General features: G+C 41.2%; 12 protein-coding genes across 17 annotated transcripts; 7 read left to right on the forward strand and 5 right to left on the reverse strand.

The window, feature by feature from the left end:
* The first annotated feature begins 2,573 nt into the window (after positions 1 to 2,573).
* Positions 2,574 to 33,831, forward strand: LOC139475905 (elongation factor 1-alpha-like). 3 transcript variants are annotated; one of them, XM_071259138.1, is made up of 7 exons: positions 2,574 to 2,640; positions 6,158 to 6,311; positions 6,782 to 6,961; positions 7,514 to 7,973; positions 8,346 to 8,437; positions 8,557 to 8,721; positions 9,146 to 9,803. In XM_071259138.1, exons 2-7 carry the CDS (start codon positions 6,168 to 6,170, stop codon positions 9,494 to 9,496), a joined length of 1,392 nt encoding a protein of 463 aa, XP_071115239.1. In that variant the 5' UTR covers positions 2,574 to 2,640; positions 6,158 to 6,167; the 3' UTR covers positions 9,497 to 9,803. The 3 variants fall into 3 exon arrangements, with proteins under 3 accessions (XP_071115239.1, XP_071115232.1, XP_071115226.1); XM_071259131.1 differs by lacking the exons at positions 6,158 to 6,311; positions 6,782 to 6,961; positions 7,514 to 7,973; ... (1 more) ...; positions 8,557 to 8,721; positions 9,146 to 9,803 and adding exons at positions 28,355 to 28,508; positions 29,981 to 30,160; positions 30,763 to 31,222; ... (1 more) ...; positions 31,813 to 31,977; positions 32,405 to 33,831 and having other exon boundaries at positions 2,629 to 2,640; XM_071259125.1 differs by lacking the exons at positions 2,574 to 2,640; positions 6,158 to 6,311; positions 6,782 to 6,961; ... (2 more) ...; positions 8,557 to 8,721; positions 9,146 to 9,803 and adding exons at positions 25,405 to 25,520; positions 28,355 to 28,508; positions 29,981 to 30,160; ... (2 more) ...; positions 31,813 to 31,977; positions 32,405 to 33,831.
* A 3,290-nt stretch (positions 33,832 to 37,121) lies between these two features.
* LOC139475929 (elongation factor 1-alpha 1-like) lies at positions 37,122 to 45,118 on the forward strand. The gene is made up of 6 exons (XM_071259145.1): positions 37,122 to 37,265; positions 38,323 to 38,502; positions 39,500 to 39,959; positions 40,234 to 40,325; positions 40,485 to 40,649; positions 44,768 to 45,118. The coding sequence occupies exons 1-6, from the start codon at positions 37,122 to 37,124 to the stop codon at positions 45,116 to 45,118; spliced, it is 1,392 nt and encodes a 463-aa protein (XP_071115246.1).
* Positions 45,119 to 53,280: 8,162 nt separating this feature from the next.
* Positions 53,281 to 62,921, forward strand: LOC139455312 (uncharacterized). Its single transcript, XM_071236867.1, has 5 exons — positions 53,281 to 53,295; positions 55,291 to 55,497; positions 59,109 to 59,202; positions 61,413 to 61,491; positions 62,201 to 62,921. Exons 1-5 carry the CDS (start codon positions 53,281 to 53,283, stop codon positions 62,442 to 62,444), a joined length of 639 nt encoding a protein of 212 aa, XP_071092968.1. The 3' UTR covers positions 62,445 to 62,921.
* Positions 62,922 to 67,367: 4,446 nt separating this feature from the next.
* LOC139475939 (vacuolar protein sorting-associated protein 11 homolog) lies at positions 67,368 to 96,784 on the reverse strand. Its single transcript, XM_071259156.1, has 29 exons — positions 96,753 to 96,784; positions 96,318 to 96,392; positions 94,492 to 94,665; positions 94,123 to 94,173; positions 93,065 to 93,130; positions 92,113 to 92,210; positions 90,421 to 90,562; positions 89,780 to 89,869; positions 89,270 to 89,406; positions 88,416 to 88,557; positions 87,312 to 87,391; positions 85,067 to 85,220; positions 82,985 to 83,131; positions 82,142 to 82,333; positions 81,700 to 81,805; positions 80,457 to 80,486; positions 79,603 to 79,703; positions 78,956 to 79,039; positions 78,768 to 78,818; positions 78,227 to 78,315; positions 77,312 to 77,386; positions 76,016 to 76,107; positions 74,535 to 74,620; positions 74,228 to 74,349; positions 73,368 to 73,466; positions 71,017 to 71,076; positions 70,313 to 70,379; positions 69,787 to 69,852; positions 67,368 to 69,339 (listed from the first exon to the last, which is right to left on the reverse strand). Exons 1-29 carry the CDS (start codon positions 96,765 to 96,767, stop codon positions 69,268 to 69,270), a joined length of 2,763 nt encoding a protein of 920 aa, XP_071115257.1. The 5' UTR covers positions 96,768 to 96,784; the 3' UTR covers positions 67,368 to 69,267.
* Positions 96,785 to 98,203: 1,419 nt separating this feature from the next.
* LOC139475950 (paramyosin-like) lies at positions 98,204 to 110,647 on the forward strand. Of its 2 annotated transcripts, none has more exons than XM_071259163.1 (12): positions 98,204 to 98,300; positions 98,599 to 98,727; positions 101,716 to 101,827; positions 102,145 to 102,246; positions 104,531 to 104,609; positions 105,188 to 105,302; positions 105,599 to 105,783; positions 106,020 to 106,175; positions 107,000 to 107,161; positions 107,776 to 107,934; positions 108,770 to 108,937; positions 110,141 to 110,647. In XM_071259163.1, the coding sequence occupies exons 1-12, from the start codon at positions 98,234 to 98,236 to the stop codon at positions 110,360 to 110,362; spliced, it is 1,656 nt and encodes a 551-aa protein (XP_071115264.1). In that variant the 5' UTR covers positions 98,204 to 98,233; the 3' UTR covers positions 110,363 to 110,647. The 2 variants fall into 2 exon arrangements, with proteins under 2 accessions (XP_071115264.1, XP_071115273.1); XM_071259172.1 differs by having other exon boundaries at positions 98,647 to 98,727.
* A 177-nt stretch (positions 110,648 to 110,824) lies between these two features.
* Positions 110,825 to 124,889, reverse strand: LOC139475962 (enoyl-CoA hydratase domain-containing protein 3, mitochondrial-like). Its single transcript, XM_071259183.1, has 10 exons — positions 124,810 to 124,889; positions 122,891 to 123,003; positions 120,399 to 120,534; positions 119,824 to 119,895; positions 119,138 to 119,171; positions 118,332 to 118,416; positions 116,995 to 117,104; positions 115,160 to 115,218; positions 113,850 to 113,956; positions 110,825 to 113,001 (listed from the first exon to the last, which is right to left on the reverse strand). The coding sequence occupies exons 1-10, from the start codon at positions 124,873 to 124,875 to the stop codon at positions 112,887 to 112,889; spliced, it is 897 nt and encodes a 298-aa protein (XP_071115284.1). The 5' UTR covers positions 124,876 to 124,889; the 3' UTR covers positions 110,825 to 112,886.
* A 121-nt stretch (positions 124,890 to 125,010) lies between these two features.
* On the forward strand, positions 125,011 to 137,807 carry LOC139463552 (uncharacterized). Its single transcript, XM_071244827.1, has 7 exons — positions 125,011 to 125,294; positions 129,319 to 129,374; positions 130,628 to 130,737; positions 131,139 to 131,284; positions 131,826 to 132,003; positions 132,718 to 132,840; positions 135,405 to 137,807. Exons 1-7 carry the CDS (start codon positions 125,216 to 125,218, stop codon positions 135,745 to 135,747), a joined length of 1,035 nt encoding a protein of 344 aa, XP_071100928.1. The 5' UTR covers positions 125,011 to 125,215; the 3' UTR covers positions 135,748 to 137,807.
* Positions 137,808 to 141,744: 3,937 nt separating this feature from the next.
* On the forward strand, positions 141,745 to 146,162 carry LOC139455324 (uncharacterized). Its single transcript, XM_071236877.1, has 5 exons — positions 141,745 to 141,753; positions 142,302 to 142,422; positions 143,076 to 143,139; positions 144,776 to 144,871; positions 146,009 to 146,162. The coding sequence occupies exons 1-5, from the start codon at positions 141,745 to 141,747 to the stop codon at positions 146,160 to 146,162; spliced, it is 444 nt and encodes a 147-aa protein (XP_071092978.1).
* A 5,992-nt stretch (positions 146,163 to 152,154) lies between these two features.
* Positions 152,155 to 155,809, forward strand: LOC139463562 (scavenger receptor class F member 1-like). Its single transcript, XM_071244838.1, has 4 exons — positions 152,155 to 152,194; positions 152,785 to 153,621; positions 154,628 to 154,748; positions 155,566 to 155,809. The coding sequence occupies exons 1-4, from the start codon at positions 152,155 to 152,157 to the stop codon at positions 155,807 to 155,809; spliced, it is 1,242 nt and encodes a 413-aa protein (XP_071100939.1).
* A 408-nt stretch (positions 155,810 to 156,217) lies between these two features.
* On the reverse strand, positions 156,218 to 168,498 carry LOC139475971 (caspase-10-like). 3 transcript variants are annotated; one of them, XM_071259209.1, is made up of 5 exons: positions 168,270 to 168,498; positions 163,293 to 163,612; positions 161,189 to 161,544; positions 160,411 to 160,816; positions 156,218 to 157,997 (listed from the first exon to the last, which is right to left on the reverse strand). In XM_071259209.1, exons 2-5 carry the CDS (start codon positions 163,600 to 163,602, stop codon positions 157,255 to 157,257), a joined length of 1,815 nt encoding a protein of 604 aa, XP_071115310.1. In that variant the 5' UTR covers positions 163,603 to 163,612; positions 168,270 to 168,498; the 3' UTR covers positions 156,218 to 157,254. The 3 variants fall into 3 exon arrangements, with proteins under 3 accessions (XP_071115310.1, XP_071115293.1, XP_071115302.1); XM_071259192.1 differs by lacking the exon at positions 168,270 to 168,498 and adding an exon at positions 167,413 to 167,571; XM_071259201.1 differs by lacking the exon at positions 168,270 to 168,498 and adding an exon at positions 164,870 to 164,960.
* A 662-nt stretch (positions 168,499 to 169,160) lies between these two features.
* Positions 169,161 to 197,325, reverse strand: LOC139475992 (calcium-activated chloride channel regulator 1-like). The gene is made up of 13 exons (XM_071259219.1): positions 197,011 to 197,325; positions 190,635 to 190,911; positions 182,756 to 182,826; positions 181,795 to 182,019; positions 177,948 to 178,181; positions 177,318 to 177,513; positions 175,421 to 175,533; positions 174,556 to 174,678; positions 174,284 to 174,388; positions 173,028 to 173,301; positions 172,398 to 172,559; positions 171,929 to 172,147; positions 169,161 to 171,095 (listed from the first exon to the last, which is right to left on the reverse strand). The coding sequence occupies exons 1-13, from the start codon at positions 197,173 to 197,175 to the stop codon at positions 170,737 to 170,739; spliced, it is 2,523 nt and encodes an 840-aa protein (XP_071115320.1). The 5' UTR covers positions 197,176 to 197,325; the 3' UTR covers positions 169,161 to 170,736.
* Positions 185,926 to 188,007, reverse strand: LOC139463573 (uncharacterized). Its single transcript, XM_071244847.1, has one exon. The coding sequence runs from the start codon at positions 188,005 to 188,007 to the stop codon at positions 185,941 to 185,943; it is 2,067 nt and encodes a 688-aa protein (XP_071100948.1). The 3' UTR covers positions 185,926 to 185,940.
* Positions 197,326 to 257,049: the final 59,724 nt, after the last annotated feature.

Raw genomic sequence — 257,049 nt, forward strand, 5'->3', positions numbered from 1 at the left:
CTCGGTAGAATATATCCCTATAAAACCATCCTTGTCTTCCTGTAGGCATTCCGGGTACAATACACCCATATTGAACCATGCTTGTCTCCCTGTAGGCATTCCGGGTAGAATGCACCCATACTGAACCAGGCTTGTGTCCCTGCAGGCATTCTGGGTACAATACACCCATATTGAACCATGCTTGTCTCCCTGTTCACATTCCGGATACAATACACCCATATTGAACCATGCTTGTCTACCTGTAGGCATTCCGGGTACAATACACCCATATTGAACCATGCTTGTCTCCCTGTAGGCATTCCGGGTACAATACACCCATATTGAACCATGCTTGTCTCTCTGTAGGCATTCCGGGTAGAATACACCCATATTGAACCATACTTGTTTTCCTGTAGGCATTCTGGGTAGAATACACCCATATTGAACCATGCTTGTCTCCCTGTAGACCTTCGGGGTAAAATACACCCATATTTAAAAATGCTTGTCTCCCTGTAGGCATTCCGGGTAGAATGCACCCATACTGAACCAGGCTTGTGTCCCTGCAGGCATTCCGGGTAGAATACACCCATATTGAAAAATGCTTGTCTCCCTGTTCACATTCCGGATACAATACACCCATATTGAACCATGCTTGTCTACCTGTAGGCATTCCGGGTACAATACACCCATATTGAACCATGCTTGTCTCCCTGTAGGCATTCCGGGTACAATACACCCATATTGAACCATGCTTGTCTCTCTGTAGGCATTCCGGGTAGAATACACCCATATTGAACCATACTTGTTTTCCTGTAGGCATTCTGGGTAGAATACACCCATATTGAACCATGCTTGTCTCCCTTTAGACCTTCGGGGTAGAATACACCCATATTTAAAAATGCTTGTCTCCCTGTAGGCATTCCGGGTAGAATGCACCCATACTGAACCAGGTTTGTGTCCCTGCAGGCATTCCGGGTACAATACACCCATATTGAACCATGCTTGTCTCCCTGCAGACATTCCGGGTAGAATATATCCATATAAAACCATGCTTGTCTCCCAATGCTTGTCTCCCAATGCTTGTCTCCCAATGCTTGTCTCCCTGTAGATGATGCGAGTAGAACACACCCATATTGAACCATGCTTATCTCCCTATAGACATTCCGAGAAGAATATATCCCTATAAAACCAAGCTTGTCACCCTGTAGGCACTCCGGGTAGAATAATACCATGATTAAAAATGCTTGTCTCCCTGTAGGCATTCCGGGTAGAATACACCCATATTGAACAATGCTTGTCTCCCTGTAGATGCTGGGGGTAGAATACACCCATACTGAACCATGCTTGTCTCCCTGTAGGCATTCCGGTAGAATACACCCATGTTGAACCATGCTTGTCTCCCTGTAGACCTCCCGGGTAGAATACATCCCTTCAACACAATGCTTGTCTCCCTGTAGACCTTCGGGGTAGAATATATCCCTATAAAATCATGCTTGTCTCCTGTAGACATTCAGGGTTGAATACATCCCTACAACACAATGCGTGTCTCCCGTAGACATTCAGTGTTGAATACATGGCTACAACACAATGCTTGTCTCCCAGAAGACATTCAGGGTTGAATACATCCCTACAACACAATGCTTGTCTCTCTGTAGACATTCAGGGTTGAATACATGGCAACAACACAATGCTTGTCTCCCAGAAGACATTCAGGGTTGAATACATCCCTACAACACAATGCTTGTCTCTCTGTAGACATTCAGTGTTGAATACATGGCTACAACACAATGCGTGTCTCCCAGAAGACATTCAGGGTTGAATACATCCCTATAACACAATGCTTGTCTCCCTGTAGACATTCAGGGTTGAATACATCCCTACAACACAATGCTTGTCTCCCTGTAGACATTCAGGGTTGAATATATCCCTATAACACAATGCGTGTCTCCCTGTAGACATTCAGGGTTGAATACATCCATACAACACAATGCTTGTCTCCTTGTAGACATTCAGGGTTGAATATATCCCTATAACACAATGCGTGTCTCCCTGTAGACATTCAGGGTTGAATACATCCCTACAACACAATGCTTGTCTCCCTGTAGACATTCAGGGTTGAATATATCCCTACAACACAATGCTTGTCTCCCTGTAGACATTCAGGGTTGAATACACCCATATTGAACCCTCCCTGTTTCCATGTAGACATTGCGGGTTGAGTACATCCCTATAAATCCATGCTTATCTCCCTGTAGACTTTCCGGGTAGAATACATCCCAAATTAAAGCATACTTGTCTGTTGGCAATCCGGGTAGAAAGCATCACCATATTTGTCACCTGTTTTGCATTTAAGGGTAACGCAATTTCCCCATTTCATTTTCTGAAGTTTCTTCAAACATGATAACTGGACACATGTCTAATGTTGCTCTGCTTCAAACCACCAGATCGAGTAATACCATTGCGATTATAACACAAGTTGAAACAAGAACACAGTGCACCTTGCAGCAGATTCGCTGGTTTGTTGATGTATGTGTGTCATGTATGAGCTCAATATCACGTGATTTCGTGATGTATCAAACACCCGTTCATCTGACTGCCAGACAGTCAAGACGATCAAGCTGATTTTTGTGTTGCACCATTTGTCATCGCTCGGTGTTTTATGTGAGTAGTCTTTCAGTGTTTATAGAACCTTCAAAGTATTAATGTGTTTACAATTCACATTGAACAGACGGGTATATATGTCACTATTACTTGTACGTTTCATTGACAGAACTTGTATGAATGTGAGGACATATTCTCTTGTGGATGGGTCGAAAATAGCATAACATTATTGTTTTGTTTAAGGGGTGAGTATGTTTTTAACATGGTAGTTTGTTAAGTGAGATTGACAATGAAGGACCAACCCTGAAGTTTCAGAGGTTTTCAGAGGTGGACAAATCAAACAAAGTATATGTACAAATCATCGATTGTAGAGGACACTGCACACATTCTTATTTTGCAAGTGTCGATAGGTCCAAACTGGTTTGGCTTTTTAAAAAGAAAGTAATTATCCCTGTAAGATGTTTAATCAGCACAGCATGAAGCGGCTTTGTGGTAGCTTTGTGTACTTGACAGTGCTGGACTGATATATTCTGAAGAAACGATATTGACGTTACAGCATCCTTTACAAAGTGCATACTGACAGATGGTTCGAAATTATTTCCGATAGTCTATACTCTACACTATCCAGGAATATAAATCTTGAATAGTATGGAGTGTTTTATCAAAGTTAGCAAGTCGCATGTACTTCATGATGTTTGAAAAATACAAGAATTTAAAAAGTAAGCTTATACAAATACAATTTAAATAATAAACTGGGCGGCAAAAGAAAGAATAGGTCGAGTTCCATGATCGATAAAAAATAACAAGATGAGGTTTTGTTGTGAATTATAATATAATCTAGGGAGGGGTAACAAATGATTTATCAACCACAGTTTGAATGAAATTGTGCAATCACAGGTAATGTAAGCTCAAGGTAAACAATGGTTGCAACTCGTCTCTCAGGGCCTGTCGCAATTCTTGTCTTTTGACGGGAGGCTGATGGCGTGCTTTAATCTGTCTGTCAAGATGGTCCCACAGATGTTCACTAGGATTCATATCGGGTGAGTGTGCAGGCCAGGGCAAAACGTCAACGTTCTGCTTGTTTAGAAAATTCCGAGTCAGTCTTGCAGTATGGGTCCTGGCATTGTCGTGTTGAAACAATGTCCCCTGCTGGTTTTGTAAGAACGGAAGCACCACAACTGGCTGCAACACTTGGTCTCTGTACTGCACAGCGTTCAAGTTTCCCTGTATAATCACCAAATCAGTCTTCTGATCTCCACAAATACCGCCCCACACCATGACACCTCCCCCGCCGAATGGATGGACCACTCGAATACACGCGGAGCCAGACGTTCCCCTCTGCGTCGATAAACTCGTTCTCTGTCGTCATTTCGAAACAAGTTAAACCGAGTTTCATCAGTATACAGCACTCGACGCCAATTTCTCACTTGCCAGCGTCGAACCTGCCTCGCCCATCGCAGTCTCAGGCGTCGATGTTGAGCAGTCAGTACCATTCCTCGGAAAGGACGATACGCTCGGATTCCAGCAGCACGAAGTCGTCGTAGTACTGCACGTTAGCTAATGGGATGTCCCAACGCTATTATGGCCGTCGCCGTCGACGTTACGAATCTGTTTCTCAGGTGAATGAGCCGTATCTGACCGTCTTCCAGTGGTTTGTCATTCGGGGTCGTCCGGTTCTAGGCCTGTCCTGTGTCCCCCCTGTCTGCCTGTGCCGTTGAATCAGCCTGGCTACTGTCAATGGTGTACAACCAAACCTTCTGGCAATTTGAACCTGTGTTGCCCCCATTTCGACCATACCGATGGCTCACTCTATCTGCTCCTGTGACAGTCGTGGCTTTTCTTTTGTGTGCTATCATCACGTGTGATTATACCCTGCATACGAACGCATTTATACAGCTAACATGCACGTGCAGTTTATGCCATAGGCGGGGAACCTGTTTCACCATTTATTTGTCACCGCATGAGCGCCGTCAAAGGTGGCGCGTTCGGGTGAGGTTTTTTTTGTTACCCGTCCCTGGGCAGTCATATTCCCAATACCCACTTTCCCCTAGTTATCGCTGTTTTTAGGAAAATTACAAATTGCCAACCTATACTTTCTTTTGCCGCTTAGTTTATATACGTCTCCCTTGACTTAAGCCTCCTTCAAGATATAGAAGCAGCTTTCATAACGTCCTTGCACTGACATACTTGCTGAACAGCTCCTCTCCGCATCACTTTCACCATACAATATTTATGCATAATCATTTTCCTATGTCATTTTCTTTGAGCAGTAACATGCAATTAAAAGAACACGCTCTGCATACGTGATCATAGGTATAAAGCCGTAGAGTGTTCTGAAGACGAAGCAGATAAACAAACGTCGTTATGTGAGTGTGTGTCATACTGACAGTGTCAGAATGAGGTTCCACACAAAATTATAGACCTATAAAGTTGTTATTCGGATACAGATGACAGTTGTGGGTAAAAATGAAAAAAGGGATTATCATGAATATACTTTGTCCTATTTCCAAGCTTACTTAATTCTAAATATGAGATATCTACACTGTAATTCGGAAATAACAATGAATAATAAGGCGTGGTTTATTTCACTATAAAACATTGTTCTATCGTGTCGTCATTTCTGGAGATTCGAACATACGCTCGAAACTCGATGACGTAAATTGGACGACGCTATTTGTGAGGGTAGTGATTTGTTCCCCTTAGATGTAGCTGGGCACAACGTAGATAAGCGTCAATAGCCGAACTATCGCATCCAAAAGTAGAGAAGATTTGTCAATCTGCAGTGGGATAAATGGCCGTCAATTGTTTTGGTGTTTGCTGTGAGTGTATATTCAGGAAATACCAAACTTAACCTCCTGTTCACAAAATGGACTTGTCCGACATTGTCGACGGATTGTATTCAAAGAGTCATCATTATTTAGATACAGGTAAATAGTTATAAACTTGTATATTTTATGAACATAATTAAAGATGTGACCCGTGAAGATCCAGGGTAGAATGGGTCTTCAGCAACCCATGCTTGCCGTAAAAGGCGACTATGCTTGTCGTAAGAGGCAACTAACGGGATCGGGTGGTCAGGCTCTCTGACTTGGTTTATGCATCCAATTGCGTGGAAGTTCATGATGTCAATCACTGGATTGTCTGTCTAGACGGGATTATTTACAGACGGTCGTCATATAGCTGAAATATTGCTGAGTGCGGCGTTAAACAACAAACAAACAAACACTTAAGATTTTGATATCTTATATAAGAAATAAACGACTCGTGGTCTGTGTTTGTCTTGCAATAAAACACTGCAGGGAGAATAAGCCCACTACCACTCGTCGTCTATGTTTTGGTGGGTGGGGTGGGAAATTACGTAATAACGTTGCTTAATATCATATACGCTTCTGATAAGAAAATCACTACCCAAAACGGACGAAGACATTCAAATAGACAAACAATTTGTTCATTTTACGCATTTTAATGATGCGGTAGTTGTTGATTCAACCGGCTAAGTTTAAAATAACCTGACCTGTCAACAAGTGTAATAACCATGGTACGTTATGACGTGACCTAAATGGGAACTCTCTTGCAGAAAAGACACAATGGGAAAGGAAAAGACTCACATCAGTATCGTTGTGATCGGCCATGTGGACTCGGGGAAGTCCACAACCTCTGGTCATCTCATCTACAAGTGTGGAGGGATTGACAAAAGGACCATTGAGAAGTTTGAGAAGGAAGCACAGGAGGTAGGATGCCTTAAACATTAATTTCACACAGGTCAAAGATGCAGGTACCTTGGCACGCCAGGAGAGTTCGTGAAACAATTAATACTGTTTGTATACATTCCACTTCTGTAATATTTTACATTATGGACACAAACTATCTACGTGTTACATTTGTAAACAATGTATCAGTTAGATGCGAGGTTTTCACCAATAGAATGTTCCTGGTCGTGATTTCTTTTAAAACACATTCAATTTTCCAGGAACATCAATGCCGGAAACGACATTTATCTTATAAAATAACTTATCTAGTCTCTATTGCCAGTCATTGTGACTCCATTCTGTCATATGTGTTCGGGTACCTAATGCTAGATAATATAAAGTCGATATAAACTCAGCCATCAATACAATAAACATTTCTATCCAGTATATTGATATTATTCGCTACATTATAAACCAAACTAGTTGAGTGCTGTAGCTATACTCTGATGCAGATGGGCAAGGGGTCTTTCAAATATGCCTGGGTCCTGGACAAACTGAAAGCCGAGAGAGAAAGGGGTATCACTATCGATATTGCTCTGTGGAAGTTTGAGACAAAGAAGTTCTTTATCACCATCATTGACGCTCCAGGACACAGAGACTTCATCAAGAACATGATCACTGGAACTTCCCAGGTAAGCGGGAGATCAGCGTTTATATATAGCATTTATTAATGAGGAAAGATCATGAGTATGTAATGTTGTTCAATTTATCATTCATGTCTTTGTAAAATGACTGGAAATGCATGAGATGACTACTAAAACAACCAGAGTTGGTCAACCATTGCTCACAATTGATTGGTCTAGTGGCGTAACCTCCCGGAGAGCGGAAGGTCCGGGGTTCAATCAAGACGTTAAAAGATGGTACTTGTTGTTACCCTGCCTGGTGCTCGGCATTAAGGGGTTACAACAAGGACTGTAGTCAGTATACTGTGTCTGAGTGAGGTATTCATGTTAAACTGCGGCATGGTATCTCAGATGGTGTTTTAACATTTTACTGTTATGTTGTCCTTTATGTGACACAAGTCACCGTGATATCTCATGGCATTGTCACCTTACTGAAATCAATCGTCCGTCACCTTACTCCAATTACCCTGATTAACTATTCCAGGGAACCCTGATCCCTCGTCCTTCACCTAACTGAAGGTACCTGTGTTCATATTTTCCATTATGCCTTTCTCTTTGCAGGCTGACTGTGCTGTTCTCATTGTGGCATCGGGAATAGGAGAGTTCGAAACTGGAATATCCAAAGATGGCCAGACAAGAGAACATGCCCTGCTTGCCTACACGCTGGGGGTAAAACAAATTATTGTTGGCGTGAATAAGATGGACCGTACCCTACCATCCTTTTCTGAAAATAGGTTTCAGGAAATTGTCACCGAGGTTAAAGCCTACTTGAAAAAAGTTGGCTTTGACAGTAAATCAGTGGCATTTGTTCCTATCTCTGGTTTTCATGAGGACAACCTGCTTAAAGAAAGCGAAAAGATGCCTTGGTATAAAGGTTGGTCCACCGAGAAAACTGTTAGTGACAAACAAGTAAAAGCTTCAGGAAAAACGCTTTTCGAAGCCCTCGATAGCATCATACCTCCCGAAAGACCAGTAACAAAACCTCTACGCCTCCCACTTCAACACGTCTATAACATTGGCGGTGAGTGTGTGCTGCATTCTTATTGGTTAAAAAACTTGATGTCCGGAGTCTTTTGTACCAAAAACGTCATATGTATACTTTCTAAAGGCATTTTGTTCTATGCTAATATTTTTAAAAATTCACAGAACGTGGGAGGTCAATGAGCATTTATATTATTTTCATTTTTATTAGAATTGACATCACGCAATCAAGAGACGTCCCAATTGTTGTGGAAGTGATTGATAGAAGTAATGTTCCTTATGATCAAATGAGAGTTCGAACTTAAATTTAAACAATCAAAATCCCAAAATAAATCTATCAAACCCTTTCTGATTATATGTATCATTATCTCCAAATTAAAATCGAGGACATTTACATTGTTTTTTTGGTCAGGTATTGGAACTGTGCCAGTGGGCAGAGTAGAAACAGGAGTTCTGAAGCCTGGAATGATCGTTACGTTTGCCCCTGCTAACATCACAACAGAGGTAACACGTCTTCAGTTACTTCTATAGTGCCGCCTCTTCTTGAGGATAAAACGAATTTCTTTCATTAAGGTTTCATATATGATTTGAGTTTCTTCGTTTAATCCCTGGTGATATTTCAGGTCAAGTCAGTGGAGATGCACCACGAATCCCTGGCTGAGGCCTTACCTGGGGACAATGTAGGCTTCAACGTGAAGAACATCTCCGTCAAGGATATACGTCGTGGAAACGTAGCTGGTAATAGCACGGACGACCCACCAGCCACAGCAGAGTGTTTCGAAGCTCAGGTAAATGGTAATTTAGGACTTCTATAATGTTGCTTTCTGAACCAAAGATATTTTGTCTTAATGTTTAAAAAGGAAAGAAAAACACCCAGACGTTCTTCCATCATAGAAGTAAGTGAGTATGGTTTTACCCCGCTTTTAGCAATCTTCCAGCAATATTACAACGGGGGACACCAGAATATAGACTTCACACATTGTACCCATGTCGGGAATCGAACCCGGATCTTCGGCGTGACGACCGAACGCGTTAACCACTAGGCTACCCAACTGCTCCCCACATCATAGTAATGCATGCCTCGCCACATATTATACCACACCACACCACATCACAGCAAATTACTACACACCCCATCATGCAAGCTAAACTCTGCAATTTGTCCATCTTTTGTCGTTTTAATTTTATCACATAAACTATCCTTCTTTACAGGTGATTGTTCTGAACCATCCCGGACAGATCACTGTTGGCTACACCCCAGTGCTGGATTGCCACACAGCACACGTCGCATGTAAGTTCGCGGAACTTAAAGAGAAAGTGGACCGTAGGAATGGCAAGAAGTTAGAAGACAAACCCAGGTTCTTGAAGTCTGGAGACGCTGCCATCATAAATCTGATACCATCCAAACCAATGTGCGTGGAGCCATTTGCCAAATGTGCTCCACTGGGCAGGTTTGCTGTCCGCGACTTGCAACAGACGGTGGCCGTTGGAGTCATCAAGGAGGTGACCCAGAAGAAAGGAGGCCTTGGTAAAGTGACCAAAGCTGCCAAGAAAGCTTTATAGCTTGTACTGTTCCGATATAAATTGAGCAGATTTCCACTTAAATCTTAACTTATCACATCACTATAAGCAAATAGTACAGCATTTCTTCATCTGATGTATAAAGTGAGGAGTTTAGGAGGAGCAAAGACTCGCAAAAGTAGTGAGTACTTGAGCTGATATACCTCTATCTTAGCTAATCTATCACGCATTTAACACACGTGTTATAATTCCCATAAACCATTCAGATAGCTCTTTTTAAACAATTTGAAGAATCAGGTTCTGAGGAGGCGAAGAATATTCTAAAACTGTTGGCAGCTCAGGAAAACAATAATTTTCAACAGATTATTCTATAATTATTTACATATGTTGGGAACAAATGTCTCCTTTCTATTCATTGATAAAAAAAAGTATTAAAACACTGCATTTGTTGCCTATTAGAAGGACGTTTCTGATAGATTCATTTGAGATTAATTTGTTACAATACAAATATAGCAACAATGTGTTTTTTCAATGAAAATTCTTCTCACTACCTATTTATTTGCCTAAATTATGCAGAGATTAGATATGAAAGCTATTATTAAAGTTACGTCAACCTGGACAAAGAAATGCTGCTGAATATCGTTGACTCGGTACATCATTTCTTCTCTAGGAGCAAAACATTTGTCTGAGCATGCACTCTGATATATATCTCACCAACAACTGTTTATCTTTGATGTACCACATGTGACTTAATATCAAGTTTATACTACTGTATAATATATGTACTACTGCTGTTCGAACTTTGATGGGGAGAGATATTTATGTAGACTCTGCCTGTTATCAATCCCCTTTCACTGTACCAAGTGCAAATAAATATTGTTTAAAAAAACAAAAACAATGTGTCATCCAAAAGACATACAACATTGCCCTTATTAATCAATGCATCAAGTATTGATGTCGGAATGAATAAACAAGTAGTGTATATCTGATTGTGTTTTATTTTTGCTGTAGTCACTTTCTATATTCATAGTTTCCACTAATTGTTTACCCATTTCAAATTGGATATTCTTGTGGCAGTTTTTCTTGATCCATTCAGTCTATTTGCGAGAAGAAGAACACGCTAATGTTCGTATAAAGTATTTAAATATCCAAGTAAAAGTGTTGAAAACACACGCTCTGTAGTCGGATTCCAAAACAAAACTGTTCCACTGTTCGTAAACGTGAACTTAGACATGTTTTCGTTAGTGCTAGGAAATCATTTGATCGAACTCTACGTAGGTACAAGAGACAGTATCAATTAGCAAGTCAAAAGAAACTACTGGAAAAGTATGAACATACCAATGGTAAAGAGTTCTGGAAGGTCATAGGAAAGATTGGTGTCAGTAATGAGAGGTCAAGTCAAATCCCATGGGAAGTGGTGAAGGACAATGGCACAGTAACAGATAAGAGGCTAGTGCTTGAGACATTACAGGAATCTTTTGAAGATATATATGCTGCAGATTGAAACGTTGATGATCAACATATTCAACACATACGTCAACAGCTGTATAATGGTAATATTGAACCTGATTATAACGTTGATATAACAAGCTTGAATTGCCCAAATACTCTAGCTGAAGTCGAGCAAGCAGTTATCAGGGCTAAGCGTGGCAAATCGGTAGGAGTAGATTTGATCCCAGCTGAAGCACTCAAAAATGCATCCTGTATAGACATCTTGTTTAGAATGTTTACACATTGCTTTGAGAATAACATTTGTCCAGAGACATGGAAGAGAGCAATCATTCACCCATTGAAGGAAGCCAATGCTGACCCAAAAGATCGAGGAATATCACTACATTTTATTCCATGCAAGACATATGCTGATATATTGAATACCAGGTTCAGTAACAGGTTATAAAGCAATAACGTTTTAGAAGAGGAACAGAACGGTTTCAGAATACATAGGAGCACACAAGAACACATATACACTTTATTCTCGTTAATTCACGGTAGAAACCAAAGTAAACAATCAACTTTTGTTTTTTTCATAGACGCGATGAAGGCATTTGATAGGGTGAACAAAAGCTGTATGTGGTACAAATTACAGAAGCTTGGAGTGTCTGGAAAATTCTTCGACGCAGTGGTATCCATGTATGAGAATACAACGAGTCAAGTTAGAGTAAATGGTTACCTTACTGACCCGTTTGATGTGTCCAATGGAGTCCGTCAAGGCTGTATCTTATCGCCGTCTGTGTTCTCCGTTTTTGTAAACGATTTAGCAATAATTGAAATCAATAACCTGCAGTGAGGAATCAAGGTCAATGACAGTATGTTGAGTATACTCTTATATGCAGATGATATTGATATGATAGCAGTACACTGGCTTCCAGTCTCCTTTCGTATACACTATAAGATATGTATCATCACTCATGACTGCCTCAACAATAGTGACTATCCAGACTATCTCAAAGATCTTATATCTCTGTACACTCCAGGGCGTGTTCTCCGATCCTCTGGTGGAACTCTACTGTATCAGCCTCTGTCTACTTCTGCTATGTCTGACCGTGCCTTCTCCTTTTGCAGTCCACAGTTATGGAACGCTTTGCCTTTGAATCTGAGAAACTCTGCTTCTAAGGAAACATTTAAGTCTCTCCTCAAAACCCACTTCTTCACCTCAGCTTTTCAATAGATCTCCTGATTGTTGGCATATGTACATAGATATTACATTTTAACCTTGTCACAGCGCCAGTGAGCAACATTCGATGGATATTAGACGCTTTACAAATCAATTATTATTATTATTATTATTATTATTATTATTATTATTATTATTATTATTATTATTATTATTATTATTATATTGCACTTATTGCTCCAGATGAAAGAAGTTTACAGCGTATGTTGGACACAGTCAGCGCCTGGTGTTCCAGATGGAGACTACAAGTAAACATCAACAAGACTAATGTTGTCCATTTCAGATGCAAAGGAAAGACAAATCTGACTTTAGTTTCTCAATCTCGGGACAGGATGTGCACTATACAAAGGCATACAAGTACCTTGGTCTGTGGTTCGAAGAAAACTTGGACATGAATTTCGCTACGAAAGAACTAGCTAAGTCAGCTAACAGAGCTGTATCAGTTATAATCAGTAAATTCAAACAAACTGGTGGCATGGCGTTTGAGGTTTATAATACACTCTACAACAATTTAGTCGTACCGATCCTAACGTATGGAGCTGGAGGGTGGGGAACAAGGGAGTTTAGATGCATAAATAATGTTCACCACCGTGCTTGCAGATTTTTCCTTGGAGTTGGCGCGAAAACCCTTAAAATAGCTGTGAGAGGTGAACTGGGATGGTACTCATGCCTCACCCTACAACAGATTGAAGTAATCAGACTTTGGAAAAGGATCAATCGTCTTGACCCAAATAGAACGCCCAGAGTTGTCCTAGCTTGGTCTCTTCGATACAGAAAAGGATGGGCAAACACAGTGATTACTCTGCTTCAAAGACTGAACTTGAATATTCAGGATATACACAATGTGAAAGAATTTGAATTCAACTGTGTCAAATCAAAGCTGTTAGAACTTGACAGAGAAAAGTGGGTAACAAGTCTCCATGATGATAGTGGACAGAGTAATGGAAACAAGATACGGACGTATAGGATTTTCAAGACATACCTGACAACAGAAACCTATGTAAACAAGATAATGCCAAGATCACACAGAAGGATATATCCTAGCTAAGTTTTGCTGTGGAACTCTCCCTCTAGAAATAGAGACCGGTAGAATATGTAGGCCATCTGTACCGCTGCAAAAAAAAGTCTGTAAAATCTGTCACCATTCACGTGTCGAGGACGAAATGCACTTTCTTTTAAAATGCCCCTTTTATTCTGATTTTAGAATCTTACTGCTCGAAAAAGCAAATCTGGCCAACGCGACTGAACATGATGTAGATAAACTTAAGTTCTTGATGAATAACCCACATATACAAAGTGGTTTAGCTACAACAATTCTAAAAATGTTTCGCAGGAGGACGCAGACTAAAGACGTGCTTGTGATTTAAACAGTATTTTATTTCCATTAATGTTCAGATTTTACATTACATAGCATTACAAAATGGAAAAAGGATTAGCAAACAGGCCAAAAAGGCCTATAATAATGCTTCTCCTAATATTGTACATTATACATGTAGATTGTAATGAAGTCTATAGAGCAGACATTAATGAGTAACACAACATGAAATAAAATGGAAAGCAAGATACCAAATGCATTTCATATTCTTAAGTTGACACATAACTTACGTAAAGCGGTTTGTTTCAATGATGTAATTGTGAACTGATTTTATAATGTGTTCATTGTCTGAGGAAGATGAATCTTCATTGCCGTGGCGTATAGTATGTATGCCGAGCTGGTTAACAAAAAAGTATTTATCATATCTAAACTTGGCATAGCGTGGACAAGATAGAAAAAAGTGGAAAGCATCTTCTCTATTTAGGCCACATGAACAGAGGTGATTATCAATCAGAAATCTGTCAAATAAATGTGATTTTAAATCACTATAACCTAGCCTAAGTCTAGATAAAATCACCTGACATTGCCGCAAGAGGTGCTTGTCTGAGATGTAAAGTCACTTTCCCTGAAAAGTAACGGTCTTCATATTATTGGATCAATAATTTCATTGGAAAAGAGTTTAAAGATGTAAAGGTTGGAGTTATCACTTGTTATATTTGCTCCCATTATTCTCTAAATTGAGAATTTAAAGACTAATAAGGTTACACAATGGCAACATTCTAAACTATGTCTGCTGAAAGTATAATTTGTTATGCTTAATAGAAGATACTCTCTAATATTAACAGCTTGCAAGTATGTGCTAATCAAAGGGTTAAACAATGTCATTGTTAACTTGCAGGTAAAGAGGTGTTTTGTCGGTTACACTACTTGTTATGTTGTATCACAAAATCTAGTCAACTGTGACCCCACAGGAAATAGTTTGAAGAGGTATTTGGCGGAGTTATCACTTGTTATTCTTGTTTACAGTATTTTCTCAGATGAGAAATTAAAGACTAATGACGTTACACATCGACAACAGTCTAAAACTATGTCTTTTGAAATTATCATTTGGTATTCTTACTAGAAGATATTCCCTAACATTTAAAACTGGCACGTAAGTACTAATCAAGTGGTTTAATCATACTGGTGTTAACATACACATAAATAGGTGTTTTGATGGGGGGTTTTCTTATTATTTTGTACTAAAAATAGTCAGCCATTTGGTAACTTGCGATCTTGATATGCATATATAACGTTAAAATATGGTGTCCAACAAAATTGACAGTTCCTTGCCTGCTGGAATAAGAAAAGATGATGGTACAATGTAAGAAAAAAGCTTACAATGTTTTACTTGGATACTTTTATACATGTTTTAATGTACATACGATGTCTCATAAGCCTGTAAAGGCTGGGTGCAATACCGATGATAATTGTTTTTTTGTTTTTATGCAGTATGTATATGTTATTTGGGCGTGACATCTTAATAAAATATTCTCTCTCTCTCACTGTTTGAGGGCGTGGCCTTAAGCTACCGGCGCAAGGTTGCAGTGGTGCGTGACGATTGTTTTTTTATTGCTTGCAGTATCTACTTCTATCTATCTATCTATCTATCTATCTATCTAGATTGGAGATTTAACGTGCGCTTTCCGCATATGGAAATGTAAAACGATACATCCCTCGTATTTCGCACACGGGGCTGCACTTATACTATTGCGGGGAAAGGCGTAAAGAATATATTTTGTAAAATAAAATCTACAGATATAAATAAAATCTTTTTATTTTTCATACACACTATATCTGGTGTCTGCCATGGTCAGGAGATGGAACAGGCTATACTATAATCCCCCATTGTTAAGCCAACTACAAGTGACTGCATTTGAGTTGCACCCCATTTTATCTTCTCTTTTACACTATTTTTGCTTTTCAAATTTAAATTTCGTCAATTTGTGATTGAGTGTACCCTAGAGTATTAAAATCGGTGAAGTTTGTTGGTTGAGCTGACTCGCCACAAAGCGTGTGCAACTGACTATGACTGCAAACGGGTCAAGCGTGTAATTTTGAGGACATCTACTCCAACAGAGACCATAAATGGAGCCTCTATATATAAAATCTTCGCCCCACTGTATTTTCGTTTTTGTCTTTGAAATCGATAGATAGGATTAAAGTAGGGGTCATTTGCGATCGCAAGAACAACGGGAATGGATCCAGGGAATAGTGTAGGTTTACCGAATTCTTTAGGGACCATTTTATATTCTGGACGAGGGGTAATGGTACTGTATTGAACATTAAAGGTCGGCCGTGAGGGTTCCAGGGTAGGACGGGAGTTTATTCCTCATCCAATCTCTACAGCCATTCATCAGTACCCACAGTCTGACCGACAAAAAACGTAGGAGTACGGTGGCCATGTTGTCTAAGTCGCCGTAATTTGCTGTACATCAGAAACCTATGATCGTGGGTTCTCCAAAGACGTAAACGTCCGAGACTTGCATATCACATTTTGCTATCATCCCGCATTAAGCTGCTGGTTCGAATCCCGGTTCGCCACGATAATGTTTCTAGGTTTGTCAGCATCATACCCGTGATCGTAGGCTTTACCGAAGTGGTAAACGTCTGAGACCTGCATCACTTCGGGCTTCCTCCCACATGAAGCTGACTCGCCGTGATAGGGTGATGGAATGTTGTTTTTTTAAAGTAAAGCATAATAAGGAAATATGCACAACTACATAATGATTACTTGTTGTAAATCAGTTTGTGTGAGGTCTAGCTTTCCTTAAAAAAATATGTTAATGGGGAGATTCCTTTAAGACACAAGGGCTAGTGTTTGGGAGGTAAAGTATTAAATAAATGCCATCTGAAGTTAGCTTAGGCGCTCAGTACAAATGCTGCGCCAGCATTGGTCCAGAAGTACAGCAATACTGATTAGCAAACCATGCTGTACAGTCCCTTATTGATACAATAACGTGAACTGAATTGGCAGTTTGTAAACAGCACAAAATGTTTATCTGAAAGACGACAACAAAAGGGTGAATCCTTGATAGATTTCTCATATTCTCACAGTGAACTCCAAGAAACGTCTGTCAGTAAAATGCAGCCGTAGTACCAGTCAGAGACCCTTGAAACATCCGTTTGCAGAAAACAAGTTCATCAAGGCTTCTCCTCAGTTGCCGGGAAACTGAACCTCTACTGTCATGAATCGGGCAGTAGATATTATTGTTGTTGTTGTTGTTGTTTAACGCCGCACTCAGCAACATTCCAGCTATATGACGGCGGTCTGTAAATAATCGAGTCTGGACCAGACAATCCAGTGACTGACATCATGAGCACCGATCCTCGCAATTGAGATCGATGACATGCATCAACCAAGTCAGCGAGCCTGACCACCCGATCCCGTTAGTCGCCTCTTACGACAAGCATAGTCGCCTTTTTATGGCAAGCATGGGTTGCTGAAGACCTATTCTACCCCGGACCTTCACGGGTCCGGGCAGTAGAAGGGCGTGGTACTGGCTCATCCGTGCTTGACTGTTTCAACCCCAAGCTATTCACCACAGCGTTGCTGTTCAGTCACTAAAGTATACATTGGTGGATGGGGGGCAAGGGTGGCCCAGTCGTCTAAGGCGCCGCGATTCGCTGTGCAGAGTTGCGTCCCTTGGGCACGCCAGAAACCTATGCTTGTGGGTTCGAATCCAGGTTCGCCCTGATTATGTTTCTAGGTTTGTCAGCACCATACCCGTGCTCGTGGGTTTCACCGAAGTGGTAAACGTCTGAGACCTGCATCACTTCGGGCTTTCCTCCCACATTAAGCTGACACGCCGCGATATAACCGGAATACTGTTTAAAGCAGCGATAAAAAACCCAACTCGATCACCCACTCACTCACTACATTGGCGGATGGAAACCAGTTGCCTGTTAGATACAGGGTCAATGGTAACCACATGACGGAAGATATCTTCAACCATTACTTCAAACCACTTGGTATTGGGTGTCACCGAAAACAGGGGTAGATCACGCTTAATGTAGCCAATATTTGGAGATACCATAATGTTCAAATCGGCGTTAAACCCAACACACTCACTCACTCCATTTCAGCCGGACTGTGTGAAGTCGACCACGCCGCTACTGGTACCCATGCCACTGCCACCACCTCAGCAACACCACAGACACTAACATGGATATGGGTATGAGCTGGGATTAGGCCAGAAGGTTATGGATACTCTCCTCAACAACGAATGATCCGAGATCTTCGCCAAAACACACCGCTTTGGACCAGCCATTAAAAAAGCCTTAACGATCCCCTGAAGGCGTATCATGGCGACCACAGCAGGCTGACAGCTTCATTTGTCTGCTGACTAGTCATTAGTCGAGTGTGGCACGTAAGGCGACTTCGAAACCAACCTGGGTCCCCTTCCACGAAGCGATCTTAGCACTACGACTACCGTAAAGCCAATGTTAAAACATCGGAGTTTCGATCGACATTGTGCTACGACGCTTTGTGGAACATATGGTGAAAATCGTTGAGGTATTCCTGTAATAACGTGTTGGTCAAATCGATTACTTTTGTTGTTGTTTTTTTGACGATGGTCCGTAAATTGTCGAGCGATTAATAAACATCAGTGATTGATATCATGAGCATCGATCCACGCAATTGAGATACGATGCATCAACCAGGTCCTGTTAGTCGCCTCTTACGACAAGCATGGGTAAAGTGAGTGAGTTAATATTCCTCGTCCATCGGCAGCATGGGTAAAGACCTATTGCTGAAGACCTATTCTAACCCGGATCTTCACGAGCCTAAATCGATTACCACAACCCTTTCTTCTACTACTACATATAAAGTTAGTTAACATAATATTTACATATATACTTTAGTACATATATGTTAATTGACACATGATATACAATTTAATATACAATGAATAGAGAACGCCCACGAAAATGCAGCGAATTTTGAAGCGCCAGTAAAAGGATCTCGACCGCCACGCTTCCATGGTGAAAGTTTACGGTAGACAACGAGTGAATGCGTTTTGCTCCTGACGTCATCGTTGATGGGAACAGGTATACAGTGCCTCCGCTCCATCAGTCAAGCTACAGCAGATGTGAACAGTGACGTCGACAAATAACATATGGCACAAGCCCATAAGCCTGGATGTATCAACGTTTACTCAATTACATGACCACACAATAGCAACACCTATTACCAGAAGTGGTATCATGTGTTCCATCTGCAGCCACACACAGTATACCGCCAGGATATACCTGCAGCCACACGTGGAATACCAGCAGGATATACCTGCTGCCACACATCGGCTACCGCCAGGATATACCTGCTGTCACACGTGGGATACCAGCAGGATATATCTGCTGCCACACATCGGATACCACCAGGATATACCTGCAGCCACACACGGTATACCCCCAGGATATACCTGCTGTCACACGTGGGATACCCCCAGGATATACCTGCAGCCACACATCGGATACCACCAGGATATACCTGCTGTCACACGTGGAATACCACCAGGATATACCTGCTGCCTCAAAGTGGGATACCAGCAGGATATACCGGCTGTCACACGTGGGATACCAGCAGGATATACCTACAGCCACACATTGGATACAACCAGGATATACCTGCTGTCACACGTGGAATACCAGCAGGATATAACAGCTGCCTCAACGTGGGATACCAGCAGGATATACCTGCTGTCATACCTGGGATACCATCAGGATATACCTGCAGCCACACATGCCAGGCAGGGTAACAACAAGTACTATCTTCAAATGTCCTTGTATAAATCGGCTGAAGATCGAACCACCGACCATCTCTCTCCACTGTACAACCGAGGCGTTCGCGCAGTTGGTAATATAAATGGCTGGTCAAAAAGTTCTAAGCCTGACTTACTTTCAACTATGGGCCATAACAAAGTGAACTAGACAATGTAGTACACTTTTTTAGTAGTTCATGGCAAGTGTATTTGGTCTGTTGAGGCTGTTTGTACAGCCAGTTGACCGTGATAGGGATCCAAATGAACACAGAAATGGAAAAGAACGAGTACCGAGCAGTCATCAAGATTTTGACTTAAGAGAAAAGTACTCCCAAAGAAATTCATGAGCGCATGTCACAAGTGAATGGGAATAAGTGCTATTCTATTCTACTGTTAAACGTTGGGCAGTATATGTATAAGGCTGGGAGACAAGCTTGATGATGACCCTAGGTCTGGACGTCCCTTAATATCTATCAATGAAGATTTATTATCAAAGGAGATGGAAAAACTTATACTGTCATACAGACGTATTACCATAGCTGAAGTTGAGGAAGACAGAGGTCTAAGCCTTAGATCCACTGAAACTTTATTCATGAAAATTTACAGATGAATAAGATATCTTCTCGTTGGGTGCCAAAGTTTCTAAATTTTGATCTTAAGGAAACAGAACTGACATTGCCAGCGAAAATGTAGAGCTAATTAAGGAGGATTTCGTCAAATTAAAAAAAAAGATCAGTAACGGGTGATGAAACTTTGGTCTACCACTGTGATCCCGAGTCAAAACGTCAATGCATGGAATAGAACAATTACACTTTTCCGGCACCAAAGAAATTCAAGTCTTCAAGATCAGTGAAGAAAGTTATGACTACTGTATTCTATGGATGCATATGGTGTGATCCTTGTTAGCAAGTCAACAGATGATTACCGGTGCATACTGTGTTGTTTGCTTCAACGCCTGAGAGATTCTATCAAAGAAAAGCGACAAAGAAATGCTGACTGTTTGAGTTCTACTATTTCATCTCTTGGGCACGTCAGAAACCTATGATTGCGGGCCCGATTATGTTTCTAGGTTTGTGAGCACCAAACCCGTGATCGTGGGTTTCACCCAAGTGATAAACGTCTGAGACCTGCATCACTTCGGGCTTTCCTCCCACATTAAGCTGACACGCCATGATATAACTGGAATACTGTTAAAAGCCGCGTTAAACCAAACTCACTCACTCACTCACTCACTCTACTACTCACACCTCTCGACTTCGTCACCCTCCATACTCGTCAGACCTGGCACCTCTTTTCCACAGTCCTGTTTCCTAAATTGAAAGAACACCTTCGTGGAAAGCGATATCAAGACAAAGATGACATCAAAGCTGGAGTGATAGCTTCATTATCGACATAAGAAGTGTATTGAAAAGATCAAGTTGAAAAAAAAACAGAAATTAAAAACGCTTTCACAATAGTTAGTTCTGTTTGTTAGGCTTTTTGACCAGCATAAAGCTAGGATCTCTTCACGTCAGAAACATGAGACGACATATATAGTATTCACAATACGATTACTTTGTGTTAATTATAGATCCCCAAAAGCCACCTCAAAGCTGATAAACCTGTCTTGAAAACGTCAGTGAGTTGGATTTAATTGTAGTATATGCGTGTCACGCTTTGGGACTTCAGGTTTGAATGAATATATGCCTCTATGTCAAAGTAACTTTGACTGACTCTCGGTGTTTAACAAGGTCATACAGTACGGCGGTTGCTTAATAGCTTCTCAAAGGTTATTCACCAGTGGGCATCACCCAATTATGTCCCTTAGAGTATTAACTACCCTTGGGTGGATGCACCGGCTTCGTTATGCTAAGTTACTTTACAGTTGTTGATTATGGGTGATATGTGTCCTGATGGTGGTCCATGTGATGTGTTGCCGATGGCTGTCAAGGTGGTGTGTTTGCTGATGGCTGTCAAGGTGATGTGTGTGCTGATGGTTGTCAAGGTGGTGTGTGTGCCGATGGCTGTCAATGTGGTGTGTTTGCTGATGGCTGTCAAGGTGGTGTGTGTGCCGATGGCTGTCAAGGTGGTGTGTTTGCCGATGGCTGTCAAGGTGATGTGTTTGCTGATGGCTGTCAAGGTGATGTGTGTGCCGATGGCTGTCAACGGGGTGTGTTTGCTGATGGCTGTCAAGGTGTTGTGTTTGCCGATGGCTGTCAAGGTGGTGTGTGTGCCGATGGCTGTCAAGGTGGTGTGTGTGCTGATGGTTGTCAAGGTGGTGTGTGTGCTGATGGTTGTCAAGGTGATGTGTGTGCTGATGGTTGTCAAGGTGGTGTGTGTGCTGATGGTTGTCAAGGTGGCGTCTGTCCTGATGGTTGTCAATGTGGTGTGTGCTGATGGCTGTCAAGGTGGTGTCTGTGCTGATGGTTGTCAAGGTTATGTGTGTGCTGATGGTTGTCAAGGTGGTGTGTGTGCTGATGGTTGTCAAGGTGATGCGTGTGCTTATGGTTGCCATGTGTTTCCCGATAGTTGTCAAAGTGGTGTGTTTGCCGATGGTTGTCAAGGTGGTGTGTGTGCTAATGGTTGTCAAGGTGATATGTGGTGGTCCATGTGATGTGTTGCCTGATGGTGGTCCATGTGATATGTTGCCTGATGGTGGTCCATGTGATGTCTTTGCTGATGGTGGTCCATGTGATGTGTGTCCTGATGGTGGTCCATGTGATGTGTGTCCTGATGGTGGTCCATGTGATGTGTGTGCTGATGGTGGTCCATGTGGCGTGTGTCCTGATGGTAGTCGATGTGATGTGTGTGCTTATGGGGGTCCATGTGTTGTGTGTCCTGATGGTTGTCAAGGTGATATGTGTGCTGATGGTTGTCAAGGTGATATGTGGTGGTCCATGTGATGTGTTGCCTGATGGTGGTCCATGTGATATGTTGCCTGATGGTGGTCCATGTGATGTCTTTGCTGATGGTGGTCCATGTGATGTGTGTCCTAATGGTGGTCCATGTGATGTGTGTCCTGATGGTGGTCCATGTGATGTGTGTGCTGATGGTGGTCCATGTGGCGTGTGTCCTGATGGTAGTCGATGTGATGTGTGTGCTGATGGTGGTCCATGTGTTGTGTGTCCTGATGGTTGTCAAGGTGATATTTGTGCTGATAGTTGTCAAGGTGATGTGGGTGCTAATGGTTGACAAGGTGCTAAGTGTGCTAATAATTGTCAAGGTGATGTGTGTCCTGATGGTTGTCAAGGTGATATGTGTGCTGATAGTTGTCAAGGTTATGTCTGTGCTGATAGTTGTCTATATGATGTGTGTGCTGATGGTTGTCAAGGTGATGTGTGTCCTGATGGTTGCCATATGACGTGTTTGCCGATGGTTGTTAAAGCGATGTGTGTGCTGATGGTTGTCAAGGTGATGTGTGTGCTGATGGTTGTCAAGGTGATGTGTGTGCTGATGGTTGTCAAGGTAATATGTGTGCTGATGGTTGTCAAGGTGATGTGTGTGCTGATTGTTGTCAAGGTAATATGTGTGCTGATGGTTGTCAAGGTAATATGTGGGCTGATGGTTGTCAAGGTGATATGTGTGCTGATGGTTGTCAAGGTGATCCGTGCCCTGATGGCGGGCCAAGTGATGTGTGTCCTGATGTTGATCTACGTGATCTGTGACCCGATGACAGCCCGTGTCAGGGTAGGGGCTATGCCATGACGGCTTCTCGTGTGTGGTCAAACTTTCGTCCTTGCAGTATCTCAATTCAGTGGAATAAATATATTTTGACAATACGTTGGCAGTATCAACCGTGGTAGAAGATACGGCCAGGCAATATATCATATGTGAAGAAACTTGCAAGTCCATGATAGCTGTGTGGTGGTTGGTATATCCTAGTGGTATCACATTGGAGGTAGCTGGTATATCAAAGCGGTATCACATGGGTGGAAGCTGATATATCAAAGTGGTTTCACATGGGTGGTAGCTGGTATATCCTAGTGGTATCACATGGGTGGTAGCTGGTATATCAAAGTGGTATCACATGGGTGGTAGCCGGTATATCAAAGTGGTATCACATGGGTGGTAGCCGGTATATCAAAGTGATATCACATGGGTGGTAGCTGGAATATCCGAATGGTATCACATGGGTGGTAGCTGGTATATCCGAGTGATATCACATGGGTGGTAGCTGGAATATCCAAGTGGTATCACATGGGTGGAAGCTGGTATGTCCGAGTGGTATCACATGAGTGAAAGCGGGTATATCCAAGTGGTATCACATGGGTGGAAGCTGGTATATCCAAGTGGTATCACATGTTTGGTAGCTGGTATATCCTCATGGTATCCTATGGTATGGCATGTATGTTTTCATATTTTTTTACATCAGCATCCCGGGTAGAATACACCCATATTGAACCATGCTTATTAAACCATGCTTGTCTCCCTGTAGACATTCCGGGTAGAATACACCCATATTGAACCATGCTTGTCTCCCTGTAGACGTTCCGGGTAGAATGCATCCCTATTAAACCATGCTTGTCTCCCTGTAGGCATTCCGGGTAGAATACATTCCAGAAACCATGCTTGTCTCCCTGTAGCTATTGCGAGATAAAATACATCCATATTAAACCATGCTTGTCTCCCCGTAGACCTTCAGGGTAGAATACATCCCTATAAAACAATCCTTGTCTCCCTGCAGCCATTCAGGGTACAATACACCCATATTGAATCACACTTGCTCTCTGTAGGCATTCCGGGTAGAATACACCAAGACTGAACCATGCTTGTCTCCCTGCAGGCATTCCGGGTAGAATACATCCCTATATCTAGAACCTTGCTTGTCTCCCTCAAGACGTTCCGGGTAGAATACATCCCTATTTAGAAATGCTTGTCTCTCTGTAGGCATTCCGGGTAGAATACACCCATATTGAACCATGCTTGTCTCCCTATAGACATTCCGGATAGAGTACATCCATATTGAACCATTCTTGTCTTCCTGTAGACCTTCCGGGTAGAATACATCCCTATAAAACCACGCTTGTCTCCTGTAGACATTCCGGATACAATTCACCCATATTGAACCATGATTTTCTCCCTGTAGATATTCCGGGTAGAATACACCCATATTGAACCATGTTTGTGTCTCTGTAGACATTCCGGGTAGAATACATCCCTATGAAACCATTCTTGTTCCCCTGTAGACATTCCGGGTAGAATACATCCCTATAAAACCATGCTTGTCTTCCTGTAGGCATTCCGGGTAGAATACACCCACATTTAGACATGCTTGTCTCTCTGTAGGAATTCCGGGTAGAATACACCCGTATTGAACCATGCTTGTCTCCCTGTAGACATTCCGGATAGAATACATCCATATTGAACCATTCTTGTCTTCCTGTAGACCTTCCGGGTAGAATACATCCCTATAAAACCACGCTTGTCTCCTGTAGACATTCCGGATACAATTCACCCATATTGAACCATGATTTTCTCCCTGTAGATATTCCGGGTAGAATACATCCATATTGAACCATTCTTGTGTTCCTGTAGACATTCCGGGTAGAATACATCCCTATGAAACCATTCTTGTTCCCCTGTAGACATTCCGGGTAGAATACATCCCTATAAAACCATGCTTGTCTTCCTGTAGGCATTCCGGGTAGAATACACCCATATTGAACCATGTTGGTCTCCCTGTAGGCACTCCGTGCAGAATACACCCGTATTGAACCACACTTGTCTCTCTGTAGACATTCAGGGTTGAATACATCCCTATAAAATCATGCTTGTCTCCCTGTAGACATTCAGGCTTGAATACATTCCTAAAACACAATGCGTGTCTCCCAATAGACATTCAGGGTTGAATACACCCATATTGAACCCTCCCTGTTTCCCTTTAGACATTGCGGGTTGAATACATCCCTATAAATCCATGCTTGTCTCCCTGTAGACATTCCGGGTAGAATACATCCTAAATTAACGCATACTTATCTATGGACAATCCGGGTAGAAAGCATCACCATATTTGTCACCTGTTTTGCATTTAAGGGTAACGCAATTTCCCCATTTCATTTTCTGAAGCTTCTAATGCTTCAAACCACCAGATCGAGTAATACCATTGCGATTATAACACAAGTTGAAACAAGAACACAGTGCACCTTGCAGCATATTCGCTGGTTTATTGATGTATGTGTGTCATGTAAGAGCTCAATATCACGTGATTTCGTGATGTATAAAACACCCGTTCATCTGACTGCCAGACAGTCAAGACGATCAAGCTGATTTTTGTGTTGTCATCGCTCGGTGTTTTATGTAAGTAGTTTTTTAGTGATTATAGAAAACCTTCAAAGTATAAATGTGTTTACAACTCACATTAAACAGACGGGTATATAAGTAGGCTACCAATGCAAGGTCACTATTACTTGTACGTTTCATGACAGAACTTGTATGAATGTGAGGACATATTCTCTTGTGGATGGGTCGAAAATAGCATAACATTATTGTTTTGTCTAAGAGGTGAGTATGTTTTTAAATTGGTAGTTTGTTAACTGAGATTGACAATGAAGGACCAACCCTGAAGTTTCAGAGGCTTTCAGAGGTGGACAAACCAAACAAAGTATATGTACAAATCAACGATTGTAGAGGACACTGCACACATTCTTATTTTGAAAGTGTCGATTAGGTCCAAACTGTTTTGGCTTTTAAAAGAGAAAGTAATTATCCCTGTAAGATGTTTAATCAGCACAGTTGCTTTATGGTAGCAGGATTTGCAAGTGCTGGGCTGAAGAAACGATAGGGACGCTACAGCATCCTCAGCAAAGTGCATACTGACAGATGGTTCGAAAATATTTCAAATACTCTATACTCTACACTATCCAGGAATATAAGTCTTGAATAATATGTAGTGTTTTATCAAAGTTAGCAAGTCGCAAGTACTTCATGATGTTTGCAAAATACAAGGATTTAAAAAGTAAGCTTACACAAATACCATTTTCATAATATATGCGTCTCGCTTGACTTAAGCCTCCTTCGAGATATAGAAGCTGCTTTCATAACGTCCTTGGACTGACATACTTGCTGAACAGCTCCTCTCCGCATCGCTTTCCCCATACAATATTTATGCATTTTCATTTTCCTATGTCAGTTTCTCTAAGCAGTAACATGTAATTATAAGAACACGCTCTGTATACGTGACCATAGGTATAAAGCCGCAGAGTGTTCCGAAGACGAAGCAGATAAACACACGTCGTTATGTGAGTGTGTGTCATACTGACAGAATGAGGTTCCACACAAAATTATAGACCTATAAAGTTGTTATTCGGATACAGATGACAGTTGTGGGTAAAAATGAAAAAAGGGATTATCATGAATATACTTAGTCCTGTTTCTACGGTGACCCATAAGGGACATGGAGTCTGTTTTTCAATATTTTTATATTTCACTTACTGTTATCGTAACCTTTTGCAAATTAACACGATTTGTCATACAAATATATAAATCATGTATAAAGTAGATATTGTATCGCTGAAAAGTAAAGTCAAAAACTAAAATGAAAATGTCAAAAACAAAAACGAAAAGGTCAAAAACTAAAATGCAAATGTCAAAAACAAAAAGGAAAATGTCAAAAACAAAAACGAAAATGTCAAAAACAAAAGCGAAAATGTTCACCACGGTGAAAATATTCCCACCGCCGTGAAAAGTATTCCCACCGCGTTGAAAATATTTCAACCGAGGTGGGAATATTATCACCGCGGTGGAAATAGTTTTCTGTATTTTCATTTGTTTTTGGTTTGACATTTCCATTTTAGTTTTTGACATTTTCGCTTCACATTTCAGAGATTCAATAGCTACTTGAAAGTACATTTTCCATGTTTTCGGTTGTTTTTATACATGGTTTATCACATCTTTGTATGACAAATTGTGATAAATTGCAATAATTTAAGGTTGCGATAAAAGTAAGTGAAATATAAAAATATTGAAAAACAGACTCCGTGTCCCTTATGGGCCACCGTATGTTTCCAAGCTTACTTAATTCTAAATACGAGATATCTACACTGTAACTCGCGATCGCAAATAACAATGAAGAGCAAGGCGTGGTGTATTTCACTATAAAACATTGTTCTATCGTGACGTCATTTCTGGAGATTCGAACATACGCTCGAAACTCGATGACGTAAATTGTACGAGGCTATTTGTGAGGGTAGTGAGTTGTTCGTCTTAGATGTAGCTTGGCACAACGCATATAAACGCAATAGCCGAACTATCGCATCCAAAAGTGGACGAGATTTGGCAACCTACAGTGGGAGAAAAGGTACAGATAAATGGCCGTCAGTTGTGTTGGTGTTTGTTGTGAGTGTATATTCAGGAAATACCAAACTTAACCTCCTGGTCACAAAATGGACTCGTCCGACATTGCCGAGGAATTGTATTCATCTTTCATCATTATTTAGATACTGGTAAATAGTTATAAACTTGTATATTTTATGAACATAATTAAAGATGAGACCTGTGAAGATCCAGGGTAGAATTATAGGTCTTCAGCAACCCATGTTTGCCATAAAAGGCGACTATGCGACTAGAGGCGACTAACGGGATCAGGTGGTCCGTCTCGCTGACTTGGTTTATGCATGTCATCGATCCCAATTGCGTGGATCGATGCTCATGATGTCAATCACTGGATTCTCTAGTCCAGACTCGATTATTTACAGACCGTCGTCATATAGCTGGAATATTGCTGAGTGCGGAGTTAAACAACAAACAAACATTAAAGATGTTGATATATCATATAAGAAATAAACGACTCTTGGCCTTGTTCGTCTTGCAATAAAACACTGCAGAGAGAATATTCCACTCGGGCTGCAGCCTCTCACTCGTCGTTTATTTCATAAATATTTTTTGGATATCATTGTGGTAGGTTGGGCAATTACGCTATATCGTTGCTTAATAACATATACGCTTCTGATAAGAAAATCACTATTAAACACTGACGAAGACATTCAAATAGACAAACATTCTGTTCATTGAAGCCTTAACGCATTTTAATGATGCGGTAGTTCTTAATTCAGTTCTATGTTTAGAATCACCTGAACTGTCAACAAGTGTAATTACCACGTTATGACGTGACCTAAATGGGAACTCTCTTGCAGTAAAGACACTATGGGAAAGGAAAAGACTCACATCAGTATCGTTGTGATCGGCCACGTGGACTCGGGGAAGTCCACAACCACTGGTCATCTCATCTACAAGTGTGGAGGGATTGACAAAAGGGCCATTGAGAAGTATGAGAAGGAAGCACAGGAGGTAGGATGCCTTAAACATTAATTTCACACAGGTCAAAGATGCAGGTACATTGGCCAATCTCATTAAAATCAGATCTTAGTTCCCGTTATTGCTAAACAAAGTACCTTGGCACGCCAGGAGATTTCGTGAAACAATTAAAACTGTTTATCATCCAAAACTGGCTCCCACTGGAGATATTGCTTGGATGAGATCTACACTGTAGATATCGCTGCAATGAAATTACTTAAGAATTGACCTTCACTTTGTGTGAGTTCATTGGAGTATGAACCTTCATAGAGTGAGGGCCAAACTGTATGAACGTCGGAGCTTGCGAGCTTACTAAGGTAAATTCATAGATTGCTGGAGACGGTCAATGTCGGCCTAGGCACGGATCGAGTCGATACTACGATAGTTTATATGTGCATTTCTTCGTTTCATTAGGATGGGCCGTAGCGAGGATATTCGTGAACAATCATGCAGTCACGCTCTCTGACATTTCTCAATGTATACTGAAACGCTGAGATCAAGAATAAAGGTTCTAAATGATCAGAAAGAACGCTTATGCATGTTTTCGTGCTAGGGAATTCCCAGAGGTTTCCCCAGGAATGTGGAAGTAGTCCGTCAGTGTTTACGTCATTTCAAGAACACGATCTCGTTAAAAACGTATGAACGTCAAATTGTGTCGTTCATACACTTATGAACGTCAATTTCGCGGTCATGTGACCGACCTCTCGTCCAATGGAAAAGCCGTATATCGTGTAAACTTCAAATTAAAAAATTATATCACAATGCTTTGCAGACCATTGTGACGTCACTGGTTACCATGACGTCACAATCAAATGACATCACAAATGGCTCTGCTACTGAAGCTGTTTGCAGTACTTTTTACACTGAAGACACTGCTACTGTCTACAAATTGAAAAAGTTGAAAGAATGATTTTGGATGATAAATAAAATCTCACCCTCGTGTCTTTTGATATCAAATATATCATCACTCCTTGATAAAAGTGGCAAAAATCCTTGGCAAGCCCCGGAATTTTTCCACTTTTATCAACTCGTGTTGATATATTTGATATCAAAAGACACTCGGTGAGATTCTCTATTTGTATACATTCCACTTCTGTAATATCAGGATGTGTATGCATTATGGACACAAACTATCTATGTGTTACGTTTGTAAACAGTGTATCAGTTAGATGCGAGGTTTTCACCAATAGAATGTTCCTGGTCGTGATTTCTTTAAAAACAGATTCACTCCCAGGAACATCAATGCCGGACACAACATTTATCTTATAAAATAACTTATCTAGTCTCCATCGCAGTCATTGTGACTCTATTCTGTCATATGTGTTCGGGTGCCTAATGCTAGATAATATAAAGTCTAGACATAAACTCAGCCATCAATACATTAAACATTTCTATCCAGTATATCGATATTATTCGCTACATTATCAACCAAACTAGTTGAGTTCTGTAGCTATACTCTGATGCAGATTGGCAAGGGGTCTTTCAAATATGCCTGGGTTTTGGACAAACTGAAAGCCGAGAGAGAAAGGGGTATCACTATCGATATTGCTCTGTGGAAGTTTGAGACAACTAAGTACCTTATCACCGTCATTGACGCTCCAGGACACAGAGACTTCATCAAGAACATGATCACTGGAACTTCCCAGGTAAGCGGGAGATCAGCGGGTACTTTGCATTTATAGCATTTATTAAGGAGTATGTAATGTTGTTCAATATATTATCCATGTCTTTGTAAAATGACTGGAAATGCATGAGATGACTACTAAAACAACCAGAGTTGGTCTACCATTGCTCGCAATCTGATTGGTCTAGTGGCGTAACCTTCCGGAGAGCGGAAGGTCCGGGGTTCAATTAAGACGTTAAAAGATGGTATTTGTTGTTACCCTGCCTGGCGCTCGGCATTAAGGGGCTACAACAAGGACTAGGAGGGAGAGGGTGGGAGAGAGAGGGAGAGAGCGAGAGAGAGGGAGGGAGAGGGAGGGGGAGAAAGGGGAGAGAGAGGGGGAGAGAGAGAGAGAGAGAGAGAGAGAGAGAGAGAGAGAGAGAGAGAGTTGGTGTTTTACCTGTGATGTTGTCCTTAACGTGACACAAGTCACCGTGATATCTCATGACATGTCACCTTACTGAAATCAATCGTCCGTCACCTTACTCCAATTACCTCGATTAACTATTCCAGGGAACCCTGATCCCTCGTCCTTCACCTAACTAAAGGTACCTCATATTTTCCATTATGCCTTTCTCTTTGCAGGCTGACTGTGCTGTTCTCATTGTGGCATCGGGAACAGGAGAGTTCGAAACTGGAATATCCAAAAATGGCCAGACAAGAGAACATGCTCTGCTTGCCTACACGCTGGGGGTAAAACAAATTATTGTTGGCGTGAATAAGATGGACACTACGGAACCACCCTTTTCTGAAAATAGGTTTCAGGAAATTGTCACCGAGGTTAAAGCCTACTTGAAAAAGGTTGGCTTTGACAATAAATCAGTGGCATTTGTTCCTATCTCTGGTTGGCATGGGGACAACATGCTTGAAGAAAGTAAAAACATGCCTTGGTATAAAGGTTGGTCCATCGAGAAACATGTTGGTAAAAAACATGTAAATGCTTCAGGAAAAACGCTTTTCGAAGCCCTCGATAGCATCATACCTCCCGAAAGACCGTTTACAAAACCTCTACGCCTCCCACTTCAAGACGTCTATAAGATTGGAGGTGAGTGTGTGCTGCATTCTTATTGCCATGGTTAAAACACCTGATGCCCGGGAGTCTTTTGTATCAAAAACGTCATATGTATACTTTCTAAAGGCATTTTATTCTATACTAATATTCTACAGAATGTGGGAGGCCAATGAGCATATTATCCTCATTATATTATTTTCATTTTAATTAGAATTGACATCACGCAATCAAGAGACGTTCCAAATGTTGTGGAAGTGATTGATAGAAGTAATGTTCCTTATGATCAAATGAGAGTTTGAACTTAAATTCAAACAATCAAAATCCCAAAATAAATCTATCAAACCCTTTCTGATTATATGTATCATTATCTCCAAATTAAATTCGAGGACATTTACGTTGTTTTTTTCGGTCAGGTATTGGAACTGTACCAGTGGGCAGAGTAGAAACAGGAATTCTGAAGCCTGGAATGATCGTTACGTTTGCCCCTGCTAACATCACAACAGAGGTAACACGTCTTCGGTACTTCTATAGTGCCGCTTCTTCTTGAGTATAAAAAGAATTTCTTTCATTAAGGTTTCAGATATGATTTGAGTTTCTACGTTTAATCTCTGGTGATATTTCAGGTCAAGTCAGTAGAGATGCACCATGAATCCCTGGCTGAGGCCTTACCTGGGGACAATGTCGGCTTCAACGTCAAGAACATCTCCGTCAAGGATATACGTCGAGGAAACGTAGCTGGTAATAGCAAGGACGACCCACCAGTCACAGCAGAGTGTTTCGAAGCTCAGGTAAATGGTAATCTAGGACTTCTATAATGTTGCTTTCTGAAACAAAGATATTTAATGTTTAAAAAGAAAAAAGTCAATATTATTGACACACCAAGACGTTCTTCCATCATAGTAGTGAGTGAGTGAGTGAGTATGGTTTTAGCAATATTCCAGCAATATCATGACGGGGGACACCAGAACATAGGCTTCACACATTGTATTCATGTGGGGAATCGAACCCGGATATTCGGCGTACCGACCGAACTCGTTAACCACTAGGCTACCCCACCCTTCCCCACATCATAGTAATGCATGCCTCGCCACATATTATACCACACCACACCACTTCACAGCAAATCACTACACACCCCATCATACAAGGTACACTATACAACATGTCCATCTTTTGTCGTTCTAAATTTATCGCATAAACTATCCTTCTTTACAGGTGATTGTTCTGAACCATCCCGGACAGATCACTGCTGGCTACTCCCCAGTGCTGGATTGCCACACAGCACACATCGCATGTAAGTTCGCGGAACTTAAAGAGAAAGTGGACCGTAGGAATGGCAAGAAGTTAGAAGACAAACCCAAGTTCTTGAAGTCTGGAGACGCTGCCATCATAAATCTGATACCATCCAAACCAATGTGCGTGGAGCCATTTGCCAAATTTGCTCCACTGGGCAGGTTTGCTGTCCGCGACATGCGACAGACGGTGGCCGTTGGAGTCATCAAGGAGGTGACCCAGAAGAAAGGAGGCCTTGGTAAAGTGACCAAAGCTGCCAAGAAAGCTCTATAGCGTGTACTGTTCCGATATAAATTGAGCAGATTTCCACTCAAATCTTAACTTATCACATCACTATAAGCAAATAGTACAGCATTTCTTCATCTGATGTATAAAGTGAGGAGTTTAGGAGGAGCAAAGACTCGCAAAGTAGTGTGTACTTGAGCTGATATACCTCTGTCTTAGCTAACCTATCACGCATTTAACACACGTGTTATAATTCCCATAAACCATTCAGATAGCTCTTTTTAAACAGTTTGAAGAATCAGGTTCTGAGGAGGCGAAGAATATACTAAAACTGGTGGCAGCTCAGGAAAACAATAATTTTCAACAGATTATTTTATAGTTATTTACATATTTTGGGAACAAATGTCTTCTTTCTATTCATTGATAATAAAAGTATTAGAACACTGCATTTGTTGCCTATTAGAAGTAAGTTTCTGATAGATTCATTTGAGATTAATTTGTTATAATACAAACATAGCAACAATGTGGTTTAGCAACAATGTGGTTTTTTCAATGAAAATGCTTCCCACTGCCTATTTATTTGCCAAAATTATACTGAGATTAGATCTGAAAGCTATTATTATGTTACGTCAACCTAGACTCTGTACATCATTTCTTCTCTATGAGCAAAATAATTGTCTAAACATGCACTCTTATTTATATCTCATCAACAACTGTTTATCTTTGATGTACCACATGTGACTTAGCTATTATTAATGTTACGTCAACCTGGACAAAGAAATGCTGCTGAATATCGTTGACTCGGTACATCATTTCTTCTCTAGAAGCAAAAGAATTGTCTAAGCATGCACTCTGATATATATCTCACCAACAACTGTTTATCTTTGATGTACCACATGTTACTTAATATCAAGTTTATACTACTGTATAATATATGTACTACTGCTGTTTGTTCGAACGTTCATGGGGAAGGATATTTATGTAGACTCTGCCTGTTTGTCAATCCCCTTTCACTGTACCAAGTGCAAATAAATATTGTTTAAAAAACAAAAACAATGTGTCATCCAAACGACATACAACATTGCCCTTAGTAATCAATGCATCAAGTATTGATGTCGGAATGAATAAACAAGTAGTGTATATTTGATTGTGTTTTATTTTTGCTGTAATCACTTTCTATATTCATAGTTTCCACTAATTGTTTACCCATTTCAAATTGGATATTCTTGTGGCAGTTTTTCTTGATCCATTCAGTCTATTGGCGAGAAGAAGAACACGCTAATGTTCGTATTAAGTATTTAAATATCCAAGTGAAAGTGTTGGAAACATACGCACTTAAGCTACCGGCGCAACATTGCAGTGGTGCGTGACGATTGTTTTTTATTGCTTGCAGTATCTACTTCTATCTATCTATCTAGATTGGAGATTTAACGTGCGCTTTCCGCATATGGAAATGTAAAACGATACGTCCCTCGTATTTCGCACACGGGGCTGCACTTATACTATTGGGGGAAAAGGCGTAAAGAATATATTTTGTACAAATAAATCGACATATATAAATAAAATCGCCACAAAGCGTGTGCAACTGACTATGACTGCAAACGGGTCAAGCGTGTAATTTTGAGGACATCTACTCCAACAGAGACCATAAATGGAGCCTCTATATATAAAATCTTCGCCCCACTGTATTTTCGTTTTTGTCTTTGAAATTGATAGATAGGATTAAAGTAGGGGTCATTTGCGATCGCAAGAATAACGGGAATGGATCCAGGGAATAGTGTAGGTTTACCGAATTCTTTGGGGACCATTTTATATTCTGGACAAGGGGTAATGGTACTGTATTGAACATTAAAGGTCGGCCGTGAGGGTTCCAGGGTAGGACGGGTGTTTATTCCTCATCCAATCTCTACAGCCATTCATCAGTACCTACAGTCTGACCAACAAAAAACGTAGGGTACGGTGGCCATGTTGTCTAAGTCGCCGTAATTTGCTGTACATCAGAAACCTATGATCGTGGGTTCGAATCCCAGCTCGTGCCAATTATGTTTCTCAGTGAGTCAGCACGATACCCATGCTCGTGCTGTTTTTCTCCAAAGACGTAAACGTCCGAGACTTGCATATCACATCTTGCTATCATCCCGCATTAAGCTGCTGTGATGCAAGTGGAATACAGCTCGGCGACAGGTCGGATTCTGAATCGTTTTTTAACAGGTCGCCTTGATATATAGTGAGTGAGTACGGTTTAACGCCGCTTTTAACAGTATTCCAGTTATATCACGGCGTGTCAGCTTAATGTGGGAGGAAAGCCCGAAGTGATGCAGGTCTCAGACGTTTACCACGAGCACGGGTATGGTGCTGACAAACCTAGAAACATAATCGGGGCGAACCGGGATTCGAACCCACAATCGTTTAGACCCCTTGCAGTAGTGTTAGTTAAAGTCGGTCAAGAAATGCCTATTTAACAATATTATTTGTGAATGCGTTTTTGCATGAACTACCTAAATCACGTGATCTAGTGGCATAAGATGCACCTGTTCAACCTGTTCATGAATGTCAACTGAACAATTCATCTCCAAAGCCCTGCCTCTTTTAAGTTATTAGTTTCATTACATGTTAATAGAAGGGTATGTTGACACTTTGTATTCAGAAAGAGACGAGTGTGTCCGTGTGTATTATACAACTACTTTACTTATAAGGAAGAGAACATATGGATGCCAACTTCTTTATTATAAGGAACACAACGTTTCGTAGTATATGCTTACTCCTTCATCGGGTGAATGATGAAATGTTACTTACCTGTACAATCAGGGCTGAAGATGCGAGAATATGAAAGTTGAATCTTCTTTTTAAAAGAAAACATTTTTTTTTCGGCCACTTACATAAATATGTATGGTTGTTTTAACTTGACACTTATCATACGTAGTTTGTTGTAGCAGAGTTTGTCAGTGAAGGGCTGAAGATTAAATGAAATCTGAAGATGTTGTCTTTGCAGTCTGGGAGAGATGTAACAATGTAGGTAACATTTTACATCTTTACCCTAATGATAAATGCAAATCAATCGTGATGTCATTGTGCTTCCAAAATCTGCATCTGACTTGTAAATGGTGATCGTCATCAAACCATATTTTTAATAATACATTTCACGTGACTTCATCGTCTTCCAGGATAAGGGGGCGGTCGGGTAGCCCAATGGTTAAAGCGTTCGCTCGTCACGCCGAAGACCCGGGTTCGATTCCCGACATGGGTACAATGTGTGAAGCCCATTTCTGGTGTCCCCCGCCGTGATATTGCTGGAATATTGCTAAAAGCGGCGTAAAACCATACTTACTCACTCACTCACTCTTCCAGGATAAAGGGTATTTCCTTCCATGAAGTGACGCTCTCTAATTATCCCCGCATTCCTGTCTCCATACGATTGCTAGTGATGTTTACAACATATAACTAAAAACTCACACTGCATAAATGGTATCTGAAGAACCTACATTTTCAATGTAAAAACTATGATTTCAGAAATATGATGAACTCAATGGTATTGCAAGTGCGCTTCAGAATTACGAAAGTAATAGTCCCAAGGAATTCGTTAGCGCATTATGAAGAATCAAACCAAATTGGTTTATACTCATGACAATCCACACACACCTGACACACTACATGAATATAAGGCATGACTACACAATGACTGTCGAATAAATACACTGATAAGGGATGATATGTTATAAAACCGATTTAGGACAAGCCGTGCAGAGAGTCTGCGAATGTCACAGCAGCTTCTAGTTCTTCATATACATGTGGTTCAAAGGACGTAGTGACAGGATAAAATTGCGCGTTTATGCTGGCTTGATTGATTTGGTGAGTTTCCATCAATATCTTGGTTAATTATGGTGTTGAGTTAATGTCATAGTTGTTGAAATACTGTATAGTTGCTTCTAATATCCATTTATGAATTATTATTTCTATTCGTTAGCAAAGATGTAAAATTAGACATTTTGTATTCATTGGTTGTATATATAATTTCGGATTCTTGATGAAATATTCAATTGATAAAGTAGCAAAGTGTGTGCGTGTTCAGTGTTTAACGCCATACTCACTCGCCACATATTCCCGCTATATGACGGTGGTAAAACAGCAAGTGCTCAAGAAGATTAATTTGAAAGGTTAGACAGCTTTTCCTGTTGCAAAGACCTACAGGGAGTATAATTCTGAAGCCTTTTGAGGTAAGTTCGGTAAATCTTTACGGTATTATATACATTGTCCTGATAAAAAAATACTACCAAATATTATTTGAAAAAGGAGGCAGCGATAATGACAAATAAAACAATCAATGACTTATGACTTACTTATTGTGAAAAAAATAAAAAATAAAACTAAAGAAACATCCGACCAATTTGGAACTCTCTTGCATTAAAAGGGGACAATGGGAAAGGAAAAGACTCACATCAGTATCGTTGTGATCGGCCACGTGGACTCGGGGAAGTCCACAACCACTGGTCATCTCATCTACAAGTGTGGAGGGATTGACAAAAGGACCATTGAGAAGTATGAGAAGGAAGCACAGGAGGTAAGGATGACAGACATATTAACAGTTGACACAGCTCAAAGGTAAGAGGGGGGCACGGGGGGCCCCAGTTGTCTAAGGCGCCGGCCGTAATTCGCTGTGCATAGTTGCGTCACTTGGGCACGCCAGAAACCTATGATTGTGGGTTCGAATCCCTGTTCCACCCGATTATGTTTCTAGGTTTGTCAGCACCATACCCGTGCTCGTGGATTTCACCAAAGTGGTAAACGTCTGAGACCTGCATCACTTCAGGCTTTCCTCCGACATTAAGCTGACACGCCGTGATATAACTGGAATACTGTTAAAAGCGGCGTTAAACCCAACTCATTCACTCACTCACTCACTCAAAGGTAAGAGCATTTGTGATTAACTCTGGCGTGTTGCTCTTTGTTGTGATTTTCCAAAACACATTTTAGTGTCTCGGACACGTAAATCATTAATTCTGTTGGCTTACTTTCCGGCCGCGATGAGGCCAATCAGTCGTATGCTTCCTGGTTCAAAATGGTAAAATCTAATCATACAAAAATATATGAACCCTATATATTTCTGTCTCCAGCATATTGACACAACTTTTTATCTTACCTTCTGTCAGAATGTTGAGATCTCATTGGTTCACTTGATCTCGATCAATACCATATATCCCGCCTGGAAAGGAAATACATTCCTGAGCTAGAGAATGGATCCCTTATACTCCGACAAGAAGAAAACCGACTGAATGTTGATTTCTTTTGCTTCCACCCTGCTACGAAGCAAAAAGCGTCACGTTTTTTAATAGTCAATGAAAGTCAAATATCTGTTTTCTGTCAATTTTAACTTTGTTTTTATTCTTTACAAAAACAGATTGAAACATGTCTGCAAAGAGCATTCTTCGAAGCAGTTACTGTATCACTCAGTGTATATGTGGTTTTATGTGTCCGTTCTTAGATTTTACACCACTCGTCCCCCATCTAATGGTATAAAATCTAACGCGGGGATCAGAAAACATAGACCCCTTGAGATGCTGTTACAACATACAATCTCAAACATGTCACCAACTTTAGAATCCCACACTCTGCTGCAGATGGGCAAGGGGTCCTTCAAATATGCCTGGGTCCTGGACAAACTGAAAGCCGAGAGAGAAAGGGGTATCACTATCGATATTGCTCTGTGGAAGTTTGAGACATTGAAGTTCTCAATCACCATTATTGACGCCCCAGGACACAGAGACTTCATCAAGAACATGATCACTGGAACTTCTCAGGTGCGCAGGTGACGCATTCATCATGCATACAGAGAATGACGTACATAACTTATTAACGACATCATGAGTGGTAGTAATCCATGAATAGGAATCCGAGTAGGTTGTTCAATAAATTATCAATGTCATTGTACTACAGCAATGAACCTTACTTAAATCACATTGGTAATCTATTCCCTTCTCCTTGTCCTAACTGATGTCACTTTGATTATCTGTTCCAACTTTCACCTGCCTGAAGTCTATGTTAAATTACCTGTGGTAGTAATCCATCAATAGGATTCCGAGTAGGTTGTTCAATAAATTATCAATGTCATTGTACTAAAGCAATGAACCTTACTTAAATCACATTGGTAATCTATTCCCTTCTCCTTATGTAACTGATGTCACTTTGATTATCTGTTCCAACTTTCACCTGCCTGAAGTCTATGTTAAATTACCTGTGGTAGTAATCCATCAATAGGAATCCGAGTAGGTTGTTCAATATATTATCAATGTCATTGTACTACAGCAATGAACCTTACTTAAATCACATTGGTAATCTATTCCCTTCTCCTTATGTAACTGATGTCACTTTGATTATCTGTTCCAACTTTCACCTGCCTGATTTCTATGTTAAATTACCTGTGGTAGTAATCGATGAATAGGATTCCGAGTAGGTTGTTCAATAAAGTATCAATGTCATTGTACTACAGCAATGAACCTTACTTAAATCACATTGGTAATCTATTCCCTTCTCCTTGTCCTAACTGATGTCACTTTGATTATCTGTTCCATCTTTCACCTGCCTGAAGTATATGTTAAATTACCTCTTATATTGTCCTTAACGTGACACAAGTCACCGTGATATCTCATGACATGTCTTTAACTTTACTGAAATCAATCGTCCGTCACCTTACTCCAATTACCTGGATTAACTATTCCAGGGAACCCTGATCCCTCGTCCTTCACCTAACTAAAGGTATATGTGTTCATATTTTCCATTATGTCTTTCTCTTTGCAGGCTGACTGTGCTGTTCTCATTGTGGCATCGGGTACAGGAGAGTTCGAAACTGGAATATCCAAAAATGGCCAGACAAGAGAACATGCTCTGCTTGCCTACACGCTGGGGGTAAAACAAATTATTGTTGGCGTGAATAAGATGGACACTACGGAACAACCCTTTTCTGAAAATAGGTTTCAAGAAATTGTCACCGAGGTTAAAGCCTACTTGAAAAAGGTTGGCTTTGACAATAAATCAGTGGCATTTGTTCCTATCTCTGGTTGGCATGGGGACAATATGCTTGAAGAAAGTGAAAACATGCCTTGGTATAAAGGTTGGTCTACTGTGAAAAAAACGGATGACGGACAAGTAAAAGCTTCAGGAAAAACGCTTTTCGAAGCCCTTGATAGCATCGTACCTCCCACCAGACCGGTTAAAAAACCTCTACGCCTCCCCCTTCAAGACGTATATAAAATTGGAGGTGAGTGTGTGCTGCATTCGGATTGGTTGAAGACATCTGAAGCCCGGGAAAAATGAAACATGATACTGACCGGTATACTTGCAAACATCATCCATTGATTAAGTTGCTGGTGCATTAAAAATTGATGTCATTCATTCGAATAATTACAGCTTACAGTATATGCCAATCAAAATTATCACCATCGTCGTCATCATCATCATCATCATCATCATCATCATCATCATCATCATCTCCAAATTAAAATCGAGGACATTTACATTGTTTTTTCGGTCAGGTATTGGAACTGTACCAGTGGGCAGAGTAGAAACAGGAGTTCTGAAGCCTGGAATGATCGTTACGTTTGCCCCTGCTAACATCACAACAGAGGTAACACTCTTCACATATTCATGGTTTGTGACTAAAAATCAATTTGAAAGTTACATAAATCATTCTAGTTCGCCTTTTTTTAGAAACACGCATGCTGATAAGTGTATGGTTATTTCATCCTACGATTATTCCTACGTTCTATCTATGATGATATTTCAGGTCAAGTCAGTAGAGATGCACCACGAATCACTGACTGAGGCCTTACCTGGGGACAATGTCGGCTTCAATGTTAAGAACATCTCCGTCAAGGACATACGTCGAGGAAACGTAACCGGTGACAGCAAAAACGACCCCCCATGCACAACAAAATCATTCGTTGCTCAGGTAAAGCAGTAATCTAATTTTCGCTATAAGACTAAAATATTATCCCACCCAGTGATTGTATGCGTAATCTATATATGAACACATAAACACACCACACCAATCCACGCCAAACCACAACAAACCACACCACACCAAACCACACCAATCTTTACCAAACTACACCAATCCATGCCAAACCACACCAAACAACACCAATCCACACCAAACAACACCAATCCACGCCAAACAACACCAATCCTCGCCAAACAACACCAATCAACACCAAACAATACCAATCCGGACCAAACCACACCAAACAACACCAACCCACGCCAAACAACACCAATCCTAGCCAAACAACACCAATCCTAGCCAAACAACACCAATCAACACCAAACAATACCAATCCGGACCAAACCACACCAAACAACACCAACCCACGCCAAACAACACCAATCCACGCCAAACAACAACAAAAAACACCACACCAAACCACATCAATCTTTACCAAACTACACCAATCCATGCCAAAACACACCAAACAACACCAATCCACACCAAACAACACCAATCCACACCAAACAACACCAATCTACGCCAAATCACACCAAACAACACCCAACAACACCAATCCACACCAAACAACACCAATCAATACCAAACAACACCAATCCACGCCACACAACACCAAACAACACCAATCCACACCAAACAACACCAATCTACGCCAAACAACACCAATCCTCGCCAAACAACACCAATCCACGCCAAACAACACCAAACAACACCAATCCACACCAAACAACACCAATCAATACCAAACAACACCAATCCACGCCAAACAACACCAACCCACGCCAAACAACACCAATCAATACCAAACAACACCAATCCACGCCAAACAACACCAAACAATACCAATCCACACCCAACAACACCAAACAATACCAATCCACACCAAACAACACCAATCAATGCCAAACAACACCAATCCACACCCAACAACACCAAACAATACCAATCCACACCAAACAACACCAATCAATACCAAACAACACCAATCCACGCCAAACAACACCAAACAACACCAATCCACACCAACCAACACCAATCTACGCCAAACAACACCAATCCTCGCCAAACAACACCAAACAACACCAATCCACACCAAAAAACACCAAACCATGCCAAACCACAACAACATCAATCCACGCCAAACCACACCAAACAGCATCAATCCACACCAAACAACACCAAACCACACCAAAAACACCAATCCACGCCAAACCACACCAAACAAAACGAATCCACACAAAAAAACATCAATCAACACCAAACCACACCAATCCACGCCAAACAACACCAAACAACATCAATCCACACAATACAACACCAAAAAAACACCAAACAACACCAATCCAGACCAAACCACACAAAACAACATCAATCCACGCCAAACAACACCAATTCTCGCCAAACAACACCAATCCTGACCAATCCACACCAAACAAAACCAATCCACGCCAAACCACACCAAACAACACCAATCCACGCCAAACAACACCAATCCTCGCCAAACAACACCAAACAACATCAATCTATGCCAAATCACACCAAACAACACCCAACAACACCAAACAACACCAATCCACACCAAACAAAACCAATCCACGCCAATCCACACCAAACAACACCAATCCACGCAAAACAACACCAATCTACGCCAAATCACACCAAACAACACCCAACAACACCAAACAACACCAATCCACACCAAACAACACCAATCAATACCAAACAACACTAATCCACGCCAATCCACGCCAAACCACACCAAACAACACCAATCCACACCAAACAACACCAATCCACGCAAAACAACACCAATCAATACCAAACAACACCAATCCACGCCAAACAACACCATACAACACCAATCCACACCAAACAACACCAATCCACGCCAAACAACACCAATCTACGCCAAATCACACCAAACAACACCCAACAACACCAATCCATACCAACAAAAACCAATCAATACCAAACAACACCAATCCACGCCAAACCACACCAAACAACACCAATCCACACCAAACAACACCAATCCACGCCAAACAACACCAATCAATACCAAACAACACCAATCCACGCCAAACAACACCAAACAACACCAATCCACGCCAAACCACACCAAACAACACCAAACCACACCAAAAACACCAATCCACGCCAAACCACACCAAACAAAACCAATCCACACAAAACAACATCAATCAACACCAAACAACACCAATCCACACCAAACCACACCAATCCACGCCAAACAACACCAAACAACATGAATCCCCACCATACAACACTAAACAACACCAATCAATACCAAACAACACCAATCCACGCCAAACAACACCAAACAACACCAATCCACGCCAAACCACACCAAACAACACCAAACCACACCAAAAACCTCAATCCACGCCAAACAACACCAAACAAAACCAATCCACACAAAACAACATCAATCAACACCAAACAACACCAATCCACACCCAACCACACCAATCAACGCCAAACAACACCAAATCACACCAAACAACACCATACAACACCAATCCACACCAAACAACACCAATCCACGCCAAACCACAACAACAACATCAATCCACGCCAAACCACACCAAACAACATCAATCCACACCAAACAACACCAAACCACACCAAAAACACCAATCCACGCCAAACCACACCAAACAAAACCAATCCACACAAAACAACATCAATCAACACCAAACAACACCAATCCACACCAAACCACACCAATCCACGCCAAACAACACCAAACAACATCAATCCCCACCATACAACACCAAACAACACCAATCAATACCAAACAACACCAATCCACGCCAAACAACACCAAACAACACCAATCCACGCCAAACGACACCAAACAACACCAATCCACACCAAACCACACCAATCCACGCCAAACAACACCAAAAAACATCAATCCACACCATACAACACCAAACAACACCAATCCAGACCAAACCACACCCAACAACATCAATCCACACCAAACAACACCAATCCACGCCAAACAACACCAATCCTCGCCAAACAACACCAATCCACACCAAACAATACCAATCCACGCCAAATCACACCAAACAACACCCAACAACACCAATCCACAATAAACAACACCAATCAATACCAAACAACACCAATCCACGCCAAACAACACCAAACAACATCAATCCACGCCAAACAACACCAATCTACGCCAAATCACACCAAACAACACCCAACAACACCAGTCCACACCAAACAACACCAATCAATACCAAACAACACCAATCCACGCCAAACCACACCAAACAACATCAATCCACACCAAACACTACCAATCCACGCCAAACAACACCAATCCTCGCCAAACAAAACCAATCCACACCAAACAACACCAATCCACACCAAACCACACCAATCCACGCAAAACAACACCAAACAACATCAATTCACACCATACTACACCAAACAACACCAATCCAGACCAAACCACACAAAACAACATCAATCCACACCAAACAACACCAATCCACACCAAACCACACCAATCAACGCCAAACCACACCAAACAACACCAATCCACACCAAACAACACCAAACCACACCAAACAACACAAATCCACACCAAACAATACCAATCCACACCAAACAACACCAATCCACGCCAAACAACACCAAAGAACACCTATCCACGCCAAACGACACCAAACAACACCAATTCACACCAAACAACACCACACCACACCAATCCACGCCAAACCACACCAAAGATCACCAATCCACCCCAAACAACACCAATCCACACCAAACAACACCAATCCACGCCAAACCACACCAAACAACACCAAACCACACCGAACAACACCATTCCACGCCAAACCACGCCAAACAACACCAATCCATACCAAACCACACCAATCCACGCCAAACCACGCCAATCCACGCCAAACTACGCCAAACAACACCAAACCACGACAAACCAAACCAAAACACAAATCCATAACAAACCAATCCACGCCACAACAATCCACCCACTCTGTACTTGTAACTGTACTTCTTTACAGGTGATTGTTCTGAACCATCCCGGACAGATCACTGCTGGCTACTCCCCAGTGCTGGATTGCCACACAGCACACATCGCATGTCAGTTCGCGGAACTTAAAGAGAAAGTGGACCGTAGGAATGGCAAGAAGTTAGAAGACAAACCCAAGTTCTTGAAGTCTGGAGACGCTGGAATGGTAAAAATGATACCATCCAAACCAATGTGCGTAGAGCCATTTGCCAAATATGCTCCACTGGGCAGATTTGCTGTCCGCGACATGCGACAGACGGTGGCTGTTGGGATTATTAAGGAGGTGACCCAGAATACAGGCGGCAAGTCTAAATTAACCAAAGCTGCCAAGAAAGCTCTGTAGCTTGTATCGTTCTGATAGAAATTGAGCAGATTTCTAAATAACCATTTCGCCTAGCTTACATCACTCTCGTAAAGATTGAGCTAACCTTAATCTTAACGTATCACTTAACTACAAGCAAACATACATTCATATGATGTAAAAGTGAAAAGCTGTGCATCAGGGACTACTGTACTATGTAGTACTCTCTCTCTCTCTCTCTCTCTCTCTCTCTCTCTCTCTCTCTCCTCTCTCTCTCTCTCTCTCTCTCTCTCTCTCTCTCTCTCTCTCTCTCTCTGTTCCGATGGACTTCTATCCTGATGATGTACTCCAACCATGAGACTTCATGCAACAGTGCCGCTCTAGTTGCATTTTCAATTGAGGCATTGTCTTTCTTTGCAATTGTTATCTGTTAAACGTGTATTGCTGATACAATAGTTGAAAGGGATTTTTAAAATTTGGTCTTTCTGAAATAATTATAGGTTATGCTCAAAATGGCCATATCAGTTTATGTTGTATGCATCAATGCATCAAGTATCAATGCTGGTATGAATAAATGTGTAAATACCATAATATCAGAAACACTATGTACTTCTACACACATGGGTATGATTTAAAAACGGTATTACATGGCAATAGTTCAGTTAGCAGTTCTACAAACATGACTATTCTTAAATCAGTTCACGATTTCATTGTCAAAAGCAAAAGATTCGAGTAGCTTAATTTTATGCATGTAGTAATGGACAACTGCTATATCTTATTTCACAGACACCACTTGTATTGGCTTCATATTCATTTGTGCATTTAATATATGTTTATGTTTAGCACTATTTTACATATAATCTGATATATAACCAGCTGTTGTAAAGTTATTACCTGGAGAGGTATTTACATAAGCAAGTTTTGCTTATTTACCGATCCAGATTTCTTTTGAAATAAAAATATGTTTAAACCAAATGTGTAGACTCTGTTTGTTTGTTGTATTTGCACACCTGCAATCTCCTTTTTATTCCATTGTTATAATGCATAAGTGTACATGAAGGTGTGTAGCAAAATATATCCATCATGCCTGGCCACCTACATTAACTGATTTGACAATTAGAGTAAGTGATGTTTCATTACCCTTGACATGACATGGTGAAACCTCCAGTAGCTGCGCACTTTAAATGTGTCGGAAGTCTTTGGCTCCCTGATTTTCAGTGTTGCAGCATTTAAATTACTTCTAACATCCCTGTCCATCTAAGTGAGTAGTTGCATTATACGTTATCAGAAGAATATGTTGACAGTATGTACACTTAAAGAGAGTCATGTATATCCGTGTGTATGTTACAACTATCCTCGCCCGATTTCAATGCAACTGATCCTGTGACATGAAGCGTAAACTCAAAGTCTAATCTGCAATCTGTGTCACCTGGGCAATATATGCTTAATCTGCGCCCTGAATGGTGGTTTTGAAAATGGGACGTGACACTATATTGCGATGTTATATGTGTTTCAAAGGATTCGAAGGTGTGTATTCATTGGTCAATTCACAATTTAGATAAAATATTCAACTGAAGGAAGAGAAAGAATTAGAGCGTAGCTACCATTTGCTGCAATAAAGCCTCAGTGAGCATTATTACGAAACCAAACTAAGTAATTATACACCTTATCAAACAACTACAGTATTAAGATAACGAAGGTGGGATCTTAAAAAAGGGAAGCCAACAGATAATTGACGCTGATAGGTAATTAGCAAAGAACAAATGGAGGCCAACACTTAATTGTAAATTAGCGCTGATAGATGATAGCGATGGACAACTGGGAAATTGCCACTGATTGGTAATAGACAATGGGCAAACACTGGGGGGGGGGGGGGGGGGGGGGGGGTAATTAACACTGGCAAGTAATAGAATGGAAATGGCAATGGACAAATGGAAGCCAGATAGATAATTAGCATCGACAATGATCAAAACAATAAATTCCAAGCAATGGGCAGTCTAGGTTTTTTTTACCCCTCAACACTCAGAGAACAACAGAGCTCTGTCAACAAACTAAAGTACTCACGGAAATGAAAAAAAATGTTTTTTCGACCTCAGAACTTAAATAAATGCAGTTTATATACGAAATATGTAAATATTCAAACAACTAAATTAGTACTAATTGGCCGTGGCACAAATACAGCGTGTCAAAAGTTTTTATGCCTTTTTACACGTAAAAGTGTGTATAAATATGAATAAAACAGACTATTGTGAAACAGGGCATAACCAGGTGTAAGTAGATCAAGGTGACCTATGACACCTTGACGACAGGTGAGAACAGGTGCATAATGCCTATAGTCTGTTTCTGCTATGTCAATTTGGACTTAGTTTTATTTTTGAATGTTGAAAGTGCCGACAAATTACCTCCTGTAAAGTACATTTTGTATTGTTCACTGAGATCAAACTAGCAAATCCAGACTAGTACTTTTCGAGTTGTTTTGTTATTTCGTATTTTCAGCTACGTAACACTTTGTGTCGATTTTTAAATTGAGAAAAAGAGGTTTTTTTTTCATTTCCGTGAGTACTTTAGACCTGAAACTCGCTGTATCTTCTATTTGAGAGATTGAAGTTCTCTATCACCATCATTATACACCCGAGGACATAGATTCTTCATCAATAACATGATCATCGGACCTTACCAGGTGAGCAAGTGACCAGGTACCCTGTGTTTATCAGGCATTCACTAATAATAGGTTTATTCTACTAACAAAAAATAAGAGAATTCAAAACGCCAGAGAACAATCAGTCCCTGCCGAAAAAGTTTGTAATGTGCGTCACAGGCAAAAAAGGCACTCACAAAAAAATGTAAGTGTTTGTTTGTTGCCTAACACCGCACCAAGCAATAATTATTAACAATCTAATCTCGGCCAGACAATCCAGTGATTGGTATCATGAGCAATGATCCACGTTGTTGGGATACGACCAAGTCTTGCCTGCTTGGATGCCTGCAAACATGTTTGCCATGAAACAACATTTATATAATATTCAATTGGTCACAGAACACATACGCTTTGTAAAGGTTGAATATATCATCTAGTGTGTCCCTGGTGTATGGCAATGCATTCCCCACACCTTGCAGGCATGCAAGCAGTCAGGTCACGAATAGCCGCCCTTTGAATGTGGCGCCATTCTCGTTGTGGAACAAGTCTCGGTCGGTCCAAATTGGCTGTCCAAATTGGAGTTGGCTGCTTGAATAAACTATCCTGCCCAACACATTTCAAGGTTGTCTGTGTCTTTACTATTGCAGAAAGTGGGTGCGACTCTGGTCCACAGTACCCGTTTACGTGTACAATGAGTAACACAAAAGCATCTATATTGAATTATTTTTATATTGAGTATTCTGCTTTTGATACACAAAGCCTAAGGAACCTAACGTACAGAACCAATTAACAAATTATATTGAAATACACAGGATACGGTTAACAGTCATAAAGATTGAGTGAGTTGGGTTTAACGCTGCTATAAACACTATTCCAGTTTTATCGCGGCGTGTGAGCTTAATGTGGAAGGAAAGCCCGAAGTGATGCAGGTCTCAGACGTTTACCACATCGATGAAACCCACGAGCACGGGTATGGTGCCGACAAACCTAGAAACATAATAGGGGCGAACCGGCATTCGAACCCACAACCATAGGTTTCTGGTGTGCCCAAGGAACGCAACTCTGCACGGCGCCTTAGACGACTGGGCCACCAGTGCCCCCTAGTCATAAAGAGCAATATCGTAGGTCAAACTATGTGGCAGCAGCAATATATCATAGGCCCGGCCCTAATACAAAAGATCTTGCACACACGGACCGCCTCCGTGGTCTAGTGGTAGAGCGTCCGCCCGGAGAGCGGAAGGTACGGGGTTCCATCCCCAGCCGCGTCATACCAAAAGACGTTAAAAGATGGAACTTGTTGTTACCCTGTCTGGCGCTCGGCATAAAGGGGCTAAAACAAGGACTGGTCGGCTTGGAGTCAGTATACTGTTTCTGAGTTGGATAGTCTTGTTAAACTGCGGCATGGTATCTCAGTGAGTTAACACTATAAATCGGCATCAGTCCGGACTAGTACAAGCAGCCAAACAAACACACACACGCACATGCACGTCGCTATATAATCTTGGACGCGACGTTAAACCTCACCTCACCTCACCTCACCTCACCTCACCTCACCTCACCTCACCTCACCTCACCTCACCTCACCTCACCACTGCTTTTTCATGTCACATATTATTCATCTATGTTTTTTTAAATACAGGAATATGTTGCACGACGTAGGCACGGAAACCCATGATGTAAATTCTACTACTTGTGACTGATAAACTCAACATACTGCTACCAACCTGTTGGTCATTAAATCACAGACGACTTCTCTATTATTTACTATAACAACCTTCGTCAGTTGTTCAAATGTGGACTGTAATAACATGAGCAGCCTCCTGTCAGTTGGGATCACACCTTAAATGACTAAAATCATTATGATGTGGAAACAAAATTGGACAGCAATGAAGAGGAACCAGTTGAATGTCTTCCATGTGGTTTAAGTCAGTGTGTGACGTTGTCAGTGTGAAAATGAACAAACTTAAAAAGAGAAATAGAATTGTAATAAACCAATTCTGTCCTAGTCGATTGTCATCTAAAGTCTGGTTGCCCAATATGAAAAGTGGTTACCACTGACACACCATAACCATTATATGTAGCATCACTTGATTAATTGTTGGATCAAAGAACTTGGTATAAGTGGCATATCAAATAATGCAGAATAATGCCAGCGGACAGTGTAACTGAGGAAGAAATCTGACCACACCATGTATCAGTAGTATCAACCTTGTACTTGACATGTCCATTCCTCTCTTGTACTGGATCAAATGCTCAATAGAAATCCGCGCAAAGAAAGATACTAGTTGCTGGGTCCGGCAAATGTAACACCAAATCTCTGTTCATGATACGATCGGAATTGTACATTCGACTCTGTATTAGACAGATATTTTCTTGTGACTATGGGTTTTGTCGCCAATATTCAAAACCGATTTCAGGATTATTACATCTGTACAGTGAAGTGCATGGGCGTGTGCGTGTGTGAATGCGTGTGCGTGTGCGTGTGCGTGCGTGCGTGTGTGTGTGTTAGCGTGGACAAATGCCGGTTTTATAGTACTATTCCACCGAGATACCATGCCTCAGTATTCTGACAGCATACTGACCCCGAGCCGACCAGTCCTTGATGTATCCCCTTAATGCCAAGCAGCAACATAAATTAACGTCTTTGGTTGTCTAACCACCGACCCTCTCTCCCCGGTAATCAAGACTTCATGTTCAGTTAATTACTCTTGGAGCAACATCGAAACATCTTGAATATGTGTGAGTAAAGATTTACGCCGCTTTTAGTAATATTCCATCAATATCACGGCGGGGGAAACCAGAAATGGGCTTCACACATTGTACCAATGTCAGGAATCGAACCCGGGTCTTCGAGGTGACGAGCGAACGCTTTAACCACTAGGCTGTCCGACCGCCCCGAAACTAGACGAAAAACGAGCTACTACTGTTTGACAACAGTTTGATGGAAAAAAAAGACGGAGAGAACGATGAGCATACAATATAATTTATTTTAAACCACATCTACGTGACTGTCTTTTGATATAAAACCCATCTGTATATTTAATTATGACAAATAACAGTCAGGTGCAACACTCGAGGGAATGATTTCAGAGAATAATTCGTACAAGTCCAGATTAAATCAGTGTGTTTGTTCAGCTTTCGGCAACTTGTCATAAAACACCACAATGTTGTTAGATGCTAATATATCCTTAGGTGTGTCGCTAAAGAACAGGAAAACCGTCCGGATAAACAGAGCAGGTATTAACGAATCATGGGTACGGGATACTGCAACTACACGGGCGTCCCTGAAAGTAATGCGGAAATCGGGGGTTGTCTCTGCATTGCTTGTCACGACTCATACGCTACTAAAGCACTCATTGTCACAGCAACGGAAGGAACCAATAGAACCATTTCAAACGGGCTCGGGGGTGTGTCAGTGTCAGTACTGGCAAGGCGGAAAGAGATACTATTGAATGCGAAATGCTTCACGCCATTGTATATTTCACTAATGGAATACTTAGTACGCCGTACTGCACCGAAAATGCCTTGTGACACCACCATATATGGAATATTCGACGTTTTCATGACGAGACAGCCGTACATGATACACACATGATGTTATAATGCAGAAGTATTAAGTTCCAGTCCTCATTCGTTATCCCACATATAGCGACCAAGGGTAGGTGCGACTATGTATTATTCTGTATACGTGAAGGATATATTACATAGTAATACGGCTGGTTAGATGGGAGACAGCGTGTAGACAATATAACATAATATCTTTGTTTGGTTTCTGGAGATTATTGTATATATTCATCTAATCTTGCGTTTGACGTCTGATAATGAGAAACATATGATTCATGTGATTTTACCTGACTTATGCATGCAGAGTTATTGGTGCTTTCCAAATTGTTATACTTACACTCACATATATATATATATATATATATATATATAGGTATCTTGGGCGAGGTAGGTGTGGATAGAATAGGTAGATGTATGTAGGCAGATATACTAGTATATTATGCGTGTATGTAGGAAGAAGATAGATAACTAGGTATGTGAAGGTAAAATATTAGTATCAGGGTAGCTAGAAGGGATGTAGGGATGTGTTCTTGTAGAAGATAGAAAGGCAAACAGTATACGTATATATGTATATTAAAGATACGCATGTGTTAAGATTACAAGAGGTTAATTTGGTAGAGAATAGGTATGTATGTATAAGTTAAAGATAGATTGGTAGGTATGTGTAGGTGGAAGAAAGGCATGCTTAAGTTTGTGGAACAAAGACATGTTTATGTTGATAGAAGATGGGCATGTTTATGTAGGTACATGAAGGGCGTGTTTATGGAGGTAGACGATAGGCATTTTTATGTAGGTAGAAGACGGGCGTGTTTATGTTGGTAGAAGACGGGCGTGTTTATGTAGGTAGAAGAAGGGCGTGTTTATGTAGGTAGAAGAATGGCGTGTTCATGTAGGTAGAAGAAAGTCATGTTTATGTAGGTAGAAGAATGGCGTGTTTATGTGGGTGGAAGAGAGACATGTTTATACAGGTAGAAGATAGGCGTGTAATGTAGAAGAAGGGCATGTTATGTAGGTAGAAGAAGGGCGTGTTTATGTGGGTGGAAGAAGGGCATGTTATGTAGGTAGAAGAAGGGCGTGTTTATGTGGGTGGAAGAGAGACATGTTTATGTAGGTAGAAGATGAACATATTTATGTAGGTAGAGGAAGGGCGTGTTATTTAGGTAGAAGAAGGGCGTGTTATTTAGAAGAAGGGCGTGTTTATGTAGGTAGAAGAAAACATGTTTATGTAGGTAGAAGACAGACATGTTTATGAAGTTGGGGGAAAGGCATGTAGAAGATGGGCGTATTTATGTTGGTAGAAGAAGGGCGTGTTCATGTAGGTAGAAGATGGGCATGTTTATGTAGGTAGAAGATGGGCATGTTTATGTAGGTAGAAGAAGGGCGTGTTCATGTAGGTAGTAGAAGGGCGTGTTCATGTCATCAGTGAACAAGACATTGGTGCATGGACATACGTCAAGGCCATTACTTCTGCCAACACCCGAGGATGCGAGGATGTTCATTCATAATTCGTGGTATGTCGCTAACATTCCTACAACTTCCTATATATCTAAGGGCGAGTGAGTGACTGAGTGAGTGAGTTTGGTTTAACTCCGCCTTTAACAGTATAACAGTTATATCACGGCGTGTAAGCTTAATGTGACAGGAAAGCCCGAACTGATGCATATTTCAGACGTTTAACACTTAGGTGAAAACCCACGAGCACGTGTATGGTGCTGACAAACCTAGAAACATAATCAGGGCGAACCGGGATTCGAACCCACAATCATATGTTTCTGGCGTGTCCAAGGGACGCAACTCTGCACAGCGAATCGCGGCGCCTCAGATGACTTTGCCACCACGTTGGCAAAACCCACACACACGAGTATTGACATGCATAGAAACACCGGGGCGAATCTGGGATGCGAACCAAAGATCATAGGTTTCTTGTACGCCAAATGGACGCATCTCTGCAAAGCGAATAGCGGCGCCATTGATGAGCGGCACTTTAGTGCTGCCCGTTCCGATGGCAGGGTTCTCGGTACTTTATAAGACAAACATTAGCATATTGATCTCATTGAGTATCACTGGTTTATATTCAGTTTGTAGTTATACAGCACAGTCAGGAGCTTAACTCGAGATTAAACGAGACAAGTCTTCCCTGCTCTATGTAATCGTCCCATCACGAGTAGAGAAACTACATACATGTATGGTTTAGTTATGCGCCATGCATGCCATCTCTTTCTATTGTGCCATTGTCTTCCTTGGGAGGGACATTTTTGTACTACCCTGCAAATTGAGAGCACCTGACGCCTAGCTGCGACAGACACTCGTATTAATACATCATCTGATACAGCCCGTGTGTTGTGACTGTCTGTATTATCTTGATATGTCCCTAGTTGATTAATCAGTGTATTAAACTGAAACAGCTATCCTAGATCACGTGGAAAAGATACCAAAATAACTCTTTACCTGCGCCTCGTTTATCTATATTTAAGGTATGTTATATCTTCTTTGACAAATCTCATCGATGACAGATTTGTGGGGCGATGGGGTAGCCTAGTGGTTAAAGCGTTAAGGATAACCCTTGCTTTCATTGGGGACCAGCAGAAAGTGCATGTAAACCCTGACTTTGATCAAGGACCACTCGGAAAGAACATTTAAACCCTAGCTTGGATCAAGGACCACTCGGAATGAACATTTAAACCCTAGCTTTGATCAAGGACCACTCGGAATGAACATCTAAACCCTAGCTTGGATCAAGGACCACTCGGAATGAACATTTAAACCCTAGCTTGGATCAAGGACCACTCGGAATGAACATTTAAACCCTAGCTTGGATCAAGGACCACTCGGAATGAACATCTAAACCCTAGCTTGGATCAAGGACCACTCGGAATGAACATTTAAACCCTAGCTTGGATCAAGGACCACTCGGAATGAACATTTAAACCCTAGCTTGGATCAAGGACCACTCGGAAAGAACATTTAAACCCTAGCTTGGATCAAGGACCACTCGGAAAGAGCATTTAAACCCTAGCTTGGATCAAGGACCACTCGGAATGAACATTTAAACCCTAGCTTGGATCAAGGACCACTCGGAATGAACATTTAAACCCTAGCTTGGATCAAGGACCACATGGAAAGAACATTTAAACCCTAGATTGGACGAAGAACCACATGGAAAGAGGATTTAAACCCTGGCTTGGATGAAAGACCACTTAGAAAGAACGTATTAACCCTAGCTTGGATGTTCGACCAACTGGGGAGCATCTAAACCCAGACTGCTTGGGTGAAGAACAACTTAGTAATAGGATGCAAATCATGGCTATGACATCTCCCCGAGGCAAGGGAATTAACTGACTTTAAAAGTCCAGTTTGCCGCTTATCGAACTGGGCTGGAATTATCGAATTATAGTTTGGCTGGACTAACGAGTCCATCCATAGTTCAATGAAAATTGCGTAACGAAATCGACTGACGGTTCGTAGACTGCCGTGCAGTTATTGTCGATTGCAGGATTTGCAGAGCATGTGGCCATGATAAATGACATTATACATAAAAAGCGGAACTTTATTGGGTGACACTGTACACTGCCTGTACCGCTGTGTATAGGTAAAGATGACCGCACTCGATGACAACAGTACCGCCCGGATTAACGAGGGCTCACAGTATACACACTGTTGTCATCAAGGGCAACTCGCACAATCGACGAAGATTGGCTGTGCAGGTTTTCCATGCGGGAAACAAGGTTATACACAAAGCTTGTAATTGAAACGTTGTGTGAAAACAGTGTTATCTAAACCCTAGGGTATTTGGTCACATACGTTATATTGTGTCTGTTATCATATAAAAAAGTGTTGAATGTTAGCTGGATGTAATGCAATGACACCTTGCGAAGATGTAACTGTTTCCTACACCAAGTGGTTTTGGCAAAACCCCAGCTGTACCACGAACGTTAGTTTTTACAAGAGAACTGTTTTGTAGATACGTGTTTTTGATTTTCAGTAAAAGCTTGCGTCAGTTGGATTCATGTAGCAACCATCAGGACTGTCGGAGAACATATTTTCGACAGTTAATACAAACAGGGTGACTTTTATCACCGGCGCAAGCTCAAACTATTCATTCCCGATTGAATGGTTTATTATTTTCGAGTTTTGCAAAATACGCTGTACAGACGGAAAATGGCTTCTTGGATTAACCTGGCTTATTGTCGAGCACCCCTGCGTTGTTAGAAGTACACAGGTACGCGTATCCAACAGGTGGGAAATACAGAGAGCATGTTACTAGTATTCCTGTAAAAGATGTTGTTTCTCCTGATGCGTCAAGTGATTGTAGATGTGATGTGCCGCATTCGTAGACGTTATTAAGAGTAGTTCCTTGATATTGTCAAATTATACATTTTTATAATAATCATCTGTTAATAAGAATCTTCAGTAGTAGTAGTAGTAGTAGTAGTAGCAGTAGTTGTAGTAGTAGTGGTAGTGGTGGTGGTGGTAGTGGTAGTGGTAGTAGTAGTAGTAGTAGTGTCGTTCTCAGAATCATCATTATTGCAGTTGTAAGTAGTACACTCTAAAAACGATATTCTGCAACAAGTTCTCCACTGAGTTATCCTTGGCATTAGGCTTTGGTCAGGTGTTGTAAACCGGTGTAGATTCCGCCGCCAAGTTCGTTACCGAAACTTTTTTCGCCTCTTGCCAAAACAACAATGTCTGCACCGAATCAAGACAAGCCTTACAAAACCTGGCTATCACATTGTCTCATATCCAGGATTATTTAGGAATTGATTTACCACGCTGTGGATTTTATAAAGGTAGGCTATTGTTTTAAACAGTTTATTCAATACGACCAGGTGCAGTTGTTATCGGTATTTAACTGTAAATAGAGACGTTTGTATTCATGGTATACAAAGTGTAACATTATTTGCATTGTACTCTCGGGTGTGCGCTTCGCATGGAGATACCGGGATATTTTTTAATACAAGATGAGACTGGTGAAGAACGAGTTCGTTGATGTTTTTAAAATATTTGTAACCTTTAATTGTTTTAAAAAGCATTCATTGCAGTGAACGCAGGTAATAGCACACGAGATAGAAAGTAGACTGTACCTTCTTATTTTAGTACATATATTCCTTATTTGTTCACTTCCATAAAGTCACGTCATGGAAAGCAGCGTTCAAAATCCATTTTCAGTAAATATTGTCAAAATCTTTGTTTAATTGCATTCCGTCACATAATTTAAAGCAATGCTCGATAACTTTTGTGGTGAATATATTATGTATGTTCACCCAACAGTGATTTATATTATTTATTTATTTTATCACTGTTATTAAATTATTATTATTATTATTATTATTATTATTATTATTATTATTATTATTATTATTATTATTATTATTATTTCTTACGTACATTTATGCATGCTGGATTAAAATGCATCACAAGCTGAATTGTTTGACATGCATTTCTTAGAAGTTGACGGGTGACAAATTATACAAGAAATGTATAGATAACTACTTCTTATAGTGTATAGTTATTGTGTAAAGTCGACCTACAGTTAGGTTGGATGGGTGATGTGGTGAAGGCTTGCTGTTTGAAGATGGTCATGTAGAATTCATTTAGGATATCGTGTGCTAGTCCATCATCATGTTGTCACATCATCATCCTTCTGTTGTTATTAGTTAACCTAGGACGGTCGGGTAGCCGAGCGGTTAAAGCATTCGCTCGTCACGCCGAAGACCCAGGTTCGATTCCCGACATGGGTACAATGTGTGAAGCCCATTCCTGATGATATTGCTGGAATATTGCTAAAAGCGGCGTAAAACCTCACTCACTTACTCACTATTAGTTAACGTACTCATGTTAATCCGTCTCATGTATGTTAATTGTTGTTACGTGGTTAACCACTCAATTTCCATATTTTATTCTGTGCCATGTTTATTATACTGTCTTGCATGATAACGGTATAAGGATCTATGTTGTAACGTCGCTATTACGGTATAAAAAGGAAGTTGTCATCCATAATGTTCGTGTCTACTGTAACCAAGTTCTTCTCAGACCATTGAAGATCCGGGGTAGAATAGGTCTTCAGCAACCCATGCTTGCCGTAAATGGCGAGTATGCTTGTTTGTAAGAGGCGACTAACGGGAGGTGAGGCTCGCTGACTTGGTTGATGCATGTCATCGTATCCCAATTGCGTGGATCGATGCTCATGATGCCAATCACTGGATTGTCTGGTCCAGACTCGATTATTTACAGACCGCCGTCATATAGCTGGAATATTGCTGAGTGCGGCGTAAAACAACAAACAAACAACAAGACTACACATGCGCCAGCGTTGATCGTGTGTAAGCAAGAATATATAGCACGATTGCATGTGTGTCCTTCAGATGAAAAATATGTAAATATAGATATAGTCTCATATTATTCAACAGAATGACAAACGTACCATCGTACTATTGATATTATAAATATCTAGACATCAACGCCAGAGAACAACAAGCCTCGATTATCCACCGAAACAGATTCCACTGTGAGTGAAAGGGAAAATTATGCGAATGTATAAATGAAAATCAGTGATGGCATCAGGTGTTACATAATAGCTTATCGTAAATACGTATGGCGTAAAAGAAACCAAAACGCAATATTGATAAGAACATGAGTACAAAGAACCATTTTATCATCAACAGCTTTCGTGAACTCAATGTGTGTTTATAGGGCCCTGTTCTATAGAAACATCGCGTGAATTAGTGCTCCTGTTACTGGCTCCGCCACACGGCAACAGTTCCGATGCAGACGCCATTTGTTATGTCTGTAAATAAACCCAAACAAACCTGTCCATCTGGCGGTCACATTGACGTGGTTCATCAACGCAATGCGCGTCGAGATGCAGTGCGCCAAAATAATTGATCATTATGTTCCATGCTATTGGACCGTCTGGTGGTAGAGCGTCCGCCCGGAGAGCGGAAGGTACGGGGTTCCATCCCCGGCCCCGTCATACCAAAAGACGTTAAAAGATGGTACTTGTTGTTACCCTGTCTGGCGCTCGGCATTAAGAGGCTAAAACAAGGAGTGGTCGGCTCGGAATCAGTATATTGTGTCTGAGTGGGGTATTCATGTTAAACTTCGGCATGGTATCTCAGTGGGCTAGCACTATAAATCGGCATCAGTCCGGACTAGTACAAGCAGCCACACACACACACATACACGTGCATGCACGTCGCTATATAAGTGCAATAATCTTGGACGCGACGTTAAACCAAATTTCACCTCACCTCCATGCTATTGGCGTGATTGAAATGGCATAGTTAAGAGATTGGCAAAATAACGTAAAGATTAATGTATGTGACATTACTTGTATTTCATGGTATTTTGTGGTTGTATTCGGTCCCAGCTGAAGCCACATTGGGGCTATTTTAGGCATGGAAATAACACAAGTTGTTTCCCTTCCTGAGTGTTTTGATCAAATACCGTTTGATTGAGGCTGTTTACGCTCCGCAATATTACGTCTTTATAGAGACCAAGAGGCCGTTGTTCCGCACGCAGCACAAACGCTAATCTATATAACATTTCTACATGGAATGAACGTATTCCTGCTCTAAACAAGTTGTTTACGTCTGTGGGTTTCTATATAAACGAAGGTCTTTGAAATGCAGGGTGTGTATATAAGTCTGCTATACTTACTATTTGACAAACTGAAAATTTGTTAAGCTCACCAACCTAAATCAAAATACGTAATGGCAAAAAAGAGTCTTCATCAATCGAAGTATATGTGTATGCTCGAGATCGATTGTTCTTGAGATGTTCTGCAGTGAACGCTGGGGTCATTGTGAAAGTGACAATTGCTTCTCCTTCCAGTTCGCGACTGAGATGCGTCAACTCATGTGCCGAGTTGTCATGACTCTTGTTGTCACGGCACTGTTGGTGGATGCCACGAGGATCAGGAATAGAAGTAAGAGACTGCTTCCCCGACCAGAGCTTCTTCCTCCCAGAGTAAAGATATTGCCTCCCCAACCAGAGATACTGCCTCCCTGTTCAGAGATGCTGCCTCCCTGTTCTGATATACTGCCTCCCAGTTCAGATATACTGCCTCCCTGTTCAGAGATGCTGCATCCCTGTTCAGATATACTGCCTCCCTGTCCAGAAGTACTGCCTCCCTGTCCAGAGACACTACCTACCAGTCCACAGTGTGGTGTACTGCACATCACAATATACTACCTCCCAGTCGTTATGTCTTGTCCCTGGACGTCATGTTATACCTTGTCCCTGGACGTCATGTTATACCTTGTCCCTGGACGTCATGTTATACCTTGTCCCTGGACGTCATGTTATACATTGTCCCTGGACGTCATGTTATACCTTGTTCCTAGACGTCATGTTATACCTTGTTCCTAGACGTCATGTTATACCTTGTTCCTAGACATCATGTTATACCTTGTCCCTGGACGTCATGTTATACCTTGTCGCTGGACATCATGTTATACCTTGTTCCTAGACGTCGTGTTATACCTTGTTCCTAGACGTCGTGTTATACCTTGTTCCTAGACGTCATGTTATACCTTGTCCCTGGACGTCATGTTATACCTTGTCGCTGGACGTCATGTTATACCTTGTCGCTGGACGTCATGTTATACCTTGTCCCTGGACGTCATGTTATACCTTGTCCCTGGACGTCATGTTATACCTTGTCCCTGGACGTCATGTTATACCTTGTTCCTAGACGTCGTGTTATACCTTGTTCCTAGACGTCATGTTATACCTTGTTCCTAGACGTCATGTTATACCTTGTCGCTGGACGTCATGTTATACCTTGTTCCTAGACGTCGTGTTATACCTTGTTCCTAGACGTCATGTTATACCTTGTCCCTGGACGTCATGTTATACCTTGTCGCTGGACATCATGTTATACCTTGTTCCTAGACGTCATGTTATACCTTGTTCCTAGACGTCATGTTATACCTTGTTCCTAGACATCATGTTATACCTTGTCCCTGGACGTCATGTTATACCTTGTCGCTGGACGTCATGTTATACCTTGTCGCTGGACGTCATGTTATACCTTGTTCCTAGACGTCGTGTTATACCTTGTTCCTAGACGTCATGTTATACCTTGTTCCTAGACGTCATGTTATACCTTGTTCCTAGACGTCATGTTATACCTTGTCGCTGGACGTCATGTTATACCTTGTCCCTGGACGTCATGTTATACCTTGTTCCTAGACGTCATGTTATACCTTGTTCCTAGACGTCATGTTATACCTTGTCCCTGGACGTCATGTTATACCTTGTTCCTAGACGTCATGTTATACCTTGTCCCTGGACGTCATGTTATACCTTGTCCCTGGACGTTATGTTATACCTTGTTCCTAGACGTCGTGTTATACCTTGTTCCTAGACGTCATGTTATACCTTGTCCCTGGACGTCATGTTATACCTTGTCGCTGGACGTCATGTTATACCTTGTTCCTAGACGTCATGTTATACCTTGTTCCTAGACGTCATGTTATACCTTGTCCCTGGACGTTATGTTATACCTTGTTCCTAGACGTCGTGTTATACCTTGTTCCTAGACGTCGTGTTATACCTTGTTCCTAGACGTCATGTTATACCTTGTCCCTGGACGTCATGTTATACCTTGTCCCTGGACGTTATGTTATACCTTGTTCCTAGACGTCGTGTTATACCTTGTTCCTAGACGTCATGTTATACCTTGTCCCTGGACGTCATGTTATACCTTGTCGCTGGACGTCATGTTATACCTTGTTCCTAGACGTCATGTTATACCTTGTTCCTAGACGTCATGTTATACCTTGTTCCTAGACGTCATGTTATACCTTGTCCCTGGACGTCATGTTATGCTTTGTTCCTGGAAGTCATGTTATCCTTTGTTCCTTGACGTCATGTTATGCTTTGTCCCTGGACGTCATATTATGCTTTGTCCCTGGAGGTCATGTTATCCTTTGTTCCTTGACGTCATGTTATGCTTTGTCCCTGGACGTCATATTATGCTTTGTCCCTGGACGTGATGTTATACCTTGTCCCAGGGCGTCATGTTATGCCTTGTCCCTGGACGTCATGTTATACCTTGTCCAGGGACGTCACGTTATGATTGAAATGCTGTTTGACAAATCGAATGTATGTGATATTTTGCCTTCCACCTAGGTACAAGAGCAATTCGGAACGAGTTTAAGGTGAAGGAGCGAGCGTGGAGGACAGCCTGTGAACGACACAACTGCACATCGTGAGTTTCCTAGTACAGCATGTGTAGTAGGGGCAGGACATTGTGTGTAGTCACTGGGTTGTCCACAGCAGCACTGGGGTTAGGCAGCAGACTGAACGGTAATCCGCAGTCAGCAATAATCAAGCTATATCACGAGTACGGAGCAAACGAACCTCTCGCGAACAGCTTCATCAACGAATTAACAAACCTCTATTTCAAACATCCAATCCACTTTATATGGGACCCTACGACTAGCACATAGTTCTGATGACCTATTCTGTCCACGGCATTGCTCGAACAACAGTAATTGTTGACCAAACTCATATTTTGACTCTCTGAACTTTTATGATCGTTCATGTTAACATTTGATACCCGGCAACCTGTGCTTGTTGTACAGGCGGCTGAATGGACCGGGTGGTAAGGCTCGATGTTTTGGCTGGTTGTGAGTCCTCGTATCCCGACAGCGTGGGGCGTTGCTCATTATATCAATCATTAGTTTGTCTGGCCCAGACTCGAGTGTTTACAGGACGCCGTCTTATGGCTGGAATATTGCTGTGCTAAACAACAAACAAACACTATATTATTTTTGTTCACAATAGACTGATGGCAGAGATGTATTCTGATTCCGTATATTCCACACGCAATGGACAATATTTCTGATGCTTTTTAATTCAACAATGTTTCAAGAACTATATTGCTCTCATAAACATGACTAACATCCAATTTGCAGGAAGATCCAATGTCCGTATGCGAATGGTTGGCACATCCTTGGATCTGACCTTGGCTGCTGTGGCAACTATGGCGGGTGTTGTCAGCTGGCGTCAATCGTCTGCTGGGCTCATGACCTGTTCTGCAAATGCTGCGATTTCGGTGTGTTCATCTGCGGGCCGCTATGTGAAAAAGACCCGGATTGCCCCGTGGAAGAAGGCAGTGGAGAAATCCACGACGCAAAGGAGAACATAACTGGGGTATGAAGTACAGACATATACAGTGAACTGTATTGCGCTAAATGTCAGCGAGCTCGGGTACAGGCGTGCGAAGCTGAAACGTATCACGTTAATTCAGACGGTCAGCGACGAGCTGCAGTTTGTTTCATTTTGTTCAACGAGCTACTGTTTCTTGGATAAGGACGATTAGATTCAGTGTGTGATCTATCTGTGCCGTACTCACAACGTATGACACGGAATAGTCTAAAACAGTAAAACTCCATAGCACGGACCCCGTTAATCCAGAACCTCCCTATTACGGCGACTATTGATAGGAACACCCATGACATCCATTTTACTCAGGACGATAGTTCAGTGACCGTTACCGGGTCCTGATCTGAATTAACTGGGTTTTAAAAATATGTGTAAACGGTGTATTTACTAGCGATTTATGAATTGTTCTTGGTGGTTTATTTGAGAAATATTTATAAAAATGAATGAATAATGAATAAATTATTCCGAATTGGCAGCAGTTTGAGGTGTTAAGTGTTGTTCCATATACTGCCGTATGAGTTGCGAACTGGGACAAGGACGTGTTGACGAGAATCAAGACCCATCCAATACATTACATTGCTGCAGACAAATGCTGGTTATTACCTGGGAATTGTATTTGTCCTAGGACAGTTCCATCATACATTACATGTCGGCGCTGTAAGGCTGGAGACAATATTTTAGCGCATCATCCCCAATGCATGTGGGGAGGGAGTGTCCCCGTGATGCAAGGTAATACACGAGTATTTTATTATTATGTTGCTAATGGGGATGGGGGTGGTTACATTGGGATGTTATTTATAGAAAGGGGTGGTGGTAGATCCCTATTACCCTCACCCCCCAACCCCGCCACCCCACCAGGATCCGCCACTACGGACACATGCGCATGGCGACAGTCTACTTAAAAGGCTATTGAGTTATAATTCCCTATATTTCAAATGTACACTCGTGTGTATATAGCGTCTCCATTTTGTGAACGTTTATGCGACCTTTACATATCAATGTGATTACTGGTTGTATATTGCAAAACGCAACACTCTGTATCAATTGTTTACCTTAGACCTGTACATACCTTCTTCTATATTGCATTCCTCCTACTTGAATTCGGTCGATTAAACATGTCAAATTTTCATCTTTAAAGTTAACATATTTCCCTATTTCCATTAGATTATATTACATTACATTAGCTGAATGTACAGCTTACAGAATCAGGGCAAAACATAGGTGATAACTACCCGCCCGATATGTAAAAAGAACGCACAGGGATGTCGGGTCAAGGACATTTGAAACACTCTATCTGAAATAATATTCTAATAAGAGCCCCCTATTTTGAGAGCGCCCTGGGCGCTTATTACGTCGAATACGGTAGTAAACAGTTTGACTAGGCCTGACCGCGAACGCTCTTCAACTAAGACCTACACAACACTAAGTACATTTGCTATTGACCAAACGCTGGTTTGATTCTTGCATGGGAGCAACAAGTTATTTATAAAATAGTTTTGTTTTGTTGTGTTTGTTTATTGTTTAGCGCCGCCACAGCAATATTCCAGCTATATGACAGCGGGGAAACATTTTTTTCGGACAAATAGATTTTCAGGGTCAGTTGCAATCCCATTAAAATCAGGCTTTGTGGTGTTGGAGTAGAAGATCTCATGTGAATGAAACCGAGTCAGTTGTTACGTGACATCATCAAAGATAATGATGTCATGATGTCCAACAGACAAGTCAGCTAACTGGGTCTATTTCTGACAATCAGATGTAACTAGGCTTGAAACACGTGATGGATGAGAGTGTGGGTAGGGTTTACGCCGCTTGCAGCAATAGTACAGCTGTGTCATGGTTAGGAATACCAAGAACATGCATTCACAGATTAGACCCATGTTGCCAACCAAACCCGAATCTCCGTTTGTTTGTTTGTTTGTTTGTTTGTGTGTTTCCGCCGCAGTCAGCAATGTTCTTACGATATCAGGGCGGGCTGTCACTAGTCTGTGGTTAATATTATCAACAACGTCCATACCGCCAGCGGGGCGGTCGGGTAGCCTAGTGGTTAAGCGTTTGCTCGTCACGCCGAAGACCCGGGTTCGAATCCAGACATGGGTACAATGTGTGAAGCCCATTTCTGGTGTCCCCCGCCGTGATATTGCTGGAATATTGCTAAAAGCGGCTTAAAAGCAAACTCATTCACTCACCCATACCGCCCGTGTACGGTGTCACGCAATCAACCAACTGGCTGAGCCTGACTTCGGGATCCAATTTAGTCATCTCCTAACTGAAGCAATAGAGTGCTGTGTCCTTATTTAACCAGATCTTCAGGCAGTCCGGGACATTTTAACCAGATAAAGGACAGTCTCGGCACAACACAGCTGCTGCTGAAAGGGGATGTAAACAATAACACAGGGATGTGGGTCAGCTCACTGGCACTTTTTACTGGCACATGTGCCGATTAGTGGCATGAGCCTTCCCCATATGGTCCTGTGCCATCCTACGGCAACGTATTAATATCGATAGTCAATGCAATGTCCATCTGTGGTCACGAATATGGCAACACATGGACAGTAATCGTAGCCTGTACAGTATTGACAGGATCTCATCAGCCCACTATCGGGGACTTCTCGATCATTGTGTTCCGTTTCTCTTGGAAGGTAGATCAGATTCGTAATCAATAAGAAAAGTCAGCACCTTAACTAACTATAATCTCTGGCCCTGAATGGATGCTCATCAACAATGTCTGGTGCCGCTGTCTGATGCCGCTGTCCAATCGAGTAACAAATCTATGAGTGTGTGTGAAACTGTAGTGTTGACTGCTGTTAATTTGTGTCGTGGGTTATTACTAGACTTGCAGACAAGCTCGGATGTACAATCCAAGTCAATTAGACGTCTGGGTAACAAAGGCTTGCATCCCTGGACAGATGACCTTGGCCTTCAACCGGAGCCAGTCCCGCATGGAGAACTGTCTGGATGGGCTGGACTGGCCAAGGCAATGAGACCTGGTCTAATGTTTGTGTTTAAACAAAATTAGTCTGATGAGACGAACATTAGAGTTAGGTGCGGCTCAAGTCAATTAATAGTCTTGAGAGTTGTTACTCTTTCAAGTGTTCGCAAGGCATTTATTGTGTCTGCTAAATCAAATTTAATGATATATTTCAATCTAGTAGTTAATAATTGTCCCGTTACGCAGACACAATGATCACGTGTCAGCTTCTCAGGTTGCATCAATTGGGATGTCTAGACCGAGTACGGAAACTGGCACCAGACGTTTGAAAATAGTCCCTGATTAATACAAACACGTGACACATGTTAAAGCAGGAAAGGAACAAGAACTAGGGTTTCCCCAATTCCCTACTGTGTCAATCTCCTTAAAATCAGATCTTAGTGCTGAGTACCGCTGGGACACTGGTACAAAGTAGCAGCAGAAAGCACTAACATATGATTTTAATGAGATTGACTTTTGACTTGACTCAAATTGGGAGTGAGAGTTAGTGATTGAATGAGTTAGGGTTGATTTTGTTTGTTAGTTTGTTGTTTAACGCCGCACTCAGTAATATTCTAGCTATACGACGGCGGTCTGGACCAGACAATCCAGTGATTGACATCATGAACATCGATCTACTCAAATGGGACACGATGACATGCATCAACCAAGTCAGCGAGCCTGACCACCCGATCCCGTTAGTCGCCTCTTATGACAAGCATAGTGCCTTTTACGGCAAGCATGGGGTTGCTGAAGACCTATTCCACCCGAGTTGGGTTGGAGGCTGCTTTGAGTCACGTGTGAGATCAATTTGTTTCAAAGTAAATGAGAACTAGGATTAAGATCAGGTTGACTTGACAAATGGATACCACGGACAGTGGATCATGGCAATTGGTCAAGACTCTGCATAGGCGCCTTAGACAACTAGGACACCCGCATTCCAGACTCAAAATTATAGGTGTATGAATAATGGCTGTGCAAACTGTCAAATATTTGAAAAGTGACTATTCAACCACAAGGAGTGATGGATAACCTGTCACAGTTGAATGGTTGGTGAATGAAGGCTCGGGACATGAAACAACTTGTTCACAGTGACAAATAATCCTAGTTTCGAATATGTCATCATCCTTTTAAGAAAGACACAGTGTGAGTGATTTGGGTTCAGAGCAGCTTTAAACAGTATGGCATTTATTTCACCCTGGGTCAGCTTAATGTGGAAGCCCGAAGTGATGCAGGTCTCAGACATTTACCACTTGGGTGAACCCCACGTGCTTAGTATGGTGCTGACAAACCTAGAAACATAATGGGGCTACCGGATTCGAACCCACTATCACAAGTTTCTGGCGTGCCCAGGGGAAGCAACTCTGCAAAGCAAATTGCATGGTTTTAAGAAAGAAATGTATGAATTTACAGACCCTTTGAAGTAGTTTCACTGGTCAACATTTCATTTAAATGACTTACCATTATCAGGTTATGCTGCCATGAACAATGAATAAGGAAAGTAATATCCTGAACCTTACAGACATATGAGGTCCCAATGCTCCAACTGACCAAACATCTTAGTGGGCAGCTTGACTTTTAATGCCACTTCAATTACTAACTTAGTTATTTCAGGGTGTGATAAATAATTGTGGGACACCAGTCACAGACAGTAACAACCTCAATCAACCCCACTGGCATGGATAGTGTTCTGTCAGACCAAGGATAAAAAATGTCAATCCCACAATCAGAGGATCCTGGAATTACCAAGGGACTTGACTCTGCAGATTGAGTTGCAGTGCCTTAGACAAACACAAGCCACAGGGGTCACTTTGCCTCCACAGAGACTCGCTAAAGGTCAGAATTGCAAATACAAGCAATCGGAACATTTTCCACTTGTCCATTCAAAACTTCCGATTTGGCCAAGAGGACTTGGCGATGTTGCATACATTCATCACCCAACAGCATGACACAGCTTCAGCTCTTTATTCAATGCAATGTACAGTGTGCTTCACTTGGAGGTATTCCTCCATCATAGCTGTATATTAAATACGTTCACAATATTTACATAAGTACACTCCGTATTGCACGTTTAATATTTACATCACACAAACATAACAATAACTCAACAGTTCCTCCTGACATGTTTCCAGTTGCATACAGGGTACTTAGACTTAACAAATAGTTCGGACAAAAACAGTCTGGATGCCAAATTTGTAAATTCTTGAACGAAGCACATCAATTCATGCACAATTGCTAATCAGCCTTTTGAAAAAAAGACTGAAAATCACTGTCATTAAATCACATATTATATATTTAATAAACATTGTAAACATGGTGGCCAAAGCAACCTTGACACGTCTGGATTCCTACAACTGATGCATCAGAGACTATGGGCCTGATCCACTCCCATCCAACATCCATCACTTAAATGCAAGCCATGTGCATGGTTCTGGAGACAAAATGAATGACGGAATATGGCAGCCCCACAACATACAAATTGAACTAGGGAGCCTGTTTCACAAAGAGATGGCTAAACCAGGATAGGACTGCTGTCAGTATGTTAAACTGTAAGTGCTAAAACAGCTGTAAAGGGATGAAGTGTCACTAGTGAGTGAGTATGGGTTTACACTGCTTTTAGCAATATTCCAGCAATATCACGGTGGGGGCACTAGAAATTGGCTTCTCACATTGTACCCATGTCGGGAATCAAACCCAGGTCTTCAGCGTGACAAGCAAACACTTTAACAGCTGGGCTACCCAACCACTCCTTGAAGTGTAACTAAATACTGTATACCATGCTAACTGGCTCTCCAACAACTGATCAATATTTGACAGTCCTCAAACATCAACAGATACTACATCGTCAAGAAGAGCTGTGGTACTGTTGAAGTCAATGACAAGGTTGCAAATAAAGTCGGACAATCATCCCAGGCTTGGCAAGATTTCCACACTTGCTCAGTGCTCAGTGACACCTGAGAAGATTCACATTGAATTCTAACCTAAGTAGCCTTTAAAACTTACTACAGTTGGACACTATTCACTTTCCTTGGATTATTGGAACCTGTGTACAAGATGGTAAGTTTCCAGTCATCACTAGGTATCATCAGACATCCCGAGGCATCATCAGACATCAGCAGACATTACAAGGCATCATCAGACATCACTAGGCATCATCAGACATCACTAGGCATCATCAGACATCACCTTTTATCATCAGACATCACCAGGCATCATCAGACATTACAAGGCATCATCAGACATCACTAGGCATCATCAGACATCACCAGACATTACAAGGCATCACCAGGCATCACCAGACATCCCTAGGCATCATCAGACATCAACTAGGCATCACCAGACATCACTAGGCATCATCAGACATCACCAGACATTACAAGGCATCACCAGGCATCACCAGACATCACTAGGCATCATCAGACATCAACTAGGCATCATCAGACATCAACTAGGCATCATCAGACATTACAAGGCATCATCAGACATCACTAGGCATCATCAGACATCACCAGACATTACAAGGCATTACAAGGCATTACAAGGCATCACCAGACATCACTAGGCATCATCAGACATCACTAGGCATCACCAGACATCACCAATCATTACTATCCATCACCAGTCATCACTAGGCATGATATCAGCTGTTACTCTTCTCTCCAAGAAGACATGGAAGGACGTGTACAACAGTTCCTACATACACACCTTTCAGTTTATTTATAACATGGTTGGTGTCAGTCTGGCTCTGTGATACACATGTATTATTAAAACATTTTCAGCACAGACATGTTTAATGCTGGATTAGACTTAAGGTATTTTGACTTGTCATGTTAACCATGTGTCCATGGCCTAGGGTATCCTGGAGGAGAGACTCCCTTGAGGAGTCCGCTGGTGGGTGGGCGAGTCCGTGATCAGCGTCACCTGAAATGTGAAAAGGGAAAAGATATCAATTCGCAGTTGCAGAAGTTTTGTTACATATCTCAACCCACACTTGGGCTGTTGATTCAAGTACAGCAACATTAATATTGGAGGTGATTCCCGATAGACGAGACGGCACAAATGTCATCTGAGGAGCCACAATTCACTGGGCACATCCTATGACTGTGGTTTTGAAACTCAGATACACCCTTTGTCAGTCTTACCCGTGCTTGGGTGTTTCGAAAAATGGTAAATGTTTAGCACTTGCATCACTCCAGGCTTTCCTCCCACAAACAGGTGACCCGCCATGATATAACTTGAATATTGTTCAAGGTGGTGATAAAACAAACTACTCACTTACTCTAGAGAGAAAAAGGGAATGTTTTTAGCTTTAGAGTTACATGGGGTACAAATACACACAAAAACTGCTGCTGCAGCCTACACAAATACCTTGTTGAACACTCCTCGACCAAAATAGTCGGCGACCACGGAGAAGCCATCTTGTGCCCTCTCCAACTGAAAAACGAGGCAAACTTTCCTTGTAATTGTTCTGAAAGTCTGTAAGAAAACTGCATATCTACAGGCAGAAAGTTGCAGGGTATCAATGATCAACACTTCAGATAATAATAACACTACCATGATAATCAACAGCCTCCTTGGTGAAGTGGACAGAGTGTCTGCCCGGAGAGTGGAGGGTCAGTGGTTCTATACCCAGCCGTGTCATACCGAAAGACGTTAAAGGATGTACATGTTACCCTGCCTGGTGCTCGGCATTAAGGGGGTAAAACAAGGTCTGGTGGCCTCGGAGTCAGTACACTTTGTCTGAGTGGGGTATCCATGTTACACTACAGCATGGTATCTCAGTAAGCTAGCACCATAAAACTGGCACGATGCAATGTACCATAAGTGCAATAATCTTGAAAGCAATATTATACCCCATTTCCCCTACAATACAAACAATAAATGTAATGTTTACCTGATTGTGAAAATGTTCATGAATGTCCTTTGTTTGTTCTTGAGCTTGAATGATATCCATAATTTTCCTGAAAGCAGATTGTGAAGAACACAGATAACCAAAATTAATGTCACTCACGTATGACGTTGACAACAGCTTCCTGCCCATTATTCAGAAGCCAATTCTACATTGTCTAAAGCAGAAATCTTTTGAATATTTTATCCTGTCAAGCAATTCAAACATTCCTGAGAATATAGAAGCCTCAAAGTTGATTGGCTGAACAGAAAGTTCAGTAAAAGAGGCATACATCTTCATGGTCTTACAATCAGAACTACAGGTTCCTGTGCTAGGATTGGTTGGTTGGTTGGTTGGTTGGTTGGTTGGTTGGTTGGTTTGTTGTTTAACGCCGCACTCAACAATATTTCAGTTACATGACAGCGGACTGTAAATAATCAAGTCTGGACCAGACAATCCAGTGATTGATATCATGAGCATCGATCCACGCACTCAACATGCTCAACCAAGGTCGATGACCTGCATAAACCAAGTCAGCGAGCCTGACCACCCAATCCTGTTACGACAAGCATAGTCGCCTTTTACGGCAAGCATGGGTTGCTGAAGACCTATTCTACCCTGTATCTTCACAGGTCCTTATGCTAGGAAATCAAAAGTGATGCATGTTGAGTCAAATACTGATCAAAGTATACATGGTTCCTGCCACCCACCTATTTTCAGCTGCACATACAGGGCACTCCGTGTCAGTCTCGGCATAGCTCTCAAAACAGCTGCAGAAAGAAACACATGCTGATCACTACTGATGTTTGAGAAAGTGGTGAAAGAGTTTTATAAGGCTGTCAGCAACATGACCACAATACAAACGTGATTGTGTCCATCTGCCCATGAGTTGGTGTATGTTAATGTGTTAAAGACACAGTCAGCTAAATGACACTGAAGGGGTTGTTACATAGAGTACTGCATAAATGTACCTCAGGTAATGTTATACCAAAGGAGATCAGTTTCACCCACCATGTGATAGACTCACAAAGTGACTCTAGTGCCATACTGAGATCACCTGACCTACATTTGTGTATTATGACATTGGCTAGGGTACGTTTCTTCATACAAAAGGGCCCTATTCAAGAAATCTATCTTAACACAAAGGTGAACCTAACTTCCATACTTTAACATACAGAAGGTTTACGGAAATCATAGTGCCAAGACCATACATGGAACGGGGTAACAACGACCTCTTCAGCAGGACCTGGCCCTATTCAAGAAATCCTTCTTAACACAAAGGTGAACCTAACTCCCATACTTTAACATACAGTAGGCTTACTGAAATCATAGTGCTAAGACCATAGATGGAACGGGGCAACAATGACCTCTTCAGCAGACCTGGCCCCATTAAAGAATCAGAATATTTTGCATTCTAAAAAGTTTTGTCGTTTCTCTTACAAGATAGTTAATCAAATATTGTGAGAATATGAACATGTACAGAATCCTACCAGAAAACACTTGAAGGGGTAGAAGACTAAAGATGTTGTGTGCAGCATGTGAGCTACTCACTGTTGGTGGTAGGAATGTGAGCTACTCAGTGTTGGTGGTAGGAATGTGAGCTACTCATTGTTGGTGGTAGGAATGTGAGCTACTCTCTGTTGGTGGTAGGGATGTGTGCTACTCACTGTTGGTGGTAGGAATGTGTGCTACTCACTGTTGGTGGTAGGAATGTGAGCTACTCAGTGTTGGTGGTAAGAATGTGTAGGAATGTTTAGGAATGTGAGCTACTCACTGTTGGTGGTAGGAATGTGACCTACTCACTGTTGGTGGTAGGAATGTGAGCTACTCATTGTTGGTGGTAGGAATGTGTGCTACTCACTGTTGGTGGTAGGAATGTGAGCTACTCAGTTTTGGTGGTAAGAATGTGTAGGAATGTTTAGGAATGTGAGCTACTCACTGTTGGTGGTAGGAATGTGAGCTACTCAGTGTTGGTGGTAGGAATGTGTGCTACTCACTGTTGGTGGCAGGAATGTGAGCTACTCACTGTTGGTGGTAGGAATGTGAGCTACTCACTGTTGGTGGTAGGAATGTGAGCTACTCACTGTTGGTGGTAAGAATGTGTAGGAATGTTTAGGAATGTGAGCTACTCACTGTTGGTGGTAGGAATGTGAGCTACTCAGTGTTGGTGGAAGGAATGTGAGCTACTCAGTGTTGGTGGTAGGAATGTGAGCTACTCAGTGTTGGTGGAAGGAATGTGAGCTACTCAGTGTTGGTGGCAGGAATGCGAGCTACTCACTGTTGGTGGTAGGAATGTGAGCTACTCATTGTTGGTGGTAGGAATGTGAGCTACTCACTGTTGGTGGTAGGAATGTAAGCTACTCACTGTTGGTGGTAGGAATGTGTGCTACTCACTGTTGGTGGTAGGATTGTGTGCTACTCACTGTTGGTGGTAGGAATGTGTGCTACTCACTGTTGGTGGTAGGAATGTGAGCTACTCAGTGTTGGTGGTATGAATGTGAGCTACTCTCTGTTGGTGGTAGGAATGTAAGCTACTCACTGTTGGTGGTAGGAATGTGAGCTACTCAGTGTTGGTGGTAGGAATGTGAGCTACTCACTGTTGGTAGCAGGAATGTGAGCTACTCACTGTTGGTGGTAGAAATGTGAGCTACTCACTGATGGTGGTAGGAATGCGAGATACTCACTGTTGGTGGTAGGAATGTGTGCTACTCACTGTTGGTGGTAGGAATGTGACCTACTCAGTGTTGGTGGTAGGAATGTGAGCTACTCTCTGTTGGTGGTAGGAATGTAAGCTACTCACTGTTGGTAGCAGGAATGTGAGCTACTCACTGTTGGTGGTAGAAATGTGAGCTACTCACTGATGGTGGTAGGAATGCGAGATACTCACTGTTGGTGGTAGGAATGTGAGCTACTCAGTGTTGGTGGTAGGAATGTAAGATACTCACTGTTGGTGGTAGGAATGTGAGCTACTCACTGTTGGTGGTAGGAATGTGAGCTACCCACTGTTGGTGGTAGGAATGTGAGCTACTCACTGTTGGTGGTAGGAATGTGAGCTACTCACTGTTGGTGGTAGGAATGTGGTTCACACAGGAAGTGTACGGATGGCAGCTCCAGGGGATGGTTACAGATGTTACACTTGGATGCCTGGAATATCTTCGCTCTGAAAAATCAAATAGCGTGTTCAGGAGTCTGATAAATTATGACAACTATGTTGAAAAATGAGAATGAAAAAAAGACAAGAAACCTTCTAGATTTCTAACATTTTCAAATATGAATAAAGCACATTTGGCTCGGCAATATGAATTTCATATTCATTATATTTATTAATAACAGAAAAACATTTCATTTCCATTTCCTCTAAATTCGGTTTACTGCGGAGTGTGTTTAAATGTTCGGGGAATACCAATTAAACTACATTAAGAAATCTTTGCTGTGATTTATTCTTTTCTTTTACCTTCAAAAGGATATCTTGAATTGTCATATGAAATATTTCTTTTTGTCATACCTATAATACATTTCAACATGTCGAATATCAGCTTGGCTAAAACTATATCAATATGCCATAAGTCATTGTCTTTCAGAGCTGGTTAGATAGGTAACTGAAGATTCACAAGAACACTACCTACAGGTGTCCAAGAGTACTCTAAATCTCAACAAAAAAGTCTGTTTCAAAGCTGAACATGCCCGAGCACCATGAGTGAGTATGGTTTTATGTCACCTTTACGAATATTCCAGCAATATTACATCGGCGGACACCAGAAATAGTCTTCACACAATGTACCCATGTGGAGAATCAAACCTGGGTCTTCGATGTGACGATTTAACGCTTTAACCACTAGGCTGACCCCACCGTTCCCTTCCCCCCCCTCCACCCCCCACCCCACCCCCCCACACCACAACCCCAGCGTGAGAAATACTAACGATGTCTTGAGTTCTTCTATCTGTTGTCTCTTCCTCTCAGTGTCTTCTCTGTACTGTTTAATGAGCCGTTCATCCTCCGCAATCTGGTCGTTTTCCAGCTGAAGCCGTCGGATGATGTAATCCTATAGCATAAAATACAATGACAGTAGTCAGCAACAGTAAAGTCAAAATCAAGTGTGGATCAGGCGTTTTTGAGTGTGTATTCAAGCTAAATAAAGTAAATCAAGGACAATCTTTGAAGAAACTTAAACAGATCCAGCTTCTGTCAGCAACAGTCACTTCTCAAGACAAGTGGACACAGCCTCACCTTGACGACGGACAGCGTGGCGGTGGAGTTGTGGGCCAGGGTTTGTATCACCAGCAGAGGGGGAAGCAGATTCTTCTTGTCAATATCTCACACGTCAAGGAAATTAATTACAAGTTTCATAAAGGTCAACTAGACCTCAAGAATGAACTTCTACAATGACAGGTTTAGAGTAACACCACCTGTTTGAAATGTAGTCCACTACTAGAGAACCCAAACTTGTTTACGAGGTGTGAAGCCAACCATGGATGATAAACAGGATGAATCTGTATTCAAACCCACAGCTAGCAGATCCTGGCACAGTTAAGGGATGCAACTCTGCCCGAAATGACTAACATCACGATACATCCCGTCCCACCTTTTACTAATGTATATACATCTAATACAAATGTTACCCTACCAACACATGCAAAGAAGAAACAATGTGAATAATTTAACTGCAGGACCTACAGAAACTGTCAAAAATAATTTTTTCAATTATCTTGTCATATATAAAATAAAAACTTGTATCGTGCACATGATACAACATCTTCAGTCCAAATCCATATGAGAAGATCTGTAAATATATGATTTGTTTGTTGTTTAACACTGCACTCAGCAATATTACAGCTATATGGCAGCGGTCTGTAAATAATTGAGTCTGGACCAGACAATCCAGTGACTGACATCATGAGCATTGATCCACGCAGTTGGGATACAATGACATGCTTCAACCAAGTCAGCGAAGCTGACCAACCGATCCTGTTAGTCACCTCTTACGACAAGCATAGTCACCTTTTACGGCAAGCATGGGTTGCTGAAGACCTATTCTACCCCGGATTTTTACAGGTCTGAGAATATGATACCAGCTAATGACTGACACCTAGCCTCACCCAAGACCCTTGAGGCAAGCCAACAGAGACAGTGGAACGACAAGTCAATGTTTGTGTGATAATTGCTTTCCCTGCACTGAATATTTCAGCTCCAGGAAGGTAGCCTGTAAAGAACTGAGTGAGTGAGTGACTGACTGACTGAGTTGGGTTTAATGCCGATTTTAAACATTATTCCTGTTATATCACCGCGTGTCAGCTTAATGTGGGAGGAAAGCTAGAAATGATGCAGGTCTCATACATTTATCACTTCGGTGAAACCCACGAGCACGGGTATGGTGCCGACAAACCTAGAAACATAATCAGGGCAAACCGGGATTCGACCCCCACAATCATAGGTTTCTGGCGTGCCCAAGGGACGCAACTCTGCACAGTGCCTTAGACTACTGATAGTGGATTAGACAAACCAGTGATTGATATTATGACGACACTCAATCAACCAAGTCACCAATTATCATCTATCCACTAAGTGGCAGCTCACAAGCATAGGTTGCTGGAGACAGATTTGGGTTCAAAATATTGTAATGAATCAATAAAAAAATAATGGTTGGCATTTCCGAAGTCCTTAATCCAGGCACGCAGTGGCTGTGGCACAGTAGGACAGGTCAAGGATACGAGACAGGACCTCCATCAGTTGAGCTTTACAGTTTTCTTCCTTCCGGGCAAAGAAAGACAGAGCTTGTACCCACAGACTAGGATCCTGCTGCCTGGAACAGGGAACCCATGTATTCACATCTCCTGTCATACTGTATATCACTGTGCAGAAAACTATAAGGCCAGTTTTCCATACCTAGAATTAGGGAGCTTTCAAGGAGGGTGGTCTTACAGGGTTAGAAATTGGCACTAGTCCTATAGTCCTTGCTAAACTGCCCATTAGTTAAGGTATCATAAGGACTAGTAGATATTTGCCATTTTTAAGGAATTTGCTATATATTATCAAGGACTAGTGGACCAAAAATGTTTCTACCACTGGCTTGTACAGGGGGGGGGGTCGCCTTATAGGTATGGTTGCTTTATAGACAGAGATACAGGGTATTACCTGGTCACAGCTTTTGATACATGTGCGGTGGCCCCCCACTTCCCCAACATTGGTTGGGGTACAACAACATCGGGGTTAAGTGGCGGACATTGCAGTATGACTGCCTCGAGAGGATAAATACCCCAGTGCCAAGCACAGGGTAATGTTAATTTCCATGTTTGTCGTGTCTTGTGTTTATATATATATAAAAAATTGTGTGTGTGTGTGTGCGTGTGCGTGTGCGTGTGCGTGTGCGTGCGCGTGCGTGTCTATATTAATTAACCAATATTGTATCAAGCCATGTGTGTGATCAGTTGCTGTTATCAACATAACAGCTACCCGAAAGTGGCAATAAGTCGCCTATAACAAGCAAACATAGATTACAGGGGGCCGACACAGACTTACAATTCCCACTGGGAACAGCATGAGAGGGGAACACCTCAACCACTGAAATACCCCACCCCAGTGTAAGTACAAGCACTACTCATCAGTCACTGTGAACACTAGACTCATTCCAAAACACCTTTTCTGCTCTTCAAACTTAACAATTTAACTTCATGTGCTTTTGTAATTCTACGTCACAAATAGTTAATATATTTTTACTATTAAACATTTGAGAGAGATATTGGGCTATTTCATATTGTTCTGTAATAAGAGGACAGTATCTTACATACTTGAAATGAACTTACTTTAAATATACTTACTTTTATCAGAATTAAGTGAAGCTGAACTTGCCCCATGGCAGTATGGGATGCAATTTGTAGAACACCTTCTCCATACAACCAATCACACACAACCAGGTCTTAAGTGCACTCACAATATCCCTATCAGATGTTGAGTAGAATATATTGAACTTTACATCTAGTTAACTAATCGTTGCCACAAGAACTCACCCAAACTTCTTGCAAGCCTCGATGACGTGCACATATTCATCATGCTCCATGTGGTAGCGGAGAATCTGCTGATACCTGCAACAGAGAGAACATCGAGTGTTTATCTCAGTTTGTCAGCTTAGTAGGTGACCAAAGTGACACGTTTCAGGACTCTTTGATGTCACCCTGGATCACGGATATGTGGAAGTGAGTTTTGGTTTAACACAACTTTGATCAGTATTTAGTTAAGTAACGGTGAGACAGCTTGTCGTAGACATTCAACACTTTGATGTCACCCTGGTTCACGGACATGAGTGAGTGAGTCAGGTTTTACACCGCTCTATCCATGCTTCAGTGACCTCATGGCATGACAGCCTAAAGAGGGAAAAACACCCAAAGTGACACAGGTCGGAATACTTTGGTTAAAAACACAACAGGACAGACATCGTGAGGCTGATAGCATTGTAATCAGAGGGAATCTTGGATTCAAACAAATAATTAGTGCATCCTGACAGGTAAGGGAGGCAACTCTTCCCAGCAGCACCTTAAATAGCTGGGTCAAATTAATATGGTTGCTATGGAGTTTATTGTAAGACATTTGAGCCATTGCACTGTACATTGCACTGTACTCCAGCGCTGTAACCGGTTTGTATATACCACAGTCTTTAATATCATGACAGCTAAATTACATGGCAGTTTGTAAATAATACAGCCTGGACCAGACACACTGGTTGATATTTGATCCTAGTCAAGTCGCTACGCTCTACCACCCAATCCAATGTAATCACTTCTTTCCACAAACAACAGAGTGCTGGCGACCTATTCTAACCAGGCTCCCCTTGGCCTGACCATAAACCATACTTTGAAAGATTTTCCTCGGATACTGGTTAGTTTATGGAACATTTATGAATGAGAATTACTATCTATCTGACTTACAAGTGAGCTTTCTCATACAGGTAGAGGATGCCGGCCTTGAAGTTGTTCATCTGGCAGAGAATCAGGGCGTGGTCAATGTCATACCGAGCCTGCAACACACAACATTGAGAAAACTTCACACAACAAATCCTTGATACAACATAAAAACGGGGCAAACAAATGGTAGTCATGCCAGCAGTAAAATCTTAAAAGGCCATAAATTCATTGGAATTGTCCTGTTCAACAATACATAGGATGTTTATACCAGCCTCCACACTGATGATTTAGCACATGTCCAGCAGGAGACATATTTGCAGCTTCATTTATAACTGAGTGAAAGGGAGATAACTCTAAATTGATGTTGATGTATCTAATAAACAGTGACTTAGAAATCATCACAGAATACAGCTTCATATTATCAAAACATGTGACAAAGTACCAGGAATGATTCTCAAACTACCATTTCTATTAAAATCCCCTGCCATTTCAAGTATTTGGTATTTAAAGTTTTTCCAAGCCGAACAAACAGCGTTCTGAATATGCCAATTCTGTGCATACTTACATCAGGATTCTTCAACAGTTCCAGTGTCTTCCTTTCTCTGTCAACTCGAGGCTGTGAGGAGGAAAATTGTTTACATTGTGTCAATATGAATCAAAGTACAATTTAATTATTCCTATTCAGCAGCCATTGTGACAATACAATTCCTATTTCAGTCCGAGGTATTATGAATCCATCACCCAGGTACTCACTGATATGTCCTTCTCATGCATCATCTGATGGAGGTACAGCTCCAGCAGGGTGTTGTACACCAGATTGGAGGAGTTGGGCTGTACCTGGAACACGGACAACAAGACATGTTCATGGTGTCACCAGGATACCACCGAGACTAAGCTCAACTGTGTACAACATTCTTACTGTTTGGTGATATTAATTTCAATTCAGAAAAAAGGACAGGTAGAAAATAGGCCCAAAATTACAATAAAATGAAAATAAGATATCCATTTTTAATAGACCATAGTCTTCAGGAGAATTTTTTTTCAGAAAATATTCTATGTTTAGGTATATAACTATGTTTACACTTTTCATATTTTGTTTGCCCCAACTTAAATTTAATTAGCTAATGTACATTATCCACAATGGATTTATGTGCTTAATTTTGACAATTACATTTTTCAATGTTGGAAATGAACTTTTATAAGCAGATATTCAATGTCATATCATATGATTGGATATGGTTGAGCTTTTGGCAAAAAAAGGTTAAGCTTTTCTGTTTTACTTCTGTGGGTGCATGCGAATGGATTTGGTTAGCTATTGATGAGTGATAGCTATTGAGATGGTATTTCAGGATAAAGTAATATGAAGGGGTATTCTCAGGAGATACCGAAATTATCCATACCTCAACCATGTGCTCTAAGAACTCGGTCAGTTTACCAGAGTTGTTCACAAATATGTGTATGAATTCTTCTGCATTGGCTTTCTGAATGCGTTGTAAACCACCTACAATAACAAAACAAACACATCAGTGGTATTCACAGACAAACACCAACCTCATTAAAATCAGATCTGAGTTCTCGCTGCCGCTAATCAAAGATCTGAGGACATCCCATTACGGGTCACGTCAAGACAACCTTATGCGAACTTTGACCGACGACTGAAATGACATCAGCCAAGTCGACATTAGCCAATTAGAAAGCAGCTATCTCGAGCTTTACAGCACTCGTTACAACCTCGCAAATTCCATTTCTGTCTACACTTGAAAATATATTGACACAGTTCTCGATGAATATTTTAAAAACCGAACAAACGAACATGTCCAATATATAGTAGAGAGTGTATGGCAGAGCTTCCCACGTACTGTGCAACGCCTCCTCCGTTCAAATGTTTATCCCATGGAACCGAGAGATAAACGATAATTTTGACGGAATCAGTCATAGGGTCCGTAACTGTTGTTCGGAATACCCCGGATTAACGTTTTCGAGGTTGCATTGATAAGAAAATACATTCCGACTGTCACTTTCATGATCTGGCAAGCGATGCTTTGATTGGTCGATTGAAAGGTCATTCTGACGTGACCCGTAATGGGATGTCCTCAGATCTTTGTTTAGCGGCAGCAAGAACATAGATCTGATTTTAATGAGATTGAGATAAACACATATTTGTCATCCATATTTAAATGATGATTACCAGTTAAACCCTTGTGCATTTATTTTTTTCAACCCCTCTACAAAACAGAACTTGCAGAACACCTACCATCCATACTCAGCTGATCCACTAGAGGCTCTGAAATTGAAAAAAGTTTCTTGGAATTATTTATGTGAATACTGCTAACTATATTGCAAGTGATTGTGTGGCAATTTTGATTGAGTTTGTTTCCATAAATCAAAATTGAATTAAGCAGACTACTGTTTCCTGATTGGCTGATAACAGAATGGGTGGGGCTCATGTCGTATTATTGAGCTGAACGATGTCACTAATTTTGTTTTGTTCTCTAAACTTTTTGTATGTTAAGGATTAAATAAGCAGTCTGTGAAGTTATCATTGTTGACATGTTCATTTATAAGAATTGCCTTCAATATGTCTTTGCGTTAATAGAGTTCTAAACATAAAAGAGTGTGCACAGTTTGTGTAAATCCATGCATACCGAATCCTTTTCATTTATACCTCCATAAATACAAAAAATAATTCTTAATTAATTAACATGATTTGTAGCTTCATATAGGTGATAAAGTGAAGGAATGATATTGGGCTTGAATACTGCTCCTTACAGTGTTTGTTTTTGTTTCGACACTATACGGCCGATATATGCCATGGCAATGTCAATATTTAACTCACACTCACTTTAAGATTATCATGTGGGAGGACATTACCCACAGTGGTAAAATCTCCATACTCCGGTATGGTGCAAAAGAAATCATTATCATGGCAAGCATGGCAAGAGGATCCTGATAACTAAGGGGCACAACTCACAACATCACACTACAGCACTTCTCAATGCCGAGGCAAACGTCCCCAAAGTGTAAACAAAAAGTAACACAACAATGTGTCACATATGATGCTGATCAATATTTTGTTTTATTCCTGTTTTTATCCTGGAGATGACTTTCAGAGAGTCAAAGATGATTCACAGCTGAAATATGTGACTACCAAAGATTGCGTATTCTGCACATACATTTTTCATAATAGCTTGTTATCCTGATGCTACAGTGAGTGTTTGTTTGTTTGTTTATTTGTTTGTTTGTTGTTTAACACCCCACTCAGCAATATTCCAGTCATATGACAGTGGATTGTAAATAATCAAGTCTGGACCACATAATCCAGTGATTGATATTGTAAGCAACGATCCACACCATCAGAGTATGAGGACACGCAATCAACCAAGTCACCAAGCCTGACCACCTGACCTATGTCACCTCGTACAACCAGCAGTCGGGAGCTGGGACTAACCCGGACTTCCAGGGACAGTGTGAATGAGAGAGACGAGAGCAACACTTACTGTCCATGGGCTTGTAGTCAGTACAGAGTCGCTTCAGCAGCTGAGTGGTCTGTTTTGGCACTTCACTCATCAAAATCTTCCCATACTGCTTCAAGTTGTTCTCAGCCTGAAGTCAGTATTAACAAACATGAAATGCTCACAACACATCGGCCTATACAATTACATTCAGTATAAGGTCAACATTAGAGTGAGGGTGTGCTCAACTGGTTCATAAAATCAAAATGTTTTTTGATCAATCAAAATTTAATTATTCTGATGACATCTGCTTTATTTTCATTTGTTTCCAAACCGGTATAGAAACTAAGAGTTCCATAATACTGTTTGCTGAATTATTTCAAATGAAAATATGACAATGTAATGACAATTAACAAGGAAAAATCTAGTTTCTTTCCTTTTCAGACAGCAATTAGTGCACCCTGTTCTCTCCACTTGGATGACATACCTCCTCAAAGTCCAGCTTGCCGATGTACTCGAGCGCCCTGTGATAGTCCTTGATGTCCTCCAGCTGGATCTTAAGGTACCACTCGTGCTTGGCGTGTTTCTCTGCCAGCGACAGGGCATGTTTGTGATATCCAGCCTGGCGACACACTTTGATGGCCGTCTCCACATCAAAATCAACTTCACGGTCCTTTGTCTGAAACAACAAGGGTCAATGTGTTCAGAGCCAGTGGTCTCCTGGGAGTTGTGGCCCACTACCAAGAGGACTACATGGAGGTATGGTTTGAGTGAGTGAGTGAGTGAGTGAGAGAGGGAGGGAGGGAGGCTATCCCACTGCCCCAAATGGTCAAATGAAGAGATTCAGCCAAAAGCATTCATTTATACTGAATTCTATACTGAATGGCAATCTGAGCAATGTTGAGCATGAATTGAATCCTGGCACAGAAAAGAAACGCATCTCACATCACTGGAACATTCATTCCCTTTATATAATGTTAATGCTGCATGCATATACTAGAAGTAAGACTGAACTACAGAATTATTATCTCATTTTATTTTTAAGTCAAAGATTATTCAAAATATTAATGTTTGAACAAGTTGAAACCAATTTAAACATTTCTGACACAAATGAATATGAATGAGGGAACAGTTTAAACGGTAATCATTGAAAAATGATTCTAAGTACAAACAATAGAATATTCCACTGGAAACAGACAAAACACTGAAAGGCAGAGTTTCAGTACATGACTCGTCACGATATGGCTGAAATATTGCCGATGTGACGTAAAGCTTTAACTCACTCACTCATCCAGTACATGATCAAAAGATAAATCCCCATCCCTCTTACCATGATGAACTCATCCAGCTTGGAGACGTCCTTGAGCTTGGTGTAGCAGTTGAGGAGGAGTGTTGTGTGTTCCTCAGTGGCCATCTGGGCCTTGTGTAGAGCCTGCAGGTACTTGGTCAGGTTGTGGATGCGCTGGGCGTCTAGGAACTGGAGGGAGAAGGGTTGATTCACATGATCAGCCAGTACAGTATGTCAGTTATACACAGCACATCAGCGTCAGGTTGGAGGGAAACACAAAGAGATTGTTTTAGGCTTTTGCCACATTTGTGATACCCACCCACAAGAAGATGCTTACAACACCAAAATGATAAGCATATTTGTGCAACTGAGGACAGAGATGTATCTAGGCATTGGTCTGTGTCAAATGTCTGTAACCATTGCAGACATTTGAATCAAACATTTCTCAAGTCAGGTTATAACCGGTAAATCATACAATCTCGACATTTTATTACATTTGGCAGAGGTTATTGTCCTGAAAGCAAGAGGTTATTATCCTGAAAGCAATGTTAAAGTTTGTTTGAATTTTAAGAAAATAAGGGCTTCTAAAAACTTCATGATAAACACGCTAAGTCCTAATTTGCATGTCAAAATCCTAGACAAGTCCCTGAATGGACATAACTGTGGATCATCCTTGTCTGCTATTCCCCCTGTGTACCTCCAGAGACTGGACATACAGTGTACACTGGACACTCTTCTTCTTCCAGTTGGTTCCAGGACACAACAATTGTCTACTCTGTGTCATCAGTTGTATCACTATGTTTGCAGACATCCTCATGTACATTGCATGAGTTATTGTTGTGAGGGGGGGAAACTTCAGCTGAGTACATGACAGTCCTTGTAGGATGAACACATGGCCTGTGGTTGTGCGTGTTGGTACGTAGATGACACTGACAACTGCCCATTGCAGATCAACAAAAGTGGTTTGTTTTAGTTGCTTTCTTGTTGAATGCTGTGTGAAGCACATATATGGAGGCATGAATTAATCTAGGATTCCAAACTAAGTGCCTTTGGCAGGCAAATTGGAAGAAAATACTAAGTTTGCTCAAAATGGGGATTTCACTAAGTTTTCTAAATTCAGAGGTATTTTAACCTTGATTTTTAACATTACATGAAATAATTTTGAAAGAGTTTTCTGAAGAAGTGTTATTGACAGTAGCTGCAGACTTTTGGCCAAACTCATCTTCCCGAGGCAAGAGAGTTAACTGACTTAAAAAAGTCCAGTTTCCACCCTTGCCGAACTAAGCCGGAATTACTGGGCTCGATCAAAGCGCCACCAGTGGCTATTACCAGTAATGTCCCTTCTAAGTCTCTCCTATGGACCAATCAGATTCCACCTCTCATATCACTTGCGTTTGCTTAACACAAAATGGTGGCGCCCGGTCAGGACGATCTGTTCGATAATCAAGATCTATATTGTGATAAAACGGGTCTTACATCGCGAAAACCATCAAATCCCATGAGTACCTTGATTAAAAACATGAAAAGATTTGTAAAATATCTGCTGACAACGAGTTGGCTGTGCACATGCTTTGCAAATCCTGCATTTGACCGAAATTTGCACGACAGTTTACGAACCGGATTCGATTTCGGCGCACGATTTTGATTGGACCTATATGCATAGACTCCAGCCAAAATGTTACTCCATAATACCGGCCTAGTTTGGCAAGGGTGGAAACTGGACTTTTGTAGTCAGTTACATTTCTTGCCTCGGGAAGATGGGCCAAACTGATTCGATTTCGGCGCACGATTTTGATTGGACCTATATGCATAGACTCCAGCCAAAATGTTACTCCATAATACCAGCCTAGTTTGGCAAGGGTGGAAACTGGACTTTTGTAGTCAGTTACATTTCTTGCCTCGGGAAGATGGGCCAAACTGGGCTCTGAGCAAATCTAGATAAATCCCTGGAAGGACTCACAGAGGCTGTAACCTGTGACAGAATGTATATGTGATGTTTGCTTGAGGTCATAAAACAAACACAGCCATACTTGCTGTGACATGGTGATCTGAGTAGTACTGTAGATCTAAGTCTTACATTTTTCATATCAAGGTATCCAAAAGTTTCATCACATCTTGACGTACCTTCCTGATAACATAGGATGCCTCCAGTTTGCCGATGGTTTTGATATACTGGTCAATGGCGCCATCATGGTCCCCCTTGCTGTACAGGTGGTCACCATACTGGGTGAAGATGTCGATCAGGCCGTCAGCATCGTACTGCTGACTCTTAGCCAAGCTGGCCAAACAGACAAAGGGGATGATCAATGAGCAAAGACGGATTAACACCATCATCAGCAATATCATGATGAATACAGACTGCATATTACTGAAGAGTGAGTGAGTGAGTTGGGTTTAACGCCGCTTTTAACAGTATTCCAGTTATATCGCGGCATGTCAGCTTAATGTGGGAGGAAAGCCCGAAGTGATGCAGGTCTCAGACGTTTCCCACTTCGGTGAAACCCATGAGCACGGGTATGGTGCTGACAAACCTAGAAACATGATTGGGGCGAACTGGGAATCTAACACACAATCATAGGTTTCTGGCGTGCCCAAGGGACGCAACTCTGCACAGCAAATCGTGGCGCCTTAGACGACTGGGCCACCCATGCCCCCTTTTACTGAAGGGAGGATGATAACTACTGTCATGGCTATGGTCCAAGTGATGACTTGTACCTACTTGCTCTGGTTGCTTAGTGTTGCTGGGGTTGATAGAGATGTAGGTGAATGATAGGTGAGGTGAAATCAGGTGTTAATGTCGCGTTCAAGATTATTGACCTAATTAGCTCACCCCATAAGACCACAGAGGTTGCCAAGGTCAATAATAAAGGTCAGAGGGTCAATACTATACAAATAATTACTCTTGATGTCAATACGCGAAAACAAGTACCAAAGGCCTGTACTTAGTTTGCCTGTGTTATACAGAGTGAGCAGGAGGCTAAGGCTAACACACAAGGCCTGTACTTAGTTTGCCTGTGTTATACAGAGTGAGCAGGATGTTAAGGCTAACACACAAGGCCTGTACTTAGTTTGCCTGTGTTATACAGAGTGAGCAGGAGGCTAAGGCTAACACACAAGGCCTGTACTTACTTTGCCTGTGTAATACGGAGTGAGCAGGAGGCTAAGGCTAACACACAAGGCCTGTACTTAGTTTGCCTGTGTTATACAGAGTGAGCAGGAGGCTAAGGCTAACACACAAGGCCTGTACTTAGTTTGCCTGTGTTATACAGAGTGAGCAGGAGGCTAAGGCTAACACACAAGGCCTGTACTTAGTTTGCCTGTGTTATACAGAGTGAGCAGGAGGCTAAGGCTAACACACAAGGCCTGTACTTAGTTTGCCTGTGTTATACAGAGTGAGCAGGAGGCTAAGGCTAACACACAGAAGGCATGTACTTAGTTTTCCTGTGTAACACGGAGTGAGCAGGAGGCTAAGGCTAACACACAAGGCATGTACTTAGTTTTCCTGTGTAACACGGAGTGAGCAGGAGGCTAAGGCTAACACACAAGGCATGTACTTAGTTTGCCTGTGGAATACGGAGTGAGCAGGAGGCTAAGGCTAACACACAGAAGGCATGTACTTAGTTTTCCTGTGTAACACGGAGTGAGCAGGAGGCTAAGGCTAACACACAAGGCATGTACTTAGTTTTCCTGTGTAACACGGAGTGAGCAGGAGGCTAAGGCTAACACACAAGGCCTGTACTTAGTTTGCCTGTGTAATACGGAGTGAGCAGGAGGCTAAGGCTAACACACAAGGCCTGAACTTAGTTTGCCTGTGTAATACGGAGTGAGCAGGAGGCTAAGGCTAACACACAAGGCCTGAACTTAGTTTGCCTGTGTAATACGGAGTGAGCAGGAGGCTAAGGCTAACACACAAGGCCTGAACTTAGTTTGCCTGTGTAATACGGAGTGAGCAGGAGGCTAAGGCTAACACACAAGGCCTGAACTTAGTTTGCCTGTGTAATACGGAGTGAGCAGGAGGCTAAGGCTAACACACAAGGCATGTACTTAGTTTTCCTGTGTAACACGGAGTGAGCAGGAGGCTAAGGCTAACACACAAGGCATGTACTTAGTTTGCCTGTGTAATACGGAGTGAGCAGGAGGCTAAGGCTAACACACAAGGCATGTACTTAGTTTGCCTGTGTAATACAGAGTGAGCAGGAGGCTAAGGCTAACACACAAGGCCTGTACTTAGTTTGCCTGTGTAATACGGAGTGAGCAGGAGGCTAAGGCTAACACACAAGGCCTGAACTTAGTTTGCCTGTGTAATACGGAGTGAGCAGGAGGCTAAGGCTCTGTACTGTACTCCCCAGTAAGGGACTGTACTACTCACCTGATGGCCAGTGTGTAGTTATTTTTCTTGAAGAGCATCTCCAGCTTCGTCTGTGTGTCCTTCTCCTGAAGCTGGTACAGCTGAAGACATGACAATACAGCTTTAGGGCCGACACATAATCACAAAAATACTAGAAGACCCAAAGCAGAATCTTCATTTTCAAACCAAACAAGTTTACCCCATGAAAGAATTAAAAAAAACATATCCAGCAAATACATTTCTAGGTCATACATGTATTAGTTTTTTGAGGGCTCAGAAAAGGCAATTATCTTTTCTACTGTGTTGATGAGAATAGTGAGCACAACAATAATATGAAACCTAAACCCCTCCTAAAACCATTTGTCCTGACAAATAAACTTCAGGAAGCTCTGCTAAGTTTGCATTGCAATATCTTGTCCCCTACCAGGAATCATCTTCCCAAGGCAACTGACTATAAAAGTCCAGTTTCCACCCTTGCTGAACTAGGCTGGTATTATGGTGTTATACTTTGGCTGGACTAACGAGTCTATGCATATAGTCCAATCAAAATCGCGTAATGAAATCAACATCTGGTTCATAAACCGCCGTGCAGATTTCGGTTGATTGCAGGATTTGCAAACCATGTGTACCATCAACTTAACGTCAGCAGGTATTTTCCAAATCTTTTCTTGTTTTCAATCCAGGGGCTCAAGTCATTTACTGCCCCTCACGAAGTAAAACCCGTTTTATTACAAACTAGATCTTGATTATCGATCCGATCGTCTTGACTTGGCACCACCATTTAGTTTGAAGCAAATGCTAGTGATATTAGTGGTATAATCTTATTGGTCGATAGGAGGGACACAGGAGGGACACGACTCATAAAACCCACTGGTGGCGCTACGATCCAACCTAGATATTCTGGCCTAGTTCGGCAAGGGCGGGAACTCGGTATAATTATTTTGTCTAATACCTGATAACTTTTATGAAGAGGAAATACAAATCATAATTTGGGATTTGTATTTCAATATGTTCATTGATGTGCAACCTGGAGTCTCTATTGAACTTGTTAAATTCAAGCAATAACCCCTATCACCATGATAACCTGTGATTCAAAGGGGAAGAAACAACACAAGATCAGAATACCTTCCTATCCCCGGCCAACACGTAGAGAGACCCCCACTCACACATGACATCGATGACATCAGGGTAGGGAGCGGAGTAGGCGATGAACTTGTTCTGGATGTCGTACACTGTCACAGTGTTCATCTCAAGACCCTGGGTGCCTCTGCAGCACAATGCAAACTGTCAGTCAGTAGGGTCTCAGCCAGAATACCCCCGTGGTCAAAAATGGCTAGCCAAGCATGTAAACGTTTAGTCTTCAAAAGAAGTTATGTTCTTTCGTGAGGTTTCTTGTTGGTGGTCAATGGAATCAAGTTTGTTTGTATATTGCTTAAAACCACCCTCAAGTCAGGACCAGACAAACTAGTGATTGATATTATGAGCACATGCATGAATGGGTTACAATGATACAAAATCAACCAATTCACCAAATCTTACCACCCACTCCATTAAACATAATCTGTCAAGCATGGGTTGCAGGCGACCCAGAATCCCTATGGGGATATGGAATCAAGAGCATGATGACCGAAAGAATTCTGGAATAACTGCATCCCATGAATAGACCCGTGAAGATCCGGGGTAGACTGGTCTTCAGCAACCTATTAACTAACGGGATCGGATGGTCAGGCTCACTGACTTGGTTGATCCATGTCATTCTGTTCCAATTGTGTGGATCGATACTCATGATGTCAATCACTGGATTGTCTGGTTTGATCATTTACAGATCGCCATCATATAGCTTGAATATTGCAGAGTGTGGCATTAAACAACAAGCAAACAAACAAATCATAGATGTTTAACTCTACAGCTAGACAAGAATATTGCAGAGTGTGGCATTAAACAACAAGCAAACAAACAAATCATACAGCTAGACTCACAAGACCGGGGCACGGGGCATGTTCTTGTTGTCCTTCCCCACTACGACCAGGTAGCCCCGGAACCAGTGCAGCTGAAGCTTCTCCCCCTCGAACGCCAGACACGGACCACGCCCATCTGGCTGGTAGAAGTACACAGCCTGGAACAAGACAACCATGATAGTACAGCCATCAAAGACAACCATGATTGTACAGCCATCAAAGACAACCATGATTGTACAGCCATCAAAGACAACCATGATTGTACAGCCATCAAAGACAACCATGATTGTACAGCCATTCAAAGACAACAATGATTGTACACCCTGGAACAAGACAACCATGATTGTACAGCCATCAAAGACAACCATGATTGTACAGCCATCAAAGACAACCATGATTGTACAGCCATTCAAAGACAACCATGATTGTACAGCCATCAAAGACAACCATGATTGTACAGCCATCAAAGACAACCATGATTGTACAGCCATCAAAGACCTTGGTAGTGGAGAACTGGGCTCTGCTACTTACATCCTGTCTGCCAATGACCAGCTGGTTGTCATGGCTGGCATCACTTGTAACGGTACAGCGGAGTTTCGTGCCAAATGACTCCAGAGTTTCCTTGGGGAATGAAAGCAAAATCTTACAAAACCTTGACTACTTTTTTCAACTAATCACATATGCTAATGTCATTGAGTATCAATATAAAAATGTATGTACTACACAGATAATATTTAATTCAAAAATATCCATATTAAAAATATAGTCAGTTGTAAAGTACCCCTGCATCAGAAGCAGACAAAGTTTCTGACAACAAACCTGCACAGCAGGATGCTGTTCTACAAAACAACCTTAGAGCTACAAATGTAAGTCTATATCAAGGTATGGGAGTTACGATCAACCTTAGTGCTAAGATATCTTTGTACAACCGCACCTGGTCTCCAAGTCCAACACCAAAATATTCTTAAGCATTCATCTTCTTGTAACTAATAATTCACGTAACTACTGTTAGTCTTACTAGCAAAATCAGGAAGGTTTGTCAATCTGTAAAGATCTGAGAGAAGAATTCCCGCCATTTTCAAGTCAAGACTTTCTTATAAACATATCGTCCATCATCTTCATCACGAATGCTCTCATCATGTTCACTAATAATGTACTCTTGTTACACTTACCCTTTGATCCTTAGCTGTGAGGTTGAAGGCGTTGACAGCTATTTCAGTCACAACAAACAAGATGACGTCTCTGCCAGATGTCTTGAATGATAGCCCAGTGATTGGTCGCGGGTTCTCAAAAACTGTTCGAGACTTACTGTGCCTGAAAATGACAGGATGTATTATACTTGCCATCAAAAGTGATTACTATCTGAACAGCAACAGCTAAAGCATGTAAAGGGGATAAATTTAAAAGTGAGAGTTTCACATAAACATGAGCCCGATTAGCACATTGAAAACATAAAGACTAATTACAGGAACAACTTGACATGAACACTCTGCGACTTTGGCCACTTGTCCGAAGCCTGAGCCTTGTAAAATTCTGCTCAATCTAGTAAGCTCAGCTAATAATAGTCCATATAAGGCTTAAAAAAAATAAAAGAATTGGTTCTCAGGCAATGAGTTTTGAAAATATAGTGTGGGCGGGCGGTGTGTTTTTTGTTTTATTTCTTGTTCAAACTGGTATGTAACCAAAAAACAGTTGTGTACTTTGGGAAAGGGCCGCCCTACATAAACAACCATACAAACTGCTATTGATGCCATGACCAAAAAGGAAAGTAACTGTGTGCTATATTGGATCGCATTATCTTTAAGTATTAGGATTTTTTGGATTTATTTTAAATGGGAATAAAAACTAAATGTGCAGCAGACTTTATGATGATGCTGGGGTGCCTGAGACCCAAGACTATTATATTTTTTTAGCCTAATAATACTGAATTCTACTGAAAATGTTGCTAAGAACCATGTTCGGGCAAGTAGACTGAAAGGTGTTGGGCACAGACAGCATGATATACTTGCTTATAGTTATAGTATACATCACATCAACAGTTTGTAATGTTCACACTTCAAAAAGCAGGCACCAGCCAAGGATATATTATTAGATTAGTTCCTTTAAATCTAGTTATGTGCATTAAACCACCTCTTTAAAGTGTGTTGTGAACACATTGAATTTATACCTATGCCACTAAGCATGCTAGTCTGAGACTGATATCTTATGAAAATGACTTCTCTGAAGAGTTTCCCACACTGAAGACAAACACAATGTAAAGAAAGCTGTAACAAATCCTATCGAAGAGGCTAAGGAGTACTTTACATCAACATTATTGACTGTTCATTAGGGCTGCAACGAATACACTACGCGAAAAATATGATTCATATCATGAATATAGGGTAACGAATACGAATATTAATTCACAAAGACAATAACAAGTCAGCAGCTGATGTATTATTTGTTATATTCAGTGAAACGATAACAAAAAATATTTGACATGGTTTGTTAACTATTGACACATTATACATTTATATACTGCACTTATCCAGGTACTAGTATCTGCTCAAATGCAACAATGGCCAGTGACCACAATACTGTCAAATTAAATATTATACGAGTGTTATCTTTGAAGAAATCTATGTATATAATATGTTCTTATGGATATTTCTGGGTACAGGGTATGTGAATGCACATGATTGCATATTCATAAATATTCGATTCTAGAATAACGAATTCAATTCATGAATGGATACGGTTCGATTCACTGAATATGCGAGTGAATTGTAACAGTCCTACTGTTCATGTGAATAGGTATTTGTGTATAGAAAAAGTAACATACAAATGACCCCTAAGGCAACATTTGAACAAGCGTGTATCTGTACCTGTCCCGAGTGACATCCCCCTTGTACACCACGACAACGCCATTCTCAAACCCCACTGCCATGTAGTTGAGATTCTCGTGCACACTCACGCAAGTCACCTGACAAAATTGAAAAACAGGTCTTAGAGATGCACAAAATGTAAACATTCAAAGACGGGGGACTGACATTCAGTTCAGGCGAGCTAAAAATAACTCCAGTCAGTTTGCCAACAAATGACACTGTTAAATTGCAATATGTATAACAAATAGAAATATTGGATGAAAACTAATGTCACGAATGGACTTAGATGTTTAACACTTTGATGAAAAACAAAAGGATAAGTATTACGCAATCTCATTAAAATCAGATCTTAGTTTTTGCTACCGCTAAACAAAAATCTGAGGACATCCCATTACAGGTCACATCAGAACAAACTTTCGCGAATTTTGACCGACCAATGAAATGACTGACAAAAAATTGACATAAGCCAATCAGAAGGCAGTTTTCTCGAGCTTTATGACACTTAGTTTCAAACTGGCAACTATGCTTCGAAACCTATTTTGACGTATTCTCGATTAAAAAAATTAAAACTGATAAGAAGAACACCCTGGAATGGCTTATAGATGGCCTAGATTGTATGGATATAATCATAAAACCTGTAACTGTCGTTCGGAATACCCAGTGTTAAATATTTCGTGGTTGCATGATTAGAAAACACATTCCGACTGTCACTGTCATGATCTGGTATGCGACGCTCTGACTGGTTGGATGAAAGGTTGTTCCTACGTGACCCTTAATGGGATGTCCTCAGATCTTTGTTTAAAGATAGCGAGAACAAAGATCTGATTTTAATGAGATTGAGTATCATGTGTATTCTCATGTATTTGAATCGACCTTCAGCTAAGGTAGACAACTCTCAACAGATGTGGAAACTTCAAGCACTGGCAGTATTTTATCAATGTCAAACACTCACCGGTGTTGGTTTGTTCCCTGGTATCGCCCTTGATATCCTCGTACATATAGGACTTCCCCTCTCCATCTGAGGAACATATATTTCTGAAGGCTTAAGAGATTCTTGGAAAATGCAAAATACTTCAATTTGTACATGATGCCAGCTCTGATTTTGTCTTTATCAACATTTTCAGCTTTGTTCATTTTACACAGAGGACACCTGATAGTCATTTTCAAATATAATTAAATGGGAAAAGGTCTTACAAAGAATGATAACATAGTCTATATAATTAAATCTGTCCAAGACAAACATTTTGAATATCACTACATAATTGATTTCTTTACCTTTTTCACTGAAGAGTGAGTGAGTTGGGTATAACACCCCTTTACATGTTATTAAGTATTTTAGTCATATCATGGTATGTTAATGTGGGTGGATGCAGCCTTTCCAGGTTGTAGACATCCCAGATCGTGTGGATAATTGCTCATATCAACATGATCCATCTGTCTGGACCAATTGTTTGATAGGTACTACAAAGAAATTGACGGATGACAAAGTAGAGATAATTTATGGATAACAGCTTCATTAGTTACTGTAAAGGCAACATTTCAGTTAAGATCCTTATACCGTTGTTGGTGTCTGACAACGATATAAGAATCTATACCGAAACAATGCCTTTATATAAAGAAGTTGTTATCCATAAATTATTTCTACTTTGTTGGGACCAGACTTTATTATTCTCAGGTTGCCTTCATACAGCTGGAATATTGCTGGGTGTCATATTAAATGACAAACAAACAAACTTGTAGATATCCGGATGTTTACCACTTTAGTTAAAGCCACCATCAGAGACATGGTTCTGACAAACCATGAATCATAATCAGGAGGAACCAGGAAATCCATCAGATTCTGGGACAACTAAATGTTGCAAATCTGCACAGCAAATTGTAGGACTTATGATGACTGGGCCAGCCGTGCCACCTTTTCGACAAAGAACGTTTACATGATGATGACTTATATAAGTCAGAAGTATTGGAAATATTGTGGCATAATCCTCAAGTAACATGTTCAAATCTTACCTTCTCCAAGTTCCATACTTTTATCAGTGGATTCACCCCTTGTTCATCTTCCTGTAAGGCAGAGTCATATGCTCATTGAAGAGAAGGAGGAATATATTGACATGTGTCAATACATTGCAATACCACGAAGCAGGATTCAATAGAAGCTGTCTGGGTTGAACATGTTGATTTAAAAATGTTAACAGTACTATGAAAAAAAACAAGATTAACGTTTATTTGTTTCTAAATATGTTCCGATATGCTGTCCCCCGTTGCACATAAAACAAGAAAAAATACTGATCAACAACAGTCTTGAGCACTATGTTTTGTGCTCTTCTAAAAGAGTGATGGTTAAAGAAAATCATTCAATATATCATGTAATCAACTTACCCCTATCGACACCAAGATATTGTGTTGTTTCATCTGATGAAGATGGCTAACTCTAATTTCATAACCCTTGAAAGATGACATTTGTAGCTGTCTATTGATGAGATAGATGTTGCCATCAAAGTCGCCAGCAATAAGCTGCCCTCTGCCACTGGCACAGACAGATACATTCTTGTCCTGTAATTTGTACAAGATAATACTCATTTTACACATACATATTCACTTTAATCAAGTTAATATGCATCGTATATGTGATAGCAATATAAGGTAGCACTAGGTCAAAAGACATGTAGGACCAGAAGTAATTGCTAAAATAAGAGGTGTTTTTTTGTTGTCATCCTAACCTGATACGTTTAGTTCTCTACAATGTTGATAGGAGTATTTTTGTTTTCAACCAATTCTTTAAAATAACACATAGAACCTGCAGAGGGAGAAATTAACATCATTTAAGCTAAATGTTTTAAACATGTTAAAAGATATGATATAGCCTGCAGCCTCGGGGTATCGCGGTACTTGTCATGTACGCTGAACGGAACAAAATGCACTGACTAACCTTTATGATTATTCGTGTTCTCTATATCAGATGTCATTTACTGGATCTAACAATGCATATTTTACTGATAAAAGTTCATTATTTACATTAGTAGCTCCGAGTAAAAGCTGCGCCTCACGCTCAGTTAGAGAAGGGAGAGAACTCCATCGTATTGCAGTACAGAGAAGGTTGTGTATGGCGGTCCGAATTGGACAAAAAGAGGACACAATTCTACAAACCACTTAGTATGATCATGCCAGACATCAGTGATTTGTCCAGACAAGTGCAAAGACAGCACAAGTAAAATTCTAAATTGTGTTATCTGTAAGAGGTATTCAATGCATATTTACAGAAAAGTAAGCGAAAAAAATATTTAAAAAATCAACAACAAAATATCAGAAATGATATTCTAAGATTATTTATAAAAACAAATTGGATGACAATAATATGTCACATAATGGAAAAATGTTAAATGTTAACAATAAATATATAAAAAGCACTCCTAGTTTTCCCAAAGTATGTATTTATCTTTTGGCTTCTAGTTAAGAACGTATTTCTAAGTTTGGCATTATGGCCCTTATGATCTCCAAATAGATTCTGGGCACAGAGCGGGAAAAAATGTGTGGACTACATAACTTCCGTTACCTTATTAGTCGCCATGAATATGCAGATGATCTAGTTCAGGTCGATAGAGAAAGTTTACTTGGGGAACTGCGGGTTATATCGTTGGCCATTGATAGATGGGGGTAAGGCAATATTACAAAAGATGCCATAAATATGTATCAACGCATTAATAACTCCTTACTTACAGCAGACGGGAAATTGAAATTGTTTACCAAGTGTGCACTTCCTGGTTACTGATTTGCATTAACAGACAGCTGCTAAGAGGTAAGACGAGTTCTATGGATGAACAACTTCTTTATTACAATTAGTGCGACGTTTCGGTGTAGATCCTAACACCTTTATCAAGCAATTGATGATAAAGGTGTTAGGATCTACACCGAAACGTCGCACTAATTGTAATAAAGAAGTTGTTCATCCATAGAACTCGTCTTACTTCATCACTCCAACTTCTAAATGCCACTGAAAGAAGCTGCTAAGAGGCTTGTCCAGCATGAACTACCAGAAAACACAAATGCCGCGATATGATGAATGCCGCGGTACCATGGGGTCCGAGTATATATGTTGGCCAACATCCTTATATGACATAACACCTGAACTGAAGGTTACAAATAAAAGATGTTGAATCCAGTACAGACATTTAACTTGTAAACGAGAAAATCAGTGCAAAAATTACCTTGAGCTGATCAAAATATTGGTCTGTTTCTGGGTCTTTGACCGTTTCCTTCTCAAAGAAGTTGAATCTTCTCCACTGCAAACATTAAACGATATTTATTACTCAGTCAAAAATATTCAAAGATTTTCTATTATACGAACTGACCCATACTGCATGTACATCAATCGATCTGTGATGCAACTGCAGTGGTTTTGGACTCAGCTGTCAACATGGTGATCATGGTCATATGGTCAAGTGAAAAAGAATAAATCGTTCATTCGCATTTCCCGATTCGATCTTGCGAATATCATCTGCTCATTATCAGCTGTGGACACAATGGCGGGCAAAACACCAACACACCAGCCTATGAGGAATCAATAGCAGTACGTAATGCTGATCATATATTTAATGTTGCTTTGGTTGTGTCGATATAATACAATTATCGTAAACGCCTACCTGCAGGAAGGCCATGTTGACGACCTTCACCTTTTAAGTATAAGTGGAGCTATCTACAGCCAATCGCGAAATGAAACCTAATTATTTCAAAATATGTACATCAATGGTTTCTTATCACGAGCATTGTTATAAAAATCATACACTTATATTTTGATTCGCCTCTTCTAGCTAACAAGCTAATAATATCACTTTATTCGAAAACAAATACGTTTCCTCAAAATATTAAACTATTTTCACCGCGACTACTCTCATTACAAATGATATTTATGCCATACCGCCCGTTCGGGAACAGCTATTTTATTTTATGGTGTACTTGATCTCAGATGGTCTCCAGTTAATTCAGGGCATCAATATTGAAGATATATTTTTATTTTCCAAAGCTTTATCAGACCTCAGAAACAAAATTGTCAATGAATCTAAAACTGTACGTGAGTGGTTGTAGTTATAAGTTGTGTCAGGTCTATTCAAGACATCATGCCCGGAATCCAACGTCGGGCGTTGTAGACGATGTTGCAATAAAACATGTTCGACCTCTTCTATGGAACTCTGTTTTTTATTAATAAAGATGTTTGAAGAACTCCCAGAAACAAAGGAATTAAAAAAGCTGTAAGTTTGATATCGATGGCACCCATATTGAAATTGATATTCTGACTCTTGGGGTTCTATTTACACAGAAGATTATATAACACGTGTCACGTACAAGCTAGTAGTCAAAGGTTTTCAACATAAATAGGTTCAGACCCTGTTTAATGGGTTGTAGGCTTGTAGCCGATGCAACTTAAACATATAACATATAACCGATGGTGTTTCCGTGGTTGTGGTATTCCTCTTTCAAATTCAGTGAGTCGGTGTCAGATATATGTAAATCTGAGAAGAGAGACTGATGTAATTAGAAAACATTAATTTGTTTCAGAATATACAAGGAACACATTTTTGCTTAAGTTTTGACCAAAAAAACAATGTCCCCTAGGCGCGCTGGATGTGCTGAAACGATGTGTTGGGAAAACATGTTTGTCTTGAAGCTGTGACGGAAAGACTGGTCTGTCTCTGACAAATATCCCAGCCACCCAACAACACCCTATCATCCTACTGCAACCTACCACCCAACCACACCCTACCATCAAGCCGTCCAACCATCCAACATCACTCTACCACCAAAATAGTCACTGACGTTACAAACAAACTTATGGCCATTCTGATATTGCACATTTAAAAGTTACAATTAATATCACTAAAAAAATTTCATTTGGACTTTAATTTGCAGTTTCATCCTTAATTTGATTTACTTTCTTAGAGTTTTCTACAAGCCCAATCGATATTTATCTTCGAGCGAATGAAGTACACAAATATTCATAGTGTTTTATACGACATTTCAAATGCCGCCAGCAGAAGCCCGTTAACAAAGGTTAGTTGTATGGAAAGTATTACGTGCCGTTGCCGGTCAACGAGCGCCGCGTTTCGACTTGCTTCCTGTTGATAAGATGTCTCGAACTTCGTCAACATTTGGAAAACAGGCCGGATTACGGTCATCCGTGAGATCTTTGGGAGGTTTGTAGCATCATAAACAGTTGATATATGAATTTTCGTGGAGCATGCATTGTTCATTTCTGCATACCAGAACAGTTCATCTCATTCATAAAGACCTTTGATTGTGAACAAGCCCGTGTCGAGACTGGAGCTTTGACAGGTGCTTTTCTCAACCGGATAAACTTGGAATCAGACAGTTTCTAAACCAATTGGTTCTTTTTCACTTGCTGACGTCAGGAGATATATTCTAGTGCCTATGTTCTAACATCTTTACCAACTTCTTATTCACACTTTACCGTCATTTTGTCAACATCTATAGGGTCTAGCATAAACATGTCGAGAATATCTCAACCTCTTGGATCTCAAGGTCCTGCTGTTTATGATTGGAGCCGGAAACTTAGATCAAGGAGTCCATCTCCTTCAAGACTTTCAAATACTGAGTCCAAAGGTATGTTTCCTATCTTTAGTAGCATATACAAGCTATAGGCCCTAGTTCACAGATATGTCTGGACAATAGTCATCACTGTAGTTAACATTTTCTACTGTTGTCAAGTTCACCATGTTCTGGTTGCTAAAACTGGCCCAAGGCTGAATGGTAAATAGCTGTAGACGTCTTTTAGTAGCACTTTTACTTCATGTGCACAAGCCAAACAGTTTCACTCAAACATACTCCTATCAATTCATGCATGTTAAACATCATGGTCTCCTAAAGCGCTGTCAATATGACTGTGTGACAGTAACACGATATATCTTAACATGCTCAATTTTGAATACACAATGCCATTTAGAAAGTGGTCAAATGTAACTAATGTTATATTTGGGATAACACTTTCTTAGTAAAGTACAGATTCTAGTACTTTTTTGGGTTGAGTCCTGTCCGGGTTTCGAACCCACACCTGCCAGGGTGAGGCACCTAATCGCCACTGGACTCAACCCAAAAAAGTACTAGAATCTGTACTTAACTTAGAAAGTGTTATCCCAAATATAACATTAGTTACATTTGACCACTTTCTAAATGGCATTGTGTATTCATAGCTTTCGGCCATGGGAGCCGTGACAATTTACACTTGTCAGGGGGGTACTCAAAGTACGTGATCTAGACTACCAGTTGTCGGACTTCCATTTTTGTGGAAGCCTCGGTGGCTGAGTGGGTTAGATCGCTGACTTTGTGTGCTGGCGATTAGGTGCCTCACCCTGGCAGGTGTGGGTTCGAATCTCGGACGGGACTCAACCCAAAAAAGTACTAGAATCTGCACTTTACTAAGAAAGTGTTATCCCAAATATAACATTAGCTACATGCTCAATTTTGTAATAGTATACTTCAATTTCCCAGTTCTTGCCATGATAATGATAACATAAGACAAACAATGCACATCTTTTTGACAGGATATAGCAATACACAGAGGCTTTGGTAGTTGAAAAATATGAGAATGAAGCTCCAACTTAGCAGAAATATGGCACTGCATACATTTGTATGGTTTAAGCTGGAACATCACCAAGATACTAGTAGTCAACTGTCATGCTATTGACATTTTAGCCTAATGCAGATCCTTCAATTGTTTGTACATACCAGTATACCAGCTTTATGACGACAGTCTGTAAATAATCAAATTTGGACCCGACAATCCAGTGATTGATATTATGAGCAATAATCCACATTGTCAGGGAATGATGACACACAATGAACCAAGTCACTGACCCTTAGCATCAGATCCATTATGTCACTCCTTAAAACCAACATAAGTTGCTGATGACCTTTTCCTTGAAGGCTGCAGCATTAGGGCTATGGTATCTGCTCACTTTGAAATATAACCCAGAATAACTCAATTCACTGCAAGGTAAAGGAGGCATGGATGGCCCAGTCATCTAAGGAGGCACAATTCACTGTGCAGGGTTCCATCTCTTAGGCACGCCAGAAATCTATGATCATGTGTTTGAATACTGGAGCCGCCCATTACATTTCTTTGTTTGTGGTGATATAATTGCAATAGTGCTGGCATTGAATCAAACAGTCACTGCAAGATAACTGAAAGTGAATACTATTCCAATTTTGGTCTGTGTTCTTGATGTTGTCATTCAGCTTAGGGGGACTTTCAGACAGAGTTCTAAAACTAACCATTTCACTAACCATGTTAACAATGCTTTTCATATTTTTCCCCGCAGTGCTCACAAGATAGGTAACATGGAAATGTCTAATGTTGTTTCTCTCATGTACAACTTGTGTTCTTGCGAGAAAATGTAGAATTTTTCCACCATGTCTCCCTGAGGCCAAGGTTTCTTCCTTTTTTTTCATGTGTCAGTAGTGTAGTTCATGTCACATGATAATTATTGTATAATATGTCCAATATTTCAATCATTTGTTTCTTCTTTAACCACTGTTAGGCCCCCTAAAGACGTTTTATGTTTCTGGTCTGATTTTCTGATTCACCAACACTGAAATGACACAGGCTGGAACCAGAAATCATGAGAAACATATCCTTTAGGGGTAGGGGCCTTAACATGTTTAACTTGCTTATGTATGAGTATCAGAGAGTTGAATTCAATGAAACAGTAACTGTATCTGTATCATGTGTATATACATTCATCATCATTATCCTATCATCTATGCCTGTACACATTAGCTATAAGTATGTCTGCTAGTGTATATATATATAGTATAAACATGTATATACTTTATCATGTTTATGATCATTTCTTACACATTTATTTTGTTTTCACATGTCATGCATGTCGCTTTGGTAACTTAAACATGTGTCTGAAAGATTACAGAACATTTCTAGAAGGAAATTATTTAATATGTTGACAAATGTACAAACATCATTGCTGTAAATAATGTCAAAGTACAAAGTTAAAATGTAGTCACTCTGATGAGGATTCAATTGTGACAGCTTGACTCTGCATGTTTATTCTACCTACATAACCTTTGTGGGGCAGAAGTTTTGGGTATTGTATCATGGGCAAAGGGTTCAAGGTTAGATTCTTCCGCTAGTATGTTAGTCCAAGACTAGTAAAAACCTGAAAGGACTAGTTGTTTTCTCTGAAAAATCTGGCTGTTATAAAAAAATAATTTAGCTGTGGGCTAGTTGGATATGACTGTACAGGCCATAGCGACTAGAGATTTCTAGGAAGGCTCGGTTCAGACATAAGATGCATTTAGCATGTTTTGTAGGATGCCAACTCTCAAAACTCTTGATATCTACTGGTATATAAAAAACTCAATAAGCTATGATAAGCTGTTATTTCACCAATTTCAGTTTTGAATATTCTGTACTTACCAATTTGGTTGAACTTTTGATTCAGTTTATCATTTCCTTCCCAAGAAATTGACAAACTGAATGAAACGTTCAACCACCCTACCATGTGTTTGGGTATGTTGATGGAACTAGTTCTGTGTACATGGTATATGATTGTCAAAATGCACATACTGTTGTTTCAGGTGCTTATTTAACGGATGTACCCTCCCGTGCGTCCAGCATGCTCAAGAGAGACAGTTCTGTGAACAACTCTCTTCGGAAGAGCACAGGGAACTTGGCAGCAGGCTTTTCTGGGTTTGTTTCTTAAGTGTTCAACTGGGAAATCAACACACTGTGTTTTCAAGGTAGAGATAGGTTAGCTGTAGGTTTAACCCTGCTAAATTGAATTTGGAACTGAACACACAGCTCTACATTGAAGACACAGTATGTTTATCACCATTTTACAAAATTAAACGTGAACTCTTTGGTGTTAGATAAGATTTTGACTGAAGCAGTATGGATCCAATGTTTAGTTGGTTGTCTATCTGAATAAGAAAACATTGATAATAGCCAGAGCCCTGGAGGTATAGAGGATGACACCATTGCAGCATCAGAATATTTATGCTTTGCAGAAAGATGAACAAGAGCCACAGTAACCTAACTGGTATTGAAGCTGAGTACATCAAGAATCTCCAGCAACAGATCTACTTCCTGGAACTCGAGGCCAACTATCTATATCCTTGACAATTGTTTATTTGGAATCTTTAACAATATTTTACATGTCATTAATATTAAATCATGGCGATGGTGGAAGACTAACTGACCTGTGTAACATGGCCTATCATGCAACAGTCAGTTTTCTAATTGTCCTGCCCTTGTAACCACTGGGTCTGCAAGGACTAAAACTTTGCATGTAGGACCCACACATGCTGACGTTTGCTCAAATTATTCCAATCCAAATTTCAATGTGGTTGCCATGGCTTTTTTTCTAATAAATCTATCAGATATTCAATCTCATTGAAATCAGATCTTAGTTCAGGCTACCGCTAAACAAAGATCTGAGGACATCCCATTACGGGTCGCGTCAGACCGACCTTGCGCGAACCTTGACCGACCAATGGAATGACCAATCAGAAGGCAGCTTTCTCGTGCTTTACGGCACTAATTTCAAATTGGCGACTGCATTTTGAAACATATTTTGACAAATTCTCGATTAAAAAATTTGAAACCTGAACAAAAGAACATTCTGGAATGGCTAAGAGATGGTCTAGATTGTACGGATTCAGTCGTTAAACCCAGTGTTCTCGTTTACTGGTAATTACCATTTTTTTACTGGTAAAATTAGGCTTGAACCGGTAATTCAGGTGACTGCCAGTCCCTCTGGACCGGCAAATAAAGTCATATAAATCTTTGTTGTTGAACTAAACATTGGCGATATTCATATAAGTAAATTTTTTCGAACAAGGTCAGCTTGTCTGTTACCATCAGGGTTTCCCCTTGTCTATTTTCATTGCAAGGAAATAACATTTCCCTTTGCTTCGAGGTTGATTAATATCCATTTGTAGTAACTTTGTCATGAAATATTTTTAAAAAAGGAGAAAATTGTGACTGAAGTTAGTGTGAATGATGTATAGATCTAAATAAGTTACTTCAGAGATGACGTCTTTGCACTGAACATGATGTTAAAAGAATTAAAACCAGGCAATTTTCATACATTTTTTTATTTGTTGAAAATTGGGACTGGCAAAAATTAGGGGGAGACTGGTAATTATTAGAGTTGCCAGTCCACTAGAACTGTCAGTTTCAAAAGCCAGCGGGAACACTGAAACCCATAACTATTGTTTGGAGTTAAATGGTTAGAAATCACATTCCGACTGTCACTTTCATTATCTGGTAAGTAATGCTCCGATTGATCGGATGAAAGGTCGTTCTGATGTGATCCCTAATGGGATGTCCTCAGATCTTTGTTTGGCGGTAGCAAGAACTGAGGTCTGATTTTAATCAGATATTTAAGCAAAGGAAATGTATCACCACATTAAATAGTTTGAAAGAGGATAATTTGAAGACTCTTGAAACACATCCTTGATTATCTAATGTATCACTATCTCCTTTCTATAATGATACATACCCTGGACCTTGTAGCCATCATGTATAGCTTCATTTTGGAAGTGACGCCACTAGCTCCATCTCTGTCACTAATAGATTCTTCTTACTCAAGAGCTTGAAATCAACTTCCAAAGAAAATGTTTCTTCTGGACGCTAGTTCTAATTTTAGCTTCGTGTCATTCGAACCAGAATCAAAACAAGCCATAGAGGCAAATGGATCCAGGGTATGTATCATAATAGAATGGAGATATGATACTCTGGATAATTGATGCTTGAACAAATGCAAGTTTGATCTTGAATTAAATTAGTTAACAGCGAAAGAACTGAATGTCTTTGTATATTTGGGAAGGCTTGTATGATTGAATGTGGACACAGAGCCCCTGACAACACAGGCATGAATCATAGAATGTGTGACTGAAGACCTGTCCGTCAGTTGTCAGCAAGTATTCCTGTTGCTTATTGTCATTGTTAAGCCATGGCCATTCATACTGTGCTTGCACTTACTGATCATGCTTGGATGTGGCAGGTAATTTACTCTTTAACATGATAACGGGCAACTGTGGGATATTTAAGCACTTACATTTTATATACAAGTGTGATCATCTTCAATACTTCACAAGTTTTTGTACTGACCAAAATTTGTCAGTGGTCCAAAGGACCAGGACATAGAAAAATTTACTGGTCCTGTTGGATCTCTTCAAGACGAAAAAGGTTTAAGATCATAGATACTTTATCATGTTCATACAACAAGTGGCCATGGCTTGATTCGTTGGTTGAACATAGAGACTACACAGCAAGGCTGTCATGTGCAGTCACGGGTGATGGAGTGATGGAGGAATGTAGTGTTTAGGTACCGTGAAGTGTTGATGATGATGTTCAGTGCAGATGTTCAGTTCCTTGACTCCTGAGTACAAGAAACCAGGCGAAGAAGGCAACAGACATGCATCCTAAAATGACTGCTGAAGCTGAACAAATGCTCACCAAACTGAGGGTATGTTTTCAATATTGTGATGCACCCCTATTTCACTGAAGTTAGATGCTCAATAAGTTGTCCAGGAGACAGTTGTCTGAAATTAGTTGCCAAAATATTTTCATATGAAACTAAAAACATTTCAACAGGCAGAATCTGACGGAACAAAATAGTAGCCATGTTGTGAATGGTGAATGGGAAACTGTCTAGATATATTATCATGATTTTTTTATCTTACTGTAGAATGATTTTAGATACAGACAGCTCCTGAAAGTAGATTCTGCTTATCTAGAATAAAATCGTTGGGACTTGGTTAAGTTCTTCTTATCTTAGTTTATCATTATTTAATATCCAGTAATTGAAATCATTTAAGTCAAACTTGTGAATACCAATACAATCTATCCCAGTCACCCAAACGACTCAATTATTGGTTTGATCAGTGAATTAAAACTTGGACTGGGAATTTGATATGCTTTTTGTTTCCTCTTGTTTTTACATCTATGCATTCATATGATATGTTGGACAAACACATTCAATTGGCTCAGCCCCTTCACCTGTCACTTGTGTCACTTTACCAATGCTCATTGTGTGTGTTGTAGCAAATGCAGTCAGAGATGGATGGTATGCACTCGCAGATGAGGCAGAAAGAGTCGGGGATGGCCATGGCTTATGCTGAGAGGGAGAAATTTGAAGAACAACACATGGCTGATAGAGGTAAATGCTTCAGTTTTTGGTCAAGTGATTTACATGAAATGCTTTCAAACTTAGACCGGTTGAACCAGTGGTAGATAGTGTGAGCACCAATCAGTGTTGTGTGTATGATAAAACAGAGCTGGTCTTCCCTAGTGGTCACTGACACCTGGTGTCCTTACTCAGCCTTAAGTATGGCCACATAATCACTGACTTACCATTGACTATTACTGACATCTCTTTCAGAGGCTTTACCCTCACACCTTCTCCAAACGACTCATTGCATCTTATTGACAAAGTGTGTCCGTCTTCCTTTTCAGAAACATGGCAGCGAGAAAAGCGATTGCTGACAGATGAGATTATCACCTTCAAGAAGGAGAAGGATCGATGCCAGAGAGAGGTGTCTCGGAAGGACACACAACTTCTGGAGGCGAGGTCGGAAATAGATAAAAGTGCTTCTGCCATAAAGAATGCAGAGCTTCAGATCACCACTCTGAGGAGCCAGGTTGGTAATTGGGAATATATCATCTGGAATCAAAACTCTTCATCACCACCACCCCCCACTTTACTTCTCCCCACCCACATGTGAGTGCTGTAGCAGTATTGAGTCCTCTGCTTATATACTATTGTTGTGTGTGCTGTTACTAAGTGTAGTGTGTCCTTCCTACATGTGAGTGCTGTAGCAGAAGTGTAGTCTGTAGCATGTGCTGTACTGATGGCTATGTGTCCTCCCCAATGCAGCTGGATCAGCGAATAGAGCAGCACAAGCTGACACAGCTCAACCTGGAGGAGAAGAGATCTGAGCTGCTGACGGTAGAGACACAGTTCAGGGAGCTGGAAGAGAAGTACTACAGCAGCACAGTCACAATACAGGACAAGGTCACACAGGACCTCAGGGTAGGTCACAATACAGGACTAGGTCACACTGGACCTCAGGGTAGGTCAATATAGGACCAGGTCACACAGGACCTCACGGTAGGTCACAATACAAGACACGGTCACACAGGACCTCAGGGTAGGTCACAATACAAGACAAGGTCACACAGGACCTCAGGGTAGGTCACAATACAGGACAAGGTCACACAGGACCTCAGGGTAGGTCACAATACAGGACTAGGTCACACTGGACCTCAGGGTAGGTCAATATAGGACAAGGTCACACAGGACCTCACGGTAGGTCACAATACAAGACACGGTCACACAGGACCTCAGGGTAGGTCACAATACAGGACAAGGTCACACAGGACCTCAGGGTAGGTCACAATACAGGACTAGGTCACACAGGACCTCAGGGTAGATCACAAGAAAGGACAAGGTCACACAGGACCTCAGGGTAGGTCACAATACAGGACCAGGTCACACTGGACCTCAGGGTAGGTCACAATACAGGACAAGGTCACACAGGACCTCAGGGTAGGTCACAGTCCCTACACAGGACGGGTATTTGTGACAAACAGGGTTTTTACAGACAAGGCTTCACGGACACTGGGTGTTTTGTTTGATGTTGGTACAGTGATCACACAGGGGATACCTATTTTCATGTCTGGGACTCCCCAAAAGCATGACCAAGAGTCCCAAGGACTCGCAAACAGAAAGGCTTGAGGGCATACTTATCTTTCCCATTTCTGTTTTTTTTAGTGACACCATAGTGCTTATGACATTATATCATTATGGCATGTCATGAATGTTCTTGGAGTCATGCAGAGAATTAATCCTTCCAGGAAGAGATCCGCTACCTGAGACAGAAGCTGAAGGAGACAGAGCTGGCGGCACAGAAAGATCGCTACCTGCGAGATAAGGTGTCAGAGGACAGCTCCCATCTGGTGAAGGAGAACGCCATGCTCAATCAGCAGATCTCAGAGATACACAAACAGATTGAAAGGGTAAGACTGTTGTCTGGTTTCTCATTACACTGTCTTCAACATATGGTTATACTTATACTTTTACAGAAGTTTGTAACAAGTCATCCTCTTCAACCATGTCAACTGTGCTTAAGTTAAGTATGCTGTGAGAGACGGTCTGGTAGCCTAGTGCTTTAAGCGTTCGCCCTTCACGCCAAAGACCCAGGTTCGATTCCCGACATGGGTACATGTGCTTGGATGTATACAGGTCACACACCATTGTCAGCTGCAGTAGGCAACAGAAGTGCTTGGATGTATACAGGTCAAACACTATTGTCAGAGCTGCAGTAGGTAGCAGAAGTGCTTGGATGTATACAGGTCAAACACTATTGTCAGAGCTGCAGTAGGTAGCAGAAGTGCTTGGATGTATACAGGTCAAACACTATTGTCAGAGCTGCAGTAGGTAGTAGAAGTGCTTGGATGTATACAGGTCAAACACTATTGTCAGAGCTACAGTAGGTAGCAGAAGTGCTTGGATGTATACAGGTCAAACACTATTGTCAGAGCTTCCTTGACCATTGTATAAATAGCCATAATGTGTTGTTTATGTGATGAGTTATGCTGGTGATGTTGAGTATTCATGTTATCTGTGGTAGGAACGTGGCTTGAGGGAAAGCAATGACCAACGCCATTCTGAGAATATTGCGGAACTTGTGAATAGTCGCGACAAGGAGAAACAACAACAGTTTGAAATTGAACAGCTACGGGAACAACTGCGACGAGAGTCTGAAAAGGGTCAGCATTACTTGGAAGAGGTAAGACATAGTACAATCTCATCAAAATATTTTACTCCAATATGGTATCTCCCTGCATGAAGATTTGACTGAACACTCCATTGTCCGTAGGAGGTTGCATCAGGTGAAATTTCTGATCAGCCAATAAGCACCAAGGCTTCTAAATTCTTGGTGTGAGTGAAGTAAGCATTCAGCATGTTCAGAGCTCTTGAAAACGATAATAAATGGACAGCTCCAAATGGAAGTAATAAAAGCTGTGATATTCTATTGTATAGTTGCTATTTCATAGTCCCTATTGTTTCTGAGCACCATGGTATCTAAAAGTTACGAACGTATGTGTTCTGTTTCTGTATTTGTTTGTTAACATCTAAATTTGTGAATCAAGGTGTAAAAAAATGACTGCCTGATCTGACCAAATACATAAGGCAGAAGGACCAAGATTCCATACATTATCTTGAAAATGACTCCCATTCTTTAACATAGGCTTACAATAGTCGTCGCTTTGTGCAAGTGGGCCTTGGTGCCTCGGTTGATTGCAGGGCATTGTATCCCAATTGTGTAGATCGATGCTCATGATGTCAGTCACTGGTTTATCTGGTGCAGGATAAAATGACAAACAAATCTAATAAGATTGCATTTTAAGGTTGCTAATGATTACTGTGGACTACAAGGAAACTCCTGATGGACGATGTAGCATGTTCCTTATTGTGTTCTTGAGATTATACGATCCATTTCAGTTATGACTTTAGGAAAATGTATGTAGGCTTCTTGACTTTTTTCTAAACAAAGGAAAAGTGCTGCTGTTTTACAGATGTGAAGTTATTATTTCTGATATGCTTCTGATCTTTTGTAACAGCTCACAAAGAAAGAAACAATACACAGCAGCACCGAGCATCAGCTGAGCTCTGTCAATAACCGTGTAGGAGAGCTGGAAGGCATGCAAGTGGTTACTGATGCAGAGAACACCCAGCTGAGACAAGACAAGTTGCTCCTTGTGGACCATGTGGCGGACCTTCAGACCAAGGTAATGCTGTAGTTGACACAAGATCCTACCTGCAGGCAATCATGCAAACAGGGAGGGCCATGATTTATTGGTTTTTGTTTGTTTGTTGTTTAACACCGCACTCAGCAATACGATGGCGGTCTGTAAATAATCGAGTCTGGGCCAGACAATCCAGTGATTAATATCATGATCATTGATCCACAAAACTGGGATTGATGACATGCATCAACCAAGTCAGCGAGCCTGATTACCCGATCCCGTGAGTCGCTTCTTACGGCAAGCATGGCCTGCTTAAGACCGATTCTAACCATGATTTATTGAGCTGATAAGTATAGAATGTTTCGGGATTGGACTACACTCCATTTCTGTCACCACTGTCTTTTGTTATCATTATGCTTTTTTGTGGATATGATATTTCCTTTCCTTTTCGATTAATGCTGCACTAAGAAATATTCCAGCTATATAGCGGTGGTAAATAATCAAGTGATTGACATCATGAGCATCGATCCACACAGTAAACTGCAATCAAGTCACCAAGCCTGACCCCACAATTCATTTAGTTGCCTCTTGCAAGCATAGGCAGATTGGAGCCAATTGTCACCCAGAATCCCCACTGGTTAAAATGGTGATGGTTCAGCACTCCAATTTTAGGTCTATGTCTACACCTCTTACTGAGATCAGGCAGGCATATAACAAGCAGTCATATAGCTGGAATATTGCTGAGTGAGGCGTTAAACAACAAACAAACAAAGCATGTGACAACGAAGGAAATCATTGGGGACCACTAGGGATTCCAGGACAAAAGTGGTCCCCAGTACCTTGTGCTTGTTGTAAGAGGAGACTGAAATGGAGATCAGGTCGTCAGGCACTTTGATTTGGCTGACTGTGTGGACAGGTGGGCAGTCATGACCTGTCTTCAAGGCAAGGGAGAAAATCAACATCGAGTCATTGACTCCTCAACCTCCCCCTTCTCCAATTCCTGTAGCGATGGCAGATCCTCTGAACTTAGTTCTTGAAATTTTAAGGTGTTTAAAAGGAGGTTACAATGTGTGACCGGGCTGATTGTATATCATTGCACCCAGACGGCCTGGATTGTTTCTCATGTTGTCAACCACTGGTTTCGGGTAGGATTATTTGCCATGTTTACAGGCAGCTATGATATAGCTGTAATGATACTATGGCTTAAACAGTATTCACTCATTCACCTCCCACCATCTGTTACAGCTGGAGACGAAGGACCGGGAGGTGTTGCAGCTGCAGCACGAACTCATATCAGTGGAAGCTCGTCTCAACGAGTTTGAAAACGAGAATAGCCTCGAGCATACTGTACAGAGTCAGAAGTGGGAGGAGTTTGGGCGGCTAGCCGAGAGTATGCGAACACTGTCTCACTCCATGGCAGCACAGTCCGTCACCCCACGCTCCACTACCAAGATACTCCGATACTGAAGCTCAGCACACATCGACATAGAGCACAATATTACTCTGCCATCTATTAAAGTATAGTCTGTATGAAGAGTTTTCTTAATGTTATGCATCTTGACAGTATAAATGAGGCATTATTTTTACTTATGAATGAAGGAATGAAATAGGATATTTTTCTATAAAGTGAACATACATTTGTTGATTGGCAAGTATTTCTTGATCATGTTCATATGCCTTTATGAGTGTATGATCCAATCATTGTGGATTTCTTGTTATGTGTATATGGACAACTGTCATTGTTAAGGCGACTTAAGGTATGTTCTTCTGTTCAGTAAGTCCTAATGCCCTGAAGACTAGTTCTGTTAGGACATACTTAAAGTCAATAAATTGCCAATATCTTCTAGCCAAAGTCCTAGACTGAATGTCAAATTGTAAAAAATAGAGCATTTCATTTCATAATTCAAAAAGTATATCAACTGCTATTGATGACTTTCAATTTGAATTTTTACTCTGTAAGTAGCCTTTCCCAGTGCCAGAGAATATATCATATACCGGTACCACTAATTTAACACTTATCGTTAAACTACAAGTTGACTAAGAATCCATAAAATGTCTATGGTAAAAACATGAATACATAGTAACTGACCAGTGGACATCATTGAGATAAATCCTTATGTTATAATCAATCAGATTTTAACTCGGAGTAAACTGTTCGTCTTTTTACTTCAAAATGTTGTAATGACTCTTTTTACTTGTTAATGGAAATGTTGAATTATTAGAATATTTTCATACATTCCAAATATGAAAATGCGTAAGAAAATGAAATAGTTTTTCAGTGAAACCCTGTTATTTGAGACAATATTATCCAGATCAACAAATTAATGAAGGAATCGTGGGTACTGAGTTATCTCCCTTTAATTATGAACAGCCCAGAATCCTGGTTGATCTTGATCAGACTGTGTTGATGATATGGCAACGTGTTTCCAGACGCTTTTAAAATATCTCCAGTGTCTCAGTTAAAGAAGTTTAACTGCATATTTTACAACATTGCTGTGTTCAAATTTTATTGTGATTGAAAAAGGGTCTGGATGAAGGAAAATCAAATGTAAGAAACATTTATGTTTGTGTTATTATGCACAACATGTTCTTTACCAAAGATATATCCACTTGATGTCAGAAAAGTAGGCAATCATCAGTGCCTGTAACTAACTAGCTATCTTGCATGCTCTATTGCTTGGCAACATCCAAGCTGTTCACTAGGGGTAATTGGCCAGCTTGTTAGTAAACAAAAACTGGTAACACGTCTTCTCAAAATGTTTTCTTATTCAAACTGCAAATCCTTATTTGATACCTTTTCATAAAGTAGTAAACATATTTGGTATGTGATTATGAGAAGTGTAAGTTTTAAGAATATTATTTATTTTTAACCAGTGTTTAGCAGTGCGACTAGATCCTACAGAGCACATTGGCTGAGAGGGACCACAGCTAACCACTGATTTGATCTGTTGTAGTTACTTTCTTTGTTATTTTAATCAGATTTTCCGTCCACTGTTGTTTGTATTCAGTTTCCGTCCATTATTTTATTTATTTATTCCAATATCTGTGATTATACATGATATTACTTTTGCCAGATTCAATCTGAATATTACTCAAATATATATATAGGATTTAGTTTGTAATCAATTGCCATGACCTTACAAGTCAATATACTGCCCTGAACATGCTAGTTACTTAAAGCATGATAGATTCACTAGTCTATGGATAATAGTCAAATGTATTAGACTATTGGAATTAATATGACATTAGTGCAGTATGCATAGTATTAATATGTGGATTTCAATTTACAACCTAATACTGACTTAAGATATTTGATATAATGAATAAAATCATCACAAAAAATCCAGGACTTGGTTTCATTATAACATCAACAAGAATGTCAAGGTAGCCTTCAAAATGAGCATACATTGTTGCTACCACCATGACTTCAAAGGTCTTACGATCATGTTCGTATAATCAGTTGCAACCATGTCTTGAATCAAGCTCACTTTTGTCAAGTATGTAAGAATGTTTCTGTGCACTGCATATCTAACATGAAAAGGTAGCCATCGGGCAGCCATTGAATGAAGACTCTGCATAACAAAGGCACCGGGTACTGTACAATATTTATCAATTATTTGTTTGTTTGGAGACAGATACATATAATCAAGATGTAATTCTGACTTGTTCAGAAAGAGAATCCATTAGGTCACATGGTACTGTCGGTCTTCCAGTCTTTTAGTTTGACTTGATGACTATCTTTAAGAAATCAAAATTTCACATTCAACTCAGATTCTATTCATTTCAAAAGTACATTTCATAAATGCAAAAGATATATTCTTACCACAACAAATAATATCAATCAGAGATACACTGATTACTTCTCATGCCTATCGTTACGAGTATGTCAAGTGTATCATTCCCTGCTTACAAACTACTGAGATACATCGACATAGTGCTGATCTTCATGTCACAAGTGTAGCAACAGAAAATATCCTAGTATCAACAATCACTATGGCTTTTCCATGGTGTGCGTCCATGTTGGTTTTCGCTTATCAATGAAAGCTTTGATGCCCTCGATACCATCATTCAGTGACAGATTATCAGTCATCACTCCTCCAGCGATTCTGCAGGGGAAAAAGTTTCAGAATTATTTTTACAATTTTACATTCAAACAAGGTGTTACATGTATCTAGATTATGCAATCATTTCTGAAAATCAAACATCTATGAGAAGGAATGTTACATCTTTGGCAACCAGGAACAGATCAAAGTACACATAAAGATGTAAGACTAATAGTCTTGATTCTCTGGCATCACCTGCATCATCACAAGTCCACCGCACAATTCGTTTTTTATTTCATTTATTAATTTTTTTTTAAGAACATCTCTAAATATTCCACTTCTTGAAGAAACCACCCTGGCAGTGAAATGCTACAATACTTAAGAACAACATGATTTTGCCAAAATTGTCGTAAACAAAACTTGGTCACATACTAGCTTGAACAACCCAAAATAAAAAAATCATCGCCCGCCCACACTATATTTTCAAAAGCTATTGCCTGAGAACCAATTCATTAATTTTTTTAAGCCTAATCATTGACTATTCTTTACTGTTTCTTAAGAGTGGCCTTATCTGCCTGGACTCATGTGGCAGGTTCCAACCTACATAGTATATGTTTGATTTGTTGTTGAACGCTGCACTCAGGATTATTCCAGTAATGTGACAGCGGCCTGTAATCAAGTCAGAACCAGACATTCCAGTGACTGATATGAGCATCAATCTACATGAATGGCACCCAGGCCAAGCCTGACCACCAAATCCAGTTCTAACCTAGTTCTCTGCAACATTCATGCTTGTTAATGTAATTAACAAATAGTAGCAATCTTTGGACATAGCTGTATGGAAGGATAAGGGTCGAGGAAAAGATAATTATTTTTTGAAAATATTTTAACGTAAATTAGGTTCTACTAACTTGTAAGCTTTGCTTCTCTCCAGATTCATCTGAGCATAGAAAGTAGCTTTCCCTAGGGCCGTCACACTTCTACTTGTCTCACAGATCCTGTTGGCAATCTTCATTGTCTGGAAAAAAGTCACACAGAGTGGGATATCATTTCACATCCTCAGCAGGGTTCAAAGTAGCTGCCTGTCTGGATTCCCATAGCCAGGCATTTTTAGGTGGAAAGGTGATAAATAAAGTCACAAATCCTGTCTTTATATTTCCAACTCATTACACACAATCATGACAATGGTTGTGAACTGCTGTGCAACTAAATTTAGACTTTCACAAATGCCATTGTATATGACGATCATTGATATTTCATTGTGCCACAAACAGCAATATTGCAGCTAAACCACAGCAACCTGCAGATACATGTGTGCATACAACAGTCTGGACCAGATAAATCGTTAGTTTACAGCATGTACATCCATCCATGTTTTCAGTGCCTCTCATTGTTGGTTAGAGATCCTTGCTGCAGGATAGTAGCCTGGTATGTGTTCACATGAGACTGGAGGATGGGTGACTCAGTCATCTATAACACAACACATTTGTACAATGACCCTGTTTATAATTCCTCGTCAGCACAATATCTGTACCAATGTGGTATATGTCAAGGACCCACATCACTGTCAGCTTTCCTCCTCATCAATTTCTGATTATTGATCAATAACTGCCAGACATTGGTGACTGCTGCTGTTTATTTCACACATATCCTCCAAGACATGCACAGGGCCAGCAGTCATATCACCACAAGTCCCTTGTCAGACTTTCTAGGATCATCTCATGGATTTGAAACTCAGTTTTCCCTGAACATGAGACTTGTCAACAGCATAACTGTGACCTTGACCAAATTCATCAATATCAACAACCTGGGCCACTTCTGGCTTCACTCCTCAGCCTACCTACACTTGGTGATGTGACTTACCTATGTTCCTAGCAGTGTTAGACTGGACTCATTCCTACAACCTGTGCCACTTCTAGCTTCCCTCCTCAGCCTTCCTACACTTAGTGATGTGACTTACCTATGTTCCTAGCAGTGTTAGACTTGACTCATTCCTACAACCTGTGCCACTTCTAGCTTCACTCCTCAGCCTACCTACACTTAGTGATGTGACTTACCTATGTTCCTAGCAGTGTTAGACTCGACTCATTCCTACAACCTGTGCCACTTCTAGCTTCCCTCCTCAGCCTACATACACTTGGTGATGTGACTTACCTATGTTCCTAGCAGTGTTAGACTCGACTCATTCCTACAACCCATGCCGCAAGCTTTTCATCCTTACCTCTTCATCAAGCTTGTCCTCTTGCACCACTCTGCTCACAAGGCCATGCAACAGCGCATCTGGAAATCAAACAAGGAAACAACGTTATCACTATCCCCCGCCACAGGGCACATTAGGATCTTATTTGTTCATATAGTAAAAATTTACAGCACAAATTCTTTAGCTCAGTATCTCTCATAAAGCTGGCAAACTTTAATGTAGGAAACCTGTCTCCATTGAACATAGGATGCACAGAATCTAAAAATATGTAACAAGGAACGTAATTCAGAAAGAAATAATTTATGGCACTACATTTCTTGTTAAGTATCGCTTTAATAGATAAGCTTGCAAAGTTTCATTTCTGTAACTTCAGATGTTTCTGAGAAAACTTGTCCCCATTTCATGCAGCATGCAAAAAGATGAAAAGCATGAAGTAAGGGCCGTAACTCCGTAATGAATAAATTTCAGACTCCAATTTTCAAACTCATACGAGATCATGACCAGTAACGTTAGTGTGGAAAATTTAATTTCTCAGCTTAAATAGTTTCGGTGAAATTTGTCCCCATTGAGAAGTGGACATATGGACGGATGGATGGAAGGACAGATAGACGAACAAACTCTGTTGCTATATCCTCCGGCCCACTTCGTGGTGGGGAAAATAGCAACTGTTACACCAGGGAGTAGCTTCAGTCTGACAGATGCAGAGTCAGGCAGAGTAAAATGTTTCTTTGTAACCTCCTATCTTCCAGCCTGAGTGGTCTTAGGTAGGTCAGCTTCATACCCCTGGGTTACATCAAAGTGATAAACCTGTACGGCCTGGATAACTTTAGGCATCTCCTACATATCTCTACAGCTTTGAAAGTATTAAATTATTGTGATATCTCTATATTAATGACAGCTTGTTACACTCGTGCTGAGAACCAAGACACTGGCATCAGTATGGCAAGCCGTTTTCACATTTATTACAGAATTACAGATATCTTCAATTGTTATAAAGATATCGGGAGTTTATTTAAAGATATCAATAATGTTTTTAAGATATCAAAAAATAATTTAAGATATCTTAAATTCACTTCTGATATCCATAATACAATTATTGATATCTTAAAATGTTACAGTGATATCAACAAATTAGTTTGTGATATCTCTAAATGTGTTTAAGATATCATTAAACAATTACCATCCTACTGTACATAAATATATTAGAAATAAATTCAAGATATCTTAAATTCAATTCAAGATATCTTGAAATAAGTTATACAAATTCACAAATGCAATACAGATATCTTTAATTCAATTAGAGATATCTTTAATTCAATTAGGGATATCATTAATGCTGACTGTTACTGATATCAAAAATCCAATTAAAGATATCATTAATAATTTTGATGATATCTTTATATCAATCATTGATATTAGTTATCTAATTTAAGTAACATTATTAATGTAACATCTTTAATAATGGCAACAATTGGGGATATCAAATTGAAGACTGTTTAATTACTGATATCTGTATTTAGTTTCAAGATATCAGGAACTGAATTACTGACATCATAACAAAACATGACATTTTGATATCTTTAAATCATATTTTGATATCAATAAAAGAATTTAAGATATCAGCAATTCTTTTCAAGATATCAGTAATACGCTTCACCATATCCTTAATTCATTTCGTGATATCTTAAATTGTATTGCAGATATCTACAATTATCTGCATTTAAGATATCTTCAATTCCATTCAAGATATCTTTAAAACAATTGAAGATATCTGTAATTCCGTAATAAATGTGAAAACAGCTTGCCATACATCAGTTTCACATCAAGCATCAATGTCACATCTACCATCCTTTCACCTTGAGCAGAGATAGGCTCCCCTGTGAACAACATTTCCAGCGCAACCTTACGAGGAACAGATCGGCCAAGAGCAACAGCAGGGGTGGAGCAGAACAGACCAACGTTGACACTGTCAGACAACAGAGAGAAGCACCATGTATGTTTCTTGTTTAGCATAGTCTGGACCAGATAAACCAGTGATTGTACACTGATCCATGCTGTTAGGGTACAAAAACAAGCAATCAACCAACACACTGAGTCTGACCACTACTGTAAGTCCCACCTTATGACAAGCATTGGTTGCTGGCTACCAATACTACCCAGGATTCCCACTAAACTGGTGCCGGGCTGTATATTTGGGTAAACAGCCATAGTTTTACCACCACTCTCAAAGTATTACAGTGAGTGAGTGAGTTGGGTTTAACGCCGCTTTTAACATTATTCCAGTTATATCACGGCGTGTCAGCTTAATGTGGGAGGTAAGCCCGAAGTGATGCAGGTCTCAGACGTTTACCACTTCGGTGAAACCCACGAGCACGGGTATGGTGCTGACAAACCTAGAAACATAATCGGGGTGAACTGGGATTCGAACCCACAATTATAGGTTTCTGGCGTGTCCAGGGGACGCAACTCTGCACAGCGAATCGTGGCGCCTGAGACGACTGGGCCACCCCTGCCCCCTAAAAGTATTACATGTAGTATATGGGGTATTCCTGGCAATCCAGGGTAAGTTGAAACAACTCACAAAACACGTTTGAGACAAGTAGGTGGTGCACAGAATTTGGGCCAACATATACCGTTTGTTACAGTAAGAGAGAGTGTACGTGCATGTGCAGGTCACGATGAAAGTGACTACACTCCCGTGGACACACATGCTGCTAATAAGAGGTCGGTAAGACAAGTCGATACCAGAATTCTCTAAAAGTTGTCCTTTCCTCCAGATAAGACTTAGTATTGAGTACCACACTAATGGGATTAGATAGTGCTGTGAAAACACAACAATGTACTGTTGGCAATTAAGTAATACCAAGGAAATCTAATGGAAATTAGTGACAAATTGTTTATTTTTATTTCTTTACATACAAAATTGTAAAAAAAATTAGTATCAAATGTCTAAAATTTTCTATGGCTCTGTATAAATTGATAGAGAAACATTTCCTCTTACAAATAATGCAAAAGTTTCTTTTTTCACTCACTCATTCACACACTCACTCATTCACACACTCACACAATAACTGTGTCATTGACCAACTCAGTATAAAAGGTATGACCACTTGTCACATCACGAACAAACCAATGCAAACTATGGAAAGGAATATTCCTGATACTCCTTCTATGGCTGAAGTCGCTCACATACCCTGGTGTGGCAAATCTCGAGGTATCTGTGGCTACAGCTATATCACAGGTGGCAACCAGCTGACAGCCCGCTGCCGTGGCCAGCCCTGGGGGGACACAAACACATGCCACAAGTGAGGATCAGTGGAACAAACAGACCATATACATGTATATGAATAAGCAAATTATTAAGTCATCACTTGTAGAAACTTTGGTAGAAATTAGAGCTGTGATGAGGCCAAATTTACTTCCCAGGTACCTAACCCCCTATTACTCAATCCTATTACTCAACCCACTGTAGGTTAAGAGATGGGTACAAAGTGTCCGCTTGGGAACTGTTTTACCAGAGCCCTCGCAAAATGTTTTCAGATTTACGTATAAAATAATCTGACCATGCATACACTGAAGTTAACTGAAATTATATCTTTATACAAACATATAACCGTCGCAAAGTCAGAAAAAAAGCAAACATTAGTGACTTGTAGTGTAATTATGGAGTTATAGTGAATGATTGTCATTAAACACTATATCACGTGACTAACCCAGGTCCTACTCAGTACCCACCCGACCTGAGTACCCAAATTATCTGCCACAGCCCTAGTAGAAACAGCCGTCAAGTAAAGTTGTAAGGTTACAAATACAGATGTACCTAGCCTTTAACACAGTTTCAATATTAGAGAATATGTGTCTCTCATTGAGGCCAAATATTGATCTCAAAATAAAGGTGTTTTTAAGGCAATTCAAAGATATTAAGGCTATAACACCACTTCACATAGCACAAGCATGAAACCTGAAATAACCCAGTATTAAAACAGACAACTAACTCACCATTCACCTTGGCTATAACAGGAACAGGAAGTTCCTACAAAAAAATAATTATGAATAACACAACATGGTCGACAATATCAAGGACAGCAGCAGTGAGTGAGTTTGTCCTAAAGCTGCTTTGAACAGTGTCAGCTTATGAGGGAGCGTGGGTATGGTGTTGACAAACCTTAAAACATAATCAGGGCAAACTGGGAATCAAACCCACAATCACAAATTGCTGGCACACCTTAGTAACGCAACGCTGCACAAGGAATGGCGTACCTCAGATTACTGGGGCAACTGTGACCCATGAAGTTGTCTCCCTTGGTTGAGTTTGTGGTTTGGTTGTAACTAACAGTTTATTTCCAATCATTGCGTTATGTGTGTAGCAGTGGTCAACATGTTAATGTATACACACTTTGAAGGCTAAGACTGGCATTCCCTACAAATGGTACAATGATAAATGACAGAAAAAAAAGAAAAAGTTAAACACAAAGGATTTACATAAATTCTTCTTAAAACACATAAAACAGAATATTTTAACATACTTCGTACAATAAGTGAAAAACTGGTATTCCATGATCAGACATGATTAAGGTCACTACAATTCCGTTTACATATCATTCTTCAATATACTTGTATTGTATGATATGACATGATACTTGCATCGTGGCACAGCAACATTTACCCCTACTGTGAGGTCTTACTTGTATGAGCATCATGACTTCAGAGCAGGTGTTAAACACCTTCTGGTGATGTCTGCGGCCTTCTTTGGGAGTCTACATAGAAGACAGGAGTGTTACTGATAAACAGCAATGAGCACAATGACATAATGGTCCGCAAAATAATACACAGTCAGGGCAAGATGACCAAAAATAGTTAAAAGATACTCCTCCACTGGAGTGCATGATAGTCATAATTATGTGTATTTAGATCGTTCATGGGGTGCGGGGTGGAGGAGCGGGGGGTGGAGGAGCGGGTGGGGGTATGGGGGCGAATGCTAGGGGGTGAGGGGAAAAATCACAGAAAAAAAGATATGTAGGAGGTCAGTTCTGTTCTCCCAAAAATAACCTGAATATGTGTTCATGGCTGCAGTTGGTCAAGCTGGTTTTGTTGGATCTTGCAGTTTAAAGTACTGTAGGTAGATTTGGGGAGGACCCTTAAGTCAGCTTTCAGATGAACAGAAATATATTTCTTTTAAGATAATCTTTTTCCACTTTTCATATTCTGATGATCAATGGGTAAGAAACCAACTCAAAACAGTAAGGAATGACATGCGCACCAGCTCTTTCAGGTCGTGCCCTGCAGAGAAGACTGGCCCTGTATGCGTGATGATGATCACCCTCAGGTCCTCCTTGTATTCATCATTCATCAGGTCATCTTCCAGAGCATGCAGCATGGCCAGTGACAGGGCATTCCTGAAATAAACACAAGTTGTATGAAGATTTTTCTCAACAGCTCAGCAGATCGTCATAATGGTACAAAACTACCGGTAACTCCAACAGTTGACATAAAAAAGAAGCTCCCCAAAATTTAGCTTAACACTGTTTTCAATGAAGTACTGTAAAAATAAACCACTTCCTCTTTATTGGACCCATTTTCAGAGAAATGAAGTCACCTGACTAAGTCATCTCATTTGTAATAATTATTAACATTAATTGAGAAATTTCAATTTGGGAAGTTTTACGGACATTTGTTGCAGACTTGGGGCCAAAGAATGACCTCTGAGCTGGGCTAGATAAACTATGAAGTTCTACTGGTTTAGTGTTATAACAGCCTACTCCGATGATCAAAAGATACAGGTAGATGCAAGGCGCATCATTGCTCTACGGCTAGGATACGGCGGCCATAGCCCCCCCGAAATCAAAAGATACCTGCGGCGCCACAGAGGATCTACCATGATCTACTGTGGCCTCAGGGTCGCCCTAGGGTGTATCCCTATCTTTTACAGGCCGTAGGGGTCGCAATTGGATTATAGCGAGGACTTATAACTTTTGTAATTTCTAGGTTTGCCGAAGCAATTAGACAAATAGACACACCGTAGCCATGCTGTAGAGCAGTTCAATGGCGACCACATGTCGGGTGTACAGTGGCCTTGCCTTTGCCGTGCGGCTGCCCTGTGTAGCGGTAGCGTCAGTCTAGCCGCATGGTCGCCGAATGGTTCCCCTGCAGCCACCTTGTAGGCGCCTTGCATCTACCTTGATATTTGTCAAAAACCTAGGGCCACCGCAGGGACGCCCTAAGGCAACCGTGCGTCATCACTTCAAAGGCCATATGGCAGCCGCAGGTTTTCTGTCTCCACAAATTCAAAATAAGCAATGCAGCTACCCTAACATATGTGACTGCTGCAGTATGTGACCGTGGGAATACTGTGGCAGCCCTATGATTGCTATTGGCCGTAGATATTTTAGACGCCACTGCTGCCGTGGCAAATGTGACTGAGGCATAAATACACGACAGTGGAATTCCTTTTTCGCACAAGACACCAGTGTTTAGTGAGTGAATTAAAAGTTTAAGTTACATTGGCAGTATTTCAGCCATATCATACAGGGGACAGTGGGAAAGTATGGTACTAGGGCTGGGACGAGTCCAAATTTACTACCCGGGTACCCACCCCCCTATTACCCGGCCCTACCCGGGTACCCACTGTAGGTCTCAGGAGATGTCTCAAAATGTCTGATTGGGAACATCTTTAGCATAGCCCTGGCAAAACGTCTTTGGATACATGTATTAAACAATCTGGTCATTCATACATTGAAGCTGAATTAACTTATATCTTTATTAAACCGGGGCGGTCTGGTAGCCTAGTGGTTAAAGCGTTCGCTTGTCACGCCGAAGACCCGAGTTCGATTCCCGACATGGGTACAATGTGTGAAGCCCATTTCTGGTGTCCCCCGCCGTGATATTGCTGGAATATTGCTAAAAGCGGCGTAAAACCATACTCACTCACTCACTCACTTTATTAAACCATATTAAAAAATCAGAAGGAATGGTTGCTTATTGAGAAAGAAATGCGAGCATTAGTCACTTGTACTGTAACCATAGAGTTCTTGATAATTTTTGTCATTAAACAATATATCACGTGACTAACCACGGGTCCGGGTAGTCCTGTGGGTACCCGGGTCCTGCTCAGTACCCACCCGACCCGGGTACCCAAGTTACCCAGCCCAGCCCTATACAGTACATCTGCTACCTGTACAGTTCCCCAGCAGGATTTACACCATCCCTTCAGCCAGAACTCCAGATAACGTTTTGAGCAATTGAGTATTTACTCTTGGGTTTCTATTTTAACTGGCTTATTACATTTTTTATTGGGTAACAAATATTTTTTCACTCATCTATTCATAAGTCTATAGGGTTTTTATCAAAATGAGTAAGCATTTTGAGATTTAAGAAAAAAATGAAATAATGTTTCAGATGTATATAACGGTTCTAAATATAGGCTTGACTTGGAAAGTAAATTAGTTTGTAAAGCTTCATTGGGTATTTACTCGTGCTGTTTTCAAACAATTGAGTTTTCCATTTAATGCATGTGTTTCTGTAGGCAAGTTAATTGAAAGCAATTAAGTTTTGAATAGTTTTGAAGGGTATTTTACGCAAATACACAGCTTATCTGCAGAACTGCCTTCAGCTGCTGGTAATTGTTAGCTATTTGGCAATTTCATATTCAGATGTAAACATAGATCAATACATTCAGTATGAATTATATTATGGATTTGGTAGAGGAAGGACAGTGTCATATATTGTCAGAATATTCATCATACAGGTTCAAACCTTTTTTGGGGATTGTTGAGACAGATCGTCCTGATACCATTCTCCTGTGTAGTCTGTGTCAGCTGTTCACGTAATGATCCCAGTCTTGGGGTCTGGGAAAACTTACGTATAAACTGAAAGTCAAGAATGGTCGTAAACATGAAGTGAATTACCCAAAAACATCCAAAAACATGCTAAGAAGTATCATCCAAATTGTTTAACATTTGTTAAAATCATGTTTACTGATCTCTTAAAACCCAGGAAGATCCAGGGTAGAATAGGTCTTCAGCAACCCATGCTTGTCGTAAGAGGGGACTAATGGAATCCTGTGGTCAGGCTCGCTGATTTGGTTGATGTATGTCATAGTATCCCATTTGCATGGATCGATGCTCATGATGTCAATGACTGGATTGTCTAGTCCAGACTTGATTATTTACACACTGCCATCATATAGCTGGAATATTGCTGAGTGCGGCATTAAACAACAAACAAACACACCAAATCTTAAAAATCAACTACAGCGGTTGTCCCACGTAATCAAAAGTTAATGTCATAAGAATGTTTTCATAACATTGATCTGCTATTTTGTAGACCTATCCTCATATACATACTATTGTAATGCCTCTGAAATTGTCAAAAAAGGGACAAAACCCTTTTTAAAGTCCATGCTCACACTGTAGAAATCTGACTATCATCAGCTTGTGTTTATGAATCAATGTCAAATAGTGATGACACCAGGTTTATACACTAAAAGTTGAGCCTATCCTGCCCCATGGGATGTATCACATTGTTACCTACATGTACAATATGGACGAATATAGGTAAGAGCCTGTGCTACTGACAATAAACCATATGTACTGGCTCCCATTTACTCTTCCTATTTGGTATTCATCTCAAAGTTACATAGATATTTTTAAGATACAAATCAGATGGGCTCCGTCTGTAACCATGTGAATTTTTGGTCAAATAGATCTGGTTCAATGGCAAATAGATGGAGAAGATGAATAAATAAATAAACTTTATCATAGATCCAGTTTTTGAAGAGGGGTGTACTTTGAATAAATACCAAGGTGTCTGCATAAGGCTCATTGATAATATCTTATCCATTTTTCGTCTTGACTAAGACATCGATCAGAAGTGCCATTTGTTTGTTTGTTTGTTTGTCGTTTAATGCTGCTCTCAGCAGTATTCCAGCTTGGCCTTTATGACAGCGGTCTGTATGTAATTGAGTCTGGACCAGATAATCCAGTGATTGATATCACGAGCATTTATCCATACAATTGGGATAGGATGACATGCTTCAATAAGTCAGCGAGCCTGATTACCTGATCCGGTTAGTCGCCTCTTAAATGACAAGCTAGGCTTGTTGAAGACCTATTAAATATAACCAGGATCAACCCATATATTAAACTTATGCATGCTATGGTTTCTGTCTAATGGTAAGCACAGTTAGATTCGTATACATCATACAGTTTGAGTCAGCTGACAATCGAGGTGGGAACTGAACGACTTGACTTGACTTGGAACTGCAAATTGCCCGAGCAAAGTTCATTTATGCCAATATTATTATCCTGCTTCAGGGGCCTGAGACCAACACACCACCTGGCCGTTGCATGGACGATCTCGCCACCACAGCACATTACAGCCTTTGTTAGACAAACCAGAGACCATATAATAGATTATATGGTCTCTGGACAAACATGGCGTTTCTCAGTCGGTCTCAGAAATATGGAAATCTCTCACTTCGGCAAGTTGCAACACATCTAATGTAAACACTGCCACTGGTTTCGTTCTTAGAGGAGAATTTTGCAAGGTGAAGCTGAACGAGACCTCGACATGTTTTCTTACAATAGATGCGCAGTTAATATATTTTTATCAATACGATATTAATCTTTACAAAAGAAAATGATTATATATTGAAACAAAGCTTGCCAATGTACCTGTCGTTTACACACCCCTTGCAAAACACGTGGGGAGAGCACCTGCATAACACGACTTGTCAACATTATCCGGCCGTTCTGCTCTGTAACGGTACATGCGATTGGTAGAAGCTGACACAAAACGAACCAATGGCCTGGCGCAACTCATTAACGGCATATTACTGACCTGTCAATCATTTTCATACAATGTCCACAGCAACGGGCTGTTATGTCACGGTATCGACGGACGCTTTATGTTATTTTGTGCTCTACCAAGGGTAACATGTCGACAGGTCAAGGTATACACATCACCCGAATGTTCAAGCATACCCTAGAAACCACCGCCACTGTAGAAATCGGATCTTTATGATGTGATATCGCCGAGGGATTTCTATCAGGTGTTGTCTTGTACTATCTGATTGGGAAGATGTGGAGCTGCCAGTATGTCGCATGGACAATATTGTTATACGGGGCAATTCTTGGGATTGACTCAGCCTCGCTAGCAGGTAAAGTTGTGCTATAAATATGATTCTTGGATTCGTCACAAAGTAAATCCACCAGGTCTCGTGGTAAATCCTAACAAAAGCCGTATTTATTAAAAATTAAATCCCATATCGACCAGTTCCTCAATACTGCGCCTGTAAACAATAACAAGCACCAATTGTACTGAAGATATAGGAATACCCGGAGCACGCAAGTAACGGAATATCTAATCAGTATATCCAGTATAAATTCTCAGTAATGAATATAAAAATATTATTTTTGAAATTGTAACCGCAAAAATAATTAGCTGAATTTTTTCTCATGAAAATAACGGATTTCCTGTTTTCGACGCGTGTTTTCATGCTGTATAAAAATGTTGTAAACAAACTTTCGCCGAATGATAGTATATATTATCGATAAACTGTACAAAAGAGAAAAATTGAATTCCGTTATTATTTGATTAACGTAAGGTTGGAATCTCTTCTTACCCTTTTTATCGCGAGAACCGTGAACCAAAGGTTAATGTGTCCTATTTATATACATGTATTTAAAATTTTACTTTAATGTGGAATGAAAAGAGAAAAACACTTTCTTGAGATACAAGGATAATGAAAAGTTGGATGTTGAACCTCTGGTTTAATATCATGCAATATTTACATTTAGTTGTGTTATTATCAATGCATATATGTTTTGCTATAATTGTTGGACCAAAGTAATAACAATCATAATGTTTTTAACAAATGTGTATTCATACTTCCCATATCTCTTGTTATTTAGTTTGTTTAATGACTTGATCGTGTGTCATCGTGCCCCGATGGCGTGGATCATTGCTCGCACTAATTCTATGCACTCGCTGGTTTGCCTTTCTGCATGTATAGCCGCTCATTCAGCTCCTGAAACAAACATATCTAAAAGAAATCCCATACAAGCCTACAATAGTTTGGCAAGCTAGATTTCTTCAATATTAAAATAGTAAGATACTCTGGTCTCTTTCCATTATGTCAGACAATTTGGCACAAACATATATTGAAATATATTTTCATTTCAGAGATATAGTAAATCTAGCTTTTATGCCCCCGAATCGAATATTTACATCTGAAGTGATAGAGCTGGAATATTGTCGTTAAACAACTACCACTTACTAACGTTTCTCACTACAGTGTATATAAAGTGATGTAACACGAAATGTGAGAAAAAGTAAGTTTACCTTGAAATGTGCACATTTAGCATGAACCTTGTTTGCTGTTTAACGCCGCATTATATGATACGTGTGTTGTATTGCCGAAAATCGATTGAATCTAGATGAGACGAAAGCATGAACCTCGAGTTAGTCGATATTCGATTATGCACATCGAGTCGAGATGTTTGTATTGCAATACATGCACCGTCAACATCACATCACGATTGCTATCAGTACGTTATATATCAGGTGTTACAATGCATCAATACGCATATCATCAGGGTCCTTACATCTTCAGCTGGATCGCTATGTAGAGGCAATGTTATCGGCATGTATTCGGGAAATATGTGTAGTACACATATTAGTATAACATTAGTAAATATTATTATGCACGATTAAGATAACCTTATTAAGATAAGATAGTTCTTTCCGAAACGCGTGATTTTATCGAGATCTTGTACTCCGATCCGATATCTCTGTCTCAAGATCTTATGATAGTGCCATTGCATGAAGGTCGCGACATGTAGGCCCTCAGTGCGACCTTTGACCGCCTAATCAAAATGTCAACTTTCCAAAACATTCAGTTTCAATTCTTTAGTGCGTCGATTCGGAAATTTCGATTTTTACAAAAGAAAAACACAAAAGAACACAAATACACCCATTTGATTGTAAACACCATCTAGGGCGCTCAGAAACGCCATGACGCATAATTTATCCACAACAACAAAATATCCGGACTTTATTTTTTTGAATTTGGAATGTCTCTATTAAATTAGTTTTCGAGATATATAGAAATCAGATATGCTTGTTTGAATGCTCCGCTCAAGTTATTCGGTTTGCTGAGTTGCGTCCCTAAGCCTTGTTAGGATCCGCTGTTTATATCCCAGATAAGGCCCGATCATGATCCTTACATGGCTTTCAGCATCATACCGTGTTTGTGGATTTCATAAAAGTGGTACATGTCTGACACCTGCATCACATTTGGCTTTCCACCCACATCACGCCCACGCGCTGGGATATGAATGAAATGCTCTTCAAAACGGCTTCATAACCATCACACCCAATATTCCTTACTGTCATGTGTTTTTGTTAGTACTCATGTGTGTATCAGAATTGTAATCGAATTAAATCCCTGGTGTCGGGCGAGGCGTTAACATCTATTATATACAAAAGAGGTTCATGCCTAAGTATATATGTATAGGTAATGCATCAGCAGTGTGTCACCTTGGAACAGCATCTATGTAACTACGTGTATATCCATTCATCACCACAGCGACAGTATACAGTAGCAATCGCAATAGTAGACATATATCACCGAAATTATACAGAAGACTATTCAGAAGTCGTTGAGCACGAACGTTGTATATAGAAATCCTGGCCCCTATACAAATAACTTTCATTGTATATATTCCCAGCCATATAAGCCAGTGTGCTCCAGAGGAACTAAGTGCACGGAGGAAAGCATTTACATAACCAAGAGACGCAGATTAGCGTGGGATATATTTCAAAACGTATACACTGCCAAAGCGCCCACCAGGTAGAGGCAGAATGAATTTCAATATTTATGTCCACAGCAACGTTGTTAATACTTGATCTAAGTCATAAATTATCACTCCCCACTCATTCTGTCTTGACTCTTGACATATTATAGTCGGTGATAGTTAGAATATGTTATAGTCAGCACAGTAGTCAAAAGGGTGCCCGGCGTATATGCTTTTGTAGACGTGGCTAAATACATAACGCCTTATGTACCAAAAAATTTAGTATATGAGTGAGTGAGTATGGTTTACGCCGCTTTTAGCAATATTCCAGCAACATCACGGCGGGGCACACCAGAAATGGGCTTCACACATTGTACCCATGTCGGGAATCGAACCTGGGACTTCGGCGTGACGAGCGAACGCTTTTACCACTAGGATACCCGACCGCCCATTTAGTATATGCGGATCACACACAGAGACTATATACCGATATATGGTCTCTGTCACAAATGTCTTAAGTGAAACCGCTCAGTGGTTAATTTTATTATTATCAGTCTCAAATTGTTTTACTATCAGAACATGTAAGAAATACCCACAACCATATTTGTTCAAACACTCAAAGGGAGAGGTTACGGTGCTGCTGCTCCTATTTATATTGTCGCGATTCTGAGAAAGAAACAGCTAAAGATTCAGCCTTTCGTTGGACATGTTACGCTATCTGGGGTTTAATTTTGATGAAAAATTGAACCTATAACCTAAGATTGTATTCTTCAGTTAGTTTAGATAACTATAGTTTTTAGAAATATATGGGGGCACGGGTGGCCCAGTCGTCTAATGCGCCGCGATTCGCCGTGCAGAGTTGCGTCCCTTGGCCACGCCAGAAACCTATGATTGTGGGCTCGAATCCCGGTTCGCTCCGAGTATGTTTCTAGGTTTGTCATCACCATACCCGTGCTCGTGGGTTTCACAGAAGTGGTAAACGTCATTATGCTGACACGCCGTGATAAAACTGGAATAATGTTAAAAGCGGCGTTATACTCACTCACTCCAGTAATATATATTCATCCGAACAATTCTCGTGGTCTTTACACACGTTATGGTGAAATGCCTTTATTGTCATTCCCTATTACAGATGTAACTTGTTTTCAAAGAAATGCAATGCAATATTAGGTGTGCTTTTTCCCCTAACTACGCAAAAATCAAGGTATCAAAATCTGACGTGACAAATCTTTAAAGCCATTATTTCATATCATCATAGTTTAAATTATTTCAGGCATCAATAAATGTATGTGAAGTCAGTTACGCTTGCGTTTTAATTATATGCTTTGGTGACGTCAGTGTATATATTGCCACTGTTAAACTTTCATATGTATTGTTCTGTTATAGCCGAGAAGGTGTCAGAGGCTGTTACTATAACTCTCTACCGGCTTGAGGCAGACGATGTGAGTATGATCATAAATGTTGTAGGGAAATAACCACAGCACAGACAAACATTATTCTTAACTTTCCACAGATGAAAATTTCTACTTTCATGATCACAACTGATCCGTGTCACTTCAGTGTTAAACTTGACTGTACGTAAATCAGGTGAGGTTATATTGGGTTTAACGTCGCGTCCAAGATGATTGCACTTATATAGCGACGTGCACTTATATAGCGACGTGTGTATGTGGCTGCTTGCACTAGACCCTTTATAGTGCTAGCTGGCTAAGATACCATGGCGCAGGTTAACATGAAAACCCCACTCAGACACAGTATACTGACTCCGAGCCGACCAGTCCTTGTTTTAGCCCTTTAATGCAAAGCGCCAGACAGGGTAACAACAAGTACCATCTTAAACGTCATTTGGTATGACGCGGCCGGGGACCAAACCCCGGACCTTCCGTTCTCCGGGCGGACGCTCTACCACTAGACCTCGGAGGCGGTCCGTAAATAAGGACAACACATTGTCTTTGTATCTAACATGGAATCCAAAAGGGGACATCATCGCGATGTCGCCCCAACAAAAGCAGGCAAAACGTGTCAAAATTTGCCAAAGCGCGCCAATGACACAACGCGACTTTTGTACCTTTTGTCGCATTGTCGAGGTTTGAATAATATTTTTGGGTTGTTGTTTTTTTACCAAAAGGCGAGCAGGCGACAACACAACATTTTTCAAGGTCATCGGGTTCTTGCAGTTTGGCTACTTTGGACAACGCGACAGTGTCTCTTATAGTATTCCATGTTTCAAGTACCTCTCGAGTAAAAAAAATTCTTTACTGAGTGATTTGCAACTTTCGACACACTGACCATGTTGGAAACCCAAGCCCGGTGACCAATCTTTGTCGGGAGGCGAATAAATGGATCAGGCTCGGTGACTTGGTTGATTACATGTCATCGTAACCCAACTGCGTGGATGGACGCTCATGATGTCAATCACTGGATAGTATGGCCCAGACTCAAATATTTACAGACTGCCGTCATGTACCTCGACTTTTGCTGCGCGCGGCGTTTAACAACACGCCAAAAGTTTTCTTGACTGGTAGATTTTCTATGGCAAATATTTGTTATTTTCGCCATGTATTGTTTTACTAAATAATTAAACTTCGTTTTGTTCCCGTATCTAACCCGCAAGTTTTCAGCTCATTAGATTTGTGCATGTACTTTTACATGAGGTTATTGTGGTAATAAACTATAAATATTTGTTGTTTTCAAGTGGTCAAGTAAATCCGCAGCCTTTAAAACAGTTGTGGCCGCTGGCGCCAATGTATACTGTGAAGCATACCCTTCGGCCTGTGGCTTCCTCTACTGGGACAGCAATGCCGCGTGAGTTGTCTTTCAACTGAGTTACCTCCCTTAGCAGTTTGTCATGTTTTTTTGTGTATGTTTTTCATATTGATGTGTTTTGGTGATAGCGTGCTATACATATCTTACCACAATTATCAAAACATGTAGTTGTCTCATTACAGCTACAGCAGCACGTTGTTTGAACTGTACAACTACCATGAAACATTCAAGATTGTGATCCGCGATAGTTCCTCGGAGAAGCCACATGGCACTTACGTCGTGGCTAAGGAGGCGGACATAAAATAATTTACGTTGTACACATTATCTTCAAACAAATAAGCACGTGTTTTTCAAATGATTTATTTTCCTGATAGTAAAACCTCAGATACAATGAATATTACAAATACGATCTCTATATGTAATGTTTAATTCTTTTCCAGGTTTGGCGGGTCGTTGGTGGGAGAAAACCAAGTTGTCGTGGACGCCAAGAATCTCAAGGTCAACTTCTACATACAGTTCCACCCTCTTGCCAATATCTCATCAGTCTCCAAGACACAATTTGTCTTGAACTATATTGCATTTAAGAGTAAGTATGTCAGCACATATCACACGTTACCCGGCTCCTCTATAATTGTAATAGGGGAAAGTGGCAAAGTCGTCTGAGGCGCCTTAGTACGCTGTGCAGAGTTGCGTCCCTTGGGTCCACCGGAAACCTTTGATCGTGGGTTCGAATCCCAGTTCGCAATGATTATGTTTTTGGGTTTGTCAGCACCCTACCCGTACTCGTGGGTTCACCAAAGAGGTAAACGTCTGAGACCTTCATCACTTCGGGCTTTCCTCCCACATTAAGCTGATACGCCTTGATATAACTGGAATACTGTTCAAAGACCCGTTAAACCCAACTCACGAACTCAGTCACACATTGATACTGTTATCAGTGCGATAAACCAATCCGATGAACTTAAGGCTCGCATAATAAAATTTGTATTCCTAATATAGGATTTTTAAGACACGGAAACACATTCAACTTATAATGTCTATATCTTCAGAACGTATCATCATCATCATCATCATCATCATTGTCACCTCATTATTGCCAGAAGTCACCTAAAGATCTCTCGTTGCAGCCATTGTCCAGAGCGTTCGCCTTGATATCGCTTCGGCAGTTGGTGCGCCTGTGACCTATGTCGACAAGGAGTTCTACGGCATCCCTCCCGCCAACCTAGCCAACCGGGTCATCATCCCCGTCGCCGTCGTCGTCTTACTCGTCATCATCGTCATTGCCATCGCACTCCACTTGTGGAAGTAAGCTGCCTATACAAACATGTAAACACTGTGTCTACACTGAAGCTATCTCTGTAACGTCTACCACTGACGATGTGACGTCTGCCATTGACACTACTATCCAAGTGACTTCTACTATTGGCAGTACTCTCCACATGACTTCTACCATTGACACTACTTTCCAAGTGACTTCTACTATTGGCAGTACTCTCCACATGACTATCCACGTGACTTCTACCATTGACACTTCTATCCATGTGACTTACACCATTGATACTACTATCCACATGACTTCTACCATTGACACGACTATCTATGTGACTTCTACCATTGACACTACTATTGACCCTTACACCACTGACACTATCAATGTTGAATCTACCATTGAAACCTACCACACAAGCATCTTTTTCTCCCACCGTGGGGTTAAATGGGTCCCAGGCAACCACGCTGGTCGTATGACGCGACTAAATGGATCGGATGGTCAGGCTCAGTTACTGGGATGGTTGCTTACAGGCCGCCGTCATATAGCTGGACTATTGCTGAGTGCGGCGTTAACCATTTAACAGTACCTCCAGCCATTACCATGACCACGTTAACTGTTCTTGGTGCTACTGCTGTTGTTGCTGCTCCTGCTGTCAAACATTGGTTTAGAAGATGGCAGTCGCATGACTTGATTGTTTTGTAAAAGAGTTTGAATATGAACATCAATTTTAGTTCTCAACTGTTTTTCAGCAAACGCCAGAAAAAAAACAAAAAGGGTCGTGCGAGACGTGATCTGACGTCAGCGAAGGTGACGCCCATCCACACCACACACGGCGCTACTGGTAAACACGCCGACACTCACAACAACTTGAAGTGAGTGTCTAGATGTGTAGCACCTGTACTGCTAACATTTAACTTTCTTTCCAGCGAGGCTATAGTGAGTGAGTGGACTTGGTTTAACGCCGATTTAAACAGTATTTCAGTTATATCATGGCGTAAATGGCTGTAGACGTCTAACATATTTTTAACCTACTTTTTTTTCTTTTTCTTTTCTTTTTTCATTTCTATGGACGTATTGCAGTTAAATTTAAATAGTGATGTAGACATTGAAACTGCAGGCATATATAACTGAACTTGTTTGATACTCAGTGATGTGAAACTTTGTTTCATTGATTACAATAGTTGTGACACAGTTGGCTGAACATCTGTTGACAAATACTGTATTCGACGTAATCAGCGTCACGCTCTAATAAGCGCCCACGGCGATATTTGCTGATATATTGTCTTGTAAACAATCCTAATTAGCACCCCTTCCGATTGATCAATGTACACAGGACATTTATTCTCGTATAATACACACTCTGTTATATGCACCCTTAATTATGGGCAATTAAATTCTGGAAAAATATATCTGTCGTACATAAACATTTCAGACTGTCACCATAAACCACGAAATTTATCTTTCAACTCTGTTTTTTTTTCACCAAAACAATATTCTAATAAGAGCCCCCTATTTCTAATTTTGAGAATACGTCGAATACGTCGAATACGGTAAACTTAATATTTGTAAAAGTTCTGTTTTTAACTTCTAATGGAGTAAAGTGCAGAATTAGTTTTCTGAACATATTTTATTCGCTTTTTTTCACTTGTCTTGTTACAGGTTTTCCAACTGTAGTTTTGAATGTAGTTAGTATGCCATTGTTATAATAATGGCCGCAAGGGTAGACTCGTGGTAAAAGCGTTCGCTCGTCATACCGAAGACCCACGTTCGATTCTCCACATGACTACACGGTGTGAATCCAATTATTGTGTATCCCGTGTATAGATATTGCTTGAAGAGGCTGCAACACATATGTATTCACTTCTTGTAGAAATTAGATGGCAAATAAATGTAATCATTTCTAACTCTAAATCTAGGCTTAACTATAGACTGAAATATCTTTTGAGTTGAATTCTTGATTTAATGTCTCTTTTAGCATACAGCATAGTTTACAAATTAACGAAGAATAGCTTATACTCGAAATGTGTAGATGTGTAACCTGTAAGTGAAATGACGTTCATGTTACACCCTAAGAGACATTGCAACTGACTGAATGGTTAGACATTCTACATCCCAATGAATAGAAGACATGATGTAAATATTTACTAATTTCTGATTTTTAACTAATTGACACTACTTTGATAAAAATGGCAATATTAGGCAATATCCTTTTGACATATAAACGTAAGAACACCACCTGTTACATTTTTGGATATGTTACATATTACATTCAAAGGTTACATTATTAACAGTTAACGAATCAAATTACATTAGTATGCAAAAGAACTGCTATAATCTGTGTGCTACGAAACACGCCTTCCTGTTTGACGTCCATCGTGTTTGACGTCTTCCTGTTTGACGTCCATCGTGTGATGGCAGTGTTTTCACACACGCACACACGCACGCACGCACGCACGCGCGCGCACACACACACACACACTCGTTCTTGCGATGGTTCTGGATTAGAATAGGTTCCCTGTAACCTGTGTTGGTCGCGACAGGCGATCAATTGGATCGATCATTTATAGGCCGCACCACACAGCTTAAATATTGCCTAGTGGGTTTGAAAACAAATAAACAAACAAGGCAGTGTTTTATATTCAAACTCCATTTCTAGCAAAAGAGCGAAACGAAATTGTTCCGTGATTGGTCATATAGTGTGATGCGGGATTGTTGGTGTGGAGTTTTCCTGGTCAAAAAAAGAACAGTAAGGAAAAGATTTTGAGAAGTAATCACTGTTGCCATTGACGTTGGTTTGTTGTCACGTTGCCACGTTGTGTGTTTGCCTGCATGGAGTTGAACTTATATGTTATATTGCACTGATTGAATGTCCTGAACACTCTTAACAAACTGAAGTGCAATTCCCGTTGACCATGGCTGATGGCTTCTGATTACTTTCAAACATTTAATACAACTTGATCCTTAAAACCACGTACACATCAAAATGATACCAAAGGTTAAGAATTGATATCCGTTGAATCAAGATTTGGTCAATACAATATTTGGTGGATGACTTATGGAGATTCAAATCTGTTTTGGTGCTAACTGTGTTTGTCATTCTTTAGTACATTTTACAGCCATACCTTTTATAGCCATAAGTTTGACCCCTTGGTAAATCCGGGATGAAAGAGGTCCCTTGTGCTCTGCGCTTTTCGTAAGCCCCTAGTACCGGGGGTCAGGTGCTTCCAGAGTCCACGTGACCGCTGGCGTGGATTAACCACTGACCTGCCTAGTCTAGACTTGATAACGTTTGGGGCCCCGTGATATAGCAGGAAAATTGCTGACTTTCAATAGTATTCACACATTCACTTAAGCTCTTCGCAAGTTATACTACGAGATACGGAGCGTACTCTAACATGGGTAATTTGTGTTTATATTCTTGTCTACCTTGTTTCAGCGGAAGTAATGTAAACAACACTGAAAAGGGGGCCCACCAAATGAAGGAAATATTACCCAGCACCCAACAATCGCACCCACACAAACTCCCCCCTGTAAACGGGTTCATGGAAGATGAAACACAGCACCGAAACGCACCACGAGCCATTTCTGTAGAAGACACTGAAGGTGAACACCGGAAAGACAAGAAACGGAAGAAGAAGAGGAAGAAGAGACATCACCGGGATTCCGAATCTGGCTATGACCCCAATCAATCGGACAACGAAAACACCCGAACACACACGATTACGTCTCAAGAACGTCACCAGTATGGTAACGGCGTGTACGACAGCGACCCTTGTTAGTACAATACGATAGTACGATACAAAGACGATTGTTTGATGATGTTAATCAGAAATGTTTCAGAACCTGCGTTCGTAGTCTGTATTCGGAACAGTTAGGAAAACACGTAGCTTAAGCCAAGGCACAAGATTTTCTCTACAATGAATATAACCACCATTGCATGAACTGTCTTAATCCAAATAATATGGGTATGGTCAAGCTGGTCTGTAAAATTGGTTTGTAAAATTGGTTTACGTTTATTTAGGTTTGATACGAACTATATATATTTGGGTCATTATGAGACAGTGCTATTTATCATAACGACATGAGCCTAGGGCATTATGTAAACTTATATTTACTCATAGTTTTAATAACTAGTATTTTATATTCTTAACCTTGCTATGTACACTTTAGAATGTACTGTATTATACAGCGTAACACTAGCAAAATCATATCGTGACAAGAAAACGTAAACGATACAAAATTGGTAATCATAATTTTTAACATTATATAGGCCTGAAATTTTACCAGTTTATTCAAAAACACTCATCAATGCTGATTTGAGACATTGCGCGCCGAAGTCGTATCTGACCCGACTATCAAGGAATCGTGGATAGTGCTGCCATGAAGGTCAGAGACTGGAGGGAAACCATCTTTGCGTATGTTTGTTTATCTGGTGTTACCTCTGTAAATATACAGTGCTTTTTATAATTTATGTTTTTAATGTAGCGACCATTCTGTGTTAGATCACAACGATTTGTATTGAACACCTCACCAGTTTTAAAAAAATATATATATATATTTCTCGACTCTTCATACATCCCCCGACCCCCTCATACGTTTTAACGCTGTTGCTACAGTTTATCCTGTGGGTATAACGGTAACCATGTCATCATTTATCCCGATATAAAGGTGAGCTGCAGTAGCTGTGCGGTATTCAGTAGCATCAGGTACGGTATTCAGTAGCTTCGTGTACTTATACACTACGTTCAGGACCAAACAACTCAATAATGTGTTCTGGTATGTTTCCACAACAGACCACTCGAAGGCCGAACATTATTTTCTTTTCAAGACTTACATTTCTTATATTAATATCTCGTGGACTTTTGAACACAAGAGATCAGCTGTTACTGATTGGTGATTCTGGGCCTAAAGGGTAATGTTTCTTATGTAACTTCACCTTTTTGTAGCCTTTTTTAGCAAGGTACTTATTCAAATACGAACATGTACAGGTTAATAGAGTCAAGACCATTATCGCCCAGTTTCATCAAAATCAGACCTGTTACTCCGATACGATACCTCTTGACGTGAAGATCTTCCATGCAGAGAGGTATCGCATCGGAGTACCAGATCTGGTTATAATACTGATCATCATCGAACGATAATAAGAAAACTCTGAAGGACAAATTATGAAGTTGTTCTGGACATGTATGGGCATTTACATGGTCATTGGGGAGCATCCATTTGATTTGTAAGATTTGGGGGGAGGAGGGAGCGGTACTATATTTACCGAGAACCATCAAACAATCTATTCATTTTCACTATCAACGCAAAAAAATGACGTTTGGGTATTTTCCCCAAACAAACTACTCATTTTTTTCACCATTGTCAACAAAATATTCAGTTTTTGCACATTTCTGAACAAAGTATTTATCTAACTAAAACCCAATCCACCTCCCCAACCCAATCGATGTCAAATGGATGCTCCCTTAAGTGATGTAAATAAGTGCTGGATTGATTAAGTTTACAGTCTTAAGTTTGTCGGGATTATTATTTCAAAGACAATGCCATCTACGCTTTAATGACACATTCGTATCTATGACAACCTGATGACGTAACTGATAATCACATTATGCAACATGATTATTGAGAGTCAGTATTACTATTTATCCTTGATATTTTGTTTTCTTCTAAGCATGAAATTGATTGCCTTTGTACAGCTGTATGTTTTTTTCACCATTAACGGCATTGTCATTGTAGTCTAGTCTAGTCGGTATCTAGTCGTTGTGTACGTGTACTTTGTTGTTGTAGATATTTTCTAAACGCGTACATTATACACATATTTTGAAAAAATAAACTGCTCCCTTCCAAGCTTTGCATTCAATTTGAGTTGTATATACGTTGGTATTAACTATCAGCAGTACAGTGAATCCCCCTCTGAAAATTGTTTGGTTCGACATATTTCCGGATAATAGTTCATGTGTACGTAATCATTAACATTGCACGGCTAGGCACCGTGCTTTAGTCGTTTTTGGTTTGAGAGAGTTGCATGGGAATGAGTAATATATGAAAAAATGTAAACAAACTTTTAAAAGAAACTTTATCTTTGTCTCGGATGTATTATGATATGCGGATTAATTAAATAATTATGAAATTCTTTTTTAAAACATTCCTGACTGTAAATTATCATACAAAACATGCTTATGTTAGTCGGCAACAATCATCAGAGGGAGATAGCCCTGTCTTGACTGGTTTACCTGTCTTATAGCGCTTGCGCTCCTCGCCTGCACCTGCTAGGATTCGAATGGCAGGGTGCAGTCTAGTTCTCTTCCACCTTTTTCACCATGAGCATTTCGTTGTGGTGAAACGGTGACCCATTTACGCGTAGGAGCCCTACCTGTCGAGAGGAACGGGAATAGGCCTACAGCATATCGCTATACGGGTGACATGACCCACGTTCCGTGTTAATCCGAAGGAAAACGGTAATACTATACTCGTTTAACTATGTATGAATTGTCCCACACACGCAGGAAGATACCCTATCAGCTGAAGTAGTGTGATTAAATGGCGAAAAAAGCTTGACCTCGTTCTTATCAGTTTATCATGTAGGTCAAGTGGGTAACTTGTCAAGTCAGCGTCAAGCCGTGAGAGAGAGAGAGAGAGACTATATGAAGGCGACCTGTGAATAAGCGAGTCTAGACATTATGACCAAAGATCCACGCTATCAACCAAGTCATGGAGCTTGACAACCCGTTCGATTGAGTCGCCTCTTGCGTCAAGCCATGGGGTGATGGGGACACATTCTACAACGGGTACCACGGGTATAACTGGTATGAATGACATTCCGACCCTATGTGAAGTAACACTTTTACCCTTTTTCCATCTGACAACTCTGTCTGTCTGTTTAAGTATAGACAGTGTGTTTTTCACTTAATACCAGGTTAGGTTATTCCATGGTCAATTTACGATGCTTCAATCCCATTTATCTCCATGTTAACTGGAGGAGAGACAATAAGCACATGTTCGCCGCCTTGATTGCAGTGTTTGACGTATTCCCATTGCAGATACTCTTTATTTTTCAAATTAATCAGTATCCACCCACAAGTTTACACATAATAGTGATTTTGTCTTCCCGACGAAGGTAAACTAAATCTTATGTCGTCAGAAAAGAAATGTCAGGTGATGTGAAATGGGAAATGCATGCACGTGTGTGTGTGTGTGTGTGTGTGCTGATGCCGATTTTTAGTGCTAGCCCACTGAGATACCATGCCGCAGTTTAACATGAATACCCCACTCAGAAACAGTATACTGACTCCGAGCCCATTCATGCCGAGCACCAGACAGGATAACCCCAAGTACCATCTTTTAACGTTTTGGTGTGACGCGGCCGGGGATCGAACCCGGGACCTTCCCGCTCTCCTGGCGGACGCTCTACCACTAGACCACGGAGGAGGTCCAGAATAGAAGGGAAGTAAGACTTTGACTGTTCACCTTGTGAATTTCAGCCCACCCATTATGATCACTTGACAACAATATATTTCGATCACCATCTGTGAAGTTTCAGCAACAGAGATCAAGCATCTGGAGGAGACTTGATACTTTGTCAGTCCATCACTGGTCCATCACTTGATTGTCTGTTCAACGCTCCATTGTATACAAGCTACCGTCGTAAGGCAGGAGTACTGCTATGCAGTCATACGTCTAAAAACACTTACTTTTTATGCAAAGTATGTGAGTGGTGGGTGCTACCGGTAGAGCAGGACATGCTTACCTTTTTCGCGAACACCTGGTGTCATCACTGACGTTCAGTGAACTATTCATATGATGCTCACCGCTCTGCCGCTAAACAAAGGTCTGAGGATATCCCATTACGGGTCACGTCACCACGACCTTTTGCGAACTTTGACCGACCACTCAAATGACTACCAAGAAGTCGATATCAGCCAATTAGAAAGCAGCTTTCTCGAGCTTTAAGGCACTCGTTTCAACCTGGCGACTTTCATTTCAGAAAACGCTTGAAAAATTTGTTGACACAGTTCTCAATAAAAAATTTGAAAACTGAACAAACGAATATTCCTGAATGTCTAATGTATGGTTGAGATTGTATGGCAGTGCTTCCCACGTACTGTGCAACGCCTCCTCAGTTCAAATGTTTATCCCAAGGAAGCGAGAGATAGACGATACCTTTGACGGAATCAGTCGTATGGGCTGTAACTGACATTCGGAATACCCCGTGTTAACGTTTTCGAGATTGCATGATCAGAAAACAAATTCCGACTGTCACTTTCATAATCTGGTAAGCGACGCTTTGATTTGTCGCGCGAAAGGTAGTTCTGACGTGACCCGTAATAGGATGTCCTTAGATCTTTGTGATGCGATAGTGAGAACTAAGATCTGATTTTAATGAGATTGTGTTCACCACTGCCTTGCCTTTGGCCCAATAGTGTCTGTTTCAGCGGATTTCGAGAATGGGTGATCTCTAGCGTTGCCGATATATATTTATCTGACGCGATGACCTACAAAGAACTTTTGCGTATTATAGAAATACCAACGACACTGTAGGTCGCTGCGTATGCCGTCGCTGTCGTTATTGGCAAGGCGACTACATACACATGTTTTTGTTTGACACAATGGGGCAGATCATGTTACTTTCTGAAGAAAACAAAATCAGATAACAGTTTTCAAATTGTCTACTTAAACAGGGTGTTATAAAGCATTACCTACTATCCATGATGTTATCTGTAATGAGACCCGTTGGCTGTAGTCTTGCTTCGGTAGGCATGAATAACTTATAAATAACAGTATGTAGTCTGTACATATATTTGCGTGTATGTTTCAACTTAAGCAGCAGGAAGTAATATTATACAAACATAGATGAGACAACTATCGTAGATTCTCGCCAGTTCGACAGTCTTACCAAGAACGCACTATCTATACACAATTGGGTACATTGTTTTTTTAAAACGAAAAAAAAGAAACCTGCTATACAATGATTATCCTTTGTTGTTGATTATTAATTCGTACAAATAGTAAAAAGTAAAGCAGTTTGAATTTAATACGAAAACAAAATCATTTTAGTCATTTTTCAGCGTAGATAATGTTATGATGTGTGCACAAAGCAGGAAGGTTGTGTATCAAAGGAAACTGTTTTCAATGGAAGCTATTCACTACTGAAAAGAATTAAACTGCTGTCGGAAATGCAGTCTTCTTTGTAAGGGTGGTAAGGAAAAGGTTGGGTGGGGTGGGGGTTGGGGAGGTGATAATATTTTAAAAGTCAACATGCTTTACTGATCCCATGCTTTTAATGTTAACTTTTTTTCACAATAATACATTCGTGTGTATTTGTGTTTATAATATATTTTTGAGACCATGCGCATGTATTCGAAAAAGGCCAGTAGTGAGTGAATGAGCTTGGTTTAACTGTCAGCTTGAAACGAGATAGGAAACTCTAGTGTAGCGTTCGGGGAGGGTGCTGACAAAGAAAGGATCATAATCAGAGAGAATTTGGGATTCGAACCCACAAACTCATATTATGTTTTCATTTTGTTTATTGTTAATGCTGCAACATTCAAGGCGGTTAACAGTTGAGCCTGTCACGACTAGGGGACATAACTCTCCCACATAGCCAGATGACCATCCGTGTCACTAAGATAAACATAGTTGGCAGATGCAATGTTAACTGTGCCTTCCCAACCTTACTTATACGGACCACAGAGTGGTGTTGAGGATCCCTAGAGATATAAACAGCAAAAACTAATAACAGCAACTGAAACACCAATTTAACATATTTAAATTGTACCATGAAGCACGTAAACATGGAAGGGGGGGGGGGGGGATATGTCAGGTCACGCTGATCGTTGTACGCCCAACTATCGGCGTATGTAAAAAAGTTGATCAGAATTATACAAGACACATTTCAGAAAAGCCGTCACTGAGATCTGCTACTTAAAACCAGTAATTTTGCTGTTGAAACCGCAGATATATTTGTGTGGTCAATTCGAAAGGCCATCATTATTTGAAAAATCAAAATACGTATCGATATAGCATATGCTAACTGCATATCAAATTACATGCATGCAGTTCTAACCGGTTAACCAATATCAGCTGCTATGGTTAATTAGTCCCTGCTTGGCGGTGCTTTCCCGCTTCCTGGTTGTACTCAGCCAATGAGAGGCATGCCCAGAACCCTAGTCCTGCACCATGACCGTGGAATATATTTATTTTATGAAAAAATGTTAGTCTACCAGAACCCTGGCCACTATATATGAGCTAAATTAGATACCCACAGGACCGTGTGCGAGATACGCTATAGTACAATAGCGCACGTTAAATCTCCGACCACCACCACTACCCACAGGTAGACGGGGCGACACTGCAGCAAACAAAGCTAATTAGTCACTTTGTCATAATGAAGGTGGAAGGAAAATATATCCTCGTCGTACTCCTACTATGCTTCTTAGCTGAAAGAGTTACATCAGGTAAGCAAGCTAAATCAACGTGATGTGCTTTTTCTGGTATTGTATATGTAAGCGTGAAAGAGTTACATCAGGTAAGCAAGCTAAATCAACGTGATGTGCTTTTTCTGGTATTGTATATGTAAGCGTGAAAGAGTTACATCAGGTAAGCGAGCTAAATCAACGTGATGTGCTTCTTCTGGTATTGTATATGTAAGCGTGAAAGAGTTACATCAGGTAAGCAAGCTAAGTCAACGTGATGTGCTTTTTCTGGTATTGTATATGTAAGCATGAAAGAGTTACATCAGGTATGCAAGTTAGATTAATGTGATGTAATTTTTCTGGTATTGTATATGTAAGTGTGAAAGAGTTACATCAGGTATGCAAGTTAGATTTATGTGATGTAATTTTTCTGGTATTGTATATGTAAGCGTGAAAGAGTTACATCAGGTATGCAAGTTAGATTAATGTGATGTAATTTTCCTGGTATTGTTTATGTATGATATCTCAAAAGAAGTTAAAGAACGCCCGATTCTTTCATATTGTCATGATATCTTAACTATAGCAATATGAGGAAATCGGTATTCTTTGAACCTTTAACATAAGTAAGATCTTGATAATATATTGCTTTAATATTTTTTCACCTTGGAATATAAAGTATGTGTTGGACATTTTAGGATCCTCTGACTGCGAGGTAGAGTGTTGTAGGGGGTGCGAAGTCCGCTCCACTGGAACAATAAGGTATATTTCACCACACTCTTATATCTGTAAAAGAAAAAGTTAACAACTTTATTTACTTGGGAAACAACTCTCCAACTCTCAGTTTTAATTAGCCCGCGTAAATCATCAGATACCAGTTAACGTCAGCGACCCAACAAAACTAGGATTCGGCCCAACTCGTTGACAGCATAGGTTAACTAAACCAGACGGAATACATCCATATCTTGGCGTGAAGTACCTATGAAAAACAACATACTCTGTTCAAAGGATTAGCCGATAATACGTTGATTGACTCTTCATTATTATCTAACTCAATGGATTTTTTTAAAGACCCGTGGACATCGTGAAGATAGTTATCAGGTGTGCTATCTCAGCTGACCAATGAGACATAGGACATACGTAGAACACCTGAAACAAACTCTCGTGATCAATTGAGAGACGAAGACATGTAAAGATATTTTATTTATTAATATCCCCAAACGCTAAATATATTTTAAGATATTACATTGTAACAAATACACTTGAAATTAAACAGGTTTCTTGGTACAGCTTCAGATGTATGGGATATTGGTCCTTTATGTGGACATTGAAGGATACATTCCCCGAACAAGGTGAACTGCCTGATACTATACATATAACTTTTATCTGTTGTAATTACGAGATTTGCGTTTTCTTTTCTTTCATTTGCTGTGGCAAGAATGCGAGAGACATTAACGGTGACTGATCAAATTGTTCCATACCTAAAACATATCCGGCAATAGATGTCAGTTGTTCAAAGGTCCTATACGCTTATGGTAATTATTATTTTAAATATATAAAGTAAACGTTACAACAAAATTCATTCGATATGGGAACATTTCTGATAAAATAAAAAGTTTCCGATACAATTCATCCGAACACTGCATCAAGATTCTTTGAAATTATATTTATTGGATATTTTTTAACCGTATCTCATGTATATTGGTGGAATATACTGATTTATATTTCCGGCTTACTTTACTAGAAATTACACGTAATCTTTATTTATGCAAATAAAACAATGCCTAGCAGAACGGAAAATACAATTTAAATGGTAAATAGTCATGCGTGGTGAAAAATTATCTCAATCTTCACATTTTGATTTACCAAGTTTGTTATCACCTGTTCGTTTGCCTGAATTCTCTGAAGGGACACAATGTAGAATTGTTTTATTGTACATAATATATGTTGACCGATAGCTTCACCCATTCAACTGGGTATGCACAGAAACACACAGTTTGACTGCAGTTCTCCATTGTATACCTCTGTTATCATATACGGCTTCTCATTCTCGCGCAATGCAACGCAACGCAACGCAACGAAAATAGCGCTGAACACAAGTCAAACCAGTAAAAAGTACAGACCATAATAAGCAATTTTGAATCCGCGAAGAAAAAGCCGATCCATATGTCAAGACTTTCAAACTTGGAATGTTGTTTCCCTTTAAATAAAATACAAAAATAAAGTGGAAAGTTAAAGTATTATGTGAAATCTGATTAACGACGTTTTTCGATATTCAATCAGCAAATAGTTACTGTAGTACACACAAGTCTGTAAAGACATCGAAGGTATTGTTCAATTGCAAACCTTTCTTCACAGCTAATTATTGTTATCATTGCATCATATCATGTTGTCACAGCAAGAAACATGCGAACTTCACCCAGCTGAGGTCCCGCTACAGCATATACTACACGTCCTGTGGCTTCTGGGGGTTGGACTCCTGCAGGAGATACCGGTAAGGATGAGGAGTACGCTCTGAAAGTCCCATTCGTCACCGCTCGCCCCTTTCCGTAACCTGCAAGAAGTTCTCGTCCCCCTATCTATGAATGTAATGTGCGAAAATACGACAAACCAATCGGAATGCGCGCATGATTTCAAGTTCTTCGTCAAAGAATCCCTCAGAAATAATTTCTGTTTTTACATATGTCTTGCATCTAAAAATATACCCAAGACACAGTTAAATGTGTTCTATCATACTGTATAATTTCGCATGTCCCGATGTGCTTTTAATTGTATCTGAAATATAAATGATATATGGGGAAATATATGTGAACCACTGCGCAACGAGTTGACAATTGTTTTATGTATGCCCGTTTGCGCTAAGACGGAACCCGGTTGCAAAAATGGCCACGAGAGGGGCACGAGTCGCTATTCGGCTTGTCCCGGAATAACACGAGTTGGTCACGAATATGAAACTCCCTGTATATATTATATAATACGTGTACATTATAGGATCGAGTATGCTACATGTCATTCGTTTACTCGTGTATCGATTCATTTATTAATCGTGAAACATAATAAAAATATGCTTAATGAGTTTTCTGTTCTGGCCATCACTATTATCCTGATGTTATAATTTAACCTACTCGTGTTATTTATTTATCTGTTATTGTTATTGTTAATCCATCACTAACCGAATATGTTCTGTACCACGTTCATTATTCAGTTTGGGGGCATGGGTGGCCCAGTCGTCTAAGGTGCCGCGATTCGCTGTGCAGAGTTGCGTCCCTTTGGCATGCCAGAAACCTAGGATTGTGGGTTCGAATCCCGGTTCGCCCCGATTATGTTTCTAGGTTTGTCAGCACCATACCCGTGCTCGTGGGTTTCACCGAAGTGGTAAACGTCTGAGACCTGCATCGCTCCCACATTAAGCTGACACGCCGTGATATAACTGGAATACTGTTAAAAGCGGCGTTAAACCCAACTCACTCACTCACTCATTATTCAGTGTTGCAGTGTTTGATCTATACTGAGACGTCGCTTTTACAGTAAAATAAAGAAGTTGTTATGCATAAACTGTGCCTACTTTCTACTAATCAAAGTTCTCATCCCTTTTACTTAAACGACCTTCATGTTTTACGTTATGTTCCAGTCGGCAATACTACATCTACACGGACTACAAAACTCTGTATTACAGCACCGTAGGGATGAAGTGTGACCCGAGCTGTCAATGCACCGAGAGAATTTCTATGGCCCCACCTGCTATATCTGCTGCCTCCAACTTTACAACATCCGGCGGAAAATAGTTCCATCTCTCCAGCCTCAGACTGAGAGCGGTTATCACCTCTCTCAAAGTGGACCCTTCTCCCCAAATTACGACTTGAAGTAGTGCTTCTCTATAGGTTCCGATTTTACGCAGTTCCATATCTCTCTCTAACAGCCAACTCTCGAAACCCCCGACTTGGTCACCTGAACGTACATGCAATCATAAGCGTTTTTTACACACCGCGGAAACCCACAGCTGTCTATGTAATGTTAATGCAGCAAACAGATTCATATCAACGTTTACATTTGTGGATGCGCTGTCATTTAAGGTCGAAGTACAACGAAGCTTCAAATTGAGACTAAAAGAGATAAGAAAAGAGAGCTAAAATCTCCGAGATTGTGTTTGGTTTGTAACCAAAGTCAAGTAGAAAAATTCTCCCAAAATATTCTGTAATGTACTTGATAAATATAAGATTATATTTGATATTTTTAAATTTTTAGTAGTAGTAGTAGTAGTAGTAGTAGTAGTAGTAGTAGTAGTAGCAGCAGTAGTAGCAGCAGTAGTAGTAGTAATGCACGGTTTCTATTGAGATAGAATCATATTTTCTTTCTTTGTTTGACTTTTTCTGATTTCAGTGTTACCATGGACCCTTCATGGTGTTACGTCCACACTTGATGTTCCAACTATCTCTAATACAGTTACACTGTTTCTTTTGTTTTGTTGTAATCTATTAACGATATCTTTTATTCAAGTTTGAATCATATCGTCTTTCTTTCTTTGACTTTTTATGATTTAAGTGTTTCGTCTACACTTGATGTTCCATCTATCTTTAATCCAGTTACACCGTTTCTTTTGTTTTGATGGAATCTTTTAACGATATCATTTATATCACACAGAAGATGAATCCAGCGTGTACCCCAGCCTATATCAACGCCTAGTTTCTACCCTTGCCACATCAAGGCAATTTATCTTGGCTCGACCCTGGCGCCATCTCGCGTACAACACGAGTTGTGCCCCTTGTAATGAAAACGCAATATCCAATCAAATCGCTGGTCTTATCTCGTATAGCTTCCCAAAGATGGCGACGACCATAGGCGACGACCTAGTCGATTAGATACAGAAAACATTTTGCGATTTCACCGCTGACACAAAATCAACGGCAATCGTTAGGGGGTGAGGGTAGGGTGGGGAGGTGTGTTTAAAAGATGGAAAAGACATAATCATGTCAACAAAGACAGGCAGCGGTAAATCACTTTTATACTAAGGTGTACCAGTCGCAGATGTTGATTTGGTGAAACGTTCCCTGATTGGACTATCGATAAGTGCGATTGTCCAATCATATTTCGCAAAGAAAAGTGGGCTTGATGTGGCAAGGGTCGAGACAAGACTTGTATAAAAAGGTTAGTGGACGCTCTCGCCTCCGGAAGATGAACTTAGCATAGAACAGTATATCAGTTATATCATGACATGTCAGCTTAAATGTCTGAGGAAAGCTCAAAGTGATACATTTCGCAATGCTAGCATGAAGTAACATTCTTACCATTCAGACAAAGGGCGGTAGGGTGGTCCAGTTGTTTGAGCCTTGGCTCGTCACGTTATAGACGTGGTTCAATTCCTATCAACGTCCCATTCTAGGCGATCCCCTCTGGATATTTCTGGAATATTGCAAAAATGGCGAAACACCCTATCCATTTACATGTATGAGATTCATAACACATTCAGCTGTGACAATCAATGTACAGGAATATAACAGAAGCTTACCTCACACTGTAGAGTAGTGTACATATACACTCTCCCCCTTCTTCTTGGCCAAGACCGCCTCCGTGGTCTAGTGGTAGAGTGTCCGCCCGGAGAGCGGAAGGTCCGGGGTTCGATCCCCGACCGCGTCATACCAAAAGACGTTAAAGGATGGTACTTGTTGTTACCGTGTCTGGCGCTCGGCATTGAGGGGCTAAAACAAGGACTGGTCGGCTCGGAGTCAGTATACTGTGTCTGAGTGGGGTATTCATGTTAAACTGCGGCATGGTATCTCAGTGAGCTAGCACTATCAATCGGCATCAGTCCGGTCTAGTACAAGCAGCCACACAAACACACACACGTACATGCACGTCGCTATATAAGTGAAATAATCTTGGACGCGACGTTAAACCCCATTTCACCTCACCTCTTCTTGGCCATGTTTTTTTCAGGTTTGATACTACACTACCGTACAGGGGCGGTAGGGTAGCCTAGTGGTTAAAACGTTCGCTCGGCACGCCGAAGACCCGGGTTCGATTCCCGAAATGGGTACAATGTGTGAAGCCCATTTCTGGTGTCACCCGCCGTGATATTGCTGGAATATTGCTAAAAGCGGCGTAAAACCATGCTCACTCACTCACTACCGTACATTGATAATATTAGACTGTGAGTGATTAAAGCCAACTTGAAGTATGTTTAAATCTCACGAAGATAAAATTACCTTATTTATAGAATTATGGTGAGTGAGTGAGTTAATATTTAACGTCACATCGGCAGTATTTCAGCCATATCGTGACGAAATATATAATTATGGAACATCCAGTTGACATATTTTATGGTTTCATTGCAATTTCTTTTCTTTTTTTTTGGTCATAATTTATGTTTCTACCTTCTGAAACAACGTTTCTTTATTCTGGAATTAAAAACTACTATTTTGTATGATTTAATATCCACAAAATGTATTTACCCATGTCATGATATACGCTTGCAGTGTCTTGAAATATTTCTTTGTTTTACGTTATTTGAAAATACAGTAATGTGAATGTCATAAACACTTTGTTCATTCATTTATGAATTTAGACAAGAAATACGTTGCTGATAAGGTAATAAATATTTTAAATGTCTATGGAATATTGTGAGGGACAATCTTGCGATCTTGTAATTCCGCATCATTTGCACATTTAGCTGGTTTCCAAAGATCGAGAATGCGAGGATGTTCCTGACACTATTCCTTACATGTCAGCTGTACAGCATGGGCACGTAATGTAGAACTACCGTAATACATTAGCTTAAGACGCATTCACTAGAAATTCTATTGTCCCAGTGCCATGATTTGTTTGTATGTTGTTTGACGCCGCACTCAGAAACATTCCAGCTATATGACGGCAGTCTATAAATAACCGAGTCCGGACCAGATAATTCAGTGATTGATATCATGAGCATCAATCAATTGGGATCCGATGACATGCATCAACCAAGTCTGTGATCCTGATCACCCGATCCGGTACATGAAGTTTTGTCGACTCTAACAACAATCATGGCCCAGCGCAATGAAGATTGAGCGTTCACGGCATGAGCTATGGCTTATTTGTATCGAGTGAGTGAGTGAGTGAGTTGGGTTTAACGCCGCTTTGAACAGATTTCCAGTTATATCACGGCGTGTCAGTTTAATATGGGAGGAAATCCAGAAGTGACGTAGGTCTTCGTACCACTTCGTTGAAACCCACGAGCACGGGTATGGTGCTGACAAACCTAGAAACATAATCGGGTCGAACCGGGATTCGAACCCACAATGATAGGTTTCTGGCATGCCCAAGGGACGCAATTCTTAGAAAACTGGGCCACCGATCAAATAGCAGTGATACTAGGTGTTCGGGAAAAGGTGAGCGTATCCTGCTCCTACGTTGGCACATGTCGCAAACACATGCAAAGGCTATTCAAATTGTTCACCAACAAAAACACAGGAACGTATGGTATAAGTGAAAATAAGGAATTGCATCGAACATCATTTTTGTCAATGATGCGTCAAATTTGGAAATGTCCTCGACATGTCTTCCCAAGAATATTTTTGAAAGCTTTACTTAGGCCTTTAATGTTGTAACCTTGATCAATCGACCTTTGAAAAAGAATCGTGTGCCACTCTTTAAAATCTTCGTAGATAAAGCTTGTTCGATTTTACCTCGAAAGTTGTAAAAGGTAGACACCCGGGGCAGGAGCTGCTGGGATATAGCTCTACATAAAGGGAGTGAGTTTTACACCGCTTTTAGCAATATTCCAGCAATATCACGGCGGAGGACACCAGAAATGGGTTTCAAACATTTTACCCATGTCGGGAATCGAACCCGGGTCTTCGGCGTGACGAGCGAACGCTTTAACCACTAGGCTACCCTACCGCCCCAACAAAAAGGGAAAGATGATTGTTTGAAAGCTGAAGTCATAATTCTTGCCATACAGTCGAAAAGTTTTGCACTCTAAATCTTTATGCATAGATCAAATATGAAACAGACAAGGCGGTCTCACTGGAAGTTAACTGGTCATTTGATGGTTATCGAACAATACAAGCTAGTCGGTATACCTGATATGCCAAATTAACTTGTTTTGATTTTGTCAATCCGAGCAGAAATTACTGTTCATATGCATTTAAAAACAGATCACCAAGAAGGGGGTCACAATTGGCTCCAATGTCTTTATGTCTTTATGCCTACTTGTTTTTATGTCTTATCCCCAAAATATGCGAAGATGTTATCAACCAGTGACTAAGTGAGTTGGGTTTAACGCTGCTTTGAACAGTTATTTCAGTTATATCACGGCGTGTCAGCTTAATATGGGAGGAAAGCCTGAAGAGACGCAGGACTCGGACGTTTACCAATTTGTTGAAAGCCACGAGCACGGGTATGATGCTGACAAACCAAGAAGCATAATCGGGGCGATCCGGAATTTGAACTTACTTTCATAGGTTTCTGGCGTACCCAAGGGACGCAACTCTGCACAATGAATTGCCGCGCCTTACACGACCAGGCTACCTGTGCCCCGGTATTAATGAGATCCAGCATTTCACATATTGTTTTCTTAGTTAATGATGACAATTGCTTTTGTCTTTGATAAATTGTCCTGAACCACTGAAGATAGATATATAAATATACTACTCAAAGTTTCCAAAAAAAGAGAAAAAGATTGAAATGGCGGGAAGACAGGTTTCTCCTGATTGCAGCAAGACGTCATCACTGTGTGACTGCGACCACACTTAGAACTGACATGTGGAACGCCAGTGGCTTTAACGTCTCCGGTCTCCAGCTGGTCTCCGGTCACGGGGGGCATGCATTCGCATTCCACTGACCCAACATCACAGGCAGGCACGTTTGGATTGGGCTAAAGAACACATCAATTGGACAGACGAAGACTGGGCCAAAGTACTTTTCAATTATGAATTGAGATACGTCTAGACTTTACAGATCTGGTGCAATCGGACCGGACTTCATTCTCATGGACGAAAACGCACGACCTCATCGTGTTTGGGTCGTTGATGCTTAGTTAGAGCAGGAGACAAATGTCCGCCTGGAGTGGCTAGCCCGGTCACAAGACCCTATCAAACGTTCATTTGTGCCTCGTCACTTAATCATCACTCGTTAAAATCACGAAATCACGAAAATAACGCGATTCATAACAAATGAACTATGTATTATGACTCTCAGAGACATGTTGGAGAGTCTTCCATATACCTTTCAACTTTTCACCACGCTGACTTGGTTGTCATCGGATCCCAATTGAGTGGATCGATGCACGTGATATAAATCTCTGGATTGTCTGGTTAGACTAGATTATTTACAGACCGCCGTCATATGGCTGCAATATTGCTGAGTGCAGCGTTAAACAACAAGCCAACCAACTTTCGTGTATGCAATATGGCTATTGTCATGTGTTACTCCTACAGGTTTTATTTGGCCAGGTTGAATTAGTCAGTCTCATAGTAGATTGCCACTGAAATTGTCAACTTTTACTGGTTTAGACCAATTGGCTGTCCCAGTAAAACTGAAACAAGTCAAACAAAACCCGAGTTTAAGATGTATATCAATCTGAGTGCTGCGTTAAACAACAAACAAAAACCCTGTCACCACATGCACTCTCACTATGGTAACTGCTGTGGTGTGAAAGGGTCGGACAAATAATGTGTCATGCACAGAAGGAAGATGAAACCACACCAGGCAGGTATCTCCCAGACCTGAGTCATTTGTCATTTTAGCGTTTTTACAACCCAGTCAAGAAGCTACTTGTCTATAGTGTAAAGGATAACACCGATGACTGTGATGGCCACCACCTTTCTATTGGCACTTCTAGGTAAGTACAAGACGTGAAACTTTACCTTGATCTACTGGCTCAGCTCCATAGGGACGACTTGCCCTAATCGACAGGGTGTACTATAGCAAATAATATTTTATGTACATCTTAATTCTACATCTCTATTACTGAGATCAACACAGCTGAGGAATGCCTACCCTAAACATACATGACAGGCAAATACTATGTATAAGGCATGATACTCAATAGTACGAGGGGCGGTCGGGTAGCCTAGTGGTTAAAGCGTTAGTTCGTCACGCCGAAGACCCAGGTTCGATTCCCGACATGGGCACAATGTGTGAAGCCCATTTCTGGTGTCACCCGCCGTGATATTGCTGGAATATTGCTAAAAGCGGCGCAAAACCATACTCACTCACTCACTCACTCAATGGTACGAAACCGAAATTCGTTCATATGCATATGTGCGAATTTACTCTGGGCGGTACAATCTGGATTAACGGGGTTCCACTATATTTCCAACTCTTTCAAATGCGTGCTGATTTTATTTCCAAATCGACTGCAAGGGAATACATTCGAGAATATGTTTTCATTCAGTGCTTTCATTCGTAATATTCTATGGCGATCTTCAGCAGTTGAACTATCTATGGCCATCTTTTGCCCGCCGGAGAACCACTGCGCCGACGACGTCTGTCACAACACCGGCTTCTGTAAACATGGATGCGAAGAAGGCTGGAACGGACCGAAATGTGACACCCAGACTGTGTGTCCAAACTGTCAATGGGGGCACTGCAACAAGGCGAGAGTGTGCATCAGCGGCTGCCTCGGTGGTTTCTATGGTGACACGTGCAACAAGACATGTCACGTGCACTGTAAAAATAAATGTGACTTCAAGACCGGTGTCTGCTTGGGTGGCTGTACACCAGGATGGTATGGACCATACTGCGGAGACAAATGTGGAGAAGGTTGTATCCAAAACTCGTGTCATCGGTGGCTAGGCAAGTGTCAGTGCCGCTCTGGAAGGTTCACAGAACGTTGTAATCAGGAATGCTTTGGTTGTCTCGGTAGGGTCTGTGATCATCATGACGGTAGGTGCAGGAGAGGATGTAGAAGTGGTTGGACAGGGGCCGCGTGTTCTACCAACATGTGCGTGAACTGTGTCAACAGCGCATGTCCGTCGTGGACATCCGGTGCGAGATGTCATGGCTGCGTTTCCGGTTACCGTGGTCGAACGTGTGAAGTAAAATGTGCCGACAACTGTGCCATCTGTTCACAATTCGGCAACACGTGTAGTGAGTGTAAACTGGGGTCATCTTGTATCACCGTGCCAACAACCAAAGTTTCGTCAACCGTTACCAGTTACGGGGTCTCCAGCAGCAACAACACAGTGACGTCAGAGAGTAAGACTCCAGTTCCCAACACGGGACGTTCAAATGTGGTCCAACACGAAGCAACAGGGTGGGATGCATGTGAGTTTGAAATTTGTTTTGACATTCATACATCTATCACGGACATAAAAAAATTGTAAATTATTCCATGAAATTTGAGTGGCTAACCAAGTAATTGTTTTCCGCTTATGATTCCAATAGACCGAAAACAATATGCCGATAATGGACAGGGTTGGCCTTGAGTTGCATAACTGCTCTGAATAGTGCCGCCGATTTCGTATCCTTGTCTACAGTTGTTTGTTTAAATGCTTAAACGAGCAGTTTGTGAAGTTATTATTTTGAACTTATTTATTTCTACATAATTCCTTCAATTTATTGTTGTTGCGTTTATGGAGGTGTAAGTGCAATAGAGTATATCCGAGTTTTTATCAGACAATCGGGAAAGAGAAATTCGGTACTAGGCAACATTTTTTAAGTTCATGGAAACATAAACTTTTAAAAAATCGTTTGGATAGTCCATCAACTATCACATTCAATTAATTAATAAACGTTAGAATGAATATATAACGTGTCAGCAGACAATCCCCAATCCAAACAGCCGATTCTCGTTATCTAGGCTTCCACTATGTTTGCTTGCTTGTTTGTTGTTTTACGCCGAACCCAGCAATATTCCAGCCATATGACGGCGGTCTGTAAATAATTGAGTCTGGACCAGACAATCCAGTGATTGACATCATAAGCATCGATCCGATGACATGCATCAACCAAGTCAGCGGCCCTGACCACCCGTACCTGATAACAATAATCTAAATCGGAATGGGCGGGTGGTTGTTTTTTGTGTCAAATGTAGAAAAAAATATCAGAGGGAAGAGTAGTTCAATGTCAGTGATAGGGTTGTAGGTATAGCCTAGTGGTTAAAGTGTTCGCTCGCCACGAACGAGACCCGGGTTCGATTACCCCAAATGGATAGAATGTGTAAAGCCAATTTCTGGTGTCCCCCGTCGTGATATTGCTGGAATTTTTAGGCGGTCACTAAATCGAAAGGTCACGGTGACATATTATACATAAAACACATTTCGTATTTCAGACTCCTCTTCCGCGATCAGAAGGACTAGTTTCATTTTCGCTTGTATCCTCTTGGCCTTTGGACTGTTTCTCACTGCATGGTGTGCCCAGCAAACGTGGTATGTTGGATGTTTAAATAAAGGGTGAGTGAGAGTTAACGCCGATTTTAACAGTATTTCAGTGATATCACGGCGTGTCTGCTTGATGTGGGAGGAAAGTCCGAAGTGACGCAGGTCTTTGACGTTTACCACTTTGGTGAAACGAACGCGCACGAGTAGGTTGCTGACAAACCTAGAAACTTGAACATGGCGAACCAGGATTCGACCCCACGATCATCAGTTATATGCCTGAAGGCCTCAATTGCGGCGCCTTCGACGACTGGGCCACCTGTGCCCGCGGATGTTTATATTATGTGTGAGTAATGAATCATAACCAGGATGAATTTGGGATGCGAACCCATAACAGATGATTCTGCCTGTTTGATGATGATTTCAATAATCCCAAATAATTGAACATATGCTATCCTGATTTCAAAGAAAATTGACATCTCCCCTTCATCCGTTATGATGTACCGTTAATATGTCATATAACGTGGCATGCTTGCATTTTGGCCAGTTGGAAATTAACAGGAACTGTTCTGCTTTAGTTCAGGGTAATTTTACAATGTTGTTTAATGGTTGTACTTCCTTGAGGAAAATATATCTCTCGCTAAACATTGATGAGTCACTAATTCTTCCTTGTTTTACTTTTAAATATAAATACATATTTGTACACATGTGACCCTTACAGAGAAACCCCGTTATTTCAGTCACCGTTAATCCGCAACCATGTCTTTCGACAGATTACAGTTGCGTCTATATGTAAACTAATCACGGGAACGTGTCTACGTACTTAACATTCGTTATTCCGGACAAACTCACGATCGCCGTCCTTATTAAAGAGGTTTACTCTATGTTTCAGGAGACTATCGCAGATGAAACCAAATAAACGAACGGGTTTGGATTATATCTACTCGGTGAATAACGCACAAAGGCATTCTCAATCCGGATTAACGCATTTACAAGAGGCTGACGTCTACTATGACGGTATCCACACCAGTCTTGGTGACATCAGAACCCAGCGTGATGGACGTTACCGAGACATCCCAGTTCGTTATGAGTCTTTGAGATACACGCACAGTATCAATTATAATGACCTGCAGTAAAATTGGTCATTGTAGTTTTGAATGTGAATGTGGTTTAATGTTGCATGTAAGATGCTTTCACTTAAATTGTTACGTTAATGCATACAGGTATCCCGGTTATATTGTGGTAACTCACTGACATACCATGCCGCAGTTTAACACGGATACCCTACTAACTCACATTATAACACTCCGAGACTACCAGTCCTTGTTTGATCCGCTTAATGCCGATTGCGCGGCACGATAGGATACCAACAATTTACGGGATTCAACCAGGGTCCTTTCACTCTTCGGGCTGACGCTCTTTCCACTACACCACGGAGGCGGTCTATTGTTTCAAAGCGTCACAAATAGCGTTACATTGAGTTAACGTCTCATTAACGTTGTAACTACAAAATATATAAGCTTGTCTGTGAGAAAACATCGATATATCATAAACATAATTTTATTCCTGAAAATAGTGTTGAGTTATATTAGTATACTTTATATTTTCTGGCCATTGGTATTTTTTACAAGATGATGATATTCCAATGACACACGTACATGTGCATTTACATTAGTCATGTGTTAGTCTTTATAATTATCACCGCGAACAGTCTTTCCCTGACCAGATGTGGAATCATAAAATGTTGAACTGTATCTGGATAAAAGATGGAATGGACCATAACAACATCAGTAACAACTGGACAGTGTCCTCTGCTTAACAACAACATTCACATGTTCATCAATCAATTAACGTTTGATCGTAAACTGTTGGGTGTAACAAATCGCCCACAGTGTGCTGCAACGCTTTACACTGAGATCATGCATCGATATGTATCAATACAAAGAATACATAAACGTGCACAAAGTAATTCGTGTCGTGCCAGGATAACACTGATCGTTGTTCGTAATGTCAACCACTGGTTTGCCAAGAACATCCTTTTTACAGAAAGCCACATAAAGCTTCTATATAACTGCTGCATAATGCAAGATTCACGATTGATTGTGTAGTCCGAGACGTATGAATAAGGTCCTTCAAACAAGACGTTACTGGTATGGTCGGTTAAAAATAAATCATTTACATACTTAGGCGTCTCCATTTCACAAACATTTAGACCTAGACTGAAAAGGTGTACTAAAAGACAGGGCCTTATCTTTCTTCAGTAAACCCGCACGGACAGCATCATCGTCCTGTCGTCATGATGTCACACTTACACATATTTTATTAACTCACAATCCAACTCGCTTCTTGAGCGAGTGAGCAAGTGAGTTTGGTTTTACGCCGCATTTAGCAATATTCCAGCATATCACGGCGGGGGACACCAGAAATGGGCTTCACACATTGTACCCATGTGGTGAATCGAACCCTGGCCTTGAAAATATGCAGGATAAAAGTTTTTAAAGGCGATGGCATCAGGATTCTTCTTTAATGTTTGCTGTAACATCTACGTCTCCTATGATTCGATCAAACACCTTTCATACATTCAGACAGAAGGGTCAATGGTGAGAAACAGGGATTTCGTTAACGTAAACATCGGAGCTGCTACCTGCTTTTCTTTTTTATGGCCAACTGATCCAGCAATTTTGGAGTTCACTGCCACCAGATTTGTCAGAAGGTCGTGATTGTCCGAAGCAGAAGAGTCTAGAACTTCACACAGCCTCTTGATATACCAGCTACCCTGTGACCTGTGCCTGTAGCTTGCGTACCCGGGAGGGGTACAGTATCCGATGAGGAAGTCGGCCTCGTCTGCAACGATCTGAGCTTCTTCTCCATCACCTCCTTCAGCTTCTGACATCTTTCTGGGTAGTTTCAAACCAAGCATACGAGCTTTGCCTCTGTCGGCTTGGACAAAGAATATCTTGGGTTTACCTGCAAGTGATGGACATTGTCTTGCTGTGAACTCAGAAGTAATCTCAGACAAAGGCAATGACGCCCCATCAGTGCCGTAAAGGACGTTGTTATTCCCGTGAGTCAGCAGGCAGCAAATAAAGGCATCGTATCCTGAGTGATCGGTGTGTTTTGAAAACTCTAGAATACGAGCTCTAATACCATCTGAAGTTAAATCGCGTTCCTTCACGACTAGAAATCCCAGCCTGGTGAATGTTGTATACAGTTTGTCCTCATCAACCTCTGATCCTGACCTTGTTCGGAACCTTGGGGTGGAGAACTCTATGTTGTTGATGATGAGACATATTCCACGGCCACTACCTTGTCTCACTACGTACTCTGAAACATTATCAGTAAGAACTGATTGAAGTTGGTTCGAATTGAGATAAGGACACCCAATAACGATAACCACACAAGACCTCAATTAGGTTTCAATCTTTAATACGCTCTTCAAAAAAAAGAAACTTGACATAGATGTGAGGTGAGGTGAGGTGAAATGGGGTTTAACGTCGCGTCCAAGATTATTGCACTTATATAGCGACGTGCGTGCACGTGTGTGTGTGTGTGTGTGTGTGTGTGTGTGTGTGTGTGTGGCTGCTTGTACTAGACCGGACTGATGCCGATTTATAGTGCTAGCTCACTGAGATATCATGCCGCAGTTTAACATGAATATCCCACTCAGACACAGTATACTGACTCCGAGCCGACCAGTCACTTGTTTTAGCCCCTTAATGCCGAGCGCCAGACAGGGTAACAACAAGTACAATCTTTTAACGTCTTTTGGTATGACGCGGTCGGGAATCGAACCCCGGGCCTTCCGCTCTCCGGGCGGACGCTCTACCACTAGACCACGGAGACGGTCTTGACATAGATGTAAAACCACTTTTTGCCAAATATCTTAAATAATTACATTAAATGAGAACCAAATAAGTCAAACAGAAAGATGATGTGTCTATAATTCGCGAAAACACACGCAAAGCAGCTTCATCCAAACGCAACCGCCTGTAAAAAACGTGCAGCACAGGATCCTGCATTTAGGCATGCAGGCCCCCCTGCTGAATGGGTATAAAAATCCACATCAACAGCTGTTCATACAGTCCTTATTAACGGCAGTAGAGGCGGTGACAGAATGCCAAGACTGAATGCAGCTCAACGGAACAACGCCATTGGGAGATTACAAGCTTGAGCAACTCAGCAAGAAGTGGCCAGGCTTTTTGGCGTCATCTCCGTACTGTGGACCCGATACAACAACACCAACAGAGTTGACGGCAGACCAACGTCAGGAAGATCAAGGGTGACAACCCAAGCACAAGATCGATACATCCGGCTGCGACACCTCCGAGACCGCACTACCACAGCCACGTCTACAACCACACAGATCCCTGGGGTACGCAAAATATCAGATCAAACGGTACGCAACAGACTGAGGGAGGCTGGACTTCTTTTTTTGCACGAAAACCTGTTTGACGTCATGTATTGACCCCACGTCATCTGGCGGACCGTCTGCTTTGGTGCCAACAGAGGGTTAGGTGGGCACGTGCAAGATGGAGAAATGTACTGTTTACTGACTAAAACCGTTTCCTACTCACACGTGCTGATGGGCGCGCACGTGTCTACAGACGTCGGGGTGAACGTTACGCTCCCAACTGTGTGAAGCAGGTTGTCCCATTCGGTGGCGGGAGTGTCATGGTATGGGCCGGAATTCATCACGGTGGTAGGACGCCTCTCGTGCATGTGACAGGTGTGGGTTACAGAGACTTGATCCTACAGCTTTACGTTCTTCCTCACGTCAAGGTTCATGGCGGACAGTTCCAGCAGGGCAACGCTCGACCGCATATTGCACGTGTTTGTCAGGACTTCTTACAGCACAACAACATCCAGACATTACCTTGGCCAGCCCAGTCACCAGATTTGTCCCCGATTGAGCATCTGTGGGACGAGTTGGATCGACGCGTTCGCAGAAGGAATCCACCGCCCAATACATTTCCGGCGCAGCTTGATGCACTTCAGCATGAATGGCACATCTAACAGCACATCTAACAGCATGTTATGGACAACTTGATTGCATCTATGGGTCGTCGGTGTCAAGCGATACTGACATTTTCTGTACCCCTGTGACATTAACTGTATCGTGTAACTGTATTAGTCTGTCTAGGTGACACAATTAATGTTTTGAACATTGTGTACATTGATCTTCAAACAGTGTTTCAGTTATGGTTTCTGTGTCCTAATTTGAAACAATCGCATTATATTACATTTTGAAAGTCAGTGTCAAGTTTCTTTTTTTGAAGAGTATATATTCCACAGTATCTATGCAACTTGTTCCTAGAAAACCAGACATTTTTATATCAATTGAAAATTCCTCAACATTGGAATGGACATCTTTTTTATGCATTTGGATACATGCATTTTGTACATTTTTAGTCTTATTCAGGTTGTGGGGAAGATAAGTGGTCAAAAAGTTCACGCGTGTATGATTACCAACATAGGACGAATGTATGAAGCCAATTCTTATTGCCCCCCCAACCCCAACCCCCAACTGCACCGTTATGAGCATTAACCTACTTATAACACCACTCACTCGTATTCTCATCTGTACTAGTCAGGGCGGTAGGGTAGCCGAAGACCTTGCATCGATTCCCAACTTGGGTACACTGCGTGAAGCCCATTTCAGATGTCCCCGCTGTGGCACTGCAGGAACAATGCTTAAAGCAGCTTAAAACCATACTCTCGCTCACTCATCAAAGCTTACCCTCCTCCTTCATAACGTTTCCGCCCTGGAGAGTCTGTGCAACAAATTCATCAACATCCCGCATCTCAACTTCAGATCCTGTTGTAGATGGATCTTCTGACGGAGTATTATTGGGAGAATCAACCACATCGCCAAAATCTGCAATTTCGGTGTAATCCACAACGTCCTGTTCCTTGGGTTTGTGTTGACAATAACATTCTAAAGAAGTTCGTCCTTCTTGTTTGAACTGTTTATGATAGTTCGGATATCTCTTGTTCAGCGCTTCAATGATATCTTCATGACTAACTTCACCGCTTTCGAGTTCTCCCCACTTGCATCTGTTTGATAGCCCCCCTCTGCATAGATCGGCGTGCAGCGATAGATGGATTGCTTTCCTCTTCAGAAGAGGCTTTGCAAGTCGATGTACCTTCACATTGGAAATTAGGTTATAACGCATTAGTTAATGAGTTGGGTTTAACGCTGCTCATAAAAGTATTTCAGTTTTAGGATGGTGTATCAGCTGAATACAGACGGAAAGTCCAAAGTGACACAGATCTCAGACATCAAACAATAGTTATCATTGTTAATAATGCTACATCCGTAACATCATTGCCGTAATCCTATATTCTGGCTGTCATCACACTATAAAAATCTTTACATTTTCAACAGAAGTCTTCTTCACTGTCAGCTATTCATCATCAGTCGTATGTGTAATAGTCTTCCCCTGCCCAGCGAACAGGATTGTGGCAATGATGTGACAGAGGTAGGGTTTTTTAGATGATTAATAATCCATATGTACCTGAACATTATCTCTAACTCTGCACGACAAGCACTGCTTTTCTTCAAAACTTTCTTCCATTTCGGACAATTTTTCTACTAATTTGGTAAACAAATGTGGATGGTCTTTCTGAACTGCTGGTAGGAACGTATAATTGAACTCTTCCGGTGATAATTTATCACATATAATTTCCAAAAAGTCTCTATTTTTGTCGCGTGCAGATGTTTTTGCTCGAATGCTCCTGTCGTCAGATTCTGACATAATGTGTTCCTGATGTAGAATGTCCAGCAGATTAGTTCCTTCAAGATCCAAATTGTCTACAAGGTCATAAAAACACTCCTTCAGCAGTTTCCTCTGGATATCGCCTATCCCTGCAACTGAGAGTTGGTTTCGTATTAACATAAGTATAACATAAATATTAAAATAAGAAAACATCCTAATGTTTGAAAAATCTAATATCTAAAAGCTTTAATGGCGGTATTGTGGAAAATTCACAGCTACGAGGAACGGCTGAAAAGTTCTAAGCCTAACTACATAGGATGTAGAGTGTGTGAGTGTGAGTTCGGTTTTAAGCCGCTTTTAGCAATATTCCAGCAATATCACGGCGGTGGACACCAGAAATGGGCTTCACACATTGTACCCATGTCGGTAATCGAACCCGGGTCTTCGGTGTGACGAGCAAACGCTTTAACCACTAGGCTACCCGACCGCCCCTCCTGGGAAGAATACAAAGTCTGTTCCATGAGCTGACAAGCTGTTTGCCTCGGTTTTCTTAGAGTCCAATGAAATCCTACAACTGGACTACAGTCCGTTTGACTACACATTTCTATACGAAATAACATGATAGTTTCTTAAAGAACCTCATCCGTCATGGGTCTTAAAATAAACAAAATTCAGATTTTGTTGTGTACAGGGCATTCATGGTCAAGTACCGTTTGATGTTTCATACACTTTTCTGGATTTCGAGTTATTTTGCAATTCATCGTTCTCATTTGTACATTTCTATACAAAATTACATGATAGTTTCTTAAAGAACTTCATCCGTCATGGGTCTTAAATTAAACAAAATTCAGATTTTGTACGGTACAGGGTATTCATGGTCAAGTACCGTATTGATGTTTCATACAACTTTTCTGGATTTTGAGTTATTTTGCAATTCATCGTTCTCATTTGGTGTCAAACGGACAGTACCTCAAAGTAGAATAGGGGCGTTATTCAAAGTGGACTATGTCATTGGGTGGACAATCTCTTAACCACGAGGGACAGTCCAGCTACATAAGCCGGAGATACTCTCACCACAGACACCCTCTCTCACCACAGGCCGCTGGGGTTTAAGAGATAAATATGACACGTTCTCACACCCGAACAATAAATCAGGTGGGCTAGGACACACTCTCAACGGGCGGACAATCCCTCAACCCATGAGAGAAAGACTGGCAATATGACCTCCTTCTCCTCAACCCCTTTGCTACGACTGACATTAATATATGTTAAACTTTTGGAGTAACGATAGTAGCTAGGATGTCATTGTAAAACGGGAGTTAACAAGGGAGTTAACTGACTACAAAAGTTCAGTTTCCACCCTTGCCGAACTATGCTGGAATTCCTGGGCCCGATCGTAGCGCCACCAGTGGATATTACGAATTATGTCCCTTCTATGCTTCTCCTAAGGACCAATCAGATTCTCCCTCTCGTATCACTTGCATTTGTTTAAAACAAAATGGCGGCGCCCAGTCAGGACGATCTGATCTAAAATCAGTATCTATATTGTGATAAAACGGGTCTTACATCGCGAAGTGCATCAACTCACGTGAGCACCTTGAATTAAAACATGAAAAGATTAGGAAAATATCTGCTGACAACGAGTTGGCGGTGCACATGCTTTGCAAATCCTGCAATCAACCGAAATCTGCATGACAGTTTAAGAACCGGATTTCGATTTCGTTGCGCGATTTTGATTGGACTATGCGGTTTGTCCAGCCAAAATGTAACTCCATAATACCAGCCTAGTTCGACAAGGGTGGAAACTGGACTTTTACAGTCAGTTAACTTTCTTGCCTCGGGAAGATGGCCTGGTCTATGACGTGTTGCAGTGGAAGCTTCTGATCGTCCTTGGTGAACTTACCGAATCCTGTTCGACCTTCATGAAAGTTGGCTTCCACGTCTTTTTCGGCCCTTGATATTGACCTTGTCATCTGTTTAAACTGCTTGTTTTCAGTGATCGGGATGCATTCCTCTGCGTACTTGAGATACCTTCGTTCTAGATTATCGAGTGACTTGTTTAAAGCTTTTTCCAATGTAATTTGAATGTTCTTTTCAAACTGTCTGGCTGCCCCTTCCACGTCGACCTGAGGACGGATTGATGCCTTCACCCTGTCATGGATGCGCTCAAGTAGTTTCAAGGTCAGGTCAGCAACGTACGTGTCACGAGTCATTGTCGTACAGCTACACACGTGAAGGAAGAAAGGGCGCATGTTTAATGATACAATATATAGACACGAGAATACGGAATCATGAGCAACACAAGAGACATGCAGTACTTTCAAGTGAGTGATTTGGGTGTGTGCAACACTGCTTTGCAAAAATATTTCAGTTACACGCAAATCAAGTCCTCATAACTAATTGTCTAAATGAAAATAAAAACTTAACATTGGAAAGGAAATAACTCTCAACTTTCATTCAAAACAATAAACACAATTCGCCCGACAACTTTTGTGAGCTTATGTAATCAATACATGTTCAAAAGTTCAATTCATATTCATTTCGACCTTAGACTATTTTTTTTCTAATATATTTAAACCAAGGCATTAAAATTATCAGAGAGACTTGGCTTAGAATGGATTTCATCCCCGACTGTGCTCTTGTTCAGAGTTGCGTCCCTTGGGCACGCCAGAAACCTGTGATTGTGAGTTTGAATCCCGGTTGGCCCAGCTGGAATAATGTTCAAACTCAATTCACCCACTCACTCTTGAAACACGATTTACAGACGCATTCACACAATGGCGTCTTAGGGCAAGTCCTTTAAACATGCGAAATTAATTATTCTCTAAAATACTTTTAGATGAGTCTGAGGAATGTCTGACTTCTACGGGTACATATTTTAGATCCGGTACCCTCCCAACTCGCACCAGTTACACGAACAATGGGCCAGTGACTGTGACCACGACGCGTGAAGATCCTCGTTATGGCGAATTTCACCAAGGGGTATTACACCAGTAATGATAAGACCAACAGTTTTAACACACGTTTAGATCTCAACACATTTTATACAAAGACAACGTATTTTTGTGATTTTGGACGCAGTAACGTGGATTTGTAAATAGTAAAGTGGCATACATGTCAATAAATAGCTGCCCCTGACAATAGAAGTGACCTAAACCCTAAACCGTATTTCTTCGATTATACGCCAGGCACTCTTTACCCCCAAGTCAATAAAATACGGTATGTATTATCAGATGCACGCATATGAACACAGACATCTGATGCCGCAACTCCCCTATTTCCTCGATTAAAGGCAGGGTAGTTTTTATTCACGGAATTCTCATCGTCATTATCTTTGTGATTTAACAGCGGTATTAAAGAGCGCCTGTAGGCAATGCACGGGTTTTTAATCGAGGAAATACGGTAATTCGGGTGCACCTGACGGGACACTGTTAATGTTACCTATTACACGAAGTAAATAAGTGAGCTCTGCTTATTTACCTTTCAGCGATATCTCTCCTGTTACAATCTTACAAACAGTAACACATTCTCAGAAGTTGGACAATATATGACCAGCTGCGGTTATGTTAACTCACGCTTGCGGCGTGGACCTCGGACCAGGAAGTAGTGTGACGCCTCCGTGTCGATAGTAACTCAACAACGTAGATGCTTTACTATCAGCACGACAAGGTGCAGTTTGACGTCATGAGTGCAGTTAGTGCAGGAAAAATCGATGCATTAATCTCGCACATTTTCCCCTCTTAATCAGCATTGTTTCTACATTAAGCTACTCTTGCTCGGACTATCTTGCTATTAACATTAACAATGTATTCAATGAATCAGGACGCAACGAAAGAAGTTCAGTAGTCTTATCAGGTGAATGGTAGTAGATGTAATGTCCAGCATTAACGTATCAGCACGACGCATGTCGGTTTGTAACGTGTAAGGAATGGGGAGCTTTCTGTTCGGCCTGTAAATTGTATCTATTGGGTATATTCACGACGACCTGTAAAATTTACATATCTTGGAGTATCAGTGAGCTCATACTAAGGCCTGTAAAGTATCAGTGAGCTCATACTAAGGCCTGTAAAGTATACGTATCAGTGAGCTCATACTAAGGCCTGTAAAGTATACGTATCAGTGAGCTCATTCTAAGGCCTGTAACGCATAAGTATCAGTGAGCTCATACTTAGGCCTGTAAAGTATCAGTGAGCTCATACTAAGGCCTGTAACGCATTAGTATCAGTGAGCTCATACTTAGGTCTGTAAAGTATCAGTGAGCTCATTCTAAGGCCTGTAACGCATAAGTATCAGTGAGCTCATACTTAGGCCGGTAAAGTATCAGTGAGCTCATACTAAGGCCTGTAAAGTATCAGTGAGCTCATACTAAGGCCTGTAAAGTATCAGTGAGCTCATACTAAGGCCTGTAAAGTATCAGTGAGCTCATACTAAGGCCCGTAAAGTATCAGTGAGCTCATACTAAGGCCTGTAAAGTATCAGTGAGCTCATTCTAAGGCCTGTAAAGTATAAGTATCAGTGAGCTCATACTAAGGCCTGTAAAGTATCAGTGAGCTCATTCTAAGGCCTGTAAAGTATCAGTGAGCTCATACTAAGGCATGTAAAGTATCAGTGAGCTCATACGAAGGCCTGTAAAGTATAAGTATCAGTGAGCTCATACTTAGGTCTGTAAAGTATCAGTGAGCTCATACGAAGGCCTGTAAGGTATCAGTGAGCTCATACTAAGGCCTGTAAAGTATCAGTGAGCTCATACTAAGGCCTGTAAAGTATCAGTGAGCTCATACTTAGGCCTGTAAAGTATAAGTATCAGTGAGCTCATACGAAGGCCTGTAAAGTATCAGTGAGCTCATTCTAAGGCCTGTAAGGTATCAGTGAGCTCATACTAAGGCATGTAAAGTATCAGTGAGCTCATACAAAGGCCTGTAAAGTATAAGTATCAGTGAGCTCATACGAAGGCCTGTAAAGTATCAGTGAGCTCATACGAAGGCCTGTAAAGTATCAGTGAGCTCATTCTAAGGCCTGTAAGGTATCAGTGAGCTCATACTAAGGCATGTAAAGTATCAGTGAGCTCATTCTAAGGCCTGTAAAGTATAAGTATCAGTGAGCTCATACGAAGGCCTGTAAAGTATAAGTATCAGTGAGCTCATTCTAAGGCCTGTAAGGTATCAGTGAGCTCATACAAAGGCCTGTAAAGTATCAGTGAGCTCATACTAAGGCCTGTAAAGTATCAGTGAGCTCATTCTAAGGCCTGTAAGGTATCAGTGAGCTCATACTAAGGCATGTAAAGTATCAGTGAGCTCATACAAAGGCCTGTAAAGTATAAGTATCAGTGAGCTCATACGAAGGCCTGTAAAGTATCAGTGAGCTCATACTAAGGCCTGTAAAGTATCAGTGAGCTCATTCTAAGGCCTGTAAGGTATCAGTGAGCTCATACTAAGGCATGTAAAGTATCAGTGAGCTCATTCTAAGGCCTGTAAAGTATAAGTATCAGTGAGCTCATACGAAGGCCTGTAAAGTATAAGTATCAGTGAGCTCATACTAAGGCATGTAAAGTTCAGTGAGCTCATTCTAAGGCCTGTGAAGTATAAGTATCAGTGAGCTCATACTAAGGCCTGTAAAGTATCAGTGAGCTCATACTAAGGTCTGTAAAGTATCAGTTTGCTCATACTTAGGCCTGTAAAGTATAAGTATCAGTGAGCGCATACTAAGGCCTGTAAAGTATAAAAATCTATATATCTTGAGGTCGGCGTTAAACAACAAACAAACACTCAAATCATTACATATCGTTTTCGAATAATTCTAAGAGACGACAGAAAGTCTTGATTGCCCAGTCATAATGTCTACACATTAAATATAGCGTTTCTCGGCACTGATGATTGTGTGTTGTCCTGCTTCGCTTCACAGACATACACACCAGATATGAGGTCAATAGTACGCGAACAAAACCCCTCTCGGGCCGCCTCACAGCAGTAGAGCCACATCAAGCCCCGCCGCCTGGAAAAGGAAAGCAATTTTACAATACGTACCGGGTATTTCGTCGCCGAAGACAACAGGATTAACTTTCCCAGTGGTTTGCAGATTCCCACGAAATACTGTACCTACATGTGTGTGTAAGACATCCAGCTGTAAAATCCATGTCGCGTAGCTGACTCTAAATTTAGCAGCCGTATATTCCGAATACGAAACTACAAGTGTGCATTTTAATGAGCATGCGCATTGAGGTCGTGTGCCTTATGCAAAGTGACACACATCTAGACTATAGGGAATTCGGGAGTGACTAAGCAGTAAAATACGTTTCAACGGCCAAATCTTCTACACGTAGGACATACTATTTTATAAATACTTGTAGTGACTGGTAGGGCTGGGACGGGTTATTTTGGGTACCCGGGTCGGGTGGGTACTGAGTAGGACCCGAGTACCCACAGGACTACCCGACCCGTGGTTAGTCACGTGATATATTGTTTAATGAGAAAAAGTATCTGGAACTCTATGGTTATACTACAAGTCACAAATGTTCGCATTCTTTCTGACTATGCACCCATTCCTTCTGACTTTTCATATCTTTGAATAAAGACATAACTTGAGTCAACTTCAGTGTATGCATGACCAGATTTGTAATACATGTATCTAAATACGTTTTACCAGTGCTATGGAAAAAAAATGCCCAGTGGGACATTTTGTACTATCTCTTGAGACCTACATTGGGTACCCGGGTAGGGTCGTGTAATAGGGGGTGGGTACCCGGGTAGTCAATTCGGACTCGTCCCAGCCCTAGTGACTGGTTGTACGTTGTTTTATCCGGCAGTAAGCAATAAAACATGTAAGTGATCAAGTTTGGGACAGGCAAGGAAGTTACTGATAGCATTAGCAATATAAACCATACCGTCGGGGTGCGATGGCATACAGTAATCCACGTCACATATTATAACCATCCGATCTTCATTTTTGTACGCTCTTTCGACAAGCTTGACCCAATTATAAACCTTCGTCAGTTAGCACTCTTCCTGTGCGCGAGGGCTTTCTGTACTATCACAGTATGAAGAGTTAGGTTTCCGTTTATCCATTTTAGTTCCGGAATGTTATTGGACCGGATACTTTCTGGAAAGCCATCCAAAATATATCAAGATCTGAGTACATCCCATTACGGGTCACGTCAGACCGACCTTTCGCAAACTTTGATCGACCAATGGAATGACTAACAAGAAGTCGACAACACCCAATCAGAAGGCAGCTTAATCGAGCTTTACGGCACGAGTTTCAAACTAGCGACTACGTTTCGAAATATATTTTGACATATACTCGATTAAAAAAATAAAAACTGAACAAAACAGTCTGGTCTAGCTGGTCTAGATTGTATGAATACAGACATAAAGCTCATAACTGTTGTTCGGAATACCCTGTGTGTTATCAGAGACCATATAACAGTCTATTATATGGTCTCTGGTGTTATTATGCGAGGTTGCAGATCAAAAATCACATTCCGACTGTCACTTTCATGATCTGATAAGCGATGCTCTGACTGGCCAGATGAAAGGTCGTTCTGATATGACCCGCAATGGGATGTCCTCAGATCTGTGTTAACCGGTAACGACAACTTAAATCTGATTTTAATGAGATTGCTGTTGTTGGGATGGCTATATTCTGATTATTTGACCATAGTGATTTACTATACAATCTTGCATATATATGTTTTAATAGCAATAGATTCAATACAAAGGCTAATATGTTTTCTATCGCTTATTATTTTATTTATTATAAAAACGATTTGGTGACATGAAGTATTCATTATTTGCCATCATTTAATGAATGATTTATAACAAACAAACGTTAAATAGCAAACGTTCATCCGATGCACTCAAAGCCAAGCCAAATGAAACAAAAATGTTACATTAAACAAATTAATTGACAGGTTATATATCGGATAAGATATAAAGCAAGAAGACGTTTGTACTGTTTGCATGTGTAACAAATTGACGATACCTGGGCCCACTTGCACAAAGCGATCTTAGCACTATGACTATTGTAAGCCTTTGTTAAAGTATTGGAGTTACGATCATCTTAGCGCTAAGATCGTTTTGTGCAAGTGGGCCCTGGTCATTCGCTTGTACATAAGTATATACAAAGTCAGCGGAGTAAAGATAAATTAACCTGTTATAATAATAATAAAATACATAAATAAATCGAATACACATTCAACCAAGTCACCGAGTCCAACTACACCATGCATGACCCCTATAGGACGACCTAGTCTATCCCAGCATCCCCGAGGACATAGTGTAACAACTATTATACAAATAGAATAAAATATATACTTTCATGAAATGAACTGATTGTCTGTATGTACATTTGTAAGACTAGTTGATATATACATTGATGTATTATTGACAAGTATGACATTGCAAAAATAACAATTGCTTAAGGCAGACGCAAAACATGAAATGTACATAGGTATCCGTGATATCATGAACAAAGAGTGCATTGCACTGCCAACACATACAGTGCTTGGAAGATTTAATCAACTGGTGGGGGTTATCAATATAATATACTGAGGGAAACAAATAAGTGAGTGAGTGAGTGAGTATGCTTTTACGCCGCTTTTAGCAGTATTCCAGCAATATCACGGCGGGGGACACCAGAAATGGGCTTCACACATTGTACCCATGTCGGGAATCGAACCCGGGTCTTCGGCGTGACGAGCGAACGCTTTAACCACAAGGCTACCCGACCGCCCCCGGAAACAAATAAGTAAACACATAAAAGTACATGTTCCTTTATTCTTTTCCAGGTTTCTTCGCATCCTTTGAATTGCTCTGTGTGTGAAAAGCTTGAAATAAATAAAGGAACAGTGTGATAAAGTGGTGTTCCCTTATTTGTTTCCCTCAGTATATTTTGGGGTGATGGTTGGAAACAAACACATGCTAATGAATTAATAACTGACTCTAGTTTTATCACAATTTTCATACAGGGTCGATGTTGGGCTGGAGGATAGAAGTCCCTGAGTCGCATCATAAGCTCAGCAGCATTTGTCTATGCTTAGTCAACTTTACAAGAAATGTTTGGGCGAAGACATTAAAACTGCCCCCACCCTTGTTCCATGCATGTCATTTTCAGGGCTACTTTGCCTTTCACGCCCAATTGTAAAAATGTTTCGGGGAATAATCGAGACTGGTTATTGTCTGGCGTTGACGTTGTATATTTCGAAATCTACAAGACACGCACGCGTTAGGCTTCAAAAATGATTTAGCACCATGAACTCTACGGGTAACATCACTTAAAATGTTAAAATATAGCATTTATAGTGCACTTTAACATTTAATTTAAAATTCGTTTAAACAAACATGTTTATCAATTTAACCATAAATAGCATTTATTTCCACAAGTCGAGTAACAAAGTAAACAGTTGCATACGTATAGGCAAATATGGCGGCAGGATCCGACATGATGTCATGCCGTGTCTCAGAACGAGGCAGTTGAACGACATTAGAGAGTTCAGATGTGTGGTTATCATGGTCACGTGTCACAATAGCAATGCAATAGAACGGAAATGGCCAACTGTCCGACAGTCTGATGGTCAGTGTTTCTGTTGTACGGGAGGGAGATGGGGAATATTTTCCTCCTTCAGGGTTCTCAACGGTCATCAAAATGCCAATGCTTGCATCTTTCCTCAAAGCGTCTTGGTCGTGCCACATTCGGAACTCGTACTCACTTGCTGCAACAATACAAACATGTGTCCGTGAACACTGAGGAAAATGAAACAAAAACAATTCGAGAGATAAAATAACTAAAATACTGACGAGTTCGTTCAACATGCATGACCAACTGAACATCCATTACCGACGAACTGAGCATGCATCTCTGAGGAACCGAATTTACGCCATCTGTGGTTATCAGATTGATTAGAAAGTTGTGTTTAACTTAAGAGCCTTGTTGTTTCTGAGAAATGATTCAAACTTGCGAGAATTGCACTTTTACTCTAGGACAGCGCCTGTAAAGGCAAAAGTGGCCATGACAGATGTCATCTGCTCTGGGTAAAGCACAACATATCAGTAGGGGGTCATTGGGGGCATGTTAAATAGTGCAATAGCAAACACTACTGCAATAGTGATACAACGTTTGTACTTGTATTGAGATATAATGATGACGTGCTCTGGGCGGATACACACACATATCCCCAAACAATTTGAATAGGGGGATGATTAACACTTGTTTTGTATTGTTTTTTCATTGTGATACCTCTTTCGAATGTATGGATAGTGCAACGGGATGTAAATATCTTCCATGTATTTCAATAGAACATGACTATTTCAATGTACCATTAGTTGCATCAGCCGTTACACCCCTAATCGGTCAAAAGAAACAAAAGACAGAGTTAGTTGAATATTGTCATCAAACTGTTGAGGGTAAGTTTTTTTATAGCACTCATAGTGTAAGCTTCCTATAAATATGTCACGCTATATATTATACATATTATAAGTAAAACGTTTTGTGGATCAGATAATAGGAACAGCCTCTCAAAAGGTGAGTACAATATGAAGGTCATACCTGTTCCTTCCGCCCAGTCATCTCCGGGCGCAGTCCACTGAAGCGTGACTACGTTGTCCTTGACCTCTATGGGAACAAGGTCAGTGATTGGAGATGGCGGAAACTGGTCGATTTTCGTGTTCAACCCACGCACGTCGAATGCTCCCGGTCCTTGCGATGGTGTTCTCGCCATGGGTTCCACAGGAGAAGTTAGAATCTTATCTTCGATATTCTCTAAATCTGTACAAAAACATTCAATGTCTGATATTTTAATGCATTAAAAGAGAGTCAAAAGGGTAATACAATTTGAGGTGACCTCACCACAATACATATTAAAATGTCAAGTCACTGGTCTGTATTGACAAAAGTTTGCTATCTACAAAGTTAACATATTGATCAATCTTTGAAGCCATATGACCAATCTCATCACAGTTTGTTTAAATTTATTTTTTTAGAATCACAGTTACTTTTGCTGAGTACAGCTACTGACCAACATCCTCTTGTGAGTCTCCATTCCTGCTGATCAGCTCTTTGACAACCACTGTTTCCCCTACCACAGAGGCCACGTGGATTTCGAGCGAGTACCGGTCATTGGCGGTGTAGCCAGTAAACTCGCCCGTGTATATACCGTCCAAAGATGCAACATCAGCACCTGAGAAGAAATAACGTTTAATCCGTGAGCTGGGTTCAGCGCCGATCTGAACGGTATTTTAGTTAAAGCAGGACCTGTCAGCTTACTAACCGCGGAGGACGTTCAAAGTGAAAGAGGTGTTTAACCCCTTTAACACTTTCATCAAACCAACGTGCACAGACATGGTGCTGAAAAACCAAGAATTAAACACACGATCAGTGGATCCAGCATAAGAGACGCAACTCAGCACAGCGCGTATAGCGTTGCCGTATTCGACAGAGTCATAAATTCACTTTCATAACGTATAATAGATATCCTGTAAAAATAGTTACCCCGACTTTTGAGTTCAACATATGCTGGTGATTAACATTATACATCACGTTCAGCTAATAAATTGTTACCAGTGGGTACATTTAATAACTGTTTTACATAGATTGTGAGTAGGTATGAACGTCAATGCACTATTCTAAGTGAAATATGATATAGTACCCTTTCCGTCATCTCTGAGGTCCACATTCACAGCGTCTGCTTCTGGTCTTTCAATGGTAGCTGATACCTTGGCCTTAATCAAAGGGGAGTAACCCCGCGTCACTGATACGTAGATCCGGGTTACCGCAGGGACTTTCACTATCATGCTGTCAAGCCATGATTGAACCTCGTATGTTTCGGAGTCTTCTTTGGGGTCAGCCTTTACAGTCATTATTACAGCATCGGGACTCGAGTGCACGGACTTGCTTCTAACTGTCACGTTCCATTCACCAGGCTGTCACAAACAGTAGTTACACATCGTTACCTCGAATTCCACTGACCCAATCGTTAAGGAGGATGCAACAATCATCAACACAATGGTCTAAATCGACACTCTCCTTGTCCCGAACAACGGACAACACGATAATTTTACTGTGGTCAACAGGACTTCGATCGAGTTAACGAGGTTTCACTGCATATTCTTCCATGAGTTTGTAAAAAAAAAGAATATGATTGCTCACTCAGAGGTTACAAATCAAAAGAATCACCTCTGATTGAAACAGCTGATTTGACGGCTGCATCACTGCATAAGTTAAATTTACGGAAGAGTACTCCTTTCTCAATAATATGTCGGTAGGCATTTTGTAATCAATATGTTCACAATTATGTGTTTTAAAATGCAGATTTGCGGTTAACACAATTTTTAAAGTGTGTGTGGCAATACACATTGTGCATAAAAAACACGATAGAAATCTACTATGAGAGCATTTAATGTGGTAGCGACAACTGGAATTTTGGCGAGGCTTGCGGGTTGGTTCCAAATTCATATTAGCACTGTTGTGTGGAAGGTAACCTAGCTATTCATTAAAAACACAGAAGTTCTATCTCCGAATTCTTGTGTGACATTACTTTTCAGCTACACCATAGCACAGATCACATGAGCACAAAGCATGTAACTATACTGGTCTCATTATATCACAACGTCTTATCAATTATTTTCCCTTCCTAGTTTGAAGCATTAAAGAAAGTTAACTGTTGTGAGCAAGTTAAAATAATTACTTTTGTGGAAATGGAATATTTTTCATTCCGAATGGAGGTGAAGTGGAATGTAAGTTCGGCAGTTTAACATGAATACCCCACTCTCGACACCGATTGGTCCTTGCCTTATCCGCTAACAGCCGAGCGCCACGTTCATTCGAAGGGTCATTTTTCAATTTATTGGTGTATTTAAATTATTCTTGAAGGTACAGCTGGCATCATAGAGACCTTGGACTGACCTGTGGGTTGTCAAAGGTGAACTTGTCCACTTTGAGTCGTGGATCTTCTGTGTACTGAGGTGAGTTTCTATCATAGGTCTTGTTCTCTGGATCTTTAATCTGTACCTTCATATATTCAAAAACAGAATGTACTCAGTATGAAATCACATCAAATATTAATTGTAATTCGATAGAAGTAGGCCTACCAAGTACATGTCCTCGTTTACAATGGTTTAACAAAGAACCCAACTTTAATCTTATAAGTACAATCATGTATATGCTTGTTTGTCTACCTCAATGTCCGAATTCTCTGGTGATGTAAACTGGAATACGGTCTTATTGACGGTGGAGTCAATAGGCACTGGCTGTTCAACCACAGGCTTGTCCTTGCTTACTTCTAGGGGCAGATTCACTATCTGGAAATATTCACATACTCACACACATTTTATATACCAAACATCTAATTTCAATGACAGTCTTTTACCATAGTTGACATATGTAGCATACAAAATTTTCTTTAATGATTTTGTAGGATAGCAGAATATTTTTAATTCGATACAAAGTCACGGAAATGTTCAATGTACCAATTTTCAAATATTGACCTCGTCAAGAGTAATCATTCGCTTTTTCATGCGGACATTCACTTTAAAGTTTATGAAGCCTTTGAACCTTTCTCTGTTTCATTACAGCAACGTAGCTGCGAACCGCGAAAGGTTAGTACCTTGATCCCAAGAAGACGAGTCTCTATTCATCACGTGACAGGTCAAATACTGACTCCGAGCCGACCAGTCCTTGTTTTATCCCCTTAATGTCGAGCGCCAGACAGGGTAACAACAAGTGCCATCTTTTAATGTCTTTTGGTATGACGCGGTCGGGGATCGAACCCCGGACCTTCCGCTCTCCGGGCGGACGCTCTACCAATAGACCACGAAGGCGGTCAATTCTTCACAGACATTTAACAATATATAGTGTTTCATAAACACATACTCATGATATGGTCGAAATCATACAACAGACTCTGTTTTGGCAGATATTTCTTATGAATCGGGAAATGGTTTGTCGCTTTTATTTACATGACTTTCTGTATTCATTTTCCCGCTGCGTTCTTTTTCCAGAGAAGCTACATGTATGTAACAATTGCTTAAATTCTGTCAGTACCTCAATGGGCTGGTCCTCTACACACAGCATGTTGAAATCTTGCCACAAGTTGCTGACGACCTGTGTTAGGGTTGCTGACTGGGCCTTCTCGGTGTAGTAGCCATACACCCCACCTGAAACATCACCAGATCTGACAACAGCAGTTCCCGTAGTTGTAGTAGCGGTGATAGTAGAAACAGAAGTCGTAACAGTGACAGTGATAACTGTAGTGGCAGAGGTTTTATTGGTTTGTTGTTTAACGCCACACTCAGCAATTTAACGGCTGTCTGTGTATGATCGAGTCTGGACCAGGCAATCCAGTGATTGATATCATGAGCATGCATCAACCAAGTCAGCGAGCCTGATAACCCGATCCAGTTAGTCGCCTCTTACGACAAGCACAGTCTCCTTTAACGACAAGCATGGTTGCTGAAGACCTATTCTACCCAGGATCTTCACTGGGCTAGTGGCAGAGGTAGTGGAGTTCTAGAAGCTGTAGTAGAAGTGTTAGGAGTAGTAGCAACAGTAGGTGAAGTAGGCATCATCAATAGCAGTTGGGGGAGTTTCAGTTATATCACAAGCAGCAAAAGTAGTAGTCGTAGTAATTGTGGCGGTGGTGGTTGTCCTAGAAGCAACAACATTGAAGAGGTAGAAGAAATAGTAGACGTAAAAGCAGTCGTATAGCAGCAGCAATATTAGAAGTCGTAGCAGCTATAATAGTAGTAGTAATTATCGTAGCAGTAGTAGTAGTAGCAGCAATAATAGTAGTAGTAATTATCGTAGCAGTAGTAGTAGTAGCAGCAATAATAGTAGTAGTAATTATCGTAGCAGTAGTAGTAGCAGCAATAATAGTAGTAGTAATTATCGTAGCAGTAGTAGTAGTAGTAGCAGCAATAATAGTAGTAGTAATTATCGTTGCAGTAGTAGTAGTAGCAGCTATAATAGTAGTAGAAATTATCGTAGCAGTAGTAGTAGTAGCATCAATAATAGTAGTAGTAATTATCGTAGCAGTAGTAGTAGTAGCAGCTATAATAGTAGTAGTAATTATCGTAGCAGTAGTAGTAGCAGCAATAATAGTAGTAGTAATTATCGTAGCAGTAGTAGTAGTAGCAGCTATAATAGTAGTAGTAATTATCGTAGTAGTAGTAGCAGCAATGATAGTAGTAGTAATTATCCAAGCAGTAGTAGTAGTAGCAGCAATAATAGTAGTAGTAATTATCGTAGCAGTAGTAGTAGTAGTAGCAATAATAGTAGTAGTAATTATCGTAGCAGTAGTAGTAGTAGCAGCTATAATAGTAGTAGTAATTATCGTAGCAGTAGTAGTAGTAGCAGCTATAATAGTAGTAATAATTATCGTAGCAGTAGTAGTAGTAGCAGCTATAATAGTAGTAGTAATTATCGTAGCAGTAGTAGCAGCAATAATAGTAGTAGTAATTATCGTAGCAGTAGTAGTAGTAGCAGCTTTAATAGTAGTAGTAATTATCGTAGTAGTAGTAGTAGTAGCAGCTATAATAGTAGTAGTAATTATCGTAGCAGTAGTAGTAGTAGCAGCAATAATAGTTGTAGTAATTATCGTAGCAGTAGTAGTAGTAGCAGCAATAATAGTAGTAGTAATTATCGTAGCAGTAGTAGTAGCAGCAGCAATAGTAGTACTACTTACAGAAGTCAGTAGCCGGTAGCTTTAGCAGATGTAGTAGAAAGAATCCACGTAGAGGAGAAAGTTAGTCATTTGATGAAATACTGGTATGCAAATTGGTCTGGGCATGTGGTCAAGAAAAAACAGATTAACACCCTGTTCGACATGAAACACACACGTAAGTCCAGTTACTAGTACCTGTCAGAAAGACCTCACTGGAGCACATATTCGTATCTACATGACAACCTACAACTTATTTATAACTGGATTGTGATGCTCTACCAGTTGCATGACACAGCTCTCCCAGGGACGTGGAAGCATCACTCCCTAAAGCTATGGAATGCACCATCACTTGGGATTCAATGATGTCCTTCATGACATCGTCAATGGTAGGGCCTCCCTGTGGGTTCTCCCCGCCGTCGGTAATCAGCAGTATTCTGTCCTCTTTATCAGCTCCTGCACCAGCACCCTCTAACAGCTGGAATCAGATAGTACCTAGGATCATGTCGATCCTGAACTTGGGATGGATTTCCTCCCACATTATAATATCATGCCGATATAGACACGAAATACTGTTCAAAGAGCGTTAAAGCCACCCCATTCACTCAAAAGATATGAAACCATTTATTGTTTCGTGCCTGTCCTAATACTGTTGATATTTGCGGCAGTTCATAACAAACATTTAAGAAAAATAGCCCTATCAGATGCTTCTATATCACTAAGGCAGTAACAAGGATATATATCGATATACAGTACCAATGCTTAATTTACAGCGAGCACATCGACAGAGACAGACCTGTCCACGAGGTAGGGCTTCTACCAGGAGATAATAATAGGATGAACATTTATGATAACCTTTTGTGAGTGCCTTAACCTCACAGCAGATAACAACGATATGAAAGCTCGACCTACAGCAAGAGCATCTTTCAGGGCCTGCCCTATGCCTGTATACGGTCCAAGACTACGATCCCGCGTTACCAAGTCGACGATACGTTCTTGATCCTCCTCAGTGGTGAGTTTGGTAAGGCTGCCTACTAACTTGACGCTATACTTGTAGAATATTAATATAGCAATCTCGGAGCTGGGGGGAAGTACGTCCTTTATAAAATTTCTGGCCACTTGATTTTGTCTGAATACACGTGAATGCTGCAACAAGAAAACTCGAGTACCTGAATACACATGCATTTCAAAACACAAATATATGAATATCACAGTCAAAATTAACACGCACAACCAACCACGCCCACTTACCTCTTTCATAGAAAACATGCACAACTCACAACGCCCTCTTAGATCAGTCAAAGATAAGATGCACAACTAACAACACCCGTTTAGATCAGTCATAGATAAGATGCACAGCTCACCACACCCACTTACCTCTTTCATAGTTAAAATGCACAACTCACCGCGTCCACTCACATCAATTATAGATAAGATGCACAACTCACCACGCCCCTTGACCTCTTTCATAGATAAGATACACAACTCACCACGTCCACTCACATCAATTATAGAGAAGATGCACAACTCACCACGCCCACCCACATCAATTATAGATAAGATGCACAACTCACCACGTCCCTTTACTTCTTTCATAGATAAGATACACAACTCACCACGCCCCTTGACCTCTTTCATAGATAAGATACACAACTCTCCACGCCCCTTGACCTCTTTCATAGATAAGATGCACAACTCACCACGCCCACTTACCTCTTTCATAGTTAAAATCCACAATTTACCACGTCCACTCACATCAATTATAGATAAGATGCACAAGTCACCACGCCCCTTGACCTCTTTCATAGATAAGATGCACAACTCACCACGCCCCTTTACCTCTTTCATAGATAAGATGCACAACTCACCACGTCTACTTACATCAATTATAGATAAGATGCACAACTCACCACGCCCCTTTAACTCTTTCATAGATAAGATGCACAACTCACCACGCCCACTTACCTCTTTCATAGTTAAAATGCACAACTCACCACGCCTCTTGACCTCTTTCATAGATAAGATGCACAACTCACCACGCCCCTTTACCTCTTTCATAGATAAGATGCACAAGTCACCACGTCCACTCACATCAATTATAGATAAGATACATAACTCTCCATGCCCCTTCACCTCTTTCATAGATAAGATACACAACTCTCCACGCCCCTTGACCTCTTTCATAGATAAGATACACAACTCACCACGTCCACTCACATCAATTATACATAAGATACACAACTCACCACGCCCCTTTACCTCTTTCATAGATAAGATGCACAACTCACCACGTCCACTCACATCAATTATAGATAAGATGCACAACTCACCAGGCCCACCCACATCAATTATAGATAAGATGCACAACTCACCACGCCCCTTTACCTCTTTCATGGATAAGATGCACAACTCACCACGTCCACTCACATCATAGATAAGATACACAACTCTCCACGCCCCTTGACCTCTTTCATAGATAAGATGCACAACTCACCACGTCCCTTTACTTCTTTCATAGATAAGATGCACAACTCACCGCGTCCACTCACATCAATTATAGATAAGATGCACAACTCACCACGTCCACTCACATCATAGATAAGATGCACAAGTCACCACGCCCCTTGACCTCTTTCATAGATAAGATGCACAACTCACCACGTCCCTTTACTTCTTTCATAGATAAGATACACAACTCACCACGCCCCTTTACCTCTTTCATAGATAAGATGCACAACTCACCACGTCCACTCACATCAATTATAGATAAGATGCACAACTCACCACGTCCACTCACATCATAGATAAGATGCACAAGTCACCACGCCCCTTGACCTCTTTCATAGATAAGATGCACAACTCACCACGTCCCTTTACTTCTTTCATAGATAAGATGCACAACTCACCGCGTCCACTCACATCAATTATAGATAAGATACACAACTCTCCACGCCCTTTGACCTCTTTAATAGATAAGATGCACAAGTCACCACACCCCTTTACTTCTTTCATAGATAAGATACACAACTCTCCAAGCCCCTTGACCTCTTTCATAGATAAGATGCACAACTCACCACGTCCAACCACATCAATTATAGAGAAGATGCACAACTCACCACGCCCCTTTACCTCTTTCATAGTTAAAATGAACAACTCACCGCGTCCACTCACATCAATTATAGATAAGATGCACAACTCACCACGCCCCTTTACCTCTTTCATAGATAAGATACACAACTCACCACGTCCACTCACATCAATTATAGATAAGATACACAACTTTCCACACCCCTTGACCTCTTTCATAGATAAGATGCACAACTCACCACGCCCAACCACATCAATTATAGAGAAGATGCACAACTCACCACGCCCACCCACATCAATTATAGATAAGATGCACAACTCACCACGACCCTTTGCTTCTTTCATAGATAAGATACACAACTCACCAGGCCCCTTGACCTCTTTCATAGATAAGATACACAACTCACCACGTCCACTCACATCATAGATAAGATGCACAAGTCACCACGCCCCTTGACCTCTTTCATAGATAAGATGCACAACTCACCACGCCCCTTTACCTCTTTCATAGATAAGATGCACAACTCACCACGTCCACTCACATCAATTATAGATAAGATGCACAACTCACCACGCCCCTTTACCTCTTTCATAGATAAGATGCACAACTCACCACGCCCACTTACCTCTTTCATAGTTAAAATGCACAACTAACAACGTCCACTTACCTCTTTCATAGATAAGATACACAACTCACCACGCCCCTTGACCTCTTTCATAGATAAGATGCACAACTCACCACGCCTCTTTACCTCTTTCATAGATAAGATGCACAAGTCACCACGTCCACTCACATCAATTATAGATAAGATACATAACTCTCCACGCCCCTTGACCTCTTTCATAGATAAGATACACAACTCTCCACGCCCCTTGACCTCTTTCATAGATAAGATACACAACTCACCACGTCCACTCACATCAATTATAGATAAGATACACAACTCACCACGCCCCTTTACCTCTTTCATAGATAAGATGCACAATTCACCACGTCCACTCACATCAATTATAGATAAGATGCACAACTCACCAGGCCCACCCACATCAATTATAGATAAGATGCACAACTCACCACGCCCCTTTACCTCTTTCATAGATAAGATGCACAACTCACCACGTCCACTCACATCATAGATAAGATGCACAAGTCACCACGCCCCTTGACCTCTTTCATAGATAAGATGCAAAACTCACCACGCCCCTTTACCTCTTTCATAGATAAGATGCACAACTCACCACGTCCACTCACATCAATTATAGATAAGATACACAACTCTCCACGCCCCTTGACCTCTTTAATAGATAAGATGCACAAGTCACCACACCCCTTTACTTCTTTCATAGATAAGATACACAACTCATCACGCCCCTTTACCTCTTTCATAGATAAGATACACAACTCTCCAAGCCCCTTGACCTCTTTCATAGATAAGATACACAACTCTCCACGCCCCTTGACCTCTTTCATAGATAAGATACACAACTCACCACGCCCCTTGACCTCTTTCATAGATAAGATGCACAACTCACCACGCCCCTTGACCTCTTTCATAGATAAGATACACAACTCTCCACGCCCCTTGACCTCTTTCATAGATAAGATACACAACTCACCACGTCCACTCACATCAATTATAGATAAGATGGACAACCCACCACGCCCCTTTACCTCTTTCATAGACAAGGAGTCATCTAGCAGCAGCACAACACGTCGTCCACACTCCTTCTCTTCAGGGTTCTTGGCCTGATCGTTGGGGTTGTACACAACAGTGACTGAAACAGGCTGAGTCGGCGCCTGACCAGTCTGACTGTGGTCATCGTGGTTGTTGATGATGTCGGCCACAGACATCCCCCTGCAAGCTTTCTCGTGATTTTTGGACATTGTGGTAGGGCCCTGTGAAAAGATGACATGATTCCGTTACACCAAACACAAATGTCAGATTGAAATAGCATGTGCACATTTAGAGGCATTTACTGTTCATGTAGATGCATATACACATTTGACGTATTAGGTGAGGTGAGGTGAAATGGGGTTCAACGTCGCGTCCAAGATTATTGCAGTTATATATCGACGTGCATGCACGTGTGTTTGTGTGTTTCTGCTTGTGCTAGTCCGGACTAATGCCGATGAAATAGTGCTAGCACACTCAGATACCATGCCGCAGTTTACTATGAATACCCCACTCAGACACAGTATACTGACTCCGAGCCGACCAGTCCTTGTGTGAGCCCCTTAAGGCCGTACGCCAGACAAGGTAACAACAAGTACCAACGTTTTACGTCTTTTGGCATGACTCGGCCGGGGATCGAACCTCCGCTCACCGGGCGGACGCTCTATTTGATGCATGAGGAAGGCGTAGGGTAGTTTTGTGGTTAATGCGTTCGCTTGTTACGCATAAGGCCCGGGTTCTATTCCTACCATGAGAAAAATGTGTGAAGCCCAGGTCTGGCGTCCTACTCCGTGATGTAACGGGACTATTGCTAAACTCACTCACTCAGTCATATTCTGTATTGTCAAACCAACCGTTTGAACACTTCAATATGTGTATAACAAGTATAACAAACAATTCAGTAATGGTCGGATATGAATTTGTTGATTGAGAAATAAACGTTTGATCTCATAAACTTACCGTTTCACTCGCTATAACATCGTCAAACACACCCCAGCGATATCGGGCAAACTGGTTTGCAAGGAGGATGCCTACCAATGGAGAAGATATGAGTTATGTTGTATCTTACACGTTGTAACATGTCATGGAGAAGAACTTTAGGTCGAACACATTTTCAGTTGTCAAAATCCATGATATCGTTCAGGTTGGTCGCTGTCAGGTAATTGGTACCCACTGCTGTGTATTTTGCACTGTTGGTAATTAAAATTCACTGTCTGGATCAAGAAACCGGATTTTCGGATGCGCGAATCATTTTGTGTGGTATATATTTCCTTTCACGTCAATATTGTCCGGTAGGCGAGGCTTCCGGATTCCTGGGGTCCGGATGAGCGGGATTCCACTTTATTACGAAACAGTGCATCACCCTACTGTCCCCCTTCTTCGGTATATACTGACGGATGTATTCATTGTGTAACATGTCGGGACTATTTGTATCCATGTATTTATGTCGAGTCCTTATCCTAAAATATCCTTTGACCAAAGTTATCTTTTATCAGTGGACGAATTATTGATAATATATTTGTCACAGTGTGACACTTGCACCTTTTCCCTAAATATGCCCAACGTTTGATATATTTGTATTGTATATTGTTATTTCGGTTCGTGTCAACTGTTATCCATCATATGGCTGTACTTCCTTGTCAGTCAGCTGGTTGTTACGTGAACCCTTACTTCATAACAGCTGAAGCCAATAGGCCCGTCCCTATTGCTTTGTGCTAATCCCCATCCACTGTCTTCTTAATCCACGGACCCGTGAACATCTGGGGTAGAATAGGTCTTCAGCAGCCAATGCTTGCCGTAAAAGGCGACTATCGGGATCGGGTGGTCAGGCTCGCTGACTTGGTTCATGCATGTCATTGATCCAAATTGGATCGATGTTCATGATGTAAATCACTGGATTGTCTGGTCCAGACTCGATTATTTACAGACCGCCGTCATACAGCTGGAACATTGCTGAGTGTGGCGTAAAACAACAAACAAACAAACAAAAAATCTTAATCCACGCCTGTTAAATGAGCGATTGTCATATTTAGGTGTACGTGCTAATGTTTGTATAAATGTATAACATGACCAACTTCGTGGAGGTACATGTATTCAGGGAGTCTGTTATTCCGAGTGAAGCATCATGGTTGAGCTGGAGCCCCGCTCACCTCATTTATGTCTGGGTACAAGGACAGGTTACTGAGTACTAGGAGAGGTTACTGAGTACTAGGGCGGGTTACTGAGTACTAGGAGCTGAGTACTAGGAGAGGTTACTGAGTACTAGGACAAGTTATTGAGTACTAGGACAAGTTACTGAGTACTAGGACAAGTTACTGAGTACAAGGACAGGTTACTGAGTACTAGGACAGGTTACTGAGTACTAAGACATGTTAATGAGTACTAGGACAAGTTATTGAGTACTTGGACAAGTTATTGAGTACTTGGACAAGTTATTGAGTACTAGGAGAGGTTACTGAGTACTAGGGCGGGTTACTGAGTACTAGGAGAGGTTACTGAGTACTAGGGCGGGTTACTGAGTACTAGGACAAGTTACTGAGTACAAGGACATGTTACTGAATACTATGACAAGTTACTGAATACTATGACAAGTTACTGAGTACAAGGACAGGTTACTGAGTACAAGGACATGTTACTGAGTACTATGACAAGTTTCTGAGTACAAGGACAGGTTACTGAGTACTCAGACAAGTTACTGGTGTTGTGAAAGCCTAGTGATAGGGAAAGGTGCTTACCTTACAGCGTAAGCTTGATGAAGGGGAGATCGAGATCGTGTTAGCTTCTGTGGGTTCTGTCCGTTCAGTCTGCTGTCTTGTCTCAATCTGTCCGTGGTCACCTGTCAGATTTGGCGGGTAAGTTGATCACGTGCTTCGATCACACCCGGAAACATACGATCAGCATCGGGTGGCCAATCCGATGTAACCCAATGTACGAGTGTGGAAGCACCAATCACTACATTCCTCCCTCTTTTCTGGACTTGCCCCCTCTTGTGGTATCAGGGGAATGGGGAGGTGACCTCACCAAAACATGAGAAAATCCCTGCAGGGTTGGGCAGCAGTGTTGTGCTATCAACCGAGACAGTTCGCGTAACTCATGATTAATACTAGTCATACGTCTTAAATAAGAAAATCCTCAACCAGATTGTTTGGTGGCAACCGAGTTGGTTCACATAACTTAAATAGACGACGAAGTTGCTATGAGAATCCTGGAATCTAGACCAGATCGGTGGACTCAGTTCCAGTCCTGACCAAGTCAGAATAAGGAAACCCATTCATACAGGGTGAATAATCCTACCCTGTAAAGTTGCCTGGCATTAACAAAGGTACACAATGGTTACACTTCCACCAGTTTGGTAAGTCCTTGGCATCAGAAGATCATTATTTGTTAGGCGTGGCTCTATCATGAAAACTGAGAGTTGCTTGGATACTGGACATTTAAATTGCTGTACCGTGTTAGGCTGAATGAGGGTTTTCTTCAAAACCGAGATTCTTGAAAACTCTTGCGGTACCTCTTGAGAACGTCATTTCAATGGTATCCGATCCAATCTGTAGTAACTGTTGAGTCAAGTCAAGATGTGCCCCTTGGGGAACTAAAAAGTCCAGTCCCAGAAGAACACCATCTTGGATTGGGCCCACTACTACAGGAATCGAATAGGTTTTAGACCCTAGTTGTAACTGGGGGGGTTGTGTTACAAATGAGGACATATGTAAGTCCCTGTCGGCAGTTCTCAACTTGATGTCCTGCTTCTTCTCAGGCTTCTGTGAGAGTTTATCGTAAAAAGTGTCCGAAATAATGGTAACCTCAGCCGCCATATCCACCACTGCAGTTGTGTGCTGGTCTTGGATTTGGACTGGTACCAGAAACATGGATTCACTTTTTAATTGCCTAACTGATTTCTGGAATTGACAGATTGTCGTCATCTAAGTTACTGGTTGACCCGAGAGCTGTAGGCTGAGTGTGGGCCGTCGGAGAGGATGGATGATGTCCAGTGGGTGGCGACAATGGAGGGGGTGGTGACAAAGGAAGTTCAGGCTAATGTGATGGGGGATGGCCTTCTTCACATTGGATCGAGGTTAGGCCTATGTGCTCGATCCCGAAGTGTTTAAAGACTCCTTAGGATCTTGTCTGGCTTTTCTGTCTCTCCCCTACTTTTCTTGAGCACTGAATGTGACTTTCTTCTCTCCACAACCACCTTCATTGTATTTGTTCTGACAATCCCTCTGGAAATGACCTGTTTTCCCACACTTGAAGCACTCCCCCGATCTAGTTGGTGATGATGAGGGGCTTCTAAATCGTCGACTCACGATAGCCATCAGCTTTTTGATATCTTCTGACATCTCCTCAACCCGAGCTTCCAGGCGGGTCAAACGTTCCACCACACTTGACCTTACAGGTTGTGATGGAGTTTGCTGCTTATCCTGTGAAGGGGTATAATTTGACCGAGGTGTCATTTGGGCAACCATGTATTCTTCCTTAGACTCATTGGCCAAGTGCAATTGCCTAACATCACGTCGAATGACTGGTCTACCATAGACTGCCTGGGTATGCTGGAAGTACTTTTGGACTGCGTCCATAGCTGCTTCCAGTGTTCTAAGTCCCAGGTTGGAAACATAGTGGGCAGCTTCTTTGTTTGCGCATCCTTGGCAGAATCTCCGCACCACTTGTTGTTCCACAAAGTCCTCTGGTAGATCTGTAAAGGCAGCAATTGCTACTTGGAGTACACGCTCCGCCCATTCTTCCAATGACTCTTCTGAGCCCTGACGAAGATTCGGAAACTGCAGTTGGGCAGTCTCAGCTGGAGACCGTTTCCCAAACCGCCTTTCGAGTTTCTTTACCATTCCTTGGAAGGAGATGAATTCATCTCTCTCTAGTAATAAGGCGAAGAAGTCGGCTGCTTTCCCTGCAAGGCAGTAACACAGCTTGTCAAGTTTCTCCTCCTCATTCCAGGCCTGAGATCGGGCGAAGCGTTGAAATTTCATGTAGAAGGAGGACCATCTTGCACTACCATCATATGATAACATCCGTGGTAGTGGAGCTGTTGGTTTTTCAACAACTGCTTTACGTCTCCTCTGAATGAGCTGTGGACGTACCTCATCTGAGTCGCTATCCGAAGAGTTACCTAATGGCTCTCTCCAGGCGGCTGGTTGATGGTGAGGAGCCCTCCTGATTCTTTCTGTCCTATCATTACACATCCCTTGCCTATCTCTGTGGGCATGTGCCAGATCTTCTTTATAAAATCCAGATTGATCCCATAGTGGCTGGAGTTCCCTGCAATTGGCTGGTATGCGGGCCCCAGGATGTGTAGCATCCACCCGGCATTGGTTAGGATACCGTACAGAATGATAATCCTTAGGGTCTTGTTCTTCATGCATCTGGGACCAACGAGGACGGGAACATTGACGGCTACCAAATGAATGGCCATACGTATCCACATATTCTGGGTAATCCCTTTGGGCATGATTAACCCTAGGGTACCCCTCGGCATATGTGGACAAACCATGTTCTGTCCCATCGTTCTGTCTTATGTCCTCTCTAGGCCCAACAGGGGTGCTTGAGGTTGGAGGCCAAATGGGGACACCCCCATTCTGCTTGAGCAGAAGTGGATCCTCCTCCTCTGAGTCTAGGTATCCCCTGTACTGCAATGCCTTCTCTCCCGGACTGTCATCTTGAGCAGGCCTGGGATAACGAGACCTGGATGGAGTGGCCCGTTGGGTGGATGGGGTTTCACGTGTATCATTCCCCTGGGCCGAGTTACTTAGGATTGGTTGAGGGGCCATAGATTTAGTTTGGCCTGTCCTCCTCCGTTCCCTATGCCCAGGGGTTAGAGCTTGTCTCTGGTGGACATTCCCCTCATCACCTTGGAGGACCCGAGGGTCAATCTCCTCAGTATTGGGCTTTGTCCTAGAACTCCGCCGTAACACTTCCGTACCCTGTACCTCAGAATGAGGGTTAGGCATGGGTGCCTTAGCAAGATGGCTGGATCCAGGATCCTTAGGGCCACTGGCTTCCAGGTTGGCAAGAACCTCAGAGAAAACCTCCATCTCCCTGCTTAGATCGTGAGAGGCCGCCTGCCACCGGTCATAGAGAGCACTCTGACTCGGTGGAATAAGTCCTCTATGCCTGGCCTGCAAGTTGATCTCCGCTTGTTCCAGTTGTTTTAGGTTTGAGTTGATAGCATCCATATCAGGGCTAGGAACTGCTTGATGGAACATTTTAGCTTGCGACAACCTACTCGAGGTACTTTCCGTAGCTGGAGTAAATTGTCCAAATGCGGATTTAGATGTTTTGGTTTTGGATGGTGCAGCTTGACTGGAAGCAGGTTGCCCCACCATCCCGGGAGACCAAGAGCCTGCAGTTTGAGTACCAGTGGCAAAGGAGATGGTGCTTAGAGCCTGTTCAGGGTTTCTGATAGAGGGGAGATTACGAAAATCCTCCTCCGTCAGTACACCTAAGGTTTCTCTGAGCTGAAGAATCTTCCGGGCCAGTTTCATCCCTATTCCCGGAATAAGCCTGAGTTCTTCCTCAGAGCACAGATTGATATAAACTGGTGGCATGATTGGATTATCTGAAATAATCCAAAAACCCGTCTTAAATAATTAATTAGAAAGTACAAGTTATAAAAACCCCATGTTTGGAACGAATACAATTGGGAAAGGAACAAAAGTGTCCGGGCCTTCCCTAAAGTATTCTTGCTCTTGTACTACAACCTAAGGTAAGACGAAGCTGACCTTTCGGTACCTACATGGTAGCTGTATAACATTAAACTAACCTAAGTAAAGACATGTCAATATTATGGATATGACAAATCATGTACATGTCAAAGGATAGATGAATGGAAGTTGCAACCTGCATGGCGGATTACACCTGGGCTAGAGAGACCATGGCGGCAGAGAAAACCCAAGATATACCATCAACCCTACCCCCCACCAGTAGAGAACTGATACCAACCCAAACAACATTGTGCTACATGTTGCTAATAGGGTGAGGCACTGGCAGCCGACTGCGAAGCCCATATCGTCTGAAGAAGGATAGAGCGCCAGTTGATCGTGAAGAATGCTCCACGTTGCCGAATATACTGACTGCTGACCAGTAGAATGATGCCGTTCGTATGAAGGACAGAGCATAAAAGTGGACGCATATTGTCAGCAACCGGACTTACAGGCTTCACAAACCAGAACCAAGTGAACGATGTCGTCCCCCAGAGGACCGACTACTCAGCTGCTAAGCATTAGCTACCCTTACCTAACACTACCAGACTTACAGATGAAAACACAACACTGCAGGCAAGATAACTGAACTGTACCAGCAGTGAACAAAGCAGATGGCATACCCCAAAATAATCTGTACGGTCAGCGGGTGTCTCAAACTGAAATGAAACCCGGCCATACTAGGGTGAAATACTTGCACCATCTAACGTTTGACCTATGCTAATATAACACAATCACATTTCATGCATGGCATAAACATGACCATAAAAATGACAAATAAATAAATATTCTCAACAATTGCAAAAGCTACCACACTTACCAAATGGATATAAATAATAAACAAATGCAATAAACACACCATGCAGGTCTAGGTGACAGTTGACCGCTGTCAGTCAGTCTTATCAAGAGTGAGTGAGTGCAGAAGTGTCAACCTAACACCTTGTAAAAATAATTGAAAAACCTAATATACATAAATATAACCCCAGGCTTAGGTGACAGTTGACTGCTGTCAGTCATGCGAATGACTGAGTGCAGAAGTGTCATCCTAAAACCTTGTATAAACAATAATGCACAGTGAAAACATACCTGCAAACCCTTGCATTAATGGAAAGACCTGCAGAATACTTACCCACTATTTAATGTGCATTAATGTGAATACATAATTTATATACATATAATTAAAGTATAAGTGGATAAATGATGATAACACTACACATATATAAATATGCTGACAGAATTTATATTAAAAACAAAACACGCAAAGCCATGGGAGTTGTTACAGCGCTACCATGCACCCAGTGACAGTGATTGACAGCTAGGTACAAGCAACACTGCAATCAACCACCATGAAATTTACACGCAATACGCCGGGTGAAAAGCATGCAGCTTCCAGCGGTTGACATGATCAAAACACATGGATAGTGGATACATAAACACCCTTTGATATTACTGTGCATTTAACATTACGAGTTTTTTATGGCCGAAAAGTGATAAATATAAAAACTAAAGAGAATTGGGGTATTACTCTAATAGCCAATGAAAAAGCTCTAAACGTTCCATACTGCGAATTTTGCTCTATATAAGGACATCACGTGACCCATTCATCAGTCCTTTCCCATTGTCGTGTGACATATTTACTTTTGTCACCAATATCACAAATAGGCTACATCCTGTTCACAGCGCCATTGTTGTGAAAGCCTAGTGATAGGGAAAGGTGCTTACCTTACAGCGTAAGCTTGATGAAGGGGAGATCGAGATCGTGTTAGCTTCTGTGGGTTCTGTCCGTTCAGTCTGCTGTCTTGTCTAAATCTGTCCGTGGTCACCTGTCAGATTTGGCGGGTAAGTTGATCACGTGCTTCGATCACACCCGGAAACATACGAGCAGCATCGGGTGGCCAATCCGATGTAACCCAATGTACGAGTGTGGAAGCACCAATCACTACATTGGTGTACCAGTGGTGTTACATATAATAACCGTGTAATTTGAGAGCATGTCTACTCATATCGACGTGTCATCAGCACAGGGTATGGCTATTTGATAGACTGAATAATCCAGGATGTATAGAAGCATGAATGAACCTCTACGGAAGAGCAACAAAACATTCTGCGAACTTGCAGGAAGCGGGACGTACCGCGTTGTTTCTGTCTTGCGCCGTCAGTAGTCCCGAGGACAAAGCCCGGGGTGAGATGCACGTACCGCTGCATTGCCCCACACGTCCAGGTGGGCTGGGTGTAGGGCCTGTCTCTGTAGTAGGGGTGGGGTCTGTCCACCCTCAAGTCCGCCTCGGAGAACGTCAGCTTGTCATTTCTGTCCCCCATCTGCCAGCTGCTGGGGACAAGAATGGCAGCAGCGCGCATGTGCAGACCTGTAGCAGCATAGAGGCTGTCTGACGCTTCCTGGATAAGGATCTGAAAAATTATATATTAAATTATCGACACTGTAACAATTAAGTTTAACTGTTGTACCAGTAGTCGTGCAATATTTCTACATCAGATACTAACCTGGTGTGTGATATATGTGAGCGTGTGGTGTGTGAGATATCTGCCATGGTGTGTAAGGCACATTTCACATAGATATATCCAGTGTGTAAGGCACATGTCATGTGAGATATCCGACCGGTGTAAGGCACATGTCACATAGATATATCCAGTGTGTAAGGCACATTTCATATAGATATATCCAGTGTGTAAGGCACATTTCATATAGATATATCCAGTGTGTAAGGCACATGTCATGTAGATATATCCAGTGTGCAAGGCACATTTCATATAGATATATCCAGTGTGTAAGGCACATGTCATGTAGATATATCCAGTGTGCAAGGCACATTTCATATAGATATATCCAGTGTGTAAGGCACATTTCATATAGATATATCCAGTGTGTAAGGCACATGTCACATAGATATATCAAGTGTGCAAGGCACATGTCATGTAGATATATCCAGTGTGTACGGCACATGTCACATAGATATATCCAGTGTGTAGGGCACATGTCACATAGATATATCCATTGTGTAAGGCACATGTCACATATATATATATATCCAGTGTGTAAGGCACATGTTACATGGATATATCCAGTGTGTAAGGCACATTTCATATAGATATATCCAGTGTGTAAGGCACATTTCATATAGATATATCCAGTGTGTAAGGCACATGTCATGTAGATATATCCAGTGTGCAAGGCACATTTCATATAGATATATCCAGTGTGTAAGGCACATGTCATGTAGATATATCCAGTGTGCAAGGCACATTTCATATAGATATATCCAGTGTGTAAGGCACATTTCATATAGATATATCCAGTGTGTAAGGCACATGTCACATAGATATATCAAGTGTGCAAGGCACATGTCATGTAGATATATCCAGTGTGTACGGCACATGTCACATAGATATATCCAGTGTGTAGGGCACATGTCACATAGATATATCCATTGTGTAAGGCACATGTCACATATATATATATATATCCAGTGTGTAAGGCACATGTTACATGGATATATCCAGTGTGTAAGGCACATGTCACATAGATATATCCAGTGTGTAGGGCACCTGTCATGTAGATATATCCAGTGTGTAAGGCACATGTCACATGTATATATCCGGTGTGCAATCCACATGTCACATAGATATATCCAGTGTGTAAGGCACATGTCACATACATATATCCAGTGTGTAGGGCACATGTCATGTAGATATATCCAGTGTGTAAGGCACATGTCACATAGATATATCCAGTCTGTAAGGCACATGTCATGTAGATATATCCAGTGTGTAAGGCACATGTCACATAGATATATCTAGTGTGTAAGGCACATGTCACATAGATATATCCAGTCTGTAGGGCACATGTCATGTAGATATATCCAGTGTGTAAGGCACATGTCACATAGATATATCCAGTGTGTAAAGCACATGTCACATATATATATCCGGTGCGTAAGGCACATGTCAAATACATTAATCCAGTGTGTAAGGCACATGTCACATAGATATATCCAGTGTGTAAGGCACATGTCATGTGAGATATCCGACCGGTGTAAGGCACATGTCACATAGATATATCCAGTGTGTAAGGCACATTTCATATAGATATATCCAGTGTGTAAGGCACATTTCACATAGATATATCCAGTGTGTAAGGCACATGTCATGTAGATATATCCAGTGTGCAAGGCACATTTCATATAGATATATCCAGTGTGTAAGGCACATGTCATGTAGATATATCCAGTGTGCAAGGCACATTTCATATAGATATATCCAGTGTGTAAGGCACATTTCATATAGATATATCCAGTGTGTAAGGCACATGTCACATAGATATATCAAGTGTGCAAGGCACATGTCATGTAGATATATCCAGTGTGTACGGCACATGTCACATAGATATATCCAGTGTGTAGGGCACATGTCACATAGATATATCCATTGTGTAAGGCACATGTCACATATATATATATATCCAGTGTGTAAGGCACATGTTACATGGATATATCCAGTGTGTAAGGCACATGTCACATAGATATATCCAGTGTGTAGGGCACCTGTCATGTAGATATATCCAGTGTGTAAGGCACATGTCACATGTATATATCCGGTGTGCAATCCACATGTCACATAGATATATCCAGTGTGTAAGGCACATGTCACATACATATATCCAGTGTGTAGGGCACATGTCATGTAGATATATCCAGTGTGTAAGGCACATGTCACATAGATATATCCAGTCTGTAAGGCACATGTCATGTAGATATATCCAGTGTGTAAGGCACATGTCACATAGATATATCAAGTGTGTAAGGCACATGTCACATAGATATATCCAGTCTGTAGGGCACATGTCATGTAGATATATCCAGTGTGTAAGGCACATGTCACATAGATATATCCAGTTTGCAAGGCACATGTCACATATATATATCCGGTGCGTAAGGCACATGTCAAATACATAAATCCAGTGTGTAAGGCACATGTCATATAGATATATCCAGTGTGTAAGGCACATGTCACATAGATATATCCAGTGTGCGAGGCACATGTCATGTAGATATATCCGGTGTGTAAGGCACATGTCATGTAAATATATCCAGTGTGCAAGGCACATGTCACATAGATATATCCAGTGTGTAAGGCACATGCCACATAGATATATCCAGTGTGAAAGCCACATGTCAGATAGATATATCCAGTGTGTAAGGCACATGTCATATATATATATCCAGTGTGTAAGGCACATGTCATATAGATATATCCAGTGTGTAGGGCACATGTCACATAGATATATCCAGTGTGTAAGGCACATGTCATGTAGATATATCCAGTGTGTTAGACACATGTCACATAGATATATCAAGTGTGCAAGGCACATGTCACATAGATATATCAAGTGTGTAAGGCACATGTCACATAGATATATCCAGTGTGTAAGGCACATGTTACATAGATATATCCAGTGTGTAAGGCACATGTTACATAGATATATCCAGTGTGTAAGGCACATATCATATATATATATATATATATATATATATATATATATATATATATATATATATATATATATATATATATATATATATATATCCAGTGTGTAAGGCACATGTCACATAGATATATCCAGTGTGTAAGGCACATATCATATATATATATATATCCAGTGTGTAAGGCACATGTCACATAGATATATCCAGTGTGTAAGGCACATATTGTATATATATATATCCAGTGTGTAAGGCACATGTCACATAGATATATCCAGTGTGTAAGGCACATGTCACATAGATATATCCAGTGTGCAAGGCACATGTCACATAGATATATCCAGTGTGCGAGGCACATGTCATGTAGATATATCCAGTGTGTAAGGCACATTTCATGGAGATATATCCAGTGTGTAAGGCACATGTCACATGTATATATCCGGTGTGCAATCCACATGTCACATAGATATATCCAGTGTGTAAGGCACATGTCACATAGATATATCCAGTGTGTAAGGCACATATTATATATATATATATCCAGTGTGTAAGGCACATGTCACATAGATATATCCAGTGTGCGAGGCACATGTCATGTAGATATATCCAGTGTGTAAGGCACATTTCATGGAGATATATCCAGTGTGTAAGGCACATGTCACATAGATATATCCAGTGTGTAAGGCACATGTCACATAGATATATCCAGTGTGTAAGGCACATATCATGTAGATATATCCAGTGTGTAAGGCACATTTCACATAGATATATCCAGTGTGTAAGGCACATTTCATATATATATATATATCCAGTGTGTAAGGCACCTGTCACATAGATATATCCAGTGTGTAAGGCACATATTATATATATATATATCCAGTGTGTAAGGCACATGTCACATAGATATATCCAGTGTGCGAGGCACATGTCATGTAGATATATCCAGTGTGCGAGGCACATGTCATGTAGATATATCCAGTGTGTAAGGCACATTTCATGGAGATATATCCAGTGTGTAAGGCACATGTCACATAGATATATCCAGTGTGTAAGGCACATGTCACATAGATATATCCAGTGTGTAAGGCACATTTCATGGAGATATATCCAGTGTGCAAGGCACATGTCACATAGATGTATCCAGTGTGTAAGGCACATGTCACATAGATATATCCAGTGTGTAAGGCACATATCATGTAGATATATCCAGTGTGTAAGGCACATTTCATGGAGATATATCCAGTATGTGAGGCACATGTCACATAGATATATCCAGTGTGTAAGGCACATTTCATGGAGATATATCCAGTGTGTAAGGCACATGTCACATAGATATATCCAGTGTGTAAGGCACATGTCACATAGATATATCCAGTGTGTAAGGCACATGTCATGTAGATATATATAGGTTCATGTCAAGGTAATACAAACAAAATCATGTGTAAGGTAGGGAATGTGTCATGTCATGTGTCAAATAAGGTCCCCTGTGAGGTAGATTCTGTGTAAGGCACATAACATGTGAAGTGCGTGTAGTGTAAATGTTCTGAATGGTGTGTGGTACAACCTACCCACCCACAAGACTCCGTGACAGACAACCAGTCCTTTGGGGTAAATATTATACTTCAATAATGTTATCGAATATTAGCAGGGTACAGTTAACTCGGTACAGAGATAGCATATACAAAACATGAAGGTATTCGTTATCCTGCTACTGAGTCATCCCCTAAACCGGCTCAGTACACGCATCGCAGCACACATGCCCTTGAAATGTATTAGAACTTAGCAAAAGCTCAACAGTGACTACGTATTGTGTTACACAAGGTAGAGCTGGGACGGGTAACTCGGGTACTCGGATTGTTCCTGAGTAGGACCCGGATACCCACAGGACTACCCGGACCCGTGCTTAGTCACGAGATATATTGTTTAATTGCAAAAATAATCTAGAAATTCCACGGTTACACTCTATGTGACTAACGTTCACATATCCTTCTGACTATGCAAGCATTCCTTCTGACTTTATATGTTTAAATGGAGATAAAACTTCAGTCAACTTCAGTGAATGCATGACCAGATGGTTTTACACGAGTATCTAAATATATCTGCGAAGGCTACGGTCAAACTGTTCCCAATCCGACTTTTGGACCTATCTCTCGACACCTCAGGAGAGTGTTTAAACAAGGATCGAGATGTTTATAAATTACACATACGTAGTTAATTATCTGCGGGCAGTGTCGCGGGTTTTTTCTGCTATAATACCAGGAAATACAATCGCTGTTGTTAAACATTAGTTCTTGTAGTTGATTCTGAGCCAGGAATACATTTGCTATTCTGAACGTGCATTTTAGAAAGTAAAACTGACGCAACTCTACGCCATTTTGCAAAATTACATAGACAATATAATATCAACCATAACATGTAGGCCAATGGCTTAAGTCAGAGAAAAAACCTCGAATATTTTGATTTGGGAAATAGAATCAACAGATTCTCATGACTTATCCATAACGGAATACGTTTTCTTTGTCAACAAGTTTGTTTGTTTGCTGTTTTATTCTAGTTATATGACTGCGGTCTATAAATAAGCGAATTGCATTATGAATACAAAGGAGTGAGTTAGTGAGTGAGTTGGGTTTAACGCCGCAGTTAATGATGGGAGGAAAGCGCGAAGTGATGCAGATCTCAGACGATTACCACTTCGGTGAAACCCACAAAGACGGGTAGTTTGCTGTCAAACCTAGAAAACATAATCAGCGCGAACGGGGATTCGATCCCAGACAATGTTTCTGGCGCGCCAAAGGGACATAACTCTGCACATCGAGCAGCGGCAGCTTAGACGACTAGGACACGCGTGAACCCTGATTGATGCAAGAGTGATTTGATCTAACGTTTCGCTATTTTAAGATATTCATACAAAATGTTATGTTTAGAAAATAAATCAAGAATTCAGGTAGAAAAGTCTTAACACAACATGTAGCAATAAAACTAACAATCCGCAGAGGTCAAGGTAACCTACCTGCAGGTTTTCAACCAAATCCACAGACTTGGGAACATTCTTGTTGATTGCGAAGGTAATGTCTTCATAGCCTCCGTTTTTTAGCGACAGTTTCGTTGCCATAGCCACGGACAACAAAAACAGACAAACAATGGATTCGGTGAGGAGAATAACCATCACAGTCATGGCTGAATGAAGATCGGTTATGCAGTATGAACTGTAGAGTCACAGGGGTGTAGTGTTGATATTGACGTCTCCACTGTACAATGTAACTAGCTTGCGTTGTCACTGTCGTGGATCGCGCTCTGTCTCCATTTCCGTGCTGGATCACACCCCGAAAACACTTCACGCTGACGTGTTGTTAGCTAAAAATAGCCTTTGGGACTTCCGAATTCCCGGGAATCGAAAGTGTCTGACAGATTAGTTGCATGTTTGAAGGTATATCTTCTAAACATGGGAATAAACGAAAACTTGGTATAGTGATCTCCTTTAGAAGCTAATGTGAAAAATACTTATAATTTCACAATGTTGTGAAATCGAGACGTTATATAATATATCATTGTGAAAATCATATCACCTAGAGTTACCTCCCTTAGACCAGTCAAACATTTTTCATCGAAGTCGCAGTCATAAGTAAATAAGATGCCAATATTGATAATTAGACTGTTTTATTTCATTTGATGGTAAATAATTAAAAAAGTAAATTGTGACTCGACGTGTGTATGTAATCGACTGTATACTAACTGTACAGTGCCGCATTTTGGATATTTGCTACACAATGTTGATGTAAAGCAGATTGTGGCAAGGCTTGTGTACGTGATCCCAACTCTAATCTGCACCAAGATAGAATGCTTACATTTCATGGTTTTCCTTCATCTCTATATTAACGTACGTTTCAACATCAAGATTATCAATTAGGGTCGAAAAGTGTGAGTGAGTGAGTGAATTGGTTTTAACGCCGTTTTTAACAGTGTTCCAGTAATTTCACGGCGTGCCAGCTTAATGTGGGAGGAATGCCCGAAGTGATGCAGGTCTTAGACGTTTACCACTTCGGCGAAACCCAAGAACACGGGTATGGTGCTGACAAACCTAGAAACATTATCGGGGCGAACCGGGATTCGAACCCACAATCATAGGTTTCTTGCGTTCCCAAGGGACGCAACTCTGAACAGCGAACCGCGGCGACTTAGTAAACTGTCCAATTTCCGTTCAGCTGTGAAAATCGAAAATGAACGTTTGATATAATATCCAGGAATTTATTGTACGAATGGCTTTTCAAATGAAATCTGCTTCACTGAAGAAAGTATATTTTGAATTGCTTTGTTGTAAAATGTAAAACTTTAGTGGGTCAGTTTCATCTTGCATTCTAACTTAATGAATACAAAAACATATTTAAGAAACTATCTAGATCTAAACCTGTGTAGACAGATTTTCTTTTGTTCGTAAATTTGCAATATTAGTATCCCGTTCCATTAAGGCCGAGGCTGCACATAATAAGATACATTGTTTTGTTTCAAAATTAAAGTGACAGCTTTGTCTTATGACTTGAAATAGGTCAATGGTAAGAAGAAAAAAATAATTATGCTGGTATTTATGCGATATTCGATCAAAGGCTCTCTCGTTATCCAAATTATTCATGTACTCTTTAATTGTAATTTATATTCTGCCCTAAGACAAAAATACCTTGTTAATCTTCCTATGCCTACTCATTACAGTAATTCTCATGTAATAAATATTCTTAGTAATTATAATGAGCAAACATTATTTCTAGTTTGTTAATTCTTATATTATGCTCACAAAATAATTAATGATAAATTTTGTGCCCTGTAAATGGCATGCTCACATGTCTGTATTTTGGGCCATTGGCATTTTACTGAATAAACATGTCTGTCTGTCTGTCGTTATCCAAAAGTGCTGTGTAGATACACGATGCCTTGTAAACATAACCCTGTACGCATTCACTGAGGGTAAATACCGTTTTGACAGTCACGTGCACGTGCTCCTTCCTGGAGCCAAATTGCAACATATCGGGAACATTACATTGTCAAGCATTTCGGAAGATCAACGTTTGTAAACTTTCCAGACTTTTCTCACAAAGTTTACTAACACAAGATATTAGCTTAACACCTCTAAAATTGACAGGGTTGATTAATCGTTTTGACCCTTAAAAAGATATAATTACCCCTTGTCTACAGGCTGCAGGTGTGTACTGAAGTCTCAGAATAGCATTAAGTAATAGTGGTAACCTCCTACCAGAAGCTCAGCGCCAAGCATCACTTGTTCATTATTGATATCGTCAGGGCCAGGCGATCAACTCCGATCTTCTCCTTACGTAATTTTCTCACAGACTTATAAAACGTATTCACAATAGTTTCACAAGTTCTTTCTAAGTCCAACACAACTTGTTTGAATGAGACGGCTTTGACTGTCTGTGACGACGTCGGGTATCTCGCTTTGCTTGCTTGTATGATGATATAGCATGCCGCAGTTCATCCTGAATACCCCACTGAGACACAGAACAGTCAAACAGTCCTTGTTTTAGCCCCTTAATGCCGAGCGCCAGGCAGAGTAACAACAAGTAACATATCTTAACGACTTTGGGTATGACGCGGCCAGAGGATCAAATCCTGGGCCTTTCGCTCTCAGGGCGGACGCTCTACCAAAAGAAACGGTCCAAACGTGGGTATGCAATCCTTACTCTATACTTACTGCACAGTGGCCTTAGTTGGAGTGAGTGAGTGAGTATGGTTTTACGCTGGTTTTAGCAGTATTCCAGCGATATCAGGGCAGGGGACGCCAGACATAAGCTTCATACATTCTACCCATGTCGGGAATTGAACCCGGGTCTTCGGCGTGACGCTTTAACCACCGACCACCCCGCGTGAGTTTTCTTAATGTTTTATGGGCAGTGGTGTGTAGCAAGGGTGTGTATCCAGTCCCTACCCTTTACTAACTCTACAGTGGCGTTAGTTGGATGTTTTCTTAATAATGTTTTGTGTGAAGTAGAGTGTGGCGAGACTTGTGTATGTAATCCTTACTCTTTACTGATTGTATAGATAGTTGGCAGTGTAGTGATAGCTGCCACATTCTACAGCATCCAGACCAGTCTGTATAGGTCCCGCTTCCACCTATGAAACGTCAACGATCTGACATCACCCTTCCCGAGTCCTACACCCTATCGTCTGCAGGTACCAACTTCATACTCCACGCTGACAGCCAAATGAGTATATTTGCCACCATCGACAATCCCAGATACCTTGCATCCCGTGACCACTAAGTCTGCGAAGATACCGACAACATCTGCCAAAGCCTCTTCGACCAACTCTGCACTGTTCACACCTTCATCGAGAACAAGATGTTCCCAGTTGTTATGCTCGCATAACAGCGAAAAGCAAGACACCTATCTCAACTTATTCAACATCTCGAAGCAGACAGCAGCCATAAACAACATCAGCTTGCGACCAACAAAATTTGTGACTGACTTTGAGGTAGCTGCACAGCGGATGTATTTCAATGTGAACTTGAAGGATGCCCCGTCCACTACCGCCAGGACTTTGGCGTAGTGTACAGCGATTTGGACTCCAGATGAGATTTGCCTATGAGCCAGCAGTTCACCTTCTTATTCGTCGTACTTCGTGTTACCACTTGTGAGACAATGTGACATATCCAATCTGCATTGTACTATGGGCCTTGATGCCTAAAATACTGAATAAACTGTCTGTCTATCTGACTATGTGACATAGAAGACGTGTGACTGAATGCCGTTGATAACGCTGGTCTTCAGGATCCTGCATTGCTGAGATTCGCTGACTGTCACTGAGCAGTGGTTGGAGACTGGCAGAGCCACCAGGAAACACTTCGACACAGATGGTTCAAGAACTACAAACCAAGTGGAGGGGTGGCATGCTAGGATGAACAAGTTCGACGTCACATCCTACGTTTGTATAAGTTTATAGACATGGTGAAGAGAGAGCAGATACACATCAAGGCAACAACGATCCAACTGCTGGCTGAAGGCAAACAACCACCAAGCAAGATGAAGTACCGGCAACTAGACCATGAACGTCAACGACAGCAGAGACTGTGTAAAACTGGCCTGCAGTCCTCTATGCAGATTCCATTACACAATTGATAGGACTATACGTGTATCTGGCATTATATAAATGTTTATTTATGTATGTGTGTTGATGACTAAGATGTTGAGTGAGTGAGTGAGTATGGTTTTACGCCGCTTTTAGCAATATTCCAGCAATATCACAGCGGGGGACACCAGAAATGGGCTTCACACATTGTACCCATGTCGGGAATTGAAGTCGGGTCTTCGGCGAGACGAGCGAACGCTTTAACCACTAGACTACCCGACCGCCCCACTAAGATGTTGAAAGCAACGAATTTCTCTGTTTATATCATATTAAGTATATTATGTACATGTAAAACAATCAATGAATTTTGTATGTGATTTGTGTGTACCGTATGTAAATACTCTCTTTACCAAACATAACAACGGCTTTCTCCACTGTATACCTAATATATATCAATGGATTGAGGACCGCCCCCCGTGGTCTAGTGAAAGAGCGTCCGCCCGGAGAGGGGACTGATGCCGATTTATAGTGTTAGCGACATGTGAAGATCCGGGGTAGATTAGGTCTTCAGCAACCCATGCTTGCCGTAAAAGGCGACTATGCTTGTTGTAAGAGGCGACTAACGAGATCGGATGGTCAGGTTTGCTGACTTGGTTGATGCATGTCATCGTATTCCAATTGCGTGGATCAATGCTCGTGATGTCAATCACTTGATTGTCTGGTCCAGACTCGATTATTTACAGACCGCCGTCATATAGCTGCAATATTGCTGAGTGCGGCGTTAAACAACAAATAAACATACATACCATCCTACTGACACGTTTGATTACCTATAACCTTATTTTACTGTGGTATGCAGGTGAGATGGTATGCCAAGCCAACTGCGTCAGAACACTGACACCTTCCTCATCCATGTCTGCAACAAGCGTGTTGGAAAAGTGAATAAGTCATCTCCAGTGGTCGGGTATACGAGTCACCTGTCAGAGACCTGATGTTTAGACACTCCTTCGTGGTGCCTCCCTTGTCGGTTAAAATACCAACTAATAGTCTCACGGGCTAGTCGTTCATGGCCTGTAGTTCCTGTGTTATAACATGGCAAGACACTTGGGAAAATCGCAGTTCTTCTCCGTGACGTTATCGACCAACTTTACACTCTTGCGAATAATTCGCGTTAAACAGTAATGGCACGAACCCCTGTGGCATGAGGTTATAGAGCCACGTTTCCCAGTCTGCCAACAAGTAAAACATTAAAAGGAAGCACCTATTATAAGTCTCATCTTTTGTGCATCTTTTGGGTGACATGGAAACGGGTATTTATGGTTGTTAGGGCAGCAAGTGCTGCATCAACACATCACGAGATACAGTCTCACACCGGCTGCATTTCCGAAATGTGACGCATTATTAAAAAAGATGATTGTGACAGAATGTATAAAAGTACTTTTCAAATTCGCAATAAATGTAAAACTGACGTTCAGTTTTCTCATATGGATGGCTTACCTCGTTCGGCTGCTTGGCTCCTGAGAGTTTCAAGGGCCTCGGTTCTGCCCCACAGTGAAGCACACGTAACGCATGTGGTATCTCATTGGGCAAGTGACTTTGTTCGAAATATGCCTCTGTACAACCAGCAGTGAATGGGTACCCGGTAAGATAATATGACAACGTGGCTGTTAACCTGCTTGCACATCACAGGCAGCTTAGGTCGTATGTATACTCCCCGTGGAGATGAGAATGACTGGGGTAATAATGTGCTTTGAACATGATATTCAACTCTCTCTCTCTCTCTCTCTCTCTCTCTCTCTCTCTCTCTCTCTCTCTCTCTCTCTCTCTCTCTCTCTCTCTCTCACTCTCTCTCTCTCTCTGTCTCTCTCTCTCTCTGTACTATGCAAAGATTTTTTTTCTGTTTGTATTTTTCTGAACCTTATAATCAGCTACCATGATTTAGTATTCAACGATATACCATTTATATTGTAATAACGCTATAACCCTACAACGGACATTTTTTGCAAACGAAAAATGGAAATAAACTTGATGAGAGAGAAATGTGATTCTTGCCTCTCTCTCTCTCTCTCTCTCTCTCTCTCTCTCTCTCTCTCTCTCTCTCTCTCTCTCTCTCTCTCTCTCTCTCTCACAAATATCACAACAATGTATTTGCGATGTCTATATTTTAAACGACCCGTGAAGATCCGGGGTAGAGTAGGTCTTCAGCAACCCATGCTTGCCGTAAAAGGTGACTATCTTTCGTAAAAGGCGACTAACGGGATCGGGTGGTCATGCAGGCTCGCTGACTTGGTTGATGCATGTCATTGATCCCAATTGCGTGGATCGATGCTCATGATATTATTCACTGGATTGTCTGGTCCAGACTCGATTATTTACAGACCGACGTCATATAGCTGGAATATTGCTTAGTGCGGCGTTAAACAACAAACCAACCAACCAACCAATATTTGAAACATTTATACTTAATCGGAGTTAATACTTCAAAATTCAGTTAACAGACGACCCTTTACCTCCCAGACTTCACGGACGCATGTATGGACATGTGTAATTGTTGTGACTGAGTTCGTTCACTGGGCGCATTCATCTATTACCATGGATCATGTTTTGTTACAATTTTCAAAATAAGCAGTAACTACTGAACTACTGAAAGCGCGATTTTGATTAAATGTCGCATTGTCGTATTGTATCGAATGTATGATTTAATTTAATTGGCTGAATGAGAACTGGCTCTTAATCCTATGAATACAAATTAAACTGGACCAAATTTGGTCTTTATTATTTATAAAATGTAAGTGTATTCCGTAGTATTTGCATAAGGATACGTAGTAATTAGGTCAACTGGTTGTATTTGAAGTGGTTTTTAAACCCTGAGATAGACCATATTTAATGGACCTTAGGGTTTTAAAGTTTTATATGTGTATGTGTACCGGGTCATTTAAATATTTGCTGTATTCCTGTGTTCCATCCCTTGCAATCATTTTCCAAGGCTCATCTTCCCTCTAACGACCTATCATACCATTTTCATGATCCCCTACTTGTTTAGGAGAGTTTATATCTTATACATAAATAATGTAAATATAAAATGTCAACGCCAGAGAATAACCAGTCTCGATTATCTGATGAAACAGATTCCATTGGTTCTAAAAGGCAAAATAGCTGTGAAACTTATGGGAATGGATCACTGAAAATCAGTGATCACGAGCACCGGGTGTTCACGAAAAGTGTAATCATTTCCTGCCTAAAAGACATGCAGTTTTGAAGATGAATTATATATATAATTCACAATTTTGATACCGTCTTGCCACCAAACGATACTTGTGATTTACATCCCGTTGTATGTAAGAAAAAACAACACATTAATGAACAAGCACTTTCAAAAGCCCGGGGGGATACGAACCTGCGACCTTTTGATTGATAGTCCATCACCTGTCCTACAGACACTGTTGACGTCACATGTGTCAACATTTCTAGTCACTATTATCTTGGCTTGGTTCATGTGTGCAGCAGTCTGTAAAAAGTGTACAAGTTCGTTGTAAGTCCTGGTGGTATATATGTGTTATGCAGGGGCCTGTGACGTGGGATCGAATTCCCGACTTGTGTGTCTTGCTTTTCACCTGCCGTATATCCTCGAATGTCAAAACGTCGCGTTGTCGCATAGTCGCGCTTGTCGTGATTACTGCAAATTCCAATATTTTAACAAAGCGCGACAACGCGACAATGCGACATTTCATCGAAATATCGCGTTCTCGCATTGTCGCTCTTGAAATAATTACTGCATATTTTAATATTTTAACAAAGGGCGACATCGCCATATTTCATCAAAATGTCGCTGTGTCGCATTTGTCGCGCTATTATTAATTTCTGCTTTCTTACTTTCAAAATTTAACAGAACGTGATCTTTAATCATAGGTAAATGCGCCTAGGGACCGAAATCTATGGAATACTACAAAGGACATTGTCGCGTTGTCGCAATATCGCCCATCAAAAACAAGTAAAAAATGTCAAAATTAACCAAAGCGCGACATTGCGACAACGCGACAATGTCCCTCGTAGTATTCCATACATAATGGTGATAAAATATTAACTGTCGAGTCGTGCAGATATATGATTTATTTTCTCATCTGCTTTAAAATGAATAAATGTATTATATGTCCTTAAAACAAAAACCTTAATTTATGAGACTTTTTTCAGGTACCATATGTACATATAATCATTATATGTGTACATTGGCCAGTGTCCTTCATGCGGATTCAGGACTTGACTTGACTTGACTTCATTATTGTTCTGTATGAAGATCCGGATGAGAATAGGTCTTCAGCAACCTATACTTCTCGTAAGAGGCGACTAACGGGATCGGGTGGTCAAGCTCTCTGACTTGGTTGAATCATGTCATGACAACATGTGTGCTCATGATATCAATCACTGGATTGTCTGGTCTAGACAATATATTTACAGACCGCCGTCATAAAACTGGAATTTTCCTGAGTGCAGCGTTAAAGAACAAATAAGACATGAGTATTATTGGTCTTCTGAACGCCACACAACTTGGGTTTTTTATCTTATTATACATGAAGCAGTTCCCATTTTGTTTGTACATCGGTCTATTTTCATCATTCTATCGACCCGCGAAGATCCGGGGTAGAATAGGTCTTCAGCAACCCATGCTTGCCGTAAAAGGCGACTATGCTTGTCTTAAGAGGCGATTAACGGGATCGAGTGATCAGGCTCGCTGACTTGGTTGATGCATGTCATCGATCCCATTTGCGTGGGTCGATGCTCATGATATTAATCACTGGATTGCCTGATCCAGACTCGTTTATTTACAGACCGTAGTCCTATAGATAGAATATTGCTGAGTTAAACAACAAACCAACCAATCATCAATTCAATCCAAATGTTTATTGTATGAAAGGTCATAGACCCAAATACATTGTTTTACACTGGGCGCCTATCTACCAACTATTAAAGTCGCTGTCCGTTCCTACGCTATCGCCGTGGTATGCGTGGTCACGTTGTTAATGGCGCCGCACCTGGTCATAGATGCCAGGATCCTCTGGGTTCGTATTCCAGATATGCCTTATTGTGATGCCTCGATTGTCGCCACAATGGTTTCATTCTGAATTTCATTTATCCCACCAATACATAATTACCAGAAATAAACCTCCTGAACGTGCAATTTGACAGTATCATTTTACATTTTAAAATAAAAAACCACATGGAACAAGTTTACAAAGCATTTTATTCTTTTTCATTATCCTTTTATTCTGCTCTTATACAGCAATAAATTCAGGGCATGATTCAAGGTTTCTTTAATGCGGGAATGTTTGACACATGCTTAGAAACTCCTCAACAATAGAGAAAGTAGGTTTGATATATATTTTCATGTCCTTTGATGCCAAAGCTAACGAATTAACCCAAATAGAAAAAACAACATGTGCTCTACTTTCAAACAGCATTGTCATGAATTATTTATTAAAATCATAGATTTTATTTCTCTACATTTATGTATAACGTTTGCTATTATGGCAATTTAACGTCTCAATTTGGATTTACTGTATGGTGAATCGATTCACAAGTTTATGCATTGGTTTGAAATTGCTTTAAATCCCATATTTACTTTTTAACTTAAATATTTGAAATGAAATCATATAGATTTATGGAAATACCTTTATTTATTATGATTGCAACTGTAGAAGGTGGCCCCTGCAGAGAGATGGTTGACACAATTGCACATATACATGTGAATGTACTCTATACCTGTTTCGTATATCCCTGGAACACCGTTCAAATCGTGTATGGTAGTACATTACTACTGCGAAAAGTTTTTGTCACGAAGGTAATCGCGATTGAAAATTCGAACATGCGTTTAGAATTAATGTCAACGCCAGAGAGTAAATAGCCTCGATGATTCATTCACCGACACAGATTTCATTGGGCGGCAAAGACAAATAACGGTGAAAATTATAGGTATGGATCACTGAAAATCAGTGATGACGCAAGTAGCACCAACCACCCACACAATTAGCATAACAAAGAAAGAGTTTGTTTGTTGCCTGGTGCAACACAGCTGTACTCCTGTCAAGCGACGGCAGCCTGTAAACAAACTGGACAACAAAGTGATGCACGAGAAAATCCAGTAACAAATGGCGCATCTACTGATTTTGTTAAAACTAAAAACGATAGCTAATTTTGAAAAAGTGAGTGAGTGAGTTGGGTTTAACGCCGCTTTTAACAGTATTCCAGTAATATTGCGTCATGTCAGCTTAATGTGGGAAGAAAGCCCGGAGTGATGCAGGTCTCAGACGTTTACCACTTCGGTGAAACCCACGAGCACGGGTATGGTGCTGACAAACCTAGAAACATAATCGGGGTGAACCGGGATTCGAACTCAAAATCATAGGTTTCTGGCGTTCCCAAGGGACGCAACTCTGCACAGCGAATCGCAATTTTGAAAGACGCCTGATGTATACAAGAGCAGAGCTTCTGCTTCTGCTAACTAAAAGTAAAGCGAATTGCTCTGACTCGTCTTTCGAGTTGATGCTGATGTGAAATTTCAGATAATCGAGTTCGAATACTTGTATTTAATATGAAGTCGTTGTTTGTGTGTACGATATTCCATGTAGCCTTTCGTTTCACCTATGATAGCCAGGCTGGACCAAACATGTTAAAGTTAGATCTGCTTCATAATATACTGGAGCAACACCCGGCCTGTAGAAGACGTTCGTGAGAGATTATTTTATTATTTCAACTGAAGTCTTGGAGAAAATAGCAAGTTGAAGATATACTAAGCGGCAAAAGAAAGTATAGGTTGGCAATTTGTATTTTTCCTAAAAGCACCGATAACTAGTGGAAAGTGGGTACTGGGAATATGACTGCACAGGAACAGGTACCAAAAACACCTCACCCGAACGAGCCACCTTTGACGGCGTTCGTGCGGTGACAAAAAAATGGTGAAACAGGTTTCCCGCCTATGGCATAAACTGCACGTGCATGTTAGCTGTATGAATGCGTTCGTCTGCAGGGTATAACCACACGTTATGAAAGCACACAAAAAAATGCCACGACTGTCACAGGAGCAGAGAGAGAGAGAGAGAAAGAGAGAGAGAGAGAGAGAGAGAGAGAGAGAGAGAGAGAGAGAGAGAGAGAGAGAGAGAGAGAGAGAGAGAGAGAGAGAGACATCGGTATGGCCGATGGGGCAACACAGGTCCAAATTGCCAAAAGGTTTGGTCGTACACCATTGACAGTAGCCAGGCTGGTTCAACGGTACAGGCAGACAGAGAGGACACAGGAAAGGCCTAGAACCGGACGACCCCGAGTGACAACACCACTTGAAGACGGGTCAGATACTGCTCATTCACCTGCGAAACAGATTCGTAACGGCAACGGCGATGGCAGCAACAGCGTTGGGACATCCCATTAGCCGACGTACAGTACTACGACGACTTCGTGCTACTGGAATCCGAGCGTATCGTCCTTTCCGAGGAATGGTACTGACTGCTCAACATCGACGCCTGAGATGGGCGAGGCAGGTTCGACGCTGGCAAGTGAGAAATTGGCGTCGAGTGCTGTTTACTGATGAAAGTCGGTTTAACTTGTTCGAAATGACCGCAGAGAACGAGTTTATCGACACAGAGGAGTACGTTTGGCTCCGGCGTGTAATCGAGGGGTCCATCCATTCGGCGGGGGAGGTGTCATGGTGTGGGGCGGTTTTTGTGGCGCGGTATTTGTGGAGATCAGAAGACTGATTTGGTGATTATACAGGGAAACCTGAACGCTGTGCAATACAGAGACCAAGTGTTGCAGTCAGTTGTGCTTCCGTTCTTACAAAACCAACAGCAGGGGGCATTGTTTCAACACGGCAATACCAGGCCCCATACTGCAAGACTGACTCGGAACTTTCTAAACAAGCAGAACGTTGACGTTTTGCCCTGGCCTGCCCACTCACCCGATATCAATCCTATTGAACATTTATGGGACCATCTTGACAGACAGATTAGAGCACGCAATCAGCCTCCCGTCAACAGACAAGAATTGCAGCAGGCCCTGAGAGACGAGCGGCAACGGATTCCAGTCCACGTCATCAGAAGACTGACGTCATCGATGAGGTGGCGTATCACAGCATGCATTGAGGCAGCTGGAGGTCATACACGCTATTAAAGGCAACTGTGTCGACAATGAACTTGTAGTGTGTCTGACAATTTTTTGGTGACATTTCAGACAACCTTTGAAAATGAAATTTCTTACCCCACCATTGTTTACCTTGAGCGTACATTACCTGTGATTGCATAATTTCATTCAAACTGTGGTTGATCAATCATTTGTTACCCCTCCCTAGATTATATTATAACAAAACCACTTCTTGTGATTTCTTTATCGATCATGGAACTCGACCTATACTTTCTTTTGGCGCCCAGTTTATTTGGTAATTATATATTTTGTACATGATTTTATGACTATGAAATACATGCAATATGGATCAACATCACATTAGCAACACTTTTTAGAAACTGGGCCACTGATGTGCACCAACCAAAGATGAATAAAAAGTCACATGTACATATCAAAATAGGGATAAAGTAAGAAGATTTAAGAAGTGTGTTTGGATGTACTTGCAAAAACAGAAGCTACCGCCACCAGAGTGAGTTAGGTTTATCGCTGTTTTAAACAGTGTTCCAGTTATATCACGGCGTGTCAGCTTAATGTGGGAGGACAGCCCGAAGTGATACAGGTCTTAGACGTTTACCACTTCGGTGAAACCCACGAGAGTGGGTATGGTGCTAACAAACCTAGAAACATAATCGGGGCGAACCGGGATTAGAACCCACAATCATAGGTTTCTGGCGTGCCCAAGGGACGCAACTCAGAACAGCGAATTACGGCGCCTTAGACGACTGGGCCACCCGTGAAGTCCCAAGAAAGCCTTACGTACCCCCATTATTTGAGGACCAGATGTTTAAATATATTTTTTTATTTTGTCTTACATCATACAAGAGTCATATTAGACTTTGAAAAATTTGAAACCCCCAATATTCTGCTTCCAAACTTCCCTTATAATTACTTTGACCATCGCCTCGATCGATGCAGTTACATCCATTGGTAGTATAACTTTTGTTAATAAGTTATTTTGATGCTATTTCGTTTACTTTCAATTCGTACACGAGTTTTGTAAAATCAGTATGACGCACATGAAAGTGTTGTAAGTTCTTTGTTACCCATTTTTTCATAATCCTTTTGATCTCCACTTTTGAAAAAATGATCACGGTCATTGTGTACGTCAACAATTCCGTCTGGAACGCGTGAAGTAATATTTGAGTTTTTATGAACCCTGTTACTTCTAACCCTATGGGTAATTAAACAAAATATGACCATTATTCGGCCATTCCTTTTCAATTAAGGATCGACTGCGTATTTTTTTCGGTTGATTGAGGTATGAATCGAAAGAATCTGCGTACATCGGTTTCACACCTCAATGTACAGTCAATTCTTATAATCAAATTCGACAACGAATACATGTTTTATCTCCATAGATTAATCAGCAACAATCATATATATCAAAACAGACAAAAAATATGACATTGATAAACATTCAAGGCGTGACATAAAACAGGTGATTGTTTAATTTATGAACATAATTTGACACGCCCACAAAGTCAGTAGCCAATCAATGGAGAATAGCATAAAGCAACACTCATTTGACCCCTCAATCAAGGCAAGAGGCGAGAAGAACTGCAACAGTCAGACTGTAACGAGCCGGAACGAATGTGTCCGGGCATCTACCCGAGGCAAGGGCGTTCACGGACTATGTACGATAGCTACGCGATAATTGGCAAGCAGCAATGAACAACGAGGCGTGGTTTATTTTACAATAAAACATTGTTCGATACTCGTCGTTAACCCTCATCCCGTTCATAGAATGGGCCTGTTCGACATTGCCGCGTTTGGATTCTATTCAGGGAGTCATTATTTAAGTACGGGTAAATATTTTTAAAGTATGTACTTTTTACTAACATCCTTAAAGAGGCTGGACGTAATGTTGATATCTCATATAGGAAATAAACAACGACCAAGAGACGTTTATTTGTTAGATAATAGTCCAGTTTCCACCCTTGCGGAACTAGGCTGGAATTCCGGAGTTACATTTTAACGAGTCAATGCATAGTTCAATCAATATCGGGTAACGAACTAGACATCCGGATTGTCAACAACAGATTTTCGGTCGACTGCATTATTTGCAAAGCATGTGTACTGTCAACTGGGCGTCGACAGACATTTTGCAAATCTTTTCATGTTTTTAGTCAAGGTGTTCAAGGATTTGATGCACTTTTTTTATTACAACAAAGATATTGATTATCGATCAGATCCTCTTGACTGGGCGCCGCCATTTTGTTTGTAGCAAATGCAAGTGATATGAGAGATGGAATCTGATTGGTTAATAGGAGGGACATAGAAGGGACATAATTCGTAGTAGCCACTGGTGGCACTACGACCGAGCATTTAAATTCCAGCCTAGTTCGGCAAGAGTGGAAACTGGTGGCGCTACGACCGAGCATGTAAATTCCAGCCTAGTTCGGCAAGGGTGGAAACTGGTGGCGCTACGACTGAGCATATAAATTCCAGCCTAGTTCGGCAAGGGTGGAAACTGGTGGTACTACGACCGAGCATGTAAATTCCAGCTTAGTTCGGCAAGGGTGGAAACTGGACTTTTATAGTCAATATCCCTTGCCTCGCGAAGATGATGCGAGAGAGAAGGCGGCTGTTTCAAATGGCATGCTCAGTAACCGCCAGATTCAAACATTAGTTCGCTGAGATCGGGAATATACGGTTGGAGATATCTGAGTTATAAGTGAAACCCGTGGAATCGAGGCCCTCGTAAACTACTGGCTCATGGGCGAGCGTGCCTGCACGTTTGCTGTTTCATTCGTTCTCGGCTCTCGGCTCTCGGCCTCGAAGGGTGGTTTGGACAATGAATATGCATGATTTTCGCTAAAAAGTCTCTGTCATTGATAACATATGTGAGCAGAAAGCGAATTCCCTCGACTGTAATATGTGTCCTCCCGGAGATTCCGTAGTGATGAAAGTAGCCGATTCGGTGGGCGTGGCTAATTGTTTTACATCTATTGGGAAATGAATGCAATAATCAATTCAGCTAATCAGAATGCAGGCATTACAAGGAAAATAAGGACAATTTAAATATAATGTAATGTCATTTGACATATGTTTATTTTGTAGCGGAACTAACCACGTGTATCTGTCTGTACAACCCATGTATGTGTCTGTACAACCCGTGTATGTGTCTGTACAGCCTGTGTATGTATCTGTACAAACCGTGTGTCTGTCTGTACAGCCTGTGTATGTGTCTGTACAGCCCGTGTATGTGTCTGTACAACCCGTGTATGTGTCTGTACAACCCATGTATCTGTCTGTACAACCCGTGTATGTGTCTGTACAACCCGTGTATGTGTCTGTACAGCCCATGTATGTGTCTGTACAACCCGTGTATGTGTCTGTACAGCCCATGTATCTGTCTGTACAACCCGTGTATCTGTCTGTACAACCCGTGTATGTGTCTGTACAACCCGTGTATGTGTCTGTACAACCCGTGTATGTGTCTGTACAACCCGTGTATCTGTCTGTACAACCCATGTATCTGTCTGTACAACCCGTGTATGTGTCTGTACAGCCTGTCTATGTATCTGTCTGTACAACCCATGTATGTGTCTGTACAACCCGTGTATCTGTCTGTACACCCCATGTATGTGTCTGTACACCCCATGTACATCTGTATGTACAACACATGTATGTGTCTGTATAACCAGTGCAATTAAATCTGTATAGCCCATGTGTCTGTTCACCCCGTTTACATGTGTCTGTTCACCCCGTTTACATGTGTCTGTTCACCCCGTTTTCATGTGTCTGTTCACCCCGTTTACATGTGTCTGTTCACCCCGTTTACATGTCTGTTCACCCTGTTTACATGTGTCTGTTCACCCCGTTTTCATGTGCCTGTTCACCCTGTTTACATGTGCCTGTTCACCCCGTTTTCATGTGCATGTTCACCCCGTTTTCATGTGCCTGTTCACCCCGTTTACATGTGCCTGTACAGCCCATGTATGTGTTAGATTGATTAAAGTACTAACACATAATTGATTTCAAATCTAACAAGAATAATCTGTTGTCTTAATGCTGCGTATAACGGTAAGATTAATAGAAAATGGACTTCGTTCTCAATAGAACCATCGTTACATATCCGACAAAGCGTTGTGAATAAACAAAATCCACTTTTCTGCCTAGATTACTCCCTGTGGACGGTTCACTTAATCTAAACACATTTTAACGTGTGAATAGTATCTTAATTTACAAGACTCGACAATTTTCATCTGGATGCTATCTTTTCCTACATGAGACCAAAATAATTGTAGACACAATCAAATACATTTTTTTCATATCAATATAACTTTTAGATCACAAAATCGTTTCTGATATCATTGAACCATTTCTGATATCAAAACTTTATTTTTTTATATCAATAAATGTATTGTTGATATCATGAAATAGAAAATAAATAATAAAAAGGCTTCTCTGAGTGATCTAACTGAGATGAATCCGTGGAAAACCGAACCCATTGACTGCGTGGTGAGAGAGAACTCAGGGGTATGTGAGCTGGACACGCTCTACAGACCGCCAGTAGTACATCTGTATTAACGTTGATATGTTCAGTGGATTTCCGACGTCAACTGTTGTGAAGTCATTCCCATTCAGTTTCACCTGCAAAATTCAGACAAAACACTTATAACTAACTTACAAGACACATGGACGTGTTGGTTCGACAGTCAAAGCTCATCATGATTTTGTCATTATTATTCATGATCAAAGATTATTTGTTTGTTTCTTGTTTGACGCCGTACTCAGGAATATTCCAGATGAGTAACGGCGGCCTATGAAGAATCGAGTATGCACTAGACAATCCAGTGATCGATACAGTGACCAACGATCCACGCCGTCCGGGTACGAGCACACGCTATCACCCAAGTCACCAAGTCTGACCACCCGATCCATTTGGTCGAGTCTTACGACCAGCATGGCGACCTCTTCTACGAGGAATCCCCAAACGGGCTCTTGATCAAATGATCAAAGGCATGTTTATTTATGTATCAAAATAGAATTAAGATATAAAACATGTAAGTATCCCCCCTCCCTATAGTCGTCCTGACTGCTTGCTCTCCGGATTTACAGCTGATCCAATACTGATATCAACATTGTGTTTGTCTGATCTCTTTGTCCGCTCTGCAGATAAGGTGAGGTGAGGTGAAATTGGGTTTAACGTCGCGTCCAAGATTATTGCACTTATATAGCGACGTGCATGTACGTGTGTGTGTGTGGCTGCTTGTACTTGTCAAGACTGATATCGATTTATAGTGCTACCCCACTGAGATACCATGCCGCAGTTTAACATGAATACCCCACAGTATACTGACTCCAAACCGACCAGTCCTTTTTCTAGCCTCTTAATGCCGAGCGCCAGACAGGGTAACAACAAGAACCATCTTTTAACGTCTTTTGGTATAACGCGGCCGGGGATCGAACCCCGGACCTTCCGCTCTCCGGGCGGACGCTCTACCACACGACCACGGAGGCGGTCGCTCTGCAGATAAAGCGGCAGAACTTTGCGAATACATATGAAATGACAAACACATTGTCCTTGAAAGGTTACTCCAAAAAGAAGATGTTACAACCAGCGTTTTTGGAAGTGACATAGATCGAAACCTGCGAAACCAAAAGGTAATGAGAGCGAATCCTCGCACGACTAAGGGGCGCAACTCTATACGCCCCGCCCACGTATCATATAAACGAGACATCTTTTAAATATAATGTTCCTACCTGGAATTGGGTCTCTGTAACGATCACTTTCACGTCGAACACCACCTCCGCAGCAATAGGGAAATGGTCGATAGTGTGATAGCCCACCCACTCGACACCGTTATACACTCCAAATAGTGTTGTATTGTCCGGCATCACCCTGAGAAGAGTTGTTTCCTTACTACTAGTCGGTTGGCGTAGTGCGTTGAACAATCTGTCACAAATAAGCAAGGAGTGTGTGAGTAGTTGCGTGATAAAGCAATGCAACGTATGATCAAACACTATTTCTGGCAGTATTGCATCAACTCTTGTCTGATATCATAGCCATCATGAATATGTAATCTCGGGACGACCTGGGGGAGGGGGTGTCGGAAAGAATTGTTTTTCTGCTTTAAGCACACGCACGCACGCACGCACGCACGCACGCACGCACGCACGCACAACACATTTAACTTTTTAGGACATTAAGCATGTCCACAGAAATATGGTATGAGGTTTGTGTAAGCACTGAGGCTAAACAAAATCTGAATCAATTTCACAAAATTTCAAGACCGAAACCTGTTTCTATGTATAGCTATTCTGAGGCTCTATAGAAAGTATGCTGATAAAATAAAATAGTAAGTAGCAAATAATGACAGACAAGTGAGGTGATATTTATTACACAGTTACACAGTTTCCGCCGAGCTTCATGTTTGTTTGTTTGTTTGTTTGTTTGTAGTTTAACGCCGCACTCAGCAATATACCAGCTACATGACGGCAGTCTGTAAATAATCGAGTCTGGACCAGACAATCCAGTGATTGACATGATGAGCATCAATCCATGTAATTGGGATCGATGACATGCATCAACCAAGTCAGCGAGCCTTACCACCCGATCCCGTTAGTCGCCTCTAACGACAAGCATAGTCGCCTTTTATGGCAAGCTGAGAATCTTAACGAGGTTTTTGAAATAATTAAAGAGAAAATCGAGGTACGATACAATGGCATTCGCGAGACTTTACCGAGATGGTTTCTTTACGACGTTTGTGAAATAAATAAAGAGAAAAGTTTCCTTCGTGGTACAATAAACTTAAACATGTGAGGCCATGCCGAGATGGTTTCATTGTATCAGACGAGGGTATACTGCGCAATAGCTAGCGGTGTATTTTTGTGTTTGATATAGTAACAGGTGGATGTTGCATTACCAACTGATGCACTTTAGCTCAAGTAAGCACCAGAACTGTCTGTACAATAGGTACCATTGGAAGATTATCGCCCGCTTTACTGGTGCAACAAACAGGTTTCTCTTACTCTGAGTTCGCCTTTCTGGAACCCCGGATATCGATTATTACTCCTGGCACAATAGGCGCTGGTAGGGGAATACTGGCTTCAGCCTGCATGAGAGAACACATATTGTTTCTATTAATGACATTTTTATCTGCTTTTGACAGAGAACAATAACTAAGAATGTTCGCCTATCAACCATCTTCATTAATTGACAGTTCTGCCGTCGTCATTGTTTTATCAAAGAAGTAGACAAAACAGTGTTAGACTTGTCTCACTGCGTACGTTTTCAGTCGACAACCAAGCAAAATGTGGGAGTCTATTCCCCAGGAAGCTACACACTCTATTGAAATAAACTCCGCGTTTACTGTTATACGACCGGGAGATAAGCCGGAGTCGTCGAAAGCGATTCAGGTAAACTAAGTGATCTTAAAGGTTTAAACATCTAGGACCTACATAACTTTGGGCTTCGCACTCAACAGGCCCCGATAGAAATGAATGGTAAACATTGAAAACGAAATGAATATATCTAAGACAAAATTGTTATGGATGAGCAACTTCTTTATTGTTGCTCATCCATAACAATTTTGTTTTAGTTACCATTCAAACTTCTAAATGCCACTCAAAGAAGAAATGAATATATGTTATACCAGAATGAAAAATCTAAACAGCTGTCGCCAGAAAAAAGTTCAACAATTTTTTTATTGGAATATAAGTCTTCATATCGTCACCGTTTACGCCGATACCGCACAGGGCAATGGCGTTAAGGTTTGAATGTGATTTATCGGAACACGCCGCAATAATCGAGTAAATAATCGAGTCCGGGTCAGACATACATGTACCACACAAGAAAATGTCAGGAGCAAGGATCCAAGCATCGGGGGATCCAAGCATCCTATGTGGGGACCAATTAATCATTCCCAGGGGGCGATGGTTATGGAAGTCAACAGTTTCAAAAACAAAGCCACAGAACTAACGTTGCTGTTAACATTCATATTCAAATATTTACTGCGCAAATACTAATAGCCCACACTCAAACCAAACGAATTGAACAAAATAGAATGTCACCGTAAGGGGAAACATATTTATTTATCAGTAGTTCCTACTCCCGCCACGATTTGTCGAACATTTATTCAATCGACGAGGCATATTGCGTTTTAGTCTCTCAATGGCGATTTGAGGATGTCTGGCTTGCAGCCCCTGCCCAAGTTCAGTCAACATAGTCGGCGGCCGGAACGCACACGTGGAAAGCACACGTCTCCCAATCATGCCCCAGACATGTGCAATAGGGGAGTGGTCTGGGTTCATTGCTGGCCCTGGCAATCTATGGCTATTGTGCTGACGGGGGTGAGCATTGACGATTCGTGCATGGTCAGAACTGGCGTTGACGCCCTGAAAGACAAGACGTCGACCCACACACTTTACAAATGGGACAACCCAGGGCGTCAGTTGTTGTCCCAATGATACTGTTGAGTCGGGTTCAGTCAGTCACAGTGATGCCACCCCACCCCCAAGTCAGTCATGAGGTCTCACCATTGACGTCTGTTGGCAATATGGTGTTTTGTAAGGGGTCGCACAACACGGGGCCGTCGAGCATGGAGATGAGCTGTATGAAGACGATTTCTAACCGTCTGACCCGTAACACGCACTCCAGTAGCCTCATGAAAGTCAATTTGATTCGCCGTTTGAGCTCGATTTCGTTGAGCCTGGTTCCAGATTAATCGATCCTGTACTCTTGTCCTCGACCTGGACGCCCTGAACGGGGTCGATCGTCAACCGTTTGGGTTTGTCGGTCAATTGTCTGCTAATCACAAACCGTGAGACATTGAACAATACGTTCACGCTGCACGCTGCACGCTGCACGCTGTACGCTGTACGCTGCACGCTGACTTCTACCTGTTTCCAGCATCTACGGATCTCAAGTTCATACTCAAGCAATGAATGAAATCAAGTAGTGAGCGAGTGTGTGAGTCTGAGTGTGAGTGTGAGTGTGATTTTACGCCGTCTTAAGTAATATTCCAGCAACATCACGGCGGGGGACACCAGGAATTGGCTTCATGCGTTGAATCAATGTCGCGAATCGACCCCGGGTCTTCGGCGTGACGAGCGAACGCGTTAACCACTAGGTTACCCGACCGCCCATGCATTCAAGTAAAGCACAACTGTATGATGAGTACAATCAAAAAGATTGACAGAAATAATGGTCCACAGAGATTAATGGACCTTCCGTGAAAGTGCCAAAACCAGGAAGGACACCCTACGCCCGTGTGTGACGCTACTGCGTGCGGCACAAGCTAACTAACGGATGTGTGTTGCCGGATTTGGTGTTACGTTTTACAGACTTAAACGTTGTTGCATAGAATATTTGTCGTCAACACTTTTAATTTGTTCTAATTCTTGGCATCAACGTTTATATTTCATGATCCCCTACTTGTTTTAAGAGTATATATTACCGTGTCGATCCATTCGTCTTGCTTGCACACACTGGTGCTTGATCCCGTCTGAACCCAGATTCCAGCGCTGAAGCAGGATTCCACAGAACCTGTGCCTGGATACAGGGAAAACCCATCCCGGCACTGACTGGACTTGTAATGGTCACAAGACGCTAAAATATACAGAGGTCAAAATGAGAACGAAAGAAATATCAAAGCATTCTTCATTTCACGGAGACGGGTAGTTTAACAAATTAAGGCGACAATTCAGAAGACTAAGTGAGTGAATTTTACGACGCTTTGAACAGTATTTCAGTTATATTACGGAAAATTGATGTGTGAGGAAAACCTGAAGCGATGCATGTTTATGTACGGATATGGTGCTGACAAACCTTGAAACATAACCGGTGCGAAACAGGGCTCGGAACCCACGAGTTTTCTTGCATGACTTCGGGACGCCACTCACTGCGAACTTCAGACAACATGGTCCCGTAAATCAGAAGGTTGTGTTCGTACTGAGTACGTAAATGAAACACAATGTCACGTTGCAAATGTCTTTGGTGTCAGCAAAAGTGTGATTAGCAGGGCATGGAATCGATACCAGACGTTTGGATGAACTATCCAGCTACATGCAGGTGGTCGACAGTGCTCCACCTCACGGCGGGAAGACAGGTTTCTCCCGATTGCAGCAAGACGTCCTCACCTTGTGACTGCCACCACACTCAGACATGACCTGCGGAACGCCAATCGCTTTAACGTTTCTACTCAGACATTGCGTAATTGTCTCCTTCAGGACCCGATATCATAGGCAGGCACGTTTGGATTGGGCTGAAGATCCCTAAAGTGAACAGACTAGGACTGGGCTCCAGTAATTTTCACTGATGTAAAGAGAAACTGTCAGATTGTCATTCCCGAGTGTGGCGTAGACAAGGAGGATCCCAACGTAGCCAAACATAACCGCCATGGAAGGGGCTCAATCATGATTTGGGGTGGGGTCAGTACAGTTTGAAGAACCGATCTCCATGTCCTATACCAGGGCACGATGGCAGGTGTGCGCTACAGGAATGACAGTCTGGATGTGTACGTGAGGCCGTATGTTGGTGCAGTCGGGCCTGACTTCATCCACATGGACGATAATGTACGACCTCGCTGATGCCTACTTGGAGCAGCAGACCACTGTCCACATGGAGTGACCAGCCCAGTCACCAGACCTCAACCCTGTCGAACACATGTGGATCTAGCTTCATCGCCTTCTCACAACGCCAGTTCCTTCCAACAACTCTACAGGACCTCGGCAATGGTCTTACAGAAGAGTGGAACCACCTAGACACTTATAATCTTTTGTCATCAGCTTAAAGAGAAGAGTGACTGTCAATCTGTTGTGTAATGTGATCGTTTGAATGTGACAAGACTGTAAATTATCAAAGAAAAACAATATTTATTTATTGAGAACATCATATGGATTCATGTTAAATAAAGACATGAACAATGGTGAATGTTGTAGCCTCCATATTGAAAATCTGATCGGGACTCAGGTGCGTTCATTGGTGGGAAAACATGAGCATGGGTATAAAAACATATGTGTTAACGGGATTAAATATACATTGTTTAGCATCGTGCTGACAATAACCACTCAGAAAAACAACAAAATTATTCAACATTGCAAAATGCCACGCCTGTCCGAAAATGAGCGTATGCGAGCCATTGGTATGCTTGAAGCAGGATCGAGTAAACGTGATGTTGCAAGACAATTTAACGTCCACTGAAACACCATTTGGTGTTTATGGCAACGTTGGCAACAGACGAATGCAGTCAGAGACCATCCCCGGAGTGACAGACCACACGTAACTAATAATCGACAAGACAACTGGATTCGAACAACACATCTACGAAATCGATTCCAGCCCGCAACAGTGACTGCAAGAAGCATCCCTCGACTTCGACGAATATCTTCACAAACCGTACGTCGTCGCCTCAGATTATGCAGGGATTGTCGCCAGATGACCCACCAGACGTCCCATTTTGACAGGAAACCACCGTCAAGCACTTCTACAATGGTGCAGACAGCGTCTACGCTGGACGGCCATTCACTGACGAGTCTCGTTTTCACCTCAGCCACACCGATGGACGGATTCGAGTGTACCGACGTCGAGGTGAACGTTACGTCAATCATTGTGTCATGGGAGAAGATCGGTTCGGGAGCGGCAGCGTTATGGTATGGAGTGGGATTACATAAAGACAGAGGACCCGTTTGATAGTGGTAGAGGGAAATCTCAATGGACAGTGCTACCGTGACGAGATCATGATCCCTGTTGTTCTACCGTTTTTGCGTCGTCATGGTCCAGGCATTACCTTTCAACATGACAACGCCCGGCCACATATTGCTCGACTTGTTAAGGATTCTCTTCAACAAAACAACGTGAATGTCATCCCCTGGCCGGCTCGCTCCCCTGAGCTCTCACCAATCGAGCAAATGTGGGATGAGATGGATCGGCGCCTTCGACGTCAACCACGTGTTCCACAGACACTCCAGGAACTTCGAAACATGCTCCAGCAGATATGGACAGATATCCCACAGGACTTTGTGCGACGCCTGGTCCATTCCATGAGACGAAGATGCGTTGCTTGCATCGCAACCAGAGGTGGACACACACGCTATTGATTTGTAAATTGACACTTTGGCATGTTCATGTTTTTTTATGAAATCACGCAAGTCAGTATGGCAAATGAAACCATTGGAACACTTACAGGAGTCTTTTATCTGTTGCAAACCGAAATTGTTTCAGATTTGGTAAAAAACTTTGCATTAAATCTTATTCAATGTCACAGGAACCTTTGTTGTTTAGTGTATCTTTATATCTATATATCTTTTTGTCTATATATCTATATAACTTTTTATGTATATATCTTTATATCTATATATCTTTATATCACTGTTTGTGCAAATGAATTCAGCGACCTGTACAAATGCAAAGAGTGAGTGAGTATGGTTTTACGCCGCTTTTAGCAATATTCCAGCAATATCACGGCGAGGGACACCAGAAATGGGCTTCACACATTGTACCCATGTCGGGGATCGACCCCGGGTCTTCGGCATGACAAGCGAACGCTTTAACCACTAGGCTACCCGACCGCCCCACAAATGCAAAGAAACACAGCAAGAACATTGCCTTGAATGATAGAATGATAGTTGGAGATGCAGTCGTGATTTAATGCTCTGAATATCTCCAAAGTAATCGAAGCACGAGAATCTGTTTTACTTTTGCCATTGCGCATGCCGAGAAACATTTACTTAGTATGAAGTGATCAGTGGTGTCTGCAAACTTCATTACTGTGAAATACCAGCTGATTGCTGCCATATGTGGTGATGCAGTAAAATGAGCTCTGCTGTGTAGAGATAAATACAAGAAACACTGTAGTAAGTGTTCTTTCGGAGCTGGCCATAGTTCTGGTATTTTGTAAGTTGATCCAAACTTGTCAAAGAAATGCAAAGCAAATTGTGTAGGCTTTCATAGTGTTGTCAGATTGGGAAAGCTCAAGTGGCCTGATAGCTACGTGTCCAAGTTTTGGTGTCGTGTGTCTGTAAGTTGCAGATTGATTTGGGGAACCAGCTGTGGTAGGTGGGGAAACTGAAAACGAGAGATAGTATCCGCGATGAGTGAGTGAGTGAGTTCGGTTTCACGCAGCTTTTAACAGTATTCCAGTCATATCGCGGCGTGTCAGCATAATGTGGGAGGAAAGCCCGAAGTGATGCAGGTTTTAGACGTTTACCACTTCGGTGAAACCTACGAGAGTGGGTATGGTGCTGACAAACCTAGAAACATAATCGGGGTGAACTGGGATTCGAACCCACAATCATAGGTTTCTGGCGTGCCCAAGGGACGCAACTCTGCACAGCGAATCGCGGCGCCTTAGACGACTGGGCCATCCGTGCCCCCAGCAAATCTAAAGTAATAAAGTGTGGTAGAAAACCCTTGAAAATGTTATTTGGGATACGTTTATTATCATTACTGTACACGAGAAAGTGGTATGTTGGAAACAATACGACGACAGGAACTTACCACCATAGTATTGAAAACCAGATGCTGATGAGGCGTGTGTGAAATCGGAGAAAGCCCGTTTGAACCCCCTGCATTCTCCTGAGGTGGGGTTAAGTACAAACATGTTGCAGCTTCGGTGACGGAAACAGTCGGAAGAACACTCCGTCAAGGCTCTCTCAGCCGTGTAGACTTTTACCGGTAAAGCATCTTGGGTGAAAGTCTTGCCATCTAGGCCCTGGTGACGGTGGTACGAGAACTGACCACACGCGTTCTGACCAAAACCAGAACGCCAGGCTTCCAAACCCAGAAACAACAGAAGAGGAAGGTGGTGTCCCATGACTGCGCCTCCTGAAAGCTGCGCGTCTGTGACAGTGTTCAGTAACTCACGTGACTATACTGCTGACGCACGAGCATACTAATAACCTAGATGTTTTAGTTGTTGAGTATATCTTCGTTCTCGTTATTGAATAAATTAACATAATTGATTTGTCACCCAGAACGACTGGCTGAACAGCTTCAAGGATGGTTCACATAGTTTTAGATCTCGAATTCCATGGGGCAATCTAAGTTCATTGGAACACAGTGTTCAATCAAGTACGCATGATGTAGCAATATGTACGCAATATTTACACTCAAGGGAAACTGTAACTTGCCTGTAAATATTGACTTTTTGGAATTGATTGTTTGTTTGTTGTTTAACGCTGCACTCAGCAATATTCCAGCTGGAATTACTGGCATACTCTTATTAATTTAATCCGTTAATCATGGGCTGTGACCATTGTTAAGTGGGTAGACTGGCTGTGTTTGTTTAATTAAGCCAGTGTCCTTCCATTAGTCATACGGCCCATTAGTCATACGGGTTAAAACAACATATGGTATGGTAGACTGCACCAACAGCTACCTTTGTAATACCCACAATTAAAGTGGAATGATCCAAGAAACACAAAAATACAACTTTCAATACTTTTAATAATCTTTTAATACTCCTCAGCATAGCATATGTTTTCATCATAGCACATATCATCATCAATGACCTATAATCTTATATGACATATATATATATTAATAATCACATTAAGTCATCACTGTAAATTAAATGATCATTAACGCAGGATCACATATTAACATTTTGAGTTTGTAGTTTCACATTTAGTGGTCAGTTGGATACCGATGACCAGCAGCATCCAGAAGCTGAACACAGTTTTTCTGACCTACTGGGAGTTGGTCCCACAAACTGATGAGTCGATTTTCTTTCTCGCGATACACTCGTTTTCTGCCTTGGGGAGAAGCACCAAAGTCAATTTGACACATCTTGGCAGATTTAGACGTCTTAATCTGCTTGATCAGTTCAACAAAACGATAAATGTTTGGATGATGATGTGGCAGAGACTTGTTCAGTCGGTAGTGGAAGCCTTCCAGATTATTGTTCGTGCGAGGTCCAATGTTTCGGTGGTGATTCCATAGAGGGATGGGGAATCTAGCATCATCATCAACCCAAGTTGTTACAATATAATCATTAATTCTCTGAGCGTTGTCTATCTCGCCTAGAAGTAACATGATCCACTTCAATCAATCCTGCCATGATAACAAGAGTGATGTGCTAGAGTCTAAAAGACACTTTTATGTACTTGTTTGTGTTTTTGTCACTAAATTGAGTAAACTCAATTTAACTCAGTAAAGAACAGTAAATAGTTTGAGATGAATCCTGTACTTGCTCCTTAAACATCATAGGTATGTATTTAAATAATATTAATTTGAATGTTTTGATTATCAAAGACTGTCATGTATTATGTTCAAATAACTTCAATGCATATTACTTTAATAACATTCGTTTATGTTTTCATTACCAAAGACTGTGTCATACTCAGTATACATAATTATGTTAGAGAATAAACTAATCCCAAGCTTTCTAATTAGTGGACTAATCCATTTTGACCAAAGGGTATATGCCTATTGTTGTTTTAACTGACCCCTCGTTTGCCGTATAACTATTGGGAGTATGACAAATGGGCCTATGACTAATGGGATATGACCATTAATCCCACCTACTCCTCTGTCTTAAAATGGGTGTCTCACTAATGGGATGTCTTACTAATGGGATGTAACCGTTGAATTTGGTTAAAATGGTATTAAGTCACGTTAGACTACCATATGTTCACAACAACCCGTACCCTTGTACAACACTGTGGCTGGTCTCAAAGATTGACGAGATTTTAGAAGATCAGTTTATTCAAAATTGTCAGTGTAGCATTCACTCGAGTTCAAAGGGATTTTATTATTAATATTATAAACAACGACCAGAATTAGACAATTATTTACTCCTTCCTGGTAACATATCTTTGCCATTACTAAGATTCAGAACTATAAACCAGAAAACAGACTTTGTAATTTATGTAACTCTCCTCCTGCTGTTGGTGACGAATTCCCCTACTTGTGAAGCACCGTTACAACCCAGATTATCCCTAATACCCGTACAAAACCACCCGTGAAGATCCGGGGAAGAATAGGTCTTCAGCAACCCATGCTTGCTGTAAAAGGCGACTATGCTTGTCGTGAAAGGCGACTAACGGGATCAGGTGGTCAGGCTGGCTGACTTAGTTGATGCATGTCATCGATCCCAATTGCGTGGATCGATGCTCGTGACGTCAGTCACTGGATTGTCTGGTCCAGACTCGATTATTTACAGACCGCAGTCACATAGCTGGAATATTGCTGAGTGCTGTGTTGGTTCCCTGGCCTATGTTGTAGCCAAGGTCTCTAATCTAAGGCTTAATATGTGCTCGCTTTGTTGCGCTAACAGAAAACCGTTTGTATAGTACTGCTGGCCCCTGACGGTGCAGTGATGGCTTTACATCATTAATAACCGCCCATTTTAAAAATAGATGGATCTGCTGGGCCACTTTCAAGTTGAAATTCCTTCAATGTGTTTCTCGTCAATATTCTCACTTCAAGTTTTTGACCCAAACAGACATGACATGAACATCCTGTAACAACGTGACCTTACAAACCGCTTGACCTGAAACGAAGTAAAATAAATGTTTGTATTGCACCATATGCACAAATACGTGTTACCTTTTGAGCTCACTTCGTACATGACGGACTTAGGCCGTTAGTGTAATTATGAACGCCTTCATCAAAGACAGGTGCGATCAATCAAGGTGAAATGCCAGGGGTACCTAGCGATTTTAATACTTTGAGGCATTCTTGACCAATATCAAATTGGAAAACGGAAATAAACCAAAAAAATCCGCCACTGAGGTTAAAACGCGTGTTTGTCGCGCTGCGCCATTTCAACTATCAAACTGGCGTCCAGTTTGTCTCCTTCCAACTCGGATCTGTTGATGGCATCACAATTTTTTTTGCTTTTAATGCATTTATTTTAAGATATTCCCTGTGTAATGGGGTAGTTCCGGTGAAAACTTCGACACATGGGGTGTTCTCGACACATGCAATGTTCGGGTGACGTAATATAGAGTACGAGTTCTACCCCGTACAATAACAAAAGAACGGCTGACAGAGACCGGTAGAGCCGTTTCAAGTAAAAAAAGATGGGCAATCCAGCCAAAATCGTAAAATCAAAAAACGTATTCAGCGGGTTAGTGAAGGAAAGATAAATTGAAAAATATCGCCCATTGATCATATATACGTTCGCTTTGCGATCAGTGCAAGGACGACGACTGTCCTCTGTCACAATATAATACTCGGCAAATACGCAAACAAACGGATGGAAGGAAGGAAGGGCGAATGGTCATCGAGTTCGGGAACTAATCTTGAATCTTGTAATGTTCTGCAGTCATGGCCCTATTCCTTTAGCATGTATGAATATTGTCGGGGAAATAAAGAAAGGACTAAGCTATTATTTATGTGAAGTGCATGGACACAGAATGTGGGGACATAAACATAGTTCCATACGGGAAGACTCACAGGAGTACGTCATGGATACCATGTTTTGCAGTAAGGACATTATGTGTCTTTTTTGCGTGAAGAAGTAAAGTTTTGACATAGAATTTTGCATATGCCGTATCAGACGTAATAAGCGCCCCGCTCTAATAAGCGCCCATGGTGATATTTGCTAATATATTGGCTAGTGAACAATCCTAATTAGCACCCCTTCCGATTGATCAATGTACACAAGACTTATTTATTCGTGTATAATAGGTGTGTTATATGCATCCTTAATAAGGCCTGTCCTCATCTGGCCTACACCTCATATCGCCTACACTACTATCAAAACAAATTTATGGATGAGTGCACATCACACTTGTACCCTTATCCCTTAAGTAAAATGAATTATTCCAACAAGATAACAAAGAATGTAAATGACTTTTGACACTCTAATTTCGTTTTGTATATGAGATCATGTTCACAACTCAAATGTTTTCACAACATCAAATATCATAAATATACATGTATTATCATAGCACTGTACATTTATATCCATCATCTTCATGTTTTATAACATTAGCACTACATCATTACTTGCAAAATTACTGTAATTTGATGAAATGTCCAACTGCATCCAGAAACTGGATCGCTGATCTTCTACCAGTAGCAAGCTGCTGCTTCTGTCTCTCGATCCTTGCATCTCGGTCTCTGTCAACACGAGCACGAGGTCTCATGGCACCACCCAGTCCAATCTGCCTTCTTGACCGTCTATCTGCTGTCTCGATCATCTTGAGTTCTTTGACAAACTGGAAGATGCTGGGATGGGCGATGTAAGGTGTAGGCCAGATGAGGTGTAGGCGATGTAAGGTGTAGGCCAGATGAGGTGTAGGCGATATAAGGTGTAGGCCAGATGAGGTGTAGGCGATGTAAGGTGTAGGCCAGATGAGTTGTAGGCGATATAAGGTGTAGGCCAGATGAGGTGTAGGCGATGTAAGGTGTAGGCCAGATGAGTTGTAGGCGATATAAGGTGTAGGCCAGATGAGGTGTAGGCGATGTAAGGTGTAGGCCAGATGAGTTGTAGGCGATATAAGGTGTAGGCCAGATGAGGTGTAGGCGATGTAAGGTGTAGGCCAGATGAGGTGTAGGCGATGTAAGGTGTAGGCCAGATGAGTTGTAGGCGATATAAGGTGTAGGCCAGATGGGGTGTAGGCGATGTAAGGTGTAGGCCAGATGAGGTGTAGGCGATGTAAGGTGTAGGCCAGATGAGTTGTAGGCGATATAAGGTGTAGGCCAGATGAGGTGTAGGCGATGTAAGGTGTAGGCCAGATGAGTTGTAGGCGATATAAGGTGTAGGCCAGATGAGGTGTAGGCGATGTAAGGTGTAGGCCAGATGAGTTGTAGGCGATATAAGGTGTAGGCCAGATGAGGTGTAGGCGATGTAAGGTGTAGGCCAGATGAGGTGTAGGCGATGTAAGGTGTAGGCCAGATGAGTTGTAGGCGATATAAGGTGTAGGCCAGATGAGGTGTAGGCGATATAAGGTGTAGGCCAGATGAGTTGTAGGCGATATAAGGTGTAGGCCAGATGAGGTGTAGGCGATGTAAGGTGTAGGCCAGATGAGGGCAAGCCCTTAGTTTGGTAGTTAGATTCTGGAAAACTATATCTGTCGTATATAAATATTTCAGGCTGTCAGCAAAAACCACGAAATTTACGATCTTTCAACTCCTTTTTTTTATCACCAAAATAACATTCTAATAAGATCCCCGTATTTCTAATTTTTAGATCGCCCTTGGCGCTTATTATGTCGAATACGGTATCTATACACCTATATCTGATACAATGTAGCCCCAGTGGGGATATAATGTTTTATGGACACAATCTTGTTATTGTTTGTGATGGCATAATGTCTTTATTAGAAATCACTCATTTACATGTAGATCTACATGGGCTCGACATTTCAATTGATGATAATTCAATTTTCGTTGTGTTCATTGAAATTCCTGCATTCTGATTAGATAAATTGGTCACGTGTTATTGCATCTATTAAGCTCTATGTTGAAAATACAGTCTGTTTATTTCCATTCTACCATGATAATAAAACGATAACTCTTTGGTGTTAGCAAATATACTTAGTGAAGCGGCATTGGTTTGAGTCCCGTGTTTTTAATGGGTGGTCGACTTGAATTACGGATTCACCGACAACAGTCTTAAACAAAATATGGCGCTGTATATGCTCAAGCAGTTTGTTTACACAGTAATACTTCACGGACCATATGAGAGGCATTGAAAGAATATAAGCACGACAACTTGGTAAGCTAAAATGAGGTGGGCATCCCAAAAGAAAACTAAGCAAGCTTTGCAAGGTTTTCGTTCTACACCGCGCGTCACCATTATGACGTCATATCGCTTTGTGACGTAAAAGATATGACGTTACAGTCGTTTATGGAGAAGCGCCAAATTCCAAGCTCTCTGTTGTCCCTAAAACAATACATTGTCTTAAAGATTTCTATCGCGTTTTCTGCACGAAATGTATTGCTACACATTCTTTGAATGTTGTAGTAACCCAACTTTGCATTTTGTAACCTGTAATTGTAGATATAATTATCTTAATATACGTACCGACAATGACTGAAAAAAGTACTATTCTATGAATATTAGCCTCCACGTTGATGCGGCCGTCAAGCCAGCTATTTCAATCAGAGGGGGTTTATTGTTATTTAATAGTCTCTGACTAACCAATCAAGATCGAGTAATTTCCAAATTCATGGTAGAATTAGGAAATAAACATACTGTGTTTAACCGCGGTAAATTGAATTTGGGACCGAACGCGCAGCCATATCGTGACTAAATCAATTTATACATTAATAAAACATAAATTTAGGCTAAGAACCTGCCGAGAAAGGACAGTAAAAGAACAAGATTATCACAGATATAGGTTTAAAACTAGTTTGTAACCATAAAATTTGACTATTCAATGGGCTATATATCACCAGCTACCAAAGTTAGGCCACCATACTGGGGATCATTTGGTGAGTGAGTGAAGTGTGTTTTAACAGTATTCCAGTTATATCGCGGCGTGTCAGCTTAATGTGGGAGGAAAGCCCGAAGTGATGCAGGTCTCAGACGTTTACCTCTTCGGTGAAACCCACGAGCACGGGTATGGTGCTGACAAACCTAGAAACATAATCGGATTCGAACCCACAATCATAGGTTTCTGGCGTGCCCAGGGGACGCAACTCTGCACAGCGAATCGGGACGCCTTAGACGACTGGGCAACCCGTGCCCCCCAGTTTAACAGAGAATGCATGTATTGGATCAGAAACGTCAGTGAAAAGAACAGCTTTGGAAAAGTTCGATCTTGTTGAAAGAGGAACGTCAGATGGGGTACCAGGTTTTAATATCGTCGGGAAATGGTCACTGCCACAGATGTCATCGTGAACTGACCATTCGAATTCGTTAAGAAGATCAGAGTCTGTAAGAGATAAATCAAGCGATGAGTACGTACCTATTCCGGGGTGTAAATAAGTTTTCGAAGTATCATTGAAAATACATAAATCATTGTTGGAAATGTAATTCTCTAATATCTTCCTTTTCTTGTTTGTATTGCACTATCCTAAAGGGGATTGTGCCCATTTAAATCGCACTCAATGATACAGGGCTTGGGAAGTTCGTCATACAACGCTTGAAGGTGAGTTTGATTGAGATTAGAAGATGGAGGGACACAGAGAGAGCACAAAGTAAAAACAATGTGCATTGTGATGCTAACAGCAATAGCTTAAAATGGGGTTTTGAGAGGAACGGGGTTCTGAAAGACACCCCGCACTGATGAACTTCCTGTTGCTTTAGCTCCTCGAGGCTAAATGAAATTACATGTATATGAATTGCACTGTCTGTCTTATATCAAAGTGATCTGTATTGTTTAAATATGTTTCCTTAATACAAAATTCTGACGGATTTATATCGTGTATTGATAACTTAAGTCATTGAAAGTCCTCTGCAGTTCCATTGAATAATATTACAGGAACTCATGGTGGCTCAATAGGTGATCTAGAGCGAGGTAAAGGTGTTACCTCTATCTCAAGAGGTCCAAACGGATTGTGGACATCCACAGGAGATGGAATGTTGGAGGGCCCTGGCCCTTCTCCTAATCTGTTTTTTCTTCTTTTTAGTCAAGTGAGCACCGCCCTGGACTTGATCACTTTCTTTATCAGCTTCTTGTTCATGATGCGTGAACTCGGTCTTTGAAGCTGACGTTGAGAACTTGTTTGAACAGAAGCTGGAGAAGAGACTTATTTTGAGAATTCGGGACTCATCGGTGTTTGCTGTGCAGGCTTTTTCATGAACAACATGGTCACCATCGCAGTTTGCAACATTTGATGGATTCATTCGGGCAGTCAGAGCTCTCATGAGCTCCACCACACCACAAGCATCGGAGTCGGTTCGGCACGTATACCTCCACTCCGATGTTGAAGTAGCCAGCCATGAGAGATTTGGGGAGTTTTTGCAGGTCAAAAGTAAACAGGTATGTATTTGTTTTGAGAATTTTGTCATTTTTTGTGTGAAACGCATTACAGCAGTAACACCTTGGGTTTTTAGTTCGGCTACAATCTCTTCTCCCCTCAACGAGCCTAACGATTCCCTGACAAGAGTTCAGAGCCCTGTACACTGTACAACAACCCAGGTGTTAACAAACTGCCGTAGTCCCAGCAGGTTAACAGATTATTGCCGCTGTGCACATTCAACCATGATTGAACCGCTTCGAAGTCGTGTAACATTTTTTACTGCTCCGTAGGCACCTTCAATTCCCATGGAGAGAGCAAATGGGTATATTTTCAACGGATGCAATGATGCGATGACTATAAACGGAGGCCAAGAAACAGTATTTGGAGCTGTATTTGGAGCAGCTTCATCGTCAGATGCGTCAGATGATATACAGTCGACATGGTTACGTTTGTAAGTCTTTGATGAACTAGAAGACATGTCTCCTTTAATAGGAATTTAAAAGTTGGATTACTTATTAAGGATAAGACATATGGGTGAACAACTTCTTTATTACAATTAGGAGCAGCGTTTCGGTGTAGGTTCTAACACCGTTATCAAGCAAGTGGAGCGTTACTTCCGTCGCCATCCTATGGTCTACAATTTGAATAAAATTAAAATTTTAAATGCTAAAGCCAGGCGTACATTTAAACAAAGTAAAGGCCAATCTTGGTGAAATTATGTGTCAAAAATAAAATCACGAACGCCTATGTCCAAAGTATGGAACATGATCTAAAAGTTCAAAGATAAGGGCATTTAATCTGGTATTCACCATCTTAGAAATGGAGACCAATTGCTAACTCATAAATCAGAAATTGCTAATATACTTGGTGAAACACTCCGAACTATGTACCTCAATTCCAAAAGTATCAAAAGCAGCAAGAAAAGAAAACTATTAATGTTCATTCAGCAAATGGGGAAGATTATAATGAACTATTTTCTATTCATGAGCTCCATACTGCCCTTGGACAAGCTAACGATTCTGCTGCAGGAGCTGATAAGACACATTATCAATTCCTGAAACACTGACCAGAATCATCCTTACAAACACTATTGAATATCTTTGATGAAATTTGGATGTCGGGGAACTTTCCTCCTTCGTGGTGTGATGCTATTGTTGTCCAAATCCCCAAACCCGGGCGTGATCATCCTGACTCTTCAAATTACCGACCAATATCATTGACAAGCTGCATTTGCAAAACCATGGAACGCATGATAAGTAATTGACTAGTTTGGTACTCAGAAACCAACAATCTCATTACTAACATACAATGTGGTTTCCGGAAAAAAACAGAAGTACCATAGACAATTTAGTTCGCTTAGAATCATTCGTTAAAAATGCAATAATCAGTAAATAACATGCTGTGTCTATCTTTTATTGTTTAATAATTAACATAAACAGTTTATCTAAAGTTTGAAATGATTCGATCGATGGATCGCTCTTTGTGGATGATTTTAATATTTCTTGTCATGGCAGAAACATGCATACTATTATGAGGCAACAACAGCTGTGTTTAAATAAAATCCTTAAATGGTCTTTAGAAAACAAAATTAAATTCTCAAACCATAAAACAAACTGTATACATTTTTGCAGATAATATAAACCTCAAAAGGACCAGAATTATGTTAGATAACACTCACATTAAAGTTGTAAAAGAAGCTAAATTCTTTGACCTTTCTGTCCATCATTAAATAATAATTCAAAAATAAATGGGGAGGGGATCAGAAAACCCTCCTCCAACCCCACTTATCCGCTCTAAACTTGAATATGTCTCCATCGCCTATTGTGGGGCTTGTAAAGGCAACTTAAAATTACTTGATACTATTCATCGTCAGGGCCTGATGCTTTGCTTTGGGGCCTTCAGAACTTCGCCTATTCATAGTTTGTATGTGGAAGCTGACGAGCCATCCTTCAAACACCGTCGCATTATTGTTTGTTTGTTTGTTGTTTAACGCCGCACTCCATTAATATTACAGCTATATGACGGGGGTCTGTAAGTAATCAAGTCTGGACCAGACAATCCAGTTATTGACATCATGAGCATCGATTCACTCAGTTGGGATACGATGACATGCATCAACCATGTCAGCGAGCCTGACAACCCGATCCCGTTAGTCGCCTCTTACGACAAGCATAGTCGCCTTTTACGGCAACCATGGCTTACTGAAGATCTGATTTGAATGAGATTGGTCTTCGGCGTGACGAGCGAACGTTTTAACCACTGCGCTGCCCGACCGCCCCTAACATTGCCGAACTGTCATAACCGACCGTTTTCTCCAGATCTCTCCCCCACAGAACATGTCAGGAATTGGATGGAGGGGCGCCTACGACAGGGCTAGATCAGGTGAGCAAATTCACGGCTGACATTTGAAACACCATTCCCTGCCTGTATCAACGCAAAAGGTGGTCACACCAGACATGGACAGTGTTAATTGATTTGTTACACCGGCCCTCTTTTGGGCGTGTCGCTCTGTCTCTTCTAACCAGGTATGGGTTTTGCCATTGAGTTTGTTACTATAGAACATGTATGTCTACACAGCAATCCACGGTCATTCTATTCAGTTAAAGACTGCCCATGCTGAGATCTGATGCTACCTGGAACCTAGTATTTGTTTGGGTGGCACAGCCTTGCACTACTCCATAGTTTGGGTATTCCTGTTATCCCTAAATGGTAAAGTCTTTGTATCTCTGCAGGAGCATATTTTCAGATATAAGAAGTCGTCAAGGGTAGGTCAGTTTTATGTGTTCCACAGTCTGCCATTGAAGCATCTGTATCAGTGTAGACATATTGAGTGGAAGAAAAACGTCAACTGATGTCAAGACACCGCCATCCAGTTTAATCTACAACGACAAGAAACAAGAATACATGGAGATATTATAGCCTCGGTTGTCGCTCGAACCCACATTAACATGTCATGGCGTCAATACACCTAGATATTCTTTTGAAAACAACTGCCTCTTAGATACTCGAGGTCTTAACTAGCTTTCAAAAAGTTTGATGGCAGACATGTGAAGGACATTTCCAAATTTGACGCATCAGTGACAAAAACCATGTCCGATGCAATTGCCTATTTTGGCTCGTAACAGTTGTTCCCGTGTATTTTCAGGTGAACAAGGTGTCTCTGCATGTGTTTGTGACGCGGGAGCAGGATTCGCGTCATCACTATTTTATAGTGGTTCACAAAGACATGCTCAAGATATAGTCGGAATCGTACAATCGACTCTGCTTTTGGCAGATATTTCTTATAAACATGAACTGGGTTTTGTCTCTTTTGTTTACAATAGACCCCAAGCGGGGACTAAATTTAATTGTGTGGTGAGGCTCAGTCACTTTCCTCATTGCGTCTCATCTTAACACGACAACCGGACGTTCCACCAATGTTGTCCATAAGCTTGAATAATGCTGACTGATACAAAAAATTGAGAAACAAATTATAGAAGCTAACATTCAATTCATCAATATTGGCCATGCTCTTTCGACAGAATCGCTCTGTATTACTGAATTAACCGGTTTTCTGTGGATTCAGATCATATATAACAAAGTTTCCTTTGTAAAGGGGGTAATCCTACCTGGAACTGAGTTTCTGTTACGACCACCTGCAGGTCAAACACCACGTCTGGGTCAACAGGGAAAGGATCGATAGTGTGATGGCCCTCCCAGCCGCTACCTGTATACACTCCAAATGTTGCTCTCGCGTCTGGCAATACTCTCAGTAAAATTGTTTCCTTGTTAGACGATTGTTGACGTAGTGCAGTAAGCAAGCTGTTACAAAATAAGAGTTTAAGCAAGAGTAAGCAATTGTGAGGGGAGCCAAATGTAAACATGCCTTTTTCTTGAGAAGTATTTTTTGCTAGTATTAACACCACTTATTATCACTACACTGAAGAGATACATTCCTGTTAAATTAATTTATATACTCTATACCCCAGCTTCCTATTTCAATACATCGTGTGTGTGTGTGTGAGAGAGAGAGAGAGAGAGAGAGAGAGAGAGAGAGAGAGACACAGAGAGACAGAGAGAGACGGACAGACAGATACGTTTAAACTAAATTAAAGCGTTTAAGCCTCAGGATTATGCATACTAATGTCTCTTTTCATAACACACGTATTGCGTTCTTCCTGGCATTAAATGATATTGACAAGGAGTAACACACAGAAGACTCTTACTCTCCATTGCTGCTCTTGGATCCCCGGATGTCGATAATTACTCCGGGCACAATAGGCGCTGGTAGGGGAATACTGTCTGCCGTCTGCAATGGGATGTTCAGGTATGGACCGATTATTTGCTCGTGGTGCATTATTGGCAGTATTGGTGTGGTGTATTATTGGCAGTATTGGTGTGGTGCATTATGGGCAGTATTGGTGTGGTGCATTATTGGCAGTATTGGTTTGGTGCATTATTGGCAGTATTGGTGTGGTGCATTATTGGCAGTATTGGTTTTAAGTTGTGCAGCATACATGTGGATGGAATGGTGTCATTGGACCGGAATTGCTCAAACTTTTATTATTAAGGTAGATTTCCTTTTCAAAACTGTACTGCATTGGCCATGGGCATGCGTTTTTCCTATCCGCATTATTTTTTAATGCTCTTTAGTCGCAATTGAGGTCGCTAGAGGAGTAGGATTTTCTGCTTCAAAGTTGTGCTGCATTTTCGAGGGACGATCCAACTACTCTGCTCCACACATGCAAATGTGTTTGGGAAAGGTGGTTTGCCTTTGTATATATGGTACACGGATTGCAGCATCGACATTAATTCTATCTGATCAAGTTTGTTAATTACACACTCATCAGTTCGTCATTGGTATCGTCACGTACATGTGTCGGAGTGTCTGTTCATTTGCTCGTGGAGCATCATTTGTAGACACAGGTGTGTTGAAGAATTTGCAAGATCAATCGAAACATCTTTGCACCACACATACTCCAATTAATTTTGAAACATTGTTTCCACTGTACCCGCTTGGAACACATATTGGACCTTTTGTTACATGTGACAGCGCCACTCAATTCATCGCTTCTACTTGCTCCAGTTTGTTACACGCTGAATTCTTTCTCATGTCATTTATGAGAGTGTGGTGTGTCCATAGTCCACTTTTCTTCAGAGATCTGTACAATTCCTCATTTGGTATTGACTTCTAAATTTTAACGGACGTGTGTGTGCGTGTGTGTGTGTGTGTGTGTGTGTGTGTGTGTGTGTGTGTGTGTCGTATGGCTTATGAAATATTCTGCTACCAAGCGTGCTTAACAATTTATTTTATGTCACATGATAAAAGAATTCGCCCATCATCGCGGAAGGTTCGTTTCGCCCAGACTATTTGTAGTGCATGTATGAAGCACAACCTCCTTTCTTGTGTATATTAAATATGCATTCAGTGCTTTTAGAGCAAACAACAACGCTTCTTGTCACCATGTCACAGCTGAGTGAGCGGGGTCAGGAGTATGGTTCAATGTCACCGGACCACCAAATGTATGATGGCTCTAACGACAAACAACGTTCTGGGGACAGTCTGGCCCTGATGGGTAATGTGGTAGCCGAGCTAGTTGTTAAAGCGTTCGCTCGTCACGCTGAAGGCCCGGGTTCGATTCCCCACATGGCATGGATACAATGTGTGAAGCCTATTTCTGGTTTTCCCTGCCGTGATATAGCTGGAATATTGCTAAAAGCGGCGTAAAAATCCAAACTCACTCACTCACTCACTGTTCTGATCCTTAACTCACAACAAGTGAAGAATAAATTTAGGAGATAAACCTACAGTGTTTTCAAATTTGATGTAGTCCCACTGTAGAGTACATATCTCTTATTTTAATTTGGAAACGAGCGCTTTAGCCGGGCCGGTGTGACATTGAAAATGGACCCGCGTTGAAAAGTGACCCGGGAGTCAGTATTCAACGTTGAAAACATACCCGGTCTCAGTTTTCAACAGACCAGGGTCAGTTTTCAACAGCTGAAAAGTGACCCTGTGAGCTTACCAAGTCGTTAAATAGTGACCCGGGACTCATGTTGAAAAGTGACTCCGTTGAATTGTGACTTCTAGTGTAAACAGAAAGATCGAATTTTATAATCGATAAAATCTTTTAAGTCTTTATCCGGGTGTTTTTGTGTGCGTATCTGTCAGCCTGCATCAGTTGTTTTACGTACATGTATGTCTTTTTGAGTGCGGTAGGGGGAAGGTGGGGGCGTTTCATGTTTTATCAAAACGGGAAAAATCCAGATTCAGGATTTACTGGCCAAACCTATAAATCTATACAACCAGAAATCCAGCTACCTTTCAATCTTTATTTTTGTTAAGATTTAATTAATAAACAAAGTACTTTTACGAGCGGCTATCAAAACGTTTTGAGCCTCTATAACTTTAAGTTGAAATTCTGGTTAAAGTTACAATTATTTTTCAACATAGTCCCATTCCAGTTTCACACACTTGTTTCATCTGTTGTTGTTTTTCCAATCATTAATGCCCGATATAAAATCCAGCCGTCAATTGTTGTCGTCAATTGCTGGTGCTTTTTCAATTTAGGGGACAAGTGGAAATCACCTTGGTCACAAGTCGAACCCACATTTTCGAACAGCATCCATCTGAACCCAGCTGGCGCGTACTGGTGAGTGGTCTTGTTAGATAATCTAGAAGCGGTACTAGTATATGGGTATTCTCCATTGTATTGTATAGAATCGCTTAATGTGGTAGAGAATGCTCATCGTTATCTACTTACAACAAGTGTTTTAGGCTCAAAGCATTTGATAACGTCCACATTTCCAAAATTCATTGTGCATTTTTGAAATTCGGCAAAATTCACAGATGTTACAGTAAACTACAGTTTACTGAAGTTTTGGAAAAAGTGCTGGTTTGGTTTCTTTTCATTTAATCGTGCATACCACTTTTCACAATCAAAACAGGCTTGTATAGGAATTGTGTAAAGTGTAACATCATTGTCAATTTTTTAAACGAGCTCAATCTCTTTGATTTTGTGTGTTTTCGAAGAGTTGCCTTCATTGCCACACCGATACGGAAGCAGTTCACTGACGTAATAGAACATTGCCCTTTTGGATAGGTTTTCGGGTTTCTTATCTTGAAATACCCATAGTATTCAGATATGTCTTTGAACTTTACATTTGTGTGATCTATTGCGTGTTTGACATTTTAAAAACTATACTCAACAACAAAAGTTCATGCGACACCAATATTTTAGTGTATTTTTCAAACAAGTAAAGTTTGGTTTTCATTATTGAAGTACATGTATGGAATCAAGTCACAAAAAGCAACTGCTACAGAAAAGCATGCATTCCATGCAAAAGTTGACTTTTATGCAAGCCCCATGCATTTCACTACCCAAGAATGGGTATAGAAACGTGTGCGTTAACGGGATTCCATATGCATTGTTTAGCATCGTGCTAACAACAACCACTCAGAAAAACAACAAAATTACGCAATTATTCAACATTACGAAATGCCACGTCTGTCCGAAAATGAGCGTATGCGAGCCATTGGTATGCTTGAAGCGGGATCGAGTAAACGTGATGTTGAAAGACCAATTTGGTGTTCATGGGAGTGTTGGCAACAGACGAATGCAGTCAGAGACCATCCGCGGAGTGGCAGGCCACGCGTAACCAATAATCGACAAGACAACTGGATTCGAACAACACATCTACGAAATCGATTCCAGCCAGCAACAGTGACTGCAAGAAGCATCCCTGGCCTTCGACGAATATCTTCACAAACCGTACGTCGTCGCCTCAGATGTGCAGGGATTGTCGCCTGAAGACCCGCCAGACGTCCCATTTTGACGGGACACCAAACCAAGAACGTCTACAGTGGTGCAGACAGCGTCTACGCTGGACGGCCATGCTGTGGGGACCAGTTCTATTCACCTACGAGTCTCGTTTTCACCTCAGCCACAGCGATGGACGGATTCGAGTGTACCGACGTCGAGGTAAACATTACGTCAATCATTGTGTCATGGAAGAAGATCGGTTCCCGGTGTGTGTGTGTACCGCGACGAGTTCATCGGCCCTGTTGATCTACCGTTTTTGCGTCGTCATGGACCGGGCTTTACCTTTCAACATGACAATGCCCGGCCTCATATGGCTCGACTTGTTCAGGACTCTCTTCAACAAAACAACATGAATGTCATCCCCTGGCCGGCTCGCTCCCCTGATCTCTCACTAATCGAGCACATGTGGGATGAAATGGATCGGCGCAACACGTGTTCCATAGACAGTCCAGGAACTTCGAAACCTGCTCCAGCAGATATGGACAGATATCCCACAGGACGCCTGGTCCATTTCATGAGACGAAGACGTGTTGCTTGTATCGCAACCAGAGGTGGACACACACGCTATTGATTTGAAAATTGACATTTTGGCATTGTTCATGTTTTTCATGAAATCACGCATCTTCTGAAGTCAGTATGGCAAATTAAACCATTTGAACACTTACATGAGTCTTTTATCTGCTGCAAACCGAGATTGTTTCAGATTTGGTAAAAACATAACTTTGCATTAAGTCTTATTCAGTGTCACAGGAACTTTTTTTTCAGTATAGTAAAAAAGTTTAATCTTTTGAAAACAAACTTGGTATTTTGCTGTTGGCGAGTCTGTCCATCGCTCTGCCTGCACTTTTGTTTCACGTTGCAAATGATGGTAGTGGCCATTGTAGCATATGTGATCAGAAACTTCTAGGGTTTATAATACAAAACTATGTATTTCTGATTTCCTTCACCCGCCTTGTATAAACCGTTGTTATTCCTAATTCGATGATGACGATGATGTGATCTACCCTTCCAACAGAGATGCTAATAAGCCAGTAAACACAGGGGGTCCAGGCAACGTTGCATACGTAGGTTACTATTTGGTTACTATGTAGACTCCCAGTAATGTTACGAGAACGTTCCTGTGGAACCATGCAACGTCTGTGCAACGTTCGACTTATTGGCTGCTTAAAAACGTTGAAGCAATATTACGACAACGTCACGTTGCTTAAACAAAGTAACGTTCTTACAACGTTGTGGGCACGTCCTTTTAGTAGCTGGTAACACTTGCAGTCTTCCCTTTCAGACCTTTGTCATGCATTAGACTAATGGTTTCTATTGAGTTCCACCGAAAACGTCCCCATGCATCGAATGCGAATGGTGCTTTTAATGTTATAGTTTTTTTAACTACTCTTATTGATACTAACTTCTCACAATATCGTTTATTCGTTTGTGAAGTGGGATTTCATATTTTGAAATATTACGGGGTTGAAGTTTGTATGTAAATATACGAACTTGCGTGTCAACACAATATATATTTGCATCAATATAATAATAGAATGACTTCAAATCACAACATTTATATATGCTTGTACTGAAATATACTTGACATCACGTTAACACTTCGAAAAAATAATCATTAAATGCTATTCCTAACACCACCATGAACATTTTATGCGTGGGGACGTTTTAGGTTGGGGACGTTTTCGGTGTACGTCTTTCTATCTAGCTTCCAGATTGTAGATATAATATCTTCGGATAATCAACTTCAACCATTCAGGACACAGTGCTCTCTCTCTCTCTCTCTCTCTCTCTCTCTCTCTCTCTCTCTCTCTCTCTCTCTCTCTCTCACACGCACGCACGCACGCACGCACACACACACACACACACAAGCACATACATACATACATACATACATACATACATACATACATACATACATACATACATACATACATACATACATACATACATACATACATACATACTACCCTGTACCCACATACTTTCGTTCAGCCCGAAGACTGGAGCCTCATTGTAACCACCGTGGCGTTATGGTTGAAATACTACCCAAAGCCACGTAAAACCCAATCAAACAAACATAACACACGTGCAAGCGTACGCACAGGCAGTCACTTGACAGCTGTACATGCACACACATTTTTGGACATTTCTAAAGTGAGTGAGTGAGTTAATGCTTCACGTCACATCGGCAATATTTTAGCCATATCGTGACGACCATTTCAAAAGCCAGGAACCATGGCAATTTGTATAATTATGTATACGTTAACACATGCCTATAAATGCGTGTCACCTCCAACCCTCATCCCGAACACACTGATAAATATTTGCACCAATTTAGACATGTTGCCAAAGTTTTCTGGAAAGCAGAATAAACCACAAATCATATTTCAACGGTGTCAATTTTAAACGCGAGGCCCGGGTCACTATTTAACGACTTGGTAAGCTCACAGGGTCACTTTTCAACTGTTGAAAACTGACCCTGGTCTGTTGAAAACTGAGACCGGGTATGTTTTCAACGTTGAATACTGACTCCCGGGTCACTTTTCAACGCGGGTCAATTTTCAATGTCACACCGGCATTTTACGACACGACTGATTGCATGTTTGTGACCCGTCTGTTTCATGATTCCCCGGCATTCGACGCCAGCATTTGAAAGAAATGTGTGTTTGGGCTCTGACACGCGTGTTCTGAAAGGAATTTCATCATTGATAAGCTGTTGTCTTCAAGTTCGCGTGCTGTAACTTCAGTGATGTTGGGACATTTGTTTACAATTGAGTTTCCGTTGCCTTTCGAGGGGAGGAGTGTTTTCTGATGGACTTTCAAAAACCCTCCTACGTCACAATAAGGTTTGTAAATTACATGCTGTCACGAATAGAAAAAATTAAAACACTGTCTTTTAATGTTATATTTTACTTTCATTCAATGAAAAAATTATCAGTTATACACCAAACATGTTCCTAACTGTTTCATTAACGTTATCATTTGTATGAAAAAGGGATGCCTTCGTTAAGTTTTGTTATCTCATCGTTGAAGCGGTCAGGGATACGACCTAAAACGTCAAAATCTTCGCCCAAAACATCCGATATGAAACGCTTTTCTTCGACTAGACGCTCGGCCATCTATCACTTTCGCGAGAGTCGTTGACACGGCCTGTAATAGTACCTGGCTTGTATGAGAGACCCAGCGTCTATTAGAGTGAGTGAGTGAGTGAGTTGGGTTTAACGCCGCTTTCAACAGTATTCCAGTTATATCACTGTGTGTCAGCTTAATGGAGGAAATGATGCAGGCCTCAGACGTTTACCACTTCGGTGAAACCCACGAGCATGGGTATGGTGCTGACAAACTTAGAAACATAATCGGGGCGAACCGGGATTCGAACCTACAATCATAGGTTTCTGGCGTGACCAAGGGACACAACTCTGCACAGCGAATCGCGGCGCCTTAAACGATTGGGCCACCCATGCCCCCGCGTCTATTAGAGGAAATACGGATACGGTATACAGTTTTTATTGGTGATGGGCAGCCATATTTTTATGGATCGATAGGTTGGCCATATATGTATTCATACGCACGTTTTTCGTGTGTGAAAAGGCTTAATATATTTGAAAAGAGGTTTCTGTAGCAAAATGGAAACCTCGTTTTAACCAATCAACTCGAGCATTCTTTAATGACATGGTAGAATCAGTTATCTAATATTTAGTTTTTATGACAAATTTTGAAATGACACCTGGAAGGTGTACAAAACTGTTAATTCTAGATAACCTTGTTTTCTTCTTCACTGCACTTTCAAGTATCTTACCGTGTCGATCCACTCATCTTGTTTGCATACAAGGCTACTTGATCCACTCTGTTGTACCCAGACTCCAGCACTAAAGCAGTGGGAGTCCGCTGGACCTGTGCCTGGGTACAGGGAAAACCCAGCCTGGCACACACCAGACTTGTATAGGAGGCAATCGGCTGTTAAAGTCAAAGAGAAAAATGGTGGGTTTTTTTTAATATACGTGACCCCGCAATCTGTTAGTCACATTTGTTTGTGGTTTGTTTTTTTGTTTAACGCCGCACTCAGCAATATTCCAGCTATATGACGGCGGTCTGTAAATAATCGAGTCTAGATCAGTCAGTCCAGTGACTGACATCATGACCATCGATCCACGCAATTGGGATCAATGACATACATCAACCAAGTCAGCGAGCCTGACCATCCGATCCCGTTAGTCGCCTCTTACGACAAGCATAGTCGCCTTTTTACGGGAAGCACGGGTCTGTTAGTCATAATTGGGCTAGGTATAACTGTATATGTGCCTGATGAACATAATTAAAAAAAGACTTGATTCGAAGAAAGTTGCGATAAATATAAAACGTCAACAAGACGGTTTGCATTATCTACCGTAACAGTCTCAATTAGGCAAAAAGGCAAAACAGTGATGACAATTTTCATATGTGTTGATCAGTCATAATCAGTCACCAAATACAGTTATGAATTATTATACATTGACACTAGAAAGTTGATTGCGTCACAAGCAAAACGACTCGTGAAGATCCGGGATAGAATAGGTTTTCAGCAACCCATGCTTACCGTAAAGACGACTATGTTTGTCGTAAGAGGCGACTAACGGGATCGGGTGGTCAGGCTCAAACAAACAAACACTTTAAACCCAGTGGCGGATTGTTTCGTTTAGAGGACAATTTCGCCTGTCATTTTGCATCTTCTATTTTACGCTATTTTTCCTTTTTCAAATAGAGTGCTGGTCAAGCATTTGTGATTGAGTGTGTCCTAAAGTATTAAAATCTGTAAAGTTGCTATGTTGAGTTTACTTGCCATGAAACGTATGCAGTCGACGAAGAGCCCAAACGGAGGCGGTCTTGTGCGACCAGGCGTGTAATTTTGGCTTCACCTCCCAAAAAGACCGTATATGAAGCCTCCTTAGATAACGTCTCTGCCTCCGCTGTATTTCTTTCTCAGTTTATTTAAATTGATAGACAGGACTAAAGTGCTTAACCTTAGTTATGCGCGGCTGTCGATGTTTTGAATATGATATTTGCATTAACGATGTTACACTCTATCCAATTCTGCAAAGTTCCACCTAGTTATGCTACTTGCACTTCAATAACAAACTACAGCGCATCTGGTTTAAAGAAACTCTTCCAGTTAGAGAAAACGCATTCCCAACTACGCCCATTTGCCCTGGGAACAACATGAACCAAGTTCCACTGGCTCTGAAAGTACAATGTTTCTCGACTTACGCGGCAAACGTTTTAAAAGTCTACGACGCTGTTGATAGCCTTGACCGTTGAAACGACCGTCCAATGTGTGGAAAGGATTCCCAGGGCTATAATACTCGATGTAATATCACTGGGATACAAACTAAAGTGCGGTGACGGTCAATTTTACCAGAACCTTAAAGCATCGGATCCCCATTGGCATGTGTGTATGAGCGAAGTGTCTCATTGGGTACCAAGGTTGCGATCACAGCATGGATGGACATAAAACAAACCAAGACATTTGAAACAATCTTGAAATATCAGTTCATGAATCAACTCGGAGCGTGTTGTCTTTTTGGGTTCCAAGGTTGCGATCACAACCATCTGAAATTTCAGTCAAAGGATACTGTATTTAATCATGAAAACGAAGTTTTTGTTTGTTTGTTGTTTAACGCCGCACTCAGCAATATTCCAGCTATATGACGGAGGTGGCCCGTGAGGAATATCTGGAGATATTTATCATTGGGATAACACTATTACGTTTTGGGTGGCATTATTCTTATTGTATTAATAGAAGGTATTTGGATCAAAGGGCCCATGTTTAACTTACCAGCATAGTACTTGAAACCTGGGGCGGATATGGCGTGCGTGAGATCAAAGAAGGCCCGCTTGAACCTCCTGCATTCTCCTGAGGTGGGGTTAAGAACAAACATGTTGCAGCTTGGGTGACGGAAACAGTCGGAAGAACACTCCGTCAAGGCTTTCTCAGCCGTGTAGACTTTTACCGGTAAAGCATCTTGGTCGAAAGTCTGGTCATCTAGGCCCTGGTGACGGTGGTACGAGAACTGACCACACGCGTTCTGACCAAAAGCAGAAGAAAACCACGCTTCCAAACTCAGAAACAACAGAAGAGGAAGGTGGTGTCCCATGACTGCGCCCCCTGAAAGGTGCGTGTTGGCCATCTGCTCTTCTGGAAAGTGGGAGAATGAATGGTGATGTCCCGTGACCACAACGGGTCTGGACGTCAAAAACAGACGACGTTTGTCTACTTCGGTAAATACTGTTTCAATGAATGTTACTGAGAAGAATAAAACAATGTTTATACGATACATACTTAATTACGGTTCAACTGCGTTGTTTACTATCGACAAATGTCACTTTCCATTATATGCAGGATAACAATGTTGGCTCATAGGAAAGTATGTTCCTCATTACAGCAAATTGATTTTTTAGGCTTACAAAGCCATACCAGGCAGAATAAAACTGTATACCCAACAAATAGATAGTTATGGTTTAAATGGAAGGACAGAACATTGCAGGCCCTGAAAAGAGATACTAACATCAATTACTATTGACAAATCCCACTTTCAACTTTCTGCTAGACAATGCTAATGTTACCCAAAGGGAGTATATACTGAACCGCAAAAGAAACGTCACCATGGATAGATATATGAGAAACCTTATTTATCCAAACACTGTAAACATACTTTGAGACATATTAAAAAGATGAAACTTGGCAAAACTGATCATCAATGTTGAATTTAGAGTGGCAAATGTTCTTAAAGTGAAACACAACACTAGTCTCTGAGAAAATGGCATCACAAGTCAGTGCATGTGCATTGATGACTTCCGTGCAACGTCGACACATGGTATGGACGAGACGGTTGGTGAAGGCCATAGGCACTTGAGTCCACACTCTGAAGAACGCCTGACGCAATTCGGCTGCAGTTGTTGGCCTTGGTCGGACGTCATTCAGCCGTCTTTGAATCTCGTCCCACAGGTGCTCAGTGGGATTTAAATCGGGCCTGAGGGCAGGCCACTGCATGGTTCTGATGCCATTCTGATGGAGGAAGTCTCTTGTTGCTCTCGCAGTGAGGGCACTGGCGTTATCATGCTGAAACTCGTGGTTGCGGCGACGCGCCAAATGAGGTATGGCGTGTGGTCTCAAGACGTGATCAATGTACCGAGCTGCTGTGACACCATTGCCTCTCCCTGGACCGATGTTCTGGAAAACCACAGTGCCGATCCTCTGTGCAAGACCAATGCCATCCCACACCATGATGCTCGGACCACCCCACGAATCTCTCTCAACAATACAAGCATCCGAATAACGTTCCCCTCGGCGTCGCCAGACTCTGTCTCTGCCGTCTGCTGTTGAGATACAGTAACGGCTCTCGTCTCAGAAGAGGACTCTTCTCCACTGCTGGTGGCGCCAATGCTGGTGCTGTGTTGCCCACTGAAGACGGTCCCGGCAATGACGTGGTGTCAGAATGGGTCCTCGGTGTGGCCTGTGACAGTCAATCGTAGACGCACGGTGTCCGCACTAATGTGCTGGTGTGTCCCCATGATCTATCGAGCAGTTTCCGCAGCAGTAACAAAGCGTTATTGAAGATGCTGTCGCACAATCTGACGATCGTGACGTCGGGTAGTGACCCTCGGTCTTCCACTACCTGGTCGGTCATCTGTAGTGTTGGTGGTCTAGTACCGCTGCTTGTGCCTGTATATGGGCCTTACGTGGACTTAAAATGCATTGGCTACTTTCGGGGCGGTTTGTCCAGCTTGCAATCGTCCAAGGGCTTGGTGACACTGATTTCTTGTAAAGCTTGGCACGTGGAAGCAATTCAATAACGAATGAATGTTATCCGATCTGGGTGGATTTTAAAGGGCATGAAATGGGGGAACGCATGTGCATTTCAAATTGCACGGAATTCAAGTGCATCGGGTTGCAATGGCCGTTGCCGTGATGCGTTTGGGCGATCAGTTTTATTTCCTTCTGCTTTGGGTTTTTTACATAAAATTTCATTTTTCCAGACATGGTAATGTTAAATTTCAGAAACTTTGACAAAATTTAAATGACAACTTTTCATGTAATGTTCCTTGGAGTGACGTTTCTTTTGCTGTTCAGTATATATTTGTTTTCAGTATAAATTCGCGTTGATGGACATTTTAGGCTGACACGGCCATACAAACATTAAATGAAGCTCTCCATAGAAACGTACTTTGACACGAAATGTAACTTGACAACAAAATAGCTTACACAAAAAAGGGATGGTATTCCCCATAGACCTTCACTAACAGTAAAACCCCTATGTAAAGACGTACCTTGAAAGGAATCAAAGGGATTATTTGCCTAGCTATTTTGTCTTTGTCTTTGGCGAGGCCAATCATTAATGTAGTTAATGTTTGTACAGATATGACTAGCATGTTCTTGCTTTGGAATTATTTTGTATTGCAAAGTGTTATTGATCCGAGTGTGTTTAGTTGTATTCTTCTGTTCAAAGCGACGCTGATCTCACTCGCTCACAAATTTCAAAAGTAGGTCGGCATGATATTAAATTTTGTACGTCATATACAACAGGGGCAAGTACACATTGGTGCATAGTGTCGTGTCCCGGGGGGATTTGTCCATTTCAAAAGGGGAAGTTCATGAACTTTAGATCTTTTCTGTTTCATCAAGTGAGTGAGTTAGAGTTTAACGTCACATCGGCAATATTTCAGCCATATCGTGACTCTGTTTCATCAAGTGAGTGAGTTAGAGTTTAACGTCACATCGGCAATATTTCAGCCATATCGTGATTCTGTTTCATCAAGTGAGTGAGTTAGAGTTTAACGTCACATCGGCAATATTTCAGCCATATCGTGACTCTGTTTCATCAAGTGAGTGAGTTAGAGTTTAACGTCACATCGGCAATATTTCAGCCATATCGTGACTCTGTTTCATCAAGGATGTGATAATGATACTGTTCGTCAAATGGATTCCAGGAACGGAAAGACGTTACAATTAGTTACGAACGAAAAACTATTTCCATTATAAATAAATAACAATTTACATATTTTGTTGTAATGTCTCGTCCCCACACCTTTCTTTTATAGTTTACTCAGCATTATCGGTATATGCTACTGGGCTTATGGTGAAACTCAGCGAAAGTCCATCATCTACCCTGAATTACAACCAGAATAATAACTCATCCCTCATACAATCCTGTGGATAGTTTCTTGTCACTATGCATCTTTAAGTATAGATTTAAATATGAAACATTCTCCCTGGTCTCTGTTATTTCTAGTTCAGGTGGGTAATCTGTGGAAGGAAATAGACTATTTTACCAATACTGAACGATATTAGATCATCGACATACGTGCCGCTTAATTGTAGCTCGCATCATGGATTACGCATCACAGTTCAATCTGTTAGGTTCTGCTTAGATGAGGGTGCAAGCTTTGAGTGGGGCATTTATGTTAATCAAGTAGAACCTGCTCACCGTTCCTTGATATATGATACGTACCCGTTTTTTTCCACTGACCATGTATCAGTGTCAAAGAGTGTATGTTCCTGAAGTGACCTTGTTCCTTTGTACTATATTTTTCTTGGGGAATTATTCCCATTAAACAGTTTTTTCCACGATATATTTACTGTGGAACCGACAGCAGAGCATGCCTTGTAGATAAAGTTCCTCATGTAGTGAGTGAGTGAGTTGGGTTTAACGCCGCTTTTAACAATATTCCAGTTGTATCACGCCGTGTCAGCTTAATATGGGAGGACAGCCCGAAGTGATGCAGGTCTCAGACGTTTACCACTTCGGTGAAACCCATGAGCACGGGTATGGTGCTGACAAACCTAGAAACATAATCGGGGGGAACCAGGATTCGAACCCACAATCATAGGTTTCTGGTGTGCCCAAGGGACGCAACTCTGCACAGCGAATCGCGGCACCCGTGCCCCCACCTGTAGTGAAGAAGCAAATACAAAGCTTTGCTGTCGCTTTAACTCACATACATAAAACTTGCACAACACATGCGATAACGAGAAGAAGTAGAAAAGGAATGTCACTGTAAACTGTGCTATTCACGTGAATGAAGCAATCCATGTTCATTCTAGTCAGTTAAGACTGCCTGTGATGTGGTCTGAGGACAGCTAGCTCCTCGTGTGTGTTTGGTGTGCAACCTTGTACTGTTTCATAGTTCGGGAATTGTCAAACATATTTTTACCGGTAAAGCATCTTGGGTGAAAGTCTAGGTGGTCATCTAGGCCCTGGTTAAGGTGGTAGGGGAACTGACCACACGCGTTCTGACCAAAACCAGAAGAACGCCAGGCTTCCAAACCCAGAAACAACAGAAGAGGAAGGTGGTGTCCCATGACTGCGCCCCCTGAAAGGTGCGTGTTGGCCATCTGCTCTTCTGGAAAGTGGGAGAATGAATGGTGATGTCCCGCCGCCAGAAGTATATCTCTGACAAACGTGTCCACACGTCGTTTATATATTGATGTGCAGTTGTCAACGAATACTTCTGAAAATATTGACGTGGTACAAGTTTTTCGGAGGATAGGACAATGTATGCTGTATAAATACATACTTCCGGATTATCATACATCGATTATCATTAACAAATCTCACTTTCCACTATATTCAGGATAACACTGTTGACTCATTGGAATGTATTTGTTTTCAGGGTAAATTCGCGTTGATGGATATTTTAGGCTGAAACGCCAAAACAAAACGCAAACATGGGAAGGTATTCCCTGTCGACCCTCACCAACAGTAAACGTATGTAAGGACGCACATTGAAAGGATTTAGCATGCATTTCAGCCCTGGATATGTTCTTAGACACGACTCAAGACTCAAGGTCATCCTCAAGGATAGAGTAGGATTTACTCTATGTCAGTGGAACTGGGCACATGCCTTACTTTGCATAAATGGCAAGACTTCTTATAATTATGAATATGGGCTGTGTCCGCTTTTATTTGCCTGTGTATAAGGTCAAGGCTACAGTGAAGGTGATTCACAAAGTATGTTGGCCTTTCGATGACAGGCCATAGTGGTCTTCATTCAAATAGTAGTAAATGCCATATGTCATCAGCAATCCATGCTTGCCGTAAAGGGCGACTAACGGGATCGGGTGGTCAGGCTCGCTGACTTGGTTGATGTATGTCATCGTATTCCAATTGCGTGGATCGATGCTCATAGTGTCAATCACTGGATTGTCTGGTCCAGACTCGGTTATTTAAAGACAGCCGCCATTTAGCTGGAATTAGCGGCGTTAAACAACAAACAAACAAACTTTGTTATATTGAATTCAACATTTGGTATATATGCTGGAGAGCTCTTTGCAATGTGCAAGAAATACTTGTCAGTGATATTAAAGGGCTAATTCACTATCAAGGTCACGCGCTCGTAAAAAACTGTATTATGTTCAAAAGAAATTAAGAAGTCAGGGTTAGAAACTAACAGTTTTCGTCCACTAGTCCTTATAATGATAACATTTAGTAAAACCCTTAAAAAGGGCAAATTTCTACTAGTCCTTATGATACATTTACCATTGGGCAGTTTGGCAAGGACTATAGGACTGGTGCCAATTTCTTATGCTGGAAGTGCATATTGTTGTGGCATGATATTTTGTACATGTCATCCTTAGGGAGCATTGAAGTGGTAAGGTTTTCAGCGAACTTCACTGAAGTTCAAGGTCACTGGAATTGTCATTCTTCAGGTCGTTTCTGCCCTGTATTTTGGTAACATGTTGGTAAAACTGTATAGCCATGTTTTCAAAGAGATATAATAAATCATATGTTTGGCTGAAATTGGGGGTCAAGGCCAGTGAACGGAAGTACATATAACTTTCGTGTTTTCACAAACCGGGGGTCCCAATGTTTTAGGTTTAAGGTAGTTAGAGGCACAGGATTAAGTTGTTCTGCATTTGACAACATTAGGGATCAAAAGTGAAAATCGATATTGGTGAGGAAAGCACCTGAATTAGTGAAGTCAGGGTATGGATCTGCTTCTGTCTTTTCTTTAATGGTGCGGTCGGGCAGCCTAGTGGTTAAAGCGTTCGCTCGTCACGCCGAAGACCTGGCTTCGATTCCCGACATGGGTACAATGTGTGAAGCCCATTTCTGGTGTCCCCCGCCGTGATATTGCTGGAATATTGCTAAAAGCGGCGTAAAACCATACTCACTCACTTTTCTTTAATGAAAACACCTATTTACGTTACATTTATCGGGAATGTTGCAGAATATAAGAATTATGATTGTTCGCACAGATCTGAATTATGAAATTAGTAAATTATTACAAACGATTAATACGATAAATAAACGATAATAAATTATGTTCCAACACACAGTTTTGCAATATAAAGGCAATATAACGGGTCACTTCAATGGCAGCAGCAATAAGTAGCATGCCCTAGAGTTAATGTAAGTGCACTCACGAAAGTCAAGAACTTTGTCAATGTTAAATGTCTTGAAACAGGCCCGTCTCACTTCATGAATCCAGAATAATGGTAGCTGACAGGACTAGGTATCCGATCCGCACTTGTCAAGTAGATAGGACACAAGTCATGTCGGATAAAGCCTCGAATCTCCCCCTTGTCCCCATTATATATAGAGAGCCAGCCTTCTCGAAAATGTCCCATCGCGAAACTTCTCGAACGATCACGCCTGTCATGCTCATGTTCAACCAGGGGCGATAACTCTACAATCTTCTCCCTGCTAACCGAGCTCTCTTAAACAGGACAGCACAAGGACAGCACATGATTTGCTGATAATCACAACAAACAAGCCTTCACCCGTTTCTACTTTCAATTAACTGTAAGTTTGTTTGGGTCGGGTCTGGTGAAACCAGAAGTGTGCGTGTGTGTGTGTGTGTGTGTGTGTGTGTGCGTGTGCGTGTGTGTGTGCGTGTGTGTGCGTGTGCTTGTGTGTGTTAGTGTGTGTGTGTGGTGGGGGGGGGGGGGGGGGGGGGTGTAAGTCCATTCACACACTCACACACTCTCCCATTTACTCTATATAAATAATAGCAACGCTATGCTTATATCAGACCTCTTCCTACTTGGACCTTGTCTCTGGACTTCTTAAATGAAAACAGAGCAAATCATACACATCATTTTCAAAAAATATTGTCAAGTCATTGTTTCCAACTTAGGGTGATTCATTTCTTTTGATAAATACATCAATTATTATTTACCTATTCGCAAGAAACAATGCTGACCTTGGATACCTTGAACGTTGAGTGTTTTGTACATAAAGAGCCACGAGGAGTGTTGACATTAAGGAAATAGATTATCCTTGTGTAGAAGGACGTCATGGTCGCTCGACTGGAAAGAACCAAAATGCTCCCGTTGTTTGCAATTATACAGTTTTCTCCCAATGCCTTCACCCATGATTCTTCGTTGTGTCATTTTTATCTGCTGAATTGAATTTCTACTGTGGTTTCTACCAGGTCACAATACATTGAACATATTAATGTATCAAATATTCATATAATATTATCACTTGCATATAACGGCAAATATGCTGACAGTAAACTGCTACTATGTTAGGTGATTGTGAGCTGTCTGCCAGACATTCGGCTACGTCGTTAGAAAGTAATTTTCGACCTGATAAATATCATTTGCAATAGGGTAATTGTTCCATCGATATTTCCTCTGGGAGACAAGCATTGCATACTGAGGTATACGGGGAAGTCGGGTAGCCTAGTGGTTAAAGCGTTCGCTCGTCATGCCGAAGACCCGGTTCGATTCCCGACATGGGTACAATGTGTGAAGCCCATTTCTGGTGTCCCCCGCCGTGATATTGCTGGAATATTGCTAAAAGCGGCGTAAAACCATACTCACTCACTGAGGTATACCCTGCCCCGAAAAACAAACATGGGTAATTAATACATATAGTGTACCATGGGGTATTTTGGTACCTATTCGGCTCTTGCATTCTCGCGGGGAGACAACCGTTGGGTATTTGGGGGCTATTATTTCTTTTTACTTCGACAATTACAAAGGATTGGTTGAAAGAACATGCGCTAGAGTGATAACAGTGAATTATGGTAAAGGCAAAGATTGCGGGTTGCAGTAACCCCAACAACTCGAAGCCTGCCACCATGTTATATCGAGGTTAGGTGAAATGGGGTTTAACGTTGCGTACAAGATTATTGCACTTATATAGCCGTGCATTTACGTGTGTGTGTTTGTGTGGTTGCTTGTACTAGTCCGGACTGATGCCGCTCACTGAGATACCATGCCGCAGTTTAACATGAATACCCCACTCAGACACAGTATAATGGCTCCGAGCTGACCAGTCCTTGTTTTAACCCTTTTATGCCGAGCGCCAGACACGGAAACAACAAGTACCATCTTTTAACGTCTTTTGGTATGACACGGCCGGGGATCGAACCCCGGACCTTCCGCTCTCCGGGCGGACGCACTACCACTAGACCACGGAGGCGGTATGTGTTATATCGACAACGGCGAGTGACCCTCCTTACATGAACCTTACCAAAGACGACGGTCACTTCCCGAGGATGATTTTGTAAAGAAATAATGTCAAAAACTAATCGACACAGGTGTTACACACGAAATATAATTGCTCGTTGGCCATGCTGGTATTTTTAAAGCAATACGATTATATCTTAACATTTGTCATGTTTCATCTAAATATAAAATGTCAACGTGACAATAATCACTATCGATTATCCGCCCAAACAGATTGCATTAGTCGTAAAAGGCAAAATAGCAGTGAAATTTATATGAATGGATCACTGAAAATCAGTGATGACACCAGGTGTTCGCCAAAAGGGTAAGCATGTCCTGCCCTGCCGGTAGCACCTGTCCTGACACAGTGTTCATGAAAAAGTATGTATTTGTTTGCCCATATGATGGCGGCCTGTCGTTTATGATCTGATCTGATGTGATTATTTGCCCACTATGGCGGTCGGGTAGCCTAGTGGTTAAAGCGTTCAACTTCCCCAAAATCTTATCCATATTTAAAATCTAAACACGTTCATGATAACCAATGCTTGTTCACGAATAAATGGGGAATATACGTAATAGTGGCATTTTTGGTTGCCTCCCTTTCGCGAGTGAACCGGACCTCAGTATGTTTACAGCACTGTCGTATCAATCCCTGTATCAAAATGATGAAGGACATAGCGCGAGTGAGTGAGTGAGTGAGTAAGTTGTGTTTAACGCCTTTCTAGGCAGTATTTCAGTAAGATGAGTCTTGGGGAAACTTCATCCTTGGACATCAGAACATACACAATTCAGAAACAAAATGCTAGGGATAGAATTTTCAAATCCCAAGGTTAATACTGTCTTATTTCATTTTTTTGATGATGTGTGCCTATACATTTATAATGAAATATTGGATTCTCTGACATTTGATGGTTTTCATTTTGCTTTAATATATACAAAAGCATGCAAGTGTATTACATATATTGAAATTAGATGCTGAAATACGATTCACAGGCATTTGCATAACGCATATACGTCCAGAGCCCCGTTCCTCAAAGCGACATTAGCACTACGACGACCGTATGTCTATGTTACAGTATGGGCCTTACGGTCGCCTTAGTGCTAAGATCACTTTGAGGAACGGGGCCCAGGTCTTACAAAGAACTTAGTACACTATCAGCATAAAATGTACATGCTAAGTTAATGGTGATCAGGAAAATGGTGACACAGGTGGTACCTTGAAGGACTGAAACTGAACTTGGTGCAGGTTCGCATCACGTGTGTTCGAAGGTGTTGTGTTCATACATTTTCAACAGCATGTCTGTCATGCGTGAATCTTAAGCTGACAATGGAAGCATGTCTGATTACTACTAGAGACCCTTAACTTGTTTAACCTAGCCCCATACGTCTATATCCCTATAAAACGTTAAAGAAACATATGCAAAGCGCTCCTTTTTGAATTGCCTACAATACATTTCAAATGGGGATACGGGTCTTTCCCACATTTACACCATAAACACGTTTAGCTCCTGAACATGTTCAGATCCTAGACATGTTTAGGCCTAAACACGCGTCGAAATTATGGGACAAGGAATGTGTTTAGGTTTGTCTTTAGGGTCTAAACACATTTGTACAGTGTATTTCCGAATGTATTTATATTCATTATGCTTCTTGAATAAGGGGTGTGCACCTTCCCCACCCTCTCTAGGGATGTATTATCCATTAGCTATTCTATAATAATTACGTATTCTATAATTCTATAATAAACTTGTTAATAATAATAATTTAATAGCTTGTTTGAAAAAGATATGAACAGATTGTAAAATCGAAAAAATAAAATAAAATAATTATCTTGATCAAATTTGCCAATTATCTTAATGTGTCAAAAAACGTTCTAGTGATTCATCACAATAAACGTCATTGTGTATCCAAAGCAACCCTAAATTGTCCAGACACATCGTTAATCTCCGTGGAATACAGTGAATAATGTCTTCATGTAGTCGGAACATTTCATCAGCTAAGATGTTTGTTTGCTAATGCTGTTACTTTCATGACCATAGAAACGTGCCTGGAAAGGCCAATACTCACCCTATATAAAGGGTGTGTGGCCTGTGTGTGACAGAATCTCACATTATTATAGCTACAGCTAGTGTTACAGGTTAGTTTCAAGAAGTAGCCATGGCCATGCGTTCAATGCTTCGTTTTGTCCTGATTGCTGGAACATGTAGTAGTATATCCAGCCAGGAGGCCTGCAGCCAGTTCTCGTAGCATCATAACCCATACAAGATGACCACACCTTCACGTAGGAGGCTCTGCTCGAGAAGAACTACACCGTCATCACGGCCTTGATGGGCTGTTCTTCTGACTGTTTTCGTCACACAAGCTGCAGGATGTTTGTGTTGAACCAAGCCTCCAGAGAATGCAGACCATTCAAGCGTGCTTTCCCTAATCTGACGGATGCGATCTCCGCTCCTTGGTTTAAGTACTTCGCTGGTATGTGAGTCTCTATTTTCTCGATTCATCATTTTAGTCGTTCTCTTCATCGTTTTTGATGTACTCGATTCATCGTTTTTGATGTACTCGATTCATCGTGTTTGATGTACTCGATTCATTGTTTTTTATGTACTCGATTCATCGTGTTTGATGAACTCGATTCATCGTTTTTATGTACTCGATTCATCGTTTTTTATGTACTCGATTCATCATTTTTGATGTACTCGATTCATCGTTTTTGATGTGCTCGATTCATCGTGTTTGATGTACTCGATTTATCGTTTTTGATGTACTCGGTTTATCGTGTTTGATGTACTCGATTCATCGTTTTTATGTACTCGATTCATCGTTTTTGATGTACTCGATTCATCGTTTTTGATGTATTCCTGAAGTCGTGTTTGATATACTCAATGCATAGTTCCATCGTTTTATACGTACTCCTTTTCACTGTTCTAGAGGTACTCGATTCATCGTTTTTGATATAATCGATATATCGTTTACACTTTCCTAATACGGATTTCGGAATGTAGTCAGGATTAGTTCAATAGATAAATTAATAAATTAAAGTAGTAAATTCGGTATCGTACATTTGGTCTGTTTTGACAGAGATCAGTCTTAGTCAGTGTCTGGTTGTAACAGATTCCACTTACAATGTTAAAATATGTATAATCTCTGTAGTCGAATATCCTCTTGTCTCGAATTACCAATAAATCGATATTGGTTCACTTTCCCACTTAATTTCGAATGGAACAGGTTTCACTGAGGCCAAGCAGTACCTGAAATCTTGGCCCCGTTCCACAAGGCGATCTTAGCTCTATGATAATCGTAACTCGCATGTTTTAACATAGATTAACGGCAGTCGACACGCTATGATCGCTTTATAGAACGAGGCCCTGGTTGATATATATTTGGTTGTATGGTCTGAATATGTTGGGTATATAGACTTGACGTTGTTAAACCTGTATCTGCAACTCGTAATATACTTGGATTCAAATTATAAGACGAGGGTAGAGGGTTAGAGGTTTTCAGTAATACACATGATATCGGATTTCACCATACATACACCATCTTCCCGCGGCAAAGGTGATAACTGACTTTATACGAAAGTCCAGTTTCCATAAATCAGTTAACACCTTTTCCACACACACACACACACACACACACACACACACGAACGAACTTGTTGTTTACAGCCTTTCAAAGTATGGTACCCGATGTTCATTATGTCGGAGTCGATTACTAGTATTCACAGACCACCGTCATATAGCTGGAATATTGATAAGTGCGGCCTTA

The sequence above is a fragment of the Haliotis cracherodii genome, unplaced genomic scaffold, assembly GCF_022045235.1.
Source record: "Haliotis cracherodii isolate W230 unplaced genomic scaffold, xgHalCrac1.p SCAF_1, whole genome shotgun sequence".
In the NCBI taxonomy this organism is placed as follows: Eukaryota; Metazoa; Mollusca; class Gastropoda; order Lepetellida; family Haliotidae; genus Haliotis; species Haliotis cracherodii.

What these genes read in the sequence shown, in the direction of transcription:
- LOC139475905 (XM_071259138.1), top strand. Translation starts at nt 6,168, where the DNA reads ATGGGAAAGGAAAAGACTCACATCAGTATCGTTGTGATCGGCCATGTG. An exon ending in TTGAGAAGGAAGCACAGGAG is followed by an intron (nt 6,312 to 6,781) that starts GTAGGATGCCTT and finishes ACTCTGATGCAG; the next exon opens with ATGGGCAAGGGGTCTTTCAA. An exon ending in TGATCACTGGAACTTCCCAG is followed by an intron (nt 6,962 to 7,513) that starts GTAAGCGGGAGA and finishes TTCTCTTTGCAG; the next exon opens with GCTGACTGTGCTGTTCTCAT.
- LOC139475929 (XM_071259145.1), top strand. Translation starts at nt 37,122, where the DNA reads ATGGGAAAGGAAAAGACTCACATCAGTATCGTTGTGATCGGCCACGTG. An exon ending in CTGCTAACATCACAACAGAG is followed by an intron (nt 40,326 to 40,484) that starts GTAACACTCTTC and finishes ATGATATTTCAG; the next exon opens with GTCAAGTCAGTAGAGATGCA. An exon ending in CAAAATCATTCGTTGCTCAG is followed by an intron (nt 40,650 to 44,767) that starts GTAAAGCAGTAA and finishes ACTTCTTTACAG; the next exon opens with GTGATTGTTCTGAACCATCC.
- LOC139455312 (XM_071236867.1), top strand. An exon ending in GCGTTGTTAGAAGTACACAG is followed by an intron (nt 55,498 to 59,108) that starts GTACGCGTATCC and finishes TTCTCCTTCCAG; the next exon opens with TTCGCGACTGAGATGCGTCA. An exon ending in GAACGACACAACTGCACATC is followed by an intron (nt 61,492 to 62,200) that starts GTGAGTTTCCTA and finishes TCCAATTTGCAG; the next exon opens with GAAGATCCAATGTCCGTATG.
- LOC139475939 (XM_071259156.1), bottom strand. An exon ending in TGTTGGCCGGGGATAGGAAG is followed by an intron (nt 87,392 to 88,415) that starts GTATTCTGATCT and finishes TCATGTCTTCAG; the next exon opens with CTGTACCAGCTTCAGGAGAA. An exon ending in AACTGTTGAAGAATCCTGAT is followed by an intron (nt 78,316 to 78,767) that starts GTAAGTATGCAC and finishes TGTGTGTTGCAG; the next exon opens with GCTCGGTATGACATTGACCA.
- LOC139475950 (XM_071259163.1), top strand. Translation starts at nt 98,234, where the DNA reads ATGTCTCGAACTTCGTCAACATTTGGAAAACAGGCCGGATTACGGTCA. An exon ending in ATCCGTGAGATCTTTGGGAG is followed by an intron (nt 98,301 to 98,598) that starts GTTTGTAGCATC and finishes CAACATCTATAG; the next exon opens with GGTCTAGCATAAACATGTCG. An exon ending in TTCAAATACTGAGTCCAAAG is followed by an intron (nt 98,728 to 101,715) that starts GTATGTTTCCTA and finishes CTGTTGTTTCAG; the next exon opens with GTGCTTATTTAACGGATGTA.
- LOC139475962 (XM_071259183.1), bottom strand. Translation starts at nt 124,875, where the DNA reads ATGTTGACAAGTCGTGTTATGCAGGTGCTCTCCCCACGTGTTTTGCAA. An exon ending in GGAGCCTATCTCTGCTCAAG is followed by an intron (nt 115,219 to 116,994) that starts GTGAAAGGATGG and finishes TTTGATTTCCAG; the next exon opens with ATGCGCTGTTGCATGGCCTT. An exon ending in GAGAGAAGCAAAGCTTACAA is followed by an intron (nt 113,002 to 113,849) that starts GTTAGTAGAACC and finishes TTTCCCCTGCAG; the next exon opens with AATCGCTGGAGGAGTGATGA.
- LOC139463552 (XM_071244827.1), top strand. Translation starts at nt 125,216, where the DNA reads ATGTGGAGCTGCCAGTATGTCGCATGGACAATATTGTTATACGGGGCA. An exon ending in GAACTATATTGCATTTAAGA is followed by an intron (nt 131,285 to 131,825) that starts GTAAGTATGTCA and finishes CTCTCGTTGCAG; the next exon opens with CCATTGTCCAGAGCGTTCGC. An exon ending in GACACTCACAACAACTTGAA is followed by an intron (nt 132,841 to 135,404) that starts GTGAGTGTCTAG and finishes ACCTTGTTTCAG; the next exon opens with CGGAAGTAATGTAAACAACA.
- LOC139455324 (XM_071236877.1), top strand. An exon ending in AGCTGAAAGAGTTACATCAG is followed by an intron (nt 142,423 to 143,075) that starts GTAAGCAAGCTA and finishes TGGACATTTTAG; the next exon opens with GATCCTCTGACTGCGAGGTA. An exon ending in CGCTCCACTGGAACAATAAG is followed by an intron (nt 143,140 to 144,775) that starts GTATATTTCACC and finishes ATGTTGTCACAG; the next exon opens with CAAGAAACATGCGAACTTCA.
- LOC139463562 (XM_071244838.1), top strand. Translation starts at nt 152,155, where the DNA reads ATGACTGTGATGGCCACCACCTTTCTATTGGCACTTCTAG. An exon ending in AGCAACAGGGTGGGATGCAT is followed by an intron (nt 153,622 to 154,627) that starts GTGAGTTTGAAA and finishes TTCGTATTTCAG; the next exon opens with ACTCCTCTTCCGCGATCAGA. An exon ending in GTTGGATGTTTAAATAAAGG is followed by an intron (nt 154,749 to 155,565) that starts GTGAGTGAGAGT and finishes TCTATGTTTCAG; the next exon opens with GAGACTATCGCAGATGAAAC.
- LOC139475971 (XM_071259209.1), bottom strand. Translation starts at nt 163,602, where the DNA reads ATGACTCGTGACACGTACGTTGCTGACCTGACCTTGAAACTACTTGAG. An exon ending in TGAAGGTCGAACAGGATTCG is followed by an intron (nt 161,545 to 163,292) that starts GTAAGTTCACCA and finishes ACCAACTCTCAG; the next exon opens with TTGCAGGGATAGGCGATATC. An exon ending in AAACGTTATGAAGGAGGAGG is followed by an intron (nt 157,998 to 160,410) that starts GTAAGCTTTGAT and finishes ATAATGTTTCAG; the next exon opens with AGTACGTAGTGAGACAAGGT.
- LOC139463573 (XM_071244847.1), bottom strand. Translation starts at nt 188,007, where the DNA reads ATGTTCCATCAAGCAGTTCCTAGCCCTGATATGGATGCTATCAACTCA.
- LOC139475992 (XM_071259219.1), bottom strand. Translation starts at nt 197,175, where the DNA reads ATGACTGTGATGGTTATTCTCCTCACCGAATCCATTGTTTGTCTGTTT. An exon ending in CGCAAGACAGAAACAACGCG is followed by an intron (nt 182,827 to 190,634) that starts GTACGTCCCGCT and finishes CTCCATTGGTAG; the next exon opens with GCATCCTCCTTGCAAACCAG. An exon ending in AGACTCACAAGAGGATGTTG is followed by an intron (nt 172,148 to 172,397) that starts GTCAGTAGCTGT and finishes GTTTTTGTACAG; the next exon opens with ATTTAGAGAATATCGAAGAT.